The sequence below is a fragment of the Amia ocellicauda genome, chromosome 4 (genome assembly GCF_036373705.1).
Source record: "Amia ocellicauda isolate fAmiCal2 chromosome 4, fAmiCal2.hap1, whole genome shotgun sequence".
NCBI lineage: Eukaryota > Metazoa > Chordata > Actinopteri > Amiiformes > Amiidae > Amia > Amia ocellicauda.
This window is the reverse complement of record NC_089853.1, coordinates 16,556,567-16,760,144: the sequence shown is the minus strand read 5'-3', so window position 1 is coordinate 16,760,144 and position 203,578 is coordinate 16,556,567. Positions and strand designations below refer to the sequence as shown.

General features: G+C 39.5%; 4 protein-coding genes across 12 annotated transcripts; 2 read left to right on the top strand and 2 right to left on the bottom strand.

The window, feature by feature from the left end:
* The first annotated feature begins 5,119 nt into the window (after positions 1–5,119).
* On the top strand, positions 5,120–27,477 carry nap1l4a (nucleosome assembly protein 1-like 4a). 7 transcript variants are annotated; one of them, XM_066701123.1, is made up of 15 exons: positions 5,120–5,207; positions 6,695–6,745; positions 9,247–9,352; positions 13,002–13,143; positions 13,822–13,908; positions 14,479–14,607; positions 17,473–17,544; positions 17,957–18,096; positions 18,724–18,869; positions 22,559–22,581; positions 23,103–23,222; positions 23,339–23,374; positions 23,712–23,762; positions 24,602–24,633; positions 25,341–27,477. In XM_066701123.1, the coding sequence occupies exons 2-14, from the start codon at positions 6,718–6,720 to the stop codon at positions 24,605–24,607; spliced, it is 1,086 nt and encodes a 361-aa protein (XP_066557220.1). In that variant the 5' UTR covers positions 5,120–5,207; positions 6,695–6,717; the 3' UTR covers positions 24,608–24,633; positions 25,341–27,477. The 7 variants fall into 7 exon arrangements, with proteins under 7 accessions (XP_066557220.1, XP_066557219.1, XP_066557218.1 ...); XM_066701122.1 differs by having other exon boundaries at positions 25,337–27,477; XM_066701121.1 differs by having other exon boundaries at positions 23,709–23,762.
* Positions 27,478–51,209: 23,732 nt separating this feature from the next.
* On the top strand, positions 51,210–52,719 carry phlda2 (pleckstrin homology-like domain, family A, member 2). The gene is made up of 2 exons (XM_066701116.1): positions 51,210–51,816; positions 52,390–52,719. The coding sequence occupies exon 1, from the start codon at positions 51,365–51,367 to the stop codon at positions 51,779–51,781; it is 417 nt and encodes a 138-aa protein (XP_066557213.1). The 5' UTR covers positions 51,210–51,364; the 3' UTR covers positions 51,782–51,816; positions 52,390–52,719.
* A 2,093-nt stretch (positions 52,720–54,812) lies between these two features.
* Positions 54,813–98,028, bottom strand: slc67a1 (solute carrier family 67 member 1). Of its 2 annotated transcripts, none has more exons than XM_066701114.1 (11): positions 97,874–98,028; positions 95,721–95,852; positions 95,118–95,215; positions 94,087–94,232; positions 93,721–93,853; positions 72,539–72,654; positions 70,990–71,100; positions 69,485–69,585; positions 59,869–59,970; positions 56,901–57,021; positions 54,813–55,397 (listed from the first exon to the last, which is right to left on the bottom strand). In XM_066701114.1, the coding sequence occupies exons 2-11, from the start codon at positions 95,799–95,801 to the stop codon at positions 55,216–55,218; spliced, it is 1,191 nt and encodes a 396-aa protein (XP_066557211.1). In that variant the 5' UTR covers positions 95,802–95,852; positions 97,874–98,028; the 3' UTR covers positions 54,813–55,215. The 2 variants fall into 2 exon arrangements, with proteins under 2 accessions (XP_066557211.1, XP_066557210.1); XM_066701113.1 differs by lacking the exon at positions 97,874–98,028 and adding an exon at positions 97,180–97,439.
* A 1,674-nt stretch (positions 98,029–99,702) lies between these two features.
* On the bottom strand, positions 99,703–195,871 carry osbpl5 (oxysterol binding protein-like 5). Of its 2 annotated transcripts, XM_066701111.1 has the most exons (23): positions 195,260–195,871; positions 164,108–164,186; positions 131,150–131,306; positions 129,614–129,687; positions 124,645–124,725; positions 121,218–121,319; positions 120,243–120,446; positions 118,079–118,163; positions 117,065–117,230; positions 113,911–114,130; positions 112,997–113,181; positions 112,632–112,713; positions 111,714–111,812; positions 110,916–111,012; positions 110,700–110,798; positions 105,025–105,122; positions 104,409–104,498; positions 103,723–103,859; positions 103,141–103,320; positions 102,564–102,693; positions 102,292–102,406; positions 101,990–102,092; positions 99,703–101,299 (listed from the first exon to the last, which is right to left on the bottom strand). In XM_066701111.1, exons 2-23 carry the CDS (start codon positions 164,147–164,149, stop codon positions 101,164–101,166), a joined length of 2,682 nt encoding a protein of 893 aa, XP_066557208.1. In that variant the 5' UTR covers positions 164,150–164,186; positions 195,260–195,871; the 3' UTR covers positions 99,703–101,163. The 2 variants fall into 2 exon arrangements, with proteins under 2 accessions (XP_066557208.1, XP_066557209.1); XM_066701112.1 differs by lacking the exon at positions 164,108–164,186.
* Positions 195,872–203,578: the final 7,707 nt, after the last annotated feature.

Sequence of the window (203,578 nt, the reverse complement as noted above, 5' to 3'; positions counted from 1 at the left end):
GCTTGTCTTAGTCAACAAGCAGGGGAGGGAGATGGAGAAGAGTGGGGTAGTTTATATCAAACAGAAGATTCAAACCACAGGAAACTCAGTCAGTGCATCAGAGACTGAATGCCATCCTGAATATGACACTCTTAAGTCATAGCAGTCATTGGAGCGCTACATGATTCTCGGGGCTGTTCATGTTCCTATTCACCAGGCTTTACTCTCCTGTAAAGGCAGCTGCTTTGTTATCCCAGGCGGCACAAGACGCACCATGTGAAACCGGAGATGTTTAACTGAAGCGTTGCAAAAGTGGATATTGCTCCTCGATATTGCTTTGGTAAGAGCATAAAGGTTACTGCAGTTGTACTGATGCTGGAACAATATTCGCTTAATTCTGCCTGCCTCCTTATTTGACTTTAATGTACATTTTTTTTTATATAAATATTCTTAAAAAAAAAAAAAAAAAAAAAAAAAAGAGAAACTTTTTCCAACACTGCTTGAGAACTGTATTTTCATTCTATTTACAGGATGGGTCATTACTCTGCTATTATGTTTTTTCCCCCTCCAATTTAGTTCATACCCAGTAGCTAATTGTTTAAACCTTCTAGACAGTGAATGCACCACAAACCGCACCCTCACAGAGAATACAAGACTTGAAAGGTTCTTGCTTTGTATCACCCCCAACCTGTTTCTGCGTGGTGTGTGGACGTTGCTGAGTTCCCTGTCAATCGTACTGCAGCCTTACCAGATGAAACTTCAGAAAGATATATTAAAGGAGATTTGTCAACTAGAACATTGCTTTACAAGTCCCGTCTCGTTAGTCTTTCACTCTGCTACAGTTGGCAAGTCAGAACATTTGTAATCACTGTGGATATTTTTGTATTCTACCCATTTTTATTAATTTGCTTTTTAATATTGGATTATCTTCCAGTGAGTGCACACAATATTATATGCTTCAGTAGAAAGATCAGCATTTGGTCTGAACTCAGTTTTTAATTGATCTGTTTTTTAAAGAATTACTGAAATTGATTATTTCTTATTTAGTATAACAAAAGTAATTTTTATTTACCTTTCCCTAAACTCCCATACTCTAAAATGCATGTTGTTCTATTTCTGCAGTTGGTATCTGAAATTAGCAAAAATAATTGTGCGTTCGTATATTTTTTCTTCCTTCCATGAAAATGCACTGGCCTGTCGTTTAGAGCTCATCCATAAATTAGTCATGCACAGCCAGTGGCAGATCCCCAATGATGGAATTCGTCTAATTTGAAATACTGCCTTCAGACAAGCTGTGAATCACCTGGCAAAATCGCTATCAAGAGCGATAGCGAGAGCTCTCACTGGAACATTGCCTCCTGCCCAGTTTATTCACCAAACAACAGAAATCAACAACTGCAGTACAAGTCCAGGAAAAAAACCGAAGCAATACTGTGCCAGGGCAGGAATCCTAGTCTGATTCAAGAGAGCTCTGTACCTAATATCATGAGGTCCATTCTTATTGTAGACATTCAGTCCAATTACTTTCATAGGTCATCCTGATTCATCATTTTCTAAAGACTAGGAATAGAGTTGTTGATGTATTGTTAGCCCCTTATTCACTTAGGGTAATCCTGTCCTTAAGGGCTGATGTGAAGAGTCTTGAATGTTGTTGACTTTAGAGTTGTAAAATTAGGAAATAGGCCTATAAAACCTGCTGGATTAGGGCTCTCCAGAAACATGGGTTGGGCTTTCCTGTCCTAACGCATGTTCGGGTTCAAGCCGAAGAACCACCATGGTGAATATAGCACTCTCACTGTTAATGGAAAAACAACCCATCACTAACAAAGTAATATTTTAAAGTGGGTGCATAGAATTGCATGTAATCCTTACAATTGAAACAGTAAATTGTGCTTGAGGAGAAGCATTACAGGATTACATTTAAGGATTACAGGCAGTGAGGTTCATGAAGTGGTTCTGTTGTCTTTCCAGGCAAATGAAATACTAGTTGAAGTGAGATTGATTGCCCCTGGAGAGGACATTACACAACAAATAATCAACCCACAGCAAATATACCAGGCCCAGTTCAGTATAAGACAGCTACCCAATTGATATTGGTGCTGCCACCAGTATCACCAGGATCCAGTATATGTAGCATACCTTTAATTTACAAGTCAGATATTACCAATATGCATTATTTAAGTACTTCATATTGGGTTTGATGGTCTGTCAATCTAAAGAGGTTCAATAAAGATGTAGTAAATGGCATCTGTGTGCATTTGTTTTTTGTTTAGTTTTTCATAATCCCTACAAATATCAAAGGACTATTTTATTTGTCACTGTTTACCAGCTCCTTCTACAGAATTTTGTATCATCCTATAGAATGTCTAACTGGGTTCTTCAGTTGAGCAACCCTAGAACATTCCACATTGGTTAATTGTTTCTTAAGGAACAAAGCAGAGGTTTGGAAACTGAGAAAATGGCTTTGCAGCAATCAATACGTAGTCAATCCTGTCCTAGTGAGGTAAGCCTCAAACCAATCATGAAGTAAGAGACAAAGGAGCTTCCCGTGTGGTTCTTCATGCTGCTGCGTATTTTCTTAGTGCACATCTCTTGTGTTTTATCACTTCAATTACTCTGTGTCTTTCTGTTACACTGTGCTGGCGAATCCCATTGTCCTCTGCACTCTGAAATCTGATCGATTAGCTATCTAATGCTACATGTGCAACAGGACCTGCTTAAGAACATGTTTGTGTGTGTATGTTGGTGGGGGCGGGGCGCAATACGTGTAGCTTTTGCTGCTCATGTTAACAAAGACCTCACAAAAATGGCACTGAAATCTCAAAATAAGGACAAGCACCTTTAACAACAATATAACCCACAGGATTTGGATCTAAACAGCACTACACCATTTATTTCAAAATGTACACTGAGCTAAAATGGTGTATTATATGTTACAGGGTCCAAGAACCCAGGATGAGTTGAGAATCACCCAGTATGATTCTAGAGCTCTTATAAAATATTCAAAGCACCATTTTTATTCATAAAACCAAACAAAATCAGACAGAGGCATGAAGCAAAACAATCATATACAATTTAGTAGCTGTTGCACTACTGAAGTATAAAGCCACAGACCACACAGACGCCATAATATAACACAACAGGACAAAATAAAAGCATTTAAACATGGAGCATTCTCACTTTGTATTACTTTTGACTATATGATATATGACTTATGAATCCCTCTAATTTGTTTGATATTAATTAAGCTTAAATATATCTTCATGGATGCATTTGCATTGGATTGCCTCCTAATGATTTTGAGAGCCTTGTTAAAAAAAAAAAAGATAGAGTGAGAGCACAATCTCTAAAATCGAGAAAGATGAATAAAGCATTGTGGAAAGTGTTGCTTTCTGTCCAGATCTGAAAACAATCAGGCCTTTACAACACCTCCCCTTTCTTCCCCAGTGTGTGTGTGTGTGTGTGTGTAGAGGTAGAGAGCCTATGTTTTCTCAGTTCGTGTTTCAGTGTCGCCCCTCCTGGCCTCTGAGCTGACAGCTACTCTTTCATGCGATCACAGCGACAGGAGAAACCGACACACCACAGTTGGGCTGGAGGTGTGACTTATCATACAATGGCTTCAAAATGCCTTTCTTTTGCATAGGGTGACTCACGCATTCGGGCTGGATATCAAGTTACAGCGGAGTTGTATGTATTTAATGGAAATCACTTTAACCCTGTCATCAAGGGCTGTCATCTCCCATGGTTCTGACAGATTTCATTATTTTCCCCCCACCTTTAATGTATAGAACATGATATCCATTTTGCCCTTTCAAACTCCTGACATGAGTGTGAATTAAGGTATTTTGGATTGAAAGGACAGATGGGCGTGAAACCTTTTCTTGACACCTGTCCGACCATTAACTTATTATTCATTACACATTGTGTCTTGCTTCTTAATATATTTCTGCTCAATCAATGAATATCCGATCCAAGAGAATATCTTTCTAGTTTAACCTTAGGGTTAGTTTCTCATAACACTAATCTATGAGTGTCTGATATGAAAGCAGTGTACTGAGATTAGAACATAAAGTAACGTAAACATGAAGAAAAAAATAATTACCACATCCTTAGGCCACATATTAAGGTCTTTTTATTTATCAGTGCATTTTAGTGATCAAATGTAACATTGACATGAGTTTACAATGGCCTTATTTCATCTAATGGCTGGAAAGACAAAGCAGGCGCTTTGCAGAGTGCTAAGAAAACAAATTGAGCGGTCGAGAAAGTGTTTCAACAGGTGTCCTCTGGAAGGAAAAACAAATGTTGACACGGTGGAATGTGCTTATATAACACATTAAGCATGCTTTTAAATCAGGGTAATATAGTTAAGTAACGTAATAATTATTAGTTTGTTCAAATTCCTACTTATCATTGCTATCAAACAGCATACAATATTATGCCAATATACCCACAAGCATGGTTTTGTTTAAAAGTTGGTGGACTTTTTTCATTCTTGTTATAGTATGGTGACATGCCATACCAGTTCCCTTTTCCCCAAGTACCTAAATCTGCACATTTGTATTGTATAAATTATTTCAATCATGTGTAAAAGTAAATGCTAATATTTTAGATTTTAGACTTACTTTTTAGCTTTAAACTATTAGGGCTTGCTATCTGCTGGTATGACTGTGCAATAAAGATAGTTAAAGATTTGGGATGTTACTGCAAGTTGAGGCACCCTTCATGAGCAGGCAGACACAATTCCTACACTCTACATTACATTATTTGTCATTTAGCAGACGCTCTTATCCAGGGCGATTTACATGTATAAATATGTATACAGCTAGGTATTTTACTGGGGCAAGCCAAGTGAAGTACCTTGCTCAAGGGTACAACAGTTATGAGTCCAGAGCCCTAACCACTACTCCCATAATTACGAAGAATACAGTCGACAGAACTGTGATTCACTGCGTACTGTAACTATATTTGAGCTATACTGCTGCTTACAGACATGGATCATACAGAAAAATCAGTGCAACAGCACCAGCCTGACAATTGCAAATTCGTGCCCCTTACCGTCCCCATTAAAGCAAGGGGACCAATGGCGTGCTGCCTTATTTGAGATGCCTTAATTTCATTGGAGCGAGCGTGACGGCCCTCCGACCAATGAGAGGCGGAGTTAGTGGGAGGTGCGGAGCCTGCGTTGCGGCTGGAAGCGTGAGAAAAGGAAGCGAAGCTGCTCTGAGGTAAAGCCGAGTAAGAACATATATTTGTACAGAAAAGGATAATTGTCACAGTTCTTATTTTTAATGAATTATTAGACTTAGTGGAAGGGGGTTACAAACGGTGTCTAGTGAGCGGTTACATATACGCTGCGTGATGTTGGCTGATTTCCGATGTGCGGCACATGTGGGGCTTTAAGGGAGCCGAGAGAAACAGGCGCGCCTGTCACTGAGGGAGGAGAAATACAAAAAAAAAAAAAAAAACTTCCAAAAAACACCATCAAGCATCTTCTGGACTTGATACAATCTGGAAACGACGAGCCAAGTCAGCCGCCGCCCTAGCTGTGTTTATATGGACGTGCCATCGAAAATAGCCGAAGCCGTACGAGTTTTAGTTCTGATGATTTAAAGTTAGATCATGTTTGCTTGTCAAGTCATCTGAATCGACGCGGTTTGCGCATGCGCAGCAGCATAAGGTTGTGTTATTAAAAAATATTAATCATTTTCAGAGAACTGACTTCAATTTGGCATAATTGAAGTGATTGACACAATAGAGATCAGTCGTGATCGATCATGATATCCAACAATTGCCAAAGTTTATACAAATCTGGCGTTAAGAGTTGCATTTAGTTAGATTGGACATGGCTTCTCACACTTGATCTCAGATATGATTTCATTTTAAATGATAAAATAACCTTTATGTAATAATGAATCATTACAAAATCAATGTAGTAGCAAGGTTTTACTATTCATTCGTTGGCGGCATTGTATGAAATAATTGTCAGATAAGTTGTATGACATGAACACTTGGCTAAACATTTACATGTTGTACTATTAAACATTGAAGGGGTCCTTTTTAATCGCCATGGCCTTTTCCCCACAATGATGATATTATGATGGTATTTGTTACATTACTCATACAGGACAAATGGAATCATATATGATTTGCGAGGATTTTGTTCTTTAAATAAATAAATAAATAAATAAATAAAAAGACGTAAAAACAGTTAGTACACTATTAGTACACTAACCTGACAGAATTCAAGTGATTTTTTAAAAATCCTGTGAACACACATAGGACTATATCATGTACGGTATCCCCTTTAACATTTGGCTTACATTTAACCCAGATTCTGCTTTAACTTAATTATGGGATGTCACAGTTACATTGTAAGGAAATTCATGTACAATGTCTTTAAAGAGTTGCAACATATGATGATGCAACTCAAATAATTAACAGATGATCCCAAATCAAAATACATTAATTCCATATAAAAGTTTGTCTCTGTGTAATTTAGTTAGTGACTTGTTGTACAAATGATTATATGTTTAATATCCTGGGCCCAGCTATATTCTCCAGGGCAAAGTCCTCCTACTGAAACTGTAACTAATTGTAGATAATTATTGTTTGTATTTGCAATAATGACAGAGCTAGATCAATGTGATATCTTTCTTGAACATCTAGACAGGTTTTTATTTGTCACATACCAATAAGTTCTCTTCTGTTACAGTCAGACGGGGCCCTGCTTTTACAATGGAGGCAGACAAGGATGAAGGAAAAGGTAAAGCTATCTCAGATGTTACTTACAGTGGAGAATGCTTTTTCAGGCTGCACGTTGACAAGGTTGTGAAGGCAGCAATCAAAGTTGCCTTCGTTTACCTGAATTGTTCTGTTGCATTGGAGCTCTTACCATGATTCTCACTTGATGAACTAAGTGCCTCACAGCAGTGCTCGAACTGAAGCCATAATCTTACAGTGAAGTGCGGCCCTGTGTTGCATTGACTTGAGAGAGCGATGGTTATGAGTGATATGAGCGTGCCCCACTGGGAAGGCCTGTTTTGTTCATGCACAGGAGAAGGATTCAGAGAACACATCTTTTCATTTGTGTTTATTTTTTTATTAAGATTCAGAGTCGCATAAGTTGGTGTCCCACAGTTGCAGAATGGAAAGTTTTTTGTTTTTGTTTTTTTTAATATATATATATATAATATATACACTGTGCCTTCAACATGCATATATTTGCATTGGCTATAGAGCATGTCAGAAGAGGAGGGATCTCTTGGGGGCAGAATCTCACTTGGTATGTTTTTAATAGGATTGTCACTACTACAGGCCCCTGGGGCTCCTGAAAATGATTGGGGAATATTTGGAGTTGTTTGCTTCTCGTTCTCAGAAGCAAATGGAATAAAAGTATGAGATACTGCTCTTTTGTATCCCCATTTTATGACTCTGCCTCATAGTAATCCTGAAGTCATTGCTGAATTATGTCTAGCCCCCCCCAGCCTTTTTTTTATTCTATTAGAAGGATCAACGTGGACTGCTGTGCTGGAAACCTTAATATGATGAACTGAAAATTGCTTTCCACTTCTAGCCCCAGTTTTGCAATGCTTTTATTGTTCATGTACAAATGCATTGCAATATTTGTCACCTGTGGGAGCAAAATATATATAAAAAAACAAAACAAAACTGCTTCATCACCCTTTGCTGAGCGCTGTAGCTATTGACACTCCAGCACTGGTAACCTCAGGGTTTTGTGTGTGGTTTCCAGTGGAGGTTGTTTCAAAGCATTAGTTGCTACTGAAAGGGCAGGCAGGAAACAGAGCTGTGCTGCATGTCACACCATGCAGTTGAATGTTTCATATACCATACATTGTTAGTAAATGGATGCAATAGTGCCCCATTAGAGGGAATAAGAACAGTTGCTTTTTATTGCTGCTGGCCTTTTGTGGGAATTGGAGTCCTCATGCCATTCAAAGTGTTGCTTTTACTCTCTGCAAATAAGCAAGTGGTTTATATTATGCACTTATTATCCCAAATGAATTACTCTAGTACAGCTGAATGTTGCTGTTCGTTATCAGGGCTGTCCTGGAGATGTCTAAGATCCTGACTGCATACTGCATTCATATGACTCGGAAAAACTGTTGAATGGAATATGTGTATTTTGAATAATAAGCTTTAATAATATTAATTACCACTTCAAACATGAAAACAATCTAAACATTTTGGTTTTATAATTTGATTTTTTTTTCCACTTACCTTTGTACGAATGCTGTTATGAAGTTCTTGGATTGGTACTTCTGTATACCTACTTATATCTGACAGAGCATGATGTACAGAAAGGCTTCCTCTTGATCACTGAATTTTACAATTAAGTGTTTGTTGTAAAACCCTTTTACACATTTAGGAAAGGTAACCAAGACTTCAGGCTTCATTGCATAATCCAGAAAAACTGATACAATTTATTCTTGGCATGGTGTCTCCCTTTGTATCACCATGATTGATTCTGTGGAGAAAATGATTTATCAGGGATGGAATGTATGAACATAATAATTAAGTCCAGAAGGAAGTTTTCCCCATTCTCTGCGTTCTGGCTTAATTTGAATGATAAACACCAGTGCAATATGTGTTTGTGTGGCAGTCCAACTGTATGGTAAATCTGCAATTTTAAATCCTGCCCACGCCGGAGCCATATCCATGGTCTGTCTCTATACAGCTACTAAAATATTAATTACATGGTAGCTAATTAATTTTGATGTACCGTAGACATCATTAGCTTCTTTTTTGTTTTTAGTTTTTTTTCCAAAACACTCATGGCTTTTCAGATGTTACTGCTGCCCTGTCAGAGTTAGATTAAGTGTCATTCTAAACATTTAATTAAGCTGTACTTTGACCTTGCAAGGAAAAAAGCAAAAAAAGTCCCTGCTCTGTGTTGGCTGTGGCAAAACATTGAACACAAGAAGTGTTTTGAGTGTTTAGTTCAGGGAGTTCACAGAGCTCTGACTGTGTTGTTCTTACAGCAACAGACATTGCAGAAAGTTCTGCAGTTCTTTTATTTTATTATGATTCTGGTTATTATTCCTATTGCACAATTTAAGTGTCGGTATTGAACTTTCGGAGGGCTTTGTAGAGTCCTGTTTCAACAGGGGGTTGTGTAATGTTTTGAATGTGCAAGAAGGTCTTAGCTTGCTACTCAGATTTGAGTCTGGGTGTAAAATATTTGCACGTATGTGTATACATATTATATATAGTGCAGATGTCTGTTCTTTCCTTTCATCGTAACAGGTAAGGTCGGAGATCAGGTTATGCAGAACCCTCAAGCCCTGGCTACTGTACAGGATCGACTTGACAGCATAGCGCATACTCCTTCCACTATCATCGACCTCGAAAGGTAAGAGATGGGCTGCAGAACTTGTAAACTGTAGAGAAAGCTGGTTAATTCCAGATCAGTCCCTAATCTTTTCATTGCCTCCCTGAGTTATCCCCACATACCACATATGACTAATTCATAGTATTGTGAAGTTAATTAATTATTGTCACTTTATATATACATATTTGAAACATGGCTTATTATATTGAATTGGGAAGAGCCTTGGTGAATGTTTTGATTTTTCTAGCAGTAGTTAAGCGAGGGGAAACTATCTGTATACACGGTTTGCAAGAATACCCACACTGTCATCCAAAAACAAACGTATGCTACCCAGTCAACCTTCAAATGCTCCTGAATGGTCTCTTTTTTTTTTTTTTTACATAGATAATATATTTTTTTAATGTAATATCTATCTGAGATGTCAATAAATATTTCCACTTTAGCTTGCTAACTTCAAACGTCCTAAAGAGGAAATAGTGCAGTTTCTAAAGTGGGTTTATGCATGTACATGTTGCTATAGTGTATGTTCGATGCATTGCTCTTTTCCAGTTCAATTAGACGATATAAGCAACGTCAGTGTGCTCTTTCAGGGTTGCAGGAAGTCATGTCATAACTTCCTGGATAGCGGAAGCACCGCAGAAAAGTTACAAAAGCTCCGATTGATTCTTCCCACAGCAAAGGGGAGTCAACCGAGTGTTACTGCATGATATAAATGATAGTTTCCATAAACAAAATTTGTTGCTATTTCCATGTGGTCGTCAAAACTGAGAAGAAGGAGTTATTCTTTTCTCCTTTCCAATGACCGAGGAGATTAATTTGCAGTGAAGATTGTTTGTGCAAGTAAACAATCCCACATTCAAAGTGAGGAAACAATCTGTAGTCCTTTTTAATCGCAGTGGGTTCCAGCATTGGCATCACTTGAATCATCCCACTGGCCCGCACTGGCTTGAATTAATGGATTAATGCATGGAACCAATGTGAAGTGTTTGATTTGCGGAATTTAATGTGTTTGCAAGATAGTTGGTAACTTTCTTATTCCAGTACAATCTGGACAAAGGAATGGGTTATGACTATAGTGTAATGGGTGGTTTAAAAATGAATGCCTTCAGAACACTGCCATCTAGGTTTGCCTACTTTAGCAAAGGCAAATAAGGGACAAGTTAATCCTAGTGGAATCGGGCGCCATGCTCCCCTGGAGCTAAAAAATAAATAAATAAATAAAATGTTAACAGCCTTTAAATGTGTGTTTTCTTGTGACATTTCAGAGCATTTTTAAGTCTGTCCTAGCGCCAATCATGCTCTGAATATACTACTTGTCATTCAAGAAAAAAAGAAATACTGCTTACATACATGAAGTAAAAATATTTAAAGAATTGTAATGCTACTATAAGTTACTGGCTTTCTGAAATGAGCACTTATCTTAAGAAAAACATAGTCAAACTTTGAAGTGCTTTATATTGCTGGGAAATAGTCCAACATGAATAACTAGAAAAAGTAAAACCTATCAAAGGGCTAGCTGAAAGCAGTTGATAATTTTTATTATCTGATAACCAGAGTACAGATAAAACATAGAGTAAACGTAGGTTACTGAAGTAGTGGAATATACAGTACCTTTAAGGGTATGAGTAGTAGCCCACTAACAAGAACAAATCATTCAATGAATAGTGCCTTAGTAAAAAGTGCAATATCTGTCTTGGGATGTCTCTCAATCTATTGTTGCATCACCCCTCCCCCCCCTATTTTTGCAGCCTCATTCATTTACCAGGCGGACTATGTGAGGAAGGAGCCATTTTTAAAATCCGTCAGTCATAACAAAGCAACGGCCAATACAAAATGCAAACACACACACAAACACAAGGGGGGATTGCTTGCTGTCACAAGGTAGCTTTATTGCTATGACTATTAATACGTATTTATATAGTAAACGTTTTTCATTAATGCTATATTTAACAAGCTTCTCACAGCAAGAATGGAGGGGCTGGTAATAGTTTTGTGAAATTGTTACCATTTCCAAGACAGACCTCAAAAATGCATCTAAAAAAACAAATCTCTAGTTTAGAAATACAATTTACTTCAGCTGTTTGAGGTTTGCAGTAATAGGAAAGAACTTCAGTCCTTGGGTAAGGAAAAGGCAAAGTACATGAACATAAAACAGTTGCTCAGCATATAGGTGTCAATTTTTTACATTTTGAATAGAAGTGATTATTTGCTTTATTAAGCTGTCTGAAGTATGAAAAAGACAGTCCTTACCAGGTTGCAATATATTGCGATCAGCCTTCATACTTTTTGCAATAGCCTGCCCTTCCTAGACACTTCACGTTTTCTTGAACATGAATTGGCATGTACTTCATCCTCCGCTGGTTTCAGGCCCCAGAACAAATCTCTCCACGGAAGCGTGGCAAAGGTCTGGATGCACAAACAGCTTGCACTGATAGATGATATAAGGGCGAAAAGAAAGCCAATGATTCTGCAGAGTGATGCCAGCTAGACAGTCTGGGCTATTCAGTAAATCAAATAAATAGTAGTCCGAGGAGGAGTGATACGTGTATGACTGTCATTCATTTTATATTTATTTTAGTATCCCTCTCTGTGAAATAAAAGCAATGTAACATGATGGATGACTTTGTTTTACAGAGTAAGGGAACAGGAGACAGTTCTGAGATGGAACTGGAGGGACTGAAACGGTCAGGACATATCTGCCCTGGGAACCGACAGGCATTGCAAACTTAATCCGTTATAGAAAACGTGCCAGTTCAAAGATTTAGGCAATATTTTAGGCAATGTGTTTGACACATAGTATAATTTACTGTGTTTATGAATTTGTCACTTGTTTTTATAAACTTTTATTTTGTTATCGTATGAGGAATCCGAAAACATCTGGAGAAGCGGACCTACCAATCTGAAAATAGACCTGCGGGGGGAAAGAAATTATCCTTAATCACATATACTGGGTGGTTCATGCCTCAGGAATGCCATTATAAATATATTGCATGGCTTAATCAATCACACACAGCACATGTATAGTGGTCTTGGGATCTATTACAAAATCTGAGCATTCACTTGAGGACACACCAAATGCAAATCCATAGTTAACTGTAGGTGTGCGTGTTTTTATTAATCTACGTATCTTTCATTTTAGAATAATTAATTTTGAACCTGTACAGTGCTGTTTTTCGGTTATTGTACATTTTGAAGGAAAATTTTAAAATCCCGATCTAATAATTTTTGGGTAGGACATTGATGATAAAGTGCCAGTGAAAATGAGAACTGGAGTTGCTGCAGGGAAGACAAATCTGGAAGTTTTTCTACCACGTTGCGTTTCCGCTGTATCCAGGCGATTATGGCACAACGCATCCTGAAACCTGAAAGAGCGCACACATGCCAGCTTTTGACGTCCACAATTATTTGGCGAGTTTTGCTTTGTAAAAGTTGCTGATATGATCAAATCTAACTGGAAAAGTGCTATTAATGTAACATATACATTGTAGCTACACAAAAAGATGAGTAAACCATCATATTAGGAACCACTTTAGTCCTCGTCTCAATTTTTCAGTCTGTTTTGTATGATGCTACTGCAGAAAGGGAGGAACAGTCAGTTTCCCACTGAGTTTGATTCTCCAAACAGGTTTTCTCTAACCAGATGAGTTTTTGTTTTTGTTTGTTGTTGCAGTCTACCAAAGTCAGTCAAACGACGAGTCAATGCCTTAAAGCAGCTGCAGGTCAAATGTGCACACATAGAAGCCACATTTTATGAGGAAGTTCATGAACTAGAGAGAAAATATGCAGCCCTCTACCAGCCACTGTTTGACAAGGTAGGGCACAGTGTTAAATTCCTCCATTGAGGTTTTATGTTCTCTTGATTGTGTGACATAAAACTTGTGCACTCCTGGGGACCTTCTGCCAGTGACCTCTGACCCTTGGCCCCATTCCAGTGCTATATTCATCCCACTACAATGAGTGGTCAACAGTTTTACATTGAGTTTGGCCATTTCCAAAGTTGGGGACAGACTTACTGAGAGAATCTTAATTTGCATTAGGATAGCTATAGTACAATTGAAAGAGATCCTTGTCATTCAACCATGTTTTGTTTCTTAAAAGCCTTTTTAATATGTATATATTGCTACATACATGCAAGGCAACTAAATATCACAAATTATTTACTGAAGTAAATATTTCACAGAACTAGCATTAAATGTTCAGTAACTTTGCATGTCTATGTCAACACAAGGAATTTGATTTTTCTTGTGACATCAGTCAGCCAAAAGCAAGCAAGGAAGATTTATTTCCTTACTTGGAGAACTTTTTAAGATCAGATTCCTTCATGGAATAAATTAAACTTTTTAAAAAATGTGTATACATCGAGTGACCAGAAAGTGAAACAATCATATCTGTTTTCACTGTATGATTAGACATACATTTGTTTTTGTGTTACTAAACCATTTATAACTTTCAGATGTCTATTTGTGCCCTGCTGATGTTTATTTTCACAGAGACGAGATGTAGTCACTGGGAAGGTGGAGCCCACTGACGAGGAGTGTGAGTGGCACAGTGATGTAGAATATGAGGAAGATTTAGCTGTGAGTAGATTTGGGCAACCTTTTTTTTTTTTCCTTTCAATACACATATATAAATATTTTTCTTCTTAAACTGCCATTTAAATTAAATCTCTACCTTGATGAACTGTTCTGCTTGTACAGCCTGTGTTGATCATTTGCCCTCTAGTTCCTGGTGATTCACGCATCTGTGATACTATTTCTCCAGTGACATCAGACAAAGTATTGCCCTTCTTTTAAATTTCAATTTTCCTCTGTTCAAAGGGGGTTGATGACCTTGTTTTTAAATTGTTTTTATTTGTTAAGTATGTGATAATTAATTCTCAATATGTGAAATACATTTGCAATCAGTAGTTTCTTCTAAGTGTTTGTAAGGGTGAGAGACATGTGAGCTGCGGTTTTAGCACCTCGTTTACAATGACGAGATGTGAAAACATGTTTTATTTGCTACATATCTAGCTGCTAGAAATGAATCTGTCCTTACAGCTTGAGCAGTGTCCAGAGAGGTGTCCCTGTGACCGCTGCTGTGTGGTTTCTACATTGTGCAATTCTTACCACTCTGAAGCCAGACTCTCTCCCTCTTTCAATGCACAGGAGGAATTGACGAAGAAAGCTTCTGTGGAGGAGAAGACGGAGGATGCGGTTCAAGAAGACCCTAAGGGAATTCCAGAGTTCTGGCTCACGATCTTCCGGAGTGTAGACATGCTGAGCGACTTGCTACAAGTACATTTATTTTCACCTCCTCTCCCTTGAAGAAATCAATTCGATTCTTTCTTGAATCAGCCCACTTGTTTGTGCAGATCCTACTAATGGACAGAGTGTAGTGTATATTGAGTGGCGGGCAGGCGACTGTAGGCATATAAAATAATAAATAAATGATCTAGTCAGTTTAAATGGGTGCTTCACCAGTGAGTGCTTCTGATTGTGTGAGAGAGGAAAAGGACAAACTTTTGAGATGTAATCGCCAGATAACCAAAACCACCTCTAATCATCATATGCACACTCCTAGCCTAGTGTCATTGATTGCTGACTGACTCAGTCAATTGGATTAAATCATTTATTCCAGTGGTGGTGAAACTCTCTTTGGTCTCCATATGAGCCGCCACATACCCCCTCGCAGTGGAGACCAAGTCATTTTTATCTTTGTACTAAACTAAATGTGTCCTCAAAAAGATTGTTGAGCATGCTTCATCACAATGGGAAATGCCTCCCACAGGTTGCACCACAATGGATCTGCTTAAATTGATTCAAAATCCACACGAATTGAAATGTCAACACTTTCAGATGTCATTCAGAAGTTAGCAGGGTGTTGGTAGTGTAGGTGTATTTTGGTTCTGTGCCATGGTGTGAAGTAAAATTGTCTACTTGTTCTGACGAAATATGTGCTTCAGGTTTGTTGGACAGCCTTGTTATCTGTGGAATATCTTTGGTTATTGACTTCACGAGTAGATAATGCAAGTCTGTACAACACACACATAGGATGTGGGCCATATCATAAGGTGCGCACAATCTAAATATAAGCTTATTAATAAAGTGCATGCCAGCTCTCATACAGTTTTATAACCCCGTATTGTGTGTTTTACTTACTCTTGTCCTCCAAGTAGCCTAGAATAACTTTGACTTGGAAGTCTAGTAGTTAAAAAAGCAACCCCCCTCCACTTTGGTTTGCTTTGTTTTATAAAAAATAACTTAAAAAAAAAAAAAAAAACAGCTTTTTAAATATAAATGTCCATCTTTTGTCTTGTTGTATTATGCACTAGCCTTAACAGTTAAGGATATTCCATGTTTGTGTGTAAAAGCCTAAAATCTGATACGAGTGGCTGTGGAACTAGAGGATTGAATTAGTTGAATTTTCTGTTCATAAAAGTACAGGGAACAAAAATGTATTGGTTCTGCAAGTAAATTATATTCCTACCTTGACAAATTATGAAATGATTGTTCCTTCTATGAAAAAAAACACAATATAAAAGAATGTTGTCTTTGAAGGTGAATTTATACTGTTTTACAAAACCGTGTAATTTCATGAGCATTTTTAAATACCTGATGAAGAAAAATACATACAGTGAGCGGAAAAAAGTATTTGATCCCCTGCTGATTTTGTACGTTTGCCCACTGACAAAGAAATGATCAGTCTATAATTTTAATGGTAGGTGTATTTTAACAGTGAGAGACAGAATAACAACAACAAAATCCAGAAAAATGCATTTCAAAAAAGTTATAAATTGATTTGCATGTTAATGAGGGAAATAAGTATTTGACCCCTTAGACTTAGTACTTGGTGGCAAAACCCTTGTTGGCAATCACAGAGGTCAGATGTTTCTTGTAGTTGGCCACCAGGTTTGCACACATCTCAGGAGGGATTTTGTCCCACTCCTCTTGGCAGGTCCTCTCCAAGTCATTAAGGTTTCGAGGCTGACGTTTGGCAACTCGAACCTTCAGCTCCCTCCACAGATTTTCTATGGGATTAAGGTCTGGAGACTGGCTAGGCCACTCCAGGACCTTAATGTGCTTCTTCTTGAGCTAATCCTTTGTTGCCTTGGCTGTGTGTTTTGGGTCATTGTCATGCTGGAATACCCATCCATGACCCATTTTCAATGCCCTGGCTGAGGGAAGGAGGTTCTCACCCAAGATTTTACAGTACATGGCCCCGTCCATCGTCCCTTTGATGCGGTGCAGTTGTCCTGTCCCCTTAGCAGAAAAACACCCCCAAAGCATAATGTTTCCACCTCCATGTTTGACGGTGGGGATGGTGTTCTTGGGGTCATTCCTCCTCCTCCAAACACGGCGAGTTGAGTTGATGCAAAAGAGCTTGATTTTGGTCTCATCTGACCACAACACTTTCACCCAGTTCTCCTCTGAATCATTCAGATGTTCATTGGCAAACTTCAGACGGGCCTGTACATGTGCTTTCTTGAGCAGGGGGACCTTGCGGGCGCTGCAGGATTTCAGACTTCACGGCGTAGTGTGTTACCAATTGTTTTCTTGGTGACTATGGTCCCAGCTGCCTTGAGATCATTAACAAGATCCTCCCGTGTAGTTCTGGGCTGATTCCTCACCGTTCTCATGATCATTGAAACTCCATGAGGTGAGATCTTGCATGGAGCCCCAGACCGAGGGAGACTGACAGTTATTTTGTGTTTCTTCCATTTGCAGACACCTGGGAGCCAGAAATCAAATACTTATTTCACTCATTAACATGCAAATCAATTTATAACTTTTTTGAAATGTGTTTTTCTGGATTTTTTTGTTGTTATTCTGTCTCTCACTGTTAAAATACACCTACCATTAAAATTATAGACTGATCATTTCGTCAGTGGGCAAACGTACAAAATCAGCAGGGGATCAAATACTTTTTTTCCTCACTGTATATACACACATTTGAATTGATTAACATTGATTGGGAACACTGACGATCCCATTAGCAGTTCTGATTATGTGTACATTACATTGAGTTAAAAGATGGAAAGCTATTAACAAGCACAAAGACCTCAGACAAGAAAGAGTAGTTAGTGAAAAAACACTGGGTTTCTCTTTACACTCCCTAATCTTCCTGGTTTAAACCAATGTATTTTTTTTTTTTTTTTTCAGGAGCACGATGAGCCAATCCTGAAACACTTGCAAGACATCCAAGTGAAGTTTTCAGATCCCGGAGCCCCTATGGTTAGTCTATGCTGTCTGTGTCATTGTTTAGTTGTCTCATCTGAATATGATGAGCTTTCTGATTTCCACTTTGCAGAACTCAAGTAAAAATCCACAGCTTTCTAAAGAGCATTCTGTAATCAGCTGGATGGTAGGTAAGGAAGGGTGCTGGTGTTGCACAGGGCACAGTGGTTTCCTGATTGAATATTATATAATTCACATAGGAAAGAGAATTGTAGAAATCTTCTTCAGACTACTCAGCATGGCCTTCCATCATGCTAATATGATAATCCTGCCACATTGGTAAACGGGTGCATCTGTTAACTGGAACTGAGTAGACTAAATGTTGATGTTCAAAGGTCTAAAAAGGTTGACGGCTTTTTTTAAACGTAATTGTTTTCACTTCACAAATTATCTTTGTTTGCCTTGGCAGAGTTTTATGCTGGAGTTCCACTTTGAGCCTAACAGTTACTTCAACAACACTGTCCTAACAAAGGTTTACAAGATGAAGTCTGAGCCAGAACCTACAGACCCTTTCTCTTTCGAAGGGCCAGAGATTGTTGACTGCGAAGGGTGAGTGAAATTCTCTCTCTTAGGCTCACACTTCTGTCCACCTGTGCTCCCAGGGGTGAGCTAGCGACATCTGTACAACAATGAGAACAACTCAGAATACAGGCAATCTTGACATGGAGCCACTCAGTACATCCGGCAAATAAAATATAGCCTGGTTGAGGGAGGCTTCAGAGTTCTAGTAATTTCCAGATTTGCAAAACAGTGTTGATTTGATCCCTGTGCAAAGCCTGGGTTTGCCATCATTTTCACCTTGAGTAATGTCATGGTGTTTATTGGAATGCACAGGTTTATCTTCAATAACGGGGTCTGGGAAATAATCCAGTGGTTAGGCTATAATTTTGATGTCACAATCTATGTACATCGATCATATTTAAAAATAGCTCCTAATAATTTACCATTTGTATATTTGAAACCTCTTGTCAATCTACGTAATAGATAAAAGTTGATTGTTAAAAAATGAACAAAGTTGTGCTGTTACCTAGTTCTGAAATGATTACATGACACTCTTTTGGTTTTTTAAAGTGTATATATGAACCGTCCACTAGTCTAATCAGTTCCTAAACTATCCCTGAATGAGCTCACCAGCTCTGTTTCTCTGTCGTCCGCATGTCTCGCCATTCTGTGCAGTTGTGAGATTGACTGGAAAAAGGGCAAGGACGTGACGGTGAAGACCATCAAGAAGAAACAAAAGCACAAGGGCCGGGGCACCGTGAGGACCGTCGTCAAACAAGTGCCCAATGACTCCTTCTTCAACTTCTTCAACCCTGTCAAAGGTACGCAGGAGAGCTCCAGCAAAGCCTCGGCTAGGTCTGCCACAGTGGCTTGACCGAATCTCTAGCTTGTTATATAAATCCTTTGCATTTAAAAAATATTCAGGTTGTGCAGCAAACTCATAGTTAAGTGAATTACTTCTGGTCAGTTTTGATGAGCACAGACCTGGTTTGAAATGACCCGTTCTGTACTGATTAGTGGAACACGGTCAGCTGTCCTGCTAGGGGCTGGGGATCCCTGGCTTTACAGCATCCCAAATGATGACCAAGTTTAAACTTAGTCTTAATTTTTTTTTTTTTAAATAATAAAATATCAATTATCTACCTACTTCATTCCTCTCGTTTCTTTTGAATGTAACTAATCACTACTCTTTAATGTGCAGCTCTGATTAAGGAATTTGCTTAACAGAAATAAACATGCAATACCTACCAAGTTAAATATTAGTACTGTGGGCAAATAATCATTAAGCACCGCACCTCCATTGTGGGTATCTAACCAAAGACTGCACCGCTCTGTGGAGTTGTGCTTCCCGACTCCTACTGAATGATCTTTTCTCTGTGGGATTCAATGTGCTTCTCAGTTGTGTCGGGATGTGCCAACTGACTGAAAAACGGCAAATGTCATGCCAATCCACAAGAAAGTGGACAAAACTGAGCCAGGAAATTACAGACCAATCAGTCTCACCTGCATCACTTGTAAAATGTTGGGAAAAATGATTAGACAGAAAATAGAGGAGCATCTTAATGAAAACCATATTCTTGGAGATAGTCAACATGGGTTTAGAAGAGGCAGAACATGTCTTACTCATTTTTTAGAATTTTGTGAACATGCAACTGCAGCTGTAGATCAGGTGAAAGCATATGATATGATATACTTAGATTTTCAAAAGCTTTTGATAAGGTTCCACACCAAAAACTGATCCTCAAACTGGAAGCTGTAGGTATTCAGGGTAATGTAAGTAGATGGGTTATGAACTGGTTGATGTATAGGAAACAGAGGGTGTCGATTAGAGGAGTCACTTCTAACTGGAGTGAGGTTGTTAGTGGAGTTCCACAGGGATCAGTACGAGGGCCTTTGCTTTTTCTAATCAATATTAATGATCTGGACTCTGGGATAGATAGCAAACCTGTCAAATTTTCAGATGATAATAAAATAGGTGGCTCAGCAGGTACAATCTCGGCAGCACAGGCTATTCAAAGGGACTTAGATAATATTCAGTTGTGGGCCGACACCTGGCAGATGAAATTCAATGTGGACAAGTGCAAGGTAATACATGCAGGTAACAAAAATGTCCACTATAATTACACTATGGGAGGAATAGAACTAGATGAAGTAACGCATGAGAAAGACCTAGGAGTCTACGTGCACTCCTCACTTTCTCCATCCAAACAGTGTGGGGAAGCAATAAAAAAGGCAAACCGGATGGTAGGGTATATTGTCAAAAGTGTAGAATTGAGAACAAGGGCAGTAATGTTCAGACTGTACAATGCGCTAGTTAGAGCTCACCTGGATACTGTGGACAGTTCTGGGCTCCACACTTCAAGAAAGATATCGCTGCTCTAGAGGCAGTTCAGAGGAGAGCAACCAGACTTATTCCAGGTCTGAAGGGAATGTCCTACTGAGAGACTGAGGAACTGAACCTTTTCACCCTGGAACAGAGGAGACTACATGGGGACTTGAATCAAGTCTTCAGAATCATGAAAGGCATTGACCACATCAAACCAGAGGAGCTTTTCGAGATCAGCAGGGACACACGCACCCGGGGACACACATGGAAATGGAAGGCATTCAGGACAGAAAACAGGAGACACTTCTTCACACAGAGAGTCGTCACAATCTGGAACAAACTCCCCAGCGATGTGATAGAAGCTGAACATTTGGGAACATTTAACAATAGACTGGATAGTATTCTTGGATCACTTAGTTATTAATGGACACCAAACAAGCACAATGGATCTAATGGCCTCCTCTCGTTTATAAACTTTATGTTCTTATACGAACAAGATGTGGCAAATGTTCTAAATGAGTATTTCACAGTTTGAAAGGTTGCTGTGTCCCGTATCTCTTTAAAGCTGCAGGTGCAAGTAACAGCAGCAGGTGGCAGCACTTGCCCATTTTAGTTGACTTCAGGTCTTGATGACATCACACATCTTCTGCCCTAATGGCTTGTTCATACCTTTTCCATTTGTGGTTGCATTTGTTCCCAGCACAGGCGGAAGAATTGTAAAATGCATTCCTCTCTTTAGTTCAAGTTCATTCATAATGTTGCCCAAAATTTGAATTCCTTCCTTCGTGTTCATATACTATTTTAAACGTGATCTGTAGGCCTTGAGACAGCCCAATATTTTAGTTCTAGTGTTGTTTTGTTTTTACCCTAAACAATGTAGTTTTTTCTACACCTTTTTGCAATTATGAAATAGTGTAGCCGTAAGTTATAGTAGGAGTGACATTGTGAATGAGAACATGGAAAATTGCTTCCAGGGTTTAGTTTAATTTTTAACCTTTGCTTTTTCAGACTCTCTCACCCAATGAATTAAAGGACTTAAGATTATTGTGCCAAGCCTGCTCACTTACCAACTTTGTGGTTTAGCATTTTGTATTGTATTTATTGCTGAAGGATAGAAATGGAGATTCCAGAGGGCTTCTTATTGGCTGAGATCTGATTAGGTGTCTGAAAGGGGTAGAAAAGGATTTTGCTTTAACCACATGTTTAAGCTGCCTGTTTGTCATAAGCAGCTATGAATATAACAATGAAATACCAAAGGAGAAATATGAGCTCTTACTGTGAGTGACCTCAATTAAGTTGTGGAGTAATTTGTGCACACCTTTTGGCAATTTTGAGAGTCGGAGCAAGTCAGGTGTACAGTCTCAGCTGCCTGCCAGCATTCCTGACATTAAAGAAACCGCCACATCCAGTGAAGGGTGGTATTTATTCCACCAGTCATGTGGACATTGAACAGTTGCTATTCCGGAAGCTTGAAACTGCACCTGTTATTTCTTTTAAACTTGAAACTAGCCTCTGCGAAATTTTTTAATGTAGTTATTTTTTTGTTTATGGGATTCTTACTGGTCAATTATCATGCTACAGTTGACCTTAAACTACAAACTGCACCTGTGTGACTTCTTTTAGATTTATTATAGGCATCTAAAAGGAATGCGGTTTGGCCAGCTGATAAGTGTGGGAAATTGTGGTGCATTTCAGAAATTACATTCATAAACTCGTCTCAGTTTGCCAAGCGGATGTAAAGAACTCTCGGTTTCATTTTGCGAAGGTGGTATCTTCTTTGGCTGAGCAAATATGTGCATTTTGCAGTAATTAAATCTGATCTGAAACTAAACGATAGATCCCATTACAGATCAGGAATTTAGGACTGCATGTAATTTTAGTTCTTGAAGGTAGTATTCGTGTGGGAAAGAAGGTGCCAATCCGTGTGTGATTGATGCATTTCCTAATGCAATCCTTTCTCGGAGAAAAGGGTTGAAGGGCCATTTTGTTTCCCCCCTGCCAGATCGTTACACCCTCATAAAATGTGGTTTATTGAAACAACATGTAGGACTTTACAATTCAGATTTTTTTTTTTTTTTTTTTTTTTTTTTTAAACTTGTCATGTTTCATTATATCCCTCCTAATAATGTGTGATTTGTAGAAGTTTCGATTATAATTTTTTCAATATGTTTTTCTCTCTTTCAGTGCTTGGAGATGGGGAGTCTTTGGTAAGTACCAAGATGAATTTAAAGGCCATGTTAACTATGCACATGCACATGAGCTTCACAAGGAACTCAACCAGGCTTCTGAAACAGGTTCTCAATGTATAAGTACTCTTTATATTATGCTATATTAGCCAGGAGCTGAATACTAAAATACTTTATTCTTTCTTTAGTCTTCAGGGAGTGTATTCTTTGAAGCTCACGTCATATGTAATCATGATTGCATACTAAGCATTACGTATGCAGGCCAACCAACCAAATTGCATATCTTAAATTAAAATTAGATTAATTGCATTCTGAATCATGCTCTGAATTATTAGCTGAATTTGCTGTGGTAGTACAGGAAACCATTCCCATTGAACTGATTTAATAGACCATCTGAAATTATTCAGTATTGGCTTCTTAGGTGTGTAGACCATGACCTATTGTGTGACGCATTTATACTTTAAAATGGCTATTGATCAAAACAGATTTGCAGAAGATATTTTAATTTAGATTGGAGAATATATAATTATTTGTATTTGCAGGATGAGGACTCGGAATTCAGTCTAGCCACGGATTTTGAAATTGGCCATTTTTTCCGTGAGCGAATAGTCCCTCGAGCCGTATTGTACTTCACTGGAGAAGCTTTAGAAGACGATGACAGTGTAAGTCCTTGTGTTTTTTTATTATTATTTCAATTGAAAATGTTTTTCGGGATGCATCGCTATTGCGTTGGTTTTAGGTGGTTATAGTTTTTACAATTAACTTTTTTTGTTTTTAGTTTGAAGAGGAGGAGGCAGAGGAAGGAGAAGAGGAGGTAAGCAAAGCAAATCTAATAAGAAATCCCACTAATTTGACAACTGCATCCTATATTTCCAACACTGTATTCCCATTTTGAGTTCTGTATGAATGGCAGATCATGCAAATCTTGAATTACAATCCAAATCTGTGTATTACAATGAAACCCATGCTAATTTCATTCAGAAGTAGTCATTTTTCTAATTTATCTTTCAAGACGTCTGAAAGATTTTAGGATTTTAGATTTTTTTTGTGTGTGTGAGAGATGAACCATGTTGAGATCAGAGTTTTAGGAGCAGGTTAATGCATTGTTCTCCAGTAAGTACACTGATCAAATTTCTGTCTCTGACTAGCAGCACGAAGACGATGGAGACGATGATGATGATGATGCAAACTTTGCTCCTAAGGTCAGTGTTCAGGCAGGGAAACCCATACGTTTCCCTCTAACATTCCCAATGAATTTCACAACTTAGGCCTCTCACCTCCTTGATGTTACAGAGGACTAACTGCTGCTTCCTGTAGTTCATACTCGTGCGGTCTTCATTTATATAGTCTCCAGAATGTTGTCATTGGTGTTTCCACCTCTAACTTAGTGTGATTTTTATCTTAGACAGGCTGAGAAGCATGACCAGTTTTATAGTGTATATGGAAAAAGGTTTAATTTCTGTCTACATTGCTGCATTTTTCTCACTATCTATTAATGGCAAAAGTCAATATTTTTTCTGTTATTCTGTAGAGGAAATGTAAGTTACAGATACATTTTTATAATAATTATTTCAATTTTATTTCAGTATTTTATTCCAGTTGTAGATGAGTAGTCTCTCAGGAGCTCTGTGTCCACTCCTCTTCATTGCCATTTTTGTCCACCGCTCTGTGATGAGCACATCTCCTTTAATTATAGTTGAGTCATAGTCCATTTTAGCAACTTTCTGTGTGTTTCTTCATCACTTGCAATTGACACCAAATGAACAAAATAATGATTGGTTTACTGTGTTGCAATTATTTCCTTGTTGTCTGCAATGGGTTTCTTTGTGATACCAAAGCATCTTATGGTTTTTAACTCCTTAGATATATGTCCAGTATGCCAATGATATTTAAATGTACTGGGCAGACCCCAGCCTCTGTGATGTACCCTTTGACGGCTGTGGTAGAACCAGGCCAATAGTGAAATTCCACACTAGTTAGGTTTCTGCTCGGTTGTTTGTTAGTTTAAATGATCAATTTCTTTTTCTTGCCCCCATTGCAGGCATAATTCATTCTCACTTCATGCATTGATAGGTAAGAGAGAGAATGGATCTCATTTCCTCAGCTTCATCCTTTGTGTCTCACTCCTGTATCTGTCCGACTTTCTGTCCTTTTTATTTATTTTGCATTTGTGTTCCTGACAAATGTGTCCTCACCCTGAGATTAGCGATATGTAGATCAGTGGTTTAAAATGTAATAATACAAATATTTAAAATAATACTCTAGTTCTGTTTGAACATTTAAAAGTGTAAGCAAAATTGCAAATGGGGACTCAAACTATAAATCTATCCATATTTTTCTTTACTTGGGAATGATGGGGCGGGGCACAAAGGAAAAGCCAACTCTGGGGTCGTTTGTAAGAATTCTTAATATGAACATGGGCAACATTTTTACAAACCATGTTCAATTCGATTTATCAGACCAGTTGATGGAGATAAGGGGTCAAAACCATCTGAGATTTCGTTTTCCTTTCATAAAGGAAGCAGTTTTTCTAAGCCTAAATCTGATGGTGTCCCGTGTTGTTTTCTTTGCTTTCTCAGTCACTGTCTGTCTGTCTCCTTGGTGTTTGAAGTTGCAGAATGAATGTGGCCGTGTCAAGTGTCCTTTTTAATGAGTTACTTCCGCACACTTTCCCCTCCTAGCTTTGTAAATTCTCCCTTTCTTTAAACCTGTCTACCGGTCCATTTGCTAAATTATTGTTTTGTTTATCTGTTTTTGTTTTCTCTCTTGTCCCCAGAAAGACGCCACCCAACCTGCTGAATGCAAGCAGCAGTAATGTTGAGATACCGCTGCCATATGACTAGAGGCGCCATGGCGACCGATGCTGTCCAAATAGTCTGCAGATGGCGTTTCCTCCTCCCTGCAGAACAATCTCCACGATCTTTAAAAAAAAAAAAAAAAAAAAAAAAAAAACTCCAAAAAAAAGTTTTAAAGTGCATGACTTTTCATTTTCTTGATTTATTTTCGCTTTACATTGTACAGAGTAAACCTGTTACTTCCTGGGATTTCTGAAAGTACAGCAGTAATAAGGTGCAGTCGATATTCTGTGTTCATCTTCTGTGAATGCTCAGAAAAGCTAAGCCCACAGGCTTCTAGGAGAAAACGTTGAACTCAACATCAACACATTCCTGACACCCTGTAAAGAAATAATTTTGACAACTTAAACGCTTCAGACTTATCCACCATTCGACTTCACATCATAGGTTACTCAGGGTTTTTTTATGCCAAGAAAAAATTAAATGTGTGAAAGTTCAACTATTGACAGGAACTTAACGTCATTGGGATAGCCTGCTTACGTTTGTCCATCGTTTGTTAAAATCGTTCTCTTTTTAAATCTAAGGTTTCACTTATACAGTAGAGTTTTTTTATTATTATCCCTCCCCCTTAGCCCCTAGTTTGGTTGCGTTTGGTTGGGACTTTCTGTATTGATTCGAATATAAATTGTTTTGCACAGCTTGAGAACGCACTGGGGAAACCAGATCCTGTTATTTTCGTCTGTCGTTTCATCTGTTGCCGCACACCCCCTCAACCCACTTACAACCCCCCCCATGTCTGAAATCCTGCATCTTCAGTCCTCATGAGAAACTGTTGCTTTGCCTCAGCACTTAAGTGAACACTTACAAGATATTGCCAAATTATTTGTATTCTTTTAAATTTAAGTTGAAAGGACTCTGCAATGTTATATTTTAATATAAAATAAATAGAAACAACCAGGAGGGTGATCAATCAACAGTGTGCAATGCACATAATGAATGCATCAAACCTCTTGCCAACTGCATCAGTTTTGTTTAGGCTTTGGGCTGTTGGTGAATGCATGCACTGCTTACTTGCCAACGAAGCGCTATAATATTAGAGAGCATACTGCATTTTGGGGTTTCAAGCTCTTGAAACCCAGGTCATTTTCTTTAAATCACATCTTTATTAGTAAAATCCATTTGCTTCACTTCTGTTTAAACTTCCAAGGTGGGTCTATGAGCATGTCTTTAATCCATAGCTCAGTGGCAGGACACTTTGCTTGTATGGTAACAGTAATAAATATGTTGATGTTTAACTTAATAAATATGTGTATAAATGTGTGTGTGTGATCTATATCACACTCACAGACACTATAAGAATGTCATATACACTGACATGCTGTCTTTTTTGCAGGCAATGCATAGATTTGTCAAAATATTTTTAATTAAAGGGAAAAAATGTTAATGTTATTAAAGTTCTCTGAAGTAATGCCATTTAATTTGACCTTACTGACAAGACAGCTGTGCTTTACCTTAATGATCTATTTATTTCTTATCCATGAGCACCTTATGGATACCTGCACCCTTTGAGGTCTCCAGATTTTATGCAGCCAGGTTGGCAAGTATCTGTTGTGGATCATTATGTTTTCATAGAATCTCAGATCAACAAGAGAAGTGTGCCTCACGGTACCTCGTACAGGGGCCAGACTCCAGACACCGCGGAGCGCTTGAGAAGGGGCCATGGCTGTCTATTACTGCTCAAAATGGTGCGGTTGTTTTTGTTTGCTTTTTGAATTCAAGAGTTTAGGTTTAAGCCTCATCCTGAGTGAATATTTAAGGAAAGGCAGGCAGACAGGCAGTGCTACATACTTACTGGTTTTGGACATATTGGGTGGAGGGGTAGGATTTATTTCCATTTTTGAAAATGAAAAGCAATATCTATACACCTTTAAATCATTTTTAAAACTGCACTTAACCCATAATGAAATTATTAGAACTGAAAATGAAATTCAATTGGTGAGAGTCCTTGTATGTAGAAAGTGCATTTTTGCCTTACACTGTTCTACACAATTTGTTACTCAATATGGTGTTTTCAATTTGTACAGAATAGCTAGAATATTCTATTAAAAGTTGTGCAACATGATAGCAGTTACTGTCTTTTTTGCGTGTATTCATTTTTTGTTCTTGCATTAAACCAGCATAAACCTTTCCTCTTTGATTTAAAGATGGTCTGTTTGGAAAATTGTCGTGATATTTGAGCATTGTAGAAAGGGAAACGCCCTCTCTGGAGCTTATTTTGTCTATTAATAAAGTTTTATATTTGCCCAGTTCAGGGATTACCATTACAGTTATTTCATGTTTTTTTTTTTATTATTATTATTGAAGTAGAATGCAAATGTACATCTAGTTTTCAATTAACAAAAATCAAACCGTAGTCAGTTTAAACCTGGGGAGCTGGTTTTATTTATTACAGCATGTATATATATGTGTGTGTGTATATATATTTCTATATATTTCTTTTTTTATTACACAGTAGTTATGAGTAAATTTGGATCAAAAGTGTTATGTTTGGTTTCTGGAAGGACAGGCATCACTGGTAATCATGTCTACAAAACGTTGCTTCCAAGAAGTGGTTGTAGTTGTCCTCAGCTGGCAGAGTCTATTTCTGTCACAGACTGCTCTTCAGTGTGTGTAGGCTGGCCAAGGGAGTGTGGTTTGGTGCAGTAAAAATGCATATTGTATGTTGAAGCAAAAATGGTAAATCTTTTAACTGGTTTGCACATTTACAGATGTACTAGATTTTAGTTTAGATGCAGAGGGAAATCAAGCTGACCAGCAACACAATGCCTGACTAAGTGGGAATATTTATACTATATGAAGCAATATTTATGTTTAAACATATACACAATTAACACAGATATAAAGTCAACATGTAAAGTGTTGGTCCCATGTTGCATGAGCTCAAATGAAAGATCCCAGAAATTTTCCATATGCATGAAAAATGTATTTCTCTCAAATTTTGTGCTAAAATGTGTTTACATCCCTGTTAGTGAGCCAGTCTCCTTTGTCAAGATAATCCATCCACCTGACAGGTGTGGCATATCAAGAAACTGATTAAACAGCATGATCATTACACAGGTGCACCTTGTACTGGGGTCAATAAAAGGCTACTATAAAATGTGAAGCTTTGTCACGCAAAACAATGCCACACATGTCTCAAGTGTTGAGGGAGTGTGTGATTGGCATGCCGACTGCAGGAATGTCCACCAGAACTGTTGCCAGAGTAATTAATGTTAATTTCTCTACCATTAACTGCCTCCAATGTCAAATGTGGCCTGACAGCCACAGACCACGTCACCACACCAGCCCAGGACTCCACATCTGGCTTCTTCACCTCCATGATTGTCTGACAACAGCCATCCGGACAGCTGATGAAATTGTGGGTTTACACAACCAAACAATCTCTGCAAAAACTGTCAGAAACCATCTCAGGGAAGCTCATCTGCGGCTCGTCATCCTCACCAGGGTTTTGACCTGACTGCAGCTCTGGTGGACATTCCTTAGTCAGCATGGCAAAAACTAGAGACTTGTAATCCATAGATTAGGTCCTAATTTATGTATTTAAATTGACTGATTTCCTTATATGAACTGTAACTCACTAAAATCTTTGAAATTCTTACATGTTGCATTTATATTTTTGTTGAGTATATATTATATATGTAAAGCTTACCCTTATTTTGTGTGTGTTTTAAAAGCAGGGCAGGTTAAAATCCATTCTTGGGCTTATAATATTGTAATGTTAAAGCTATATTGTACAGTATGGAACTGTGATCTAAACTGAATGCAGTGTTTGCAATTGACAGACTCAAGTATCGGACAAGACCAAATGTAACACTAATTGAAGACCTGTATTATGGTTTAGAGCAGGTTGTTTCCAATTCCAGATAATACATCCAGATGATACACTAATTACAAAACACTTGAAGGCCTGCCAAGGAATGCTAACTTCCTCCTGTAAATCCAATAAACAGGTCAATGATTTCTAGTAGTTATGTGGCCTTCTGTTAAGCTTTGTGTTGTGATGCCCCTTATTTTAATCACTCAAGCTCTGTCTTTGTGGAAAATGTAATTTATTTACCACTGTTACACTTTTGTTCCCGGTAAATAGGAGATTGACGTAGGAGGGCTCTTCAGTCTGGTGTGGGGATGTCACTATTGTGGGCTGTTGAAAATGTCACCGACTGTTAGTTTTCACAGTTCCATTGCTGCTAGTGCCGTGTAGTGTCAGGACAAGCTGTCCCATTGTGTGATTGAAAGGAGGTGTTCTTCTCGAGGGACGAGTGGGAATTTGGGCATTCTGTTCCCATAGCCCAGTGGATTAATGCCACAAAGCCCATGCTACGGTCATTTGTACTGGAATTAGTGTATGAAGCTCACGCCGGCAGCTTGCAGATATTAAATGTCTTGTGGGGGATTTTGATTAAAAACCCTGAACAAGCAAAGTGATTGTACCCAGGGTGTGAATGAAACCCATTTAGCAGAGAGCAGTGAAAAAATAACTCATAGCCACCTTAATTAGTACTGAAAGCAGTGATTTAAAGATTGAAATCTCTTCACATCCTCCTTGTCTCTTCTCAGAGAAAGGTTGAGGGGTTATTAGAGGGGAGTATAGAGTATAGGCTGTAACTAAAAACAGAGACATTTCAGTATGAACCGACTGGCAGTTCAGATTTGCATCACCTGGGGAATTCTGTGTTGCATTTCCACATTTTGTATCTCAATCTTTTTACTGTCATACATAAAATTACTTAAAATCTTTATACCTTATTTAAATGTATTAAAACAAAATAACAAAAAAAAAACCTAAAATAGTATGTAAAGCATATCCTTTGTGTTCACTTTGCAACCTTTGTTTAAATCTAGATGGCTATGCTGGTAGCTTTCTTTAAAGGTAGTTGAAGTTCCTAGTGTTCATGCTATCCCTGGTAAATGGATACAAAACACAATCACCTTCCCAGATTGTCCGATGCATTTGAGCAGAAACCGTGGGTTGAAACAAAACAAGTTTGTGAACTTCAGACCAGGAAGGTCAAACTCTAGTCAGTGCAGTCACCTGATCTCTCCATTTACTTACAGTGCATCCGGAATGTAATACTTTCCGGATGCACTGCAGAGGTCTAACCCTACCAACTATCTCTGTCAGAAATATGTAGTATGATCAAAATTCAATTTTGAAATAGTTTTATAATAACCTTCTACTAATACTAATCAACACATCTGTACTCATAACTGTAGACACATAGGAGTTAAAAACACCAATGAAGTGTTCAGAATTGTGTTTTTTAGAGGCCAGAATTTGACTTTACAATAGCGACAGTATAGTCCCCTTGCCCTTGCAGTGTCTTCTGTCATACACTGTGAATAACCTCTATGACTAAGCCATAGGAAAGAGAGGGGGGAATTAAAACGGATCCTTCCTAATTGTATACTTTCTTTGTATACTTTTCTTCATTCCTTTACCAATATGTTCATTATTTGTACTCTGGGGCAAACGAGGTTCAGTTTTGGGTCAGTACTGTAGTGAAATATTGTCATGGAAATGTAATTATCCAGACAAGGTCACAGCCTATGTCAGGGTATCACGTGACTCTTCTGTCCATTCTGAGATGTTGGCTGTTGCTGTCTTGGACATGAAGTCAGGGTGGGTATCTGCTGGGACGGTAAAACCTAAACAGATGCCCTGGAAACTTTGTATTTCGGCAAGTCTCGCTATGACTCAATTAGCCTTAACATTTGTTTTCAGTCCCAGTTGGGCAGGGGCATTTTTACATTTATTTTTAAAAACCAAAAATGTAGCAGGAGGTTAAAATGTTAAATTAAGAAAGCCAAACTGAGATGAGAATACCAACTTAACTGCAAATGCAGGGAGTGAAAATATAACAGGAAGGGTGGAAGCATGTAATGTCTTTATAAAGTGGATGATCCCGGGCATCAATGTGATAAATAAAGTGTGCTTTCTCTTTCACTAGTGTGTGCAAATAAATAATGGCACTTTAGAACTGGTACACTTGGGAGAGTCGGATCAGATTTCTGGTCTTAAGTGCTGAGTTAAATGAGTTTTGGGCTGAAAGTGGGAGGCTGTGCATATAAAGAGTGTCTGGAGCCAGCTGGAGTGTTCCTCTAACCAAGAAGGGGTTGAATGGCTTCCTTTCAGTTGTTACCTTTCACACGTTCTTGGGAAGTATGACTCATTCATGCTCAATTCATATCCTAAATATCGATTCCAGGCAGTTTATTGGGCATCGTGCGCTTCCCATGATGAAATCCTAGGATGTTACCCATTTCATTTAGAGGATTATGAGAGCCCTCTCATAATTGCTGGAGAAATTGCCATGATAGAAAATATTTTGATTTAATAGACTCTTTGTCCTGCCAAAAATACGCCATAATATTGGCATCTTTAAATTTTGGCGACAGTCTAGTGGGGGCCAGCTTATAACCGGCAATCAAAGAACAAAATATAAATCCTCCATGGTCCTGTCCAGGAAAGATTATCCACGGTATATAAAAAAGGAGGATTGTACTAGTGGAAGCAGAATCGTCATGCATATTAACAGCAGTGGATTTGAAGAGGGCAGAATTATATTAGCCACAACCTCAACCTGCTCACCTTACACAGTCTTTCATAGCCTGCCAAACTCTATCTCTATACCCCCTCGCCAAAAAATCTGAAACACAACACAAAACGAGTGCATTTCCGAAGTAGACCTTTGCCAGTCGCCCTTCTCTCCCTCACTCTTGGCAGGATCCCTGCTCTGGCAGCACATCAATGAGTTCCTATTCCAGCAAAGTTAATTCCATTTTAACGTTTAATCCCCTGGACTCTTACCATCGGAAGCAATTATGCAGACTTTAGCCGACAAATGCCTGGCTGGTGTAAAGGAGCACAGTGGCGCTTTTATGTTTGAACAAGCTATAGTGAGCTAGTGTTTAGGTGGCAGCACTGTGCGGTTGCTGTGACATTGTGAGACAGACTTATTTCTGGGGGAGGGGGGAAAAAGTACCCACCCAGTTCCTTCTGTTTTTGACTGTGATGGTTAAAAAAGGAGGAATGAAATACAGTTCAGTGTATTGGATTTTATAGTGCAATATAAATCACTTTGGCAACAGGGATGAAGCAGCCAGAAATTCCTCTATAGCTACCCTGAGCCAAAATAGCAAGGGTGGGGTTAAAGTGTGGACATCTTCCTTTCTGTCTGCCACTCACATTGACTTGAACATACAGGGCTGATTTCACAGACCCAGATTAGCACTAGTCATGGATTACCCAATGTTGCTTTAGGTAGAGAAGTCCCAGACTAGTGCTAACCAAGGTCTGTGACAGCAGCCAATAGATTTTAGCATCATTTTTGATGCTATCTGCTGATCTCATAGATTGACCTGGAACGTCAGGTCTTGGTGCAGATTGTGAACTTCCTATAAAGACGGGATAAAGTGATTACTCTTTATAAAAATCGAGTAGGAATAGATGGATCATAAACTATTATCTATTATTAGTGTAGTTATTAACCATTGTTCATGGAGCCTACATTTGGTTTGTCTGTTATAATATGTAAAACCTAGAATGGTGTGATGATTATCAAAACCTTTTTTGATGACAATAACATATTGTCTTTGATTGGAACAGACTAAACACCAGTGACATTTAGCCTTTTAAGCATTCCTTTTTGCTCACACTGAAGAGAAATTATTTATCTAGGTTAATAATATTTCAAATTCATTTTAGAGGTGGCTTTTTAAAATCTGTTAATAGTATGAATATAATAGTATGAATATAATATTTATTAAGTCCCGTTCACATTTATTTTGAGAGACCACCTTAATTCGGTTTTATTCCTGCATTGAATGTAAAAAGAGATATTTCATGCTGTGTTAAATGTCAGTTCTGAATTCAGAAGGCAAGTCTCCTCCCCTCAGCCCTGACACCTCTCTTCAGAGTGACTGACCTGCCACTGAAGGGCCCACACACAGCCTAGCAGCCTTCAGCCCAGTGCCTGGGAATGTGTGGGCGGTGCTTTTAAAACGGAGCGAGTGACGTCTTCCAGAAACATTAGCCAGTAAAACTCGCCTATCAAGACGGCTGGAATGCAGCACTGGACTCCACCGTAGCCAGTACAAATAAAAAAGGAAAAGTGTGGCACATAGTTTTGTAGTGCACTGTCTAGAAACATTGGCACTTCGGTACAAGTTTGCTCATAAACTGGAAAGTACTTGACCTTGTGTTTTTGCAATTCTTTCAGTTAATAGGTGTGAAAATTGTGAAAATGTTCAGCTGACCTCTACAGCTATGGCCACAGAGTTTACATAACTGTACATCTGGTGGATAAAGATAAGGGAATTCTAGTCATCTCCTGTGTCAGCTGGCTAATTGTATGTCTTTCTTTTCAAATCTCTGAGATCACCTGTGTCTTCAGGATGGAAGTGATGTAACTGATTTAAAACCAGGTGTAACTCTTTTATTCATTGTGTGGCTTCCGTGTCAGTAAACTGAAGACTGTGAGTCAGTGGGGAAGGTTTTCATTTCAGGTGGCCATTGTCTCCACCACCGACTGGCATTCTTGTTATAAGGGTCACCTTTATGCCAGTTACTTCCTTGGTAATGGAATATAAGGAACAAAACCAAACCAAAAATTAAATAGATTTCAGATCACTTCAACAAAATTATTAAAATAAATGGCCAATCAGAATGAGACCATATTCTTCGAGTACAAGAATCCACTATGAACAGTTTTTGGTTTGTAATTTGTTTGTCCTTCCCATATATCTTGGGATAAAGGGTAATAGCTAAATTTTGTAATTAATTGAGCACAGGTGGAATGAAAACTTAATACCGTTAATATCAGCTCAGTGCTGTGCAGGCAGTATGCAACAAGTGAAGAAAATATGTTTCTGAATCCAAGAAGTTGGAACAGAGTGAAATTTTACTTTTTATTTTTGAGACGTCATGTTCTTCTGTTTCCTTTATTACCTCCCCCGGCCCGTCTCTGGCCTGAGTTCCGGCTGTGGGAGTCTGATTATTAGTCAACGTGTTTAGGAGGAAGCTTTTTGTTTTGACGGTTCTTGGGGAACAGGCGATAAGTTGCATATTTGTGTGCACTTTGCACTTTTGCATATTTGTGTGTGCCCAGCTTGAGGTTTTGCATAGACGTTTAAAACTCCCCTGCAGGTCTGATTGTTAAGAGAGCTGTGGCGATTCTAATCTGAACTGCTTCTTGAATTGTATAAAAAGACCAGAAGATCCACCCACCCACCAAGACATGTATTTATAGTCTTCGTTTTTGGAGCGTGTGGGTTGGATCAGAACTGTTAGCTAAGTGAAGCTCGTCAGGCAGGTTTGTCACAACCCACAAACCCTGCTTTTTATTAAACCAAACTGGTTATTTATTTATCATAATAAGACACATATGTGTGCCTATGATCTCTTCAAGAGACATTGCTATACTGTTCAATAGTTAGCTAACACAAGTCAGAGACATTTGCCCGAATTTGACATTGATTTTTAAACTCAGTTACCCTCAGTGGGCTGTCTCTGAGACTCAATAAAAAGTTGAAACCAAAGAAGCAATAAATAAACCAACAACACATTATTAGATATTTAATACATGCATTCATTGATACAGATAGAGACAACAGGTAACATGCACCTGCTACTGACTTGCTTTAAGTTGTCATTAATGGGCAGAAATGTGCAATTCTGAATTTGTTTGTTTTTTCCTTTGAAAGAATGAAGCACACCCGCTAAGGATGGTCTAACAGCTGTAGTGTCTTGTTGTTGGATTTGCATCGCCTTGCCTGGCCACAGGTTTGTCCATTTTTGACAGGGGACAGGCAGTCAGGGAAGGAAGGCATGGTCTAGCCTGACTTGTGCTTAACTACACAGCAGCGTGTCCATTACAATACATTGATTTACCTTTCCAGGCAAAAAGACTGCAGGGAGATACAGTATTCTGCTCCTACTGTTGCCAGAATAGGCACTTTGCTTTAGAGACAGTTCAGCACAGAGTTGAATAAACTAATTGGTTGTCTGTTAGTCTGGAAACACAATCATGAGCAGAAAGTGGGTTGAGCTGGGTCAAGAGCAACCCAGATAGAGTGAGCCGAAAGGCACTGCACACTGGGCACTTCCTGCAGAGATTGTGGAACTCACTGGCTTATTGAAACTGGAACATGAAAGTACTTGAAAGGGGCTTTAGACACCAGAGCCTGACTACGGCCCTCCAGTAGACTGCGCTGGCCTGTGGAAACCTGAGAGAATTCAGTTGAATGCATCCTGTTTATGCAGAGATAGAATGTATTGAATTGTATGAAATGACACAGACTGAGCAAAAAGCAGAAAGAGTGCTATTGAAACGGTCCGATGCAAATTATTGTATGAGGACTGGAAAGAATACTACCTTGAATGACAATGAGATTTTCATATGAACACGCGACAGACATCCCAACTGAACTACTTGTGGAGGAAAGCAAAGCATGTGTTCAAGGCCCTTTTTTAAAGATTGTACAAAACAAACTGACGCCAAGGGTGTCTGTGCTGGATGTTATTCATGCTATTGAGAGATAACGCGGACTGCTGGTTTCCTTCTTCCACAACAAAACATAATGCTGTGATCTGAGAACAGCTTCAATAATCCCTTCTGTAATCTCAGACAGAACATTCTGTATGAAATGCTACCAGATGGCTATATTAGGGACTTTATCTGAAATATTATTATAAAAAATTGATTGATTTTCATTCAAGATTTTTACATTTGCTGGTGTTACCTTGGTCTTGTTTCAATGCCCTATTTAATTATTTCAGGAGTTTTCAAAGCGGTCCTGGAGTATCCCCTGCCCTGCTGGTTTTTGTTCCAACCGAGGTCTTAATTACGTAATTGAATGGTATATTGCTTTGTTAGGTCAATTAAGGATTAAATTAAGTAATTAAGACCTTGATTGAAACAACAACCAGCAGGGCAAGGGGTACTCCAGGACCGGTTTGAAAACCACTGAATTATGTGTATTAATTGGAAGTGTGGAGGCTTCCTTTCCTGCAATTTGTTCCCCTGATGTTTTATGTATTACATATTTTTGTGAATGAGCATTTGTGCTTTCTTTATGATGTGTGCACAGCAGCACTGCAAATCCAAAAATGCAGAAAGCAGTTCTCTGTTGTTACTTAAACACAGTTTTGTATATTAAATGGTTTACCCCTTTGACTGCAGGTCAATATTGTTTAAAACACCTGACAGTTTCAGCTCAGTATATGTTCATGTCTGAAGCCCTTAACCCATTAAATCCCATTCAATCTGCCACTTTGAACTAATTTTGCATTTTGCAATTTCTGCTCCAGGGAATTAAATTATTTAAATCATCACAAAGAAATATATTTCTCTTTTGTTTATAATGGCACGGTTTTGAGTATCTGTTGAGGTGCATTTCACATAATGCACCAAGATTTGCAAGTTAAACCTGATCTGGTAATTATAGAGGATGACTTCTTGTGAAATTTGGCATAATCTCAAATTCATCACTTGTCAACCCTACTTTCCACCCCAAGCCAGGCGTCCTGGCCCTTAGCCCGACCCATTGGATTTGTCACTGCAGACAACTCCCTGTGCAAATGCTAAAGACCAATGCAAGTGAATGAATGAATGGATGAATGAATGAATAAATAATAAACCAATAAATACATTCAGTATCAAGTGTAAAGAATGTAAGCAACCTTTTTTTCCCATTTAATAGTAAAGTGTCCTTAATGCCCCATTAAGAAAGACAATTACAGAGGCTTTCTCCTACATATGCAATTTTATAGTTGCAGTTAAAAATGGCTAGGCAGGGTTCAGAGCTAAGCCCTTTCATCAACAAAAACTGCCACAGTGTGAAAGAAAGCAATAACCTCTGAGTTTACACCTGTTTTAGACTTTCACACTGCGATTGGCTGAGATGGCTGAACCTGCCACAGGTTGCATAGCAGCTGTGAAAAGAGAACCAATAGCAGACCTGCTGTTGAATCATGCTCACCTGAAAGCATGTGCTGCCCGTCTAAGTGTCTCAGGGCAGGGCACCATTGGATGTTTTTACTTTAATCTACTTTCCCATTGTCTTTATTTCCTCAACAGTATCTTTCTTTTTCACGCTCTCTTTTTCCCACGGTTGCGTCTGCCAACCACGCATAACTAAGGCTTATCTGCACAATAGCTGGAATTTTTTTTTTTCCCTTCACCGCGCAGGCTTATAGGGGAATGCAGCTTCCACTCTCAGCACTGGCCCAACACTAGGGCCCTTGGTTTCTATAAATAGGCTCTTCAGCATTCCAGAGGGCCCAGCAATATGGGTGGTTTTAGACCGATCACTTGGTGAAATAGTGTAGTTGAAGACAAGACTATCACTAACAGATTCCTGCTGAAAGACCCCTCAGAAATATTGATATCCTATTCTATTTTACGTGACTTACCGCAATCAAATGACATCTTTAAAATAATAGATTAATTTCAAGTGTATGGAAGTAATATTAGAGCAGTGCATGATCAGCCAAAATAACAATGGGTATTATGGGTGTTTTTCATTTTGTTGCTTCAGGTCCTATAAAAGATGGGCTAATAACAATCTCAATCATGTAGGCCTAATTACATGCTCAGGTGGAGAAAGCACTGGAACCAGCCCTGCATGCTAGGGTTTAGGCCTGTGTTTGCTCTGCACCGTGTGGAAGCACCCTGGGTCTTCCTGTTTCTTAGTTGAGAGGACCACAAATATAACGGAGTAAAACAAACAGCACAACTGACTTCTGTCTTCTTTGGGACTGAACATCTACAAAATAAATTGTTTATAATTCAGTTACAGCAACTGTTATTATTCAAACAAATTCACTGATGCAAGGAGCTACGCTGCATGGTGAGATGTCTTTATTGCTTTATGAATTAATTACACATAACTGGTATTCAAACATTTTTGACTAATCATGACAGAGTTGTGGCTGCTGTGAGTTACCACCTTACAAGTACAAAGATATTCCAAGTAAGTCTAGGGCATTATGGTATTAATTGCAATTACTGACTTTTTCTATTGGGCAAGGTAAGCTTCCTTCTTTAATAGGTGGGTTGTGCAACTATTATACAGCTAATTGTATGCCTGGAAACTTTTGCAAACTGCAAACCTGCAAGACTATACAAATTATCCAACTTAATTTGTTTATTGGAAGACTTGTATCCCTGTAAAAAACAAACAAACAAAATAAACTTTTTGCATTCCAGCACTAATATAGTGTCTGTTGATTCAGAGTTGTATGTAAACAGTTTTATTTATCCCAGTTGCGCTGTATGTCACAGCTGGATGTGATTCTGTGTATCAGATGCATGATTATTGCTGGTGTGGAGAAACTAGGTGACCAGAGGTGGCCAGATGTGGTTGACTTAATAAAAGGGTTACCTCAGCGGTATAATTATGAGTTCCAAATTCCTCTCTTAAACTAAGCTGGACATCACCCAGACTGGACTTGTAGACGCACAGAAAAGCTGGATTTTCAAGGGTGGGGTTGTTGAGTCATCAACCTTAAAGCCTGGGAGAATGTGATTTCTTTATTATTGAGTAAGCCACTAAAGCCAAAAAAAAAAAGGTAAAAATGGATTAGAGTCCAGTTATGTTCACTTTACACATACTCAATGAAAGCCTTTTATGACTTCATGAGGGAGGGTTGACCTCGGGTTGTCAGGTAACAATGTGATCATGTCATGCATTTTGCACCAACACCCCTGAGTCAGTGCTAAGCCACAGTCCTGCCAGTCTTCAGAGAACCTGCAGAGAAGTGGAAGTGTGGAAGAAACAGCCTGGTTAAAGAAACAAAAGGGTTTAAGGGTTTCTAGGGTACTGATCATACTTTTTTATATTATTTAAAATATACTTCTATATCATGCCTTGACTGTGACCCTACATCTTGACAGCACTTAGCTTTACCGTTCAGGATGTATGACCTCACTTACTGTACTTGCCTGTGTAAATTGGAAGTTGTAAAATGTATTATATTTTGTATTGCTATGTTTTATGTAAATTGAATTTGTAATGATTGATGCCTTTACTTAACTATATTTTGCACTTTGTTTTGCACTTCTGTTGTAAGTCGCCTTGGATAAGGGTGTCTACCAAGAAATAAAAATAATAATGCCTGATATGAGAAACTTCCCATTTTCAAAAGCATAAATGGAGCTGCACTGATTTTGATGTCTCGTATTATGATTTGACATTTCTCTGAAAAGCATACAAAAGTGTTAGTCGTTGATAGGGCTTGTCAATTTCTTCAAATGCCTTATCAATTACATTTTAAATAAAATGAGGAATAAGAAACAAAAATCTAAAACAGACTCCAAACACAAGTAAACAAATGCAAATGCACACATAAGATATTTAACTGACTGACTAATCTTTTGAAATGCATTAAAAAAAAACAATAATAAAAAAGGTTCTGAAAATACACAGCTATATGTGACTACACTCTCCGATGACAATCCTCAGAATTTTTCTGAACCGGTTAGCAAAATACCACCTTCAGAGACCCCAGCAATTGCATGAAAATCAGAGGTGTACTTCACAGTTCATAATTAGCCTGAGTAAAAAAACGTAAGGTTTTTGATTGAACATGCACTGATTTCCTGTGAAAAGGCCGAAGGCGACTCCAGGTAAGCATCCATATGAAAGCCACACCTTTTAAGGCAAACAGTCATCTCCTCTCATGACTAATGTTAAAGATATCCAGGAGCTATTTCTGTTCCCTGTGATAATGACTGTCCACACCCTGAGGGGATCCAGGTAACCAGCAAACAATGCATTTTCACAAAGCTGGATCAGTGGGAGAGTGCTGTGGCTGGGGACGTCATCATTGTGCCCCTCTGGTTAATCAGTGACTGTCTCTACAAGGGACGATCACATGCCAGCTACGCTCCCCTCCGTCGATGAACCTTATGAGAGTCTGCTTTCAACAGTGCAGTGTGCCTCGGATGTGCATTCAGGCATTCAAAAAAGTGGAGCTGACGCATGACTGAAACAAAGACCTATTTGATGTATTATCCCCCCTGTAAGAGATGTTTCCAGTGGCGGTTCTAGACCTTTTCAACTGGGGGGGGCATGGCTGGGGCCAGGTGTAATATGAAGGGGGCCATCAGATTTTTTGGGGTGTGTGGGGAGGGGAGTGCTGATGGTGTTTTGTCCGCAATGTTCCCGGGGGGCGGGGGGTTAGGGTATTTTGTCCGTGGTAGTAGTTAGGGGGCCACAGGGGCTTTCTGACACGGGGGAACTGGCCCCCCAGGCCCCACCTCAGAACCGCCACTGGATGTTTCATGCCTTCCACTGTAATGGTCTCTTATTGCTGCTTGAGCATGACTGTTCACACCCTATCCTTAAATGCTTCCTTCACATCATTAGTGCTGACAGAACTGAGAAAAAAATTTCACTGTTCAATTAAGTTATCAAGAGCTTGGAGGGAATTAAACATCTCTAAGAGCCTACGTATTAATGTACATAACTTTGTACATCATTTTTGTATATGAGTCCATGTATGTAACCTTAGTATGGCAAATGTAAATTGTAAGTTGTCCATTTGTTCTACTGTGCTCCACATTGTTACACTACTTTACCTGGCTTTCACCACATTTCCCAGTTGATACTATGTTTACCAGTATACAGGCATAAAGCACATTGGAATAGATGATATAAAGAACTATGCTGGCAAAGTTTGGTTGACAAAAAGCAGGAGTGGAGTATTCAAGAATCCCCAGTGCCTTTTCACACGTACACAAACACCCAGCTTCCCCCGGACGCTGATGTGCGCAGGCGTTATCGCGTTCTTGAGGGCAATGTTGGTGTTTTATCTAGAGTTGTACTTCAACCTTTTTGTTAAACCCAACGTGCTGAAGGTTGAAGTGGTTGTTTGGAACTTCTCCCACGGGACCGGGAACAGACTGACAGGCCAGGCGTCTGTACAGTGGACCGGATCCAAGTATTTGTATTTATATTAATACTTTGTGTTTGGCACTCCAGAAATGTTTGTTTGTTATTCAGATTAACAGGATTTCCGTATCTCCCCTGTGCTGCAGGTCAATTATCAAATGTTCCTGCTGAGATTTAAACTCATTTTTCACAACCATATCAGAAATAAAAATAAATGTGTATTTTCCAGTTCTTTCTATACCTGTAGGTAGATACATTCTCACAGGCCTTGTCAATCTGACTTCCAGAAAACTGGGAGCACCTTTTGCTCTGCATGAAAAAGCTGGGGAAGAAGTCACCCAGTAATCCAGGCGATCATCATCATGTGACAGTGTACTTGATCTACAGAAAGACAAATGCATAGCAATGTTGGGAAAGCGTGCCACAGCTGGGTGAACCTGATTTAGGTTTTAGAGAAGCAAAGCCAAGCATAATGTCAAAGTGTCTGACCGGAGAATAACGGAAGTGAGGCATTTATATCCTCATTCTCCATCTGCTTCAAGGACACGCCGTATGCAAATATACGAACACATTAAATTCCTGAGCAGCCTTTGCAATGTGTACGGTGTCAGGCATGCACCTTGAGCAAATATTCTCTTCACCTACCATAAATAAAAGGTTAAAAAACTAATCCAGCATTCTGAAACACTACAACCTGTTTAGCAAGAATTTCAGCCACTGCTTTGCCTTTAATGGAGCCACTAATTAATAATTAAAAACACCATTACTGTTATAATAGAAAGCGTCTTTCTGTTAAAATGATGAGGGTAATCCACCATCCAAAATCTATATTTCTGGAAATGGATGATTTTGTGTGGAATTTAAATTCAACAGATAATACACACCTGCAGACAAAGAGCACTATCAAATAAACTATGAAGTTAATGGATCTTCTGATATGCAGATGTAAAAAGTAAAACAAAATCAGATTCAACACCCAAGTAATTATTAACTATGTTGTAACGTGTGACAGGAAATATTACTTCAATTTGTAAATAAGTACCTAGTTCAATTGTTCAATAAATAGCCTAGCAGCTCTGTGTCGTAGTTATGCCACAATTCATATTAGACAGATAGGACAAGCTCTATTTACAAGCCTGACCTTGCACTGTTTCATTAACAAACACGGACTCATTACAAAACAAAACCAAAAGCAGAATCTTCCAAAATAACTTCCCCGGGGGTAGAAACTTGCTAGTGGAGAAATGCAGGCTTCTGAACCTGGGAAACGGAAGCACTGCAATGTGAGAAGGGGACTGATGGACTGGCGTCACAGCAGGGATTAGCTTTAAAAAAATGCATCCGAAAACCTGTTTTTTTTTTTGTAATCTTTTTTTTGGTAATATTTCTCCAAGGATAATTTAGAATCTGAAAACTGGGTGCTCTGCTGTTTGTAGTCTTACTAGTTTACAAATTCGTAGCATACTGTGATTTGGAGGAGAGGACAGTTATATTATACTACAACTAAGTGAATATTGTACCCAAAACATTACAATTTATACATTACAAATAATACTTTTTTTTTTCAGCATATTATGCAAAAGCAAAAGCCTCCTGCACTAATCAATGGATGGATGAATAATCTGGATCTGCTGGTATTTTCATTTTATCTCCAAAAAATAAAATACATTTTATTAACCATGAGTTTCTGTTTAAGGTTCTAGAGAGGATGTGACTCATGAAAGGAATCTAGCAGCACTTTCAATATAAGTATAGGTCTGAGATAATCCCTTTTCCTTTTTGGGAAAGTAACTGGTTCATAAATGAACACCATCCATAGCATATTCGTCTAAATCATATAGTCCTCAATTTGTAGCCGATATTGATAATCATTAGGTCCCTGTCTCCTGGCCAGACTTAATCTTCAATCAGTAACAAGCCCAGCTCTATAATGATGCCTTATTGATGTGTTAAATTGAACAGCAGTACGTCTGTTCTAAACCCCTTGCTTTTTGTTTGCTTCACCAAGTCACTGCTTCACCCCACAAATCTCAGTCATCTTGTAAGTCACAACGCAAAACTCACAGTGATCATTCTATAACAGTGAACAAGGTGAGGGTTTCTAATCACACTATGGCTGAAACACTTAAAGACAACTAATACATTCTTTGTAAATTATTTATTTTAGTATCAAGAGTGGCTTTAATGCCAACTCAAATGCGAACCCATGGAAAGCCAATTAATGCAGCAGTTTTTGCTTACAATGTTTTACCCTGATGAATAGATATTACACAATTTGGGAGAATGGGAAAATGAGACATACAGTACGTTGCCTAGCATCCTGACATCAAAACACAATGTGAAGCCTGCAGCTCCCAGGGAATGTTAGGATCACAGCAAGTGCATTTATGGGAGTCCATTCCCCCTCAACTGAGTAATAACAAGTAACTGTAGGGAGTAGGATAATTATTAGATTGGTGAATTGTATTTAAGGAGGGCACAATTTTAACTGTAATCACCCACAAATAACGATTTCACATCCTGTTAGAGTGACTCATTCCGTGTTACACCTCTTGGGACAGGGATTGGGACGGCAGCACGAGATGGCGGAGATCCGGTCATCCAGCATGCTCTTTGCTTTAGTCTTTGGCAATATTGTGACTCACCCCTTTCCTTGCTCTGACACTGGCTGTGGTTTTGGTAAAGCTCTTGTTAACTATAAAAGTCTTTCTTGTTCCACTGTGAATGACTGCACTACTGGTGCAAATACATATTACACAACATATAACTGTTCCATCCCGGGTGTGTGTTTGTGTGTGTATCCTTTTCACTGTGTTTCACTGCCTCCTCACCTCCAAAAGTAAGGCCCAGTCTACAGCTATTGCCTTCCAAGGTCTAGGTAATATTACTGCCATATAGTTTTCTGCATACATTACACATTAAAATAATTTGTATATGTCAGTTGTAATATTCTACTATCTGACAATAAATGTGAGTCAGCATACTGTGTTACACAAATTAGGGCAAGAACAAATCAAAACTTTGACCCACCCACGAATTACAAATTTACAAAGTTGGTCCATAACTGTTGAGTACTGTAAAGAAAAGTATGTTATTTAAAAACTTTAGCAACATACAAGGATATAGCTTTGTTTTTGAATACCTTTCACTATTGAGTGTGTCATTTGGTACAGAATTCTGGGGAGAAGGACACTAGGTTATAACCTGCTTAGTTTAATCACTGAATAGCTTCATGAAGTGTCACCAAATTTAGCTCGGAATGCACTGATATATCCAACAGATGACAGTTTAGTAAAGGATAACCCGTTTTTAAAAATCCAGTTCCCAGGATTTTTTGCATGAAAGACTTAATCTCAGCCTTAACTGACAGCATAAACCTCTTCAGAACCAGTTAACATTCTTTAAAGACAAACATTCCTCCTGCTCTTGATTACGTTCCCAGAAGGACCAGAAATAGATCTGATCCCATTCGAGGCCACACAGATAACAGAATCACAGAGCTGCTGTTTTAAAGCTTTCACTGTTCTGGTCATGCTTGACAGGGAAGGGTATGGAAAAACAACATGAGCTTTTTCAAGACAATCCTGAGAAACCAGGTAGGCCTTGGTAGAACACTGAAACCAGATAACAGCTGCTGGTTAAACTGTAGTTTATGAAATGTGCCATGTGTATGTATATGAGTGTAGCTTAATACGTATAGTTACAATTATCTGTATTAATCAATTAAATATACAGTATGTAGACATTACTTTTCATTGTGCAGCGAAGAAATACATTATTAAAATCGATAAGCCAAGTAAGTTTCATTTATATATACATCAATTAGTGAACATGCATATGAAAATGAATTAGTGCCACATGGAATACATACATTCTACATAGGAAAGATAATTAGACAGCACGTCTCACAACAGCCTACAGTCTTAAAGGTCCTCCAGTCAATATTCAACCCTGTGATGTCAGGTGCAGCTCAGGCTCATCGTAGTTGCTATTAGCTGTGAATAGTTGACTGACAACAGGGAAAAGCTCGGAATCCTTGAAGTGATAAAAGGGTATTAGATCTGAGCTGCTACATCGAAGGGGAAATGAGATAATCTAGTGGTGTTTATCCCCTTGCAGTTGTGACAGCCCACTGCCAACTGATGCAGAACAGTCCCGCTGCTGACACCACCTCTGTAGCCTCACACATGACCAGCAAAAACTTTGTTGTCCGTACAGGCAGATTCCTCAAGTTAAACTCCTTTATCACAGATTGAGAATTTGTATAGAAACAACTAGAAATAAATACTTTTCTTCTTCCATGATTTGCTTTAACTCCAATGAAGTTAACTACTGTGGTATATACTGGGAAACCACAAGTGATTAGTTATCTCTGAGAAGGTTTGTCAAGTGCATATTCTATTTATTTTGTATCTGTTTCGATTGGAATTACCCCCACCCCAGCCCACCCCACCCCACACACACACACACACACACACACACACACACACAGTGACATCATAGGGAAGGTTGCCAGAAGGACACTGAGAAGCGGGTGACTTCAGAGAAGTGCAATAAAGAGCTCATAATGTGTGGGTGAATCATGGCACCACTCCCTGTGATTGTAGCTGTGGGCCCACACATGGGAATAGTGGGGGGGGATTTCCACATTGGATATTATTTCATGCCCTGCCCAGTAAAACCCAAAAGCCTGTATACACCTTGCACATTATTAACACTCTCTCAAACAAATCCTTTTGGCCTACTTAAATATATAGACTAGGATATAATGTGACTATCCCCAGGTCCTGAGACTAAATTACTAGATAATGTAGCCCATTTGTTCAGGGTATTCTCTTGTGCACTTATTGCACGTCCTACGCAACCATATCAATTTACCTGAGGTTTAGAGCTCAATTTATACAGTTCGCAGGGAGGCTTCCCTGTGTTCTGCTCCACAGCAAAGCCTTTCAGGTGGCAAACTCTAGTTATGCACTTCCAGAAGTACTTTTGAGTGAAATACGGACAGATGTTAATATAGCCCCATATCAGCTGCATTGCCAGAGAAGCAAGATACATGATTTGCATAGATTGGGAAAGGTTACGCATGGCTGATTGTTCCAACAGTTGCTCAATGGTGTCCCACAGGTTTCGTTTTGAATAAAGACACCGCCCTACCCACAGTGCTCCACAGTCACACCTGTCCTGGGAAGTGCCCGCTCCCTTCAGCCTCAGAGGTTAGGGAAGCACCCAGTTCAGAGAGTAGCTCAGCAACCACTCTGTTACTAATTGTTTTTTCTTATCTTCACACAGGGAGTTGTTATAATCTGGAACAAACTCCCCAGCGATGTGGTTGAATTTGGGAATATTCAAAAATAGACTGAATGTGATCCTTGGAACACTAAGATATTAGTGAATGAGCACGATGGGTTGAATGGCCTCCTCTCGTTTGTAAACTTTCTTATGTTCTTATCATATGACCACCATATCCTAATACACCACTTAGAAAGCCTAATCAGATAATCTGTTCAGGTTCTATCCTGGTGTAAATCATATTTAACCCCTAGATTCTAATACACACTAATGAATGATAACTGCTTTGATGTATCTGAGGTTGTGGAGTTCCACAGGGGTCCATCCTTGGCCTGGTACTCCTCTCACTCTGCAAGCTGCCATTGGGCATTATCTGATAGGCACAATGTTAATTCTCATAGCTATGAAGACGACACACAACTATATGCGTCTATCAATCTGAATAATTCCATAGCTATACAAATGTTTATATGTTCCTCAAGGCAGCAGGAAGCTAAAAAAGTTAGAGCCTGAGCTGAAAATACTGTATCTGCTTCTCCTGAACTTTGCACCAATAACTGATTGATATAATTGATTATTATTATTAAGATGGATGTGATTATTATTATTATTATTATTATTATTATTATTATTATTATTATTATTATTATTATTATGACCACCACTACTACTACTGCTACTGTTAACAATACTGATTTTCACATTTGACAATGATATACGCCTCATAATATTACTACTTAATTGTCAGAAATCATAATTGGCCTCCACACATTTAAAAAAGAACAATTGAATACAGTGACAGCAGTAGCCTAGCTGCCCTGATTTAATTAACAATAACTTTTAAGAACAGTCCAGAACACATAACTACCCATTGGGGAAATATAAATGAGATCTATCAATTAAGTGCTGGTCCTTACAATCTCACGAAGGATAAAAAACATTGAATGAAGAGTGTGTTTGCTATGCACTGAGAACAGGCATGTCCTGGGATTATCTTTACAACCCATATGGCCTCTTCCACTAGAGGGCCATAGCTCTTAAATCTGCTAGGAAAGCAGAGACAATGCAAGACTGGGGATTTCAAACATGCCCCTACATGTTATACCCACATTTGTTTTAAGTCAAAATTGTGTGTCAAGAGTTCACCACAGATATGTCCTGTTGTTTGAGTAACTTCAGGTGTGAAATATGATTCCTGTCCATCCAGAGACAGTGAGAACAGTCTGAACAATTACAGATGATTTTGTTTAGTGACACCCATCATTGAGGCTTTTGTTCTTGGTGTTAGTTGGTATAAAGGAGAATTAATGTGTCTGTCTAAACAAGGGCAGTTTAGGTTTTAAAGCGGTGTAGTTTTTTTCCTGAGTTAAAACGAGGTGTTTAACATATCTGGACACAGTTTTTAACCTAGTTTAATTTGTTTACCTAATGTTACAAATAAGGAAAGCAAGTTGCTTTTGTTTTACAGTACTAAAGTAAAAAAAAAAAATGAATTAAAAGAAAAGTACAAAGCACAGTGGTGTTTTTTCTCAAACATGTTATATTGGATCTTTATTTTACTTTGTAAATGATACACTTTGATTATAAAACTGTGTAAGACGCCAGGTTATCATTCGTGATGATTTAGCTACAGAAATGTAATTTAGTTAAGTAAGTTGAACTGCCTAGTAAATGTCCATGTTCACAAACTTTTAGTGGTTGTACCGTTATCTTCAAGGTTTTAATAGATGTGGTTAAAATAGGTTGTGTGGAAGGTCAATCAATGCATTATTGCAGCTTTACTGAAATAAACAATTGAATAAAAGATATAGTCAAATGGATAGCTTTTTACTTCTATTTGCATTCATATTGTTTCTGTAATAAGTATTTGCAGGTAACTTCAAACCTCTCGTGTCCGATTTGGGCGACACCAATATATAAGTTAATACAGCTGACACAAAAAAGCAAGGCCCTAGAACAGAACCATGCCCTGATTATCATTAATATCATAGTATACGTATATCATTCATACAAATGCTGGTGATTATAATTATGTATTTACTTTCAAAACGGATTGCATATCCATTTAAACGCCTAAGTCGATTACAAACTGATAGACATATATTTGTAGATAAGAAGCACAATAATACAATAATTAGAATCGTTCATTTGAAAAGAGATTGAAATGCAAATGAGGTGAAACCCGCACACTGTCCTCTGCTCCAAGAGGGCCATTGAAACCGAGACAAAACACCGTGTCGGTGTAATAAAGATCTCCATCCTATTCCTAATGCACTTCATGCGTTTGTATGTTTTCATCCTAATGCACTTCATGCGTTTGTATGTTTTCATCCTAATGCACTTCATGCGTTTGTATCTGTTTTCATCCTAATGCACTTCATGCGTTTGTATGTTTTCATCCTAATGCACTTCATGCGTTTGTATGTTTTCATCCTAATGCACTTCATGCGTTTGTATGTTTTCATCCTAATGCACTTCATGCGTTTGTATCTGTTTTCATCCTAATGCACTTCATGCGTTTGTATGTTTTCATCCTAATGCACTTCATGCGTTTGTATGTTTTCATCCTAATGCACTTCATGCGTTTGTATCTGTTTTCATCCTAATGCACTTCATGCGTTTGTATGTTTTCATCCTAATGCACTTCATGCGTTTGTATCTGTTTTCATCCTAATGCACTTCATGCGTTTGTATGTTTTCATCCTAATGCACTTCATGCGTTTGTATCTGTTTTCATCCTAATGCACTTCATGCGTTTGTATGTTTTCATCCTAATGCACTTCATGCGTTTGTATGTTTTCATCCTAATGCACTTCATGCGTTTGTATCTGTTTTCATCCTAATGCACTTCATGCGTTTGTATCTGTTTTCATCCTAATGCACTTCATGCGTTTGTATGTTTTCATCCTAATGCACTTCATGCGTTTGTATCTGTTTTCATCCTAATGCACTTCATGCGTTTGTATGTTTTCATCCTAATGCACTTCATGCGTTTGTATCTGTTTTCATCCTAATGCACTTCATGCGTTTGTATGTTTTCATCCTAATGCACTTCATGCGTTTGTATGTTTTCATCCTAATGCACTTCATGCGTTTGTATGTTTTCATCCTAATGCACTTCATGCGTTTGTATCTGTTTTCATCCTAATGCACTTCATGCGTTTGTATGTTTTCATCCTAATGCACTTCATGCGTTTGTATCTGTTTTCATCCTAATGCACTTCATGCGTTTGTATGTTTTCATCCTAATGCACTCCATGCATTTGTATGTTTTCATCCTAATGCACTTCATGCGTTTGTATGTTTTCATCCTAATGCACTTCATGCGTTTGTATCTGTTTTCATCCTAATGCACTTCATGCGTTTGTATCTGTTTTCATCCTAATGCACTTCATGCGTTTGTATGTTTTCATCCTAATGCACTTCATGCGTTTGTATCCGTTTTCATCCTAATGCACTTCATGCGTTTGTATGTTTTCATCCTAATGCACTTCATGCGTTTGTATCCGTTTTCATCCTAATGCACTTCATGCGTTTGTATGTTTTCATCCTAATGCACTTCATGCGTTTGTATCCGTTTTCATCCTAATGCACTTCATGCGTTTGTATGTTTTCATCCTAATGCACTTCATGCGTTTGTATCCGTTTTCATCCTAATGCACTTCATGCGTTTGTATGTTTTCATCCTAATGCACTTCATGCGTTTGTATCTGTTTTCATCCTAATGCACTTCATGCGTTTGTATGTTTTCATCCTAATGCACTTCATGCGTTTGTATCCGTTTTCATCCTAATGCACTTCATGCGTTTGTATGTTTTCATCCTAATGCACTCCATGCGTTTGTATGTTTTCATCCTAATGCACTTCATGCGTTTGTATGTTTTCATCCTAATGCACTTCATGCGTTTGTATCTGTTTTCATCCTAATGCACTTCATGCGTTTGTATCTGTTTTCATCCTAATGCACTTCATGCGTTTGTATGTTTTCATCCTAATGCACTTCATGCGTTTGTATGTTTTCATCCTAATGCACTTCATGCGTTTGTATCCGTTTTCATCCTAATGCACTTCATGCGTTTGTATGTTTTCATCCTAATGCACTTCATGCGTTTGTATCTGTTTTCATCCTAATGCACTTCATGCGTTTGTATGTTTTCATCCTAATGCACTTCATGCGTTTGTATGTTTTCATCCTAATGCACTTCATGCGTTTGTATCCGTTTTCATCCTAATGCACTTCATGCGTTTGTATGTTTTCATCCTAATGCACTCCATGCGTTTGTATGTTTTCATCCTAATGCACTTCATGCGTTTGTATGTTTTCATCCTAATGCACTTCATGCGTTTGTATCTGTTGTCAGCAAGCTTCTTTGCAGCATGTACGCAAGTGTGCGGTTTCTACTTTCTTTGTTACTTTTGATTGTGGATGTGCGTGCGTTTCCCTTTGTATCCATTAAATGAAAGAGGCTTTCCTGCGCACATTCACACAGGTGTATCCCACTGCCGCACTCAGACCTCGCCCCGCCGCCGCGCATTGCTCCAGCCGGCAGCCCCCCCACCGTGACGCGCAGTGGGAAGAGCCTGGGCTCGTATAAAGCAGCCGCCCGGCGCCCCATTCATTCATATAACGAGACCGGAGAGCCCAGCAGAGAAGCGCCTTATCCGGGGGCTGGAGCACTGCCAACGGATCTACAACTCGCCTGTGGACTAAAACAAAAGAAACGTCTCTTAGAGCCCACTGTGCGTATTTATTCGCTGAGAAAATGAAAATGTCAGCTGTCGAGATTTGCCAAGTCCTGAAAGAAGGGGAGCTGGAGAAGAGGAGCGACAATCTCCTGCAGTTTTGGAAAAGAAAGACGTGCGTCCTCACCACGGACAGCCTGAACCTTTACGCCGACAGCCAGAAGAAGTCCAAAGGCAAGGAGCTCAAGCTGCAGACCATCAAGAAGGTGGACTGTGTGGAGAGGACGGGCAAGTTCGTGTACTTCACCATCGTCACCACGGACAATAAGGAGATCGACTTCAGGTGTCCGGACGAGGACAGCTGCTGGAACGCGGTGATCACGATGGCCCTGATCGACTTCCAGAACAGAAAGGCCATCCAGGACTTCAAATCCCGGCAGGAGACCGAGATCACCTCGCCGGGCCACCAGGAGAGGCGGCTGGCCAGGGCTCCCTGAGCGGGGCTCCCTCCTTCAGCCCACGAAAGCAAGTGGTGAGTGAGTCCGGCTCGATTCAGTCCAAACGCCACACATTGCCACTGCTAGTCCGACTCCTTAAGCTCTGTCCTCATCGACGATCAAGTCTTTTAAATCCAAGTGAATCCCTCCAGAGCCGACACTCTCTGAATGCGGACGGTAACTTTAAGTGCCAGGATGTAATGGGGGGGATTGACGGCGCAGTGCCACACGTGTGACTGTCCATCGCACCGTGATGCATGGGTGTCGATCGAGGTCTCTTTCGGAAATCTTTGGCTATATTTGGACACACTCCCACAAACCCCACCACCAAAACAAAATAAAAAAAACTAGGATTTTAGGACGTCTGACTAACTTGTAGAAAACCATGCGACCATGCGCAATTGAGATGCGCGCAATAGGTTTGTGGAGCAGCGGTCCAGATCTAGAGGCTGATTTCATTCTTTGGATTTAAGAACTCTGATTTATACAGCATTAGGTTCCATACAAATCCTTCTGAACATTTTTAATGACTCTTAATATTAGCTATATGAATGAACGGCAGTATCTTGAATGGTTTTATAAAACTCTTCTTTTCCTCCTCCATACAGAATTTATAATGGACCATGAAGAATACTTGGACCAAACGAAGGTGTTGCGACCAGGTCTGAAGATGAAGGATTATTGCAGTTGTCCTTGGGGACTGGATGGCCGTGCCGGGGACGCAGGTCTTTTGAAGAGACCGATTCCTATACATCAAGCCAAAGACTGAACTCTGCTCTCCAAGCTAAAGTACCAACTCTTTGCTGTGAGAGACGCTTCGCATTTACAAATGTATGTGTTTATTTATTGGTTACTTTGTTTTGCATATGCAAGTATTTAAATTATTTGTATGGTATTCCACATGTATTTATTTTAATAAATATTGTTGAAAACGAAAACCTTGAACTGTTGACTACTTTTATTTGCCCAATTGTAGGCAGGGGACTGTTACAGGGTTATTGTCAAATCTTTTCACCTTTCCAATTTCTGATCTTCTGTATGAATGGTATTCCTTTGGGTCTATCAATATTTCCATTAATTTCTTTTGAATATGTAGGTTATGTAGAAATCTACGTGGGGCTGAAATTGGTTAATTGGCTGAAACCGTTCCATGGTACTTTGGAATTGCAAAATGCAACGCGAGTGGATAATGGAGCTTTTAAAGCGGATGTCGGCGTGCTGCCGCTGCACCTTGTGTCCTTTTAAGGTGTGTGAAAGTAACGATCCTTGCTCGACTGGAAAATACTGGGATTTCCTCTCAATGACAAAGATTGCGTAAATTTGTATTGTGTAGTTTCGGGTACGGCAGTGGTTTAACGTATAATTTACGCGTAGCCTACATGTTCAGATTTGCCTTTCTTGCTCGATTCGACTACTTTTGTTGTCCCCAAAAGACTCCTTTTTATTTTGTATAGCATGTGAACTAAAAATACATACAACTTCTTGGAAAGGCTCACCCCCTATTCCAAATGTTTTCAAATCTGTATTATATGTACAAGCCCAACATAAACTAGAATAAATGAGTATGGAAGTGATCATAAAGTGGAATTGACTGACTGACCATGCCCCTCTGAAGTATTTGATTTTTTTTTTTTTTTTTAGTATGAAAACATTTTAAAGTATTTAGCTACTCTATGGGAGGTTTGAATGCAAGAGTTAAAGAATGCAGTCCAACTGTAGCTTTTGTCAGAAGTTCATGCCGTACCCACTGTGACTCATTCTGTAATGCGTAATCTGATAAGGACCGCAGTTTACCCAGAGATAACGTGTCTTTGAAGCTGGTTTTATTGCTATAAAGCTGTATAATGGTCCATTTCCTTAGTGGTTGAATTTTAACATGGTCAATGTGGAAGTTTTCAAAGTTTACATTTTATTTTTGTATCTCCAGAGACTAGACCGGCAAACACCCAAACTTGGTTAGAGCAGCCATTCGTTTTTTTTTTTTTTGCCATACACCCACCCACAAGTAAAACGTGTGTGGGTTAATGAATAGCACTACTTTTATACAGCTGTAACATGCTCAAATAGTGTTAGAAAGCTGAGCAGCAACTCACAAGTGAAGCCACAGGAAAAGAGTCCATGCTCAATCTCATATACATACACATATAAATCACACAGACGCTCATGTGGAAGGTGCATTTCCAGATCCAGACCTTTCTGAAGAACAGAAAAGGTAGTCAAATGGACTTCTGAAGTAAGATGTGACCACCAGCTAATCAAAGAGATGGCCTATTTGAGAAGCACATGCACAAAGTCACCAGGGTCAACAACAGATTTGTCTTTAAGGACCCTGCTCTTAAACGACATACACCAGCCTCCCCAGTATAGCTAGCAGGTTACTAGGGGGAGGGATGTAGGGCTTTAAGTGCACCTTCCACCTGTGGAGTTGACCTATACCTCTTGGTCTCATGGAATTATTATTGGGTTTAAAAACACAAACTAAAATCAACTGGAAAACATTCAATTTTAATAATTGTTATAATTTAATCAATGTTTTAGCTGGTGTTTCACTTACCTGCTGCCCCATTGTGAAATACTTTGCTATGATTAAAGCATGACTCTAATGTGTTAATGCAGCACACAGTCTCCATATATCATTATTCTAGTGCACCAATTCTGGTCACTCAGAAAGTAGCAATTTTACACTAAACAGGTCAGTCCGCTTCATGTTTTGTCACACCTTGTAACCAGGCAACATCATCCTGTAGCAGCCTGTTATACCACACACACCCTTTTCACATTTACCCCATATGTTTAATGTTTTATATAATATCAATAATTAAAGTAAAACGTTGTCTTGTTTGAATGACACAATTAAACACACACACATTTCCATGAAAACGAGCAGTGGTTCACAGTAAACCATGGAAATCTGGAAAGCATGCAATAAAAACTATTGCAAAGTCTCTCACTAGCACCCCCCTACTCCCCAAATATGTTACTCTTTACAGGGATGCAGTCAATACATTTCTATTGAAGACAAAGACAATGATTGATCTCCAGACCTCTTTATTTGGGTTTAGTATTGTGATCTTCTGAAGGCATACTCCAGTGCACTAACGGGAAAAAACAGAGGCACTGTATCTGTGAATTGTGGGCTGATTTCCTTCGATGTTCACGTGGGATCCTTTAGGTTGTGTGAAAATGACTGATATTTAAATAATGGAAATGTCATTATAAACAGATTTTGATGCAAATCAGAAATGTTATCACTTTAAAAGGACTACGTTCACTGAAGTAGGAGTCAATAATAAAACTTTCTCTATTCCTTCTCAGAAATAAATGCACAAAAAAAGGATAAAATCTATTCACATTACTGAAGTAATTCAAGGATTCTTCAAGGAACTTTACTCTAAGCAGTCTTATTGCTTTTTCTGCTCCCCAGCAACTCCGTCTTAATGTTCCTCCCTTTTGCTAATGCCACTTTTCATGAGGTAGACCAAAAGCAGAGTGTTGACTACAAGCTGGATGTAGCCAAACGAAGAGACACCGTAGTTTTGGTAGAGGAATCCTCCAATAGTGGGTCCCACAGTGCGCATTAAGGACTGGACAGAGGCACACAGTCCTAACATTGTCCCTGGAAAAACAAGCCAACAAACCCATTCAAGTCAGCTTTCAATGGTTTCAATGGTTATCTCTTTGTAAAGTAAGATTATTTATATAGAATCATTTGCCCTGTTTTTCATGAAAGGCATTTAAAAAAAGCATACTTAGAGGGCAGGACAATGAATTGATCTATGTTTTCCCCCGTCTGCTTTCTTCTAAATCTGTTAGATATTTTCTGCAATAACAGACATCTGTTAACATTCATATGTACTCCACATGGTGTGCAAAAGTAACCTAAGGCCTTCAGTATAACTCATTTCAGAGAGTTATTGCACTTGATTGGATATCAAAGGAAAAAGGACTGCCGGGGGATTGTTTTGTACATTGGTTGTGTCCGTTTCCTTTAATTTTCCACCAGCATAATCTAATTTGAAAGTATATGTGTAGGTTGTGTCTAACCTTGCCTTCAAGTTCATTTAACCTCCAGTGTCTACACCCTGCGGACCTAATTGTATACCAAGAGCTTCTCACAAAAATCCTTGAGAAAACAGGGTGTTCTTTGTGGTGAATAGAAGCTTTTCAAACTGTCATGAACACGGGCTATCATTTGCTAAAACACCATGTTCACTGTGGGTATAAACATGGTCTGGGCTGTGCGGTTTGTCTTCCTGAAGAATGGGAGATCGGCCAAAGCCTCTTCAGTACAAAATGAACACAAATCCATATTGTGATTGGAACGAATGCTAGCGAACCGTGACTTAACTGTATTTCTCAGACAAATAGTCATTGGTCTGGCAGTAAATAAATCAGAAATAGGCTCTCAAACCCAATATGCAAACAGATTTCTGCCAAGCTATGTTGGGTGTTTTCATGGTCAAATTCCATTGGCAGTGAGGGAGTGCAAACACATCACAATTGTGGTTTTCCATTTTTGAAACTGATACAAAACAGTGAATTTAGGCATACATATATATCACACACAAATAACACTATTGCTTATGTTACCATTTTGAGAAATAGATGTGTCATTAATGCATTAGTTAATTTTACAATGCTTAATGTTCCTTATCACTCAGACCTTTGCAGACGCAATTCATTTGATCAAGAAACTAGACTGCACGTCTTCACAAACGGGACCAATATTTATATCTGTTTGATCCAACCTGATCTCTCTTATTATTCTGTTCTTTCTAAGGTTTCAATGAGCATGGTCATCAACATGTCTTTAGAATAATGAATTGTGCTACAAATCTTAACTGGCTTTCACTGCAGGTTTAGGCCTAGTAACAATGAAATAAGTCATTCAACATATTTTATTCTTACCTCATCCCAAGGCACAGAAATCCATTTTATATATTAAAAAAAAAAAAAATGTAAATAGCTCATTCCTATTATCAGTTTATAATAGAGACAGAGACTGGATTTAATAAAGTAGTGTGTCTGAATGGATTAAATTGTGCAGTCAAGGTAGATGTCATGACATCCCAGTAAAACAGTGAGTTGCAGGTATATCACAGTGTAAGATGACACTAACCAGTATCAGACGAGGGGACGCTCTTGGTCAGCATGCTGTCTGTGATAACGTTGAATGTGCACAGTGAGAACATCATCGGTATCACAATGAAGCAAAACTCAATCACATTGGACATCAATGCCTGGGACAGAGGAACGTAAATCAATTACTGGAGGTTCACAGTTACCAAAAACTGCTTTCAAAGCTGCAGAAATATTCAGTGCTGATTTTATAAAACTTTATCCCAGTTATCTTAATGTTGCTCCATATATTGGAGAACAGTTGATCAAAAAACAAAAAACTAAAACTAAATTCAGAGACTACATCAGCTACACCAATGTCATTTCTCACTGAGCATGGACTGGGTAAATAAAAGAGATGTGTCTTATAAGTACCAAGAAGGCTTAGCTGTATGCTTTGAGAAGATATGATAAATCAAGGAAGCAGTGTGTTATCATGAACTGGCATTTTATTACGAAGGATTTTATAAGCTGTGAGAAAGTGAAAAGGGCCAGGAGGCCAGATGGCCTTTTTGTAGACAGATTTTTTTTTTTTTATCACCTCAAAGCATTATGTACAGTAATCATAAAACGTTAAAAAGGTTGAAAAGAGGGGGAGGCACTGTTCAGCACTGACAAATCAATAAGATTCCCATACAGGCCAAGCGTCTCTGATTGGCTCTTTCATTTAAAAGAGAATGTTAAAAATGTGTGCGCTATTGCAAACCATTGTCTCCGGTCCAATGTCCTTAAAGGTCCCTGATCTGTGGTATGGATTTCATTTCACAGAACACTGTTCAATTCTTATGAAAGCTGGATGATGGTGTGTAGGCTTATGAAAAAGGAGGCTTTAAACATTAGCTGCGTTACACCTCTAAGCTGTATATAATTTAAAACACTAAGGTCATGTCCGGAAACAGCTGCTCCAAGCCAGCATGGCAATCAGAGAAGTGACTTTTCTAGGAGGAGGAATTCAATCAATCTTAACCGGGGATCATCTGCTGCACAGAAACTCACATACAGAGAGGAAAGACTTGACACTTCAGTTATCAGGAGGAAAGAAAGAAAGGAAAAACCCTCTCCAAAAGAAAAATATATTTTGAACTGTATTAAATGCATTTCCAGGTCAGAAAATAATAGGCCTGCGACCATGGCAACACAGGGTTGAGGCATGGCAGTGCAGAGTTTTGTCATGTTTCTGGTTCCTGAGGAGATACAGAGCAGATCTCTATATAAACACTGCAGAAAAGGCGAATAGTTAACCAGCTGTCTGACATTGATTTCAAGGCCTAAGGACATAGGACATCCTGCACTGCTTTATGGTGTGTGTGTGTTAGGGGTGGGGCAAGTGGGCAAAGGTTGAAGGTCATAAAGCTGCTTCCTATAGCAACATCTTAGCACAGCTCTTCAGAATGGCAAATATGCAGAGCTCCTAGAAACTCTCTCTGTGGCCTTTTACAGGGCTACATAACCAAACGTTTATAGTCTAGTGTGTTGGTGTGCTTGCTGAGCCTAAGAAAACAGGGCTTTGAAGATTTATTTTGACAAGCTTTAAATTATTTAGTATATATGTAGATATAAAGGATATAAACAGAATTCACTTTCATATATGAAGGCAATCGGCATCATTGTTTGACACACCAGTTTTCTCAATGGAATGGAACTGGTCTTTGTCTTCCTTGCATAGTTTTATGTTTCAGGAAATATTTTGTCAAATAGGACGTTCTGGAGTAAGATGATCCGCACAAATTATTTCAAACGGGTCAGACAGTGTATCTGTGCCAAACACTTATAACACGCTGCTCTGGTTGTATTTGCACGAGTTCCAAAATAGCTGATTATGGTACAAATATGATGATTTACACACAAGTTAAACACACCCAGTCATGAGATATTACATCTGTGTCTGTCTCTATAAACACGGAAAGGGGTTTTACCTGGGTATGTATTCAGCATTATTACATTTTGCAAGATGTACATAAGTTGCAAGAATTGGATATAATTTCTCCCCCTCTCATACTGAAAAAGAGCAGGGGCAGAGCTATTAGAATGATTATATTTTTTATAATAAAGCAATATTACTTAGGCGTTTTATTTTGATGAGCAGTATATGACTTTAAATTTAAGATATAAATATTACTGAGGCTTACTTTATGCAAAAAATGCTTAATAAAAAAGTAGCTTTAAAGAAGCTTCACACTGGCACATTTTGAGCTGCAATTTTCCAGTCACAGTAAATCTTTAATAACAGCAAGACATCCTCTCAGTATCTACAGAGAAACTACTCCACAGACAAAACATCTGCTTTGGCACTTCAACTGTTTTGAGAGCTGACACCATAAAGTACATGATTCATCCACAACTCCTATGAACTGCGTATTCAATAAACAAGGGCAGACAAAGAAAAGAAGAAAAGAAAAAGAAAATAATAAATAACAAAAGTCCTTCAGTTTCCAGCAGCCTGCTTTCAGCTGTCTCTTTAGATGAATCTGTATTAAAATAGTAACCCCAGAGGCAAAGATTTCCAGCGTTCATTGACAAACACAAGTTCATCAATTGAAGCACCCCGTATATTTAATTTGAAACAAACTTAAAGAACTCTGTGTGCCGCTGGACAATGTTTAATACCAGCAGCCTTATAATGTCTTTTAATAGTTAAATTCTTAAATATCACATGGGATAACATCAGTGATGGCCTCTGAATAGCTCATTCTCTCAGCTTTGTCAAACTAGAACACGTTTGTAATTTATAGACCAAATGAAGAAGAACAAGTGAAAAATTGTGGAAAAACATCTAAACAAGATTCTCCATCGCTTTGTAGGACACATTTAGTTTGGAAAATAAATACCCCTAGCAGTCTCTACAGCAGTGATTTGGTATCATTCTCAGTGGACTATGATTTGCCTGCTGTGAACGAACAAGCGGATAAGGGATTCTGCATACAGCAGCGTTTTTATTTAATTTTTAAAAGCAGTCTTTAAGGACTTACCTGAGCCACACCCACAATGCTGGCTACACCAATGGACAGCAGCAGCAGATTGCTCTCAGAATACATACTTGTCATTCTTCCAATCACGGCACCCTGTATAACCTGGAAGTGGAAGTGGGAGGGAAATGAAAAAAAAAAAATCTTAACTTGTTGTTTTTATTTCGTAAGAAAGAAGCCCAAACTGTTAGGTTAACAAAACTGCAGCCAACCGGTGACGACCAATTCAATTTAGATGGTAATTTGCAAAAGTTTGTTCCTCAGTACTTTCTGAAAGTTATAGAAACAGTTCCTAATTGATTTTCATTGATTTGCAGTATAGCATTATTTTGCTTGCAAACAAAAACCTTTTTCTTCTATGAATTATTATTAAACATTCAATAAACTTTTTAAATAACCTCTTTCAGATTATTCTTGTGGATCCAGTAACACCCAACAGGCCAAATAAACTTAGACATAGTAGGTTTTCCCCATTGGTATACATTTCCAGCTGTATATCAAGTCATGCATGATTAATTAAATATTTTCACAGAACCAAAATGATATTGAGTCTCTTGGGAATGTACCATTGTGGAAGGAGAACTGTCTTCAGGGGGCGGTCAGACAGGAGGCGCAATTCCTATGATAGGCTATAGTCAGACAACTGTCTGTTGTAGAATCACCTCGGTCTGCCACAGACATCAGGCCCACGGCCCGGCATAAGAATGTGTCTGGAAAATCCCGTAGCCATCATTCCTCCATACTGAGACATGGACTAATGCAGCTGGCCGGAAGTGTGTGGTAAGTGGCTAGAACTACGGGGAAAACCTTTTCACTGGAAGTCAAAATCTAAAGGAGTAGTCTCCAATCCTGTTCCCAGTTGGACAAGTTGTGCAGGTGGTTTCAATCCGTTGCTAAAGACACTGTACTTCTCCAGGGTAAGTGTTGGGACCCCTGGTCTGAATGTGTCTGTCGGTCTATCCTTCTTTCTAAATATCTACCTATCAGTCTCTATATTATTGACAAATTTCTTTTTTTTTTTTTCCATTTCCAAGTTTTGTTTCTCTTTCAGAAACAGATCCCAGTTATACCAGTAAGAAAGCTACTGACGGGTTAACATTCCCCACTATGTTGCTGTAATAAAACGTAGTAGATATGTTTCTTTTTTTCCTCTATATAAATCAGTAATAGTGAAGCATGACTTAGTTATACAGTTCCAAACTATAAAGGCTATCAAGTTATAAAACTAAAACTATGTATACGAAACATTGATTACAGGCATTTTAATTACTGTTTGAAGCTGCTGGATTAGCTGAAACCTATGACTCACTCTTTTATGAATCAGAATGTTTGTCATTGATCAATGTGGGCCGAGATAAGCCATTCAAATTCTCAAAACGGAAATATTTATCTGCTTCTTCTAATTAGCCAGATAAGGACGGGCGCTGCGGCGACTCTTTTGTCTTGCAATCCGTCAACCTGCCCACCCATATAACTCACTCTAACTTCCTAAAACGTCCCAACCGAAATGTGACTCTTGGACTAGAGATGCTATGCCTATCACTGGGAATACTGGAAAAAAAGAGAACAGAGAACAAACAGGTACACTGAGTCTCACATATTTCTTGTAAATGTGTCCCCGGTCATAATTTTGCTTTCCTTTTCCTCCTTGTGAATCTATTATCAAATTTAGATACAGATATTTGAAGTATACCCACCACACAGCTCCACCTAGTATAGTGATAAACCTGCCAAGCCAAAAGACCGGTCTCCCGGCGCGGGAGGTTTAAACACTTGACTGATTTTATAGAATGGTTAGGTCCCTGTATAACAAGCTCATGTACACAATGAGTCCTGTTACAATACATTCCATTGATGAAGAAACTGCTCACATTGGACCATGTTGTGTTACACAGTCAGCCTTATAGCACTATTCTGCTTATTTCATACAGCAAATATTTGTATGAAATGTTATAACATGATGTCAGTTGTTTTAATAAAAACAAAGACCCACATTCATGACACACAATTCTGTTACACAATCAAAAATAAGTACGTTTCTTTGACGTGAATTTGTTGCTGCATCATTTCCATATTACAGAAAAGATAAAGTGCAGGTAAATGTTTCATGAGTATAGCCAAATATGACACAATGGCCTATTCAAACTTCTATCTCATGATAAATGTACCACCCCTTTTTAAAGAAGACAAAGAAACAAAAGCAATAAGTTAACTTTTATTGACGTAAATCCAACACTTAGCATAGTTCTCAAATGAAGGCAAACTCCCATCCTTAACACTAGAAACTGTTCTACCTGAATAAACAACTCAACCATTGTTGATCGAGTAGGCAATAATGCAGGCTTGGAGAATTCTGAGAGCCGGAGTTTAACACGGCATAGATATGAAGAACATTTCTGAATGTACAGATTAACTGACGAACATTTATTATAGTTTAGGAAAGGCTTGAGTCACAGTTGTGTATTGGTCAGTCTTAGTTTATTTAAGTTTATGTAAGTCACTTTAATACGTCAAAGGGGGCTCTTTCCAAACAGCTCCACTGACGCAACTTGCTCAGTCACAGTTTAAGTTTCCTCTACTTTAAATAATTTCTTCCAGGAAGGAATTCATACATAAAGAATAATGCCTCAAAAAATAAATTCAGCTGCATGCACATGTATATGTATGCGTCAGATAGTTGGGTGCAAATATGTTTGGTGGTATGCGTCTCATAAACAGGACCTTGCTGACAGCTTTTTGTATAAAACCCAAGACTCTGCACAGATTTCAATTAGTCAATTTGATTCTCCATTTCTGGGAAGGAGAGCTGGTACAGAAAGGTTCTTTGGAAATCCATATTTATAAAAGTAAAAATCAAACTTCTCTTTTTGTCTGATTGATCCCCCGTTTTAAGTGATATGGTTGGGATTTCTAGACAGCGGTTATTTTCAGGTTAATTAAGCTATGTCATTTACACTGTTACTGCTAGGTGATTACAAATCTTAACAAAGCACAATGTCATGGAAGGACAAACTCAACGTAAAGATTAAGGAATGCCTAATGTAAATGTCACAGTGATTATGCTATGTGTGGTTTACCGCACTTTCTGCAATGTGGAAAGTGACATATACACTCCCTCACCAAGGTGACAACTACTTTAAATTCAAGCTTTTTCTGGGACTGAAGGCTTGCTAGCTTAGAAAGATATCTGCACCTTATCTGAGAATGTAATCTGACCTTCAAGCATGCTGAGCACTCATTAGCAGACAATAGGGAGGATACAGCTGTCTGGAGGCTTAGTAAGAGGCAAGACCGCCGAGCATGACTGGAAATGACACAGGTAAGTTGTGGCAGGTAATTTCCTGAACCAGGCAATGACTCATGCTGAAATAACGCAGGGGGAACCACACTTCAGGCACTCAGCTCCACGGCTGCAATGGAAGAAGGGTCTTTGTCTCCCGCAATACTAGTGGACTACAAGTTCGGGGGGAGAAGAGAATGCACCTGCAACAGTAAATCACCAGATTTTGCTTTTTCAAAAGCATGACAAATCAAAAAATAATGAAATAAGTAAATAAAGGAACAGCTGTGTTTGTCGGACATCCGAAAATAAGATCACAGCAGACACTGCAGCTTCGTGCTCATAGTGAAGTGGGCGATATGGTTGTGGAGCACCCCCTGAAGACAGGGTCGGGGTCAGTTCCTACTCAATACCAGTTATATTCTGTAATTGTGACTGCACTTGGAATTGAAAAATAGGGCCAATACAGAATTGGAACTGGAATTGAGTAGACTGAATTCAAGGGGAGCTAGAAGTCAATGAGGATGATCTGACCTCCATCCTGTAAGGGATATTGCAGTATTGAGCCACATTGTGAGCAGGTTCAGTGCCACCCTTCAGTGCATTCATATGAGCATCCTGACAGGGCTGGGTTCACATTCCATGTCATGTATGTTGAGGCTGTAAAAATTAGCCTGACGTGGGAATTCATTCCTAGTGTGAGCGCAAGCATTCGCTCTGCATTCTTACTCATAAACCATGCCAAGATGAGCAACAGAGAGCTTACACTAATGAGGCTGAGGCTGCTGAACGAACCACCCTTCAGGTGAGCACATGGACACAATGCTTTGAAAATGTTTCTTGTGAAAACTGTAAGTCGCCCTGGATAAGGGTGTCTCCTAATAAACAATTAAATAAATAAACAAACAAATAATAATCATAATCAACAAACCTCCACAGCAATCTCTGTCCTGACAGGTTGTGTGGAGCTCATTCAGAATAGGCCACTGGCCCCTTTGTATCCTTTATATTGTAGGAATTTTCCATAATATCCACAATGATTAAATCAAACCTAGAAGCCTTCAGCTATATAATGTAACTGAGGAGCAGCATGTAATATAATATACATATATATGATGTACACAGGATGTGGATGAAATCCAGTATGGTTCATGACCATCAAACCCAGCCTTCTAAGCTTCTCATAAAGGTAATAAACGCTCTGATTTCAGGCCAGGGTTCATTTCCAGTAAACAGTTAGCTGCTGTAGTAATCATGGTTGTTATTGTTGTTGGGTTCAAAATCTCTCAAACTTTTAACTTGAGTCATTTCTAAAGAACTCTGCTTTAAATGCTATTTTTGACTTGTTTGCAACTACAACAGCATCACAGTTCAATCTCAGAGGGCTTTAGCACTTTTACTTTATATGGCCAGAACTGACTTGGGACACGTTTTTTCTATTAAGTGCAGATACGCAAACACCACATTTTAGCAGGGAATTATATTTCCACCATCACAAGGAAGGAAGGAAGCAAGGAAGCACATTAACAACATTTTTCATTGCAGTGAATGAGCCAGATTTCTCTAGTGTTGTTGAGCTGCTCTACATTTCACATATTTTACAGCTGTGTTTAAGGGTTGCAAGTGCTTTTCTTCTGCAATATAATGTATGTTTCTGTGTTGTGTGTTGGATCATCCAGTTTCTTCCTTGACTTAAATTATTAAAAAATACTATGCAATAAACACGTCCCCCTTACTGAATTTAGTTCTATGATTAGTTTAACATAATTGTTTTAGGCTTATATTATAATAACATCAACACTTCCTATTGTAAATGAATTCCAAACAGCTTTTTCGTGCCTAATGACAAAAAACGTTCAATGACAATTTTGAAAAAGAGTTAAGAAGATGGTCGCAAAGTGAATTTTAAAGCCTGATATGTAACCAAATTGCTTTAACATGATCTGTGCGAGTATTTACTTTCTAATCCTCATCTTATTTTGCCCCCTTATGGAAATCATTCTGAAGGTGCTCCCTGGGATTCAGAAAACTCAACTAGATTGGAAAAAAACAAAACTTATTCAGGGCATAGATAGATACCTGTATCTGTTTCTTGACAAAAAGAGGCAGCTAAACTACCATCAATTACAGCATAAAGGATGATTGACCACATGCAAACCAAATCCATTATTGTATGATTATACTGCTAAATAATTATTGATTTTGACTCTCTTTTAGTGGGTCCCTTTTTTTGTCAATGCTGGGTGAACGTGAACAATAAATAAAAGGCCCGGTCTATACCACATAACCGATCTTGAGAACCGCGTTTGAATAGGATCAGCTCACAGTGCACACACAGGAGAACGCTGTCTCCTGTCCCGTTCTCAAGTACGTTATTCAAATGTTCTGTAGTTTCAAGGCATATTTAGCACTTTCTGTTTGGTTAATAGCCACAAATAAGGTTTAAATGCATAGTGTAAACAGGGCCAAAGTCAGTCTTAAGTACTTAACTCTGGTCCTCTGTGATTCCCTCCCCAGCACCGTCTTTCCCAAACAGCCCCCGTATCGAATCAGAGTGCTTGGGGGTCAGATATTATTCCACAGCTGTTACAGAGCTCTGTATAAATGGACGTCTGAGTAGAAAATGCCTTTAAACCATTTTCTTAACAGTGAAGACGTCATCTGTAGCGCTGATTGTGAGAACAAGACAGGCTGGCTTGTCTTCTAGCATTTGAATGGGGTCACAAGGGCTGTGTGGGTGTGTGAAATGAGAACGGAGATCTTTTCGATCTTTTCACACTAAGTAATCCAACAGGCAGCTACACTTTCACCTAATACAATGATGTGCCTAAACCAGGACAAAAGAGGATACTATAAAATCAAAGTGAAGAAACCTAACCTTACCCTCTGTGAATTCATTCGCATCTGCAGTATTTACTGAGGGCAAATGAAGGGACATGAGTTTCTAATCTTCAGCTAGTATGGCTCTGCCTGATGTTGATATTGTGTGACTTCACCAAACTGCATTAGTGGATGAATCAGCGGAGAAATATCAACCTCTCATGAAACTTTTGACAAAAGATTGCAGTATGCAAACGATACAGCACTTCCACCCTGTGAAGCATTATTTTGATCCAAGGTCAGACTCCCCTGTTATAAATCTCAACATTTCACTGGATTAAGCGAAGCCTAACAAAATTCCTGTATCAATCAATAATAATAATAATACAATATCTTTCATTCATAATTAGTTGTTGAGTGGCTTTATATCATCATCAGCCTGTATCGATTCACTGCTGGATGAAGGCCTCCCCAAGATGATTGCACTTACTTCGATCTCTATATTATAAGAAATCACAACTTGTACAGAAAAAGACAGAAGTGGAAACTTTATATCACTTTGTTTCATATCTGACAGCATGTATTTCCATGGAGTCTCTGAGCTATAGATTTGTAGATTACTTGCTCTTAAAATGTCCTAGAAAAAGTGCGTATGATAAGAATTGCCAAGAATACAAAAAAAAGCAGAGTAGAAGGAGGTTATAAAGATTAACTAGAAAAGTTCCCCCATCAATCTCTTTCAGAAGCTATTTTGGCTACAATTGTTAGAATAGTAGATAACATCCAACACATTGCTAAAAGCAGAGAATCCAGTGGGCTACACATCATGAGAAATGTAACTAAGAAATGTAACGTCAAGACTGAAAGTTTATATAATTTTCCCATTTAAGGCTTGAAAAACGCAGTTTGTTTCTGCTATCTTTCCAGTATCTTTCCATGTGTCCTTGAGGCCAATTTTAAAACCAAGGAGGGACTGTAATGAGGACTGATAAATCATTTAAATAAATAAATAAATCAAATAAACCTGTGTGTTTTAACAGTTGCGTTCAACTTTAATCCCCTGACAGCAGCTCTGCAGTACTGCCGCGCCTTTGGGACAGGAAAGATTAAACACTGTTGTCAAAACTGCACAGCGAGAGTTTGGGGAGGTATTATTGGGCCCAAAGCTAGGAAACTGAAAGACGAGGCCGAAGTGAGCATACTGCCAATGAGGATGTGAAGTGAGGTTATTAAGAGAGCAGCAACAATTACACAGCGCGGCATCAGGGACGGGTGAAGGAAGAAGAGGCACACCTGTAACATCCTCACTGCAGTAAGACGAGGCACGAGGAACCAGACAGCACAGACTGAGGAATTAAACTCATTCTTCACGAGCGCCAGTCCTCTAGGACCTACAGGCCTAAACTGAGAATGTCAACAGTTTGTATCTATATCTGTATCTCACCGACACCTTCACCACTTGCTGCACTTTTGTCCAAGCCAAGAAATCCTTTTTGAATCTCCGGTATGAATCTTCCCTCCATCTCATAGGATTTCAATATCATTTCCCAGTTTAGCTTTTTCTTTTTCAATGTTAATGTCCTGGTTTTCTATGCTATTAATATCTCCTGGACAGCTCCTATTACATTTTTTTAGGGCCACATGTCTCCATTTAATTTAGGCCTCTAGATCCAGACTATTTATCAAATGTGACTTATCCCAGCTTTGGAGAACTGTAGCTGTGCTTAATTTTCACTTTCAGCCAAGGCAGAATAGACTGATGATCAGATTAACTTATCTATTTATCCATTTGTCCATCCATTTAATATATTTACTGTAACATACATGGTTGTACAGTGGCTACCAGTGAGTGTAGTATAAAGCAGTATATTTGCTTTATAATTTGGTAAATTATGTCTGGTACACAATTTTTTGTGTGTATAATTTACAAATGCACAGACAAATAATGCTAAACAGAAATATTACAAATAAAGTGGACATGGGGATTCAAAGTTAAAAACTAGGACTTCTTGATTTAGAGAAGAAGTTAGATCAAATTTCCCATGGATCTGTTGATTGAATGCGTGATGTAATGGCAAATCTTGCTTGGTATGGGGGTGGTAGTGGTGGTACATTTTTTAGATGAAATGCCAAAAAGCTACTTCTAAAGGCCTGAACAGACCAGTGTCCCCTGGAGCTCATTCATGTGACTGCTTCATGCGGAGTGACATACTTTTAGAAACAAGAGGGAAAGTTCAGTGGAGAAGCAAAGACATTACTGCAGACATTCAGGGGGCCAAAAAAAGCCCTCTGTAGGTCTCCGTGGTTTAAAAATACACTGAATGGTTGAAACTGATCGAACAGAATATTAGATTTGTACTACAAAAGAACACCCAAATTGCATTTAGAATAGGTTATGCATGATACAGTGAACTCTGCAGTTTAATACACACTTGAGAACATCACTACAAAAGCCAGGATTGATTTTTCATCCTGAATTCCTCCCGAGCCCAGAGATAATATAACCTTCAGTTCCGGAAATGGCTCTTTCAGTCAGACTCAATTCCAAGGGAACGGTATCACAGCTGCATGCTACAGCCATTAACCTTAACACAATGTACAGCTCAATGAATTCCACAAGCCCACAATCAGTTTTCATTGCATTTACAGAAAACTCTAAATAGTACATTTACCGTGTGGGGAGCTATGTGAATTTCCTTCAACTCTTAAACGGTTTCCACAAATCAAACAAAAGGTCTTAATGACAAATTAAGGGGAACTTATAAAATGATTGAAAACAGTTGAAGAGGGTCATGTGTGCCGCTATACAGAGCCAGCATCAGACAGTCTAAGCATCATCAAAAAATACCTCTTCACAGGATATCAGTCTAATTTAAAACATTTCTACTTGGTTCACTACACTTATAATGTGGTGCTTAATGGGTATTTTGCAGTTGCATTCATGGTACATTGTGAATGAGCATTTGGCCACTTAAATGTTTCCAGCACATTACAAACAATGTGTAGCTCATTGCTTAATTAACAAAAGCCATCAGCAATGGTTAATGATTTTTATTTTTAACACACTCATGAGTATATGCTTTCTGAGAGAAACACTTAGAAGCAATTACCAAACCCAATACACCATGGTTAATGAACAGTCCCCTTGTTAACAGGTCCATGAGCAAAGCAGACTTGAGTCATGTTAAAAGGATAACATTCAATAACAGCTTAATTTTCCTTCCCCCTTGAGCATCAATTTCAGAAATGCATTTGAATTTGAATCCTCAGGTCTTCCCATTCCCATTGCCCTCGCCTTCCTTGCATTAATAATAGGCAATAATAGATGCTAGAGGGACTGCTAAAAGACTATTGCTCATGATTCCCGTGAATGAAGTCCATGTTAACTGGAGTAGAAAAAGTGAGTGAAAATATTTATTTATTTTGTTGCAGTACCTTTTGTAAAATCATATGTCTTTTTGCCCTCTGCAGTGAGTGAAGTGACATTAAAAATCTGTGTGTAGGTCAAGCTCTCCTTACCATCTGAACAACCCCAAAGTAGGCCAAGAGATAGCCAGTCTGTGCCGCCTGCAACTGGAAGAAATTCATGGTGATGATGGAGAACATAACTTGGAAGGCACCTGCAAGAAGAGAAGGGAAAGAAGCACAAGACAAATTCTTCAGAATACAGAGAGATGACAAGGTTTTACTGATTTCTTTTTTTGGGGAAGGGATGATCTGTCTGAATTTATTCTGTGTACCAAAAATGTATCTCTTTATGATCAGCCGTGCTTCATCATAGATGAAGTACCGACACACATTCCCTATAGAGATAAAATGAAAGCCACATAAAAAAATTAAAAACATCCATGCAAAGATATTTTTCCACATGCTAATACAAAGCAGCACTGCACAATATGGTTTTGTTTTGTTTCTTACGTTGAAACATTCAACAGTCTGCTCCCGGGTCTTCAATCACTACGTTCAACCAAGGGCCAAAGGGAATGAGAAGATTCTTCCTAAAGGGCAGCTGGGATATAGCAGTCCCATTTAAAACGCGATCATGGACTTGAGAAGGCTCAAACAGTCTCTTGTGTTTCTTCATCCTTGTCTGTTTTTGTGTCTTTTTACAAATCTGTCAAGAAATCAAAACAACGGACAAAGCGAAACCGCATCCTTTGCTGAGAAAATAGTAATGGCTTAAGAATTTCCTGTTAGTCATGGCTCAAGGGTCCATCTCTAGCAGGAGAAGGAAGGCGTGCTCACATTGTGCTTCAGTCCAGAGAGGTGACCTACACAACAACGCCTGTTTTCTATATTTTCATTCTTTAAAACAAAGTCCTTCCAGCTTGCCAAACATCCAGAGTATTGTATTGAAAAATACACAATATCTTAAAACAAGACCATTATTTTCAGTTCTTTCAGAAACAGTGACTCACCCCTTCCCTACATGTGCTAAAAGCATAAGGAAAGATCTGGAAGGAAATCCAGACTTTTTCTGCCTACTATCAATTGTACACAGCAGAGATCTATAGAAGCCCAGCAGATCTTACTGGGTTCAAATTTTATAAAACATAAAATATTCAGATTACAGTTGTATTACCACAAGATCACTATTGATGTGGAAAAAAGATCATACATGTTTTCAAGAATTTGAGCCATGGACAGGCAATACAATTTAGGCAGTTCATTTTATAAAATCAATATTATGGCATTGTAAAGCATTTCTACTATTATTATTATTATTATTTTTTTTTTTTTTTTGGCATTTATATCCACTATCTTAGGTTTATTTTCATGCACATAGAGCAAATGCACTTATGTAGTCATGGTCACAGGTGTTTGTAAAATTAAGACACAGTCAAGGCTGTAATGCTCTCTAGGTTTATGAGATAACCTTAAAAAGCCATTGTTGGTTGTGGTTTCACAGCCTCTCTACATGAAGTCAGAGTGGATTTCACATGAATCATGAACATTTTCCACATTTGAGGGTGCCCCTTAGAAAGTATCAACATCATCCCATTTACATCCAGCGATGGTGTTACCTTGTGGCACCCCTGACGTTATCTTGACTGCAAAGATCTTGGCAACTCCCGGGAATTTCATCAGCCGTGCGATCTCGCTCAGATTGAACACGGACCCAGCTTTCGCCTTCTCTGGAGGGGCAAACAAGAACTTACTTATAGTTAAAGGAGATGGTTAAAGCACACAAAACAATTGCATTAAATCTTGTCCTGTAGAGCATATGTGAGGAAACTGTACCAAACACCACAGGCACTGCAATACCAACAAATTCATTACAAAGGCCTTTTGTGAGGTCTGTCTAGCCACTGCATAAATATTCTGTGGAAGTCCCTAATGTAAACATATAAGAACATAAGAAAGTTTACAAACGAGAGGAGGCCATTCGCCCCATCGTGCTCGTTTGGTGTCCAATAATAACTGAGTGATCCAAGGATCCTATCCAGTCTATTTTTAAATGTTCCTCAAATTTTCAGCTTCAACTACATGGGAAACTTGGTTTAATCTGATCACATACTGACATTATATTCAAGGCTAGGTACATAAAACTTGATTATCTGCAGATAATTAGTAATTAGTATCAGTTATTAGGAAGTTCTATACGTTTTAATATTTCAAATTCTGCTAGTTAACTTCCAGGGACCTTCTGCATTTCCACCCAGGCAGTCACTTAGTTCTCTGTGTATCCAGTGGAAACAGCAACAGTCATGCAGGGTAGGAAATTATGTTATTTATATATACGTAAAGCAGGAGAGTGTACAAATGTAGCAGTAATGACAACTAATAGCTTCCAGATGCTAATCTTGAATCTGGAGGTTTGAGTCATGTTTCTTATTTTATTGATAATCATGTTGTTTATTTATTTAAGTAATTTTTATACATAAAAAATGATTAAAAGTTGCATCTCTGCACATAATTGCTCCCCTTTTACTAATCTGTATTTTAAATTATTTTAAGAATTAAAGTATTTTATATTAATTCTTATCACTGAAATATCTCTAAATTGATATTGGGGTTTCATAACAATGGCCTCACCGAGGTTAGTAAAATACTGCAGTATTTAGCCCATCAACACAGACTTTACTTTTGCAATTTGTTCAGACAAAAAGGCTTTCCGTCTCCTCAGAACTTCCTTTTATCATACAGTGGTGTCTCGGTCTTTATAATTACACCGTAAAGCTGAATTATTAACTGACTCTCCCCAAATTAAATAATTTCTCTAGGATGGGAGAAAGAGAGACAAAATAGAGAATTTAGCCCAAGGAGAATTAGATATATTTGTTCTAAAATTAAAACCAGGAGATACAATGTAGACATGGCAGTTACTGGATTGATAAAACTGATATTTTATTGTTAATTTTGATATGAAACAAAAGGTGAATGTGTTCGTCCTTCAATGTAATTTTGTCACAGTATTTTAATGTTGTTATGTTGTTGATTTTTTTTTCATTTTCAGGCTTTTTCATTGATCCATCATTTTATTATTCATACAAACTTAGTATTGTAATATGGACGATACACTTGCACATGATTTGAATCCCAATTTGAGCCTGCTAGTTTAAAGAGCCTTACTGTCAACATGCTCCTGAGCTCCTGGCTGTTTCTTGGTATGTTTGGGAATGAAGCTGATCACAAGGACAGTGCTGAGGAGACTCCCTCCAGCCCCCACAAATGCTGCGAACGATTCCCTGAAAGACGGAAGGCAACGGAACACTTTCATGACACCTCAGAAATATTCAACTGTGTGAAAACATTAATGGAAAAAGTTTGAAGACCCTTGCATTAGTGGACAATATTTTAACACTGTGACACCGTCGGGGGATGACCACGGCGCTGGGCTCTACAAAAAGGAGAGGTCTAGAGAAGTAGTCAGACACAGGCAGAGATATAGCACAAGGATGTGTAATTACAATTTACAGTGCAGGGGGGAAAACAAAGGAAAATCCAAACAAAAGCCTGGCTCTTAGATAAGCCTACCTAACTTATTGAGGTCCCTCTCTAAAAATGAAATGGTAACAAAACCCAACAAACACACAGAAGACAAAGCCAATAAATTGTCTGAATCACAAATCCACATGCAAATCCTTGTCCATAGACATAGACATTCAGGTACCAGTATACCCTCCCGCTGCCTCCTTCCAAGGCTTCTGGGGGGATGCAGAGATATTCTTGGTGGCCATTTTGTGTCCCACTGCACCACAATACATATGCACACATGCTATAAGATTGTCTGTGTGGTGGGGGGTTTCAGTTTCAAGAGTAATCCATACATGTCAACAGTTCTACCATTTGCTCAGCCATTTCCTGAAAATGAGATCAACTCAAACCAAATGACTTACAGCTATTTTCTTTGTTATGATGTGTCTTTGCTTATGCAGTCCAACAAAAACCATCAAGGCCAAGGGGTGGGCCTACACCCAATTAAATGCACCATTTCTCTCGTCACACTGTGTTTCATATGTTTGGTAATTCTGCATATTTTCAAGTGGTTGCCTTTTGGAAGTCTAAGTCTTAATTAGTCCCCAAATTCAATATCAGGAGACAGTTGTGTAATCAAAGAGAGCTTAAATAAAACAAGATTAGGGTTTACTGAATTATAGGGCATTCATTACAGTTAAGATACAACTGTATACTTTGCAGGGAGGAAAAAAACAACCAGTGAAACCTAACAGGGAAACAGATATTTATAGCCATTTAGTTATACAGAAATATCCTATGTTGCAGGTGATACAATTTTGCCACTTTTCTCCTTATCATTGCTTAATACAAGGGATATTTTAAAAGTTATCCATCTGATATTTAAAAAGACACTATACGCATGGAGCAGAAGAGTATCTGCAATATCAAGCTAGTGTATGGCATGAAGCATTAAAATTAACTGACCCCACTTCTGTGGCCATCAAGTCTTTCAATATCTGATCATTGGTGTGAGGGGACAGGATATCTTGGTTACAGACAGGTTCATCCTTTTAAATGAACACACACATACAAATAAAACTATTTAAATGCATTTAATAACAAGTGTGTGATCTGGGTGCCAGAGTTGTCTTCCAGAACATCTCACAACAGCAATAAAAGCAACAGAGCCTAATCCTGGGGTTTACAGTAACAATAGACCACCAGGCCTAACTGGGAGTAAACAGCTGGGCCTGTGTGTACAGTCTCAGGCCCCCGGCTTCAGCTATAATGTAAGCAGGAGGAAATACCATTCCCCTCCTACACCCAGACTGCCTCCAGAGTCCAACACAGAGCAGAGTGTGTTTCCCAGGCAGGAGGCCCTTCTGCCAGGAAACACAGCAAAACAAAAACAATGTGACACTGAATTCTGAGGAACTGTAAAACCACTTTTCCCCCTAAAAAACCACTGTGATGGAAGGCTGAATAATTTCACATGGCCACTGTAACAGGGTAATGAAAGACACTATACAGGAAAAGGCACAGAAGAGCAGGCTGATTCAACACTGTCCTCTAGGGATGGGAGTCTGAGCAAGTTCACCAGTGATAGGAAAACAACAGCACACAGCACAGAGAAAGACTTATTGCACAATGTATCCGGTCATAAGTGGACTATTTTCATCTCAGTATCCAAAATGATGTTTGCAAAGGCCAAACTGGGAAAATTGTACATAAGGATGTCAGTCTGAACGCACTCATTTCTTGCAGCAGTAAACTTCTAACTTGATATCTTCAGGTAGCTCGTTACACAAACTGCTCTACTGCACAAATGTTTAGGCTTTTGTGGGTTAGCAATCTAGTTTGAAAAGAGCACAGTATACAATAACAGTCTAGGTTGGAAACCTGACATCTCATTTGTCCAGCTCATCAGTAACTGCAGCATACATCACTGTAGATCACTGAAATAAACTCCTGAGGTACTTAAATGGTGTGTTTTCCTCATGTTTTAAGCCATAGGATAAAGGCATATTGCTTTGGTAGTAGGTACAACTGGCTCTGAAGAATGAAGCCAAATGAAGACCCATTCCGTCTGTCTGAGAATCTCCCACAGTGGTTTTCCTTGAAGATATACATCAAAGACATCATAGATAAATTACATCAGCACCTGTGAATGAGAAAAATATTGTGTACTTGAAGGACCACCAAACATCTGAAATAATTTACAATCCAACAGAAAAAAAAAAGTGTCTGAAACAAATACAAATAGGATTTGTCAAACCCAGCAGATAAAATATTGTATTTGAATACAATTATTCAAATGTTGTTGTTTAAAAAAAAGCAGTTGATACGTTGTGTTTAAATGTGAATGATTGTGTACCCCACTAACGGAAGGTTTGCCATTAAAAAAAAAGGTTCAAATTAGACTCTGTAATGATGATGCTGGTATAATGACTGTCTTGATGCTAATGATAATTATGGCTTTTCAGATACTCTCTGGAAGGGAATAAAACTAATGGAAGCAAGTTTATTCATCATTCTTCAAAATACAAATGCAAGTATGTTCCCACTATTCATAACCCTCTGAGTTCACACACACCAAAATAGTTTCAGAGACCTCAAACAAACGAATACCTTTGCTGAATCATCACTGTCAGAACAATAACCAACAGGGCTTACACAAGAATGCCAGCAACTGTAGCTAAGGATGTGCTGCGAGCTGGGCAGAAGTAATTACTGGTTTCTATTTTCTACCAACCTGAAGGAATTTAAAACAAAGACAAACAGAAAAAAAACTACTGTGAGAACCCAGGCAACTGTCACTTTATAAAATAATGGCCCCTATCACACAAACCCTCCCACAAATATAGATAGATAGAAAGCTATAGATAGACAGGTCGACAGACAGTCCTCTCTCTCCAATCAAGTAAAAGACCACCTTCTTATGAATCAGGGATGGTGTTCTTGGGGTTATTCCTCCTCCTCCAAACACGGCGAGTTGAGATGATGCCAAAGAGCTCGATTTTGGTCTCATCTGACCACAACACTTTCACCCAGTTCTCCACTGAATCCTTCAGATGTTCATTGGCAAACTTCAGACGGGCCTGTACATGTGCTTTCTTGAGCAGGGGGACCTTGCGGGCGCTGCAGGATTTCATTCCTTCACGGCGTAGTGTGTTACCAATTGTTTTCTTGGCGACTATGGTCCCAGCTGCCTTGGGATCATTAACAAGATCCTCCCGTGTAGTTCTGGGCTGATTGCTCACCGTTCTCATGATCATTGAAACTCCACGAGGTGAGATCTTGCATGGAGCCCCAGACCGAGGGAGACCGACAGTTATTTTGTGTTTCTTCCATTTGCGAATAATCACACCAACTGTTGTCACCTTCTCACCAAGCTGCTTGGCGATGGTCTTGTAGCCCATTCCAGCCTTGTGTAGGTCTACAATCTTGTTCCTGACATCCTTGGACAGCTCTTTGGTCTTGGCCATGGTGGAGAGTTTGGAATCTGATTGATTGATTGCTTCTGTGGACAGGTGTCTTTTATACAGGTAACGAGCTGAGATTAGGAGCATTCCCTTTAAGAGAGTGCTCCTAATCTCAGCTCGTTACCTGTATAAAAGACACCTGGGAGCCAGAAATCTTGCTGATTGATAGGGGATCAAATACTTATTTCCCTCATTAACATGCAAATCAATTTATAACTTTTTTGAAATGCGTTTGTCTGGATTTTTTTGTTGTTATTCTGTATCTCACTGTTAAAATACACCTACCATTAAAATTATAGACTGATCATTTCTTTGTCAGTGGGCAAACGTACAAAATCAGCAGGGGATCAAATACTTTTTTCCCTCACTGTAGCTCCCAGTACTTTCAAACTCGTCAGAAGGTAAAACAGTGATTCATCCTCCTGTGAGCGTCTTCATTTCTAATGGAATACAGTACAGTTTTCGAACCGTGACTGGAAATCTAATCGGGTTCAGGAATGTTTTCTGTAGGTTGGATCAGATTTGTTCAGACTTGATACTAGGCCAGTCTGTGGACTTGGGTGGTTCTGTTGTGTAGGCTTGTGTGTGGGGCGCAGCATCCACCATTAGTCACTCACACAACACAGCCAGTGGGACTCTGGCATCAAATGGAAAAATAGACTGCCTTATCTCCACCAAAAGGCTAAAAATAATAATAAAAAAAGATGAACACTCCCATTCTGCCTTTTAAAAGGTCACTCTAACCGCTAATCTATGCCTTTATTCACTGGATTTTTTTTTTCTTTGTATCTGGCAACAGCGAGTCCGTGTAGCCACAGAATAACTGCAAGCAAGAGAGGCTGCATGTAATAGAAAACTCAAGCCGTTATAATTGCTGTGTAAATGGTCCTGGTGTCCGAAACTGTTGACATGAACAGTGACACTCTCAAACAAAGAGGCTGTTGAATATTCACATCTGGTGGGCTGACAATACTCTATCCACCCACCGAACACATTGGGTCGTGAGAGTTTTAAGTTTGGCTATATCTTGGGTTTGACAAATACAATGTGAATGTTGCAGGAGCGTTTTACCCTGACCAGTCTAATAGGGCTAATTAAATCTTCTCAGATTTTTCGCCTAGTTATGCCATATTAACATCTGACAAGTGCAAATACAGATTGTGCTCAATTCTATTATATTTCATGCATACATAAACAGTATACATACACTCAGTGGCCACTTTATTAGGTACACCTGCTCATTAACACAAATAGCCAAACAGCGACTCACTGTGATGACTTTGTTGCAATGTTGCCAAAATATTACTATGGTTAGCTTGGCATGGAAAACACTTTAATTGCTTCTTCTAGGTTAATTAGACACTGAGGATCGTTGGTAAAAAAAACAAAAAACAAATCAGTTTCACAAATCATATTTGCAACATGTTTATGGCTACAAACCCCCATACAGATTAAAACCCTTTTATGTTTTCCCTCGAAGTAATTTAGGTAAATTATTAATAAAAATAATACTGTAATAAAATCCCCTATTACATAATTAAAGCCTACTTTTCATAATTTACCTACTTTAAATATGAAAAGTAGGCTTTAATTATGTAATAGGGGATTTTACTACAGTATTATTTTTATTAATAATTTACCTACTTTAAATATTAATAAAAATAATAAAGTCATTATATCCACTATTAGACAATTACACAATTTGTGTATTTAATCAACATGGACAAAGTCTGCACTACTCTCTCAGTATTCACTCCCAATATTCCTGGACTCTGTTCACAAATCATACGCCGGTGCCTATGTTTAGTGCAACAAGCCACAGCCCTTTTATTGTATTAACTAAGGAAAAGAATGTGCTCTAGAAACATTTATTGCAGCATCTGTTTGTCCTGCAACCTATTCAATCAAAATTTCCAGCCAACTCTATACAAAAGGAAAGATTTGGTGGTTCGATATTAAAAAAAGTATTTAAACTCTGAAAAGCTACAGTGTGTGATGAATGAGGTTTTAAAACTCGACAGATAACGTAACTCTTTGTGACATTTAGTTTCTTCCTACCTTTGCAGCAGGTATTATTATAATTATTTTTTCAAGTCTGCCACTGTTTAAGCTAACACTGATCTTGAAGTGTAACCATAGAAAAACCTCTTATGCATTTCAATACATTTATTAACAGACATCCTTATTCAGGATGACATCATCATGTCTATAAGTTCAGCGCAACAGTGAAAGAGCTCAGCGAAAGGAGTATGACAAAATGCCGCTTTGTTTAACCCACTACAGCACATACTCCCTAAAAAAGATCAAATAAAATACACGAACTGGGAGTGTTCCTTAAGCGCTTAAGGTGAAGATAATTTGCACAACCTTTTGATTTCAACATCACAAGCTGGAGCGCCTTCACAGATTTAAATGGGATTCTGACTAATTAGCTACCTTTGCCAAAGAGGTGTGAGGTCTGACTAGGCGAATCAAGCCCTAAACAAACAATAAAGATGAGTGCATCGCTCCTAGAGAGCATTGTCTTTTGATTCTGCACCTCATTTACCAGGGTTTCTGTATTGTGTTTCACTGTGTATCTCATTGTGGTAGTATGTTGTATTCCAAATGTTTTTGGTCAAACCGCTCCACGCTATGACCTTTCAGCCTACGTAACGGTTTATAAAACCATAGTGGCGACAGCAGTAAGGAATCGGAATGAATAATGGCAAAAGCAACTGTGACACTCAATCAAATCTATCTATATTTATAATCACTCATAGTTATATAATGTACGCATGTGTGTAAAAAGAGTTTGTACTTCTGTGGCTAATGGATATATTATTTGACTTTTTAATTGTATTCTTAATCAAATTGCCAAAATGGACTCCATCATAAACAACACCAATTTTTTCTCCTCACAGGAGCACTTGATTGAATTGATCTGTTTAATACTGGTGAAAGATCAACACCTCTGTTGTATAAATTGTGACACTGGGGGGTGATACTGTGAGTGTCTAAGGGGGTTAATACCTGTACCGAAAGATTGGGTCTTTGCTCAGCGTAAGTTTTATAAAGGCTGTACAACAGATAACAAGCTCCGGCCTGTACAGACCAGTGCAGACTGGTGTCCGGCTGTTATTTTTCCATATGGCCGGTTGTCTTGGCGTGAAAGTGTCAGCTGAGGGGTCCAGCCCTACCTTATATACCTGCCACCATGAACTACAACTCTACTATGTCACAAAAGGACAAAGATTATTTAATAAATATACAAAAAACAATAATACATAATAAATTAAAACATACAATTACTCAAAACTTGTCCATGTACAGTATTTTGTAGCAAATGCTAGTAAGTAAAACATAAGTAAATCTATCACTTATGTTCAGTAAACAAAACAAATACTTGTTATTGTTAAATATAAGTGAAGTTACAGAAAAACACTAAAAAACATAAAACAAATAATGTACTAGGTTACTAGGTTTAAGCAACCCTGATAAAAAAAGTAAATCCAAGTACATTTGCAGTAATGAAAAGTGAATAATAATTTGTAGTAATATGCAAGTAAAAGTTTGAAATAGAAGTAGAAATAGAAAGTTAAATAAAAATACCAAGTCATTTATTTGTGTGTGTGCTCACATGCTCATTCATGTATTTATCAAATGTCAATGTTATAAATGTACACTGTAAAAGGAACAACCCTTTTTGAACACACAAAATATGATGTCAAATGCAGATGAAAAACTGCCGACTGTGTTCCACTATTGAATGGCATATCACTTCACTGCATCCGTGCTTCACTTCAAGAGCTCCAGGTTGCACCTGACTATTCCTGTCCACAACCTTCTCATCGCCTTCGGCCTGTCTGTATGAACAAGGCACACACACACACAGCTGTTCCCCCTTGAGCAGACAGAGGTCTTCCGCTCAGAGGCCCCCCAGTGAAATCAGAGCTGACCCACACACACACCCGAGTGCATCTGCCACAACTACAAGTCAAAAAACAGGGCCCAAGACAAGGCCGGCAAAGTGATTGAGTTACAGGAGGGCTGTAACACAACAAAAACTGTACCATTACCAACAGCTGTCCACAACCCCCACGACATCACTAAACACTCATGGGAAACTCTGTGAGAATCCAAGCTATGGGGAAGACTTCCCAGCAGTGATTGGAATGGGTAAAGGCATAAGTGGAACAGGAATATTCGGACACTTCGAAGAAAAACAACTAACTAAGTATAAACCAGACCATCAACAATGTATTGATATGAATTTGAAAGGAACAATATTCAATTGTGAGTCTAAGTTGAATGCACACTGAGTTTAAGAGCATGTTTTTATCTCAGAAGTAGATTTTTTCAAATTCCAGGAAAGAACTCCAGCAACGATGAACTGACAATGATGAAAATGGGTATTTTGATGCATCAAACTCAATAATCAACACCTTTCCTGGTCTTCTAATGGATTTGCACACTAGTATATTTTCTTTCACTCAGATTCGAGTGTGGCATCAACAGTGGTATTTTGTTTTCCGTGATTGTGATCCCTCCACTTTCAGATTGCCACACATTGCCAGTTTTGTGACTCTGTGAGATTGTGAACTGGAGAACAGGCTTCCGAAGAAAAGAAAACACACATTCCCTTTCTTTGCGAATCTCGTGTCGAGTGTCAGCTCCGACGAAGAAGGGGATGTTTGCTGCATGAGTCACCGGGCCTCCTTCAAAGCCAGGCTGTTCCGCTGCAGCACTCTGGTGCCAGGGCTGGGGGCCTGAGCAGTGGAACTGGGGGAGGCTCTGCTGGGACCTGTTAGACAAGGCCAACCATTCACCTCCTCTCTGAAAGTTTAGCATTGTAAATTTCTATGGCAATTTCCCAATGTTGTGTTTTTTCTCTAGATTCGGCACTCATGCACCTTGTTTTCAATGTGCCTTCCCGTGGTTTTAACGTCTTACTCTAGTTGTCTACTCCGTTAGATACTAATTAGATAAGGTAATGTTGTTATTGTTATAATTCTGTAATTACTTTGAAACTTAAGAGTAGTAGGAGATTACAGTGCAAAAATGAAATGTTTATATGGGTATTGCATTACAGACCTAACAAAGCATTTAATCACCACGTTATCATAGTCTAGAGTAGTAGCTGTAGTTAAAATACATGAAAACACAGATAGTAGCTAGATAAACTAGTGATGTGTTGAAGAATGGCTTTCCCATTCTTCTAATGTATGCAAGAGGTTCTACACTCAGTGAACACCTTTGAATCAAAAAGTGTTCTGACTAGATCCTAACCCTAAAGAATTTGCACTTCAATGGTAAATGAATGGGGAAAAAAATAAACACGTAAAACGAACATACTAATCTTAAAAAATTTAAAAATCACTAAAGAACAAAAGATCAATGGGGACCATTTATTTTAAAGAATGCTCCTCAGGATGAAATGCAGATACTCCCTTTACAGTGCATTTGAGTCTATACATGGTTCAGTAGCACACAGCTTTGGGAACTATCCCTCTTCCGAGAGAGATTCACATTTTCCAATCCATTATCCTCGAAAGAAGAGGCTTACGGTAAGTAATCTTTCAATGGACAAGCAGGTGCCTAAAAATGAGTGCAGGATAGCTGCCTGAAAATATTAGAAGAAAAGAAATGCGAGCTTTGAGACAACACCCACGTCCTTCCACCCTCTGTAAGGCGTAAAAAAACATGTCCCCGGGTGATCACCATCAAAGAAAAAAGAAAAGAAAAGAACACGCAGATGTTCAGTCATCTGCTGCTATCCAGATATTATAAGAAAGACAAGGGATGAAAGTCATAGGGGCTAATTATACATTAAGAGTCTAGCCCCAGGCCATGGAAGCGCACTCACTAGCTAAATGCAAGCTCAAGTCCGGAAGGGCCATATGTGGGGTATTAGAAATTCATTTGCTGAAAAGGCCATCAACCATATTAGTGAAGGACACAAAAAGCAAGCGCTGCACATCCTGCGCAATTATTGCTCCCATTACTCGCTTTGTATCGCTTTTAAGATGGAGTATGCATGCGGCCTCATATACTCCACTCTTAATTACCAAGACCAGTAACTGCCCCCCTCCAATTAGAGCATAGACAGTTTATTAACTTTTCCATCTGCCCACAGGCACACACCAGATGGCGTCGAGACACTGTCTCTCTCAGCAATTATAAAGTAAGCATGTGTGTGATGTTTCATTAAAGTTTATTTTAGTGCTTTGTGGGTTTATTAAGCACTGGGCACAGTGAAAGGACGGTGTTTAAAGGGTCATGTTTTGGTACCCAACAGAGGTCAGTTTACTGGACACATTCACTGCAATGTCCCCTCTGCTACATTGTTTCCACCTGGCAAAACTAGGTCGACATAGACAAGAAATGTCTCGTTTGGCGACCTTATAGCACCCGCTCCAATTCCACATCCTGTAGCGGGTGGATGTCCGCCCATCGCCGGATGCTAACAAACCACGTTCAAAGGGGCGCATATTGTTGAGTCCCATCCATTAATCATCATCAAAATAGGAAATAAAAGAAAGACTATAGCTGCTGGCAACAGGCATGACTTGTATTTATCTAAGGTCTCTAAATATAGTCATGAATCTGCTCTTTGTAGTGCTAACTTTGCTTCACAGGCTGATCTTCCTGTGTGGCTCTGAATGCCATGGAAACAAATAAATCCAACAGTCAAATCCCACTGGTATCAAATTGGGAGGGAGAGGGCAGAACAGGGTTACAGTAAATTAAATGCGCCCTGCTGAAGAGGGCGAACATAAACAATTGAATCAAGCAACTGACCCACTTTCTACTGAATACCTTGTCCCTCACAGCCTCTGAAAGTCAGCCCTGCCCTCACATTCTAAAGACAATATGTATATATGGGTGGCAGACAGCTGCACTTCCATATCACAGCAATTACCATTATGTTTATTAAACTCCTGAACAGCTGCTTCAGGCAGCAACTGCCAGGCATGAAATTGGGAATCAATACAGTGAGGGAGGGAGCATATGGTGAGAGAAAGTTCTTGACAGAGCCTCATAAAGAAGATCCATAAAATTCAAGATCGTACTCCACAGTTGAGAGAACTAGAACAGAGATGGGGGAACATGGCTGTTGCAATTACTGCTGTAAATCACAGCTTGTTATGGTTAATAGTTTTACTCCCCCCAAACAGATAATTACTATAGGTATACTGTTTGGAGAATATCACAAAAATGTTTCTTAGAAGCTAAAAAATAAAGACTCTTTTCGCTCAGTCTCTGTACACTTCATCATAATACATATTTAATGATCAAGAAGGGAACATAATACATAATACTGAGGGAAAGTTAGTATAATCCGTTGAATGTGTATGGCTCCAGCAAATTTAAGATGCATTCTGCCAGCTTCCTTTTTTTAAACATTCCCCAAACGGGCATTTGTTCAAATCTACATATAAGGTCTTTACTTCTTCTGCTGGCTTTTTCCATCATTACTAAGAATTATATTCTGAGCTGTGTAGAATGGTCAAACAAAATAAAGCTGGAAAAAAGCAAAGCAAAACAGTTTTAATCAGGTATTATCAATCTTTAACCAGAATGTGAGTTTTTTTTTTTTTTTTTTTTTGCCTGTATCACAAACACTAATTACCCTCCGTCACACCTTCAAGGATTAAATGGATCTTCGAAACCTACCAATCAAAGCAGCTCTTATTTTCTTGTCACCACTGAACAGAGGTAGCTGGGGCAAAGGGTGGAAAATTCGGAAGCAGAACATTAGTAGGAGGGAAATTAAAGAGATACGCAATAGCCAAACTACTACAGACAAGCAGACAAAGGGACTATTGAAAGACCATACTGTCCAGAGGCCTTATTTAATCTCTGAACCCCCTGTATAATGAGAGGCTTTCTTCCCCCTATACCAGTAGGCCTCATCATATATAATCCTTACTATAGCATTAGAGAACTGTAGAATAATGACAGTTTAAGTTATGTCTCAGGCAGGCTTTTAAACTCCGATTCACCCTTCACCTCTGGCAATACACAGAAGGCAGCTTAGAGGAGGTTGAGGAGGGGAATCGAAATGAAAACACTCACTGTGCACAGTACAATTTTGCAAAGGGACAACTGCAAGGCCTGTGGCACAGAAAATGATTTTTTAATACAGTGATGTGTATCTCTCTCTGTGATTCTCGTTTAACATGCTATAATCAACCAATACTGACCTGCTTATCGCAATTACAAAATCCTGGTCTTAATGAATGCCTTGGAGTCAATAAATAGAGTTTAAATTGAGGTTTCTGACATGCTGCAAGAAACTGGCAAAGTTAATTTGCCTCAGAACATACTGAAGATAAAACCACTTTGTTATTCAAGGTGCCCCCAAAAACACCCAGCTACTAAGCCCAGAATCTGAGTTAATACATTCCACATACTTCGATAATGGACCATCCGAGTCTTTGTGTCCACTGTATTCCTGCACCCTACTTTCTAGATGTTGTGTATCTTGTATGCTTTGCCCCACTGGTTTGACCTATTGGATGTTCCACTTACCTTAAATAACTCTGACACCTGTTTTTGGAAGAGTGTCACAAAAGAGAATCCATATAACTAATTCATACAAATGTGAATAGCCTAGAGCTCTACTGATCATGTAAAAGGCACTCCAGTTTCGCTATCAAACCATTCAAAGGTAATCTTAAAAAAATAAATGAAACTGGCATTGGAGACACACTTTCTTTCTATGCTTTCCATGGAGATATTCCAGTCTCAGTTAAACAGTTTCAGTGCCCTGGGGGGCTGTAGTTTTATTCAGTTCAAGTCCTGACTGGCCTTCCCCAGCCACACAACTCTTCCAGTCTGGGGAAAACTCAGCACACCGTCTGCATACAGCTCACTGTTTTGGAGACGCATCAAAAGAAACTACGTTACTTTAGATGGCAGTCCACCCACCGGGATTTTTCAGGGATATCAGACACGCGTCTCAACTGACATGTCACAACACGAAATGGGGGATGACTGCTCTTTTATTTAGACTTTGACAGTTTCAACTTCTGAGCTGTGTCTTCATTCCCCATTGACCACATCCGCCCGTGTACACAGTTAAAGGATGATACCCTTGCTGACTGGAGGGTTCAAACCAGAACACTCATCCAGGTACTGACTAGACCCCCAGCCCTCTATGACAGCACCGATAAGGGGGATCAAAACGAAAAAAGCTTGTCTGGTGAAGGCACACTCCTCAAGGGCTCTGAAGGCGGAAAAACCAGACAGTAACAGCGAGGCAAACGCTGACTTGTATACCGTGACCCGACGTTTCTGAAGGAATCACGCAAGGGATTTCTTTTTACAAACAAGACGCACACTCAGTCTGCCTCTGTCATTAAAGTTGCATAAGCTGCAGATTAAATAATAGGTTCACCCAAGTCATTTACCAGGCTTTGTTATTTTGGCTTTCCATCTCCATGCTCAAACCACAGTTTAACCAAATTAAAGTGCAACAAAGCTAAACTAAATAGTTGTAAAGCATGCAGACATATAGTAAGTCAGGATAGAGCAAATGCTTGGAAAAAGGCATATTACTGTACACATATACTGTGGTAAGAGAGGTGGTAACATATAAAGGACATGGAGGCTATACATGTCTCTGACAATCTGACAAGCTCTGTTCTGGCAAATGTATAATCATTAACACATTTTCTTCTTAAAGGTTTGTCAAGGACCAGACGGTTAGGATTAAGAAATATCATAAATTAGTTCAATCACGTTTTGACAACTTGTTTTTTTTTTTCTTAACACTTAGAAAAGGTAATATTTTTTTGTAGTGGTTTTGAATGTCATGCTCTTAGTCGGACTTGTTCTCTATGTAGGTGGGCTGATGAAAGAATGACCTGGGCTCTGTAATTAAAGCAAACAAAGATAAACAGCACCAAGCCCTGCAAGGGAGATACAGTACCAGATATCCAACCATTCTGGACAGCCAATTACTGCATAAAAAAGGAAACAAAAACAGGACACACTGTGAGGTTGCTTACAATCCCTAAACTAGAAAGACGAGGAACCCTTCAGGCAGTTATTAGGGCATGAAGAAAAAAAAGACACGGTGGTGTATAAAAATAACTTGCATAATTTTATCCACTGAGAACTAATCAAAACAAGCCATAAAAATGCAGATATCAACTGGCCTTCACCAAGTACAGACTGGCGCTCTGTTTCACATCTGCCTGCCCTTTTGGGCATGTTTCAGCAAGTCACTCAGGCCTTTCAGCCCCAGCATTGTTAGACATTGTAATGAGCTGTATGCAGTTAAAAAAATAAAAGCTAAGCAAACATACAGGGCTCGCCTTTCATGGCTCTGTCAGCACACCTTTGAGTACACATCCGCTGGGTGTTTATTCTTCTTAAGTGTGTCGGAAGGAAGCAGGATTATGAACAAGGGGAGAAGAAAGGTGTCAGATTCTGTATTGCTAGTTTGAAAATTGGGCTGCTAACAGAAGGTCAAAAATGTGCTCTTTTGAAAACTTTAGGAAAACAAGTAAGAAGTTCCCATAATTTTCCCAGGGAAGTCCAAGAATCCTTTAAGTTTTATTTGTTTATGCTTGTGATTCACTCTTAAACAGATTATTTAAATACTCTTCATTTTTGTTGTCATAGTTGTATCAAACTTTGGCACAAAAGTATTAATTTTGGCCCATGGGGTAGCCTAAACATGAGTTGTACATTGTAAACAAACTCGGAATAAATTACCATGCTTTTTTGTTACATTATATACTAACAAATTGCATGGTCTTAAAAGCATTCGTGCAATGCATTCTTTCTGACATAAATACTAGTGCTTTTCAGTGTGTCATGACTTCTTTCAGCCCGATGACTAAGCACAATATTGCCCAAACAACACAGATGGTAGTAACCTACACTTACCCTTGAACACAAGCAAGATAAAACAGATTTTCTATGGGAGTGTCAGAGCAAGCAGTGGAGTATAGATATACAGGAAAAAATTAAGAGACCACTCCAAGTTCAGACATCAATGCTAAGTCGTCTCTTAATTTTTTCCAGAGCTGTGTGTGTGTATATATATATATATATATATATATATATATATATATATACACACACTCACCTAAAGGATTATTAGGAACACCATACTAATACTGTGTTTGACCCCCTTTCGCCTTCAGAACTGCCTTAATTCTACATGGCATTGATTCAACAAGGTGCTGAAAGCATTCTTTAGAAATGTTGGCCCATATTGATAGGATAGCATCTTGCAGTTGATGGAGATTTGTGGGATGCACATCCAGGGCACGAAGCTCCCGTTCCACCACATCCCAAAGATGCTCTATTGGGTTGAGATCTGGTGACTGTGGGGGCCAGTTTAGTACAGTGAACTCATTGTCATGTTCAAGAAACCAATTTGAAATGATTCCACCTTTGTGACATGGTGCATTATCCTGCTGGAAGTAGCCATCAGAGGATGGGTACATGGTGGTCATAAAGAGATGGACATGGTCAGAAACAATGCTCAGGTAGGCCGTGGCATTTAAACGATGCCCAATTGGCACTAAGGGGCCTAAAGTGTGCCAAGAAAACATCCCCCACACCATTACACCACCACCACCAGCCTGCACAGTGGTAACAAGGCATGATGGATCCATGTTCTCATTCTGTTTACACCAAATTCTGACTCTACCATCTGAATGTCTCAACAGAAATCGAGACTCATCAGACCAGGCAACATTTTTCCAGTCTTCAACTGTCCAATTTTGGTGAGCTTGTGCAAATTGTAGCCTCTTTTTCCTATTTGTAGTGGAGATGAGTGGTACCCGGTGGGGTCTTCTGCTGTTGTAGCCCATCCGCCTCAAGGTTGTACGTGTTGTGGCTTCACAAATGCTTTGCTGCATACCTCGGTTGTAACGAGTGGTTATTTCAGTCAAAGTTGCTCTTCTATCAGCTTGAATCAGTCGGCCCATTCTCCTCTGACCTCTAGCATCAACAAGGCATTTTCGCCCACAGGACTGCCGCATACTGGATGTTTTTCCCTTTTCACACCATTCTTTGTAAACCCTAGAAATGGTTGTGCGTGAAAATCCCAGTAACTGAGCAGATTGTGAAATACTCAGACCGGCCCGTCTGGCACCAACAACCATGCCGTGCTCAAAATTGCTTAAATCACCTTTCTTTCCCATTCAGACATTCAGTTTGGAGTTCAGGAGATTGTCTTGACCAGGACCACACCCCTAAATGCATTGAAGCAACTGCCATGTGATTGGTTGGTTAGATAATTGCATTAATGAGAAATTGAACAGGTGTTCCTAATAATCCTTTAGGTGAGTGTATATATATAATCTCAAATTTCCTCTGTAAAACTTGAGGTGAACTTTACCCATGTCAAAATCAGACAAAACTAAATGTATGATTCAATCTTCTTTTTTTGTGGTTTCCATAGGTTTGCAGTCACTTATAAACACCCCTCCCACGCCCTGCTTGCACTAGATTCCTCTAAACTGCCATCTTATCATGGGGAAGCAGTCCCGGAAAAATGTAGGCGCAGTCCCTGAAAGAGAGGCCGCCCCTCACATTAATGCCATCCTCTGATCTAACTCCTCTGAAGAAACGCCACTGTGGACAAACACAAAAGCTCTGTTCAGCTGCTGCCCAGTGCGGTATAGTACGTCAGTCTATCACATCTCGCTCTGATGTTCAGATGCATGCTTCTTGAGTTCAGCGTGGGATACGCAGACCACCCAAAAGCTCTTAAAGGCCAACTATTGCTCTTAACCCTCTGTCTTCCAGCCTAGCCTTTGGCCTCTGCCTCTCTCTCCGTGGCACTCGACATTGACCAAACACAAGAGCTCAGGGGGCAGGAAGTGCTGGACAACCGGTACGGGAATGTCTGAGGAAAGCCCTCGAGTACAGGTACTTCACACGACCAGTGACAGCACTTTAGAAACCTTGCAGTCAAACTAAGGCAAACTAAACCTGGGGACCAAACAGGGTGGACCGAATAAATACAATTTTAATACTTTAGTACACTGCGAAGGACAAGAACTTTGATAGTTTAAAAAAGGCAATAACTAATAACAAGTTGGCACAAATTGATACAGCTGTATTAACTGGTACTAACTACGGTGTGTCCTCATCACTTCTGTGATTTATTTGTTTTTAAAGGTTTATACAATTCTATTCCCGATCTTTCAGTCCTCTTTTGGGTAGACATTGATATCCTGTATGTGGTATTACAAACATCGTAACTGGTTCCAAGGCAGTATATTAAAAGAAAAACTGTACTGGAGCGATCATATGCTTTGAGATCAGAGTTCAAGAATGCTCATCAAGTGCAACACAACGCAACAGTGTCTTCAAGTAGAAAATGATGCTCCCCAATGCTCACTAGCCCCTTATGGAGCGGTTTTCAATTTTCATTTTTGTCCTTGTGACCGACTTCCGCCTGACCTCAGACGCAGTTCTAAACAAAAGCCCAGTGTGCACGCATTCCACTGGCATGGCTGAGGCACCAGAGAGAGATCATCTTTCTGACTCTGCCTGCACCCTGCCCTTCTGTGTGTAAATCACACGCAGGTGCCTTTATACTCAGTGCAGCCCGTTATTATTATTAATGCCAGTGTAAATACGAACACTCCCAATTTACAGCACCACAGGCTATTATATTTGAACTACTACGGCAGCATCACCGTTGGTATGTTACAAAAAGCAAAATATTCTGAAGGATTAACTAATGGCAGGGTGACTGATCTGATCTGAAAATCTTACGTGTACTTTTCTAATCTCTCAGATTCTTTGTTTTCCTTTCTTGTGCTATCAAGTTTCCTATTTCCCTCCCAGTTCTGCCGAGTTTGGTTTCTTTTCAAAGAATATAGAAGGTCTCGTAACTTATCCATGTGTTCAGATTGGCTACCTGTGCGTTTTCTGAAAATACCAATTTGATTTGTAAATTTGTAAGATGTAAAAAAGCACCTTTACGCTGTTAACTTCAAAAGGAGTTAAACCCACATAAAACAACAGTTCCACAGGAGAATGCACAATGTTAGATCTTACAGTACCACAAGCTAGCCAACAAATATAAGGAAATGTAAACAAGCTTTTTTTATTTTTCTTTCAGCCTTGTAACATTTCATATCTCACTTTCACTTACAATATTATTTGAATTTAATTCTCAAACGTTTTTCTCAAATGCAATACAATTTGATGGGGATGCAGGATATTGTAACACAAATTTACTTCCCATGTAAGCTTCCTAGCAGATTGCTTCTAAACCCACATGGTACGGTGAACAAATAGAAACCTAATAAGCAAAATCTACACTGAAACACTAATAAACTGCATCATATACATAAGGGCCACGTTAAATAACAGTAAATTCTGTACAATGGCATTCCTTTAAGCTCTTCAGGCAGTAGCTAGGAGGAATGCAGGTTTAAATGAGTCCGGGCGAGATCTGGATCACTTCATCTCTAGGATTGTGTCAAGTTCACTGCAGTCACAGATTCTCAATGACAATGACAATGTTTTCCCATCTTATTTGTGTTTTCCATTAGAATGGTACACAAAATAAAACACGTCCCTACTACTGATGGACACTTATGTTTTTAAATCAGCAAACATATGAAAACTGATTTACTACAACCACTTTTATTTTTTCTCCCTAGAGGTCAATGAAGTTGTTTCCAAGAACACACCACTAAAAATAAACAATTTTTTCTGTCTGATATCCGACAGTCTACTTCCTTTTCTTTGGTACATGGACAAATAACATGCAGTTAAAAGGGCTGATAAGGCCACCTCCACAGGCTCCGCGTTCAGGCCGGAGCCTAATACACGTTTCCTTAGCAACAGTGTCCACACATATACCTGAGGTAGACGAAGGCTGGTGACGGGAGAGAAAGGGTACGGAGGGTGGTCATTTATATTTCGCTTTTAAAAATTGTGTTCTGCCCCAAATTCCCTAGCAAAGCATAGAAGCCGGACTAGCAGAGGATGGGTGCCTCAAGCGCAACAGGAGGAATGTTGGGCTGCAATCCTCTGGCATTCCTTGGCAGGCATGCGGACAGTTGTCTCGTCACGCCCAGCATTATTCTTGGCAGGATTCGTACTGAGAGGGCTCTGTGCTGGGGACCACAGTATGCCACATGGCACCGAAACCTGCTGGTGACCTGCTTACCAAGTGAAGGTGCTAATGCATCAGAGGGTTTTCATCTCCTCGTCAGTTTGTCTTGTCTCCCTGCTGCTGCACCACTGCACCCCAGCCCAGGCCCTCAGACAGAGCCCCACACTCTCACACCCTAGGTCTAGCTTGTGTTCACTTTATGATTCAGCCTGTTACAATAGTTCTTGTGGAGACAGAGGAAAGCCAATTAAGACAAGATGCCTAACAGAAACTGTTATTCCTGGTTGACGTGGATACGTAGGGAGGGGTAAACAAGGTGACTAATTTTGTCAAGCGGTTATTCAGTGGGTGTAATTTATATCCCATTTTGTTTTTAATATTATTAATACTCAGGGTTAGAAACTGACAGGTTTGGGCATATTTGGAATCAGAAAAATTATAAACGAGGCATATTTAAAGTTCATAAAAGTCTATAATAAGCTAAATAGAATCCATGAGCATGCCTTTGTGGATGCAAATCTTTTGGAAGCACTGTTTTCTTCTTTACTTTCTGCTGAAGTAAATCAAATTGAGACACACATGCTTTGGGGAATTCAATTGTATAATCACACACAAAAATAAAGGTCTGAAATGACACCATCTGTGCCATCATTGTAAATGCAAAACTTATAATTTTCTAAACAAAGCTTTTGAAGGGTCCTGGTCATCAGTAATATGCAGGGGAAAAATGCAGTTCAGAGGCATTGGAGAGACATGTCATGTAAATGTTGAGGCCAGGAAAAGCAAAGTAATTACACCTTTCAGATTTCAGAGCAAGACCTGGTTCATTTGCAGAAACCTCCTTCCATAAAAGCACTGAGCAGGTTAACTAGACCAGTTGCCGAAATGCTTGGAACCCCCTCAACTGAGCTCCTCCATTCCAAGCTTCTTAACAGCGTACTTTTACAATGACAGACTGAGTATCACAAGAATCACATTTGATACATACAGTACAGCTGTATGAGCAACTTTTTACATTCGTAAAATATGACAAGGAACATTAACAACCTCACTACTATTTTACACTGAGTTTTCCAACATTTACAAATGAACTGCAGAAGCCTGTAATATACACAATACTGTAGACTTCTGTCATTAGTCAGCCCCTTGTGGATGTATGAATGACATTTTTGGCATCTACTATTCTTACAGTAAGGAACATGTACATAAACAGCTTAAAAGAATCCCTGGCATTCAACTACTACAAAAGTGAAACCTCAAAAGTATAAATACTTCAAATGAATGGAATTTATCCTCCTTTGGAGAAACTGTTGGAGACATGTTTAACCACTATGCTGCTCTCATACAAAACAAGAAATCCTGGCTTTTCTACTCACTATGGATATATTGGGCGATACTGTCAACGTGTTCTGGTGAAAGTGAAAGGTGAATAGAGATAGTGAAACTGTGTCTTCAACAGTGCAGCTCCGCATTGAATGAACTGTGACTCTATGGTTTCTAGCTTTCTTATCTTCTGTGGTGGCACAGCACCTCCTGATGTCCAAACATAGATTTACTCGCTCAGTATTTCATTCTAAAGACTCTCACTGCTGCTTTCAAAACATAAAAAAAAAAAAAAAAAAAAAATGTAAATTCAAATTAGGAGATAGATGATTTCTAATTCTATAAACTACGATTAAAATCCAATATTGTATATACAGTCATTTATAAAAGCAAAACTCAAACTGCAAATACTAGTGCTAGTTAAAGGTGCTCATACTACTAACATATGCACTATTTATAGACATAAATAGACACACATTCATCCATATAAAAGGTTATATTAGAAGGGAAACTTTTTGAGTTTGAAAATTTACAAGAATAAAATGACTATTTTTGATGAGGATATAATGTTAATTATTTAAAACCAAGTCCATTAACAAGTATATTTTGCAAACAGTATCTCCATTTCATGTGATAAGATCCTTCAAGATGTTTCAAGTTTAAAAAACTATCAGTAACTGATGAATGAAAGCTTACCCTACTACAGCTATTATGCAACACAGCTCTCAACTCACAGTGCCCTCTAGTGTCACAAACAGCACTACACTAGACATGCACATTTTTAGTTTTAGTATATTCATGTTACTTTATATTCATAGTCTCTACCTACAAGCCCCATTCCTTGAAGGACAAGGATTTTTCATGATCAAAATATTTGGCCATTTAACACTTAAAAAAATAATGTATTTTTTTCACTTGTACTTTTGACCATTACCCCCCTGATCAAAGTCTCTCACACTTACCCATAGTGAGTGCTGAGGAAACCCCCCAGAGAGGATCCCGTGATCATGCCAATCCCAAAGCACAGGCCCAGCTTGCCCAAAGCATCCGTCCGCTTCTCTGGTTCCGTCAGGTCAGTCACCACCATTTGGGCTCCTGCAAGGAGGGACATCCCGTCAGCCGCACAGGAAAGGGACTAACACTATCCATGTATGGCGGCAATGGCGTAAAAACTGTACAACCACACAGCTGACACAAGGGCAAGTCAATGCATAAGCTCTGCCCAACCAGTTGTGTATATCTCCTATCAAAGCACATTGGCACGCTGCTGATGACAGTGGCGTGTGTGAGGAGTCTTTGCATCTGTGCTGTGCTGTGCTGTGCTGTACCTGGCAGGATGTGCATGAAGACAGCGGGCAGCTTGTGGATGAAGAGAAGCGGCACGCTGTTGGTGAAGCCTAGGAGCAGGAAGTACATCACTGACGCCAGGCAGGATGTGGCCAGGGCCATCCGCGCCCCAAAAATATCCGCAAACCTGTCAACAACCTCCACATCAATTCCCCTCGAACAGAGACAGAGACCTCCTAGAGCTCAACCTCAACAGCATCAAATGCAATATAAATATAATATATATGTGTATAATTGCTGGTGATATTCTTTAATCCACTACAGTAGTGGTCAAAATGCAGAACCATACATTCAGACATGAGAAGCAGATCTTCTGGCCTATTGGTACACAGAAAAGTCATATTCTGTAGAGTACTTCTTAAGTCAACCTAACAGGGCAAAGCGGCTATTGAAACACTTCTGACAAGTAGGGCATGTTGTTAAAACAATCAAAGAGTGCTGTAGCAAGATATGGGTCCGTATGAATGTTTAGAGTAGAAGTTGTTGATTTAAGTGCAAAGGTATTACTGGCAATTGAGCACTCAGGTCTTAATCTGAGATCATGTGTGAGCAGTGTGAGTGTGGCTCAAAGTCATGTCTCAAAGTGGGAGCATTATTGAACTGTATTTAAGTGAAAACCATTCAACAGAGTCCGTTTGGACATTTGCAGGTAAATGACGTGATGAAACAATGAATTGTCCAACAGTACTCACAGCGTGCTTTTGTTGTTACAAGCTATGCCATGAAAACATTTAGTCTTTTTAAATCATAACATGAATTTTCCAATGCAATTCAGTTATAAATAATAGGACTGAACAGTACAAGAAATGCACATTCACAGACCTCCCCTAAAACTGTTTCAAAAGACTGATCTATTGTAGGAGTATGGGAGTCGGTATCTCATTGAACATCATTGTCTTCTCTCAACATATTGAAAGGAGACTATACTTTCTTAAAAAGGTGTCAGTTAACACAAAGTAACAAATGGTAAAATTTATGAAACAGGAATAGACATATAAAATATATTACTTACCTGCCAAATAAAGGCCCACCTAAAAGCTGAATTACTCCTACAGTGGTCTGCAGATATCCAAACCACAGTGTGTCCATCCCCAGCCTCTTGGCCAAATACTGGAACAATAAAACACCACTATAACATTAAGAAACAATGTAGAAATGACTCTCAAACTGGCTGGTAAGGTAGATATAAGGTGTATATAATTTACTTTCTGTGGCGGTACTACACCTAGTGAGGTGCATTTGACCATAAAACAGAAGATATATTCAGACAATGCTACTCTAGCAAAACATTAAACATAAAAACACTGACCTCACATACACAAAGTAAGAACCAGTAACTCCAACAGGATATATTCTACTTCCTACACTTTCACTTCCCATTAAACCTTGAGAACAGTCCACACAGAATACAATAAAACAGCAAGTCAATGAAATAAAACTAACACAATTGGAGAGACAACTCAATAAATCAATTAACAACATGTACATGCAATGTCAGAGTCAATAACAAGAATAAAGCTACCAGCTATTTGTGGTTTTTTGGGCTGGGTTGCACCAGGTTGCGGTTTTATTTATTTAATTATTTTTAATTAATTAATTAGTAAGTCTCACTAACAGGAGTTATAGAAAACTGGAGGAACATCCAGGTGATCTCCAGCACTGTGATAATGTAGGTGATGAAAATAACTTTCTGCATCTTTACAGTTTTCTCAGGACCCAGCTGAGGTTCAGTCAGATGTCAAGGATGCTAGACACACAAAAAACAACAATAAAAAGGGTTATAAAGTACTCAAATCTGGTCAATGTCCTGTGTCCTGAAGTAGTGCTAATATTTCTTGATAAATAAATTGTAAATACACAGTTTGGCATTTTAACGTGGAATTTTAAAAATATGTATTCTTCACAGTCATTGAGGCATCCAAATAATCCATATTTTTACTCATAAGTGTATTATTGTTATAATTAATATACATAAACAGTGCATAAGTTAAAATTACATGTTTTCTTGGAAAAACAAGTGAGATACAGTGGGCAGTTTGCTGAACTTCAACCCAGATGCCTAGTTCACAATTATAAATGTATTCACAGCGCTTCACTTTTTCCACATTTTTGTTATGTTACAGCCTTATTCCAAAGTGAATACTTATGTACATGTGCTTTTTTTATTTTTTTATTTTTAATGAATTTGCAAAGATTTCAAACAAACTTCTTTCACATTGTCTTTATGGGGTATTGTTTGTAGCATTTTGAGGAAAATAATGAATTGAATCCATTTTGGAATAAGGCTGTAACATAACAAAATGTGAAGACTTTCCGGATGCACTGCATACAAACCCCTGGCTTGGTCGAGCTAGTTGGCCATCTGCACTTGAACACAGTAAGCGGTGCCACACTGCGCTCCGTCACATGCAAGCGCACTGCATGGGAGGACTTTGTTCTCAAGGTAGAGATGAGCACTTTCAGGTTTTAAACCAGGTCGCTTTAATGTATGATATTAACTCTCAGTACAAAGCCTGTTAACCTCTATCCTCGTATAAATAGTTATGTTCTTGCAGATATCATGCACACATTAGAAATTTCACTCGAAAGAAGCAAAACAAAAAGCAAACGTTTCAACTTCTATATAATACCAAGGCTAACAGATATGAAGACAATGGAGGATTGTGCCAACTTTTCTCTTGATTTCTGGTGAATCCCACTGGCTGTGATGCAGTGGTTCAGGTAACTGATAATACTGCACCTGCATTTCTCCTCAATAGACAGACATTATAACTGGGCCAGTTGAAGTGGGTTCTCCTGGTGATTTAGTGCTGATGTGACTGCGTTTAACTGCAGCACAGCTCCTTGCGCTCTGCTAACATGTAGACTTGATTGCAGATTTGCACTTTTGTTTGCCCCCCCCCCTGCCGGTTAAAGTCCTTATTTCAATTTCTCAACAATCTTGCAAATTAAAATGCACAAGTCTCAGAGCTCATTTTGAACAAACACCGAATACACGTCCTAATTTCAAACATATACGACAGTAACTATATGCATGGGTTAGTGCTCAGGATAAAACACGGTCACACACTTACCTTGTCTACCAGTCAGACTCAGTTACCACTGCGGACAAAACAAAACTGTGTGTATACGGCGATGGTTACATTTAGGTATGTATAGCAACATAATACAATCTACTCTTACGATCAGAATGACGTTTAACTTAGATCACACACACACAAGAAATAACTATTCGTCTACTTAATTATTTGCGATACATGTATGGCTGCTTTCTCAGCTTTGAGTCAAACACAGCCCACCTGGAGGACTTCCTCTGAACACTGCAAATGAACTTCCTTATATTGCACAACAAGTGGGATTATACTGTAGATTCATGGAAATCAGAAATTTATTTCATGCAGCGGCTGCTCCATAGCTGTTGTAAAGAATGCAAATATGTTTTTGAATTGCAAGCTGTAACATACATGGATTATTATCATTATTATTATTAACGCAAATAAAAAATGCTTCGTTTTGCACACTTACTAAACCTGCTTTGAGGACACATTTTCGTAAACTATATTAATAATATGAATATTTTTTTTAAACAAACCGGACATTGCATGAATACATGACACGTTTAAAACAGTAGTGCACATTTCACTATGCTCTGCGCATAGGGTACTGCACATGCGCAGACAGAACTGCAAATATGTAAACGATATAGAACGAGCGCAGACATGAATTCTAAGCGTAAAATAAAAACCGTAAGTATTGGTTTGCACGTACAAGTTGTATTTCTGTGCTCTCTAATTTTGACAGTGAATTCACTCCATAATAGGCGGCGATCTTCTGATTACTGCCGAGCAGTCGTTGAGGATCCGGAGTGTGTTGCTCAGGAAGAATCGGCATGTGCGTGTCATGTGCTAGATTTCAGGGGAATAGAGATGGAGAGATCAGTGTATTGTGAGGAGGAGAAGGAGGAGGGAAAGAAGAGATCACATTTAGAAAGGTTCAGCTTGAGTTCATGTGAGTTCATCCAGTAGGAGACAGCAGAGAAACAGGAAGAGATGTCAGAGGGGAGGGGATCAGAAGAGGGAAAAGATAGGAAGATCTGGGGCATCATCTGCATAGAAGTGGTAGGAGAACCCATAGGATGCAATGAGGGGGCCAAAGGGGTCCCAGGACAGAGCCTTGGGGCACCCCTATTTTTGGATCCACACCATGTCACCTGTGCAGCCACTGAGGTAGGAGGAGAACCAGGGCCAGTGATTCCAAGGTTGGGATGGGAGGATGGGGGATGAAGTGATTGACAGTGTCGAAGGGAGCAGAGAGATCAAGGACGATTAGGGCAGAGGAGAGGAAGGCTAATCGAACAGAGTTGAGGGAGTCAGTGACCGCTAGGAGAGCAGTTTCAGTGGTGTGAGCAGTTTGGAAGTTAGATTTGCAGAGGGTCCGGGAGTGAGTAGTGGGATAGAAATGCAGAGAGCTGATAGTAAACAGCCCGCTCTAGGGTTTTCGAGAGGAGCAGCAGTCACCTGGAGGAGGCGAGAGGGGAGAGGGTCAAGGGCACATGTGGTGGGTTTGTGGCCTTGAAGCAGAGAGAAGGACTCAGAGTCAGAGAGGGATGAGGAAGAACAGAATGATGGTAGGTTGAGTTTGCAGATATCAGTGATTTTAGAGATGAAGGAGGCAGAATCATCCGCAGAGATAGAGGTGGGGGCGGGGGAGGAGACGGTGGAGAAACGTTTGCAGGGGTTATTGTCATAGGATTCAAAAAAATGATTGAAAGTAAGACTTTTTGGCTGAGGTGAAAGGAGAATGTAGACATAAGACATAAGGCCTCTTCCGTTTCTTTTTTTCTGTTTCAGACTATTTTTTTCTGTTGCCATCAAGAGAGCTAAATATAGAAATAGAAATGTAGAACGTAACATCATCAACAAGTGTCACATCGCTCTTCTTCATTCAGTTAACATGAATGATTATTTTATGTATCAAGAGATAAAATATGTATTATGCCCAGAAATGTAAAGTGGACACTAAATAGCCTGCCTAGCATCATGTGGGATTAATAATATTAAAAATAATGATTACCATTGAATCATTTTTTGTGTACATTTTAAGCACTGAAGTTAATGTTTAAAAAGAAGGATGGTAACACTTGTTGTGTAACAAGCAGTACGATTGCATGTCATCCATCAAATGCATGTCATATAAATTATTTCCCCCGTTTATATGACCAGTAGAACTCTGTGGTGATATTGAAATGTCTGTAAAATCACAAAGTCAAAAACTACAAGCCCAGTATTTACAGTTCACTGGCAGAAGTTCAAAAATAGAATAATATACAGTAGAGTTGTAAGAAATGAAACATCACATTGATACTTTTGCAAATATTCTGAAGACTTGAATGATGTCACCCTGGCCCCTTTAAGCAAAAAGAGACTGCTTACTTGGGTTAGTTGAGCACTGACCCATACTTAAAACATTGCAGCACACACACTACCAAAATAAAAAGTAATGTGTGAAAATGAGAAATTGCAGAAACGCACAGACGGGAACAGAACAGAACCTGCCGTTCTATCTAGAATTCAAATAAAAATGAAAGCCAGACAAAATCAGTCTGTAAAGTTTTAATTTAGTGCTGTACAATGATTGAGCACAAAATCTTGAATCGCAACATTTTTTTTTATTATTATTTGTACAAGGAATGTCAACTCAACCTTGTGGAAAAATGTATAAAAAGCAGAGATAGCATCTTCTCTAAAGTGGGAAGATTTTGATCCTGCCAGCTACACAACTAAAACATCGACTCCTCTCATGCAGGTGATTTTGAAGCAGACGGGATGAAATGAGTAAGATCCGTCCCAATCTCATGTTTCCATATCTAGTGATTTTACTTTGCAGCAGTGTACCCCTCCTACACACATAAATTCCCATCCCCCCTTTCCCATATTTGTCTCTCCACTCAATTTGATTAAAATTAAATTAATACCTGTACAGACTTCATGTTGAGTGAACGGGACCCCCCCACCGACATCACTGTCACATCTTTCAGTCAAACAACTCTCGTCACCCCATGCTTCCCACCGTTGAGTCTGGGGCTCAGCTCAGCCAGTCTCAGCCTTGTGTTATGCACTGGCTTGCTCAGAATTTGTCACTGTCACGTTTTTAGCCGAATCAACCTGAAATTTTTATATTGCCTTCAACAACACGGACACAAAAGGCCTATCTGTTGTGCTTGGTAATCTTTGGCTTTGTCAGTCAAACCAGGGAGACTTTTTTTTTTTCTTGACAGCCACCTCCTGTCACTGTAGATCAAACTTACACTCCATATTAGGCTTGAGACTTAGAAGAGCCTCCCTTAAAAATGGACTATGTCTCCCATAGTATATGATTGTTCACAATGGCTACACAGTTCACTGAGAAAGACAAGAGCGTGAAATAACAGCATCTAACTCATCCCTGGACTGCAGGAACTACTAGCGCCACGTGAAAAAAACCCAATTGACACTGCCATGTTACTAAATATATCTGACGTATAGATTTAAAACTTGTAAACATGTACTCTTTCTTGTTGTTGTTCTTAAGGATTATAAATACTGTTTTGGTAAGTCATCATTATTAAAAGACCCGACCTACTTTGTATGTACACACATTAATATAAAACACACAATTGCACAATGGAAGTCCGTTTGTAGTTTGTTTTTCTTCGTTGTTTCTTGTTTTTGTTTCATGTTTTTCTTTTTCTTCTTTTGGCTTTAGCGTTAAGGCCCACAGTTTAAGTGGAAAGGGGGGGAGAGAATTAAATATTTTGTTATTTTCTTACACAAGAGGCCTCAAAACAATATTGCAAAGGGAATATATAAAAGTGCACACATCCACTACTACAGTGAAGGAATATCGAATTTTCCTGCCACACGTTTAGAAAACAACATTTATTCTTTTTTGTTTTTGTTTTCCTCTCTCAAAAGTGCTTGGTGCCTCGTCTGACTGTTCTACTGGCATTCCAGATCTGATTGGTGGTGGCTGTGTTTTTTAAATTCTTTTTGTTTATTGCTGTGCAGGAGTGCTTCTCTTCATTTGAAGACATAGTTGATGAAGAGCTGGAACAGCAGCAGGATGCACAGAATAAGGCAGTGATGGCTGCTCACTGCAATGGTCTCCCAAGAGTTTCTTTGCCGGAACAATTGTTGGCTCAGGGCACACAGGTTTCTGGTGAGAAATAGAAAAGGAAAAGGAGACACAGAAATATAAACTATTAAAGTACTTGAAAGTACTAGAAATAATCCCTGCCCCCTATCCTGTATTTCCTGTATTCTATGGATGAATATAGCATTATTCTTTTGCATTAGATTTGTTGCATTTGTGCTTTCTATGTAACATGAAACACTTAGTGAATGATTTCCCTTTTAAGTTGTCTTGAATAAGTTCATAGGTCATGTACCAAGTGTCTCATTGTATAAAAGATGACAATTTATGCAGTTTGAGTGAGTACACTGAAAAGCAAAGCTGACTTATTAAATATTAATCAAAAACAATTTAACAATCAACCCCCTTCTCTCTCTGAAAATGTTTTGGTCCATGATCTGCTGTAACTGACCTACAGTAGTCGAGCAGTGTTATGCTAGGCTAGATAACATAAGGAAAATGTTTATTTAAAAAAATGTAGATCCTGTGAAACTGGCACCACTGGCCTTTAGATGTCCTGACATAAAAAAAAACCTTGCTGTTTACTGATACACAATCTTGATACACAAGAAAAGAGGTATAGGAATGTTTGGAAATGCTGCTCTGTGATTATAATTGTAATTTTAATTATAAAGTTATAATATTTATCAATGCAATATCAAGATGCAGTTTTAAACCAGTTAATCTTGACTGCTGGAGAACCCCAGAACATACTTCTGAATGTCCTGCTGAGTTTTCTGTATTGATGCTAAAGAAGCCTCTAGTTCAGCGATGTCCTTGACTTCCCTGTTACACCTGGTGCACTGGGCCATGAAACCTGAGGGCAAAGCGACAGTTTACTCAGACGGCTGAAAAGGCAGTTCTTCACAAATCCACATATATATTGTATATATAAATATATATATATATATCATACATGAATTATGTATTTTTAGCTGGCAGACATTTTTTCCATAGTGGAGAATTAAGAGCAGGCATGTGCCAGCTAGTCCGGGAGGGGGGGCAGGAGGCTATACCTTCATTGTCGGAGGACTCGTGGGGGGGCTCGGGGGTGGTGCTGCTGCTTTCTGTGTTCTGGCTGCAGCTGGATGGCTGGCTGCTTGTCTTCCTACGCTGACCCTCAGCCTGGGCCTAGAATACAGGAGACATGGGCATCAGCCTGCCCTACACACACTGAAACTGCACACACATCAGCCTACTAATAACAAGACATGGTGAAAAACACACACTTCACTGTTTTATTTATAGGGAATAGGAGGCACAGTCAATGGATTGTTGCAAAGCCCACCTTATGTTGTGCTGCCCGGTTCTGGCTGTACGTCAGGCCGTTGGGTCTGCGGAGCTGTCTCTCCTTGGTCTCTATCACCCCATCCTTCTCATACTGGACAAGGCTGACCTCAGGATCCCAGGGCCTGGAGCTGCAGGGTAAAGAACAGGGCCTCATCAGGCCTCATGCTGCCTCAAAGGCACACTACCAAAGGGAGAAATTCAAGTCTTATACATCTGCAGAATGACTCGGTTCTTCATTATATCATTAAAATTATAACCTTATTTTGGCTCCTGTCCCATTTGGCTCCCCATTTTTGAATGTGTTCCCATAACAGGAATGTCCTGCAGCTGTTCCATCTAGGATATATAAATGTATCTGTACAACTTTTATAGGTTTTTCGACAATGAAAGCTAGAGCCACAAAATAAAAAAAGCAGTTCTACCACCAGAGCTGACTGAATGCTGATTATTGGGTGTTTAGTACGTAGGAGTTTAGAGACATAATGCCAAATAATGACAGACCAGCTCTGAGTGACCACAAGGCATTCATGGGGCTCCAAGTCTTCAGTGGATGGTGACGGTGGGGGGATACATACTCTGCGTATTTGTACCGCCATTCGTTGGAGATGGGGTCAAGGGTGAAGAGCCGTGGCATCCACTCCTTTTCAGCCCGCTCCCTGGTTGCTTGGCGCTGGGCCTCCTCCAGGACAAACTTCTCCTGGGTGGCCCTATGTTGGTCCCGGCTCACGATCGCACTGGTCACATGCTGCCACAGCCTGGGAGACACACAGCCAACAGGTCAAACTCCAACAAACGGCAATCTCAAGCACAGCTCTGAAGAAATGTGGACTTTTCTGAGCCAGAGAACTGGGTGATCATTGGAACAAATCAAGATGTATTATCATGGATTATTTGAAAATGCCTTTATCCAAGATTACCTGTATTCAAAAACAGAATTGCAGGGTTCTTGGCAAAACAAAAGCATTTATTTTTGTTATTTCATACACAGGCACTTACAGTCATGACTTTCTGAAAACTGGACACTTCTTCTAAATGCTCTCAGCAGCATCTCGTTACACTCATTTAGACTCTAGCCCCAGATATGACACTTTCCATACATGAAAGGCGCCAACATGGTCATTGAGGTGCGTGTGCTTTTCTTGGTGTTAGGCTGGTACCTCTCTGACTCGAACTCTCCCTGCTGCTCCAGCTGCACCACCTGCCGCTTGAGTCTCTGCCTGCGCACCTCGGGGCTGGGGTTCCAGAACACCTCGTGGTGGCCAGTCTTCTTCTCATGTAGAAACACTTCCCCGTCCTGCAGAGAAACACGGCAGCACTTACTCTGCCTGCCAGCATCAACACTGCACACGATCACAACCGCAGCGCTTTCACTGTGCTTTATCATGAATGAGGGTTGAATATGAAAAGGACAGACTGATAACGCAAGCTTTCTTTTCCAAAGGGTGACAGGAAGTGAGAGAATAAAACATCCTGTTTTGTAGTGAAGGACAAAAACTCTTCTTCCATGAATACTATCTTCTTTCAATGTAAAAAACGATTGTACAGTAGATGGCAGGGGGATCTTTAGCTCTTTAGAAATCTAATGCATTTCAATGCAAAGCTACAGTTGGATGTGAAATAGGGTTGTTCTTAGAAACAACTCAAATAAGGCTATTCTTGACAGGTGCGGGAATGGTGTCATCAGCTGGAACACTTTCCTCAGCTTTCCCCTCACATCCTTTGCATTACGTTTGCATCGGGAGGTTCTTGATTCAGGGTGGATGTTCCTTAACACTAAATGGGTCTTCCATCTCCTTAATTTGACTGGACAATAAAAACAACTGTAAAAACCAGGAGAGCTTACCCAGTGTCCATCAATATTGGCCAGCACGTCTTCGCCTAGCCGTATCTTCCCTGAAATCTGGTTCACACTGCTGTAGCTGCCGAGGAAAGGCTACGAGAACGAGAGAGGGTGACAGAATAAGATTCAGACATACTGTGCGTGGGTGGATAGTGCTTATTGGCAATTTGTCATGATATTCTTGAATTATTTAACCAAGGAATTAAATGTGCCCAAAGAAGTCAATTATTAAAGATGCACCAGCTGAATCAACCCATGTGCAGTACAGTAGGATGGCTAACAGAAACTAATAGCATGTATGGTTTTTCTGTAATTCAGCACAGAGATCATTATCAATAGATTGTTATCAATGACTGACAAGGTTCTTGGAATAATATGCATGGTTTCAGAGTAAGTTTAGGTTTCAGGGATGCTGAACACCAGCCTGCCCCCTCCTGTATTTTTCAACAAGGTAAGGCCTACTTATTCCTTGCCAAGATACAGTTAATCAGTTCTTATCTTATGTTTTTTGGCGAGACTAAATAACTAACACATTAAAACACAAGAGAAAACTGGTCCCCACAGTTCGTTGTCCCCCCAAGTTCCCCACAAATATAGCTACAAATTACAACATTCATACCTTCAGTTTAAATTCCAGTTCTGCTACATACTTCGTTTTCTCACAACCGATAGTGATTTTCCCTCCCAGTTCCATGGTCATTGTGCCGTATAATATACCTGTGAATATAAATAAACAGTTAGAAAAATACAAACATGATCTGCAATGTTTACACGCGTGTGTTTCGAATTTGATGTCATTTGCTTCTGAATTCAGTGGCAAGAATTTGTTTATTATGTCAACAATTGTGTTTCACATATTTATTCTCCATGTTTTGAAATACGTACACCACTTCCCTGGGCATTTCAATTTCCAATCCTTTTAGGGTGTTAAAGCTGCCTGCAAATTTCTACTTCTGTAGGACTGTCAGATCCTAGTGCAGGGGTGTCAAACTCAAGGCCTGCGGGCCAAATACGGTCCCCCAATGGTTTTAATCAGGCCCCCGTAAAGGTGGTATATCATTAAGTAATTAGGCCCGCGACAGCTTGTGAATGAGGAAATTGCGTTTGAAAACTTCAATTCCCATCAGCCATTGCGAGTGTCATTGGCGCGAGGTAGGGTTTTAACAGCTGAGTTACTGTCCATGCTCCTGCTCTTTCAGTAATCTGCAATGAACTCAACTCAAAATGTCCAAGAAAGGTAGAGTGTTTCAGGAAGGATGGGATTGGGAATATCTGTTTGTGGAGCAGAGTTTAAAACCTGAATGCCTTGTTTGTCGGAGAGTTTAGCCGTGATGAAAGAATTCAATATACGGCGGCAATACGAGACTAAACACAAAGAGAAGTATGGATGTTTGGAGAGAGAGCAAAGGCTGCACAAAGTGGCTGAATTTAAAAAAAGTCTTGAACTACAGCAAACCATGTTCAAAAGGGCAAAAACAGAGAGCGATGCTGCCATTAAAGAGAGTTTCATCGTATCCCAAGAAATTGCCAAAACGTCAAGGTGTTTCTCTGAGGGTGCTTTTTTAAAGAACTGTATGCTTAAGCAAGCAATGTAGTGTGTCCAGACAGCATTTTTTTGCAAATGTCAGTCTCTCACGAAATACTGTTACCGAGAGAGTAGATGATTTAGCTGCTAATCTCAAAAACCAGCTAGCCGAAAAAGCAAGTCATTTCACTGCATACTCGCCTGCTGTTGACGAGAGCACTGACATTACGGATGCAGCCCAGTTATCTGTTTTTATCCGGGGGGTAAATTCATATCTAAATGTTACTGAAGATCTTTTGGATGTTGAGAGTTGAGAGATGCGTGAACTGAATGAAGTTGCCGCGGGAGAAATGAGTGGGTCTGAGCACAGAGGAGCACCTGCGCTGTGTGGTGAGAAAACAGGTGTGCTTGCTAGGATGCAAAAACAGCTACGGGAGGAAAAGTGTCCTGGAACACTGACAACTTATCATTACACTGTACACCAGGAAGCATTGTGTGTGAATATGGATCATGTAATGCACACTGTAACCAAAACTGTAAATTTGATCAGGGCTAGAGGTTTAAATCACCACCAGTTCCAGGCATTCATTGAGGAGCTTATCGTTGAATGTGGTGATTTGCCTTATCACAAGGAAGTGCGCTGGCTGAGTCGGGGCGTAGTACTCACAGCGGTTTTTGAGCTGTGGGGAGAAATCAGACTTTTTCTGCAAGACAATCAGAGCTCTCGGATGAAAGCTGGCTGTGCGATCTTGCATTTCTATGTGATGTTACTGAGCATCTTAACACCTTAAACGTGAAGCTAACGGGCAGTAAACAGGTCATAACAGAGATGTATGACAGTGTGAAAGCATTTCAGCTTAAATTACGTTTATTGGAGAAGCAATTGCAGCAAGGAAACCTTTTCCATTTCCCGTGCCAGTATGGAGCAGGTGCCTAATTTGGAACCGTTCCGTGCTTTTCCACTGCAAAAGAACTGGCTCCCAGCCGCACGGAGCCACTTTTTCTGGCACCAAAAACTTGCTGGTCTGGAACCAAAGAACCAGTGACGTCAGGGGCCGGGGGACAGGGTAAAGATGTCTCCACCCAAAAAGTTATTTGCTGGAATTCAGCCGCCATGTTTAAAATGCCAGCAGAGTGAGTGAGAGTTTTGCTTAAAATGAGCGAAATCAGCAGCAAACTGCGGTCTGTCGAGGAGAGAGACACTACAGTAACAATATGGTCTCACCAGGTCAACTAACTAGTTGGCAAATGGCAGCAATGAGAGACGACTGAGCGCACCTTCCATGAAAGGAAAGACGTGTTACAGCGAGATTATGATGATGAGAGTTAATGCAACTATATAGATTTGACAGAAATGTTGTTTGTTAATGAACTGGTCATTAACCGGTCCTTACGGGCAGTTTCTTCGGCCACTGGCAGAAATGCGGTGTTACGCCGAATCCAGTGCCCCTACGAGTCATGTGTCCCTGGTTGGTTTGCACATGATTAATAATTTATGAATAAATTCATTTTCTTAGCACAGGGCAAATTACACAAAACATACATATTCTACAGTCAGAGAAGATCAAATACACAATAAGCGCTGTTACAGTGATGTGCTTTGTGCTCACACGCCAGCAGAGTGCTGACAATGTATTATTATTATTATTATGTATTTGTTAGCAGACGCTCTTATCTGGTGCGACTTTCAAAACATAAGAGCATTGTTGCGGTGTCTGGCAACAGGGACAATGCAACACTGATTTGGGATCATCATTACAGACAATAAGCAGAATTTCCCATCAAACCATTAACATCACCTGAGAGCGTCCAACAGTTTATTGATTTGCTCACGACTGTGCAGCAAATACCCCCAAAACAACCGCATTCATAATCAATAGGCTAGCCTATAGTCATTGTTTTTAAAAAAAGAATAAAAGTAAAAATACGCCACAAAATGAATGAAAATGCATACACTCATACAAAGTACAGTGAGGGAAAAAAGTATTTGATCCCCTGCTGATTTTGTACGTTTGCCCACTGACAAAGAAATGATCAGTCTATAATTTTAATGGTAGGTGTATTTTAACAGTGAGAGACAGAATAACAACAAAAAAATCCAGAAAAACGCATTTCAAAAAAGTTATACATTAATTTGCATGTTAATGAGGGAAATAAGTATTTGATCCCCTATCAATCAGCAAGATTTCTGGCTCCCAGGTGTCTTTTATACAGGTAACGAGCTGAGATTAGGAGCACTCTCTTAAAGGGAGTCCACAGAAGCAATCAATCAATCCGATTCCAAACTCTCCACCATGGCCAAGACCAAAGATCTTTTCCAAGGATGTCAGGGACAAGATTGTAGACCTACACAAGGCTGGAATGGGCTACAAGACCATCACCAAGCAGCTTGGTGAGAAGGTGACAACAGTTGGTGCGATTATTCACAAATGGAAGAAACACAAAATCACTGTCAGTCTCCCTCGGTCTGGGGCTCCATGCAAGATCTCACCTCGTGGAGTTTCAATGATCATGAGAACGGTGAGGAATCAGCCCAGAACTACACAGGAGGATCTTGTTAATGATCTCAAGGCAGCTGGGACCATAGTCACCAAGAAAACAATTGGTAACACACTACGCCGTGAAGGACTGAAATCCTGCAGCGCCCGCAAGGTCCCCCTGCTCAAGAAAGCACACGTACAGGCCCGTCTGAAGTTCGCCAATGAACATCTGAATGATTCAGAGGAGAACTGGGTGAAAGTGTTGTGGTCAGATGAGAGCAAAATCGAGCTCTTTGGCATCAACTCAACTCGCCGTGTTTGGAGGAGAAGGAATGACCCCAAGAACACCATCCCCACCGTCAAACATGGAGGTGGAAACAATATGCTTTGTGGGTGTTTTTCTGCTAAGGGGACAGGACAACTGCACCGCATCAAAGGGACGATGGACGGGGCCATGTACCATCAAATCCTGGGTGAGAACCTCCTTCCATCAGCCAGGGCATTGAAAATGGGTCGTGGATGGGTATTCCAGCATGACAATGACCCAAAACACACAGCCAAGGCAACAAAGGAGTGGCTCAAGAAGAAGCACATTAAGGTCCTGGAGTGGCCTAGCCAGTCTCCAGACCTTAATCCCATAGAAAATCTGTGGAGGGAGCTGAAGGTTCGAGTTGCCAAACATCAGCCTCGAAACCTTAATGACTTGGAGAGGATCTGCAAAGAGGAGTGGGTCAAAATCCCTCCTGAGATGTGTGCAAACCTGGTGGCCAACTACAAGAAACGTCTGACCTCTGATTGCCAACAAGGGTTTTGCCACCAAGTACTAAGTCGAAGGGGTCAAATACTTATTTCCCTCATTAACATGCAAAATCAATTTATAACTTTTTTGAAATGCGTTTTTCTGGATTTTTTTGTTGTTATTCTGTCTCTCACTGTTAAAATTCACCTACCATTAAAATTATAGACTGATCATTTCTTTGTCAGTGGGCAAATGTACAAAATCAGCAGGGGATCAAATACTTTTTTCCCTCACTGTATATTCATAATTAACTGTGTGCGTGGTGACGAATGCATGTTAACTCTATCTTGTATTTTATTCAATACAGTAAAAGTGTCTGAAATAGCGAATCGGTGTAAATCCCTTAATGCATCAATATAAATAAATAAAAATAAAAGGCTGAGTTATCTTTGCATATTCGTATAGATGTATTTTTGTTTCTGCTTGTCTACATGTGATCTCGCGTTTTTTTGTTTTGTTTTTTACAATGTATCTGTGCTGTGTGTAGATGCTGAATGAGTTTGATTTTGATGGTTAAATATTGTTTCAAAGACGCAGTCGCCTCAGTGCTGATTATTATTGCCGTGTGTTTCTCCACTTCTACTCTGTGCTTGGGAACGTCCACATTTAGTGACTTCAGCGTTCGGTTCCAAAACCGGTGGAAAAGCGGGCCGGTTCACAAAAAGTTCAGCTGGTTCCCAGGCCGAGCACTGGCTCCGTCTCCAGCACCAGCTCCTTGTCGGTGGAAAAGCCCTATCAGCGTTTGCAGCACAGACCTGTGCGAACAGCTGTTTCAAATCAAATCACCCCAAACATCATGACTGAATGACAGGCATCTACACTCCATACTGAAGATCGCATCAGGACAAGACATTACACCGGACATTGACAAGCTAGTCTCATGAAAATGGTGTCAGGTCTCCTCCACAAATGAACCCTCTCAGAGCTGTAATTAAGACATATATGTGTTTGAATAATCATTAGTGTTAAAAATGTATTATAATTCTAACTAATTCATTTCAATGTAGAGTGTTGCGAATTTTGTTGAAATGCCAGTGACTTATAAATAGGGACGAGCAAATATTTATGCGTCCCTCGAATGAAACTTGAAATGATCATATGGCCTGTGGTAAAATTGAGTTTGACACCCTGTCCTAGTGAGATGAGCGATACAAAAAGTGATGTAGAAGTACTGATCAAGAAGTAAAATTCCTGAAGGAGAGGCCTAGAGAGGTCTTTCTCTTTAATGGCCAACATTCAATTATAGCTGTACTACGAGCTTTGAATTAGCAGTAAAATATTAACTCTTTGACGTCAGTCCAATTTGAATCTAGAAGGAATATGTTTATCCCCCCCCATGTAAAACTAGATAACCTCCAAAAGAGATAACGTGGAGCATGAAAATTTCAGATACAATAAAAAATGTGCATGCAAATGATGTCTGCACTGAAGACATTTAGGCACACCTGGCATCCAGTACATTTCAGTGATCCTCTAATAAGAGACAATACCTTTACAATGAGCGTACGGCATTGTGATGATGTACTCCTCGTCTCGGGTCAAAAAGACAAGTCTGGCTTTCCCGTCCAGTATAGCAGAAAGCGAGTTACCTGGAGAAGGGAAGAAAGGAGGCTTAAAAAGTGATTGCATTAAGACAGTTATCATGTTTAGTTTAGTTGATGACGATGATAAGGAAGAAGATAAAAATAATAATACAAATAATGTACCATAGAACTTGGATTTAGCTAGGATGCTGCCATTTATACAAAAGCCATCCTTCTTGTTGCACACGTAAAAGGCCGACACTGGAGGGTGGTGGGACACCTACAAAAATGGAAGGTTTCTGTTAAAGGGGCATACTTCCCTACAGAAAATAATCTTTCTTTTATTTGATGTGTTAAAAAGAGCAACAACAGCAATAAAAACTTACATCAGTGGTACATACTTACGCTCAGTATTAAAAACAGGGTTCATTGTGACAAGGCAAAGACCATGAAACATAACCGTGACATCATACAAATCTTACCCTTTAACAATAAAAAAATAAAAATGCTTATTAATACCTGTTATGTATTACCAAAAAGCCAAAAAGATCAATTCTTTCAGAACTTGAGCTTCCCAACTGAAGATCTAAAAGTAAATCATTAGCTTTGTGAAACCATCCATAGAATGTAGATCCAAAAGCAGCAGGCAATCAAGGACTGGGGCTGTACAACACTATGAGTCTAATATGTGACTAATAAGTCTAAGCCTAATATTGACTAGTTCTGTTGTAGTGTAGAACAGTGAACAGCAGTCGGCGAAACATTTCCAACACAGTGTTTGCTCTATTGCTCAGTTGAGGACAAAAAATGCTGCAAAACAATATTGCTGATTCTATGTACATCTATACATCAGACATAACTGTATGAACCTCATGTTCAGGTATTTACAGGAGTTCAAACCAAAGGAGGCAGCAGTCAGCAGTCTGCACAGAGGTCCGCCGACAGCCGTGTACCAAGCCTCACCAGCCTCAGATGTCTCACCTGTTCTGCGATGTAGAAGGTACAGCTGTTGGTCTGGGGGTGCAGCCAGCAGCAACGAAACGTCTCCCCCAGAATGGGATTGTAAGGCTTCTTCAGTCCCTGCCACGCACAAGACATTGAGAAGCTGTTAGTGTCTGCCAAATCTCTAAACAATAACGGGCAAAAAACCAATGCTGGCTATGATAAGAAAGGGGGGTCTGAAACAGAAATTGCTGAAGTCTCCCATTTATAATAGATGAGTGGGGATTCTAGGTCCGCCTTTAAGAAAGCATTCTGTTACAACGTCAGAAACCAATTGTGTCTTCTATTCCCAAACCAATTCCGAGTGCACTCAAAAGATATGTAAATTGCTGTCAACTCTACAAACCTGCTAGACCGGTATTGTCTAGAGTAATGATGCTGGAATGTTAGCAAACAATTAAACAGATTTCACTGAAAAGGTTTCCCGTTTGAATAATTGCATGTAGACTGACTGTGTACTCCCAAAGCAGCAATGGAGATTGGAGGGGATGTGGCGTCTAGTTCCAATTTTATTGCAAATAAAATGATTACAATTATAGAGCTCTAATGGGGAATTTTGTACAGGAATAAAATTATTTGCTAATGTGCAGTTAGCAGGAAAATGCAAAGGGTGTACAGTACAGTCCATAAGGTGTCAGTACTAAATTTACATTTAGTCTGTTTACATTTAGAAAATGTATTGTTATTTCAGATAAAACAAAACAGAATGTCTTTATATTTACTTAAGGCCACCAGAATGCTCCAAAGGGTTACAATCCATTGTTTTATGTTTTATGAAATATAAGAAAACTGTTATTATTATATATTTAGAAAAAAGGTTTGGGATATACACAATAATTCTGATCTTCCCATTGGTCCACATCCCTGGTCAGACCTGTTATTTATTCTGCAGCTCACCTTTGGCTTCTTGTAAAAGCCAGACAGATACCAGCGCAGAACCTGTTTGATCCGGCAGTAGGGGCTCTCTTCCGTCACAGCTCTGGGGGATGGGGAGTGGAAAGAACAGGCCTATTAATACTGAATCAATAGCGCTGGAACTTGTGCTACAGACAGTCATCAAGGCAGATTAAAGAGATGACCCAATCTATGATCGACAGGATAATAATACTGTTAAGCAAGCATCCTGTGTGGTGTACAACTCGATTGTCCAAACTTTCCTAAGGAAATACTATCATCAGGGCATTGAATGATAATAAATTTGCAGTACCCACAATAGAGACTTCTATTGTGGTCTGTGTTTGGGGGCGAGATGCAGTGCTTACTGGGACAGGAAGTCAGCGTGGTAGTAGTAGTCGGAGAGTTTGTCCAGGAAGGAGCGTGGCTCCAGGATGAATGTGGGCAGAACCACACGGGACAGGTCCATCCCTGGTCGCAGCTGTTTCAGCAGGGTCCAGATCAGGCCCTTGTTTTCCTCCGAAACCGTCTCCGTCTGGGAGGCTTCTCCCACCTGCGAGAGATGAGGTATAACCGAGTCAGAGCTGCTTGTACTCTTTCAGCATAGGGTCGCCAGACATGTCAGGATTGGGGGACACTGTTGCTTTTTGGCTGAGCTGTTTTGAGTGTCAATCCATTAAAACTTAATTAACGGCATTCCCTGGCTTTTAAAAGTTCAGTCAGAATCTACATAAAATACATTTACACAAATACATGTTACACATTTTACAGTTAATGTAATGTGAATATCATTTAACAACAGCATGGTAACCAATGCAGAAGTTTATTCAGTATATAAACTGCTGCAAAAACAGCAATCATTAATTTAATATGAAACAAATGTGCTGATCAAATTTCCAAAACACCTACATTAATGCTTTGAGTTTGCATGGGTGTCTAACAGCTGGTTTCACAGACTTCGATTAGATTAAATTTCACTAGTCTTGCACTACCCTACCCTACCCTACTAAAATAACTTTGGTATTGTAATACATGGGGTCTGTGAAGTCAGCCCCTAATAATACATGCTCTTCACTAAGGACCCTTCCTCTCAGCCTTTATCTTGGATTTACTTTACTGAACCTAGAGACACCCCCCCCATCTCTAACATCAGCCGACTCCCTTTTTAAACAAAACAATGCTCGTTAAGTCCAGGTGGCACTCCAGGCTGTAAATAGAACCACCTTAACAAGGTCATGAACAGACCTTTGCCAATCAACCCAGACAATTATCAATCAGGTACCTCTGCCATCTCCTCCTGGACCTGCTCAATGTAGGCAGTGCCCTGCAGGCTGGGGGAGAGGTCTCCCAGTGTGTCTGATTGGTCTGTGTCACTCTCCTCCGTCAGCCTCTGCCCATTCTCATTGGCCCCGTTGTCGGACTCATCGTGAGCCTCCCTCTCCGATTTGTCAGAATAGCCGTCGTTCTCCATGTGGTGATTTTCTAGCATTGACTCGTTCAACCTTTTGTAAAAAATAAAAAATACACAAACACCACTGAAGTGCCATTCTAATGAGTATAGCCAACTTCACGCCAATTAAAATAATCTGATCTATGGTCTTTGGTGTGAAATTCCCACATGATTAACTCTGAATAAGGAGAACTGAAGGGTGAAGAAGGTCTGCTGATGTCTTTTGATTTCTTCCCTCCCTCCAGACTCCTCAGGAATAAGCCACCAGTCAAAGGTTAGAGTTTGATTCACTTAAACTGTACCTGATGAGCACCTGTAGCTTTTTGAGAAATGTGCCTTGGCCTCCCTTAAACTCTTGCTACAAATGGCAAATCCTACAGGCAGGATCCTAAATAAAATGTTTCCAGGAGTCATGTAACCAATTCCGTGGGCACACAACTCACCTCCCATAACATAAACTGTAAAAACAATGCCTGCATGTAGAAAGCACTCTGCCTCTGTATACTGCTGCTTCAATTACTAGTATTGGAACTTTGAGGTCGTCAAACTGACACAGATGTGTCACACATTCTGCAGTTCCTGCACAGAGCTTCTATCTGACCCGTAACTATACTATTTTTAACAGTATATAGCTAAATTACATGCAGTTTTCTGCTTAAGGGATATAGTACTATGAAAAATAATTAAATACAGCTTACCACTGTAATTGATATCAAATAAACTATAATATCTCCACTGTTACCATGCCACCCCCAAAATAAACATTCAGGAAAATACCATATATGTATTTGTAAACGCAAACCATGTGATTTGCATAAAAACGTTCATCACTGAACCAGTTTAACTTTGTAAGTGAAATTAAGGACATTATCAATGCTTTGCCATGAAGCAAATATTTAATCTGTAAAAATAAAAGATGAATGATGGAATCTGACATTTCTTTCATCATTGCTTGATAAAAATCTTCTAAGCTAATAAGCTTTGTGTTGAAATATTAAAAACCAGCAGCAGAGAGCAAAGAAAATTTCCCTTCAGAAACTATGTGTGCATTTTTATTAAAAATAACCCATAAGGACACTGAGTTTTAGCCAAAGTTGGAATAATGACAATTGCTTAAGTGTAAGTGTAGTGACATGATCCAGAATCTAGTTATTAAATACTGACACATTTTATAACAGTGCTTCAATGACCATTACAGACTTCCAGTCATTGTTTAATTAAAATCCCAATGGAATTGGAAATTATATCCTCAGATACAGTGTCCTACATAATTATCTTAATTATTTTCTAATCCATTTTGCCTAACCCATACTTAACCCCCCCCCACACACACACCTCTATCTGTTTTCAGCAGGGACAGATATCTGGATATCAGAGCTCTGGAAGTAATTTCAAGCGAGTAATTATGTTTGACCATATTATCCACAAGCTAAGCTAAATGGCGTAACTCACAGAAACCATCAGGTCATTTTGCTTGACTTTGAAATCTTCCTTTTCACAAGGTCATATACAGAAGATGATTGCATGCTTTCAATTATACCGCACAATTCTTGCCCAAAATAATCTGCTCTGATCTTTTCCAAGCAACCATGTAATTTCATGAATAAATAATAATGTCCAATAATGTCACATCTTAAAATCAATTGCAATGCGTACATGGATTTACTTCACAGTGTGTTTTATTACCTGCTTTTCTATTTATGGCAAAAGAGTACGCCCCTTTAAATCATTCATGCTGGAAGCGCTGCTCTCCGACTTCCACCCACCTTCCACATGTGAAATATGACAGACATGATAGCGCATGCACTTCATAGCTTTGTTGTCACTTAAGCAGTCATAAAAAAAACCTCATGCATCATTGAAACTGGCAGTTCTTACCTCAGATGCAATAATAACCCCCTAAGCAGGTTTCACGCAAACACCTATTTGAAAGCCAGGATCGACAAAGTGTGCGTTTCTGATTTGCTTTCGATCTGTCTTTCTGTTGGAGAGGATATTGCAAGGTCACAGGAGACAATTGTATTTGCCTCCTCGGCCTGCGTGTTTGGAATGCTGTGTTGTGGCTGTCCCCCAGGCTTGTGTACAATCCACATTCTCAGCTCTTCCTGCTTTGTGGGAATCACATGACAACACTGAGCTGGACTGAATGGCTGGGAGGAAGGCAGTCATAAGAGAGGAGATATTACAGTGCAGTTTCGTAAAGGGTGGAGGGGAGGAGGCTATAAGCTGCTGGGAATCATAGTTCTAGAAGAAAGAGCAATCTGCAAGTGTTTTACTGCTCTGGCTTATAAAACATCACGTGCAAACTCAACAGGAATGTCTTTTTATGAGTACAAATATATATAGTAACCTGATTGTATACATTCACGTAATGCATGTCTGAAGGTATAGTAAGACGAGCGGGAAAAGCTGTAATTTTAACGACTAAATACACGAGACACCTCCTTTACAGACCATGAAATCCAGGGTGTTAAATCTCCAATGAGAGGCATAATTCCTATTTCCGTCTGTATACACAACACAGAAATTCCCTTTTTTCAATTCATAATTCATAATCTGACTTTTGAAAAACATCTGCTTATTGCCTCAAGCACTCTTGGCAGAGTTGCTTAGTGTTAACAATCTGCAGTATATCACAAATATGAAAACAGGTATTGTCAGAACAATGAATCTGTTGGACTCCCACTCACAAAAGCCCCGAGGAAAAATGAGTAAAAAAGCAACAGCAGCTAATGACTTTTATTGTGAGGTTAACAATAGCGTCAACGAATAAAGACTTAACTTTGCAATATTTTCATCAGTGGTAGCTAAAGACCGTGTTTTTCAACAGGAAACTGAAGGTCAGTGTTCTTGATATGCAACCACATTGGACTCCATGAAGCCATATCCACTCTGAACCAGAGCTATGCCCCAACAACTTGCAGGCTGTCTGTCCGCCTGCCTGTGTCCCCATGTGCCCATCAGGCCCATGTAGGGCTTCACTTACTGGAAGAGCTCGTGCTCCGAGAGGGTGGAAGACTGCAGCAGGTTGAGGATGTGGGAAGACTCGGAAGAGCAGCTGAGGTCCCCGTCACGGCCGGCCTTGCAGGTAGAGAGCTTGTAGAGGCTTGAGCAGCTCAGGGCCAGCTCCAGTGCGTCCATCCAGCAGCGGCCTGCACCAGACAGCACGACACAGGCGCCGAGTGAGGGACGGGGGCCAAGGGTGTCAAACCTCCTAACTGAGGTTCCCCTTTAGTTATCTCCTTATGAGATAACCTGTGCCTGCAAGGGTGTTTCACAACATCCCTTGACACACCAAAGTCAACACACTAGTTAAGGGAAAAGCTAGTATATATTTAAGATATCAATACCAGCACACACTGCACACCCAGCACAGGTCATTCTGTGTGTGATTCCTGATCAATGAAAGAGCACAAGAATGTGTTTTTTTCTAAGGTTTTTCAAAAGTGAGCTTGGTAATTTAGACCAAAAGACGAGATCTGAAGGTCTATGAGCTATTAGCAATCAAGACAGCAATGTCGCTCAACCAGCCAGTTATTGAATTATTAAAAGCTCCAATGAACATTTCCATTGCTCTCTCCACACTGAACTGTTAATCCTGACCTTGGGAAGTGCATGTTTTCCATTTACATATTAAAGAACTAACTAAATACTAATGTCCCTCTAGTGAAAATAAAGATATCAATCATATACATTAAATAAAGAACAAACATAAATATTTAATATATGGTAGTGAAGTTGTATACTTACATTTTAAACATAATTCCAACGTTTGCACTTTTTTGTTAATGTAAAATATTCTGGATGATTTAAAATATATTTTAGTCTGTAATGCATTCATACTCTGACAATATTGCCAAAAATAACCTCACCATGTATTTGCAACCTATGAAATAAATATATAAATCACATAAATATATGGATTACATAGTACAATATATTTTAAATATATTTCTCTGGATTGGCTAGCAGGTCTGGAGAGATACACCACTAAGCTCACCGTCAGACTCGGAAGCGGCTCGGAAGATCAGGTAGCTGCTGGGTAGGGGCTGCGTAATGGAGCCCACGTTTTCTCCTTTAGGACCCTGCAACAAAATCCAGCAATCAGTACCACTACTGAAGAAAACACGACCACGTCACTACTGTGTCAACCTGGCATGAGATCAGGACTTGGGCTCATCTTTGCCTCCATAGCCAAATTATTATTGTGTGGGGAAGCAATAAAAAAGGCAAACAGGATGTTAGAGTATATTGTCAAAAGTGTAGGATTGAGAACAAGGGCAGTAATGTTCAGACTGTACAATGCACTAGTTAGAGCTCATCTGGATACTGTGGACAGTTCTGGGCTCCACACTTCAAGAAAGATATCGCTGCTCTAGAGGCAGTTCAGAGGAGAGCAACCAGACTTATTCCAGGTCTGAAGGGAATTTCCTACTGAGAGACTGAGGAACCTGAACCTTTTCACCCTGGAACAGAGGAGACTACGTGGGGACTTGATTCAAGTCTTCAAAATCATGAAGGGCATCGACCACATCAAACCAGAGTAGCTTTTCCAGATCAGCAGGGACACACGGACCCGGGGACACAAATGGAAATTGGGCTTCAAGGCATTCAAGACGGAAAACAGGAGACACTTCTTCACACAGAGTCGTCACAATCTGGAACAAACTCCCCAGCGATGTGGCTGACAATGAAAATTTGGGAACATTTAAAAATAGACTGGATAATATCCTTGGATCACTTAGTTATTAATGGACACCAAACGAGCATGATGGGCCGAGTGGCCTCCTCTTTGTAACATGGTGAAAGAGTTATAATAGTGTTGATTCCTGAAACACGTGCTTTTCTACACATCATTCATATATTATTATTATTATTATTATTATTAATAATAATAATAATAATAATAATAATAATAATAATAATAATAATAATAATAATAGTTTCTAACTTTCTTGTGGAATTCAATCTTGATCTCGTTGCAAACCCAGGTCTCTGGATCAATGCTTTGATCAGTCACCCGTTTGATCATGAATGATAATTACTGGGAATTAGTAAAGCACCGTAGTGTAAGCGCTGTTGCATACGTTTTTTTAATATATATATATATATTTCACTTTTCTGCTATTTTTAAAACAGGTTATTTATGTTCTATAATTGTATACGTCTGCTAAGATATGTGCATACCGATTTATACACCAATTTACAGTTTATTGCGAAAAGATCATTGTATTCTTTTGTTTCCTTGTGTATGTATACGCGCACATGGTGATGAGCAGCTGAAGAATCGCAGGGGGCTCGTCAGCCTGTCCTCTGATCGCTCTTTGCTTTTGAATTCAGTGTTGTGTATTGGTGTCGGGCAGGGACAGGACTTCATGTTGTGAAGACACTGGCTAAATGCAACACAAACAGCCCTGCTGAAAAGCGCGTTTTCTGCATTGATGTACACAGTGCAATTGTAAAGCGCTTCACGTTGTATAAAGTAAAATATGTATTTCAAATTTCTATTAATAAAATATGTATACACTTTGTTACACACTCTCCTCCCCCTAATAAATACTTACAAAATAAGATTACAAAGTTAAAATGTACAACAACAGTAAAAAAAACTTACATTGAGTGACCAGAAACAAATATTCACCTGGTGTTGCTGGTTCATTAGTATTCCTCCCAATAATACGCATTAATGCAGAAAGCCTGCGCGACTTCGCCGCACCCGTGTAAACTGAGTGATGCGTTCATCGATAAAAAGGGGAGAAATTAAAGTGTTGAAAAACATTAGCACTAAGCTTGGGTGAAATTAAATATCTGAAAAACAGTCTACCACCGCCGTCACTGTAGGATTTGACGAAAGCCTTTTTTGGAATCGCGGCTCATTCGAGAATATTCGACCTAATTGAAAAGAGACAGTGCGCCTGTGTAGTTTGTAACTGAATATTCACATTATCGACCAATATGCAAATATATGGAGGATATGCAAATTACTAATGAATTTACGCTGGCGATGAACTGTACCCCGTGATGAAAAGTGCCTGATGAAAAGACATGCACCTGATTCTCGGTGGGAGGGGGGCAGAGTAAAAGATCAACAGCTGTGCATTTCTGCTTCCAGACTCTTGACTCAAACATCCTACTCCTCAGCAGCTCCTGTACTACATCCTTACCTTCATGGCCCAGATGGACTTGTCCAGAGGGTGGTAGAGTTTGAAGCAGAAGCCATCCTTTTTGGAAGGCCTCTCGATGATCTTGCAGGCATTGAGGAGAATGGTGCCCACCCAGTGGTCTACCTTGGGGGTCTTGTATATGAGGAGAACCCCAGGCTTTAGCACACACCACAGCTTGGTCCAACTCTTAAGAGTGCCACGGATCTAGAGAACAAGCCCAGGAACATGCTTACATTGGCGCTAAACTGTGTTTTGTTTTTATTGCAAACTAAAAGCTCAAAAGAGGACTTTATCACTTAAATATATTTTAATGAGCAATGAATGAATTTAACATGATTTACTGTCTAGCACTTCTCAAAAAGAAAAGAAAAAAAATTGACATAAAAAAGAAAAATATATCTAACTAGACTACAACTAACCATATAATTTATTATTGAAGGGCTGCAAATCACTCCAAAGGCTGTTCAAATCTTAAGTGCATTTCCGTGTTTAGTATAACTGTCAGTTCACAGTGTACTATGGCTTTAACACATGTCAAAGAATGTCACTGTATTGGAACTAGACACCTTCTTTGAGGATATTGTGCAATGTGCCGTGCTTTATTGGAAATCTTGGTGGTATAAAATTAAGGAACACCCTGTTTTACAGAGGCAGGAAACAGTCTGAAAAGGAGACTTGGATTCCATGATTAAAGTTTTAGATACTTTATTTATTAGGACTATTGTGCTGCATCAAAAGCAGTCTGGGTCATTAGTCTGGGCCTGGCGTTTGTCTAGGTTATCCTGATAATTCCACTCTTTTCCTTGGCAGCTTCTATCTAATTCGTTTTTCATTCATTGCATAGGCCCTTAATTAATATAATTGGGCTGCTTCATGCCACATTGATAATTACTCATTACTTGTAAAAAGATTGGCAATGGAATCGACTGGAGTGAAAATGTCATGATTGCTTGCTGTTGCAGAATGCAAACATACCTTCAGCCAGTTGGCCATGATGACGACACTGGGGTCCTTCAGGGCACTGAACAGCTCCTTTGCTGCCCTCTTCTTCTCCTGTCTGTAGTTTTTCTTCTGGACCTTTGGAAGAAACAGAGTGATGAAAGCAGTGTTCACACAGTTCCTTGTCTAGAGATGACTGTACGAACAGGCTCCCTTTACCAGATGAAAAAATCATCAAACGTCTTCTCCAGCAATTCCCTAGATTAAAGTAGTTAATTTTCATCTGCCACTGTGACCTTCATAAAGCTGACCACACATTGTGTTTCTTATTATTAAAAAAACACCTACACTTTGCATGGCAGTCAATGTGTCATGAATACAGTTGAGCAAATAGAAAACAGACAATCACACACCTTCTTAGACAACTGGGAAAGTGTACTGGGTTTTGGTGTCCACCAGAGCAAACAGAAGGCATTGACTCTATTCTATCCTCACACTGGCAGAACATACTGTACTGAGGGTCTCTCTTGAAGCGTGCAGAATAGTGTCTGACTCTCCCTGGTGCTTGAATAGGTAGGAGTGTGTACACTGACTGACAGAATTGCACGTGCTGAAGGGAAAAGGGACTAGCAGAATTAAAAACAAACAAATTACCTGGGCCAGATGGGATCTTTCCAACAGTACTTAAAGAAATGAGGGAAATTATTTATAGGCCGCTAACTCAAATATTCCAAATGACACTTAGAACAGGGGATGTGCCAACCATTTCAATTGGTTTGAAATGACCCGTTCTGTACTGATTGGTGGAACACGGTCAGCTGTCCTGCTGGGGGCTGGGGATCCCTGGCTTTACAGCATCCCAAATGATGACCAAGTTTAAACTTAGTCTTTAAAAAAAAATAAAAAAAAATGTAAATATCAATTATCTACCTACTTCATTCCTCTCGTTTCTTTTGAATGTAACTAATCACTACTCTTTAATGTGCAGCTCTGATTAAGGAATTTGCTTAACAGAAATAAACATGCAATACCTACCAAGTTAAATATTAGTACTGTGGGCAAATAATCATTAAGCACCGCACCTCCATTGTGGGTATCTAACCAAAGACACTGCACCGCTCTGTGGAGTTGTGCTTCCCGACTCCTACTGAATGATCTTTTCTCTGTGGGATTCAATGTGCTTCTCAGTTGTGTCGGGATGTGCCAACTGACTGGAAGACGGCAAATGTCATGGCAGAGGAAATTCAATGTGGACAAGTGAAAGGCATTACATGCAGGTAACAAAAATGTCCACTATAATTACACTATGGGAGGAATAGAACTAGATGAAGTAACGCATGAGAAAGACCTAGGAGTCTACGTGGACTCCTCACTTTCTCCATCCAAACAATGTGGGGAAGCAATAAAAAAGGCAAACAGGATGTTCGGGTATATTGTCAAAAGTGTAGAATTGAGAACAAGGGCAGTGATGTTCAGACTACAATGCACTAGTTAGATCTCATCTGGATACTGTGGACAGTTCTGGGCTCCACACTTCAAGAAAGATATCACTGCTCTAGAGGCAGTTCAGAGGAGAGCAACCAGACTTATTCCAGGTCTGAAGGGAATGTCCTACTGAGAGACTGAGGAACTGAACCTTTTCACCCTGGAACAGAGGAGTCTACATGGGGACTTGATTCAAGTCTTCAAAATCATGAAAGGCGTCGACAAACCACATCAAACCAGAGTAGCTTTTCCAGATCAGCAGGGACACACGCACCCGGGGACACAAATGGAAATTGGGCTTCAAGGCATTCAAGACAGAAAATAGGAGACACTTCTTCACACAGAGAGTTGTCACAATCTAGAACAAACTCCCCAGCGATGTGGTAGAAGCTGAAAGTTTGTGAACAATAGACTGGATAGGATCCTTGGATCACTCAGTTATTAATGGACACCAAACGAGCACGATGGGTCGAATGGCCTCCTCTCGTTTGTAAACTTTCTTATGTTCTTAAAACATTAGCTCCTGCAAATAGCACTTGCGGCAATAAGAATCTATCAGACCCAGGGCTGTGTTCTGCTTTCCTGTAACCAAGATGTGTGGCCCAAGAGAATACCTACCCATCTATATCTTAATGGATCAAATGCATGAGCACGGCTGCTATTGAAAATGTTTTGCGTAGCTGAAAGTGACGATTAACCTTCACCCTAACGTTCAGGAGGGATTTGATTTTTGTTTTTTCTCTTTACCGCATTGTACATAAATTAAACAACCTGTGCACTTAGTCCACAGGTTAAAGTTCAATTATGTTATATTAAATGAGCTACTGCTTTGAAAATAAATAATTACCAGTCTCTACATAAACAATGCAGTTCAGAGTATTAACAGTGATGAACTGAAAAGATGCTGCTGAATGGAACTGATTGTAATTGGTAAATACATTTTATTCAATTTTCTTGTTTTCACGAAAGTGGCAAACTCAGCATTTTTTGTGAAATAAATAAGACCAGTTAGCGCTGGAGAAAAAAAACAGAAAAGCATTGAACTAAAAACAAACTCTGAGCCCTTACTAGCTAGGAATGCATTTACTAGATTTGGTAGATAATATACAATATACAACATGTTTGATCAGTTTGAAAATGTATGATATGTATCCCTGTTCTGTATATGACATTTACTGCAAACCATGACAATAATGGTGAGGTCTTCAAATTATATTTTTATTTCCAATGGGAATCACAAGGTGGCGCCATTGTCAAATACATTCTTTTTTGTAATCAGTCACAACAAATCAACTATAGAAGTGACGACACTGGTGTTAGCTAGGGATACAAAGAGCAAGAAAAAATAAACAAATTTCATTCAACAGATAAGAGCTGAAAAATAGGAGCCCACTTATCTGCCTTTGTGAAATCATCCCACCAGCAGAAGTTCAAAAAATGTTTTGACTTCCTGCAGGTGATAAATCATGGTCGAACATTTCAAATATTGCCCTGTCTGACAGTGTACATATTAGATACTAATTATCACAGCTGCAGAATATGTTAACAAAAGAACTGCTAAATACAGACCTCTTCAGGGAATGACAACACGTAACAAAGAACACAAATCCAAGAACGACAGCTCATTTAACACTCTTTGCATACTGCAAAACATCACCAACACCGGGACAAATAAACGAATGAACCACCACCAATAATAAGGATCCCCCAATGGACTGACATTTAGGTTGATTTAATTTTAGTCAGACTGTCAAGTCTCAAATCCATGAAGACTGCTCTTTAAATTCTACATCAGAAAGGTTTGCCTTAGAACACAACAGTCTTTAAACCGTTTGTTGCGAAATATTCTGCTTGTCTAAAATGACCATTATCACGCTCAAAATTGTGATTCATTCATTACTGTGATTGTGTTCCCCAGCTGTTCAGTGGCAGTGCTACCCTCCCCCACCCCCAGCCCAATCTCCACAGCAGCACGTACCTTCAGAGACTCTTTCTTGGCCATCTTCTCAGTGGGAGAGACGCACTCCTTGTCATGGCCATTGAAGAGCTTCGACTCCGACTTGTGAGAAGAAGAAACACAACAGAGCGGATTTAGGATCAGTCGAAATTTTGACTTTTAAAAGCAGGCGGCAAGCAATGGAGACATTTCCCATTGTGGCGAATAAGTAAGTAAAACTTAAAAACTTTCCATATCACTTGTCAGTTACATCACTGAATTGATATCTCACTGGGCCTTGTTAAATGTTTATACAGATTCTCTTACTGCAGCTCAAGAGTTGCCAGGCCAGGCTATTTGTTTTACCGCTTGTTTACTGCATATCATGTTTATTTATATAATGCGGATTTACCGTTTGTCCAACTGCAGTTAAAACATTCTCAATTAACTCCAATTTGTACTACCATGCATGTCAAAACATATCTTCCATGCAGACTTATTTTGACACAGTCTCTTTCTGTTTTGGTCAATCTTTTGGAACATACAAATACACAATAAAAGGCTAAACTGAAAATAACACTAATATGCCCATGGGGATAAGATAAATGGGATATATTAGTCAGACTGGTTGAAACTGCATTGTGAAACTGATCTGAACTGATGAAAGGATTTCTGAAATTCCTAGACATTTTTACCACATGGTTTTAAACGTTCGCAAGTTAATGTGCTGTGAGGATGATTTAGGAGCAAACTGTGTGAAAAAAAATCACATTAAAATAATATTGTCTCTACATTCCTCACAGCACAACTTGCACTCATCCTTCACAAGTTCACTGATGCTCTAGCCTCAACAGAGATAGACAGAGAGAAGAGGGATGCAAAGAGAGGGAGGGAGACAACAGACAAACGTGAAAGATGGAGGGAGAGAGTGTGTGGGAGGAAAAGACAAGAGATTTTGACATCTGTATCCTTTACTGAGAGTTGCAAACAGTTAATCACAACTGTGATAAACTAGGGGATATTCCAGCCAGGGTTAATTGAATTGACCCAGGAAAATCCACAGTGCTTCCCGCTGTAGGTAAAGTGAATGCTCTTTCTCTGGAGCAGGCTAGGCCAAAGCTTGTGCTCCAGAAAGGAGATAACAATTCTGCAGGAGAAGGAAGCTCAGATCAGACTGTGTTCAGGAAAGGGCGGGATGCAGCCCACTGACTTTCAGTTCTCCTAATTGGTATGCAAGACACCTTACTGGCATTAAGTGGGGCTCAGAACAGTCATCTGCCAAACACAGAAGCCAAACGCACAGACCATAACCTTCACATCGCTCACACATCCCAGGCAACCTTCTGTGTACGCAGCTGCTGTGTTCACGGGAGGATACCGGCAAGACATCCTTCTGTAATTTATCATTGTCATTTACAATAATAAACAAGAATCAATACTCCACACTGCAGTCCCAGACACTAGTATTTGGCACTCTTCAGATGAGATGTGTTTTCTCGCCGATTCACCAAAATCAATACAACTCGACTTATTTATCAGTGATCTATTTAATGACAAGGCAGAGATAATATTTAAGTTGGCCACTTCATAGATATCAATCACCATGGAACATAGCATTGATAAATAATATTGCTTCGATTGGACAGTGCCAATATCTCGAATGTTGAAGGTCACTGCTGAGCTCAGTCTAGTAGCCTATGAAGAAAAAGCTCTCCTCTCCGTGACATCACTGGTTGGTGATCCTGCTCTCTGCTGGTTATTGAGTTTGACATTTCCCTGACTGGTGTGAATGTGGATGGGCTGCAAAGAGCATTTAGTCCAGGGGCAGAGGAGTAGATATGGAAATCTGTATTTGTGATTAATCAATGGACATGGACACACAGCACAATAATATTGATTGGCCTGGTGCATTGGGGTCAATGCACATGGAGGGCTGATGCACTTGTTGAATTAATCACAGCCATGGCTCCTTGATTTTGGAATGCACCATGAAAACGGTTTACTCATATATGATATGATCATCGACAGACCTGCATGCACATTCCCCCAGCAGTGCATTGTACTGCTTTTTGATGATGGTTACACTTGTTTTGATGAACACTTTCCCAGGTCAAGCCAGCAAGGCTTCTGATTTCATTGTCTTTTTGCATACCTTCTGTTCTCCTTGCAATGTGTCCTGCCCTTTGCCATTGTAATATTTTCACTCTTCATGAAGTCACATTCTTTTGTTTTGTTCTCTGATCAAATTTTCGCCTGTCACTTCTTGTTATTCCAAGCATACATACAGCTCTGGATAAAAATTAAGAGACCACTTAACACTGATTTCTGAACATGGAGTGGTCTCAATTTTTTTCAGAGCTGAATTTTAACTTCTGTTTCTTTTACTCACAGTCAAGACTGACTGATTTCTCAGGAGTTTCTCAGGAGAATTCAATGCCTGAATCTGGTGCTGCAAAATAAACTGGAATGAGTTTTTGACTGAACATACTGGACTGTGAAGAAATGTTTGTATGTTTTTAGATGTGGATTGTGCCTTTAAACAACCTGCATAATTGTGCCCATTAGAGACTTAGATACAAAATAAAGCCAAGACATTTTGAACAGGCTGTCTCTCACTTGCACCCCAGAAGACTAATTTGGAAGAACAGCCATGAAAACACTCAGTTGTTTTTCTCGATTTCCCTTGATGATACTGTGGCAGGGGGTGACTGCAAAAAGCAGACTCGCATCGACTTCCTGAGCTTATCTCCTGTCCCAACAAGTGTTAACTGATAGCTTGCATTGATTAGTGACTGGCAGCATGCATGAGGTTGAGATTGCTTGTGCTAACCCTGGCCAGTGCTCCCTCACACTGTATCTCAATAAGAACGCTGCCTGTACTCCCATTCAATTTCCCCTTCGCTTGTCTGTGACAGGTCTAGGAAAATTGCTCATTCCTCACACACACACAGACATACACTGACACACACAGGCATACACAGAAACAAAGGCAGATACACACACATGCAGACACACCCATACACACACAGACACACACACACACACACACACATAAATAGACACACACACACACAGACACAAACAGATACACAGAGAGAAAACAGACACAAACAGACACATCAGATGCTAACACGCACACACTGTTATGGCTGTCCTCCTTCAATATCTTCTGTCAACTGGCATCTTATCAGGGCCTTTAAGTGTTTACAGCACTGACTTGTTCATGCGTTCTTTTTCTTTTCTTGTCATGGAGTCTTGCATTCTGTGGAAAATTAGCACTGGTGCCAGTTTACACATTTGAATTACACTGATAATCCTCATACAGGGCCCTTACATGTGAACAACACCTACAACAAAAGTGGGATTGTCAAATGTTTTCAAGTGCCTCAGCATTAGAGATATAAATAGAGGGCCCATGCAGACCCTGTATCAGGGGTACATGATGCACAAAGCCAAATCAACAGCACTCTATATACAATACACTGGAGTGATTAACAATTCTATAGCAAGCCCCGGCGAAAAATAAAACCACACTTTAGAGACAACTCACAACCAAATCATTATACTGAAGCAGTTGCATATGATAACTAGAAGTTATGTGTATACAAAAAATAAGAAGCTATAATAAATAAGTTGTACTGAGAACATGATTTTCTATTCTTGTTTGTGTTCAGAATCTGTTAAAACCCCATAACATATTCATGTTTGCTAGCCTCCCAAATTTCTCATCTAACATATCTATTGGTCACTATTTGCATTAGCCATGTAACAGAACTGCCCCTGCTTAGCTGTCAGCTTTCAGCATCAAGGGTAGTTATGGAACAACACTCTGGGAAGACAGAAACAGATTAGATATTGATCTGCAAGAGCACATCAATATCTATCTAATGCATTAACAGCAGTGTTTTAAAAGCTTGGAAACAGGCATTAGGTATGTTATGTGCATCTTAGTTTGAAGTGGGAAAGAAAAGGACTGCTATACACTTCAAAACAGCTCTTTACAGTGTAATAACAAAGGACATATACAGCTCTGGAAAAAAATAACATTGATTTCTGAACTTGGAGTGGTCTCTTATTTTTTTTCCAGAGCCGTAGATGTAAAGGTATAGACAGACAGACAGAAAGACAGATAGACAGATATAAGTTTTCATCTAGCAGCTGATTATCAAAGGCCTATAAGGCACATACACACACTCATTTCATATGTATGACAATGTATGCAAATATCTAATTTTATTTGGATAACAGCAATATTTAAAATATATTCTGCAATACAAATGAATAGAAATATTTTAGCAATTCAAATCAGGGGAGACAACAGAGCCTATTGCTCCATCATACAGGTTCCCTGCTGGCCTGAAGGAGATAACTTCACTCAGGTGAGCTTGCAATTCACACATGGGTTTGGAAGTGCCACGAAGAACACCGCATAATTCAAAGCAGGCACATGCTACATGACAGTTGAACCTCTATAGTAACGACACTATTATTATTACTTCAAATTATGTTTTTGAGGGGTTAATAAAATAGTGTATTTTTGATTGAATGAATTAATTTAATAGCAGGATATCCCCAATGACAAGCACACTTTCAATGGTGTCCTAGTAGACCAAAAAAGTAATCAGATCACCAATAAAAATACATTTCAATCCTGTCTAACTACTGAATTGTTACATGCCCAAGTCCATGTACAGTCCACTCAGACACTGCCGCACGATGTCCAACTGTTTATTCACCACAGAAAATGGGTCCCTCTTGAAATCACACAATAAACTTTTCACTGAGATCTTAAACTGTGTGTAGCTGATGGAATGGAAAGATAACGTGGGTGTAACCCTCTGATGCAATTTGTAAAATAATACGCACCAATGATTCTTGATGGTGTTGAGTACAATTCAAGTTTCTTAACACAAATGTAAATGAAGAAAGAAAGCAGGAAACCAAACAGGCAATGTTTGGAATACTTGGAATAGACATTAACGATTAAAGAGGAGGAGGGCTTTTGACTTACCATACTGTTGGGTGACTGCGTTGGGCTGACGTCATCTCTCAGTACAGGGAGGCCGTTCCTCTCAATATCATTACCTGCCACAAACCCAGAGACAAATATCTTTAGCGAAGGCAAGGAATAAATGAGTGGGTGGGAACTTAGTTTTTTAAACAGAGGAATAAGAAAATAAAGAAATGGCCTACAGCCTGAACAAATAAAATTAAGTTCAAGCCATCAAATGAAGCAGTGGCCTTTCAGTTCTATCAAAGATGTTTTTGTTTCTGGTCCTCAAAGCAATTAGTTACCAGTTTCCGAAGATCTAGTAATCTTGGAAATTATCACTGATTTGAGGGGAAAAAACAGCGCTTTGAACCTTTAAGTGTGAATGAGCAATCCAGAAAACACTGTTATATCTGAGTGCTGATTGCTCTGTTGTTCTTTCAGGGAAGGACCAAGCTCTTTAGTCAGTGGTTTCATTATTATTATTATTATTATTATTATTATTATTATTATTATTATTATTCTTTCTTATTTTTGTTTTTTGTTTCTGCACAAGCCTGGCAAGGAAGTGAGCTTAAGATATGCACTTGGGAAAAGGTTTTCCAACTCTTTGCAATTAGATGTCCAATCTGAGCCTCCTGTCAGAGTATAGGTGTAAAAGAAACTGGTGATGAATGTCTAGTGCCCTCCCTGAGGCAGAGATATAGCTGAAATAAGATTTATTCTCTGTTGTTTGATACCCTGCCAGGGTCAATTTGCACTGTTTGAGGCTACAGCATTTCCTGGCATATGGCAGAGAGAAGGAGAAGTTAACATCGACTGTATTTTCAATTCTCTTCTAGGTCTTGCTGATTGCTGTCTTGGACCAGACTACCAAAGCAGTGTCTTGTGCATCGGACTGACCTGGATCTGGCATAGATAGGGAAGTGAAAGGGTGATATTGATACCACAGGTGTTACATGGTTAGTGAGTATACCTTAAAGTATCTTCTATATGAGGAATCTGATGTGATAGTTCAGGTGACTATTATGTAGTGGATTCAGAGGTAATTTCGGGATGTATTTATGTACGCCGGTGTGTGGAGTTTTTAGTTATATTCCACAACGTGTAGGTGTGAACCGTATGGCAGCAGCTGATAAACACTGGAGGTTACTGTTTTCTCAAATCTTTAATAATGTTGCAGTAGAGATTACATCTTTGAGTTCAGATCCACTGGCACTTGAGGAATGGATGCAGTTTGATGGAGTTTCTATCTGAGGACAGAAACATCTTGTCTTACCACATATGGTATGAAATAGTCAACAATGACGTAAAATGAGAACAACTGCATCAACACACTCATTGGATAATGCAGGAAGAGGTTTTCATGTGGCTTTCCCTATCTTGCTCCAGTCAAGTACAGCAGGGGTTTCTTTCCAGCTGCTTTCTGAACTATTATTGGCTTGACTGAAACAATGTAATGTTTCCCAGTTCTAAAGGTGTTAATGGCTCAAGAAGACCTAGAAACATTGACGTATTATAGCCCTTGAGGAATTGTGTCACTCCCTGATTGGCTACCTGGACTGAGGGGGTAGATGTCGTTGTCTCCTCCAAAAGAGAGGTTCCTGGTCAGCTTGCGGGGATCAATCTTCTGCGGGGTGGTCGCTGTGGGACACAGAGAAAACCGTCGCCGAAACAAGTTCTCTTCCTTCATCCTATGGGCTGTGTTGGTCTTCTGGAGAGGGAGAGACAGGCTGTCATTAGGGTGGCATTGTGGGATACATGCAAATACAAAACTGTGGGCCATATTGGTAATGCTTTTACTGGTGCTCTTAGTTGATTAGTTTTTTCTCTTAGACGGAAATTGAAACACAAATGATATGGGGAAGTGTCGCATAAATCTGCCAGCATGTCAAAAAACTGAGATAAAATGCTTCATAAGGTGTTTGTTTTTCATCTTTTAGAAAAGGAGTGTAAAATCGAACATATATTAACGTAATGCTATGAATTGTACTGGAGATATGTCTTTCTTTAGTTACTCAAGCTTTGGCAACTGATGTTGAATTGTGCTTGATTGCGTTGTTCAAACAAGCAACAAATCAACTATGCCAAAAAGCTGTCCCCAGGGCACATGGGATCTGTACACTTTTGAAAACCAGGGGAGTCACATCAAAAATTACACACAATCAGTAATCAGAGAGGAACACGGCACATAGGGAAAGCACAAGGATACTAGAGATGGAAGAGGGACTGAGGAAATGGAAAGCACCGATGTGAAGTAAGATGCACATTTTCTACAACAACATTAATTTGCGGCATTGAAAAGCACTATAAAACACATTACCAGTTCCATTGTGGATTGGCACAAAAGCCAAAGAGAGATTTCTACAATAAGAGTAGAAAATGTAAAATTTTGATTTCCAAAGAAATTATTTTGCATGCCCACTAACAGTTCTAAACTGTTTAAAAATGTAGACATGAGGGGGGTGATATTATACCACTTCAGATTTTATTCAGATAATATTAAACCAACTTGATTAGTAGAAAGAAAGAAATTAATTGCATTCAGAAAAACCCTGGGGTGATAATTAAAAACTTCAGAGGGCTTGATGGAGATTGATTGTTTCAATTCATATGTACAGTGAGTGCAGTATACATACGTTGTATTAGTAAACCCGTGTTACTGATTCAACCCTATAGAATCAAAGTAGCTAAACAAATATATAGAACCAAGGTGGGTTTCCTTGAAGTCCTACGGGTATTTTGTTAAGCCCATTTAGAAGCAATGTTTCTGTTTTCATTTACTTTGCACTCTGCTGACTAATTATATCCCATTGTACACAAAGGATCTTAGTTACATCACCTCTTTTGTGGCACTGAAAAAAGAGCATCAATCCCATAATTCCATGTGGGATTGGGGAGAAGGGCCATTCAAAGCAGAGACTTCCTGGATCAATCAAGGATTCTTCCAAAGAAACCCTTCACTCCCACTGCCTCTCCTCACACCTCAGATGTCATCGTCTTAACTGACAATTCATTAGCAACTACTGCCCACCTCTTCTTGCACTCGGTCTCGAGCATTCAAAGCTTCAGTACAAATATGAGCTAAAATTAGTCACCGAATGGATGTGCCAGTTCATGCACTAGCACAATACAAGGCAGTATAATACAATTCTCTTCATATGGGATAACTGAAATATTCAGCAGCAGTTGTCACTGTTTATACAAGAGCCAGCAGATTGCAAAACCTGAAATGGATCGAATTAATGTGCCACGGGGGTCTAATTTGTTCCTCTGGAAAATTAAGAAGGAAAAAAAAAGTAATAATTGTTTCCTGGATTGAGTAGTGTAAGACCGAAAAAGGGGGGATTACAAACTCCTGAATGTCTTTTCCACTGATTCCTGGTGCATCCAGCTCTCCTTTTCCCAAATAATTAGGCTGCAGTTTTCCTGAGCTTCTCTCCTTGAATCACACCACAGGCCATTTTCTCACGATCAAGAGATTTCTAGAAAAGCATTTACTGGGGCGTCTGGTGTTTAAAAATACATCTTCCTCTCGTCTCTCTCTCACTATCCTCCCCCCTCCCCCTCTCTCTCCTCTCCCAGCAGGCTTCCTTTCATCTCTCTCGCAATGATCTGTCACTTCAGATGACAGCCTGCTCACAAGACTACGCACAGCCACACTGACCTAGACTGACCTCACCGCCACACCATCATTGCAGGAAAGTCTGCAATGATACTTCCGTCATTTTAAGCAACAGCCCGACGGGATACTGCCACACACGCTCTCTGACAGATCTCCCTCACTGGGTTTTAAAGACGCCAAAGAGGCTGTTTGGGGATTTCTTGGGTGAATTAGACCAGCAAACACCTGCCAAGCAGGTCAAAGGCATCAACAAATGATTGGTCTGTGACCATTTTTGAGTCTTGCAAAAGAATATGGCAGCTGTAAAGTTGATCTTGTAGACCATCTAGAAAAAGGTGATTGTTAATCCTATGTGGATGCTCTTAGGAGGTTATTCAAATGCTTAACATTATAGACGGCCTCAAAGTGAATAAACCAGGCCTCAACAGGAGTTTAGCTGAAGAATCCTTGAGCTTTTAATAGGCTGCCTACATTACAGTCTGTTGAATCTTTGCAGGGGGCAATACACTTCCAATCCCTTCTTAGCCAAACCCAGCAATGCAGCAGTGAAAGGCCAGAAAAAAGATCAAGAATAAAAGCGTCACGTATGTCTTTGCCCCTTTGCTCGAGCTATAGAACCATGTCCTTGTGTGAAATTGCCCAAATAGAAGTTAATACATATTTTTTCTCTCCCTTGGTCAAATATCCTAATCCTGAAAAGAGCTCACTGCAGCACCAATCAGACACCAGCAATGATGGGAAAACACAGGGGCCAAAGTTACACTTATATAAATTGTTGCGTCAACAGCCCCAGTGGCGTTCACGTCATGGTAGGTAATTCCAACACAGACTGAGGGGAACACATATCTCTGTGAGTCTGCTGATGCCTATTTTTACAGGGGCTTTTTAAATGACATGCTAAAGGGATAGGATGATTTTTCCATAACCTGTTTCCCCATTGCTGACATCTATTACAGACAGATGTACTATATTAAGCAGCAGCAACTGCATGTGACCAGGGTGGATATTCAGGTCACATTGTAAAATGAAACCTTTACCACTGGCCCAGGTTTAATCCTCTCTGCCTCACTTGAATATTGTCCCAAACTTTGGTGGCAAGGGAAATACTTATTTGCCATTTCCAGTATTATTATTATATTAAAATGTTTTCATCCAATTCAATTTTGGCCTGTTTTCAACATAACTAATGAAACTTTGGAAATTAAAATATTCTTGAAGAAAAGCGGTCTTTGAGAATCATCTTCCCCGGTTTCATTTTGTAACCAGATTATATACATTACATTCTAAATGACCAGACAGGGACGGTTACTTTGACTGAGAAACTAGACTGTCCTGAAGGAACACCTTCAAAATGCAAAAACAAAAACAGAATAAAAAGAGGGAATGAGGTGTCTCTAGTTTGTTATGTACAGAATAGATCGCCTACTGACACACACACAGTGTTCATATTCAGGCAGTCTTTCCACTTGCCCTTTTGAGAAGTTGTTGACAGTAAAGGGTCTTTCCCTGTAGTTTTATTCATTTCTGCTTTGCATCTCATCTGCCTTGTCTTACAAATTCAATGCTAATGATGTTCCCTCTTAAGCATCCCCTGCATTTATTTCCTGAGCAAGCTTAAATTATGCTTGGCGTTCCTACCAATTTCTTGTGGTCAATTGCCAGCTTGCCCTGGATTCAGTATGTTATCCAGATGATCAAGACCCTATCAAAGAACTGTGGAAAATGCTCTCACCTCCTGTGGACCCCTTAAATGTGTCTGCTTTGTAAAAAGAAGAGCATTTACCAGTCTGTCTTCTCACAGCCTCTGAAATCTCTTCAGTATCATGATATTATAAGCAAACCTATACAGTCTAATGTTCAACATGCATATGCAGCAGTCTGCTGAACTATACACAGGTTGCCAAGGTAACGGCACAGAATCCAGGAACACACTGGAGAATCTCACAGTGGTATAAGCACTGGAAAGGGGATGATAAGCTTTGAGATCACTGACAAAGTATAAAAAATAGGCAAATGACACTGTTGCCAATTGCTGAGTATGTTGGTACACTGCCTAAGGTAACTTCAATAAGGTAAATCGATAGTAAGGGAGATGTGTATCACTGGTTTATTACCTTGAACCCATCACATTGACAGCCCCAGCTCAACACAGGCTCATGGTGTGGGTTGACGAAAGTATCACACCACTTGAAAGCATCACAGGAAGAGGAAGCCAGGTTTAATCCGTGAACCAATCAGGGAAAACAGATGATAGTCACACCCATTTGCAGGTTAGCACAGAAAAACTGCAGATTAAATACCGGCAGAATAAACAGGCGACTAAAGCAGATCTCTGTGAGATCTGTGAGAACTTCATAATGCTGTGTTCTCGGGCTCAGAAAACATCACATGTACGAGGGCAGGAGGGGTCTGGTTAGTGGCAGTACAGTTTGTGTTTATTAGGGCAGCTGAAGTATTTAAAAATAATCCCCAAAAAAATCCACGGAAGAATTAGACGGTGAGCTTTCCTGTTAATGTTTCATTGACTTCCAGCTGTTTCTTTGAGGTATTGTCACCCCCACTTGCACTCCAGGAGGGCAGGTTTGTACAGTTCCCTCATGCTTGGGCTCAAATATAAAACAACCAATATCAGTGTGCTACTGCACTTGGTTAGAGGAAGAAAGAAGCAGCGTTTTTACAATGCACTGCACACTAACTGCCTGTGTGTCTGCATGGGCCTGAACCTGTTATTGAAATATTTTCTAAGTTTAATGATTAAGATTTCAAAATCTTGTTCTTTTATTATACCACCTCAACAGATCTGCAAATCGATACACTAAGTGAAGCAATGCAGTCCCTCTGTAATCCAGTTTTAGGAAGGACTGTTGCCAGTTCTGGAGTGGCTGAACTTAATACACACCCATCACTGTTGCACTAATCTCAGAACAATAACATCTCCTTGAATAATATTGTATTCTATGAGTCAAACTACAGGATGAGCGATAGAATTCACAACGGAAAAACTGGCTTTCAGGCCCTGCAGCCCAAAGAGCACACACAACAGAGGTAATCAAATTCCCGCTAAAAAGAGTTAAAGCAGCTGATAAAGTTGTCAAAGTCAGAAAAACAGAGATTTTTTTTGTTTAATGTTATGGCAGTTGGTGAACTGAAATCTCTTCAGCTGTTTTGGCAACATATGAAATATAGCAATGCTTGCTATGGAATACACTGGTGGTCTAGAGAAAATAATGACTGGTCAGTATACACAATGTACATCAAAGTGCATTGCTTTCCAGGTAAGAAAGAAAAAAGGAAAAAAAAAACAAGAGCAGGAAAAGATGAGAAATTAATTGAGTTGCTACTGTTTACTCACGTCATGGCGGTGCCATAATTTCCTAAGGAGAATCAAGCTCTCCATTTCTCACTGTATAGTTTCCTCGTTGTGTTTTCATACCAGTATTAGAAAAAAACTAAAATCTCCAACATACTAGAATTTTCTAATATCTCACAAGAGGTGTCAGCTCACAATTGTTTTTTAACAGTTAACAAAGAGATGGTGATGTAAAAATGGATATTTCGAAACTGCAATTGGAAAAAAAACACTCTCTAATCTGCTCTAATCTACTCAAAAGTATGGTTTATACATTACACTGCAGTATCAGCAATGGCATTACCGCTATCATAGACATCCGCAAGCTCTTCAACAGTCCCCCCTCCTCTCCCATCACATCCAAGTCTCCTACTGATTAAGCTTCCTTTTCTTCTTTTCTTCTTTCTTTTGGACTCTGGACTTGCCTCTCTCTTCCTAAGTCACAAACCCACAACATGTGCCCTGGACCCTCTCCCCACTCACCTCCTCCATTTGACTGCTCCTGATCTACTCCCCTTCATCTCCTCCCTCCTCAACTCCTCACTGCTCACTGGCTGTTTCCTCTCTGCTTTTATACAAGCTGCCGTCATCCCACTACTCAAGAATCCAACCCTTGACCCTACCTCTCCTCACAAGCGTACCTCAAGGCTCCATCCTGGGCCCTCTCCTGTTCTTTCTCTACACTCACTCCCTGGGCCCCCTCATTGCATCCCATGGATTCTCTTACCATTTTTACGCAGACGATGCCCCAATCTTCCTGTCTTTTCCCTCTTCTGACCCTCTCATCCCCTCTCACATCTCTTCCTGCTTGTCTGCTATCACCAGCTGAATCCACTCACACCACCTCAAGCTCAAACTCTCCAAATCTGATGTCCTCTTCCCCCCCCTCTTCCTCACCTTCTGCTGACCTCTCCATCTCAATCCCCTTAGAATCTATGATACTCTCTCCCTCTTCTTCTGCTAAGAACCTAGGAGATCCTGTGATCTCCTTCACTCAGCACATCACCACGCTGACACGCAGCTGCAGATTCTTCCTAAGCAACATACACCTAATCCGACCCTTCCTCACCAACTACTCGACTCAGCTGCTCGTCCAGTCCCTGGTCCTCTCCCGCCTGGACTACTGCAACTCCCTCCTGGCCGGCTGGCCTGCAACTACTACCCGCCCGCTCGCTCCAGCTCATCCAGAACTCTGCGATTCGTCTGGTGTCTCTCTGCCCCGATTCACACACGCTACTCCACTACTCCGCTCCCTCCACTGGCTCCCGATATCGGCACGCATTCAGTTCAAGACATCGACCCTCACCTACTACTATCTCCAACAGACTGCACTGAGTTACCTGCAGACTCTCATCTCTCCATACATCCCCTCCAGACCACTTTGGTCTTCCGGTGCCAAAAGACTAACCCTGCCTCCTCTCCACTCACCTTCCTCCAGAGCCACTCCTTTTCATCCTTGGCCCCTAAGTGGTGGAATGAAGTCAAAACAGCAGAGTCCTTGACCTCCTTCTGGCGATTACTCAAGATTAATCTTTTCAGTCTCTACTTGTAATTTAGTCTTTTATTCTCCTTTAAGATTGCACTTATACAATGTTTTGTCATACTCCTCCCTTTGCATTACTTGTACTTGTATTGTTTATTTTGATATCTCCTATGCTCCCTTTCCCTTAGCTCTTAACTTCAACTTAACATCTTGTCTGCACTTATCAGCTTTTTCATTCTAGGATGTAAGACCTTATATATTGTTTACTATATATCTCATATACACTTGTGTAAACTGTGAATTGTGATTGCTTAGCAGAATAAATAATACAAATAAACACACTCAGTTGTGGAAGTTTGAAAATGTTTTGGTTGGAGTCGTTACAGCAGCCCATCTGATGCTGCTCTGCTAGGAAGCTGGCCTGTCAGGCTGGGCACCCAGTGAAAGAGAGAAGCTGGACTGGGGTGAGAGTGGGTCAGAGCTGTCTCCACGCTAGGGCTGGTCAACCACCCTGCTGGCAGAGTTGGGAGAGGGGGGGTTTGGTAGGGGGCTGTGGGATTATGCTTGCCCTCTTTAATCTGGCGTGATCTACCCCACATCTGCCTATTCCTCTACCACAGAGATTACGGAGGGATCAAGCATCTTTGCAAAACATAAATGCCAACCCACTGAGGCGATTAGACCACTCTGGTTATTGCTAGGAGGAGACAGAGAAAAAGATAATAAAATGCTATATTTTAATATATAATCTGCATATACAGTAATTCGTGTTTGTCTGAACATCTGGATTGTTTGCCACTGCAGAGGACTGAGGAATCCCCAAAACAAAATGATGGATGCGCTGTTGCTCCAGATCTTTGTTGTGTGCCTGGATATACTTTACACATGAATTGCAATATTTCTTCAGTTGCTATTGCTGTTAGGTAACTACAAAAAGAAGAAGAAAAAAAAACTCCCAAGAATAAACCCATTCTGGTCTTCACCGTGAACTCTTTTCTGTTTTCATAAGTATATCATTTCATCAACATGCCATTAAGCAAAAAATGCATAAAGAACAGAGGTACAGAACTACGGAAGAAACAACAGCTTTCTTGTGAAAGGCATATTAATGTCCCATCACCCACAGCAGCAGCAGACAGCTTTGAATAAACTGCATTCTACTGCTTCACCATATCCCTAATCACTACACTATAGGCAATGAAGTCTCAAAATGCCGCTGTTGCATTTGTTTTTACTGCAGTTTTTTGTTCATACTAGTAGGCCTAAATGCATTCCTAGTAGGCCTAACCATTTATTAGAAGGCCTCAAATGATGTATATTAAAAATACAGACCGTTCTATAGAGTTGAGGAGTAAATTCCACAAAAATAGTGGAGGAAAATAATGAAAATCATTAATGAATGAGTGTAAAATAAATATCTCAAAGGGACAACTCTGATTGGGAAGAAAACACAAAGATTAAAACTATAAATAAAATAAAAGGGAAAAAAGGAAAAGCCTGAGTTGACTTTTGTTTGAGATTGTGTTTATATTTTACAGGACAGTGCTCCTTTAAGTTTGCTGAGCAGAAATCCTTTGGATTTTCAAACAGCTGCAGTTGCTCTTGCTGGCTTTGGCAGAAGGAAAATCCCTAGCCCATGTGTCTGCCGGTGTCTGATAGGGAGGGAAAACACTGGGGGCCTGCCAGTCCTTTGGAGCAGCACTACTCGCCTGCTCAATCCAAACACAGCACTTTTCACAAATATTTGGACAGCGCCTGAGCAAAAAGCTACAAGACTGCCAAACAGATAATAGATTTTTAAAAAGCATATGAGAAAATGATCAGTTTGAATTCAATGGGGGCTTTCTGTAAATCGCAAAGCTACTCCCGTAACGTTTCAGAATAACTTAAAGACTTTGGATTTGAATGTAATAAACATTGTATAATAAATCACCCTATGTCACTTCAATTGTTTCAGAAATGCACCTGTACTTTCATTTGATTGTGCACACCCTGAGGAGTCTCTAAGATTAAATGTCTAATGCAGTCACTTGTAAGGTGTCAGCCTGCATTCAGACAGGGATTGTGACCTTTAGGATCGTCTGTCTGTCTGTAGTCACCGATAGTTGCTAAGAAATGCCTATATAGATACAATGGTGCAAAGCTTTATCTGTACTATAATATAATTCTTCAAAATCAAAAATAGATCCTATTATCTCAGGGACTTGGCTTGTTCAGAGCACATAACTAGGCTTCCTAAAAAAAAAAAATAGAGGCCAAGAAATGGGATTAGTGCACATAAGTCTAATTAATAAGGTCCTCTTTTGAACCAAGTATTTATTTCCACACAAATACAGCAATGTCACTGATATGTAAGGGATGCAGAATGACCAAGCATAACAGTGGTGAGCTATTCAAGTTCAATTTGAACAAATTTCAGCCTGATCATTTCTCTGGTCATTATTGGTCCTCGAGGTTCATGGGAGAATGATTTTTACAATAAGGACAGTGTGTCCAGAGTTAACATGCAAACCAGCACATCTATCTGCCAGCTTGTCAACAATTCATGTTCATAGTTATGGGTGGAGTGCTCTTCAATACCACAGGGGTGTTCAGGCCCAGAAATACATGACTACACCAAGAATTCCCTCATCAACCAAAGGTCGCTACAATCCACCACAGTCATTTCATTAACTCAACTGAATGAGAAGTCTACGATAAAAACAGACCCTAGGGACCTTCAAATGAGCATGTTATTTACCTGCCTTGTTTTGTTACCTTTTCTCATGGACGGAATCTGATAAAGAAAAGTGAGAACACAAGAGCCGGTGACCTCTGAGAAACACTTCTATAACCCTGGGGAATCTGAGCTCATGCCAAGCAGCGGGAAAGCCTAGAGCCCAGGTTGAACAACTGCAACAAAATTTGCTTCTAGCCCTCCCTCATTAGTTAAACGATCACAGCAGCAGCTTCCTAAAGTGACACTGCAGCCCTTTACCCTGTGCTATGCCGGACTCCACATGGCTCATACACAATCAAGTGACGGAAAGAAAATTGCACGTAAGCAGAACTGCGGGTACCATTTTCCCCCTGTGTGAGAACACTAACTAAAGGTGTGACGTAGTGATTCAGTGATCCCTGCAGGAGCTACAGTCACTTTTGCAATGCATGGTGTGATATGCATGTCTCAAGATAGATGCAGCATCCCACAGGTGACAATAAGACTCTGATCGCATCGCACTTGGGAGCTGCCTCAGATAGCAGGACACCCCCCTGCTTTTCAAAATCAATTTGAAGGACATCTACCGAGACAAATATGATCCAGCTGCCTTCCAATGGGATTTGTCTGACCATTATGTAACTTTTCTTATTTGGGATTTTGGTTGTTGCTCAGGAAATGGAAAACGGCTCCTTTAATTTCTCCAAGAAGCTACTAGAGACAAGAGCTTTTCCTACGTCAGCCATAGCACACAGTCAAGCTAATTCCATTCAGCTGGGGCTGTGGTCAGCAGGGCGCCTATACATAAATAACTGTGGCTTTCTGCTTCTTTCTATTTTTTACCTCCCTCCCCTCTTAAGAAAGGTCTGATGCACTGAGTTCATGGACAACAACATGAGCTACTGGACTCATGCTGTTACTGCAGAGAGATAACAATTAGGAATAGGGGGAGCACTTTTTAATTTTGTACAAACCTGCCAAGACTCAGGAAAACAGGACTTTTGGAAGGAGTAGTGGAACGTAGTAGTTGAGAACAGATCCTGGGGATTTTCCAACCAAAAATAAATAAATAACTAGAAAAGCCCTCCATACATTGTATAATTTGTAGTCCTTAAAAAAAGGTAGTATAGTTCCAATATATAGAGCAATATATATCTCATTTAAAACAGAAAGAAAATAAATGTTTTAAAAACAAAGACATGGCTACAGAACAGGCTTTGATACCTAGATCATTTCTAGTTAGACATGCTGGATTGTGGAAGTTAATCCAGTCTTTTAATAAAGGTAAAAGGTCATCCCATCTGGCAGTCACACACAACAGACATGGTGTTTGATGGCATGTTTGTACTGGGAAGAAGGAAGTCTATGGTGCCTGCAAAGTTGTGGGCTTAAACTTTGTGACTGGTGAGTGGGACAAAGCTATAATCTGGCACATAGATCAGTTCTGTGAGGGAGAAGAAGACAGCATAAAGGACTTTCAACTTAATTTAATTACCAGTGACTGTACTGTCATTGAAACAAGATGAGCAGTAACTCAATTTGCATAGCTTTTTCTGCAGGGAAGACAGTAGCTTTACTGAACTATGTGTGCCCTGTTTTTAAAACAGCTAGTCAACTGAAAGCAGATTTGACCAATAAAAAACAAAGCTTTAAGCTTTTAAAAAACAAGAGGAATGTAGACATTGGGGAAATTGGAAAGTGAAACAAAATTGGCTGCAGGATTCTTCTTTCAGAATCAAGTCGATTCCAGACTCTATTCCTTAACTTTTACTACTTAAATAAGGGTGAGTATCCCAATTATTACTGTCTTCAGTCGAACTCAACCATTTCCCAGTCCTCAAGAATTAGCTTGAGATATGCACATAGCCTAGTTCAATACACAAAGCACTAATTTGTGTCACAGCACTGGTTTGATTGAACAAAGATTGTTAATGCAGTTATTACAGTGAGGGAAAAAAGTATTTGATCCCCTGCTGATTTTGTACGTTTGCCCACTGACAAAGAAATGATCAGTCTATAATTTTAATGGTAGGTGTATTTTAACAGTGAGAGACAGAATAACAACAAAAAAATCCAGAAAAACACATTTCAAAAAAGTTATAAATTGATTTGCATGTTAAGGGGTGAAATAAGTATTTGACCCCTTCGACTTAGTACTTGGTGGCAAAACCCTCGTTGGCAATCACAGAGGTCAGATGTTTCTTGTAGTTGGCCACCAGGTTTGCACACATCTCAGGAGGGATTTTGTCCCACTCCTCTTTGCAGATCCTCTCCAAGTTATTAAGGTTTTGAGGCTGACGTTTGGCAACTTGAACCTTCAGCTCCCTCCACAGATTTTCAATGAGATTAAGGTCTGGAGACTGGCTAGGCCACTCCAGGACCTTCATGTGCTTCTTCTTGAGCCACTCCTTTGTTGCCTTGGCTGTGTGTTTTGGGTCATTGTCATGCTGGAATACCCATCCACGACCCATTTTCAATGCCCTGGCTGAGGGACGGAGGTTCTCACCCAAGATTTGACGGTACATGGCCCCGTCCATCGTCCCTTTGATGCGGTGCAGTTGTCCTGTCCCCTTAGCAGAAAAACACCCCCAAAGCATAATGTTTCCACCTCCATGTTTGACGGTGGGGATGGTGTTCTTGGGGTCATAGGCAGCATTCCTCCTCCTCCAAACACGGCAAGTTGAGTTGATGCCAAAGAGCTCGATTTTGGTCTCATCTGACCACAACACTGTCACCCAGTTCTCCTCTGAATCATTCAGATGTTCATTGGCAAACTTCAGACGGGCCTGTACATGTGCTTTCTTGAGCAGGGGGACCTTGCGGGCGCTGCAGGATTTCAGTCCTTCACGGCGTAGTGTGTTACCAATTGTTTTCTTGGTGACTATGGTCCCAGCTGCCTTGAGATCATTAACAAGATCCTCCTGTGTAGTTCTGGGCTGATTGCTCACCGTTCTCATGATCATTGAAACTCCACGAGGTGAGATCTTGCATGGAGCCCCAGAGCGAGGGAGACTGACAGTTATTTTGTGTTTCTTCCATTTGTGAATAATCGCACCAACTGTTGTCACCTTCTCACCAAGCTGCTTGGCGATGGTCTTGTAGCCCATTCCAGCCTTGTGTAGGTCTACAATCTTGTCCCTGACATCCTTGGACAGCTCTTTGGTTTGGTCATGGTGGAGAGTTTGGAATCTGATTGATTGATTGCTTCTGTGGACAGGTGTCTTTTATACAGGTAACGAGCTGAGATTAGGAGCACTCCCTTTAAGAGAGTGCTCCTAATCTCAGCTCGTTACCTGTATAAAAGACACCTGGGAGCCAGAAATCTTGCTGATTGATATGGGATCAAATACTTATTTCCCTCATTAACATGCAAACCAATTTATAACTTTATTGAAATGCGTTTTTCTGGATTTTTTGTTGTTATTCTGTCTCTCACTGTTAAAATACACCTACCATTAAAATTATAAACTGATCATTTCTTTGTCAGTGGGCAAACGTACAAAATCAGCAGGGGATCAAATATTTTTTTCCCTCACTGTAGATATGACATATTATCATAATTATTATAGCCTTAGCTGCCACTGAAGGTAACATTTTACTCAATATGTTACATCCCAAGCTGATGGGTTCATCAACATGTTGGTGGTATTGTATTGAGATGTAGCAACTTGTAGTGACGGTTCTTAAATGCCACTCCAATGCAGCTGGCTGGATTCTCAAGGGGTTGCATTACCCTATTCAAATTTGGGATCAAAAAAGCATTTAGATGATTATTAATAAATCAAACCATCTGAAAAAATGACCCTTTCATTTTCACACTGTCATGAATAAAGAGATGGGTTGTGCACCGAGTTCACCTAGGGTTAGGCTTACAGACCTAAATGTTCCCAGAAGCACACCAGCAAAGTCACAGCTGTTCCCTGACAAGATCCTGTCTGACAGATTACCCCCCCGACTTAATCATTACTGGGTGGCCAGATGACCTACTTATTTCCAAAGCAACAACCATTTCCATTTACTCACAAACTCTCCAATAACATTCTGATATACTATATACTTTTGGCATTATTTGGTATGTAGCTTAGATCAGCATGCATTCGTTTTACCTGTTCATCGCCATCAACGTAATTTGGAAAGCCCTTTAAATCTTGGCACATACCAGACAGCAATCACTGTGTGGAGACTGTGGTATGTGTAGAACACCCCAGGATTAACATCATGCTTCATTTGAGGTTTGTCTTTAAATAAAAAGCAGCTTTCTTTTTGCTTTGAGCTACAAAAGCAAAATGCATATCAAGGTGGTTGTTATGGACAAGCATTTAAAAATTCCAATCTGACATTGTTTTAATATAGAGACTTTTGGTGTAGTTGCCATTGCCATTTCTTTTTCATGATAATTCCCCAGGGAATTTGTTGATTTAGTACAACAGTGATCAGATTCTGCTAGAGAAGTAATCCCAAGGGCGGGATTTATAGACATACATGTAAAAATAAACCAATTATGCTTTAAAATCCACATGCAAACCGTCTTAGAGTCCTGCAGCACAAAACAATAGGACCAAACAAAAAAAGGCTTTACGAAATTGTTTGTTACGTGTGCCATGAAGATCTCAGACCATGATGCGTCCATGTAATGCATCTGTGTATTCATGCCCCATTGTCAGATGCTCTGCATGAATGCAGTGCTTGCAGTTTAGCCTATACTTTGGCGTATGGAGAACAACATATAGATTGTAGCATTTTTCACTTTGTCCAGCTCCACTTGTGGACTACCTTGTTCAAATTTTACTTCCCTGGGAGTAGGGTGGTTAAAATACTGCAAGGGAACCTCTGATTCCAACTTCCTGTGACAGGCAAGTCACAACCTCCATCATTGCCCCCCCGAACAGGAAGTCAGCTTAGCCCAGGTTCCTATAATAAATCACTTTTCTGGATCCTACTCAGTATTCTTATTTTAAACCTGAACTTTTCAATGTTGGCTGGTAGCAAAGGAGGGGATTAGTTATATTTAAAAACCTCCCCCGTGGGAAAGAGTCAAAACCCAATCCATCCAGCTGTACCTGCTACTTTATATAGCATTGTGACCTGACCCCCTGAAAGCAGCAGTCTCTGCTCCGTTCAGCACTGCCGACAAAAGCGTTCCGGTCAGACATGGCTGTGCCATCGTCTTCGAGGTCAGCACAGAACGGCCTGTCACATTCTGCTTTCGCTGCTTATTCAGCTGTGACCTTTATTGCCGAGAAGGCCCAAAATCTGCTCTATTAAATGTCACTTGTGCAGTTAAACATGGACAATTAGTCCTTGTTTGTAACACAGGCAGGCCTGAACTGAGGCTATTCAGAGTAGCAAAATAGTTTATTCTCTGGCATCCGTGCAGACTTAATTTCACAACATGGCATGAACAAAATTTAATTCAAAAACATCAAACAATGAGCTGTAAATATGACTAGACCCAAGTACCCTACTGCATAGAATGTTCCCAGGCCTAGAGCAAACCTCAAAGATGAAATACAGATGTCCACAAACAAAAGACACAACTGCGCTTGCCCACCCTGACTCTGAGTTCATTCACAGTACGCTTATCTTGACTAGCACAGGCAAGACTGAGACACCATGAAGGGGCTACAAATTCTGTCAGTGGCCCATCATGGAGTTTTGCTGTATTGTACTATTGAAGATACCATTCCTTGGATGAAAAGGGTATTCAATTGCATCTGTTCTGTGGACAATCCAGAAGTCTTCAAAATGGCTGGCACTTGGAACGATTCTGCATCAAGCAAAACAGAGAGCCTTAGTCCTTCTTGCAAGCTGAAGCAGTCCAGACTACTCATACTCCCAGTCTGTGGTTATTTTTAGGTTCATCTGCTAATCTGAAATATTCTGCAAAATACGCATGCCTTTACATATATTGTAGCACCTTTTCATTATAAGCACCATCTCAAAACCCTCCTACACATTCCGTTTACAGCAGGAGACAGGAAGTATGCAGTGCCACAGCAAAGTATTAAAGTAATCAAATTTCAGATACATAAAACTGTGGGAAGCCAGAAGAGCTTCGATGTGCAGATCACGGACAGAGGTATTTAAAGCAACCTGCAGAAATTCTGTCAGGCTGACCTGTCAGCAGTGGCGTAGTTGTTAAAGCCAAGCTGCCGTGTTATGGCTGCGGTCCATCATAACTCAGCTGCCACCAAGCTGTATCTGGTCTCTCTGTTTACAGATACACAACAGCCATCTTGGACAGAGGCCAGGAAGAGGCCAGTTCATCACGAGAGACCACAGGCCACTCTATTCCAGGATATGTCCTCATTACAGCTCTCTGGATTCTATACACAGCAACACACACACATGCTTTCCATGGTAACCTTTGCAGCTTTCATCAGACATTTATTTTGGTAACCTGCTCCCGCTACCCGCCTCCCACCACCTAAAAGAGCAATGTTTTGGTATGTTTAAGCTGGCTGTTCTCTGAAACATACTGGAGGGGTCATGCTGGCTAAAGAAGTAAGCTGTTCATTTCACAAGTCATCCATTTCCATTGCATAGTTGTTGCTGTAACAAATCAGTCTGAGCTCATGAATATTTAATTGAGAATATTTAATATGTATCAGTCCTTTTCTTAAGCAGACTTTAACAGTGGGTGGATAAGGGAGGGACTGCTGGAGCATGGAGGGGAAATAAGTACCACTTAAAGCCCGTTTCCTATCCAGTTATACCCTGGCAAGACAGGCTGCTCAGTTTGTATGACTAACATACTTTTCTTGATAAACAGGAACCTTTATGCAAAGGGAGACAAGTGCAGATATGGTCCCCTCCCATACTCACAGGAAAAATGAAGAAACATTTTTACTTACAGATTGCTTGCTGTTTTGCAGTGTCTTCTGGTTAGTGTATATAGCTTGTGAGTCTAGTTCTTCGGTGTTTGAATACATAGACATGTGTGTGTGTATGGGGGGGTAAATATAATGGAGTGATGTGAGATAATTAAGGAATATAAACTCCAAAACTCATTAGGTAATGCACGACTGACTTCAGGCCACAGCACATTTAGATTGTAATGTTGGGGAAGTTGTTCCTTTATGATGTGTCAAAGTAAATGCCAAACTGATCTTACTGTAGCATTCCAATCACAAAATGGTTTACATATCTTTTAACCATATTACATGATCTATTCTGTTTTTTATTTGTTTATCGTTTATGGTGCATGGAAATGTGAAGAATAACAAAAAGACTAAAACGTTTTGGAGCAAACTTGCGGTGAATGCAAATATACATCAGTGGCAAGCTGGGAGCCCTCACTGTGCCTTTTAAAGGACACTCCCACTGGATCAGAAGATAAACTCTGCCATGGAGCAAGTCACAGCAGAGATCACGGCATGTGGTGGATGCTCTTTATCACTATGTATCGTCAAGCTGATTTATTAGGGATTCCCATGCGCTGACACCCAGCCTAAATAAGACTAAGACTGAAGGTTTCTCAGACTGGGTCCATGCCAACGCTGGCGAGTTATGTGTTATTTTGGGATGTGGTGCCAGAAGTGCCCTGGCCAGGTTCAAACTGTGACCTCAGCAGTCACAACACAGGACGGCATGTTGACATGTGTTACCAAAGGCTGGCTTGTCACTGAAGAGGGGTCAAGACAACGCTTCAAACGTCCTACTGCAACCCGCAAACCAATACAAGACCAGAAAGGCTAATCATTAGAGGAGATTGGAGAGCTGAATGGAAAAAACAAAATAAAAAGCAGCTCTGCCACTTCCACTGCAGGTGCTGGAAGAGAGATTGCTTTAACACGCAATGTAATCTATTCTGAAGGAATCACTCTTTTTTCAGCCTCCATAGAGGGATTAAAGGTATCTGTATACAATGTGTTTTCCAAAGTCCCCTTATTTATATCTCGGTTAAATTAGTTTATTTTGACTACTCAAGAAGCATACAGAAAACAGTTTGCAACTAGAAAGGAGTCAATTCATTTTTGCAATACATAATCTCATATTGATTCACCAAGGACTTTCCTCAGTTTGGAATTGTCAATTTCTGCTTAAGGCCACTCACTAGACTCCGGCACTAAACCCAGACACACACAAACCCTGCCTTCAGCTTTCTCTCATACAGTGGTTATGAACTGGAAATTGTCCATCTTGCAGATCAATACAAGGACAATCTAGGTTCCACTAGTACTGTTTTGGATATCAGGAACAAGGTGGAGGGGGCAGGAGAGAATGGGAGAGTTACAGTGCCTTACGTAAGTATTCACCCCCCTTATAATTTTTCCTATTTTGTTGTATTACAACCTGTAATTTAAATTGATTTCTAATTGGATTTCATGTAATGGACATACACAAAACAGTCCAAATTGGTGAAGTGAAATGAAAAAAATAACTTGTTTTAAAACATTCTAAAAAAAAAAAAAAAAACTGAAAAATGGTGCATGCATATGTATTCACCCCCTTTGCTATGAAGCCCCTAAATAAGATCTGGTGCAACCAATTACCTTCAGATGTCACATAATTATTTAAATAAAGTCCACCTGTGTGCAATCTAAGTGTCACATGATTTGTCTCAGTATATATACACCTGTTCTGAAAGGCCCCAGAGTCTGCAACACCACTGAGCAAGGGGCACCATGAAGACCAAGTTGCTCTCCAAACAGGTCAGGGACAAAGCTGTGGAGAAGTACAGATTAGGGTTGGGTTATAAAAACATATTTGAAACTTTGAGCATCCCACGGAGCACCATTAAATCCATTATTAAAACCGGAAAGAATATGGCACCACAACAAACCTGCCAAGAGAGGGCCACCCACCAAAACTCACAGACCAGGTAAGGAGGGCATTAATCAGAGAGGCAACAAAGAGACCAAAGATAACCCTGAAGGAGCTGCAAAGCTCCACAGCGGAGATTGGAGTATCTGTCCATAGGACATCTTTAAGCCGTACACTCCACAGAGCTAGGCACTAAGAAAGAGTGGCCAGAAAAAAGCCAAAGCCAGCAAACACATTTACTGTTCAACGATAGGCATGTGGGAGACTCCCCAAACATATGGAAGTACTCTGGTACTCTAGTCAGATGAGACTAAAATTGAGCATTTTGGCCATGAAGGAAAATGCTGTCTGACGCAAACACCTCTCATCACCCCGAGAACGCCATCCCCACAGTGAAGCATGGTGGTGGCAGCATCATGCTGTGGGGATGTTTTCATCGACAGTGACTGGGAAACTGGTCAGAATTGAAGGAATGATGGATGGCACTAAATACAGGGAAATCCTTGAGGGAAACCTGTTTCAGTTTTCCAGAGATTTGAGACTGGGACAGAGGTTCACCTTCCAGCAGGACAATGACCCTAAGCATACTGCTAAAGCAACAGTGGTTTAAGGGGAAACATTTAAATGTCTTGGCATGGCCTAGTCAAAGCCCAGACCTCAATCCAATTGAGAATCTGTGGTATGACTTAAAGTTTGCTGTACACCAGAGGAACCCATCCAACTTGAAGGAGCTGGAGCAGTTTTGCCTTGAGGAATGGGTGAATAGTTATGCATACTCAAGGTTTTTTTTGTCTTATTTCTTGTTTGTTTCGCAATAAAAAATATTTTGGTCTTGATTGGTCTTCCCTCCCCAGCTGAGGATTTGGCCAGGTTAGCCTTGTTTTCCACTGTAGCTTTCATTGCAAACTACAGCCCTGAACCACATGACAGACACCCACAGATACATTTCTTGTCTTTTAGAGGCAGCATCTCCCTTCATGCTCTGCAGACCACCATACCCACTTAATTCAAAATTCAGAACGGAAAAAGTAATGCCTTCCGAAAGGCAGTGCTGCTTAACGGACACCCCTAAAAACAACCTTTTAAAACATTTGCTAAACAGAGCAGAAAAGGCCATGCCTCTCTGAGAAAGACTTGGTAGTGTGCTGCCTCCATCACCCCCCTCCCCCAGACCCTTTACATGCATCTGACATCTCCTAATATAGAGGCAGCTTACAAAGTACATTTGACATTATTCTGCTCTCACCTGTGACTTAATACTTGTACTGATTATTATTAATTTCCCTCTGCAATTCTGTAACACTCAAGAAGAATACAGTCTGATTAACGGTCCAAGAGGACAGAAAGGACATGAAACACCACTTATCCTGAACGCTCGCAGCTTTCATCCATGTTTTAATCACTCTCTGATGTACCCTCAACAGCATGTAGAAAAACTTTTCACCCTTGTGAATGTGTCTATTTGAGTATTTGGAGTATTTCAATATTGAGCTCCAGATTCTTGAGATGCAACAGGACACAAGAGGAGTTCACACTAATTTCTGCTCAATGCCACACATTCCTCAGTCATTATCATTTGGTAATCAAAGATCAAACACCTTTTCAGTATAATTTATGTACATCTGAGGATATACTCTTGGGGAGCATTTTCCATTCGGTGCCTCTGTTTATATCACACACTGGTGTCTTTTGTACTTTCCATGGATTTCATGGTTGGTTGGAAACACCTTCCCTGTTTCATAACTTTTCTGATGCATCACATATTTTCCTACCTGACACAGGCCAGCCCATAATCAAAGCCAGCCTCTCTGCAGAGACTGACAGAAGTGCTCGTGCCAGAGAAGGTGTGCACAATCCAAATCAGTTTGACTGGCTGTGTGACAAGGATCTGTTTTTAGGCTTTTTTAAATCTTGTTTTTCAAACATTTGGTGATCTGAGAGTGATGTCAGGAAGGAGGCCATGAGGGGCTTTGCTGAAGTCATTTGAAACACTTTGCAAAATTGCAGAAAACACATGACGTTCTTTAAATTATTGCCGATGAAAGAATTGAAAGCAGGCTTTGATTTCCATAACTTCATCTAAATGGATAGGTGTAGGTTCTTCTGGGGGCTTTGCAAGAAGCAAATGCACAAGACCACTTTGTACTGTTAGTGAAACCAAACATGTCAAAACAAACAAAAGCAATACATTCTGTTCTCATTTTCTCAGATTAGTCTGCATTGCAGGTTCATTACCAGAGATGCCTGCCTTGTGATGCTTCCTAGTATAAATTGCAGCACAGAGAGGATCTCTTGGCAGCGGTCAGGAAGCATTATCCACAGGACTGAAGAAGAGGACCGTTCTTTGTGCACATTCACAGCATTCTCATCTTCACTGCACAAAATACCCACTGCGTGGTTTCATTACATTCCCTATTAAAACAGAGTTGTGTTTGTTTTATCAGAATGGCCAGCGTGCCAGGCAGTAATTATAACCCCCCATTACAAATCCCAGCTGCTCGGGTAGTTCCATGTATTATTGCTTCACACCAAATAAAGTAAGAAAGAAAGAAGCAATATATTGACAAGCACAGAAACTCGCAAAAAGACTAATAAATCCCCAGAGTGTTACAAAGGCTTTCCAGTTGGCTGTTACAGCGCCAACATTATAATGCAGAAGAGGCGACCAGTATTAACACCAGCATTAAATGAGTCCAAAATGCCACACCTTAGGCTAAACAACAACCCCAAGCAAGCAGCTGTGTCCGGACCCTGCACGAATGTCAGTATGGATGCTAATACTATGCCAATTGAGTATGCATGAGTTTATTCATATTTGATGCAGCTCCATAGATGGCGGCGGATTATTTATCTCGCTAATGTGGGGTAAAGAGGGCGACGGAGAATCCTGGAGCCTCAAGACATAATTAACACAAGAGAAAAGTGATTAAATCCACGTGTGACCCAGTACAACATCTTTGTCCTAGAGAGAGAGGCAGTGAGGGAGAGAAAGACAGCCTCCACTGTCTGATCAAACACTTCTCTCTCTGCATCCTGGGTTTCTCAGTGCTTTATCCAATTACAACCCCTTGTTATGTGACGGGTAAATGGGTCTCCATCTCCCTGGGCATTTGCATTAAAAAAAATTGCTGTGATGAAAAACTGGAGCTGGGACTGTGTAGTGTATTCAGGGACAATGCGTTTAAAGTTGCAGGATCCCAGACAATTGCTTTTATTTGGTATGGAAACAACTTCATAGAATCATATCACCATATAATTGAGGCAAATCAGGTATTAATCTCAAGGCCTATGGTGGTTTAGTGGTTTCAAGAGAAAACAAACATAATTTGTTCATTTTCTTTCACATCTGTAAAGATGCAGGTCTTCAGGCGATTTTGCAAATATGACAGATGAACCTCATATGATTTACAACAATCAAACACTATTAGAAGAGTGGAAGAATACTCCAAAAAACTATATAGTAGTAATGACAGCAGTAAAGAAGAACAGGTCTCAATGAACACAAGTGAAATGCCATATGTGATTCCAGAAGAAGTATCTTATGCAATAAAGAAGATAAAAAATGGAAAAGCACATGGAGAGATGGAATCACAGTGGAGATCCTGAGAGAAGCTGGAGAAGACATTGAGACAATTCTGGCAAAACACTTCACAAAATGTCTCAGAATTAAACAATTACCAGATAATTGCAACAGTGCAGCCATCATTGTCCTTCATAAGAAAGGAGACAAAGATCTGAAGAACTATAGGTTCATTATTCTACTCTCCATCTTATTTATTAATTATTAAGTATTTGCAAATATATTAAACTTACACCCTGGACTTTGCCCGACCAAGGGAACAAGCAGGATTCAGAGGTGGATATAGCATGATGGACCATATACAAGTTGTATGAGAAGTATTGGAAAGATGCAGAGAACATGAGCTTCCTCTGTGCCCGAGCTTTTATACTGAGTGAGAGTTTTGTAGAAAACAAGTATTCCCATTATGGTTACTCAGGTCTGATTAGTATTCTGAAACCCATACTTAAAAAAAAATCTGATTACTTTAAGGACTACTTCTTGATAGTTTACATGATACAGCAAAATCCTCAAGTAAAGAAAATGCTAGAATCTGCAGTGGTTCACATGTAGTATTTTGCAACATGTTTTTATTGATAGGAAGCCAAGCTTACAAGCACATGATTAATCATCTACTACGCATTCTGCTTTCATCACATGGAGGAACAGATGCGTCAAATTTCGTCATTACATCAGTCAGGCAGCAAAGAAGTCAACGCCTTTGTTTGCGTTTGTAATGTTATTATCATACTTTAAAATCATTTGCATTCTTATCATAACGTTAACTTCAGGAACATGATTTCCATTTTTTTTGTTAGTGACGAACTGGGTGAATGATGACACTTTAATTCCCATAATAATAAATCAGTTATAAAATAAGTCAGCTATTGGTAATTCAGGACTTTCCATTGTAATTCTTTATTGCGGTGTGGCAGAAATTTGACAGGAGGCAGGAATGTAGCATTTTTCAGATTTTGTTAAACATTTTCCCTAAAAAGAATCAGTTAACTCTAGATCAACCATTGCTTAAGAAGGATATAGCTACATTACGTAATAAAACACTAACCTACAATACATTAATTGTTCATGACTGAAAGCAGTTAACTAGTTATTAGCATCCCTTGGGATAAGATGGTGTAAAAACAACGTTCATCACCAGTGGAATCTGGAGAGTTACATTTTTTTCATGTGTGCTAGCACTTTGTCTGTTTGTTTCTGATTATAAGAACATAAGAACATAAGAAAGTTTACAAACGAGAGGAGGCCATTAATATCTAAGTGATCCAAGGATCCTATCCAGTCTATTTTTAAATGTTCCCAAACTTTCAGCTTCTACCACATCGCTGGGGAGTTTATTCCAGATTGTGACGACTCTCTGTGTAAAGAAGTGTCTCCTGTTTTCCGTTTTGAATGCCTTGAAGCCCAATTTCCATTTGTGTCCCCGGGTGCGTGTGTCCCTGCTGATCTGGAAAAGCTCCTCTGGTTTGATGTGGTCGATGCCTTTCATGATTTTGAAGACTTGGATCAAGTCAACACGTAGTCTCCTCTGTTCCAGGGTGAAAAGGTTCAGTTCCTCAGTCTCTCAGTAGGACATTCCCTTCAGACCTGGAATGGAAAGTCTGGTTGCTCTCCTCTGAACTGCCTCTAGAGCAGCGATATCCTTCTTGTGGTGCCTAAGTTGTCTAATTTTGTAGATTTCTTATTTTCAGCTAAATAATAAATATATAGAAATCTCTGGAAGCAAACATTTTTTGTACACCATCTGGAGGTAATATTTTAAAAGAATACTGAATTATCTACCACATTAAAAATATTAAGAAGAAAAATGGCAGATAAGCAAACATATTAAAAACAAGTTTGTGCATTGTGACTGTATAGTAGATATAGTAGATATTTCTACACATCGTTTTACTTATTGAATTCAACTTCTGTTCTGTTTTCCTCCATTTTTCAATAAAGTGTCCCAAAATTAATAGTATTGTATTGGATTACAATATACATGTTTTTATAAACTAGATAATTAGTATTTTGTAAAAGTGTGTAGTTATACTGCTCATAATTTTGTTTTACCTCTAATTGCTATATTTATTTGAAAAATAGAACACTCTGGCAATTTTCAGGTGCTCAGCAATTTTGTAATTACCTGTTCTAAGTGCTTTGCTTTTAATGAGAAAAACTGTGTATAGTACAGTTCATACTGCTAAATATACATTGTTCTGCTAATACATGCAGTGCATGCAATGGTAAGAGTAACACTTGTAGATGGATTAGTAGAGGAAATAAAGGTCAATACCACTGTACAGAAGCACAAACGAAGCTCAATTAGGTTTCATATCCTCGACATGAGAGACGTAATTGCACAGCACACTGTTCAGATTGAATGTGCTCTCTAATATCCTGCATTAGACATTACGCTCATCCACTGTCTTAAAATTCATCAAAGGAAATTTGTTAAACGTAAAACACAGGCACATAAAACAATTTGACTATGACTGATTTGTCATGGGAGTGGTATCCTGGTTAATCATGTCAATTCAAATGATCTCTCTTGGCCGCTACGTGCATTGATGAGTTAACAGTAAATTAAGCTTTAACGTGGCATTTTTCATCCTCACTGATAAATACAGCCGTATTGCAATTCTCTGCAGAGAAAGGTCATTGCTGGCCTGGGGATGGAGGCTGGGGAGTGGGGGGGGATAGGAAGGTTTTGCCTGGGGACCTGTTCTTTATCTGTTTCCGTTTGCCTATTGGTAACAATGGCTAGAAAAAGAACAGCCCTGACAGGAGGTCTCAGCAGGGTGCCATTAGAAAGGTTTGCCTTTCATTTGCATGTTTAGGTGGGAAAATTGGTCTGAATCACATAATTCCCGCATAACCAAGCTGCATGCAAAAACATTCATTAAGCAATTAAGGAACAAACGGACTGCCAGACAGGCTCCACATAGGGACTGTGCAACCCTGAAGAGTACAAGGTCAGTCTGTTTTGAAGTTTTGTAACAGATAGTTTATGCCTAATGATTTACTTTACCATTTTCTAGTAATTGCAAAACGGGGTCAAAAATACATTGAATTTCTGTTCTTTAGTTTTGTTCTTTTTGAGGATATCTCCAGTTTCGCTTTATTTTATTTTTGATCATGTGTGCTTTAAATAATACTCCAGATGTATAGGGTACACTAATGTATCCCATGGGTCTGTATCTGATATTTTTTATACATTTGTATTTTGTCAAGACAGCAAAATAAAAGCTTCCAAATGTTTTTTTATCGCCAAACTGTCATAACAGAATAACAGATGTGTCCTGGTTAAAAGCACGCTGCCCTTTACTGAAGGCCTGACCTTTGAGAAGTTGAAAAGGCCCCTTTGTGAGGACTGGCGTCCACTGGCAGTCAGCTCAGAGGAGGGCCGTGGGACAAGAATGCAAGTCAACTGAAAAATCCATTCCCAGTCCCTAGCGAGTTCTCAGCCAGACATTTCTGAACCGTGTCCTCTACAATAACCAGCAAATATCAAAATGCCTCCTCAAAACATGCAAACAATGTGCAGGACAGGGGTTCGGGGCTATGGAGTATGGTGACCTGAGGGAAACAACAATGATGTTTATTTCTGGGTGGATTGCGAGAGTGTGATGTCTTGCTGAAATGAGTGGATCGTGACTGCAGTTTCTTGTATATTTTTGCCATTTAATTCCTTCTGTGCTGCAGATGTGGTGTCCTAACTTTTATGACAATTAATTGCTACGCCAAAGGAGGGTGTTTCATCAGTAGTACGTGACTGTTGATTTGACCATAGTAAACCTGCTGTATTGGACTCACTGCCCTGCATGCAGTTATACCTTCAGCAAGAACATCTTAGCTGAGATCACAGTTTGCTTCTTGGGTCACACACCCTGAGCCCAGCCAACGCTTGGCATGAAAAGCCACGACCTTCACTTTTTGTGCGTAACCGGTCAATCCCTCTAAGCGCATCAGCACTCCAGCAATGAAAAACTGATCGATCGCCTGATTGAGACCTCGTCCACCCCGGGACACGCTGTGCGGAGGAAGGACGCGTGTGGAGCCGTGTTCAGCCAACTGGAACACTATCTCATCAATACATTCCTCTCTGGGTCAATGTACAGAGCGACGGCCCATGCTCAGGCATTTGTAAAACAGATGAAAACATTCCTCTCTGGGCCAGTGTAAGAGCTGCAGGTCCAGTTATTTATTCATTGAGGTGATGCCTTTATCCAAGGCCACTTACAGGGTTTACAAGACCCATTGAATGATGCACATTTACACACCGTGGTGGAGGCACAAACACCACGGCGGCATTCCAAGTGTGCATTCAATCTCAACGCTGGCACAAAACTTTAGCTGTTCTGGGTTATACTTATTGGAAAAGGGGAAGCAATAATTACTATAAATCCTAACAGACAGGGACCTAAAAAGTTACCTTAATTACAGCTCTGCTTTATAGTGTACTTGCAAAGATCAATCAAACTGTTTATCTATTTTGTCAAAATGACTCCAGTGTCCAATTACATACTGTCCTGCGCAGGTCATCCATCACTCACAGCAACACATCTCACTGTTTTAGATGAAGTAGCAGGTTGTCGCGCTGGGCTTTGGAGTCCCACTGTCTTGTATTCCCAAAAGTGCCCTATATATTTTTGCCATTTCTATAGTTACAAAGGCTTTCAGAAAGGTTAAGCCCATTCATTCTGATTAAGAATGATCTGCCTCCCTGGGTTCTGAATTGTGACAGCGTTGTACTGTATGAAGAGATCAAATACATTTAATAGAATCTCTGTGTATAAATACAATTAAACAAACAAACATACAAACGACATGAAATATGCTTTTCGGTAAAGAAAAAGCAAAACTCCATGTAACTCAGCTCCCAATACTGAGGAAAACGGACCATTAATTAAAACCAGCTCATCAATCAAATAGTCTTCTTATGACACAAAAACTAATACAATTCCAACTTTGTATTTATCAACCAGAAGCAAGCAGTGAATGAGGCATTTCAAATGGGTCATTTTTTTAGATATTGTATTTCTAATGGATGCACTGATGGCCTTGAAGAGCAATTCATCAGCAATTGCAGACTTTAAACCATACATGAACACATTACCTAAATATGAGTCAAATATAAGTTACTGTAGAAATGTTTCTTAACTCCCACTCTTGGAATCACGTAAGATGATAATGGTTTCACTAAAAAACAGTCTCCTCTTTCAACTGCCGGCCAACACTGCTACGAATATTATCATCAATCCACAAAATGTTTTTCAAAAGAATGACAAGCTTCTCTCTTTGTTTAAAATCATTACTGTTTTCCAAAGAAATGACAAATTAGTTCCAATGGGGGCGACAACATCAACTGTAGACTGTTTCTTCAATGCGATATTGCTTTAATGTTAGCGCTTTTCCACCGACAAGGAGCCGGTGCCTAATTTGGAACCATTCCCTGCTTTTCACCGCAAAAGAACTAAAACGTGCTGGTCTGGAACCTACGAACCAGTGACGTCAGTGCGGGGGGCGGGGTTACGTCGTCTCCACAGAAAGGTATTTGCTGGAGTTCAGCCGCCATGTTTAAAATGCCAGCAGAGACGCGAGCGGTCAGGAGAGTTTTGATTGAAAATGAGCGAAATCAGCAGCAAACCGCGGTCTGTCAGAGAGACACTACAGTGACAATATGTCTCACACGTCAATAACGAGTTAGTTGTTGTCAAATGGCAGCAACGAGAGCCGACTGAGCGCAGCTTCCGTGACAGGAAAGCCGTGTTACCGCGAGATTATGACGATGAGAGTTAATGCGGATACAGGTTGGACAGAAATGTTGTTTGGTAATGATCTGGTCATTATCTGATCCGGTGTGACGCCGAATCCAGCGCCTCTACGAGTCACGTGTCCCGGGTTGGTTTGCGCATGATTCATAATTTATGAATAAATTCATTTTCTTAGCACAGGGCGAATTACACAAAACACACATATTGTTCAGTAAGAGATCAAATACACCGTAAGATCTGTGACAGTGACGCGCTTTGTGCTCACAGCCAGCAGTGCTGACAATGGATTATTATTATTATTATTATTATTATTATTATTATTGTGTATTTGTTAGCAGTCGCTCTTATCCAGGGCGACTTTCAACACATAGGAGCATCGCTGCGTGTCTGGCAACAGGGACAATGCAACAGTGATGTGGGACCATCATCCCAGACCTCATCAATCAGCACAATTTCCCATCAAACCATTATCATCACCTGAGATCTCCGACAGGTTATTGATCTGCCGCGACTGCGCCGCAAACACCCCCAAAACAGCCGCATCCATAATCAATAGGCCAGCCTAGTCATTGTGTTTAAACAAGAATAAAAGTAAAAATACGCCACAAAATGAATGAAAATGTGAACTGTGTGCGCGGGGACGAATGCATGTTAACTCTAACTTGTATTTTATTCAATACAGTAAAAGTGTCTGAAATAGCGAATCGGTGTAAATCCCTTAATGCATCAATAAAAATCAATACAAATAAAAGGCTGAGTTATCTTAGCATATTCGTATAGTTGTATTTTCGTTTCTGCTACATGTGTGATCTCGCGTTTTTTTGTGTTGTTTTTTACAGTGTATCTGTGCTGAATGAGTTTGATTGTGATGTATAATAGGGTTTAAAGTCGCAGTCCTCGGTGCTGATTATTACTGCTGTGTGTAGACGCTTTATTGAGTTTGATTGGGATGTATAATAGGGTTTAAAGTCCTCGGTGCTGATTATTATTATTATTATTATTATTATTATTATTATTATTATTATTATTATTATCGCTGTTTCTCTTCTACTCCGCGCTTGGGAACGCCCACACCAGTGACGTCAGCGTTCGGGTCCGAAACCGGTGGAAAAGCGGCCGGTTCACTAAAGACCAGCTGCTTCCCAGGCCGAGCAGCGGCTCCGGCACCGGCTCTTTGTCGTCCTTTATAATTCTTTCTATTTCAATGTAAGTGATTGAATAATTCAGTTGATATAAAGAAAACTAAAAACGGTGAACTGTGTTCACGATATTCTTAATGGAGGCCAGAGCCTGTAAAGGGACTTACAGTCAGATTTAAGAACAATATTCAGACTTTATAAACCTAATTGGTTGAATATATCTGATAACTGCATAGTTTGCCCATTGGCAGCTTATTTAAGGGCCACCCAACCACACAGCCTAGCTGGGCTGCATTCATTCCAACGCAATGTTTCTACAGCTCCTCTGTAATCACATCTGTTTGCCACATTGGACAGAGTGTGTCATACACACCAACCACGGGCATCCCTTTCAAATAAACCCCAAACTGTCCCAGCAAATCCATGTTGGGTCTTTTCTTTTTTTTGACCCAAGGTCTAATTACAAGGGAAAAGTTAAAAATACAATTTTACATGTAACTACACATTCAACTGTCTGCTGGCTTAAAGAAATAGCTTCCTCAGCTAATGAGACATAGATAAAAAAGCAAAAAGCATTTCACATTGGTCATGTACCATTATGCTACATGCATGCTACATAAACCCTGTATCAAAGTGGTTAGCCACTTGTCAGCCAGAATACAACACTCAGATCAGAACTCTACAGGGGAACTCTCTTGGGTTCAGTGTGGATCATTACAATTGATCTATAAATGCCTGCTTAAACCAGAAAGGATTACAGCAAAGCATAATCCAAGATATACTGTGCTAAGTGGGGATCTTCAATATTCTATAGCTGTGTGGGACTGAAATAAAACACCCAAAAAAAACCATTAAATCCATAAAATTAGGTACTGGAATATTGTACTTACTTGAGTTACGTATTGTTTTAAATTTGAAAATCTTTTATAATGAGAACAAAACCATAAAAAAAAGATAATTAATAATAACGTATAACTGTATGATTCAGGACAGAATACTCAGCATTGTTTCTGCCATGATGTCATCTTTAAATCGTTATCTCCCTTATTTACAGAGTTAATGAGTCATCTTAAAATAAAACAAACCATCATCAAACTGAAGATTTCTACAGAAACTGCTCTTAAACTGTAGGCACAAAGCCTGCCATTTATCACCCGGGTCTCATTCTATCCAAGGGCTTAATTTCCAAATAAGGCATGGTTTTCAAAGTCAATTGTGTTCCTCCTGCTGTGATAACACTAGTTCAGCTTCAGACAAGCTTTACCTCAGTAGACAGAAGCCTATGCTACACTAATGCTATCCACAAAAATTGGGCTGGATTAGTTTGATCCACCAAGCAAAACGACAACCCTATTACGGCCAGGCATATTTTTTCATTGTCTGGGGAAAAGCAAATGTTTATTTATTTTGTATTTGTGTGGTTAGCCATCTCCTGCCAAACTGGAGTATAGTAAGACTTTTAAGGACAAGGGTGACACAAATACTAACTCAGTTCTTGCGGGAAAAAAATAAAAACAACTTTCCTGGTGTCACAGAGAAACACTGCAGTTTTTCACTACCTGTATATTTTCACAGCATATCGTAACAGTCTCTTTGAAATTGTCACTCTTCGGGGAGATGAAAGACTAAATCTTTCACACATTAAAACTAGCAAAACAACTGCTACTATTAAAATAAATACATCTATATATTGGTAGGATAGAGTATAAGGTATGCCTAACATCACATCATATAACTGTTTTGCTACCACTTCAAGTAATTACTAAATCAAAACAATATTCCAAAATGGGCCAAAAACAGGTTCATTGGCAAGCAGATATTTTAAAAATAATAATGCACATTTGTTTCTTTCTAATACCCTCTATAATTCAACAATTTGCTGCCTCCTCCCGAAAAGGCAAAAGGAATTTTCTGCTTTTTGTAAAAGTGGGACGGGAATGTCAATTAGCGGGACACTAGCCAAGATCTGAACTGTATTTTTCTCTTTATAAAGCCTCTTCAAAAGCATGCCATGTTTAGACTCTGCTCTCACTGCTGGGGACCTGAGACAAAGTGACTGTGTGGATAAAGATGAAGAAAAAATTAAATAAATGAAGTCTATAGTTGCGTTTTCTTCTCACTAGACACAGCTCCTTAACCAGTATGAAGTCCAACTGAGTTTCAGGGCACAGTCTCATAATATATATGGTAATACACACGTATATGGTTACTGGTACAGCAACCCAGTCATTGCTTCAAAGAAATAGAGTGCCTTTTCTTTTTTATATTACTGTTAAAAGAACACTGTAATCAGTAGTACCTAGTGATCTATGCTTTTTACATAGCCCTGAATATGTTTCAGGAGCTTTGGCCATACCCTAATGGTGAGAGTAAAGTGAGAGGATCATAAAGTAATTTAGATTTGGCTTAAACTTGCTTGTATGAGGGAACGATAGACTGGCCATGTGGACGAGGCATTGGATAGCCGGGGAGTTTTGCTGCAAAGGCGGTGTTTGGAGTAGATGAGGGATACAAAGCAACAAATGCTGAGCGGTTTAATGCCCAGTATTTATGTGTGTTGTGGGGGTGGGATTAGGGTACACCCCTTCTGAAATATATAACTCCAATTAAAGATAACTGCATGAAGAATTGTATACTAGTCTACCACCTGGAATTGGCAGGGTGTCCTACTTCCAATAACAATTAAAATCACAGTTTTCTTTCATGCATCATAAACTGGATTTAAACAAACAAAACAAAGATGTGTAATTTATGTTAATCTTAACGTTCTAATTTAATTCTTTAGGAGATTTTATATTAGACTTCCCACACATACACACACACATATAACACACATATGCATGTTTTATTACAGGTGCAAACCAGCAGGACCTGGGCATGGGCTGACCCAGGGACTAGTGGAGGTGCATTGAAACAGGAAGTGTGCTCTCAGAGCCAGACAGATTCCTGGTAGCACAGACCAGCCTTGCCCTTGGGAGATTTGTATCATATCCTGTCCACTGTGTGTTAAACAGCAAATGACACACTTACTGCTTCTAATACTCACTGCAATGGTATGTAAGTAGGGGATTTAAAAACAGGTACAACATGAGCTGCAAAATTATTCCAAGGCTTTTCTATGCTACAAATTCAAAGAAGTGTGTGTGTGTGTGACTTGTCCTGTTAACTTCTGCCCCCAATACCCTTTCCATACTCTCATTGGAAAAACAAATTCCAATATACTTTTTTGTTCAGAAGCTCAGTCCAGGATAGGGTGATGTTTTACACTTTTTTAAGTGACTTAGATCCAGAAGTAGAAGCATTTTAATGCCATAGAATCAAATAATGTGCTGTCATGAATGATTCCAGTTTTGGAAGAGGAATACAAAGCATTACAAGAAGAAAACTTGTTCAGAATCATCATCAAAGAAATAAATAAACCTTATTCTTGATTCTAAAAAATAATAAAACTCAGATCACTATCACTGTCGACGTGTCACTACTTTTCCTCACGGTCTGTGAGACAATGGCAAGGCATTTTCCGAGCACCATGGCAACAGATGGATCACATACTGTTTGGCCTGGCAGAAAATGCAAATATGTAAACAGTTTCCCAATTAACTTGGGGAGGTTTAAAAAGTTTCCTACTAAATCCTCTCTTCTATCCACACAGGCAGCAGGGCCTTAACACAAACGCTGTGTTACCCTGTTTGCAAGGACCCACAGCCATACCCTCTAATTCTTCCTTCCTGCCAGGCTGTAATTGCACCCTTCTCCCAAATGGATTGCATAGAGGGAGCAGCACAAGAATTGTTTGCCTATTAGATATAGAAGGCCAAGTAACCTGTTATTTCTTTATAATGACAGACTTTCTTCTGAAGAACTCTGGGTGTATCCCGTATAGAGACATGAAGGACAGAGACACCCACCACATCAAGCCCAACTAATTTGTCACTTATTGAAGGGACAGTGATTAAACAGCACACTTTAACAAAGCTGTTTAACATCAGATGTACTATTAAAACATTAATATGTCTGTTTACATGTTGATGCAAAGTGTGACTAAAACAAGATCAGTAGCAAAGCTCACAGCACACTCTCTGTATGCCTTGGCTACTGCGCTTTGACCGGACTCATACTTGCCTCAGACATCAGACTGTCATTCTTCTCTGTCGTCTGGTACATTTACACTCATGTATGGCTCTATCTGGTCATTTTCTGCCTGATGTTAAAAGAGAAAGGACATTTTTTAAGAATCTTTTCTTGACACTTTCAGCTGAAGCTTTCAGTTCAGTTTCACAAAACACCGCCAAGTTTCAATTTGACTCGAGCCAGAACCTACTTACATTCCCTCCCACATTCTGAATCCAACTGTAGGAACTAATTACTAAACCTGATGAATGGGAGGAAAATAAAATTACCACAACTCACATTTCATCACATTTTGCTTTTGTCGAAGAAGATCAGTTATGGGCACACCATTTTTCCATGAGGAAAATAAAAGCAATTTATGCTTTTGCTTAAATGTATTCTTGGAATGACACTGTAAGCTACACAGGATATGTCTGAACTTAAGGTTGAGTTAAGAAACTACTGGTAATGAAAGAATACAGTTAAATTATTTTCATAGACAGCACAAAGAACAACACCAACACTAACAACACAAATTGGTTCATTGTTTTTCTTATACTCGCCCAAATACAATGCTCTACAATTCAAGTCTTTAACTTTAGGACATCACAGATAATTGACTGACCAGTGGCAGGGCTAAGAAACTAAGAAGGGGAACCTCATTGAAGGTTTTGGAGAAACAGGAGTTTGAAAATATTACTTATTTAAAAAGAACATGGATTGGAGGAGTGTTGGAATTTCAAAAACACCTTTTAGTAGTGGTTCATCAACATAAGCAACCAGCCAATGCTGTAAGCTTTCTTCAGTAAAAGTGTTGGTAATCTCACAGTGAAAGAAATCCACAAAAATACCTGCCATCTGGCCTTACTTTCTCCTGCTTTGAAATTCTTCAACCAACCATGAACAAACTGCATTTTGTTATTCTTACGTGATGCTCCGTGAAGCCCTAAAAGCAATTTAGGCTGCAAGCTGTATTCTGCTCGGTATGTCCAACAGCCACCTTGAGATTTTTATCTTTTGTATTTTTTATTAGCATATATCCGACAGGCGAGAGGACTCGAGGATAGAGAGCCCTTTCAGAAAAGGCATTCTTCTGGAAACGAAGTGAACGGGACCCTAATTACGCCAAACAAAGCAATGAGAAGGCTAATTACAGGTATTCTGATTCCTCTGAAAGCTCTCTTTAAATTGTCTTCTGTGGAGTCTATGACTTAACAGTGTGGCATTCTCTAGGATGCGCTTCACAGATATTTTCATTCCTGGATTACACTCATCTTTTCCAATTGTCTAGGGGGCAACATGTTTTTTTTTTCCCCACAGAAGAAAAAGCGTAGAAGAAGAGCTGCAGCATACAGTCATATGCATGCCAGTGACAGCCACCACAATTCTTACATCTCACTGTTATGTAAGAAGGAGAGCTGTAAGCTGTCTGAGCTATTTCTACACTGCTGACAGAAGCAGGGTATCTTGATAGCATGGTCTTGGCTATAATGTAGCGAAGGGAGGAAGACAAAAGGAATTTGTTTCAAGAACAAGCCAGTGATTCAATTAGAAACAAAATACCAATATAGTCTCCCAACTATACCGGATATATTTTGGCAATGTATTATCTGAACAATACAGAGTTTTCATCTCGTTGTAAGATATACAATGGTCTGGATTGTATCCCTGTTGTGCATGGCTAATTCTGTTATGGTGTAATAATAATAAAATAATGAATAGGCACTAATTAGGTTTAGCACAGAAGGAAAGTGCTAATGCTATAAAAGTACAAGAGACTCCACACTAAGCGCCAGAGGCATATTGTAAAAAGTCTGCAAGGCCTACATACTGTCTGCATATAGATACATAGTGAGCATGTATCTATATGCACAGAATAATGCACAGCATTTCAAAATATTTCCAAAAAACACAAAAAAGTTCTCATTAGTATTGTTGGAACACCCTACATAAAATCAATTAAACAAATAGCTTTCATTCACTATAAAGTAAAAGGGTCTTTCTTCAGGGAGATGATAAAGCAAGAGCCCTCATTTATCAATTGAAACCATAACCACGGAAAAACAGAGTTGTTGCCTTTTAGAGTGTATACAGTGAGGGAAAAAAGTATTTGATCCCCTGCTGATTTTGTACGTTTGCCCACTGACGAAATGATCAGTCTATAATTTTAATGGTAGGTGTATTTTAACAGTGAGAGACAGAATGACAACAAAAAAATCCAGAAAAACGCATTTCAAAAAAGTTATACATTGATTTGCATGTTAATGAGGGAACCAAGTATTTGACCCCTTCGACTTAGTACTTGGTGGCAAAACCCTTGTTGACAATCACAGAAATCAGACGTTTCTTGTAGTTGGCCACCAGGTTTGCACACATCTCAGGAGGGATTTTGTCCCACTCCTCTTTGCAGATCCTCTCCAAGTCATTAAGGTTTCGAGGCTGACGTTTGGCAACTCGAACCTTCAGCTCCCTCCACAGATTTTCTATGGGATTAAGGTCTGGAGACTGGCTAGGCCACTCCAGGACCTTAATGTGCTTCTTCTTGAGCCACTACTTTGTTGCCTTGGCTGTGTGTTTTGGGTCATTGTCATGCTGGAATACCCATCCATGACCCATTTTCAATGCCCTGGCTGAGGGAAGGAGGTTCTCACCCAAGATTTGACGGTACATGGCCCCGTCCATCGTCCCTTTGATGCAGTGCAGTTGTCCCGTCCCCTTAGCAGAAAAACACCCCGAAAGCATAATGTTTCCACCTCCATGTTTGACGGTGGGGATGGTGTTCTTGGGGTCATTCCTCCTCCTCCTTCAGTCCTTCACGGCGTAGTGTGTTACCAATTGTTTTCTTGGTGACTATGGTCCCAGCTGCCTTGAGATCATTAACAAGATCCTCCTGTGTAGTTCTGGGCTGATTCCTCACCGTTCTCGTGATCATTGAAACTCCACAAGGTGAGATCTTGCATGGAGCCCCAGACCGAGGGAGACTGACAGTTATTTTGTGTTTCTTCCATTTGCGAATAATCTCACCAAGCTGCTTGGCGATGGTCTTGTAGCCCATTCCAGCCTCGTGTAGGTCTACAATCTTGTCCTTGACATCCTTGGACAGCTCTTTGGTCTTGGCCATGGTGGAGAGTTTGGAATCTGATTGATTGATTGCTTCTGTGGACAGGTGTCTTTAATACAGGTAAAGAGCTGAGATTAGGAGCACTCCCTTTAAGAGAGTGCTCCTAATCTGAGCTCGTTACCTGTATAAACGACACCTGGGAGCCAGAAATCTTGCTGATTGATAGGGGATCAAATACTTATTTCCCTCATTAACATGCAAATCAATGTATAACTTTTTTGAAATGCGTTTTTCTGGATTTTGTTGTTGTTATTCTGTCTCTTATTGTTAAAATACAACTACCATTAAAATCATAGACTGATCATTTCTTTGTCAGTGGGCATACGTACAAAATCAGCAGGGGATCAAATACTTTTTTCCCTCACTGTATGACAATCTGTTCATCGCTGTGTGAAAGCCAATCGGTTAACTGAAATATCCAAGCTTGATGTGGTAACATAAATTCCTGTCTGACATGCACAAATACAAAGATGAGCACAGGGGACTTCAGACTGACTATGAGCTTATATCATCAGTCATAATTTGCTGATCCATTTCCCACCTGGTACATTAACTAAGCCAAGATATGGTAACCCGCCAGCTTTGTCTCAGGCACCACGCAAGGGCATCTGGGATATGGAGAGAAAACCAACAAAGAAAACAGGCCATACACTAAGGCTGAACTCAAAAACAAATATTGTGATTTTAACCCAGTCCTGAGTCATTTCTACAGTACTAATATTTATCAGCTACAGGCTGGAAATAATGCAAAGTGAGAAATAAAAGAAACAAACACACATAAAATTACATTCTATTTGGGCCAAGTAGTGCAAAGACACACAATAAAACTAATATACATAAACTTTACAAATGAATGTGTGTGCTACACAGCTGAAAAGTCTTCTAAGAGCCATTGTTTTCCTTTTCTGCGTTATAGGTGGTCCATCATTCTTGTAGTTACCCGAACACTAATTCCCTATCGTATTTTCTGTTTGAAAAAGCAGAACTAAAGCTGTTTCAACCCCATAGTTCTGCTCTCCAAAAGAGACGATATTGTAAAATCTATTTGTCCATCTGTGTCTTATGGTGGAATTAAGCTTTTTCATAGCTCTCAGTGCAAACTATATGGAAAATAAGGAAATCTACTACAGTCAATTCCACATTTTATAGACTACAAATAACTGATCTGTGTCATACATAGAAACAGTCATTTGAACAACAATGACACATATTTCAACGTTACAATGAACAGAAGCTCCACATCTATATCTACATCAATACCAATCAGAATTGGATTCGCACTTTGCAATTATTTTTTCATAATTCAGATTATTTTTGGTTAATTTTAATTATACAATACATTCCGTTCAATTAAATGATCTATGAAAACAGCAATTCCATCAAGACAATCCAGCTGGTTAAATATCCATTATTCTAGAATAATTATATCCCCCCGAGAAAAGGGTTTAGGAAGAGATTTGACCTGAAAGGATTCATTTGACAATTAAAAAAAGTGCCCCCATGTTGAAAGTCCTTGTTCTGATAATCCGTTTCAATCTGCTTGTATCAGGCCACATGAAATATGGACAAATGGCTTTAAAGCATGTTACTCAGATTTATCACTATTGATTTATTTATTTTAAAGCACTCCCATGAACCACATGCAGCACCCACTGTACTCTAAAATGTAGAGTTGACGAGCTGACCTTTCCTCTCGAATACAACTTGGTTTTCAAGCCAGATACTCAGATCATAATCCATGTTCAAGCAAAGCAAAACAATACATTCTTGGAAGTCGATGAGGACAACATTCATGATTAAACTGTCTTTCTTCTAAGGTGCTAAGTGCACAGTGCTGAAGCCTAAGTCATCTTAATAGTGCATACCTTTCATGGTTTTGAATTGCGTTGCTTGTTTCCCAAATGAGACATGACTCCTGTGCTAGGCTACTTTTAAAATCAGACCCTGCAAAGCACTCTATAAAAACATCAGGCTTATTAAAACCCCACCCAAAGCTGTGAACTAAATACAATCACACTGCTCCATGTGTACATTGTGTTTGGCCAATCAGTGATTACTAAAGGCTAACTAAAGCAGTGGAGCAATCACAGCTACAGATTGGATATAAATATTTACCCTCGTGGTTGAAGCAGGATCCTGGACTGCTGTGGATCCCTCAGCAGTTATTCTGTCAAGCCTTAGTCTTTGCTGTATTATTGTTTGTTTTTCACATAATAAAAAAAATAAAAAAATGAACACCTTTACTGATCTTACTGACATCTAACAGGGGGGGATAACTGATGAAAGTAGACCCCGACCACAATCAACAACATCATTTTGAAATACGGTATTCACCACAAGCAAAGAAACATATAAGACTTTGATCAACTGCAGATTTACAGGTACAGACAGAAGAGCAAACTATTTCAAGCTTTCAACCTTCTGCTGTAAAATAATCCAACCTAAACAGTGAAACTAATATTACATTATTGAACATGCAACTGCAGCTGTAGATCTTGTGAAAGCATATGATATGATATACTTAGATTTTCAAAAAGCTTTTGACAAGGTTCCACACCAAAGACTGATCCTCAAACTGGAAGATGTAGGCATTCAGTGTAATGTAAGTAGATGGATTATGAACTGGTTGATTGACAGAGGGTGTCAATTAGAGGAGAGTCTCTCCTACTCAGAGGGACTGAGGGAACTGAACCTTTTCACCCTGGAACAGAGGAGACTACGTGGGGACTTGATTCAAGTCTTCAAAATCATGAAAGGCATCAACCACATCAAACCAGAGGAGCTTTTCCAGATCAGCAGGGACACACGCACCCGGGGACACAAATGGAAATTGGGCTTTAAGGCATTCAAAACGGAAAACAGGAGTCACTTCTTCACACAGAGAGGCATCACAATCTGGAACAAACTCCCCAGCGATGTGGTAGATGCTGAAAGTTTGGGAACATTTAAAAATAGACTGGATAGGATCCTTGGATCACTCAGTTATTAATGGACACCAAACGAGCACGATGGGTAGAATGGCCTTCTCTCGTTTGTAAACTTTCTTAAATATAACAACAATCTGCTTCAACAATACAATATTTGTACAAGACCCTATTGCCTGTAAATCTAAAAAAGAATCAATCTTTGACGTAAGTTTTAATGGCCTGCCTGTATCCCTTAGTAGGCAATGCATGCCCCGTTCATTCTTAATACAAACTCTCAGAAAGGTACTGTTACATTGTTAAGTGCATCAAAACAACTGTATCTAAATGCTTTCTGCGCCTTTAAATTCCATTATGAATACAAGCTCCCATAACAGATGAGTACATCTAACCTAAATAAGAAGTGAACTGAAAGTGATTCTCTGAGCCAGCACAGCCAGGAGAGAGACAGTCAGAGAGCAGGCATGTCAATGTGTCACCGGCCTGCTTTACAATAGCCTTAATGCTACGCAATGCAAATGATGCAAGAAGGCAGCTTGTGTTTTCTTCTAGAGACAGCCCACTGGCTTGAACTGGGGCAAAAGCGACTGCCCGGTCCATTCAATGGCCATTATTCTACCCTTTCTGCCTCAAAAACAGTGAGTTGTTGTTGGCATAAACATGCACAGCAAAGCCCTCCACAATGTCTTACACACTGAATGAAAAAGTACTAGTACTAGTACTTTGTGAAATAGCATTTCTGAAACCAGGCTTGCTCAGGATGCATTAAGGCCCTCTCCTCCAGTGAAAAAACAAAACCAAAAAACAATCAAATATCTCTTCCCAAGCAAAAGCCATATCCAGGTGAGATATATTCACACAACTGACCAACACAGCACACAGTAAAATGTTTCTTTAGTTCAATTAAAATTGTTGACAAAGAAAGAAGACAAAAATCTATTTTTTCATGGAAAATCAACTGGGCCACTAAAGTTTGATCTTTTAGAAAAATCTAGCATTGTAATACCTTAAAGAATGATTACCAGTAAAAAACTTAAACTAACTTTAGGATAGTCAGTGCCTTTTGAAGGCCTTGTGACACACTTTTAAAAACATGGACAGGGTCAGTTAAGCAACACTAACCTCAGAAATAAGGTAATTAAATTCAAGGATGGAGATATAAATACATATAAAGCCTACATAGCTGCATACATACATATGAGTTATCTCCTTAAAAGTGTAAAGGTCTGATTCTACAGGTCTAACTAATGGAGTGACAGGATATTCCACAACAATAAGTCCACTGAATTTTCTCAGTAGCTCTGAGCTCTGAGGGATCGTTAAAGAGATTTCCTAAACCCCCTGTGTCAATGGAAAGCATCTCATATTGATCTGTATTTTTTATTTGTTTTGAAAAACTAAAAAAAATAAGCCAGGAACCTAGTAATTGGCAGCATGCAGCAAAATAACAGAACTGCTATTGTTCTTTGAAAAGGGGAAGGAGGCTTAATGTTATAAGTTGCAAACAGGTACCCACCACTGTTAATCAGCAACATACAGTACAAGGCATTAGTGCTATATTCTTGCTAGGCTGTAATACGGTAGAACATTGAAAAGGTTTTAAAGCTCCTCGGCAAAACCCAGCAATTCCTTATTTGCAAGTAAGCCTGCACAGCATTTCTCCTAATAATCTCGTACCATCTCAAAACATCACAAGAAAGAGCTGGAGCAGACATGATTATATCAGATGTAAAAGGTCAAGGATTTAATATCTATTTCTACTTATTTATCTTCCCCTTGCTGATCTGAATGGGGGAACATATTCTGCAGGAGAACACGAAGATCCAACCTTAGCCAACCCCAATGTGAAGGACAGCTATGAAGCATCAAAACATTTTAGAATCTGCTTAAATTCAGTGAAGATCCCCATTATGATGCCCATAATGATATATCTCTTGGTGTTTCAGGTGAAGGTGAAGATGCGTTTACAGCCAAAGCAAGAGAAGGCATGGCCTCCACATCCGGGGTAAGCAGGAGGATCTCAGAAACAAGGATGATGTGTGATGGAGTACCTAAAAAAAAAAGCTCAAGTTCAAGATGACAGTATCAAGTCGACCAGAAAAAGCAAGGCAAAATGCTCATCCGGTCAACAGGGAGACGATCAATGAAGATCACTCTGTCAGAAGTCATAGCCTTTCAACTGTCAAGACATACGAGGCAAGGTGCAGCACTCGAGCAAGATGAACTGAGATGCTCCTGATCTCTGGGAGGCGCGATTATTGGCCGTTAGGAGCATCGTACAATGTTGTTGTTGTTGGATTTACTTTCACTGCGGCGACTGGAGAATATACAAGTTTGTCGGATTAAGGTCTTCACACGCAGAACTAACCCTGTGAGATGGGGTCCCTTTGTTTGTTCTGGGTGATTTGAAAAATGTGAATGTAAACAAGACTAATGAAGAGCACTAGCAATGGCTCTCTCTAGGGTTTCAATTATCACACTCCAGGACCACAAGATCACCGCTCAAAGACAGCCCCGGCAGGTTAATAAGGGCTTTTAAGAGACTGTAGCCCATGGGAGGCAGAAGATAATTAACGAGGCCCCTTGCAGAACAGGGGCGTGGTCAAGGTGACTTCAAAACACCCTGCTTTTCTCTGATTACAGCTACTAACAACCTAAATGTTGGAGTATCTAATTGCTGCTTTCACTTTTTTTTATTGACTCAGCTATTTATTTTTAGTTCATTATTTGGTTCTCCTACATTCCTCAGATATTTTCCAGTAGTTTCACCATGTGAGGTGGCTGCACTTTCGCTAATTAGATCACGACAGACAGTCCCATGAAATTTGAATTATGTGTGCAACGATTGCAGTGTATATGGAATAAGCAAATTAATAATTGCAGAATACAGACTCAGGCATAGTTCAAGTGGAAAAGAGAGAGGGGGTGGGGAAGAGGGACTGCTGTCTCACAGACATTCAATATGACTGTTGACGAGGTGGCTTTGGTGTCCGAAGCTTGCTTTGGGCTACAGTTACCAAATGTGCAAATGGTGGTTAAATTTAGAGCAGTAAATATAGCTTAAGCTACGTCAGTCATATTGGCTCAGCTTGCTGTTTGTCTCTAAGGCGCTGCCCCCTTTTCTGGTGTAATACAGAGCACCAAACTAGCGTACCATTGGCCTGGCAACGATTATAAGAACATGTGGGTCCAAGACCTACACTTGCTAAGGATATAGGATATAGGCTGGGTTTTATTAATTAAGATGTATGCTAATAATGACAATAACAATAATGATGATGATGATGATAATAATAATAATAATAATAATAATAATAATAATAATAATAATAATAATAATAATAATATATTATTATTATTATTATTATTATTAAAGTAGTGTATTTTGGTTTAACTGCCAGGTGGTTCCAAATCTCTTTGTGCATGCTACAGTACTTTGGCAGCAAATGGTACCTTAAAATGACCAAGGTCACCTTTGTTAATGCAATTATTATGTTACTCTGAAATAATTTGATGGGTGATTTTTATGTGGAAAAGCAGTGATTAAATGATTAACTTCAAGAAAACAAAAAATACATATTTCTGATATGGCTCAATAAATCTACATGCATCCACGCACTCACGTGTTCTTCATTCATCCAAACACTTAACCCCGATGCAAGTGCACAAGAGGGAATGTCTTGCTGATCAGTGGAGCGCACTCTTTTCATTAAAAACTCACAGGCTGTGGACTCGATGGAAGTGTCCTAATTTAGCTCCGCACACATAATTACTAAAGTGCCGGGGTATTTTAAATTGTAGGGAGAGTTTGGAGATTAAATAAGGTCTCTTTAGGATATGTCTGCCATGTGAGGGGAGACCTTGTTGTATTTGTACATACCTGATGTCCTGCTTTTAATTCTTAAGATAAGAGACAGCGTTGTGAATGTGAGAATAATGGCTTCCTCACCGAAGATTTGTTCATTGTTCGCTGTAGGTCTTTTCATCCACTGTAATACATATTTAAACACATTACATGTTTTAAACCACTTGAAGAAAAGTAGGCCACTACTTAGTGTACTGAACCCACAGCACTTATGAAGGGAGCAAAAAAAATTCTGTCACCTAATCCTCGTAATGCAGCTGCAATTATCACAGCTTTCCGTCAGCAGGGCAGACCAACAGCAGCCTGGCCATCTTTAGCAGAGTTCCAGCTGAATGCTAAGTTTAAGATTGTTGTTTTTAAAGACACACAAACATCACACTTTCAGTATTGCTTAGGGGAACTGGAAATCTTGTGCGAAGATGGGGGTAAAATAAAACTTGACACATAGACAGATAGGAGACTGGGAATTGGGGCAGATGTACAAAAGGATCGCATGTGTTTTAAGAGCACATAAAGAGTCGCAAACGAGTTTGAAATGACAGGTGATATGATGTACTAAACAAGAGCAATGACTTCTGCATGTTTTAAAGAATGCTTCTTTATATTTCAATCAGTAGTTTGGGCTGTCTTCATTAACATATTTTCTATTAGTACACAGGATAGATATTGTGCGTCTTTGTTACAACCAAGATTGCGGCCGGTATGTTTGCATGGCAATTGGGACAAGGGGGGTGTCTTCTGTACTAAGAGTTGATTCCAAATACAACACTGAAAATGTCTTAAAATCACAATAGGAAAATTACATCAGACACTACATCTCATCCCGCTTTGACTGCAATCCTAGAAGAACATAGAAAGGCCCAAGGCATGCTTGAGGTAGTGCAGATGAGAATCATATAGCCTTGAATACCTCCTGTGACTTGTTGGTCTCTGTCTGGCATCTAACACTCATCCCTGATCGCACAGGTGCAGGCTTTGCATCACAATGTTGGCAAACTGTAGCTTTTTTCCCCAGGCACCACTTACCGCAGAACTGTGGAAACTTTCAACGGATTCCCTGACAAAATGCACTGAGCTGTGATTCTCTGATTAATTACATCTCAAAAGGCCAGACATTCTCCAGACTGGACAAGTTACTTATTAGGGCACTTGCACATGGTTCCACAGAACCAAGCGGCAACTAGCTCCTCCTTTTTTCAGATGATCAGTTTTGGTTGCACTCTGTATGACACCTCCGAATCGGTCATGCTCTTCTTAGAGGAAAACAAAAACAGACTTTAACTGCTCATCAGGCTAATCTATTACGGGTTTTGGAGTTTACAGGCTTGGATAGAAGTGAGGAACAGGGTATTTCACGCTTGTGGCCTTTAAATAAATTAGCAGGAGATTGGCAGATTAGTAGAAGTTACCTTGATTTTCCTTATCATCAGGACAGATTGAAGCTGAAGAACAAGGAATAGATTTTGCCACTTCATCTTGTTAAACTGTGTTCAAAGACTCCACTAGAGCTGAATGGCCCAATTCAGGGGGTTGTATGTATATATATAAAGAGTCCAGCCAAGGATGTGAAACAAGCAGATTCTTTAGTACTTGTTACCAGACACCTCAAATTACAGTTTGCTGCTGTCCTCAGTCCATAACTCATCCTGCACCCCTAAAAGCACTTTTTTTGCTTCTAAATTAATTACGAATACAACGTGTTGACACAACAGCATGAAGCTGACACAATCTGTGAGACTACTTCCATAAGAAACTCTTCAGGTGAAAATGCAACTCTTTGACGATGCATTGCTTTTTGGGTAATTCCCCCATGTGAAAGGTGTAACGGACATTGGTGCAAATATGAGATTCTTTATCCTGATGCCATAAATCTGACATGGATTTCAGACTTTATTATTTAATATTGCAAGAGCTAAGGGAAAAAACAAACCTATGCAATATTTACCTTTCACTCCAAGTGCTCTGCAGCTCCTTATATTTGCTTTGTAGAGGCAACAGAAAGCCAAGGTCACTTTACCATACTGGAAATTAAAATCAGATGCCAGGACTTTCTACAAAACATCAACTCTACACCTTGGACATATTAAATACTCTTTGTGCAATTCCTCTTGCATTAGATTTAAGTGAGTCTTCAATTACAGGACTCAACGATGCCCAAAAGGCCCTGAAAGCTCTCTTTAAGTAGATTGTAACTGATGTGAAGTTCGATAAGACAGTATATTAGGTGAAACATCATGCCCAGTAAAAAAAGAAATCCTCTGCTACAGTTTAGGCTGTACTTAGACTAAACACAAACACAAGGACAAGAGTACAGTAATACAGAAAACATGTGCCAAAGGTTGTGTGCCAAAAAAAATGAGGAACCTCACATTTACATAACTTGGATCACATTCTACCAAGGTTCTCACAGTTCCTGAATTTTCCCTTTCAAAGACATACGTTCAAATTCTACCATATCCTTTCATGTCCAATGTAAAAAATACCAGCCTAACTTATTAACAAATGCCAGCATAACTGCAAAGCAGACGATATCATTGCCAAGCCAATGTCTTTGTGCAACCTTGTTAAAAATTAGCACCGTAACTTCAAACAAAATCTCCCCTCGTGACTCTTATCTCACTAGAAGAAGAATGTGCCTTGAAAGAAAGAAAACAATAACTACAGCACAGGAGCTCTGAACTGTGTGGCTCAGAGTGTGGCTGTGGAAACTGAAAATAAAGAAACCTGACAAAGCTCCTTTCAGCAGTATTGTGCGTCTAGACCAAGACACTGTTATCCTTGTATAGCTCATTTTATCAGGGAGATTATCTTTTACCTGTAACATTTTGTTCCTTTCAGCAGCTGCTGACCAGGATATGGCAGCGGTCCTGTTTTTACTAAAGACTGGATGTCTTTTCTGCTCTTGTTCATTAAATCCTGGAAACCATGTGTCTTCATGGTGCAATGTGGTGCAAAAGATCTTTTTTTTCCCACCTCAAGGAGCAATTCATAATGGAATTCTCCCAGAGAACAATACCAGCAATAGGGTTAGTTTTGTTTGCTCCTGTCATGTTTGGTTCTGAGTCAATGGCCTGTAAAATTTTACTCGCTGTGCTTCTTGCGTAGCCATTCTCCTTTTTTTTGACCCACTTGGTTTGACAAGATGCAAAGGAAAAAAAAAGTCTCTCATTTCAGACATGACTTTATCCTCGAGATGACCGGTGACATGGCCTCAGAATGAATGCTGAAGATTAGGTTCATGGAAGAGGAGATAGAGAAATCAAAAGACAATCAATGAGCATTAAGCTTTCTCCATTTGTAAGTCAATCTATGTCGAAAACGAGAACAAAGGATGCCTGGAGGACTTCAAGGTGATCTGAAAAGCTTTCCTCAACAAGACAGTTCAGCGCAATATTATGTGCCCTGGAGCCAATTGTTTCACAGTGCTCATTCATAATGAGGCTAGATGATAACACATTTATCTTTGTGATTTAAACAAAGTTCTCTTTTTCTTTATTTGCTTGTTCCAGAATTCATAGTAAACAAAAAAATGCATCCTCTATTGTCTGCAGGTTAGATGTTGGGCAAGGGGCTGGCCTCTGAACAGTAGTTACGTCTACAGATTAATTACAACCTTTAGAAATCCCTTATGAATGTTTGATGACCTTTATGGTAAAAAGCTGCTCTTAAAAGCACACTACCTCCTTTATAAAAAACAAAATCATAAAATATTGTAAACCAGATCCAGTACAGAATAAAAGATTATACGCCTGTAAAATATATGTTTCTTACTTATTAAAATCCCTTTGGGTTGAAACATTTGATCACATAGAAAAGACAGAATCTCCCTCGAAAGCATTTGAGAGCCTGCTCAGAGTGTCAGCAGATGAAGAGACCATTTTATTGTGAAAGTAATGAATGAAAAGGCATTTTCTGGTGAGTCTTTAAAAAAAAAATTAAAGCTGTTTACTGACTGATCATAACATACATTTCTACAGTAGGGGGATGTTGTAAGCAATAAATTCTCCACCTCACACTCATCTCCCTGCCACTATCTGTCCCCCAGGGCAATTAACTGGCAGGCAGTGCCTATTATACTTGATATTAACACTAAAAATAAACCTGCACATTCAGAGCTCCCCCCCATTAAAATTAAAAGTGCCATTATTACGCCTGTTCTTCCCCACACATGCACAAGGCAATCAGTCTTTTCACAGCGAGATGGGATCCCAAGCAAAACCAATTAATCTCAGTGGAAAGTTAATTTTGTGCAGTAATAAAAGATTTGTAGGCCCGCATTTATTTCAATTCACCACTGTACACCATAATATCTCGTTACACTAACTGTATCAGGAAAGCTGGCAGGGTTGCCACAGGAATCACAGAGTTGTACAAACAGGACAAATGCAGAGCAGACTTCTCTCGTCATATGCCGAATGGGTTGTCCTGTCTGGATTACGGACGTATCCACCAAGACTAAGGAATTCAGACCACTACATAAGGTGTTGTTTGAAACCCTTAATGGCAGGTGGGACCAATAAGAGACTTCCATTGGAAAACATGTGGTGTGGAAACATATGCTTTTACTCATAAATAGATTTATGTTTTATTGTTGTTGTTTTTTCACTGTAACAACAAAGGCCCATGAACTTTCACCAGCAACCACATTTGAAAAATTAGCAAAAAATACAATTTGTAGCTTCAAAAACACTAAACGCTATCTATCACATATTTGTAAGAAGAATAAGGTGTAAAAGGGTGGTATGGTGGCATGGTGGTTAGCACTACTGGCTCTGGCTTCCCTGTGACCCTCACCAGAAGATGGATTGATTATTTGTAAGATGATGTCTAGTCTCCCAGTCCTAAGATACATATATACTGCATAATGTAGACTTAATTTACCTTGCAGGCTCTTGCAACATACCGTGCAAACTCCTTTATCTTCTGGAAGCTCTGATCCAGTCCACTCAATATGAAGATTAGCCACTGTAATCATCTCAGTTCAGGACATCAATACAGCAGTATCTTCTTGTCTTATGGTTTCTAGGTTTGTATCCTTCATAATTCGGCTTTTTTCCATACACAGAATACATCATCCATTAAAGTACCTTTTAAAGCCATTCTTTTCCAGTCCTGCTGTATTGTCAGTTCTTGCATGATTCTCATTTGAGGGGTTAGCAAATTAGAACTGAGGAATACTGTCAATTTTAGACCTGGAACACTGTGTACAAAATCCAGTGCAACACTGATATGTTCCCTCACCAACTAATTTTCTCCCCTCAAGCCTTCAGAAATCTTCCAGGTTTCCATCCAGAGCGGTTACCAGAATCCAGCACATCAAGAGAAGTATGGAGACAGTAAAACAGAGAGTAAGACTTGAGCTAGCCACAATCATTCTCTCTCTCCCCCTTCAAGAAATCTACATTCACATGGATTGCAAATATTAACGTGAATGAGGAAATCTGTGCACTGGCAATGTATCACAACAAAACCCAGTTTTAAAGACTCCTACTTAGATTTTTACTTTACGCGAGTCAAGAGTTGGGATTTTTCCATGCAGTGCAGCTCAGTGCAAACCACAAACACTTTGATTTAACTTCACAGTGAACTCACAGTTATGCTTCGCAGTGAAGCAGAACTGTAGCAGGGATGCGCCTGAAAATGTGATTCACAGAGAGGGACTTTATATTCCACCTTCCTGTATTTCATTTCCTCTTTCAGTCCTAATGTATTGTACTTCTTTTGTGTCACTCTGGTAAAAGATGAGGCTTAGGCAAAACCAAAGGTGATTGGATGATAGGGCTAAGTAGAAGCATTATGGCTCCACAATGCCCTTCTCAGTCTGTTGCAGTGGTAATTAACTTTCCCTGCACATTTCCACAAATGTCATACTTTTATTTCAGGAAGAGAGATCTGGAAATGACAACTGCTGTTCTGTGACGAGCTGTAGCAGTCAAACTTTCTTTGCAAAGTCTGCATTCATCTATTCCAAAACACAAGGCTCTCTGTGACAATCAAAGGTGTCTGTCTTTTTCTGACTTTCAGCTAAATTTAAAATGTAAATGAATGAGCATCGAACTAACATAACCTATATACAAAAGTTACAGTTTAATTCAGGTAATTTATGTCTTCCCATCTCTGTACCAGAAATACAATAAGAACTGAAAGTATATTCTTATGGTATCTCTATCTGTACTGTACAGGAAAGGGAATTTTCGTTAAGGATGTATTTGTTTTTGCAGCTTTAGTTTCTAAGGAACAAGCGATGATCAATTAAAAGTACAATACCACACACAAAAGTCGTGAGGGATCAATCTGTTTTAATATCTGGATTTGTATAGATGTAGCGCACAACTGAAGAGTGAAGGGAGTGGGTCCCTTTTAAACCTCATACACACGACCACGTCGTGAACAGGACCTTTTGTAAACAACTGTCAAATCTCAACAAGTGATATTACTCACATCCGCCCCCATATACTCTCTCAACATACACACACACACACACTTAAATTGTTTATTTGTAAAAGACAGCTGCCAGCTTTTAAAAGCGACTGGAAAGCACCCTCCTTTCTACTGTCTATTGCTCTCTGAAGACTGAAATGTGCAGAATGCCAACAAAACAATCCTGAAGGACTATGGGAGTTCTATCACTCATTTTTTTATTGTAAGTTAAAAAAAAAAAAACTTTATACAGCAAAACCTTGTAACTCTCAGTATCCGTAGCAGAGAGGATTCATCACAGGGATCAGACTGCTGGTGGACCTAAAGAGGTGAAAGTTCAAGTCATGAGCCTTTGCTGTCTTTATGAAAAAGAAGAACACTTAATAAGTAGGCCTATTATTTATCATTCCTAAAATATCCATATAGCATACTTCAGTATGCTTCAAGTGTAACTAACTGTGCCTCTTTTTCATGTGGTTTTGAGCTCCTGTGTAGTCCAGGTTCATACACAGTACAGGCCTTGAGCTTCGGCAGGTCTGCGGCCTCGGCGCTCTCTTGATATAATGTCCAGACCACAGCATCGCAGACCAGTATGGCACAGTCCAGGTGTGGAAGACATTCTGGGCCGAGAGCCAGTGGGCCTGCTGGTGTAACCTTCAAGGGCAGAGCATGGCAGTGACTGCTTCCTCTGTGTGGAAATGAAACCAAAATCCCCGTTCCAAGTCACCCCCCGCTACAGAGCTCTGAATTTACTTGAAAAAACTGAGTAATCTGCAGATGTCACCAATGTCCTATGGAGCACCAGCTTTTGTGCTTTAAGGTGTGTGATTACAAAGTGTGAACACTAAGGACAACTTAAAAATGTGTTGTTTTTTTTAAATGCATCAAAATAATGTGAAAATTCTCAGTGTGCACTGTAACACAAAAAATAGGGCCATTGCTTATGATATACTGCTATGGTGTGCTTAATGGTTTCTTCATGTTGTTTACATGTAGTCAGATAATATAAATGATACTAGAACAGGGACTATCAAACTGAGTGAGTTGATCAGCAGTCTTAGGTCAAATACAATTAAGGTTAACAGACTGGTTCTATTAATTTCTGTTATTGCTCCCCATTGTTAGGTGCTAACTACAACACAGCCCTGAAATGGGGATCATACAACTCTGACAAAATCCCAACCATAAATAAATCGTAGTAGCTGGTAGCTGGACTTTGTGCATCATGCAGGGTCATAAACAGATGCTCGTGAAGAAGAGATGGCAACACACAGCAGATGTACTTTTGTTTAATTCTACTGTTTTTAGGGGTGCTCATTTTGTGACTAGGCCTATACCATGAGAGGTTTCATGAGAGGAAATGCCATGGGGAAATATACCATGGGTACACCAGCCTCATATAGCAATATACCAGCTCTTAATGAGCTCCCCTGGTCTAACTGTATTCCTGGAATACTGAATTATTATGCAGGAAAATAACACTTACAAGGAACCAGGCAGAAAACAAATAACCAGAACACACTTCATATACATTATAATCAAACCAACTCCTCACTTATATCATCAAGAAAACCCAATGCAGTGAAGCAGAAAGCTTCGGTATAAATGCAGTCTACATAAGACACAGAACATTCCAGATCACTCTACCCTTATGCAATGAGGAGAAACATCTTACATATTTAAACCCCTACCTCCACAGAAGATTGCAAAGATTGCAAGGGGAATAAAAACCCTGTTTGTCATTCTTGGCCTGTAACTCCACCATTAGTCACAGAAAGGGAGGGCAAAGCAAGCGATTTCAGACTCAGAATTATTTGGTTCACTGCTTCCCTGATACATTTTTCTTGTGTGATAAAATATAACTCCCATAACACAGGGGGTTTTCAGCACAACGTAGCCACTGTTAACATCATTCTGTGCTAAGAGGTAGATGGAATAAAATAAACACAAAATTTGCCTGAGCTGCAGATATTATGCAAACAAAAAGAGAATCAAAAAATATAAAACAGTAAACCTCAAATACAGTGCCTAGCATAGAAATGACAGGCCTAAACATCTATCTATAGAATCCCATTTCACACACAATACATTCCCAGAGGAACAAAAAACTAATTACAGTTTAAGCAGAATGGCATTACCTCACCCTCCCATAATTCAGAGACTTACAGGTAGCAAGTAAATGCTTTTAATTCAGTACATGGTCAAAGTTCATTTTGACACAGTCATACATCAGGTTTACTACTGTAAATTATGTATTTCAAATCATTTCCTTCTAAGAACAATACTGGAACCTTTAAACAATTGTCCTTGACCCACCCATCACATGTTCAAATTTTTCTGACTTTCTCTTTTTAAGAAGCCTCTTGCATCCATCTGTCAAGTTGTCTTTCCATTGGGTTGGGAATTTGTGATATACGGCTAGGTTGATTTAATCCAGATGGGGATTAAAACAGCTACGTTAATATATATTTCCATCAATTTTCAGTAACCACTTCATCCAGTGCAGCCAGCAGACACGGGGCACGAGGCAGGGTGCACCCTGGGCGAGATGTTAGTCCATCACAGGGCAGCACTAACACGCACACCGCAATCAACTCCAGCAGTATGTTTTTGGGATGTGGGAGGAAAGCAGAGCATGCAAGGAAAACCCATGCAGCCACAGATAGAACAAGTAGACTCCACACAAGCGGACACCCAGGCATACACACACACACACAAGTACCTAGTTTATTTTTCATATACAAATGTGCCAAGCTTATTTTATGCTTGTTTTCTTTATCTTTTTCTGTATCTGCTTCTATACATGTGAAAGAGTAGAAACACACGGTCAAACACTGTAAAAAAAACAAAAGAAAACTTCAGAATGAGATTTTTTATTTCAAGACTCCAATTCTTAACTGTGTTTATTATTCTCCAATGGTTAATCTCGTACGCACTGAACAGCTGTTCAAGTTTGCCAGAGTTAATTATTTCCGGAGTCTGGCTTGTCTTAAAGCCGAAAATATAGGAGCAAATCTGCAACGCTAGCTTCCACCATGGAGAGAAAGTGAAGAGTCTGTTTGCTCTCTTAGTTAGCATTTAACTCACATAAATCAAATTTCGGCTCACATAAACCTCTGTGTTTGGCCTAGGTAAACAATCAGACCTGTTAGCGAGGCCATCTTGTTGACAGAGCGCACACAAGGATAACTGGAGAACAGGAGTTACTTTCTGACGCTGCCTTATCACTCCCACATTCTAAGCACTTACTGATAAGAACAGTCAATAGCAGGGAGAGCTTTACAATTCACACTGTGAAACTGCAGCACGCCTGCTTATTGCTCCATTACAGGCATGTGAAAAACAAAATAACTCCCACCCCCAAAACACATAAAATAACAAAAAATAACAAAAAATAACTTGATATAAATAGATTGCATCTGAGATTCCCAAGGTCGTCTTAAACGTCCCCATGACAATTTTGTTTTATTCGTCACCATGAATCCAATTGATTTTTCCACATCAATCGAAAATGTAACACAAAGCACACGTGACTGTTCAGGATGTATTCAAGAGCTGATTAACAGACCAAACAAAAAAAGTGCGGCTAATGACATGTGGGAAAGCAGGGCCCTGTAGACAAGAAAGAAAATGGTTCTTGAAAGGAAAACCATGTACCTCATTTCAATGGGATCATTTCTGCTGACACGTACATGTAACTGTTTACATGAGACTACAGATTTCTAAAGATCCTGTATCATTTAATGTATCAACAACAACAACAAAGCTATTGACATCCCATAATAAGAAACATTCAATCCAAATGTACACCTTTGTGTAGGAATACAAGTCCCTTCAAACTGCTTTTAACCACTTTAAAACATAAAGGCAAAAATCAAATGCTGCTTGTACAATTGTAAAACCTGACTTCTGAAAGTGGCATTTCCTTTCCATTACATTTCTGGATGTGTTTATGCTTCTGTGTTATGTTTGACATGTTGCTGACTCTGTCTTTGTGTGTGTTAAAGCACCACACTGTGGTGGCATAGAAAGCAATTAATCTAGCATGTTCCTCTGAGTTTCTCTGGCAAACAAGGTTGCTATCCAAGTGGTCTCCGAACCATTCAAGGCACAAAAAGGTCACCAGTCCTGCCTTTCTCAATGTTATCAATCCTCAATCCTTAAAGCCAATACACCCTTTACAAACAATATATTTTCCCCCACTTAACCTACTTCTGATGGTATAGAAAACGACTTGAACAGAATCATATACCTTGACTGTGTGACGATTTTTTCTCACTTTTTCATTGATCGTTGGGGTGATTTTTAATATTTGAAGATAATGTATGGCCACATTTGGTTTAGAATAGGCCCAGCAATTCAGCACAAGGACAAAACTAAATCCATTCAAGGAGCTGCCGTTACGATTGGAAAGTCTAGTGCTCTTAACTACGATTTGCTACAAGGTGAACTGCGTTTTCAGTTACACTCAGATCTCACGGGATGGACTCTGGATAAAATCACAATTACTTTAAAACGCTTTCACTCCCATGCAAATTAGCAAATTCGTTTTCCAACACTTATATCCCTATAAAACCACAATCCTATATATCTCCCTGGGTATGAGAGCAACAAATTGGTAATCAAGTTTCCTGATAGTTATGTAGAATGTATTGCGTCACTTTCCACAACACCACACATAAACTCCAATCCAGAGTTGGCAGCAGCACATCTGTCAACCCGTCCGATGAGATTCACTTTCCATCTGGCTAGCATTAGCAATATCTGAACTTCAGCCAAATCTGGTTAGGTCACTGTTGACAAGTTAACACTCGTTACTGTTACTTTGGACTGGGAAACTCCACAAAAAAAAATTAAAAAATACATCAACAAAAAAAAATATGTTTCACAAGGACAAATAACACATTTAGCTTGTGCAGTGAACACATTTTCTACCTTCAATTTCTTTGCAGTCTGATTGGCCTTTCTGGAAATGTGAAGGAGGGAAAGTGGATTGTTGCATAAGCTAGGGAGCAGAATACATATGTGTCCCAAATCCTAACCTAACTCTCCAAGAACTGCAATGTTGTAGAACAGGGCTTTCCAGAAATGATTCCAATTATTGACCTAATACGTCAAGATAAATGTGACTTTTTAGCCACTGATTGAGGCTGGTAACCATTGTTGCAGACATCAATTTGAAGAGCAGTGTCAGAGAAAGACACAAGTGGGTAGGGAACAAGATGGGATTTTATGCACAGCTTATTTTACGTACAAGCATTTACCAAGTAGTAACTTCTCCATTCAAAAATAACTTACATATTGTAGGTATAATGATATAATTAGGCATAATTCTGTTTGATGGAGAACAATGAGATGTAAACCTAAATCAACTTGGAAACAATTAAAGTTCTCATTTCTGGAATAATGTATTCATTTTTCTTTCTAACACGTGTGGGCGATGTACCTTATATACTATTTTACAAGTAACTGCATCCGCCAAAAGTCATGCCGGGTCTATTAAACGCACACAGATTGCAAGTGCTTTAAATGTATACAACATGCACTATACTGGGCAGACTATAAGCAACCAAGAAAAAAAATATTCTGCAACATTCATGCAACAGAAATCTACAGGATTTGGAGGGCAAATCATTCTGAGAAAACCCTCCAGTAGGTCTTGAGGAATCCCATGGGGAATGTCTCTATGTATATAAATATAGACGTACATAATAAATATGGATGGCTTTCAAAGTGTCACAGCTGTGTTGAATTCTAAATGACACTGTTTTCAGTACTGTGGGTGACCCCTTTTCAATTTTGGCAGGGGTGCTGTATTGACCCTCACGGAGTAAATCCTGCATCAAACACCTCGTTTTATGTAATCCACAATCCCCTGCTGTCCAGTGATCACAGACTGAGGGCATGCTGGAACTGAAAAATCCCTGCAAGAGACAGAAACTGAAAAAAAGCAAGACTTGTCTGAGCAGCACTGGTGCAAAGCGGTGTAATAAATGAGATGGCGGTCGGGTTGAGCGTAATGTAAAAGAACAAAAGGGGAGATCGTTAGAGGACTGAACTTCACTGATTTTGATTTTTGATTCCTTAGATATAGCTCCAGGTTTTCAGTCTGCCCTTCATGTTGCACATCTCTGATAGCTTGGCAGCCAGCTAATATTACATTTTAAAACCCAAAAGATACAGAATTGACTTGTTACTCAGTTTCCTAATTGGTTTAATTGGTTTTACCGGTGCACTGTTCTGCTTTCCAAAGCAAAGTTTCGAGTGATTTCCGAATTCGATACAAACTCTCTTAGAATATGTTTTTTGCAAAATAAGTGAGACCATAAACTGTAAGAGAGGGTCACATCTAACTCTGTAAAGAGGAGTGGCCTGGTTACTACAGTCACTACAGACCTGACAGGGCCTTCATCCTTCACTCTGTTCATATTCAAAGGCAATGTACATATCCAAGCCCTAGTCATAGCATTTTACAAAAGGTCATAAATGCATTTCCTCTGAGACTGGAGCCACTGCACATATATTACACACACACTTCATTTACTAGATAAGATAATCTTCCCACTTTGTATAAATGACTTGGAAGGTTAAAGACTTCAACTCTACAGGTTCAAAACAGAGGTACACCTGGTATTCAAACTCTTCATCCCAGTGCTTTATCACACGGTTTTCTACATCGACAAATACAGCAGCAGCAACAGTAAGACCTGAAGCCTGCCGATCCAAACACCACCTAACACATGGCCCCTGTCCAAGATGCGAAATAAGTGTTCAACTCAATCTTAGTGACAGACAGAAATGATGCATGACAAATGGGTTAGCCCACTATGTGTTCGGGAAATTCATTTTCATTTTGGGCAGGGTAATGAAGGCTGACATGGACAGGTCTGTTGTTGTTCGGCTCTCGTCTCTGCTCGAGTCGTGACTGCACAAGCAGGGACAAGCGCACTACCTCCCTAGCGGCTGGAACGATTCCAGCCTCTTCATATCAGTTCAATTAGTAACACGTCAGGATATAGGGAAGTGACCCAATTGAGCCCACGTACCATATAAGCCCACTTGCTCTTTTATTTTGAAATACAAAAAAGACTGGACATTTTAGAAGGATGATCTGTTTCAGAGCAAATGCACAAAGTTGTTACTGTCATGTTACTTTTTATTTGGAGCCAATCACATTTTTTGTTCTTGAGTTATGTATGACTTAGTGCTGCCACTGTGCAGCAGCATTTTTAGAAGTCACCCCAAAACTTTGCTTTATGAGGGGCCCTCCCAAGAAGCCATTTTCTGGAATTTGGTGACCAAACATGGTGAATATTGATAAGAATTATAAAATTAAGAGATTAATAAATCAAATGAAACCTTATATGACGAATTTGCTTGGTATTTTAAAGCACTATTTTGTATTTGAAAATATAGATTTCATGAGTTTCCAGAACTACAGCGGGACACAGATAGATGCAGTAGAACAGGGGTAGTCAATTATTTTTTGTCAGGGTCCAAATTTTTTGGTCAAGGTATAGTCAATGTCTGCAGAGGGGGAAAAAAATCACACCTCCAAATGCCCCTTTCCAACACACACACAATTCTGTGAATTAGTAATAATCTTATAATATATAATATACTATTCTGGTGCTTGTCAATCACAGATCTATTTCAGTGGGTCTATGTGATTGAAACAGGTGAGGATGCACCATTTTCTGTTTGTGCACCTGCTAGAAATATGCGTCTTCATTGGAAATCAGCTGTTTCCACCCCTGATGTAGGAGTTTCTAGGTGAATACAAGCTATGGCACCGTGACACCCCCCCCCACTCCCTGGTTGTGTGTATGCACTTTTATATTTTGGAGGCAAGGCTGAAATATGTCCACATGTCAAACGATCCGCAGTGTAGCTGTGTATTTATAGAAATCATGAAAACAAACCAAATACCTGTGTTTTTGACGAGTACAAAGTGCCGCTCTTGCCCCAGTCCAGACGTGTATAGAGACGCCCGGACCGGGAATCTGCGAGCAATCAACTAACTAATAGGACATCCGGTATTAATACGTAACATCCTATTGGCTAATAACCAGGAAGGCCTGCTGTACTAGGTTCCACACAATAGCAAGCACTGAGTGCCACAAACCTCCATAACAATACTTTAAAAAAAAAATCTATTATTAATTAAAATTATGCTCGCGGTCCATTCAAAAGCGCCCGTGGGCTGCCTATTGACTACCCCTGCAGTAGAACAACAAAAATTGAGAAGAACTGTTGATGACCATAGTAAATCAAAACATTTTAGAAGCTTCAGATAATAACAATATTTAATGTTCTATCAATTATTATAATCTTAAAATGTTATTGTTTTTGTCATATGGGCTTAAAAGGAACAGTGCCCTTGAAAAGCCTATTAGCACATAGCTTTAATGCAGAACAATTATTTAATTTGTTATCAACAATAAACATGGTCTAAGTCGTATAAAATAATGTATTTTATTTATTATAAAGATATTACATGTCTCTATACAAAATTATTGAGGTTAAATTCCCATGGACCACTGTTGTTCTTAATAAGCCCACTAAGCCCAGAATCCATTGTACCTCATATTAAAAAAGCTTTAAATAAAGTAATATTACTCAGAATACATCCTTTTCATTCATGAATTTAAGTACTTGCCTTATTTTCAAGTATGGGGACAAAACAGGTAGGCAGAGAAAAGAATATAGGGACTGAAATAACATGATGGAAGCTTGCTGTGAATTTCATGCGGATCATCGATGGACAGAGAAGAATAATTTTCAAGAGTATTTTGAAAAGCTGTTATCCAATATTTGATATTTTCCTATTATATATTGACCTATAGAATAAGAGCAGGTCGAGGGGAAACTGCATTGCAGTTTGTGTGCATCATTCATATTTTGTTAAATGTACACGACTAGAATAAAAAGCTGCACCATCAGACAGAAATATCGGTCAGAAATATGGGCCATTTTCAAGCAATCGGCCAATAGCCGATATCATAAGTTTTTGCCATAACATCCCGATACCGATCAGTGGACGATGGATCAGTGCATCCCTAGTCAAAAGGTAATGGAGGAAAGAACTATGCTGCCATTCCTGTGTTAGCAAAATTTGACATGCATTCCACTGCTCTCAAGCCAGAGAACATCATTAGTGGCTTTGAGAGCACTGGAATATTCCCTGTGAGCCAGAGCCAAGTGGACAGACAAGTTTCCACAAATCATGCTCCTTTTTCTGAAGCACCTGTGCAGACTTCCACAGCCCCAACAGCTCCGGCCCCAACCCCAGCAACCAGTACACCAGCAGAGCAAACTGCCTCTACAAGTGCGACGATTCAATGTGATGAAAATTAGTCTCAGATAAAATAAAAATTTGAATAGGTTAGGTTGGTTATTTGAGGTCTGAATTCAATAATCTATAAAATATTAAGTGCTTAATCAATACAATTTGAAGTATTTACTGTTAAAATGCTTGTGGGTTTATTTGGGACACACGTGGGCTTAAAGGGTACAAATGTACCTTATAAGCCCACTCCACACTTTATTGGGAAGAAATTCACATATTTATAAGAAAACATGTAAAACTTAGATTTTGGTGGGCTTAATTGAGTCACTTCCCCTACCTCGGCAATATTCTTAATCACTGTTAAAACCTGAGAAGTATTAAATAGTAATGGCACAGGAGCTCAGACTGCAATCTCAATATTTCCCTCTGTGAAGAAAAGGTCTTTGTTCTACATTTACAATGACTGAGACAATATTGGAGATGCTGATTTGCTAAGATCATTATTCGATTGGGCAGCCATGCATAAACACTATGCAGAGTGACTTATTTTGGGAGCAGGATACCAGATACAAGATACCAGAGGGGTGCAAGCAGGGGTTCAGGCTACAGTTGCTTGTTTTGGTTCAACACAACTGCAGGGTGAGAGTAATGAAATATGTGGAAAACACTGTAAGGAATGTACAGTAGTAACTGTCCTATCAAGAGCTCTATGAGTTTTTGCATTTTTTAGTGTTGGGCACAGGGAGGGGTTGCTTAAAGCTGAAAGTGGTGATGGAAGAAGAGAATCCTTTATGAATATTCACCCATCAAATACAAGCTGTTGATTTGAACATGAACTACTATTGAAATTTAGATGTCATCTTAATTCTGAAGGGACGTGCACATTTGTTTCTCTGTAGAAACCTAAGAACATCGATTTGGAGAACCCTAAACTGGAAGTATTGTTATTTGTTATGCAGGCGGACAGTTGATCAGCAATTGCGTTTGTCTTTTTAGAAGTTTTCCTGTATTTAGAATTTTCAAATAATTTGGGAATACAACATAGCAGGCAAATGGCCATATGAGATAACATGAGTACAGCTTAACTGGTTTAATTTGAATAGTTCCTGTTTACGCTGTCTGTTGAAGACAGAAAAGTCAAGGCTTCAGTGTGTCCTGATGGCAGAAAGAAAGACTTAAACTGACTTCCTAGAGAGTAGCCCTCCATTTCCTTTGCAGTCTGAGATACATCTCTTGATAATGCACCTATAATACGTCTCTCAAGTGAGGCTGCTGTCTGTACTGGCATAATTACATTATCGCAGTATCACTAAACAAAACACAAGGCGTAGCCTATAAAATCTTGCTGCAAAAAACAACAACAATTGAAAAGTATTCAATAGATTTCAGTGACATATCTTCATGGGTTTATGCAATGTAAATTACACAGATGCATTTTCATGTACAGGAAAGGTTCCAATTAAATTAATCTATTTAAACACATACATTGGTCGCCTCTTGGGTAAAAAACCAAGGAAGACACAGAGGAATTTTCTTTCCAGTCATTCAGATCTACATTTTTTAAGCTTTTAAAATAAAGCGCAGCCCCTGCTGATATATCTAAGCATACATATTCATAGTTATTTCACACACATCGGTGCTTTTGTATCTCCTAAAACAACAGAACTGCAGGCTGTATTTACTGTGAGGAAAACTGAATTCCTGTCAGGCTCTCCTCCACTGTCAGGTCTGTGTCATAATGCAGGAGATGGAGGGGGCTGCGTGTTCACTGCCAGGCAGAAGTGTGGTCCTCGTTTCCTACTTGAAGCATTTTTGCAGTCATTTGCACTTGGATACAGGACCCCAGATAAGTAGAAACTGACCCGGTTTAAAAGAACCACGACAGAACATCATCTGCCCCAGCATAAGGGCACGACGAAGTCTGAAAATCACACTGCACGATACTGTCTCCACCGCAAGCCGACCACTTGCCGATGTGGAGGTTTTACTTCATGAGGAACAACAAATACCCTTGAAAGAGATGGTAAGTCTTAATTGTGATTCCAAGCAGCTGAGGAAATCAGACTTTGATGTGTGTGTTAAGACTTGTAACAACCTGCACAGGCCTTCCAGAATGTTCCAGACATTATGTTTTGCAAGGTTTTCAACACATGAATAATCACTGGAGAGCTACCATATATTTCTCAACGTCAATAATCATCATAATTAAGATGATTAACACTAGAATAGACCAGACCCACTGATTTTTACAACTGGCAAGGCTTTGTTCCAGCTGCAACTAAACAATTTCCTTAACATACAGTATGTATGCCGTATAGTTTTCACAAAGGCCTGCATATTTTACAGGTCATAGTAGTGCCACACATACAATATAGTATATAGTGCATCTTTAAACTGACACCTCTTTAAGATCTGAGAATATCTTGCCTTTAATATGATCATTTCTGATACCACCCAATTACCTCAGCTGGAAAACAGAGATGAAAACTCTTTAGGTTCACTATAATAATATCTGGATCCTCACACAAATGCGTCTCCTTTTTTCTGTAGGGCAGACCCATGTACCTTCTGTCAGTCTCCCAGTGACAAAGATCCATAGCATGCTCTCAACCCCTGTCACCTGCCCTCAGCACATCTAGATTGTTTATTTCTAAACACTAGGCCATTCCTGACCTTGGCAGAGCCTCCTCTATACCTCTCACCCTGCTACTGCACTCCTTGTTTGCAGTTCATTACCACAGCTCCGCCTGGTAAGTTGTAACTCTCCCTTAAATCCTCACTGTTATTAACCGCAATCACAGCATACACTGTGAGCTACACTAAACATGGAGTAATTGGCAACTTAACCCAAAAGAATGGCTGCAGTATGTTATTCTCCACATAGATACCCACATTTACAAGCAACCATTTTGAACAAGTTCTTTTGATTACAATTGCTCTAGCAGGAGGCACTTGGAGCAATAGGATGCTGAAAACTCCCTCTGCTGTACAGTATGTATTTCACCCCACCCACTCTCTCTTGTCCTCTCTATCTTTCTCACTGTGTATATTGAACTTGCACAGATATTATTATTATTATTATTATTATTATTATTATTATTATTATTATTATTATTATGTTTTTGGCATCCCCCCCACCAAATTCATTCAGGCAGTATGCATTATTAGGCCATGCCAACTCTGTCTGTCGATAAGGCATCTCCGAAACCAGCCGACTTCACTGCCTGACCTATTCAAAGCCCTGTGCTTGAGCAATATTCATGAGTCAATAAGAAAGCCTGGGGCTACCCAATACAACGTGAGGATGCTTTAATTAAAATAATGTATTTACATACTTTTTACTACAGTAACAAAACCAAACCATTAACCATTTTATTGCAGCATCAGCACAGGTGGGAGGCTTTGTGTTCTTGTTGGGGCCAGTTTGTAGGCTGCCATCAGGTCCTGGGTTTGGAATTTGTGACTGCCAACATGGGAACTGATTTAGTCTAGGCTTAGTTTTACAAGAATAGACACACAAATCTCCAATAATGTAAAAATATGAAGAAAAATATGTTTCATTATATATACAGTGCACAATAGGCACTGTTAAAAAAAAAGCTTACGTGCTGAACACTAGTCTGAGGTCTGTTTGGGTTTGTGTTTTTCTAAAATTATTAGGACCTTTAACCGCTGTAGCATTAATGAAAAACCAAAAGCATAAATCAATCCAGCAAAGCTTCCACTCTGCACAATGGTTTAATTGAAATCAACAGCACTACATCATCTTCACGATAATCCTCTCTTCTTGATTTCTACCAACAAATCTACTGTGTTAACTCATCCTTGACTTCAGTGGTAAGAACATAGGGTAAAGAAGGTAAATTGAATATTATGAGAAAATGGAGCAGAATAAAATTTAATTAAATAAATTAACAAAAACATGTTTGCAGAGTACATACAGATATTATTTATAGGTTGAACAAATTGCTGAAAAAGACAACAAAGTGTGTGTGTATACACATACACACACACACACACACACACACACACACACACACACACACACACACACACACACACACACATACTATAATTCATGTTCTTGTTCAACTAGATAGTTACAGGTTACTGTTGGTTCTGATTATTTATGATGTGCAGGATAACCACATTAGGAGCTCCTGGAATTACATTTCTGCTAGCAGCTTCAGTGTTGAAAGTAGCAGGTGAATGTACATTTGAACAAGGGTGGCTTTCTATGAATCGTGAGGGTTAATAGCAGTATTCATGAGGGATTTTTCCTCTGATCAATGGCCCATCGTGGCTTTAAATTAAAAACCAAAAAGGAAGGATGGACTATAACAGTGGCATAATAAATATACATGAGTTATAAATTATGGCTTAAATTGACTTAATCAACCTATCAAAATCAAAGCCCAGGGTATATAGCAACCTTCTGTACGACTAATCATTGCCAACATAGGAGACCGTCGTTGATATTTGATTCATTCATATCTTTTAACTGGTATTTCTGAGATCCAGAATACAGACCACAAGAGATCAATGAAGTGTAACACCTTGAGTATTAAACTGTATGCGGTGCTTTATGTGGCAGTAAAAATGAATTAATTGAAACAGAAAACCTGCACTGTCTGAAGAGGACAAATTAATAAGTCAGGTGCCAAAAGGACTTTGGACCCTTTTGAAGTTGCAGAATGCAAACACTGTTACGTAGGACGTAATGTGCAAGTGACCATGGAAATCCCTCACACAGACTCAAAATAAACTGAAATATAGCACACAATGTTTTTGTGTGAATGCATGTATGTATGTATCCAAAACAAATATTAATTAAAATATAATTCTAATAGAGAAATACAACAATACATGCAGATGCATGTGTGTGTACATACAAATAGATATAATCTACTTATTTATTTTTAAAAAGGGTTTTTGCACACACAGATGACGCTAAGTCGGTTGAGACGTATTTGTGAAATAAATCCATATGTTCAGATCTCATACAGTAGTTAACACCCAGTGGGAGAAACACAGTGAAGATTCCAGAACTGCTCCCATTGTCTCTGAACTGAATTCCTATTAATCAATCAATTAATTAATTGGTGTACAAACATTTAAATACTAAGTTTTATGTGTACCTTTTGTTTTTTATTTCAGATCCTGCTGTCAATATTGTGTTTATTTTGTAAACATACTCGTAAAACAGGAAAAACAACATGCCAAAAAACAAACTGTACCCTGGTTTACTTACTGCTTGGGTAAAAATCGAACTGGCTACAGACCTATGATAATCTAAGGTTATATACACTTAGCACATCACAATGCCTTTATTGTCATATACTTATGTGGACTTCAACTGTCTGGCCCGCAAGTCAATCTGAAATATACATACGCTATATATATTTGTTTATATGCCCTTGTCTTATACTATGTCTCATTATTATAAGCAAACTGAGAATCGGCACTTTTAAAGACATTGTGATTCGCAAATATATATGTATAATCAGAAAACACGTAAAACAGAGCAAAACAAAAACACACTTACCTGCAAGATTAACGATGTAGGAAGAGATGAACTCGATAACTGTCTTGCACAAAAGACTCAGCTATCCAAATGACTTCATTGCATTTCTCACTCGGAAGCAGAAAGTCCCATGCAAAAGCATCAGAGATCTCGTTTCCCTGTCATACTGTTAAAATAAAACAATGACGCCAAATTGCCGCCTTGCTTCACCCACTGCGCCGACTGTGCGTCTTTGGGCACCCCGGCGCTGCCCTACCGCCGCTGCCCGAGTCCACTATGTGGGTCAGTCATGGCTCTTCCTAAAGTCCCACACACAGCTGGAGGAATGCTGCTCTTCTCCCAGACAGTGGATGCCCTCGTCCCCTTACTCTTGTACTTGATTTTTCTTACTGCGACGAAGAGAAGGCATGAGGGAAATCCAAGACCATCAGGCTTGCACTGCGGAAAGGCAGGGGATGCTCGCTTAGTGTCGGTGGCGGTGGAAGCCCTGGAAGGATGAAGCGAATAGCGGGCCAGTAGCACTAGCAGTCTTCTCCATGTGAAAGCTATAGCCGTACAGCTGTTCGGGAGGCAATGGCAGGAAATACCACAGCACTTCTAGGAGCACAGGGAGAGGAGGCAGTGCGGCAAACGTGGAGCGGACCGCCGGCCTGGGTTCATTACTGGTGCGCCGCTCTGTGCGGAGGAGGGTCGTGCCACTTTTTGTCAAACTCTACGTGCATACTGTAACGTGTGCCAGGTTATAAAAAGATACAACGTTTTATTGTCATCCATATTTTCAGCGATCTATCTGGATAGATAAAATATCACTCTGGGAAGGCTGGAAAACAGACCAATCTTAGGACTATTTTTAACATCTCTTCTGTATTGGGTTATATACAGTCGTCCGTGGGTCTCCAGCTTCAAGTCACCTTGAATTGGTATTCGCCAAGGCTAAATCGTGAGATCCACAGTATTCTGCAACTCCAAAGAAGTGTTGTTTTTAATGTTGCATGTAGAAGGTAATATTTATGTTCGACATTTTATAAAATTTAAATAGGTCTAATACATACATGCATTCATGCATACATACACACACGTGTACACATTCCAAATAATCAGAAGTTTAAAAAAATGTTATCCACAATGCATCATGCTGTGATAAAATAATATGTAACCTTTTATGCATTGCACATCTGATAAAAGACACCTGGGAGCCAGAAATCTTGCTGATTGATAGGGGGTCAAATACTTATTTCCCTCATTAACATGCAAATCAATTTATAACTTTTTTGAAATGCGTTTTTCTGGATTTTTTTGTTGTCATTCTGTCTCTCACTGTTAAAATACACCTACCATTAAAATTATAGACTGATCATTTCTTTGTCAGTGGGCAAACGTACAAAATCAGCAGGGCATCAAATACTTTTTTCCCTCACTGTACACTACTAAGAAAGGAATCCTGCAGCACATTCAACACAATGAAGAGATAACAGCAGAGGAGGGTAAGGAGGGGGCTTCCAGCCCATCCAATCCAGATGGTAGTTGCTTACACAGCATGTGTAAATGCAGTGTCTTGAGTGATCCTGATGAAACTGCACAGCCTATAGCTGGTCATATTAAAACCCCTCTCTGGAACAAAAGTGGACTGGATTAGCGTTGTTTCTACTGCTGTGTCATTGCAACATGCAGCATTTATCCTGCATTCATTAATCATTTTGGCATCTTTTTTCAGGAATACTCTTTGGTTCATATTGGATCACCTTAATGACCATATGGACCCACTATCAATCCCAACTGACCCAAGTATCCTTACTCTCTTTCTCCTGAACTACTGAGAATTCAACCCCCTATCGTGATCCAGAAAGGAAAACAAAAAAAAAACTGTGACAAAATCATATGCTATAGCTTTTCTGAACCCATTTAATACCACAGACACACCCATGGGTTTCTCAATGGAGACCCAGCCAAAGTGGTAATGTGGTACTGTGGTCCACTTTTATCTTTCATCTTTCTCGCTCAAACCCCAGGCTGCTCTACATCAAAGTCCTATAATCCTGACAATGGACACTTAGACAAATCCATCGGTGTATAGGGAATTAAATATATATATATATATATATATATATATTTTTTTTTAATATGGATTTGACTGTGATGTGTAGCTGAAAACAACATTTGGCATGTGCTTTGTTTCACAGGTCTTGAATGATGATCCATCATGGAACCTTGTCTGTAACAGGAAGAACACAATCAACTGGTCAGCCTAGAAGACTCTAATTCTAATCACCGCTGTTAAACTTAGACATCAGTCTAAATTAGGACCCCAACTGTTGTTTATCTTTGTCTCCCTGCTTCCAAACCTTTGCTTCCCTGCTTTTACGCAGATCAATATTGTACTGAGCAGTAACTGCATTAATCCATGTCTCAGTCTTCGCTAAAATCCCCATTCTGCCAAACACTGTGAATAGAATTGAAATGACTTTGCACTGTAGAATGGTAACCTAAAGAATCTGAAACACAGTGCAAACCACCCTGTTTCTGGCTAACTAAAATCTGATTTACTTTAATCCTTTTTCCTGGATACAAGCTGGCAATATAGCTGTTTCTATCATTATCCTATAGTAATGTTTTCATTGCGTTTGACTTAACTAAGTTGCAACTGGCCTGATTGAACCTGTTCGAAGTGCATTCATACTTATAAGACACCGAAAGAGCATAAATCTATCCAGATATAAGCATTTCACTGCCCTCTATGGATGCTTTGTTGAAACTGTTCTGCACTGTTGATCGGGGAATTTGTCAAGGAGAGGTATTAGAATTGTTCTGTTGCATTTTCCTTTGAGAAGGTTAATGCATTGTCTTGGTTACATCACATTTTTTAAGTGATGAACGCGTGGCCTGCGGTAGACACAGTCACTAAAATGAAAACATAACAGCTGGGAATGGAACGAATAGAGGAGCTAAATACACAAGGGAGCTTGCTAAGTGACTGCACTGAACATGATTGTACCGTGTTCAGTACCTTTGCTGTATCTTTGCAAATGGGTACCATTTTCAATACATAACAGTTGTTTCTTGAATTTAAGTCGCCTTTGAGAAACGTGTCAGTCTAATAAATACATAAACAAACAAACAAGGATCTGATGTCCAGATCATATAAGGTGCTTCGTAAATTTACACATTCACACCCCCCCCCCAAGAGAATTATATCTTTAAAAACCCATAAACACTGTCATTCAGTCTGTGCTGTGGACAGCCTTTCACTGTATATTTTATCATGGATCTGTCAAGTCCTTGCTCCACAAGAAGGGGTTTGCTTGCTTTAACACTGATCTGAGAAATCCACTGAGGGATAGAGACAAAATAAATACAAACTATAAATGTCAGTTAACTGTGCTATTGTGGAATGAGTTTCTTATCTCCAGTGTCTGCTGTTCAAGACAGAAAAATGAAACAACATTTTAAGAAAACATAAATGGAAACTCCAGCTTTGACCATGTGTTAATCCATGGGAAAATAGAGCATTCATTAAAGAATTAAAAGAAACAACAGCAGGTTTTTCTGCATATTAAAAAATGGGAAAGCGTAACAAGAAAAACAGATCACACTTCTCCATATGAAGAGTGAGTCATGGAAACTAAAGGTAACTCTCCTTCTTCAAGGGAATTACTCATTTCACTCTTTTGCCTGAAGCCTCATTTGACAACCTTCAGAAAAGTAGATAAATATAAATCTCATGCACCCCGCCTGTTGTTGAAGCAGCACATTTATAGGATGAGAAATGTATTGCATTGCACGGGGAGGTGTTTCAGAAAAGCTTTTCTTTCCACCTTTCTTTTTTGTTCCTGTCTCCCACCTTGTCACAACAGACATGTCAACAAGGGTAACTCTTGTATAGCTCAAGTATAGCTATGTTTTTTGATGACACACACTTGCACAAAGATGGACTGAATTCAAACCATGTCTATGAACACCGATACCCTGAGAGTTTTACTGTTTCCTAAAAAGTATTATATATAGCAATCTAAGCAGAAAAACATAATTAAAACGTAAGTATAAACATTAATTTGGAGCACTTTAATAAAGTATGAAGAGAGCACTATTAGACAGGTTGACTGATATCCTATAAAGATTAACTGCATGTTATCAACAAATTATACATTATTGCTATATGGTCACACATTATAAATGTATAATTCTGTGCTAAAAGATTTGCTTCTCAATCATTTATAAATTGTTGTTTCCATCCCCTGAAACAGGTGTTACAAAGTAAACTATAAACATGGGCCAAATTGATCTGCATTCTCAAGAATTTCTAGGGAAGACATTTTTCAGCTTGATCTTGCTCTGCAGGGTTCATGTTAAAAACCTCAACTGAACCCACCCTGAATATTGCAGGCAGTGTTATTGATGTGCTCAGTTTATTTGCAAGAAAAAACCCTCTGCCTTAAGGAGCCAAACATCACTGTGGGTCTAGGGCTCAGATTGATTGTCTATTTGGAAACGCTACAGGTTCCACTCTTAGAGATAAAGCACATATTTTCTTGTTTCAGTGCCTCCCCCCCATGTTCTTTAGGTGCAGACCGAGAAGTGAAAAAATATCTCAATCTAAGATAGGAACCATTAGGATTTTCAGTGATCTAGTGCTGCTGTGTGTGCGGAAGTGAGTTTGACGGTAATGTTCTGGGTTTGTCTACTGTGCATACACCTGTCATACAACAAAGAGCTTTGTGAAAGTTAGAGGCAAGAAGGGGCTATGCCAGTAACTGTCACCCGAAAATACATTGTCAATCTGGATATAAAAGTCATCTCTAGTGGCAGGCTTGTCAGGAAGCTTATCTTATACAAACTACAACTCCATGAAAAGAGACATCTCTGCTTTCTTTAATTGGAATTGTAAAATGATCTTCAATTACTTAAAAAGCGTTAGCTGCCACAATGTAGAATTAAGAAAACAATGTGACATAGTGCAGGCTCCATTTACCACTGGTCATTTTGACTGGGGTAATCCATTCTTGTCTACACATGTAATTGCTTGGACACAGGAACAAATACTGACAAGAATATGCACATCTGCCAGACCTGCTGATGAGGTACAGGTAACCTAGGATGCAGCACTTTGCTATTCCTTTTCACATGGAACCCATGATCAACTGCCATTATACATAAAAAAAGGCATTGCGACAGTACAGCGTGACTAAGAAATGTAATACAACAACACATGACATGTAATTAATCATTCCCCATCCCTAATGTTTTCTGGTTGAACTATATTTACTCAGGTGTTTACATGGGTCCATTCATGATGGCTGATCTGAAAGATACTGAGCATCATCAAGAAAGTAAGGACCGTTGTCTGTCGCTTATAATTAATATAGACTTGACTCCCACATCTTTCTCAGGTATGCACAATAAACTCTGAAAATCTTCATGTTTCCAGTGCATTGGGGGACTGAACCAAAGGAAATTACAGAGAGTGTGCTGTAAGCACTTCCTAGCGTCACAAATTCCTTTTGAGATGCTGCTGGGTTGTTTTCTCTGGGTAGGGTGCGTCATGTTGAACTTCCACTTCATTTAAAAAATGTACTTGGATTTATCCTGCTCTGTTGGTCTTTTTAAGGCCTTGCCCCAGTGGTCCTTACAATTCCAGCAAATTTACTCAATTACATGGACCAGCAATTTAGTGGGTGCTCGCCAAGATAGTGGACACAATAGAGCTCTTGTCGCAGGCACTTAACATCAGTCAGAAGTGCTCTGTTCCTGCAGTCTGCTTGACCCGGAAATGGCAATAGCTATCATAGGACATGCTGTCACTCTTTCATTCATGGGGAGCCTTAATGGAACTGCAATGTCTTCTATATCATCTTTTCATCTGCTGTAGAAACCAAAAGTAGTAACCTGGGTCTAGAATGTTCTTTCAGACAGGACTACTATATAATATTGAACATTTGACATTTGAGATTAAAAATCTTACTTTGTCACTGAAAGTTGTCCCTGGTGTGAGAGAAAGGCCTCAGATAACATAAAAACAAACAAATAACCCCACCAGTGCTAACGGAAGAAACTAGAGAAACATTAAAAGGAGGGTGATGTAAATGCATCTAAGAGATGCTTTTGTACACAGAAAAGAAAAGGTCTGGAACAATCTACCTAGCCATGATACTGAAACAGTGTCTCTGAGATCCTTCAAGAAATTGCTTGGAAGCATCCTGGGGCTCATTTGCTTTTGAGCCACCAAAAAGCAAACAAGATTAACTAAAGGGTTTCTTCTCATTTGTGGCCATTCATTTGTTCAAAGATTCCTGAATGAAATGGGATACCACTAAGAATGGGAAAAACATATTTTCTGTAATGGAGAGAAGGAACCTGGAGAATGGTTAACAAGACTGGTTCTTGTCCAGCAGTTACACCACCTTTTCAGACTGGAGACTTAGCCCACAAGCCACCTTCACCCCTGCCCTACCCCTCAGTTTGCAGGGGGTGAGTGGATGGGAAATTACCTCCATCAGATGAAAATAGCTGAAATGCCAAATACTTCAGTCTCATTCAGTTGCCAATTCAGTCAGGAGGTCAAAGTTTCCAGATGGCAGCATAAAATCTCCATAGGGGTTCTAAAGTGGTAATGGGTATTAGTGTGGAAACATCTTGAAAATCCCGATTTATCTCACAAACAGAGTGCATGAAGCCCAGAGTGGGGATTTGGTTGATGACTCAGAAAGAGGAGAGCTTAACAGAAAAGCTTTTTCTCATTTCGGAGGGAAGTCGTTAATGCACTGGCTTTAAAATGATATTTATAACTTTCTTCTATTGACAAAACAAAAACATGACTTGAATTCACTAATTATGGAGATATTTACTTCGGGGGTATTCCCGATATGTCACAAGTGGTACCAGTCGACATAAAAGTCAAGTAGTCTGTCCCTGCATGTTGGCACAAAAATGAAGGTTTTCTGAAGGCTTCCATGTGGACCTCTGGAGAGTATAGCAAGTAGCAAAATGTCTATAAATGCTCAAAATAAGTAGTACTTTGCCTTTCAAATGAGTAGATACCCCTCTGCAATGGGCTTCCAAAAAAAATATTGTTTATAGTCCTTACCTGTGGTGACAGCTGTTTAAGTAATGTGCCTGTCATATTCCTTTGCTTGTGTAAGCTTAATTTATTTGAATGTTACATAAATACCAGGGTAAACTCAATAATACATTTGGATCATCGATAAATTCACTTAAAAATCTAAATTTATTAAGGAGGTAGGAATCAGCTAGGGGTGGTACTCCAGAACTCATGCACAATAGTATGGAAAATATCCCCTATTTCATTTTACTCTCAACAGCACTAAGATTACAGTACAACCACATCGATATCTACTTCTCACACTTCAGTTATCGTTCTTTTAATTTACATAAAAAGAAAACAGGATTTATAAAACAATGCACTCGTTCAAATACATTGAATATCACGGCAGTAACCTGTTTGTATTTCTTTGTTTACTGTCTTTACTGTCTGTGAGAAAATGAAATGCCCTGGTTCCGATTTAGACAAAAACAAAAAAACAATAACGTGTCTCATCCAGCAATGAAGGACAGCACAGTTGAATAGTTTGAAATGTATCTTCAATGTTTAAAATCTTATTTTCCTTTCTTTAACTCAGTAATAATCTCTCTGCAGACAATTTACCAATTTATCAATGTCTAATCTCACCGTGCTATGTATTTGTTATATAACCATTCAACCCAATATCCGTTTCACAAATAGCACAGTATTTCACAGTTCACAATATTTTAGTTACACAAATATGTGTAATACATAAATATGTGAATTTCTTCCCAATAAAGTGGGTATTAAATCAAAGATTAATCTCTCATCTAAACATTTGTGGTAGATTTAGTCATAAATTGACTAAATTAAATTAACTTATTTAATTGCAAAAGTGAAAAGTCCGGACTGGGCTTATAAGGTACATTTGTACCCTTTAAGTCCACGTGTGTCCCAAATAAGCCCACAAGAGTTTTAACAGTAAATACTTCAAATTGTATTGATTAAGCACTTAATATTTTATAGATTATTGAATTCAGACCTCAAATAACCAACCTAACCAATTAAACTTGTATTTTTATATTATCTGAGATTATTTATCACATGGAATTCTTGCACTTGTAGAGTGCACTTGCAGTTTGCTCTGCTGGTGTGCTTTGTCCCTGCTAACATGGGAATTACAGTGCAGTTCTTTCCTCCATTACCTTTTGACTATTACTTGAGTTCTTAGCAGACACCCTTATCCAGGGTGATTTACAATTGTTATAGTATATGAGATTATGTTTTTACATTTTACCCATTTACACAGCTGGGTATTTACTGGA

Bases quoted from the DNA above. Each gene is read 5' to 3' on its own strand.
- nap1l4a (XM_066701117.1), top strand. From the start codon at position 6,718: ATGGAGGCAGACAAGGATGAAGGAAAAG. The intron at 6,746-9,246 runs GTAAAGCTATCT...TCATCGTAACAG, and splicing joins AGACAAGGATGAAGGAAAAG to GTAAGGTCGGAGATCAGGTT. The intron at 23,223-23,338 runs GTAAGTCCTTGT...TTTTGTTTTTAG, and splicing joins CTTTAGAAGACGATGACAGT to TTTGAAGAGGAGGAGGCAGA.
- phlda2 (XM_066701116.1), top strand. From the start codon at position 51,365: ATGAAAATGTCAGCTGTCGAGATTTGCCAAGTCCTGAAAGAAGGGGAG.
- slc67a1 (XM_066701114.1), bottom strand. From the start codon at position 95,801: ATGCAGAAAGTTATTTTCATCACCTACATTATCACAGTGCTGGAGATC. The intron at 95,216-95,720 runs GTTAGTGAGACT...TTATTGTTCCAG, and splicing joins TCCAGTTTTCTATAACTCCT to TATTTGGCCAAGAGGCTGGG. The intron at 72,655-93,720 runs GTAAGTGTGAGA...TCCGTCTTTCAG, and splicing joins TTCCTCAGCACTCACTATGG to GGAATCGTTCGCAGCATTTG.
- osbpl5 (XM_066701111.1), bottom strand. From the start codon at position 164,149: ATGTACCAGACGACAGAGAAGAATGACAGTCTGATGTCTGAG. The intron at 117,231-118,078 runs GTGAGCTTAGTG...TGTCTGGTGCAG, and splicing joins AGCCGCTTCCGAGTCTGACG to GCCGCTGCTGGATGGACGCA. The intron at 105,123-110,699 runs GTATTGTCTCTT...TTATATTCACAG, and splicing joins GCCGTACGCTCATTGTAAAG to GTATATTATACGGCACAATG.